Source organism: Diorhabda sublineata, chromosome 4, assembly GCF_026230105.1.
Source record: "Diorhabda sublineata isolate icDioSubl1.1 chromosome 4, icDioSubl1.1, whole genome shotgun sequence".
NCBI classification, from domain to species: Eukaryota; Metazoa; Arthropoda; class Insecta; order Coleoptera; family Chrysomelidae; genus Diorhabda; species Diorhabda sublineata.
Window position 1 is genome coordinate 32,167,439 of NC_079477.1, and position 288,358 is coordinate 32,455,796.

At 32.2% G+C, this 288,358-nt stretch overlaps 7 protein-coding genes across 12 annotated transcripts; 4 read left to right on the forward strand and 3 right to left on the reverse strand.

Moving 5' to 3' along the window:
• The first annotated feature begins 43,615 nt into the window (after positions 1–43,615).
• On the forward strand, positions 43,616–80,343 carry LOC130443081 (bumetanide-sensitive sodium-(potassium)-chloride cotransporter). Of its 4 annotated transcripts, none has more exons than XM_056777542.1 (18): positions 43,616–43,799; positions 48,405–48,655; positions 49,987–50,101; positions 56,945–57,104; positions 60,858–60,953; positions 61,681–61,934; positions 64,160–64,274; positions 65,387–65,526; positions 67,171–67,365; positions 68,819–69,050; positions 70,784–70,905; positions 70,965–71,100; positions 71,312–71,523; positions 73,818–74,059; positions 75,958–76,094; positions 76,214–76,429; positions 78,009–78,275; positions 79,838–80,343. In XM_056777542.1, exons 2-18 carry the CDS (start codon positions 48,411–48,413, stop codon positions 80,080–80,082), a joined length of 3,129 nt encoding a protein of 1,042 aa, XP_056633520.1. In that variant the 5' UTR covers positions 43,616–43,799; positions 48,405–48,410; the 3' UTR covers positions 80,083–80,343. The 4 variants fall into 4 exon arrangements, with proteins under 4 accessions (XP_056633520.1, XP_056633521.1, XP_056633519.1 ...); XM_056777543.1 differs by lacking the exon at positions 43,616–43,799 and adding an exon at positions 47,795–47,954; XM_056777541.1 differs by lacking the exon at positions 43,616–43,799 and adding an exon at positions 47,823–48,117.
• A 1,474-nt stretch (positions 80,344–81,817) lies between these two features.
• LOC130443082 (very-long-chain (3R)-3-hydroxyacyl-CoA dehydratase) lies at positions 81,818–86,007 on the reverse strand. The gene is made up of 5 exons (XM_056777545.1): positions 85,753–86,007; positions 85,581–85,697; positions 85,223–85,454; positions 84,761–85,106; positions 81,818–83,636 (listed from the first exon to the last, which is right to left on the reverse strand). The coding sequence occupies exons 1-5, from the start codon at positions 85,831–85,833 to the stop codon at positions 83,312–83,314; spliced, it is 1,101 nt and encodes a 366-aa protein (XP_056633523.1). The 5' UTR covers positions 85,834–86,007; the 3' UTR covers positions 81,818–83,311.
• Positions 86,008–86,527: 520 nt separating this feature from the next.
• Positions 86,528–87,206, forward strand: LOC130442861 (immediate early response 3-interacting protein 1). Its single transcript, XM_056777244.1, has 3 exons — positions 86,528–86,789; positions 86,849–86,953; positions 87,071–87,206. Exons 1-3 carry the CDS (start codon positions 86,693–86,695, stop codon positions 87,124–87,126), a joined length of 258 nt encoding a protein of 85 aa, XP_056633222.1. The 5' UTR covers positions 86,528–86,692; the 3' UTR covers positions 87,127–87,206.
• Positions 87,207–88,941: 1,735 nt separating this feature from the next.
• Positions 88,942–141,770, forward strand: LOC130443355 (nose resistant to fluoxetine protein 6). The gene is made up of 13 exons (XM_056777927.1): positions 88,942–89,227; positions 121,294–121,412; positions 125,018–125,182; positions 125,901–126,076; positions 127,988–128,130; positions 130,246–130,362; positions 133,730–133,900; positions 134,424–134,646; positions 136,356–136,521; positions 137,321–137,400; positions 138,145–138,370; positions 140,899–141,073; positions 141,454–141,770. The coding sequence occupies exons 1-13, from the start codon at positions 88,942–88,944 to the stop codon at positions 141,768–141,770; spliced, it is 2,364 nt and encodes a 787-aa protein (XP_056633905.1).
• Positions 141,771–144,677: 2,907 nt separating this feature from the next.
• On the reverse strand, positions 144,678–153,555 carry LOC130443130 (26S proteasome non-ATPase regulatory subunit 5-like). The gene is made up of 6 exons (XM_056777611.1): positions 153,302–153,555; positions 152,855–153,242; positions 150,724–150,976; positions 149,752–149,940; positions 149,367–149,660; positions 144,678–145,170 (listed from the first exon to the last, which is right to left on the reverse strand). The coding sequence occupies exons 1-6, from the start codon at positions 153,481–153,483 to the stop codon at positions 144,974–144,976; spliced, it is 1,503 nt and encodes a 500-aa protein (XP_056633589.1). The 5' UTR covers positions 153,484–153,555; the 3' UTR covers positions 144,678–144,973.
• A 2,523-nt stretch (positions 153,556–156,078) lies between these two features.
• Positions 156,079–168,498, reverse strand: LOC130443356 (dynein regulatory complex subunit 2). Its single transcript, XM_056777928.1, has 6 exons — positions 168,371–168,498; positions 165,393–165,681; positions 163,284–163,591; positions 161,295–161,499; positions 160,610–160,866; positions 156,079–156,301 (listed from the first exon to the last, which is right to left on the reverse strand). Exons 1-6 carry the CDS (start codon positions 168,496–168,498, stop codon positions 156,079–156,081), a joined length of 1,410 nt encoding a protein of 469 aa, XP_056633906.1.
• A 4,075-nt stretch (positions 168,499–172,573) lies between these two features.
• Positions 172,574–227,958, forward strand: LOC130442595 (proton-coupled folate transporter-like). 3 transcript variants are annotated; one of them, XM_056776861.1, is made up of 7 exons: positions 172,574–172,757; positions 209,035–210,010; positions 216,653–216,754; positions 219,369–219,506; positions 221,997–222,080; positions 227,033–227,189; positions 227,339–227,958. In XM_056776861.1, exons 1-7 carry the CDS (start codon positions 172,713–172,715, stop codon positions 227,634–227,636), a joined length of 1,800 nt encoding a protein of 599 aa, XP_056632839.1. In that variant the 5' UTR covers positions 172,574–172,712; the 3' UTR covers positions 227,637–227,958. The 3 variants fall into 3 exon arrangements, with proteins under 3 accessions (XP_056632839.1, XP_056632840.1, XP_056632841.1); XM_056776862.1 differs by lacking the exon at positions 172,574–172,757 and adding an exon at positions 179,299–179,435; XM_056776863.1 differs by lacking the exon at positions 172,574–172,757 and adding an exon at positions 208,095–208,204.
• The last annotated feature ends 60,400 nt before the right edge of the window (positions 227,959–288,358 follow it).

Genomic DNA, 288,358 nt, shown 5'->3' on the forward strand with positions numbered 1-288,358 from the left:
CTTATAGATGAAGATCGAGACATTCCACTTCTGGAAATTTTTGCAAAGAGTGGAATTCATAGATCCGCTGTAAATATTGATCTGAATCTTAGTGCTCCATAGATCTTTTAGGCTGTAGGATTCATAACACCCTAATCTGCACATAGATAAAACCATCAGTCTATTGTGATTAGAATTCTCTCATAGTAACTGAACTCATTAATATTTCTGTTGTGTTTATGTGTGTGTTGTGTAAGTTTTAAATGGTGGTGAGTCAATCGGTAACATTTTATAATCTTTCACCGGTACATGTCTTCATCCATACAGATTTTTTTGTTAAACTTTAGTTATAAATGATTTCGCATGATTTGAACATTTTATCAGATTCATAGTATCACAGTTCACTAAAAACAGATGATTCAATGATAATAGCTGTATCCGAAATGTTTTTTTTTTGCTGATTCTATATCTGCTTTCCGTTTTTCTCTATCACGTCTAGATTTTGTACAATTTCATAATCTAATTTCACTCGAATATGATATGTATTTTACGAAGAAAAAAACACGTTTTTCCACACATCTACAAAATAAATATTGTTTTCAATATTAGTTTACGTTTACAGAAATGCTTGGAAGGAAAGGAGTTTTTGAATAATTTAAAATTCATTTGAAACAAATCATGGAGAAATGTAAGTATGTAAAATTAGACAAGATAGTACCGTATTTTATTTTAGCTTTCGAACGTTCTGTTTTTTGATTTCCAGCACATCTCTCGGGCGTCTTGGCAATCCCTCTTGAGATTCCAGCAATAGTCAGCTATCATATTTTTATTCCACCTACCTTGGTACCGTTTTTCCATTTCTGTTTTGTCTTGGTGGAACCGTTCAGCTTGATATTCACTGTAATCCCCTACTTTCTGAGGGGAATATGAAGTGCACGTTCAAGCCCATGCTGTATTTAAGCTTTTTATAAAGGCAAAACATTGTTCCCACTCGGAATCTTCATTGTTGTCCAGAAAACCACGCACAACTTCATCAAAGCTGATTTCTCCTTCTGATTCACACTTTTTTAAAAAATTCTATCAAAATTCGGATTTGGGGACCCCCAAAAATTTCTGCCTTAATTTTTTCTGAGGTAAAGGCATGCACCTTATTTTGATAAGCGGTCACAAATTGCTTCATCAATCCGAGATTTATGTGCAGCAGTAGTAAAATCTTAGCGTCAATCAATGGTTCAAACTGGATGTTTTTCATACCAGGCTCAAAATTTTGTCGTTTATGCCACAATCTTTGTTTACAGTGTTTGTCACGATCTCTACCCTCTCATTCGTAAAAGCACCCGATCATTAATGTCATCTGTCCAATTTGAGTAATCAAAACGTATAATTTAAAGATTTCATTGGTGTTCTGTACAGGTTGCATCGATCATAGCTTTATTGTGAGTCTGCCGCAAAAACGAGTTACATTCCATGAACATTAAAGATATAGAAAATAACAACGGAATTCTTATAGTATCTTATATATCTGCCTCAAAAGCAAATAAATATTGATCGTTTACGTGTCAAGTGGGTATTTGTAAAAAATATCTTTCACTACGATCACTCTTTGTTTTCAAATTACTAAATGCACTGTACAAAAAGTTGCAATAAACCGGTAGCAACCAAATTGGTATCAAAACCGTAGTTGCCTAAGGCCACATTGACGACAACATAAATAACAGTTTAGAACGAGAAAGATAAATTGTGGAATTAGTTAAAAAGAAAACCCTACATATTTTACCCATCGGGAAATGTAGTTGTATTCGGCATCAAAATGTGCCAGTAAATGGGCTTAATATTGGTCAGTTATCGTTTTATCTCATTCTAAATAATCAATAATAATAGTTCACATTATTATTGGTACAACAAAAACGGCTTATGCTTCTTGGAAGTTAGTTTGTCGGATGAAGTCCATTGTTTTGACCTTATTTTCTGAGGCAGAAAATGGTAAATATCACTGTCATATATCGACGAACAAATTCATTTGAATTTAGTTTAAAGGTGCTTAAAGTAATCGGAGTACCCACGTCTCTCCTAGCTTTTTCACAGTTTTTTGTCATAATTGTCTTTTATACAAAATATTGTATACTTTTGGGTAGAGTTCATTAGCTATCTCTCGTACTTTGATTCGACCAATACAAAGTTCAAGGGCATGGATTTTATTAACCTTAACTGTAGTAGTCACAATACATGACGGTTTTCGATTCTCAGTATTATCCGTATTCATATGTCCACTTTTAAAATTAGAACATCCTTTACAAATAATTCCATGAGTATGTGATTGTTATTAAACCCGAGGATCATAAAAATCCAATATGAACTAAGTTGAACTTACGCGAGGACAAGGTTGATAGGACTTAAAATTACGTTCATAGTATTAATAAACATCTGAAAGTTAGTTTAGGAATTTTTGTAAACGTAATATCTATAATTAAACAAATCGTGAATTGTTTACTACCAGTCTCAGACAGATGCCATGAAAGAAAATGTATATAGAAAGTTATTAATCGTATGAAATAATTGTATGGTTGAATATGAAGTTGTATTTAGAAGTGTATATAAAAGTATATAGAAGTATGTATATATTTGATAGTCATGTTTAATATGTTTATATGTATTGAACCTGGGCGTAAATTCTTATTTAGTGTGTAATTATAAACAAGATGACCTAGAAGATGTTCATTTTCCACCCTGTATTCCCGATTGAGATAAGTCTTTATTCACATTAATAGAGATAAGAGTTGTCCTTCAACGTAACCATAAGCCACATGAAATTTTGGTTTCTATCAACCTTGTCTTCTCGTAAGTTCAACTTGGTACATATTTATGACCTTCGGTATTAATATAGGTATGTATTATTCGGGATAATATGTAAGTAACTTTTCTTTGGTTTCTTCAATTATTTTTGAATTAGTGACTAGTACAAAAAAGATATTGTCTTTTCCTGAAAAGGTAATCCTAGTGTATTTGCGTAATTTAAAAATACAAGTCATCGGCATAATATTTTATGCTGGAAAGTACATTGAATATTTTTTATAGAAGCGACTTCAAAGCGTCAATCGAAAGACATCAAATGGACAAATGTAAAAATTTTAACCCTGACTCAAATCAGTAAATTTATTAAAGAAGCGCTTGTCTAAACGCTAACGTGATTTGCAGCTAAGTACTTTCGAATTCAAATAAACTATTTTTTAAGGTCATGACACTAATGGGGGCTTGTATATGTAAGAAATTATGTTCTATGAAAACAATTGCTATTATAGTAGAAACACCTTTAACAGAAACAAAGATTCTTAGAACATATACTGTTTCAGGTGAATTTTACGATATTTTCGAGACCTCTATAAGTATTCGCTCCTCTCAAGCTAAATTCTCTTTGTTATGTTCAGAATTGTACTACACATATTGTAGGTATCAATAATTTTACTTGCCAAACTTTTAACTCTGCTTTAGCGAGAGAAAAGATATTACAAAATTAACACAATCAAAAAAATGGAAATTGACTACAGTTACCAGAGATAATATAGATGACAACATAATTAAATAAGAAGTGAATTAGATCTCAAGCGAAATTAACAAGTATTATACTCGTTCCAATTACAATTAAAAGCTGTTAGCATGAAGAATAATTAGTCGATTCTTCCTTGATTATTTAAGACATAATTTTCAGAATAATCGTCATGTGTATTGAACCATAGGAAGACTGTCATACGACCGTTTCAATAATATGGAATAAATAATAAAGATTTTGTGTAACATTATAGAACTGTAGAGAGTCGTGAGCCAACCTCCAGGAACCTGAATCATAACAAGAGTTTGGTGTGACCTGCACACTCCGGTCAAAAGGCAGTTATGATCACGAAATTGTCTATGCCTCTACACTGGATTGACTTGAGGGAAAATTCCTAAAACAAAACTACATATTTTTTATCAAGATAATGCGTTTTTCCACCGAGTTCAAAAAACTATCTAACATTCACTTTTATTACCAGTCGGGGACCTTTAAGATAATCTTAAAAATTCAAACTCCAAGAATGAAATCAATGAATTAAAACATCACCGAAGCAATGGCATTAAAGTTCAGGGAAACCGAATTGAAAACTAAGATCTATTCCATGCCCTAAAATCTTGTTTCTATTCTAGAACGAAAATATTATTAAATGGCAACGTACATGTAGCTAGATTATTATTTTGATTATTATTATGATTATGTATTAACACCTAAAATCAAATTGTAGTTGTGAAGAGAACTATTTTTATTATAACTCAGGAAAAAATATCTCCGATGTGACTTTGTTTACCTCAGGAAGCTTATAAATTCATTCGCTAATAGCTATGCTGAGGATATTTTATTCTAGGAATCACACTCGCGTCAACTATTGTCATGAAGCTAGTCAATTACTCGTATTATGGTTTTTAGCTTCTTTGACTTTGCGTTAGACTACTTAGTTTCAATACTTGACTACTGTGTTACAAAATTAAAGGAAATCTGCTCTGCAACTCCTATGATACACTCACTTTCCAGTGACTTTGATGCTGATCACTTATCAGCTGGTTGCGACTCCTAGCCTACACGTGATTGTAATCACAATTTCCGAACGTCGCTCTCAATTTTCGGTGGAAATTTTAAATATGAAATATGATCTACAAGAACCTTTTGTTCTTTATTTTTGTGCGTAAATTATTCCATAATAATTATTCAATTGTATAGTAGATTCTAAATGTACAATAATTGTTATTGACGATTGTGTGATGTAAAATAGCTCAATACCAAGTTATTATTATGTTGAAATGCCGAACAGTGTGAAAGCCGTATGCTTCAGTAATCAATTACTTTGCTCATGAGAACTAATCACAGCCACTATAGCTGATCGCATTTACTTACTGATCTACTGATCATATCATACGACTGTGACCCGATTAACTCGATCAGTTTCCGAACAATACTGCATATTAGGAAACTTATCGAATTATTGTAATAAATATGATATTAGTATAAGTCATAAAGGACATAATATTTCACTGAATTGAAATCTAAAACACCAAAGAAGTAATTTTATATATCAAGTGCCTTGTACTAATTGTGATGCTGTCTACATAGGGCAGACATCTCAGTATTTAGAAAATAGACTAAGAGGTCATCAATATGATAAAAAACCATGAAATATTAAATAAAAATAAATTATAAAGATTAAAAAATTCTTAATTTTTCACATTAGAAAAAGTTCTAGTTTGATTTTATTCTTATTTTGATATTCATGTTGAAGGTGATCTATTGATCAATATAAATACGCAAATTAACAGTGTCACTGCCAAAGACTCCTTTACAATTCATATATATACCAAGACGAATAGTCTTTGCTGACTAGTTAGAACAAAACTCAATATATCTTTATTAAACTATAAATCCAAGCTTTTCGGAAGTGTTCTTTCCATTATCAGAGAAACAACAATATAAGTGGAGAAGTAAATAAAATAAAAACCCAAACCATGTAAATAACCTATGCTAGGTTCTAACTGAAACTAATTCTCTAGTAAGCCGATCGGCGCTGATGAGGTAGCTTACTGGCCGCTAGGTAAATGAGTGGAGAGTTGTATTTATTCGAATTTTGATTAATTAATTGTAAAGTAACTATAAATGCTGAAGAAACCAAATTAATTGCTAAATTTAAGTTATGAAGTGCCCCTTTCCATAACGTAATAAGCCAAATGTCGTTTCCAAGCTGATTACGTTTCAATTTCAAGATTTTATGACTTCCGATCCTTTCTAGCACGACTTCATACATTCTGAAATGTTAATACTTAAAAATAATCAAATTAAAACCGCTGTTAAAAATTTTTTTTCTATTAACATTAAAAGTAGACAGAAATTATCAGCTCGATAACCGAGTTGTTCGGTTAAATAAAGCTTTTGAGATTTATTATTTCAAATCTTCATATATGGCGCCACAAACTCGCATACTTATTCTCACAAAATGGCTACATCCCTCTTAAGACCTACAACTCCAAAGTTCGTATATTTCCATTCCATCAATATAAAAAGACCCAAGGCGCTGTAAACGAAAGTAATGGGTGGAGCGCACATCTTGAGCGCTGTAGGCGTACAATATGACGGTTTAGTGAAAACATGTTGTTTAGAATAAATATTATGCATTATTGAGGTGAAATTCAATTCAATATGGAGTCCCGTCAACAGCATTTTCATTGCAACGTCAGTTTCGGTATTGTACAAAATGACTTCTTTCATCCCTATTGTTCGAATGATCCAGCTAATGCTCGAAACGACCAAGGATGCTACAATTGTTGTGGGTGTTAAATAGAATGCTACACTTCGCTACTAACTCCTCCCTTTACAGATTAAATAGAACACTAATTTATTGATTGGAAAAAGTGGGCGGTAATAGAAAATCAAGCAAGAGGAATAGTATTCAACGTATTTTATTCTATTAAAAATAAAACGGTGTTGTCTCCAGTTCAGAGGCTCTATTTCTAACAAGAGGTTGTTATATCACTCTGAAGAGACGTAAAAACGTCGAAACTAGTCAGGGGTTACAACTCTCCCCTTGCAGTTGCAGGCTATTGGGGATATTGATATCGAAAAAAGGTCAATGGACATCATGTTCTTTATAAGGGATGTAATTCAATATTCGTTGCGGTATTAGCCAGGAAAGTAGTTTTTTTCTCCTTTCGCAAACGCAAACCATCATTGCGCGTTATTGAAAGTCGAAATAATATAAGAGATTACAAGTGGCTTTTATATATGAATATAGTTCTGATATATTAGATGCACTTCGTATATCTCAATATTTATTTTCTATCATTAGCAGCTACGGTTACATTTTAATTGATTTAATTCAATGGTTTGCGGCTGAAAGTGAGGATGGTGCCAGATAGAGTTTGCCGGAGATTATTTAACTTCATAAATATGAACGTTCTGTTATGGGACTGTGGCAATCAAACATCAAAGTGTACTCTTTTTAACATATAGGTACTTCAAGTTTTTCTATACTATGTATTCATAATCAGGGACTGAAATTGATACGAGTAAAATAAGTTTAAGTGAAATGTGGTAAAATATATTTTTCATGAAATTTTCAATTCAATTGGTTTAAGAAATAACCTTCAAAATGACAATAAGACATAAATATGTCGTTTTTTGATTTTGATTGCTATTTAATTGTTTTTTTGAAAATTAAATTCGTACATTGAACTTTGGTAGGTTATGTCGTTGAATTTTTATTGAATTTATTTTTTCAAAACCTTAGTTATCTTTCGATAGCAAATATAAATATAAAATAAAGTAATTACAGACAATTCGATTTACGTCAGTACCACTGATTCCTTGCAAGGAGGATTGAATAAAATCATAAATGCGCAGCTTCATCTCAGCCTAATAGGCGTCTACTGTATGAATTAATATGTCCAACAAGACTTGCGGTTAGCAATATTATTTTAAACCTCCGATAATCTATGAAACTGTATTATAATATGCACTTTATTGGTTATCTTCATAAATCTATGAATTGTATGCGAATAAAACTTTGCAGGCATTTAATAAACTTGAAAATAATTTCTAGCAATTTCTTTTGGCAACTTTCATACTAATAATGTAGAGTAAAATGAAATAAAGTAAATCAAGTTAAATGGTTAAATATTTAGTAGTAGGGCTCCACCCCAAACTTACTCTAAATTTTTTTTCGTACATATAGAGTTGTTTTTTAGTGCTCAAAAAGTAGTTTTAAGGTAGGGAAGACTCATATTAGCACATGAGGTTAAGTTGGGTTATAAAATAAGTTAGGTCAATCGTTGAAAACTTATGGTGAAAAATGTGTATTTTTTTGTATTTAATATTATAGGTTTCAAGAAAATGTCAGTTGATCATACTCATTATTTCGTGGATCCTTATTCTGGTGCATACACCCAAACCGTGGAGCGAAAGTGATCCAAAATACGAGAGCCATGATTATTACATGGATGGTTATATCGCGAAATTTCTGTTTAGACGCCATTATGTTAACCACACTGATTATATTTTAATTGTTGATAATTCATGATAGGAAATAGGAAACTTTTCATTGATGTATAAAGAAATCATGAAATTTTTTTCGATCGCCCTTTAAAAAATGTTTCCCTCGCGTTAAAGTAACTTATTGTACCCCTTAAAAGGATCTAAAGTGAAGCAAACAATTTTTAGAGTAAGTTTGGAGCTCCGCTTCTAAACATTCACCGTTAAACACTTTCCGAGATAAGTTGCAAACCTCCATTATTTGGCCGCTCTGTACATCTCGTTGAAAGTACATTCGTATTGCCTAGATACATCAAATGCTCACAATGATGTCCAAATCATAAATAAACCAATTTGTATTACATCTAAGCGAATCTAATCATTTCAACAACTACTTTGTAATCAGGTTCCATATATTGGACCGAAAGAATTGCAATAAATATATAATTAATTGTCATTAAATAGAAGAGAATGTAATTTTTTTGCCCCAAAGAGATTAGTGACCCCGAGAGTAACATTAGTTTTATAACCGTGCTTAATGTAGTGAATTTGAATTATTTATAGATGAGAAAGGATAATATGAAAGTAATTTTCAAGTACCTGCGAGTTTTTCACAATTAATATTTTCATACCCAAGTAGCACAAATAGTATGGTTAACTGAAAATAACCGTTTACATAAAATTTCCGGAGGTTCAACATAGGAACACGTTTATACATTATTTAAACAGCTTTTATTCATCTGAGTAGGACTATTTTACTCGAACGTTTATTTGAGGTTGTCAAAACATTCACGAAAGAGCACATGTTTCAATTGCATGAATTTCTGATTGAAAAATGATTGTTGCGCTGCCCAGGCTTTCAGAGTGTTTGGTTCTGAGTCCGTACACTCTTATTCCAGTTCCGTCTGCTGTTTATGATTTATCCCTATACCATTTAATGGCATTGCTTTCCCTTTCTTGTATGGTATTTTGATCCCATTTGTTTTTGCAGTTTATTATTTAGGTGCTAGAGCTAAATTTTTTCTTTGCAACGTCCCGAGGCATGTCCCACGCTTTCCACTACTATGTGAAGAGTTGGGAGATTTAGAATCACTTCTAGTACAGTTAATGGGCAAGATTTCATGGCCTCAGTTGCACATAAACAAGTCAGTCTTTGTACATTTGAGAGAGTGTTCCTCGTGGTATTCAAACTAGTTCAAGTACCCCAAACCATTGCTCCATTTGATGTAATTGGTTTCACAATTGCCATGTACATCCACCTTAGTATCTTTGGGCTAGAGCTTCAATTCCTCCCTTTAGTGTTTGAACTGTTAACGTTCACGGTAGACTTTTTTACAATATTTGACATATATTATCCGCATCTAAAGATAAAATGATTTGGATTATTTATAAATTGAACTATTCATAATGCAAAAATTTCAGAGATAGTAATATTAACCCAGTAAAAACGCTTCTTATCTATTAATTTGATCAAACAAAGTAACGAGGTCTTTTGACCACAAAACTAGCGGCAACATACATTTGATTAAAGTTAACTTAAACTTAAATAACAAATTTAATAATTTTTTATTTAAATTTTTAATTCATTCATTTCACAATGATTGATTAGAATATTGAATTTTATTAGTAATGAATCTAATTGTAAAGGCGATAGAAAGGCTAATTAAATTAAAATTAAATTTTCGAAATACGACCTCGATATTGTTTACTTTTCTGTTTACAAGCTACAGCTTTTAAGTTTACTTTCGGTTTGCATGTACTAAGTCAAGACGAAATATTTCGGAACGAAATATACCAAAATATTCACATTTAGTTAAAAGGATTTTTAATTTAGTTATATATATATACTTCTATGTAGGCCAATGCATCAAAATTGTTTATTTTACTTTTACATCGAAGACCTTTTGGATAATATTGACAAAAATCATTATAGGAGAAATGTTGAATGTAAATTAGTTATTGGGTTACATTATATTCACTAGAAACCTACAATATTACTATTTTTATGTTAGATGGAATGATTTCATGTAATAATGTGAATTAATTATGTACTTCGTAAAATGTTGACCTGCTTTTTTCGTGTACCACTTTAAAGATTTGTTACTATCGTTTTTTTCCAATTACATAGTTTTAATAGACATAAATGTGGGTGCGCCTAATTATTAATTCCTTAATATCAAAACGTAGAATATACAAATCAGTATAGAAGTAAAATATGTAAATTCTACGATAGTACAACTTGTATCAATCAAATAAAATAAGACATGAAAAGTTAAATGAAATATACTGCGCAACAATCGAAGTGGATATTTTTTATTTTTCTAAATTTTGCATCCAAAAATATTCCTAAGAGAAAGCCAATGTTTTTAGCTTGTTTTTTATTCTTTATTTGTGTTGTTATCTCTTGAATGAATCTTGGAATCGGTATATGGAGAAGGAATATGCAGGTTACACGGGAGAGAACAAGAAAGAGTCACAACTCATGCTGACTGCATGAAGAAACAAAACAAACACCAAGTTAACGATCAACAGCTCCTTTAAGCAAGTGTTTATGTACATCTGATATGCAAATAATGTTGTGGAGAGAAAATAGACAATGATATAATGGCCTTAACCACTTTTTTAGAGACATATGCTATAACGGACTCGCTGATTCAGTGTGGCTGTAAGATATCCTGAGATAGTTACAAAGCCGATAGTTATGCCATTTGATGGTGCAGTAGATGACAGATTTGTTTTAATCGATGATAATGTCCGCCTCCACCGTGTGAAAAGAACGTATAGATTATCACAAAATTGCAAGAATGGAACGTTTGATTTGAAATGTTCAGGTAGTGGAACCGATTCCTACAGCCTCATCAAACTTTACAATAAATTAAGAAACAACAGTTTTTTCAGGCAATTTGCTGGAAGGACGATTTCTAGTCAAAAGACGGTTGAATGCACGTAATTTGAGATCAAAAACGCGCTACACATTCAATGTTAACAGCGGAGTAGAGGGTATTTCAATATCGTTGGGGCAATTGAACACAGTTAATGGAACTTTCAAGACTAGAGGGATTGCCTCTTTTCGGACGAACCAAGACTTCGTTTATACACATCTGATATGCAAATAATGGTGTGGAGAGAAATAAGACAACGATATAATGAACATTCAATGGCCTCAACCACTTTTTTTTTGAGAAATATGCTATAATAGTAAGTAATTTTAATTGATGAATCAATGACAAATTTGTGGGTCTATGAGCTATATTCGGTTTTACGGTGGATGGGCTACTAACCCGTTCCACTAACCCTCCTCCTTTTCTCGGGCTTGGGACCGGCATCACAATCGCTAAGCTACTCAATCCACCCAGCGATCATGCAGGCGGAGTTAATATCAGCGGCAAAGACAAAATCAACGGTTACTTCCAACACAGCGATCAGATGTAAGATTGTGGTGGATAACAAAATAATAGACCAGGAAATGAAATTTAAATATCTGGGAATCGAAATATCTGGACACGGGGACGTGGAGACGGAAGTAAGAAACCAAGGTACAAGAGCCTCAAGAGCAGCAGCATACCTAAATGACACAATCTGGCGAAATAAATACATTCGAACTGAAGCAAAAGCCCGCATATACAAGACCGCAATCAGACCTATATTATCCTATGCAACAGAGACCCGACCTGAGACCTTTAAAACGAAACGGATATTGGAGACTACAGAAATGAAAATAGTTCGAAGAATAGCGGGAAGAACACTATTGGATAAGGAAAGGAGTGAAAACATAAGACGAACATGCGGGATAGATAATATCAATGACTGGGTACTAGATAGAAAGATAAAATGGAATGAGCACATTGACCGCATGACGGAAGAACGAATTGTGAAAATATCAAGGGACAAATCACCAGCAGGACAAAGAAGCCTTGGAAGACCTAGGAAAAGATGGAGTGACTACCTCGCAGGTGACTGAGCAGAGGCAATGACGTGAAGAAAAACAGGCAATGATACCTATACACAGCAGGAAGAAGAAGAAGAAGAAGAATCAATGACAACCGTAAGATATCCTGAGATAGTTATAAAGCCGATAGTTATGCCATTTGATGGTGCAGTAGATGACAGATTTGTTTTTATCGATGATAATGTCCGCATCCAACTGGCTAATGATCTGGAAATTTGGGAAGCAATACCCCAACACTTTATCAATAATTCAATGATATTTCTTCAAAACAGAGCGACGAAAAAAAGGGCAGTCCTATGTAGTATTAAAATGTTTATATTTAACTTATTTTTTTTGAATTATTACTTTCTTAGATTTTTTTTTCAATTATTTATTATATTCATTAGAAAGGAATTTCCTTTCTCTATCTGTCACATAAGATCCAGGTATCCATAATTTGAAAAAAATCAAATATCATTTACACGTTATTAAATTGTGGTTATAGTTGGGGCAGTAAAACATTCGGTGAAAGAAAAAATAACAAAGGATCCTGATGCCTTCAGCGTCGTCCCAATGTCAAATTAATAAAGTACTTATTACACATTAGTTTAATCTGATAATTTTTTCACTACAATAATAAAAGTTATCATGGAAATCGCTATGAAATATTGGAAAAATAGTATCAACGTGTTAATCTGATTAGCAAGACTTTCCATTAGTTTGTAAATACTATCCATAACATACTCGTTTTCAAATTATACCTTTTCATATTTAAATGCAACTCTTAGTGATGCTCTTAATTTTCATATATGTTAAAATTTCATATTGTTTGAAACCTGTAGTGGGAATTTTGTTTAATATTCATAAATGATTGGATACATTATCAATTACAATATTTGAATTTAGCAGAATGTTTAATAGGTGCAGATCGGTGAACCATTTTCCAAATAATGCCACGGTCATGTGGTAATCAGCACAGGATAAAATAATTACTCGTTGAAACGAAGATTCCTTAATATCCATTTTGTTGTCAACCTTTTTATGTATGAAACCACAATATTAAAACACAGCGAAATGTCTTTGAACAATTATAGTCTTAACTAGAGTAAGCACGTATGTACAAAGTAGATAGTAAGTTGGCTTTATAAAATTTGATTGCGTCGTCAACTTTCATTAGTTGGCAATATGGAATTGAAGTTAATTAGTTTAATTAAATATTCTGAATAATCTTCAAGGAATTACAAGAGGCTGTGATATATTTTTAACAGGTACACAATAGGTAGGGTATTTATCTGAAACATCTGTAAAATCTTCACTATGGCTATGGTCAGATAAAAAAGATCCGGATAATTCCCTTTCAGATGATTGATTGTCTTATGCATCTACTGCTCACTGGTCTCACTGGTTGATGCTGTAACGATAATATTTTCGGCATTCTTTTCTATGTTCCTTTATTGAACAGGAGAGCCGGGCGCTTCTGTGGTTGCTTTTTTATTGAAATTTCTCAATTAGCAGTAGACCACGACCCCTCCTCATCTGCCAAGTAAAAATTACAAATTAAATTAGTTCAACAATAGCGTATTATCTCAAAAAGATGTATTTTCTAGTAAATAAGCAACAACATAAATTGTAAATATATACTTATGCGCAAAGAAATCAGCCCACTGTAAACTTTTGTGTTTAACTAGGTATTTTTTTTAATTATTCACTTGATGATAGCTGGATACTCCAATTTTGCGATTTTCACAATTTCGGTGGACATCTTTTTTCTTTCAATTTATTGCGTAACTCTGGTTCACTTTTTTGACGTCAAACTTTACACTGACACTTCTAATAAGTTATTGTTCGTTGCTGTGGTAACGCAATATTTTGTTTATGAATGGAACTGGTCTGGGCTAACTAGATATCAATACATCCTCGTAATTGCCGTTGAAAGCGATCTTTTTGATTGATTTGAATATGATGAGTGAAAAACAATACTAGAGTCAGTAGCTGGCGTGATTGGTTTATTGTTTGATTGATTACGATTCGAAGAGCTTTGAATTGAATTGTGTATTGTGATGTATTTATACAACAAATATTTAGTGAAATTCTGACTTGTTTAATGAGAGCACTGATTATTTTGTAATGTTTGACTTTATAAGTCGAGAGAATTATAGTGATTGATGCGAAAATGTTTGAAATTACCAATTGATTGTTATGGATTTGATTCAGATGGAAAAAGCGTGTGATTGTTTTATTGTCGTGCAAAAGTGAATTATGTCTTTGACCGCAATATTTACAAACTGATGTGAGAGATTTCTCATATAAATAACTGTTAATAACTGTTGTAACCTTTTTATTCCGTTGATTCTGGAATTTATTAATATGGCGAAGAATTTGGCACAGTAATAAATATGATAATTTCTCTTACAAAAGAAAAATCTTTTATTAGGCACTGGTCTACATGATTTCTATAACACATTTCAAATAATTTTTTTAAAATGGTAATACCTTTTTAATAAAAGAAAAATATTCATAAAACCTCATTACGTACTTTTCGATATGTTCTATAGATCTTTTTTTGTTTACAGCTATGTCATACTCTAATATTCATCCAACTATTTTATTGTGTCCTATATCTCTACTCTTTTTTGGGTGATGATGAATGTCGCCATTCCATGGATTGTTTTTTCGATTCTGGTGTGACGTAGGCCACCCATGTTTCGTCACTAGTAACAATTTAGTCTAAAAAATCTTCACCATCATTGTGGTACCGCTCAAGGAAAGTCAATGCACTGCCTAAACGTTGGGTTTTGTGTAAATCCGTCAACATTTTTGGAACCCAACGTGAACACAATTTCCGGTATTTCATGTTCTCGGTCACAATGCAACACAAAACACTACGAGAATCTTGAGTAGTCGCACAATGATGAAATTGTAAAGCGTCTGTTTTCTCTCACCCATTTCCTTACCATTCCATCACTCATAATGTTTTGTCTCACGATGAATATCGACCGGTTTTACGCCTTTAGCACTATGAAATCGTATAACAGCCCGTACTTCACAATCGGCGGGACTCACGATTGTCGGAGGCATCTTAAACACTCAGTAAACAACGTACACAATGAAGAATCAGACTTTAATGGCATCAGTGCGTAGACAAGAGATGTAGGTAATCAGCGCGCATGTGCGGAACGCCGACCTTGGGGTTGCGGCGGCGGAATCGCAAAACGGTACTTACTTAAAAAATATGCTTCGGATTATCAACTCGTTATTTATCTAGAAACCAGCAAGCGCCAGTTTTGCTGGATAATTCCCTACTTTCTGGATGTGAATAGAGTAAAGAAGTTGCTCCTGGAGAAACATATGAATAGTTGTCGTTGATACGTTAAACTTTAATGATATTTTGCGTACGCTAGTTGTGGGATCAACATCAAATAATTATTAATCTCAAGTTTTTCCTTATGCCAATAATATGATCTTGGGTAGTATGTAGTACAAATATTTGTTCATTAGTTATCCAAGAAATGTTGGATTGTGTTTAAAAATTTTAGTATTTTCGATAACTAATTACAATTTATGATAATTTTCTTGAGAATGTCTTTTTATGGCAAACGGTTTCCTTGGCATGTTCAACGATCTAAAAATCTACAAATCTCCTAAGCCATACCTTTTATCTAGTTAAACAAAGAGTACATTTTCGGTTAAAAATTTCATTTTTGCTTACTTTAAATTATACTTTGTAAAAATTATTTTTTTGTGTCCTAGCATTATTTTCACGCCATCTACTCACTCCCGGACACCCTGTATATAAGATTTTATAAAGTGAGTCTCTGCAGAGGATTGTTATATTTGTGGAGGTGAACTTACAAGCCAGACCATTTTCTGCAAATTTGAAAGAAATTATTCATGTATTTGGATGTTACTGTAAGCGCTGTGCCAGCGGAAGCTAGTATTTGGTTGGAAGTGGATTATATGAACAATATTCACACGTAAAATCTAATAGTTTTACGTAAATAATTTGATGTCAGTGAATAACAGTTATTTGCGAATTTACGCCCTTTTTTCATCGTATCCTATCATAAGGACCATTTAAGCGGGCGCGAAGAGTTGCAAAAGAAAAACGTCTGTGTTCGAAAAATATTTTTTTAATCAAAAATAGTTAATTTTTCATTCAGTTGATCAGTAAGGGACATACCATTTTATAGAGGCCGACAAAGTACATGAGATGTCGATATATAGAAAATAAAGATACCTTGTGATAGAGAACTTAAGAGTTTTCTATTATAAACAACAAGTTAATGTCCAATATTATTATTTTTTTGGAATAAATTTAAATCATCGATGTTTTCAATCTTCTCTGTACGCATTAATTGCGTAAATAATTGTTGCAGAATCAATGTATTATCAAACATAATTCAGAATACTTCTAGTTACTAACATCTTTACGTAACGTATACTTGTCTTGAATGAATCGGACAATTTTTTATGGTAGAAAGTGAATATATATATTTAAAGTAATTTAATTACAGCCTGGGCAATACTTTGACACACTTTTATTGGATGTACGCAGTATTTCACATGTTTACAAAATATAGGGGAATGGTGAAGAATTTTGAAATCACTCAAAATTTCATAGAATGCCAATAACCTTTATAATTATAATATTTAATTTTAAAGTATTAACTTACACATGATTGAAAATTTTATGGTGGGGCATCCATATTAGATTGATAAGCTTTTTATTGAATGTTTGTCAAGATTGCTTTGGCCATCAATCACTCAACAGGTTGTGCAAAGGGAGGAAGGAGTTTTACAAAAGAATAAGGATTTGGTTCCAACCATACAAAGATTTCCTATCCATGTTTTTATACGAAAATGAAGCAATTATCTATTCAAATTACATTGGGCGATATTGGTTTTTATTCCTCTCGATTTAAGATTGATTTCAGATATTTTTATGCCCAGAATTCATAAAACGATTAATTGTTTTGAAATATTTGATAGGGGAAATCGCATTTGAGTATAAGTTGAGAATGGTGAAAATTAGATAAAATCCGATGGTTGATGGCTGATCTGTGCATCAATACCTTTCATTGAAAAAAAAAAAATTAAGCAAATCGGTTGGGTAGAACGCCTGAACGGACTCGGAATGGAAATCATCAATTTTTTTATTAACCTCAATTTTCAATTTAGATTAAAAAAATGTGAAAATATGAACAAAAAACTACCTATTACCAATTTTTGTCAAATCATATTATGAAGATTAGAATATAATGAAGCAAAATATCGAAAAATATGGAAACCACATGTTATATTTCTCTAAAATGAGATTTTTTCTTGTACTTTTTGAGGGACAATCTTTTTTTGAAAAACTGCAGTAACCTTCATGTGACGGTGAAGCTGTTCTCCTCGTTCCTCAAAATAGTTTCCTAAATTATCCGACTGTGGAAATAAAGTGAAACTTAAGACTTATATTTACTCTTAGAAGATGGAAAGAAGTGTTTTGATGCACCATGCTGTTGTAACCAACTATTATTCAAATTGTTACCAAGTCCGCTCAAATTGTCTTTTATGATGTTTGGCCCATTGCAGTCGTGCAGATATCACGTGCCCAAATATTGCCAGTCAAAAGCTTTTGTGTTTCAGGTTCTCACATCCATTTAGGATTAGTATGACAAAAACATTGAAATGAATAAGACCATTCCCAGTTGCCATTCGTTGATCGGTCTGCCATTGGTGACTTTCATCATAAACGAGTTTTATCTTTTCTCATCGACCGTTTGTAGTTACTTCCTTAGCAATAGAAAAGAGCCAATCACATAAGTTTGCGTTTGTCACGTGATTTTGACGTATGACGTTAGAGCGTGATGCTGGAGTTATTTCTCTTTCGGTTTGCTTTTTTCTATGGTAGTCTTTTGGCTTTGATTCTTTTCTCTACGATAAATACTGGATTACAAACCAAAACACAAAAATATCACGAAAAAGAAGCAGCATAAACGTCAAAAAGTAAATCTAAATTTTTAGGTTAACGGCAGTAACGTCGAGTTTATGAATAGGGTGTAGAATTTGCGTCAAACGGCAAACGTCATCCACGAAAGGCAACGGTAACCGGAAAGTCAAGTTTATGAATCGGTTTCATTTAACATAAACGCAGTTTTATCGTACAAAACTATCTGACTTGTGAAATAAGGAACTGCAACTTTGATTTGCATTATGTTTTCACCAAGGACAACGGATGTTTAAAGATTCTTTTCAAAGCGATAAATAATTTTTCGTCCATCATTGGTCGGGTAGTTTTAGAGCGGTTTTTAGTTGTATCACTTACGAAACTGCAGTTGTGGTAATTTGGTTGCAATGTCATTAAGTCATAAGTAAGTTACCTTATCATAAGTTGTTTACGATTACGGTAACCTTTCATCATATGATTTGTTATTCTTATTCGTTCCGTAAACATAATTAGGTTTTAAAAATACCTAATTAGAATAAACACCTTTCACTATTGACAATGAGAAATAATTCTTGACATTTGAAAATAGTTAATGACAAAAAAATTTATAATTCTAATTTCAAATTACTATAACTAGTAAATGTGAAATTATGCTTCTTTGACGATAGTACACAAGTGACGATTTATAGTTTAAGACACGAAAAAACAACAACTTTTTCGGGAAACGATTATATTTATGTTCAAAGTAATCACCATCTATATCAATATTTTTTAATCGAAGCTTCCACAGCTTAAAAGCTTGCATGTACTATTGTTAACACTCTGTAGATCACTGTTGTAGTTCCAATAGTTAGTTTAAATGAAAATTTTTGCTCCAGTGGAAATCCAATGAAATCAGTTGATTTGAACTCGGTCTGTTACCAAGCAACATGCTTTCCAAATCTGTTTTAAAATTTTTTCGAACAATTATCGATTTCCTTGGGTTACTACTAGGTACTGAAAAGTTTTTGCTTTAGTATAAAATGAAAGTAATTAATTTGAATCATTTGATTGAAGACAACCAATCAGTACTACATTATTCTAAAAATAGATCCTATCGACAATTTTCACTTTATTACATTGCTATGGATACAAATTGAATACACTGTTTACACCGCAACCGACGAAATTTCTGGAGCCGTTGGTGATATTCATTCTGAATACAATGTTTACACCACCACTGCCCTAAAACTCACAATACACTGCCTCACTCGAGTTTCGATAACCAAGTTATCATCTTCAGAGACTAAAGGTTATCTAAACACGCGTCAGACTGTGTAATTGTGAGTGCTGGTGTAGTGGTGGTGTAAACAGTGTATTCAGTATGAATATCGCCAACGGTTCCAGAAATTCCAGCTTTATTGATACATATTAAATTTCGATTTTAACGTTTCAAACATTTAATATTTCAAAAAGTCATGTTGTGGTTATACTACTGACGAAAATATTACTGAAATTATAGAATCAACCATACCAAAAAATACTGTTTACAGTAAAAAAATTTTATGGAAACCATTTATGGACTTTTGCAAATAGAAAGTATCAGATGGAATTGGATCGATTAGATGGAAATTGGACGACGAAAGAATTGGCATTGATTTTAAAGGGCTGTGAACAAGAAAAGATGGTACAGAGTTTGAAGAAACCACGATCAAAACTTCATGGAACTTAACAAGTAACCTGTCGCAAAAAATATTATGAAGAAATTAATGTTATTATTGACCCATGCAAAAGATTTATATTTCACCAAGCGCGAACTGTCCGCGATTCTATACGACGAAAACTTCAATCAGATCCCTGTGAAAGAAAACAAAATTGGATAGCATTAAGATCCGTAGATGGAATGAAAATACCCATGAAGGGCACCAATGGAAATTCTGTAACATTACCGCGGTAGAATTTTCTTGGAGAGATGGGGAAGCTGCTGATTGCTTAATTGACTTTTTTTATAGGATCAAACAAAGATGATTCTGTAACAAATCGAGTTGAATGTAACTCTATGTTCAGCAAGACTTACCAAGGTGATTCAAGAATGTGCTATCAGATTATTTAAAAAATTGATGTCAAAAAGAGGCCCAACCAACAGAATTTTCCTAAGAATACATAATCCCTTGAAATCAGAAAATGATTACTGGTATGGAAGAAATACGATTCAAAATTCAAAATATATATGATTCACATACATTCAAAAATAATTTAATCATAGAGTAAGAAATTACCATTTATTGAATAAAATATAAACTTACAAGTTGTCTCAAACTGTACCAGATTGAATTAGTAATACATTTTAAAAAATTCTGCAGCAAGAGCATGAAAATGCATAAAGAACCATAAAAAACCCATAGTCATAACTTTCATTCAAACTCAAATAAAAAAAAAATATTATCCTTCATGACTCAATGTCGGAGTCGCTGTCACAAGATATTTTCTTCAGGTTGAATTGGAGGGGCTATTCTGTCTATTCTCCACTGCACGTTCCACAAGTTTTTGGACCATAACTCCTTCAATTTTGATGCTATCACAACTTATAAACAACCATTTGAAAGGTGATTAAAAGAGCTACAACTTTTTTTGTTACAATATATAGTGAAAACATTTTATTTTAAAACGGTGAAGAGTCAAAGGGTTCGTGAGAGACTGTGATCGCGCTGCCGCGCGCTTTTTAAAAAATCATATCTCCGTCAAATTTTTTGTCAGAAAAAGACCTACATTTTTGATTAGTATACTTTCATACGTATCTTTCATCATTTTTGGGACATTATTTTTCTCTTAAAATCGTGATTTTTTTGAAAAACCCACCCGCCGCTAGATGGAGCTGAATAAATCGATTAAATTTCAGACAAAATAAAAAACGGCTTTTATCTTTAATATCTCACTTAATACTGCACTTAGAACACTTTATAAAAAACCGACTTGTTCAGTTTTTTACCTGCTACATTTTTTTCATTATATAATTTTCATTTAAATGCATATCTATTGAGATATTTGCAAAAAAGCGATGAAAAACGTGAAAAATTTCCGAATTTTCAATTACCAATTACTTGAAAAGTATTGGGTTTTTTGAAAAACTTTATATAACATTTCTATATCAAAATTAGGCCTCCTATCAATATTCGAGGTTATTTTGAACAAAAAATTTACATTTAGTGCGGAGTTCTTTAGATCATTTTCACTTTTGAAATTAAGAATAAGAGGATCCTAATTCCAAAATTTCAAGCAAATCGGTTGACAGTAAAAAAATTCGGAGCAATAACGCTCCAATGACTGCACCCCAATAGAATGGTATTTAACCTGATGGTGCAACCAACAGTTCAGCTTAGATTCAAAAAGAATATTTCTCACAACCGAATTGGCAGGTTTTAACGAGTGTTAATGTGTTCCCAATAGCCAAACCTAATTGATCTAGTTATTAATTATAACTGTAAGAGAAAATAATCAGTGGATTTCTTTCTAGCATTCACAAAATTGATTTCACAAAAAAAATCAATATTTCGTCTGCCCACCAGTCAAGGAATACATTTCTGCCTATACTGTGTATCTCCAATCTTTATGTCTCGCTGTACAGTAAGATCTTCCAAACTTCCAAACCAAATTTTTTGGTGATTTTTAATAATAAATAAAAAGTTTTTCACCAAAACCTCTCTCAAGAATTGTTATTTTTTCCTGTCAGTTAAACATAGTTCACTTTTAAAAGTAAATGTAAAAATTACAATCAACACCTTTCACAATTACAAAATTGTTCTAAAAAAAATTTACCATTTCTTTTAGATAAATAATTTTCTTATAATTTTAATATCAAACGAATGTACTTTAGACCTACTAAGCGAAGAATTATGGGGATTTAACGGTTGTTTTTGTAATTCAACTTTAACAGTTTCTAGTTACTAAACAATGATATTTCTCAGATTTTTTTTCAACCAATTACGACTACCATCTAAAATTATTTCCAGCCAAACCGAGTAACGTTTACAATGATTTGTGATATTTTTTTATTCATTATTTCATAGTGGAGTGTTCAAATTTGAAGGTCATTTTTGGCAAATTCAAATATTAATAACTTTATTACTTAAAATGGAGAACCCTGTATATTTTCGAATATTGAATTGTACTTTTGAATAGTACATTTAGTAAATAAATTATTTTATTCGAACAGAAATGTGAACCTCGGAAGGTAACTTTACTTTATGAGTACTTTATTTAAATCGATATCATGTTAACACTATATTTTATAATTATAGTGTACGACAATTTTGTCTGACAATTTTTGCACCTTGCTCAGAAACCAAACTGTTTTTTCTGCATAGTCTAAATATTCTATTTTCTCGTTTACGAATGCGATAACGTCCTCATCTGATGAAAATTTCCCTTCTGCAAGTGAAACGCTAAGGTTATGTAACAGAAAAGAGTCACTTGTGACCAAATCTGGTAAATACGATGGGAGCTGAACCAATTCGAAGTGCATTTTTTGAATTTTAATCTTGCTGATCACAGAAGTGTGAGAGAGTGCGTTGTCGTTTCCTCAAATGCGATCGCTTCTTTGCAATGACTTACTTTACCTTTACCAACGATGTGTAATACTCTCATGTCATTGTCTTATCTTTTTTAAAGATACTTGATGAACACAGTGTCATGAAACCGACTTTTCCTTTTCAGGGAAAGATTCACCCTTTACAATCCACTATCTTGATTGTTTTTCCATTTTAAGAGTGAAGTGGTAGATCCAGGTTTTATGTGTAGTTATGAATCAACGCAAATAATCCTACTCATTACATAATTCTTCAGTCAATATATGGAAAATGCGATCTTTTGATAAACTGATATCCTCTTCTATCTCTCTAATTTCATCATTTGCAGAACTTTTTCGAGGATATTTGTGATTATCGCAGTTTTTGGCCGTCTCAAAATTTCGTCGTTAGTCAAGCTGATACGTCCACGTTTGAATTCAGCTGCCCAAAATTATATGTTTTAGAGTTTACATACAGTAGCTAACTCCTTTTTTATTTGCGTAGGCGGTTTAGGAAAAACAAATATTCAATACTAAATTTATTCTATTATTCAGAAAAACTGGCAAAACATGAGCATATATTATATTGATAACTGGTGATATAGGTAGAAGTTTTCCAAACAATCCTCGTACATGGAATTATGCGCTGGAAATGTGAACCAAAAAAGGATGTTTACGAGAAGTAATCCATCGTAGAGATAGGTGAAGTGGAAACCGATCCGAAGTGCAAGTATATCGGTTAATAAATTTTTAAAATCAGTGCACTAATAATACGTAATCGTTTGATTATCTTAAAAAATAGTAATTTCATCAACTGAAGCGTGCGAGTGAGTCTATTTATTTGAAAACAAAGAATCGCTAGTTTTGTTAACAAAATTAATAGAAAGTAGAATGGTGGATTAATTTAACGGTATTTTAACCTTTGAATGCGTGTCAGAGTGTTTTAGGATGCATCAAATTTTTGGTGAAAGGATACTCTGAATTATTCCGTGTGATGTATCAACAACCATAACTATTCGCTGATTTTAGATATGTTTGTTTTATATTCACTAAACAACCTCGGAGACGTGAAGTATATTCTGGATGATTTATCTTACAAGAGTAGTCACCTTTTAACATTAAATAAAGTTATTAACACCTAGAATTGATTAATGTCGCTCACTTCAGCATATCTCTTTTGAGAAAAACTTCAATATTTATAGGGCGAACTTTGAATCTTCTTTTTTGACTTCTACTAATCCTAGAAAAGTAGCTGCAAGACCAATTAGTACAAATAAACTGTATGTCATCATCCAATTTCAAAAAAAATTGCCTAGCTTCAGAAAACAACTTCCCAACAATTCTACCAAATCTAAAAAAGTTACTTTTCTTTTTAATCAGAGACTGGTGTTTTGTTTTGGAATGTACGGATAACAATCACTATCAACGCGATGATATTACGATAATACGCAGAATGCGTTTTCAGTTAACTATTGAGGGAAAAGGCGAGGAGTATTTAATATGGGAGAAAAGTTGAATTAGTGACAAGCTGTATACAAATCAAAAACTTTCCAGAATGGCGCTGGTCTAGGCAAAGAGTATGGTATGATTTGTAGATGAATTTAAGTATGAGTTAAAAAATTTGATATTTTTCAAAAGCTTCCTTCAAATTAAAATGAAAAGTATGATTAATTTTGTTCAAAATATTCATACTTCGTTTTTCAGAGCGAAAATAAATGCTATAAATATTTTTGGTATGGTTCCATTACCATTAGTGTCAGTTAATAGTTTGTTAATACTCTCTTCAACGTAACTAGTAGCCTTATTTTCATTCTACATTTCATAAATGATTTTATTTACTCTAAATTAGTATTTACACTCTTTGAAGGTAAGCAAGTATTACTATTTCTCATGTGTATTGTTATCTTCTGCTCCTCCATCCTTCTCATAAACTCCTACTTATTTTCTATACGCGTATTCTGATTTTTGCGGTATTAAACACGATCCTGCTTTAGTGCTTGGAATTAACGTTATAATTCATATTTGTTTTCTTTTCTATTTTAACTTTCACTGTGAGATGTGTAAAAATGAACAGAGTCCACAATATAAGTAAGAGGTCTCATAATTAAGTAACAAGGCTTGTAGTAACCCTGGAACAATGGAATTGCTGACGCTGCTCTATCCATATATATTTTTACTAGCTGAGTGTGGACATTATCTCCCTCTCAGCTGTGTGTTTTATACAGGAGTGATATTGGTACTCGTCACCAAAATAGAGAAGCAAAATCTCAGGCAACGTGTTGGGCGAATCGGCGACTAAAGTTTACTCATACTCTACTTATATTAAGACCTGCGTTAATCCAAGTCTCATATAAATGAAAATATCTTGTTTGCCATTTCTTTTGTTCTTTATTTCACGCACATATTAAATCTCGAAGCTACGAGCTACTTTCTTCTTAATAATATTTTGTCAAGTGTTGGTATTCTTAGCAAAAACTGACTATGATCCTATTCATAGAAGTTTTCACTTCTTCAAAATAAGCTAACGGTTTGGAACCAGAATTTTCTTTGTGAAGAAATTGTTTGACCATTTGTTTTCCAGTACTATCAATAGTTTAAGTAAAATCTAATTAACTCATGAAATGAATATATGTGATTAATATAGAAGTAAGGCGACGGTTTACCAAATATTTACAATTAAATTGATACAGTACACTGTTAGGAACAAATATGTGAGATTACATCTTCTTTTTATTAATTGCAAACGGAAAAAACTAAATACAGCAGTTGAAAAAGTGGTAATACTAAAAAAATCTCATTCAAATGGCCCTGTCCAATATAATCCATGAAATTTTATGGGGACACTGTCGGAGAAATATATAGTTGAAAAAGAATTAGGACAAGGTGATGCTGTTTCAACTAACTTATTTAATATTATATTAAAAAAAGAGAAAGTGAAATAAAAACAACAAACCCCATCTTTCACCATAAAGCACAGGATATTTCATACACCGATGACTCAGTGTTATTAGCAAGATCGTAGAGAGAGAAAACGTTTTTAGTGAACTTGTAGATTAAGCAAAAATTAGGCTCACAATTGAATAAAGATGAAACAATATTTAAGGAGATGAGATGCGTCCAAAATGCATAACAATTTGGACTAATTCAATTCGGTTATTGAGGAGCAACCGCTATTAAAATATTGAGAAACAAAAAGTTTTCAAGGGCAGTCAAAACCAAAGTGTAACAAACAATTGCGAGACTATAAGTATCAAAAACATTGATAATGACAATAGAGATGGGCATAAACTGGAAAGGGGGAAGAAAAATGCTCATAAAAATATATGACGGGGCTATAATGACAGAAAAATCTGGAGAAGACGTACAAACAAAGAACTAATGATATACAGTAAGCCGAAAATACCAGAATAGAGCACAAAAGTAAAATGCTAGGACTAAATTCCAGATAACCACAGCAGAGAATTGTGATGGATGGATGGGCAGGTGGGAAAAGAAGAAGACGTCTAAAGAAAATATGGCCACACTAAGTCAATCGGAATATAAATGAGGTAGGAATTATCGAGTGGAAGGAAGTAGCAAAAAATCGAAGGATGTAGAATAGTAATAAAGATTAGAGTCAAGAGCCTACGACACTATATATAATAATGACTCACCAGAAGCTTTCACAAAAAAGTTCAGGCATTCTCTTAAAGTATTCAAAAACCCTTCTATTTTCCGAAAAGAAAAATAATAACAGATAACTTGTTTCAATGTTGAAATATGATAAATACAATATACAAAACAACAAAATGTCACTGAATGAAATACTAAAAAGCAATGAACTAAATGAACGTATTAATGAAGTATAGTTTTAGTATTACCCTGTAAGTTTACAAACGCTTCGTCCCCAATTTAACAATAGATTAATAGGAAAATTTAACGCCAACTATGCCTAAATTCGTTCTTTTATTACTTTACGTACTTTATTTTAAACGAAGTATAATGATTTTATTCGATGTTCTAGAGTGCCAGCTTCTTTCAGAAGGAGTTATACTTCTTCCAATATCAATAAAAACCCTTGCCGGTATTTTTGTTTGATCTACCATAGGCTTAGATACCTCATTTTATAACTTATTTTTATAAATACTATTAAAAATATGTATATCTTATTTGAGAAAGTATTGGTTAAAAGGCAAAGGGAGTTCAAACAGGGTATTACATTTGAAATGAGCACTTTTTGTGCCCCATTCGTTTCTTTTTTCTGAAAAAAGAAAACGTTTCAATTCCAAAGTATCTTTATAAATAATAGTAGTCAAAATCAATTGATCTAGTCATCATTTGATTGAATTATGAAGGGTTGTAAAGGGGGTGATACCACATACTCATCTTCATCTTTGATAACATGTTCAACACAGTTTTTGAAAAGCTCTGCTGCTAGAACTTTCTGTACAATTTCTACAACCTCTTTACTCAGTTCTGGAGACTGCTTACATTTTCGTAAATCTGATTTTATGTTTGTTCATATTAACTCTATAGGGTTGAATATGCAATTGTAAGAAGGTAATTCTTTGCACAGCTTGTCAATATAATAAATTTCCTCTAACTTTGTACCTTTGATAACAGTAAGTAATTCTCTGTTTGTTGGGCTTTTTTTACACTCGCTGACAGGAATAGGAATATTTTTTTCAGGCATAAATGCTAAAATTTGAGCTTCGTTATTACTACTATTTGGTATCTTAAGGAGTTGTCGCGGGTGGTAGGATGCGTTGTCCATAACGATTACTGACTGTTGTGGAATTTTAGGTAAAATCTGTTCATTAAACCACTTTTCAAATAATTCTGCTGTCATATCTTCATGATAATCAGCTACACAGTTTTAAATTTTTTTAGCAGATAATAGAGCCATCGAACGATCCTTGACGATTCGGTTATTGCCATCCGTTTAAACAGTTTTTTGTATTTAAAAACACATGCTGACAAAACTTGACGCAATGTTTCTAAACTGGTACAGCCCTGTTCTTCTTATATAAACTATGAATTGCCCTACGTATAAAATCTTCAGATTTCAGTTTTTCTTTACATGTTTTAGGTTCTGTGAATGATCCACAGCAATCCCTTTCGTACTCGATAAATGAAAAATTTATTCACTCTAGTTAATCCAGCAATTCTTGTTATGATTGCATTATCAGATGGCTAAATATTTTCCTTTTTTTGAACATTCGAATATATTTAAAATAATAGGTCACTTTAGTACTGGTTGAGATGTGAATAGCAATATAAAAGACAGATTCCTTGGAGCCTTGCATGGTGGAAATTAATGATGAATGAATTTTTAGGTCCACATTGTATATAATGCGATTTCTCGAAACTCTGGATTAGGTCCTTTTTCTTCTCGGTGTGCCACATAGTAAAATGATGAATATATTGTACTCGTATAGTTATTTACCATTTCGTATAAAATTAACAGTGAAAGTATCACTGACATTGTATGCAGTTTTTATAAAATTTTCAGTTAACACTGTTACGATGTACTTTAACAATTCTAGGTGATGAATTTAATAGAACAAGTCGATGTCTACCAGCAGGTACATAGATTTTAGGAAGGAGTATAATTTGGCAGGAACAGCGTTATATATAGTGAGACACCCCGCTGTTTCTTCATTTATTTCGTTGTTACTTCTAAGTGTCTCTTTTTAACGTGTTGTATAACGTTGAGTGCTATGATTATCATCTTTTTTTTCCTAATTAATGCGCTGTACCATCTAACACCGCTTAGTTCATTCAATGTAAACTTTTTAATAAGGTTTAAAAATATTGATTGAAGAGAAAAAATAATTATGTAATTAATCAAAGTAGAAAATAATTTATAATAGCATAAAATGAATGGAAATTTAGTCACTGTTCTAAAATCGTGGGATGCTCAATATGAATCATTATCATTGTTAACTAGTTCACAATTAGTTTGGAAATCAAATGTACAAAGCACCTCACGTTTGTGGAACAGCGAATTAAATACTACATCATTCATTTCATTATTATGATAGGAATTTTAATTTTTTATTCTGATGATGAATATACAGTAATTTCAATAGTAAATGTGACCTGAATTTAGTTAGCAAGTTTTCGTACGTATCGTCATCATTTTCTTCATTTCAAAGCTTCGTAGTATAGCACGAGCATTGAGAAAAACACATTAGTTGAATGAATTTCAAAAGAAAGATTGAATTTGATGGAAACCAGAACATTTTCCGCGATGTTTGTTTTACTTATAAGTGTATATTGGTATTCTTAGAAATATTCATTCTAGTGAACTAGGAAAATATAACTGGTGAGACCTACTTGCTTCTTGTTAGTTATGTTATATTAATTTTTTATTCAAAATTAAGCTAAAATCACTTTGAAGCAAAGAAATAGATTTTTGTAAAAACTTTATATATATGTTTATAGACCAGGGTCTACAATTTTTCAAACCAAAAAAAGTAATAGTTGGATGAAAGCCATTGCAAAAGGAGGAGTATATGATAAAAATAAAAGGAAAAATAATATACTGGCGATCTGAGGTCGGGAAGGGAAAGGGGGTGAGTTTTAAAGGGTAAAAAACGGTTTATCTCGATTTCTGGCAGAACTATAAGTCTTCATCTTCTTCATCGTACGATAGGACTTAATCCTGTGTTTGCATCAATGGTTGCCATCTGCAGCTGGGATGATTGAGACTAGCTTTCATACCATCTTTTAGGTGGCTGTCCTGGTGGTCGGGATGTATTCGGTTATTTTTCCTTTGCAATCTTTGCCAACCTGTCATCTGATATTCAGTCCACGAGGTCTCTCCATTCCCTTCGCCGATTTCTTGCCCATCTCACGACATCCTCTTGGTCAAACAATGTGTGTCCCGCTATTGATCTATTCGTTCACATTTCAGTAGTTCTTAAAAGCCGCTTGGTTATGATGTTCTCTGCTCTGGTCTGGTCTCTATAGCGTATGTCATTACTGGTCTCATACAGGTCTTGTACATTCCAACTTTGCTCCTGTTAGTCATATATTCATTCCGCCAAATTACATCTCTCAAACAAGTCCTATGAAAAAAAAAACAATAGCAAAGTTGTAGGTAATAAGAAGATCTATAGCTTTTGTATTTACAGTTTTTTCACATAACTTTAAAATTTATGTGAAAAATGAAAAAAAAGTTTTTCTTTTTTAATTTTTATCTTTTACAAAGGGACATTTTGTGAAAAGTTACCTTTTTATGTCCCATATACACTGTACTTTATTAGATTTGAAATATTTATGTTTTCACGTTTATGTTTAGTTTTCTAAAGAAAATTCTCCCGTCAAAATATCAGCTTTTTTTGAAAAAATTGGTGAGATTTTTGCTCGTTGAAATCTCTACTTCCTGATGGTGTAACAAAATATTACCATCACTTTGGTAAACTATCTCAACAAAGGCATAAAATAAGACGAAAAAATCTCACATTAGAATTTTTTTTAATCATTACGTATAATTTTTAGCTGTTTATTGAATTTCATGGTTACATCGATAAACAGAAGTAGTTATAGTCTAGAATTTTAATAAATGTCTAAAAATTATACATAATGATTAAAAAAATTTCGAATACGAATTACTTCGTCTTATTTTTCGTTTTCTCTGAGAAAGTTTAGCATGGTGATGGTAATATTTCTCACATCATCAGGAAGTGGAAATTTCAACGAATAAAAATCTCAACGACTTTTAAAAAATGCTGATATTGTGACGGGAGTGTATAATATAAATAAAATGCAGTGTATAATATGAGACAAAAAAATGTAACTTTTCACAAAATTTCATGAAAAAAAATGTTTTTTGTAAAAGTTAAAAATAAATAACCAAAATCTCGGTTTTTCGAATTTTTCACAACAATTTTGAGGTTATGTGAAAAGAGTGAGATCTTCTTTTTATCTACAACTTTGCCATTCGACTTCCCGTCCTCAGATCACCCATAAAATATTCCTTCAATTTTTATTATATTCTCCTCCTTTACTAATAAGTCTCATCCTATTTTTTTCACTTTTTATTATTTTTAAAGGTTCTACCTTGGTCTATTATGTGTTTGCAGTTATCTGCTACTGATTGCCAGGAGTATCAAAACAATAACTTTTAAGTAGCATTTCCCGTATTTCTGAATAGTTGTATTTTGTAATCTTGCATAAAAGAGAATAATTAGCAGACATGGGAAAGCTCTGTATATACATTCGTATGTATAAACTAATTTACAGACACATTGTGTAATATACAGTGCTAATGTAGGTAGACTTGGATAATTATGCATAAAGAGGGAAAGCGATCCATTTGTGTAAAGCAATTACTTTCCAAATAGAATATTATGCAGGACCAAAAATGCATAAGTGTCTATTGCATAGAAAGTGCTGATAAGTTTATGAATATCAATGAAAGTAGTTTATTGTTTTTCAAATTTTTTCTATTTGTTAATACTGTTTTAACTGTTTTCATGACTAATAAAATATTGATGTTGAATGTGATAGCTGCTGAAGAACTCATGGCGAATGTATAATGCAGTATTGAACATACATACATAAGGCTGACCAATACCAAAAGTAAAGAACTACATACTACTATACGAGGGCTGCTACTTAAATTTTAAGATATGGCAACACTGATGTGAATATGTCACATCTGATAATGCCAACATAAAATTTGACATTTTCAATGGTGAATGTACTCAGACCATGTGTCATACTAGTACTATTAGAGTTGTTTACATATTATTTAAACATTTATCTTTGTTATAAAACAAAAATAAATCGTGAACATTTTCGAGCGATGATTTTCTACGACTTTCGAAGTGGATTAAACCAACAGCAGTGTGCCGATCAACTCGCTTCGACTTATGGCGATGAAGCACCATCTCGAGCCACCGTGTTTCGCTGGTTTACCAAATTTAATCTTGGTCACACCTTGCTACATCATAAATTTCGTGGAGGTGCTCCAAAATCGGCTGTTAAGCCAGAAAATATCGATGCTGGGCGATTGTGAGATTGAGGTATATTTATTTGGGCATTTGTACCACTCGCAAACGTTCAATATTGCATGACATTTGGCTGTCAAAAAGATTTGTTCGTGCTGGATACCGCATAATTGGAGAATCAAAAAAGTGTCGATTGGTGCAATGAAATAATGAAAAAATTCAATCACGGTCCTTCAAAAGGCGTTATTAGATCGTGACACACTATGAGTATGAGCCCGAAACTAAACAACAATCGACTGTATGGGTCTTTCAAGATGAGCCAAATCTAACAAAAGTTGTTCGCGCACAAAGCACTTCAAAGCAAATGGTCTCCTGTTTTTTTGGAATAACTGGACATGTAGCCAGAATACCATTAGAGTGTAAGTACGTAGAATGGTCAAATCTGAATGGTACAGTAGCATTTGTTTGCCAGAAGTATTAAAAAAAGTAGTACCACGAAAATGGGAGGAGAGGGTGTTTCTAAATTCATACGACAAAATTCTCAAGATTGTTCATGAAATTAAGATGGGTCTTTCCCATAACGAGCCCACCCCAATCCGATATATAACACTTAAAATGTGGTAACCAAATACCTGTGGTTAGTCATTTGTGAGTGCACGTTGTAAATAACTGAAAGTATGTAACTATAGTTTGTAATTTTATTAAATTTGTGATGATTTTATTCCTTATATGCGCTGTTCGACAGCTGCCAGGTGAGAATTTCAACAACTAACACCGGAACACGAACACTTAACTACAAAACATCGGACTACAAATTGAACCAACAACTCATCCTCAACATGAGAATCCTGTTGAGGGTTGCAACCATCCCGGGTTCCCAAAGATAAGTCCCAGCCTTATCTCGATATATAAATAAATCCGAGTTGTTTTATTGATAACTACTTTTATTCATTGTCCTCTTTTGGATACGCGGTTTATACGAATTTAGTATTTTTTCTCAATAAACTTTTTGTTTTTTGTTGCTAAAACTTCTTTTATTGTTCTCAGCAATAAATATTAATCTGGATAATCGTGTTCGAGGGTAGTTTAATATTATTTGATTTTTATTTTTAATGCATTTTATGAGTTGTTTCAACCTTTCCGCCTTTTTTATTGCTACTGGCGTCCAATTCAATATTAATTGTTGTGTTTAGTTTAACAGTGATATCTCGGGAAGAGGCGGGCTGAGGAAATTTTGTTTCACCCTCATCGTATTATACATATAATATTTATATTAGAAAACATGTAATTTATTTGAATCGCAAATTATTTCATAACATTCTTATATAATTATATTGATTTTCTTTATGTTCCATAGGATTTCATACAATGCGTGAGGCTATCGGTTAGGTTAGGTAACATCTGCTCCATTGTATCGACTCGCAATTTTTGTTTTATTGGAATATTTAACAATTTCTTTTTCCTGTCTTCACTACCAATCGCTGCATCTACATTTATCTTATATGGTGATATAATAGCTTTTTTCAAGACATGAGAACACATCCTCACTTTGTCTTGAGAATTTCTTTGGATGCTTAATTAATATTGAATAGTTGAATTTTTCTACGACAATCGCTTTCTTGTAGTATTTTTCTTATAATAGGAATTACAGCCATCAATTGCCTTCTTGTTGGTGTAAGTTCCTAAGCTCCTATGTGGACCAGATCTTGGTTGCTGACGTGAACTGTAACGATTTACAACTTTCATTTTATTTATATTTTTCTTAGCATATACTGATAGGTATGTAATCCTCACTTTTTGAGACATAATCTTCGACAAAAGAATGTTCTCCCAATAACTCATTGAAATATTTATACTTCTCTTTTTAATTTACTAACGTTATAATTATAAAATTAGCGGTTATTAATGTATAAATAAATTCTAGGACTTATAACTGTAAAAAATTTATATATAAAATTACATTGATGTAAATCATTTGCAGCAGGACGCTTAGTTCATAACCATATTCGAGATAATACTATCCATGTAGCTCTACAAGGAGAGAGTATGCCTTTACTCTATTTTCAGTGCTAAAAATCTAAGTCTAGAATTTTTTTAAATATTAGAAAGGGCTTCTTATTATAGAACATGATCTTCTTCATCATTAGAAGAAGTCTCGAGCTAGGCTAAAATAGTTCCTGGTACTTTCTCTTCGGTATCGTATTCCTCACCAGAAGATAATGCATCTGACTTTTGCAAACTATTAGCACTTTAACAAGTAAAACTGAATTCAATTGTAAAGTATTGGTAGTTTAATGGTACGACACAGATAAATTAGAACTTTGCTTGTAGATGTTTCAACCTTCTCCAGAAACTCCAAATATCGGGGCTATTGTTTATCCTGACATTTCTTAAAAATAATTTATCCATTCGCTCATTAAAGCGATGCTTCATAACATGTTAGTTTAAGGCATAAACCAATGAATATTCGTTCTACAGATCTACAGATAATATCCTAAGAAAACTATAACACGTAATCATTGCGTATAGAGTCTAGCACAAACTAAATACAATTGGGAACTCATCAACTCCCAAGCCACAGAAGTTAGTTGGCAAGCGAAGGTCAGACCACACGTACGTTGACTAATTGCTACTAATTAATCAAACTGTTCAGAGAAAAACAGTATTTATGACACTATTTATAATGACCAGGCAATGTAATGAATTATTCTGAGGAAATAGAAACTTATTGAATTGTCTAATTTTGCTGCTCAGAATTTCCTTTAATTGACAAGGGCAGATAACATTTTAGAGGTTGATTATGTTGTTAGTATTTGCCACATTTCCGGAGTTATTTGTCAAAAAAATTTACATAAATCTAAATCAAAATGATGAAGAAATTAAAAAATTGACAAAGCTGTGTCAGAGACTACTCAAAAGCTAGAAAATAGAAGACAAAACAAAAAATAACAATAACTGCTACTGTTAAGAATGCAAACGAATGTGTGTGCAAAGGAACAAAATTTCAATAAACATGTTGAAATCGGGAACAGTAGAAAATAGAGAATTCAAAGCAAATAGCATTAACCACAAAAATGTGTAGACAGGAGACAAGAAAATATGTGAATAAAATATTAACTGAGACGGAAGAAAATGAATGAATCTAATCAAGATATTAATTGTAATACCTACATTATGAAAAGTGTTTTAGTTTTTGAGTTAAAATAGACATAAAAGGGTTTCGACTGTTAATGTTACGTAGAGAAACAATTGAAGAACCGTATTAAAGAACCTTATAGGAATTAACATAAATATTCCAAAAGTACACTGCCTAGAAATACTTTATAAAATTAGTGCTTTGACTGTTAAATGGAAATATTGAAAAGAAAAATTCAACCGACAAAATTGGTAGCATTGTAAATTATTATACAGGGTGTTTCAAAAGAAGGTGATCCCGTCTCTAGGATAGATAGAAAACTGAAAATTATTTGGGGGTAAAAAATTTTCGTAACGCCATCCGTACGCAACATTATATTGAAATTTTATACGAATATGTTTTGGAAGCTGATACATCCAATGAATTTGTTTTTATGTTTGACTTTCATTGAGGGCTTTTTCAATATTAGATTCATCAAGCAGAATTTCAAGTGAACTTAAACATCATTTAATTTTACACCAAAAAGGTTCTCTTGATAAAACTCAATAGTGTGTATCGTTTTCGGAATACTTTGATTTGAAAATTATGAAGTAATAACCTATACAAAAAACCCATAAGATGAAAATTTAAAAAAGTCTAATAGCATAAAATAGAATTCAATTAAAGTAGGTGTCTCTATCTCTCTCTCTATCCTTTTTTTAAAGAACCCATTAATCTTCTAATCGGTGGGGAATGGTATATGAAAAAGGTAAATGAATTTATTCATCGATATGTCTCAGTAGGTGAAACGTGAAATCCCAAAAAATAGAAAAATAACGTGCTCTCAAAAACGGAAAACCGCTTATACGATCTATAAAGATATAGCCACAGCTTGGCCATAGTAGGCTTCTGCGAAAAACACCTCATGATAAGCGAATTGTCTAATTTGAGAAACATGCTTTTATCTTTCAAGCCGAAATAACCGCTGTGATAGAATATATACGTACGATACTTAATCTACACCATGAAAACACAGTAATATCAATCTGCTCAAATATTAAAGCTACCATGAAACCCATAACAGCTTGTGCTGGAGCTCAAAAAAGTTCTACAAGAAATGGTTAATGACATCTGCAAGGTCCAACTCGTTTAGGAGTCCGGCTACTGGAGCAAAAAAAGCAACGACGGCTGAATCGCTAGCCACATTGGAATCAGCAAAAACACCAATGAGAAATAGTAATTATATCTCTCAATAGTTTGCTCACAAGACAAGCTCTGTCATACAACAGCAAAGGCATACATAGATAGACCTTCTGCCTCTCTTAACAATCAACTGCTCCACTTAAACAGGCAGAAAATTCGACTGGTCACAGGCTGCCTAATAGAACACGAATGCTCTATTATCGGTGAACTCCTAGTATTCACACATTAGAGGTGTAAAAACTTCAGCAAGCCTCAAAGATTGCCTAGTGACGTTAAAATTTTTAAGTAGGACACGACGGATCAATCAGAAGAAGTATGTCTGCCTACTAATCTGATCATAAAGTAACGTAATTGCCACTTAATTTCACAATTCGAAAGATGTAATCGTAATTGATTATTTAGCAAAAGTGAAACGATAACTGACTAGCTAATTAAATTGAGAAACAAAAATTTTTTTGAAAGGCAATTTTATTCTCAGAACAAAAATGCATCTACCCATTGGTCTGATATTTTTACAGTCTCATCCGTTATGAGATTATGATCTCATCCAGCATATTTGCTTGATCTGGTTCTCCGATAATGAATTCAAAAGAAGGATCAATGGAAAGCGATTTCAGACAAATTAAAAGTTTTATTTTTTGGGTTTGTGCGAAAAAATTGGAAAAAATATTTTCTATTGAAAAGTCAATCCACCCTCAGGTTATTTCTACAACCTTTTCATACGTACTTTCTTGAATAATTATTTTTGCACAGAAATAACAGACCTAAAATCAAAACATTTATTATTGAAAATATATATTACCCGCATAATATAGCATTCTTATGACTGGACTATTACGAACATTATACTTACTCAACAACTTTCCCAATTAAGTGCATCAGTTGGCGTTTTTTTTTTTTTATTTCTCAGCGAATGTCTGAAGAATGATCTTGTCTTGACCGCAAGCAGGAAGTTAACTGACCCAAAAACATAAAGTTTCATCCTCATTTTATAATGGTTTTCAATTTTGTTAAAAAAGTCGAATTATATGGTAGAGCACAGTCGTGCGAAGCTGTTTATTCTCGTATTTACTACGACTTTCATGGCAATCTCAAAAATTTTCCAAATTATAGTTTTTCCAATTACAATTACTGCATAAGTCGTTTTAGTGTGAATAAGAAATTTCCATAGCCATATGAACCTCTGTTATGGCTATCACATAAAATTATTTTCAACCATACAGGATATCCCGAAAATAGTTAAGTAACCAGATTGGGTGACATCATAGGCGAATTTACGTAACTTTGGAAACCGTTTTCTCGGAGTCTACTTGACCAATTTTATTAAAATTTTTAATTTTTATTCATCGAATTTCGCATTTTCAACTATATTTTTCTATGAAACTAATTGAAATTGTTCAAAACGATCTGCCATATATGTATGATTTTATAGGTGAGCCAAAAATCTTCCGACATTCATAATTCCCGCTCTTTAAGAATGATGTATCGATTTGCCTGGTTATGTTATTTATTTAATTATGATTTTTTCAACTGATTTTATGTGAATATTTCACATCAATACAGTTTTAAATATTGTTTAAAATGAGAATTATGTTGATTTGGCAAGGTATTATGTACCATGGTCTAATTCTTAAGTTGTCAACACTCATTAGTAATGTGTTAGTAATCAAGGCGCCTTACTGATTAATCAATATGATTAGTGCTATATATCATGAATTATATTGTGCTTATGTGACATAAAGAAGATAGTAACTAAATTTATTGAATACTAGAACAGTTAAGCGAAATAATAGAAAGGAAATTACAACAGTTGCTAGTATTATATAATACCGAAAACAAAGGACAAAATAGCAGTAAAAAGTGTTATAACCCACTGATAATTAGTACAAGTTTTCTTGATAACAGGCATTTTGAGAGAAAAATGGTTTATTCAAAGCAGGATGCAAAGAAATTTTGTGTTTGAAAGAAAATTCATTTTTTGGTTAAACTTCTTCTTTTTACGTACAATTATTTGTTTTCGCACAAAACGCGATTGAAAGTCAGGATGTAAGATTGCCTTATTTTTCCTGCTACTGTGAGTTTTCTGCAGTACGGGAAAACAAACTTTCATAACTTACATGAAAATCATCGAACAAACTCTGAATGCAAAAGTAAGATAAATTCATGTATGTACGAGGTGTATCAAAAAAAAGTTCACCATTTTGTATTGCTGATTGCGTGAACGCAGCTATTCGGAAGGGTGCGAGAGGTATGTTAATCGGTATCTTGGAAATTTAGTTGATCTGGAGCATTTCTCGAGAGAGAATCGTGCATCTTGCCTCCATGAGCTTTACAAAAACGGTATTTAGGCGACTGTAGCGCGTAGAAAATTGTTCCAGGTGTCCCAATAAGAATGGCTCTCCGCCATATCACAGGAAAAATAAATAAATAGCGTCCTCTAGTTTATATGTTACTCATTAGGTTGTTTCGAAATTATAAATCTTACATTGGTAGAAAGACTAAAAGACTAAGTTTGCATAGATAGGTTAAATAGAACTGGACTCACAGGCGTTTTTTCATAATAAAGTTCCCGCTTCCCCCCACCTCTTATTTGAAGAGATAGACTAAAACTTGTAAAATCAAATATCCGCTGAATTTCTTGAAAAATACGATAATCATAGTTTAAATGCATCTTAATTAGGCAAAATTTGTAAATTATTCATTTTATAATTTTTGGTATTTAATTACGTCCTCTAGCGGTTAAACTACAACTCTATAAATAATTTCCAGGATTTTCTCGAGGTCACTTTTATTATAATTTTTTTTCCCGAAGCTGTACTATAAACGGTCCCCGAGATATGGTCGAGAGCCATTTGTATTTGGACACCCGCGGTACAATATTCGCCAGGTGCTTGACAAGTTTCAAGAGACCGGAGCTACAGTGGATGAACTAAAGTTCGAGCGTCCAACGTCTTCTAGAAGGGTCGAAAACGTTGACAGTGTTAGTCGATTTGTTCGTGAAGATTCTGACTTGCCTACTTAGAAGCGTGGTCTTGCTTTAAACGTGCATAGATCATGATCATTTTGCATTTTACACAAAGGGCTGAATTAGGGCTGAATCCTTACAAAATTCAGTTGGTGTAAGACTTGAAGCTTCAAGATACTTCGTATATTAGATGATATACGAACGGTTGCCAACAGCTTGTTTTCGGATGAAGCTCATTTTCATCTTAATGGACACAAACAAATCCAAAACACAAACATTAGAAACCCCTACATTGGCCTTAAGTTGAGATGAAAGGAGAGGCACAGTGAATTCAGAGCGTCATATGCAGATGTTAGATGAATTCTTTGAGTCCAAATAGATCTCTCCCACGAGTTTGTGAAATTTTCCTGGCAAAATAATCTACAGGAAAGGTGACAAAAGTCTGCCCCACTCAGTCCCTATTTATAAACACCTATGGATTTTCCTGTGAGAATATATCAAATTTAAAGTTTACGCTAATTTCCTTGCAAAATTAGAAGAAATTATCATCAGGAAATGAGCCGTCATAGGTAATATTAGTGCTCGATTAAATGAAAGCTACGCCGTGAGCACAACGGTGGGCGATGTTATTTTTAAGGAATAAATTCTCAAACAATGTATTTTAATATGTAAGAAACTTTTTTTCAATAACTCCTTACTTTTCATTAATTTTTTTCAGTGTGAACTTTCTTGTACTTTCTAATAATGTTTTGGAATTTCGAAGAAACGCCTTGGAACAACAAAAATTTGAATTAAGCAACAAAGAGAGATTTTTTGAAATCCTAGCTGTATTCCAATTACTTTCTTCATTTATAATAACGTTTTCAGAAAGCTTGAACCCAAACCTTGAAACGCATATTAAAGATAATTTTGAACTTTTACAGTGGAACATCCAGTCAAGAAAATAGAGACTCAATTTCTTTATGTCTCCGGTAAGTTATCCAAGCGTACTTGGGCTTGATTTCTTAAGATAAACCCGAAAATGATTTAGATGTTATAGAAGTTGTGAATACAACTAGATAAGGAATATTATCAATTTTAAGACGATATCTGGAAAACCACGGAAAGATTTGTTAAAACTAATAAAAAGAAGTTCTACGGTGGTGGTTCCAAAAATTTTTTTTATACTACTAAACACTAATGTGAAAAATTTATTTAAACACACCGTTTAGTTTACTTGTCTCTCCCTACGTGTTCGGGATGACATCATATTATTTAATGATACCCTACTATGCCTATTAGAGAATCATTTATATACGCTTTGATCATATCCAGAATGTTCGATGTCTCTAACTTGCCATAAACAAATAAAAAGGCCTTCTTAGAAATTGATGATATAAAAAACGGCCATAATATACTCTAAATAAATTATAAAAAACCTAATGTAAATAGTACTTCTGAGAATTGCCTACCGTATCCGCCAAATTTTGGATTCTATTATTATAATAGAATAGGACCGGCAGGAAACAACTTTGGACAGATATCTGCCACCACTCCTGCTCAATCACTCGAGCAATTCCATTTGATAGTGGATGTTATGTGGTCGCCCTGGTCTTTTTCATTCCCAGCTGGGGACAGACAGATTTCTTCGAACATATAGTTCTCGAAATTTCTTCCTTGATTGCTAGACCTCCAGACTTTCATGGGTACATCGTATCAACTGATAAATTCTTCCACCAATACCTCCGCGACAGTTGTGGCCTCTTAATTTTAGATCACGTAAATTTCTACCCACTGTAAACATAATACTGATACCTTTCTCTTGCAATGTGGTTGATTACTCGTAGCATAAGCTGTAGATTTCTAATATAAGTTCCTCACATCAACGGAGCTGTTTATTTAACAAAAGCTCTCAGGAATTAGCTGAACAGGTTCCTTCATTCCTGGATGACCTCCCGATGGACTGTCGTGTTACTAGTACCTAGGCTACTACCATTCTCGAAATGACTATCTGTCTTCTCTTCTCGGAATTTGTCATTATTTGCAAGAATCCTTTTTAAAAGTCCTCTTCCAGGACAAGGGAGTCCCAGTGAACCCAATATGCTTTGAGTGCAGGTGAAAATATTGTCAGGTAGGTCGCTGATTTTCTCCCTTGCATTTGCGAATCATTTTAGATGAAGTTGATCACAGTAGCTCTTGAATTTACAACCTCCTTAGATTCCGCCTTGTTACAGTGGGCACAGTATGCTAGGAACGGTTGTCTAGACATGGAATCGGCATTTCGGCGACTGACACCAGCTCGATGCTCGATATAAAAATTGTAGACCAGGGATTCTTGATAGATACGAGTATTTATAATCAAAAAATGGATTTTCTTATTTTAAACTCAAAATTTTCTTGCTTTTCGCTGCCCATAAACTTTTTTTATCTTACAAAAAGTCCTAAGAATTTGACAGATTCAACGATATCAATGGTGGTGTTATTTAGTACAAAAGGCTGCAACGTATTTTTATATGACAAATCTTTAGTTTCGGAAAAGTTGAAACACAGAAGACTAGTCACGCACCATGATTTAAGGGTGATTAGTTCCCTAGATATGGTCCTATAAAGTGCTGAGACATCAAGGTTGCTCCAAGAGAAACTAGCATCATCCGCAAACAGATATTTTTTCGCTCATGCCTAGATAGGCAATGTCGTTGGTAAACATAATAAACGAAATAGGGCCTAGTACTGAGGCACTTCAAATTCTATTGGCTTACAAGAAGACATCGTTGTATCAACTCTTACAACCTGACTTCAGTTGGTAAGGTATGACTTAATCCATGCGAGAGGTGTTTCCTTGAAAGCGTAGTACTGCAATTTGTTGATTAAAATATTATGATAAACCCAATCGAAAGCCTTAGAAAATTCACAGAGATTTGTTGCAGTGGAGTGATGGTTGTTTAGGTTAGAGTAGACATTGTTTGGGAGAGATATAGCATCATTTGTGCATTTGTTACTTAAAAATCCAATTTGATGGATAGTGATTATTTTATATTGGACGATAGTTCCAAAATTCCACAACAATCACATATATGTACTTACATATATAAATTTTCATTAACAAATTGATACTTTTGATTAGATTCTATATCTTTATTCATTATTATCATTATCTGACACACTGTAATTACTGTGGTTGATTGTAAGATCGAGATAATACGATTTTTGTATTGAAGTTTTACTTAAAAAACTCAACCGACTTTGATAAAGACAAACACGATGAAGTCTTTGAGTAAACTGTCTGTCTAGCTACTCTCTTGACTTGATTTCATTAAAGTTATGTTATCATATTGTAGACAGAATAAATATATTGGAATAAAATCATAAACTATTCAAAATTAAGAAAAAAACAACAAGTATGCACTGAGTCACACTTGGTATTTACTTTAATCAACTTCTGCAAATTTCCCGCCGCCACCCGACAGAAAGTGAACTTGAAATTTCTCATATTTTCTACCTTCACTGCGATCTTATGATTTATAATAAGAAAGATGTATAGATACAATCAGTGTTGCAATAAATCCTTTCTTAGAGAATCGGGCGCATTGTATTTTCACATCATTATTTGCCTTTTTAATTGCTTCCTATTTATTCGCTAATGTATCAACGGTTGAATAGTGAAAGGTACAGATGTTATTTGAAACAGCAATTAATGAAGACAGTATTTTGCATTAGTCTGAAAGAATTGAAGCCTAACTTTCGCCATCATGTATTTCTAACAATGCAATTTTCTTCATTGGAATATAATATTATATCAATATTACTCAATGAGGAAATGAATCCAACAAATTTGTTCTTTACTTTCCCTTTTATTGCTCAAAAATCAAAAAAGAATCATTTTCAGTATAAATTTGAAGTAACAAATAAACAACTAGCAATTAATGAATAACAATGTAAGGTTTTCTTCTTACACAGTAACTACAACCTTATGGAAAACAAATTTACTGAAAAGACGCACGAGACCAGTAAAGGTTCTCAATCAACGCATAGTTGTGTTATCTAAAAGCAGAAGTGAAAGATTTCTTGCAAAAGTTCAACTCTGCATTACTGTAATTTTTCCTCATCCCGTAAATCGCATCTTTCAATGTACATGCTCCCAGTTTCTCCCTCGTGAAGCAGTGATGTCAGTTTTTAGGATTGTTTTTATTTCTTTGTAATCGAAACGATGTGCTTTGGGCGGTACTATTGGGAACAGCCAAAAGCTCCGTAATCTTTTCAATACCATAACGTAATATTCTTTTGTGATTATACATAAGATCTTCGTAATCAAAGAAATCTATCCACATTGCCTTCAACTTTGTCTTTGGAAGTTTAGAAGTATTTGGGATTGGTTTAAATTGTACAGTGCTGAGCTTGAGGCTTCTTAAGATTGTTGGCAGTTCCAACAGATTGATCCCTTTCTTTCCTCTCTTGCTGACGTTATCTTGTCCACTAGGCATTTGGCCTTGGTGGATGGTGGTCTAAGTGATAGCGTCTCCCACAATGCCCACGTTGCCTTCTCCTATACTCTTGTTCTTTTTTAAAAAACTTCTTGAGTGTTCTTCGCGTTGATACTGAAGTTCCATGCTGTACAACAGTCGTCGCCATGGCTCTCTAAAGTCTTCGTGTTACTATCGCCGATTGGGTGCTTCTGGTGTTGATAGTATAAGAAACGCGGTTGTTCTTCTTACATAAATGTTATCTATGATGATTATTGAAATAGGTGTTTTTTTTCTATCTTTTTATTTGTTATTTGTATTTGAGGTGCATGAACGCAAACATCTTTAGAGATTCATAAGATCAACTTTTGTTTTCTTTTATAATCTTATTTATTTGCGAATATGAACCCACTTTCATAATAAAAATAAGGAATGAATTAAAATTAACTGTTTCGTAATTGTCCGAAAACAAATAGATCCTTTAGTGATGGGGATACAAAGCACACCTAAATCCGTCCACCTGCTACGGAAAAGCAACTCTAATTTATTCTTTACTCAGTGAGACAGGCATTGCCGTCGCGTTCCAGAGTTAATTTTGTGCGAAATCTACAGGCACCCGACTGAAAAACTTTTAGAATAAAACGTGTATAATGCCTACTTATTGTCAGAGAAATAATTTGAATGTGTAACTGTTTTTTATAGCCAGAGGAACTAAGTAAGTTTTTGATTAAATTCCAGATAAATCGTAAAAAATATATTTTTATTTAAACGTCATTTAAACATGAGATTTTTATCACTTTGGTTGATAAAAAATTTTAATCTTTTATTACGGCTCCTCGTTGGTATTTGCAGCGTCAGTAGAAGTACTTTTACTTTCCTTGGGAGCGTCAATAAAAGTACTCGTAAAACTGAATGTACAAGAAACGAGATAAAAAAACCTGCAGATTCGATGGTACATACTATTGCTATTTACAATTCTAATTTATTTATAATAATATTTTGTTTATAAATTTATACATCCCATTAAATAATTTAACAGCATAGTGAAACTCTACTTTTTTATTAGCTAGTTTATGCAATAATTTAATTTTTAATTTTTCGTAAACTATTTTACTTTCAATTTTATACTTTTTCATATATCTGATTAATGCGACTTCATATTTCAAATCTGACATTTAAATTTCTAGATCGAATGTTGAAATAATTACCTCCCAACAATATTTAGATGTTAATGATTCAATTTACTCATCAAATATCAACCGATACTTATAAAACCACGAACTTGTCATTATAATTTTCAAAACACGTGTTTTTTGTTTTATTTTTTTCAATCTCACACAAAATATGCATCTGGTTGTTGTTTGTTTAGATGGAATTTTCTAATCAAATTTTCAACAATTTTTATGAGCCTATTGAGTTAAAATTTCCCATTTCTTGATTTGGATAACATTCAATCAAAAAATTCGTGAAATATCTAATGATTTCACGGGAATCAATTGATTCAATTTTTTTTAAATATTTTGCATTTTTGTCATTCGATAATCCTATGTCTGAATAAAATAACTTGATTATATAAATTTCATAACAAAACCATTGAACACTGAGGTTTCTATATAATAAAATCGTATATTTGATTTGTATAAATACTTTTGGGACATCCTGTATGGCTAGAAATAATTTTAAATGGTAGCCGTGAAAGAAGTTTAGAAAAATGGACCTTTTACACACTAGAGATCGTATAAAAACAGTATAAGTAATAATTCTAAAGGAAATACAACCAGTAAAATCTATGGTCACAAAAATTCTTTTCAAATATATATTAATTTTCGTTTTTCGTAGTTCCTTGACAACGAAAGGTGTACTGATACCGCATAATTAATTATTTTAATTTATTAGTTCTCATTTTTATTTTTTGTAATAATAATACTAATTGAATTCTTTCATACCTAATCGGAAGGCTCAACCCTGCACCGGATTATATCCAAAGCGGATAAGGATTATTCACCCCTCAACCTCGCATCGCCAGAATCTGACTTAAATATGGTATTGGACACCGAGACCCTCAACCAACCGCATGTTGACAAAGAAGCTTCAAACAGATAGCTTACTAGCTGCAATCTCTTTTCTGAGACCGAAGGCTTCATAATGGCTATCCGGGATCTAAATTATTGAGAGGAATAACATCATCCACCAGAAACTGGCCAACAAATTCGATCTTCTCAATACGTATACACCGTATTACAAGTATCAACCGCAGAAGGTGCTCGAAAATTTTAGACTCTACTACGATAGGTCCATTATCACCGATAGACAAGTAACAAATAACAGATCTGATAGCGTGGTAGTTAATAGAAGAGTCCATTCAGTCCCTATTATCGATGTAGCTATACTAAACACTCATAAAGTTCTCAACAATCACCATGAGAATTTGGCCATTTACGCGGATCCCGCAATTGAGATTAAACAGATGTGGCACTGTGAAAATATGGAAATATCCCAGTTATTATGTCAGCAACCGGCGTCGTGTCTAAGATCCTGTACGATAGCATCGCCAAACTGGGATTACCAAAAAACTCCTTCGCCTTCGTCCAGAAGGCTGTGATATTGAATACTTGCCACCCAGTGCGCAAGTTTATTATGTGAACCGAGCCTAATCTTGTGGATACTTTGTATCCAAGATAGAAGATAATACCGGCTCTAAGCTGAGTAGTGCATAAGTCTTTCTCATGATAGCATCATTTTTATTCTTCTTCTTCTTCTTCTTCTTCTTCTTCTTATTTTAAGACTGTGTCTTGTGTTTTCAAAGAGGCAGCCTAAGTTGTGACTCCGAGGACCAGCTCTCATACCAGCGCTTTGGTGGTCTTCCAGGCGGTCTACTTGTATTGGGTCTCTCTTCCTTTGCGATTTTCGCCAGTCGATCGTTGTTCATTCTATTGACATGATCTCTCCATGCTCTTCATCTCACTATATCCGGAACGTCACACATTCTTCTGATTTCATTGCTCCTTATTCTGTCTCTTAGTGTTTTCCCTGTGATTGAGCGTAATGTCTTCATCTCGGTTGTTCTAAGAATCCGTTTAGTAGTTGCAGTCTCCGCCCTCGTTTCTATGGCGTATGTCATTACTGGTCTGACACAAGTTTTATATATCCGTGTTTTGCTTTGGATACTTAAAAATTTATTCCTCCATATCACGGTTCGAAGGAATCCTGATATCCTAGATGCTGCCGTTGTTTGCGTTTTGACTTCTTGTTTCAAGTTTTGTTTCAAGTTCCTATTGCTCGTGATGTTAACCCCCAAATATTTAAAAGATTTTAAATTTTTATTATTAAAAAGTATATTCACCCACCAATAAAGAAAAGAACGAATAGAGTATTCATGAATAACTGGTCCACAACAAACTCTATTTTCATGACACCTTATTATCCACTTATACTAATATACTATTCTCTTGCAATGAAATATGTATAAATGTAGTATTCCAAACATTTTGATGTAATTATGAACTTATTTGTTTGTTTTTAAGCAAATACATTTATTAGAAGTATTTGAGATAGTTGTACCTAATGTAAATTGAATAAATACTTCTAGTATATCGTCAAGATTTTCTTAATGGTACTTTTTCTACCGATTTGGTCTATTTTGAATTATCTTCTATGTCTAGTGTAGTAAAAATTTTGACTTTAACGGTTGAATTTCCAATTTTTTAAAATAATTATAAACACAGGGTTAGGTTGGGTTTATTCTCATATAACTTCAATCTCCACTAGTTATCAGAAACAGCTCCAATTTTGTGCATTTTTCAAATTAAATACCCTTTGATATCGACATCGATAATATACTTAATTACATTAGAGATGTTACACCCAAAAGAAATAATTTTTTGACCTTGATTACTTGGCTTTATGACCATATTTGGAGACATCAATATCGAGGTTCATCTGCAACTATATTTACAAAAACAAATGGTTTCTTTCAATTTATTTGCCTTGACTTATTAATCTATTTGCGAAAGCCAAATAGTAGGTACTAGGTTGTTGTTCTATTTGCTTAAAAGTACTAAAATCATAGAGGCAATGCTAAAGATAGAGAAAGCAGCATGAATGTGGAATTGTACTATTGGAAGAGAGAGGCAGGGTGTTGGTTTACCACTCTCCATTTCTCTTTACTCTCCATTGAATCAAAACTTGTTGTTTGTCTTCATTTGTCGTTCCCACTACTCGAAGCTTCGACATTATGGCAATTGAATCAGAGCATAGTTGAGAGAAATAGAGAGTGGCATACCGATATTCTTTCTTTCTCTATTAGCAGTTCAGGTCAACTCGAACAAACTCCCATATCTCGCCCTCTCTATATATAATATTATCTATAAATAAAATACCTCACGTGGTTTATCTATCGCGAAATTGGCCATCGTATTAACTGTACTGTAATGTATGTGATGTCTTAGCAGAAATGGCGGAGGAACATTAAGACCAAATGGTCAACCCAGGCGTACCGACGCGCTTCAGACCATTTTGATACCACACGATTAATTATTGATCAATGATTTGGAGAGGATTGACAGACAATTCCTGAAATAGTAATTCTTTTGACTGTCGTTAACGCTTGAAGTTGTGCAATTGAAATATTACGAATAATTTATTTAGCTTAGGCAACACACATTACATGATTTGAATATGCCATGAACTCTGTAAAAATTTGACAGAAACGTCAGTCAGTTAATTAATGTAAATTAATAAATTATCTTGATAAAAATCAGAATATAAATATGTCGTCATGTGAGGAATATGAAATGAGCGTTTCGCCCGAAATTAGATTAAAAGCAGAAATGAACGAAATGAATTTATTGCCGCTGAAATCAAAAGAAAGGTATCGAATAACTGTAAATTAGAAACGTCATATTATTTAAATGTCAGTGCTTAAAATTTGCATTTAAAAACTAGTTCTTTTTGTTATGGCGTCGATAAAGTATAGTACGTAACACAAGCTGTAAGTTACGTACTCGTTTAATTTTGCCACTCTTACAAAATAGGTATACTATTAAATTATGTGTTTATTCATATAACCTAGTTTTTACCATGGAGCTTGCTTGTCTTTAGCTTTAATTGGTATTTTACAGTTGTATAAAAAATTTATTCGATTCATGTCTCCTAAATTTTTTTTCAAATATCTATTGCTTCACTATATACATACACCAAAGAATATCAATATATAAACTTGGATACAATGTATATGTTGCAACAAACAAATAAACTGACAGCTTAATGTTATAATCGACAGTTTTGCAGTATAAATTAATTTTGCCATTTCTGTTTTTAGGTAACAATGTCGAAAAAGTCAAGTCAGGATGACATATATCTTGACTTGACCGAAAAAGATAATAACTTTGAATTGATTCCAGTAAAAACAGATAAACAGACACGGTTTGAAGTTAACAGAGTAAATAATGAAGAAGAAAACGAGGAAATTGAACTCCGTGTTAAAATCAACAGCTCAAATGATGATGAGGATGATGTTCATTCTTGTACAGATAGAACCAAGCTGAATAGTGATTATATCAAAAGTTTTAGGTAAGAAATGTTTATGTAGAAACAATATTTGTGTTTTCCAAGAGTATATTGTATAGAGTTTAATTTCTTAAAATTAATTAATTATCACATTAGAGGAAACAGAAACAACTTATTGGAACACCGCAGTTAATTTACATACAGTTATTTACTCAGCGAAAGTTGAATATTTGAAATGACTGTTATCTGAGATAATCATGATACATTATCATCAATTATCATTGGTCTAATCAATATACCTCATTGAATAAACATATGTTTGTTGTCTGAGGTAATGATGATGAATTATCATCAATTATCATCGGTGAATTCAACAAATCTCATTGAATAACATAATTTACATCTGTCATGGTTCAGACATGTATTTTTTTCTGCTTTTATACCTCAATTCACTACTATAAAGCAACTATATGCACTATATAGAAAACATATTATTATTAAAAAAAAATAATTTCATCTGTTATTGAAATATTTACTCAGTGCACTACCTGCTTAGGGGCTTTCTCTGGAGGATATGCAATTAATTTGGACACATGATACATATTGTAATTGTCATAATATTTGAGAGTGAGCAAATATATTTCAATTTGATTTTTATGTCTATAACAGTTATCAACATATCTTACTGTAAATCACAAAAGCTTGGTAGAATCTGCTATTATGATTTAGTCAAATATTGTGGACAAAAATTCAATAAAGAACCTAAAATTTAGGTTAATAAAAAAAAATAATGATTATTAGTATAAAAGTTAGTATAACTTAAATTAAGAGAATAGTGAAGTTATATTTGAATTCATAGATTTCCAGCAGGCATTTGGCAAAATTAAAGAAAAAATCTTTGAAATATATGAGTATATAAAACAAAGATAAGGCTCACTATAAATTATGCAACAAAGTATAACAAAGAAAGAGGATGAAATTGTGCTAAGAATAAAAAAAATATGTGTAAATACAAAAGAACAAATATGCAATAAAAGAAGTGCTGGATGAAGGAAATGTGTTAAATATAGAAAATTCTAGAGTAAGATGACTGGGTCTTATATGGAGAGCTGGAACGGAAGCTGGGACAAGAATGATATTGGAGTGGAGATGATGTGGGAGAGGAAGAGGTAGACCGAGGTGGAAATGGTTGAATGGAAGTGGAAAGAATGAGGGTGAGAAATTGGAAAAATCACTTTAGCTTGACAGAAATTGAAGGGTCTAGTAAACAAGCTGAAGGAGTAAGAAAATGGGGACTGAGCCTTCTTTAAGAAGCACTCCACAAAGCTTTTTTTGTTTATTGTATAAATATATTTTTTAAATTTAAAAATTATCAAGATGGTATCTAATTTCAGACAATTGACAAGGGAAGCTTTACCTAGATTGGATAATTACAGAAATATAATGTCAGTTCAGGCGACTAATAGACCAACATTAGATGAACTTCGAGACGCCACTCTTACTAATAAGGTAAATAATGATTTGATAATTAATGAAGTATCAATTAGTAGCCACAATGATATAGTTTAATCCGTTTCTGTCTTTTAAATTCATTAAAATTCTCCAATATAATGTAAAGGCAATGCAAATTTACATTTCAAGGCTCTATTCACTTTGCTGGAACAAGGGAAATAAAAAACGTACCTAATAGTTGACACAATCATCTGAGTATGTTTCAAGTGCGTAATAACACATTTTTAATAATCGAAATGAAAAAAAAATCCAAATAACATAAATAATATTGGTGACATAGATTTATTACAATGACTCAGGCAATGGTGGTACTTCAATTGATGTCTTCCATATATCTTTTTGATAATATTTTAGAATAGTGAATAGAAACTCAGTGTTTCAATCTAACAGCATTAAATACTTTGAAATTTTCAAAATGGAATACTCAAAACTTCAAATAACATAGAATGATCAATTTCATTAGATGTTTTGAACAGTATTTTAAATTCAACAGGTTGTGAAGTCGAAAACTGGACCAGTGATGATTAATATAATTTAATTGGAAACATTGACAATTGTTATTGTCAAAGCAAATTTGATCTTTTTTTTTCTTGGTTAGATTAATATTGTAGGAAAGACAACATTATAATGTCTTATTTATTTCCAAACTTAATCACAATTCATTTATTCATTGTTTCTCCTGAAACATATCTTGTAATATATAAAAAAATCCTCTATAGCTCTATAGCTTAGTGTATTTCTTACGAAAAACTATTTTTAAAAATCTTTATTCACAAAAACAAAAATACAATTTTTAATTTTACAAGTACTGAATGAATGTGATTAATTTCAACAATTGAATCAACTAAAATTTATTACAGGAATGAATCATCAAAATTCATTAAAATATGTTTACAACATTTTTATATTAAAATGAAGGCTGACAAATCTTTATGAAATAGGATCTTTTGCGTTTTAATTTTTAAAGTAATCTTGATTTTTCTATATATTACTCTATTGCAATTTTTATTTGTTGTTTGACAAGTTTGGAAAAAAAACAGCGAAGAAGGCAAAGACTGTTCCATCTGGTAGCAAGGTTTTTGGGGATGTGCGAGGGATAATTTTCATTCACTATCTTGAAAAAGGAAAAAGTATCAACAACGAATATTACGTGAACTTATTGCAACGTTTAAGCGAAGAAAACAAGCAAATCAGCCGCTTTTGGATAAGAAGAAAGTATTATTTCATAAAGACAATGCACCCGCTCACAGACCCATTATTCCAGTGGTCAAAATTAATGAATTAAAGTTTGAATTGCTACTTCATGCACCCTATTTGCTAGATTTAGTCCCCTCAGATTATTAACTATTCTTATTATCAAAAGGGTATCGAACTTAATGAACACTGCTGAGAAAACTGTAGTGTAGGAGCTAATAGAAATAACGTCAAAAAATAGATATATCTTTTTCCAAAATTTTTGTTTCTTCTTTCTTGGACCAGGTACTTCTAGGACCAACCTAGTATTATACCTCTCAAATGTAGAAGATGATCACCAAGTAACGCAACATCGTAATATTTCGATTTCTGTTAATTCCACAAATGTCGGATGAAAATTTTTTACAAGCCATCTATATGAATCGATTAGAAGTATACATCGTACATCATTACTCTCAGTATTCTACTTATAAGTTCACCTTGATTATTAGATTGTGTATTGTATAAAAAGGATTTTAGATATCGCTAGAAAAAATAATCTATAGGCGATAAATCGAAATATCTTGGTGGACACTCTATTGTGTATTCAATTATTTAGAATAGCAACTGTAAAGTATGGTGATGCATCATCTTACTGAAAACAAATGTCATTAGAATTGTTACCAATTGCATTTCTTATTGCAGTAAATATTTGATCTCTAAACGAATTTAAATACTTTATTTCATTCAAATTGCCTTCTACAAAGGATGTTCTAATTAAAGTGGTACCAAACAATAACTTTTGAATGCGTTTTTGTTCTGTATCCTGTATCTTCATCTCGTTTCGCGTTTGGTTTGACAAAATTCCATTCTGTTGTCATGTTTATCTTATAATAATTCTTACATTACTTTTTTGAGGTTGAAACTTTTCTTTTTATTAAGATCCCACAAAACCATCATGCTGCCATGTAATATTCTGAATGGATGCATAAGGGTTTTCTATCAAATTTTGTATAATATCAAAAATTTTCTATAATTAATTACGGTTTTTGATAGGTCAGTTTTAGGGTAATTTTTAGTTGAATCCACTTCTTCAAAAAGTTCTGGAAATTTGGTTGCGACTTGAATATGTAATATCAAATAAATCTATCTTCTCATAAATTCTTTATACAATCACTGATCATAAGAATCATTATTCTTTTTCTGTATATTAATAATAGTAATAGATGTAAAAAGTACTTACTTACAATAAACACATTTTACTAATAACTATGAGAAATAATTTATGGTATTCAATCACAATTAATGACAGAACACCTACTACTTTAGTGAAATAAATAATTTTTTATTAATTTCAATTTTAAACGACTGCGACTTTGGAACTATTAAATGTAGAATTATGTGGTTTTGACGATTATATTTATAATGAAACATATAACGAGTGATTTTTTTGGTGGTATCTTTTTGGCAACACTGTTTTCTGACAGATCATCAAACTTGTTCAGTTTGGTCTATAATTTAATATTAATCGACTTACAAACGAACGATTAAGAGAGTGCATCGCGCACTTCTCCGAAATTTATTGGCAGTTTGGTCGGCCTACTGAGGGAACTATTCGGAATCTTGTGACTAAATTCCGAACCCAGTTTACACTATTGGACATTAAACCACTAAGACGCAAATGTACGGTGAGGACTGAAGAAAATATTGCGGCTGTATCCGCCAGTGTTACTGATGACCGTCAAATGTCGATTCGCCGCTGTTTGCAGCAATTGGGTCTCTGTTACGCCACTAGATGGAAAATTTTGCGAAAAGGATTTGGGTGTAAAACCTTTAAGATAAGGTTGGTGCAAGAATTAAAGCCACACCATCTCTCACAATGTCTAACATTTGATGAATGGGCGCTGGCAAAGTTGGAGAGATATCCACTTTTTTATCGAAAAATTGTGTTCAGCGACGAAGCTCATTTCTGGTCGAATAGATACGTCAACAAGCAAAATTGCCGCAACTGAAGTGAAGACCAGTCAGAAGCATTACAAGAGCTACCAATGCATCTCGAAAAAATCACTGTTTGATGTGGATTATGGGCTGGTGGCATCATCGGGCCGTACTTCTTCAAAAGAGACGATGGCCGGAACGTTACTGTGAATGGCGAGCGTTACCGTGTGATTATTAACGATTTTTTTTGCCCAAAATCGAAGAATTGGATGTGGTTTCAACAAGACAGTGTCACATGCCACACGGCGCGCGAAACAATGGCCAAATTGAGAGCCACCTTCGATGAACAGTCCATCTCACGTTTGGGGCCAGTCAATTGGACACCTAGATCGTGTGATTTAACGCCTTTGGACCATTTCTTGTGGGGCCATGTTAAGGCTAATGTCTACTGTTTAAAAACATATTTTAGTGAGTTATTTAGGAGTAACTTATGCAAATAACCTGAGTCATTGCTTTGTAAACCTTAATAGAAATTGAAATATTAGTTACGTTACTTCATGAACACACTGTATATGTAAATCATGACGCTAAAAAGACCTTAATAATAAAAGAGAGAAGAATAAAGATATTTTTGTGTGAACCGTAGTTCATGTAGGTTAAACAGAAACATTTAAGCATGTTTGAAAACAAGGTGCTGTAAATCTTCATTTTTGTGAAGCAATTATAGAACAAAGGAAAACAGTAATAACTTTAAAAAAAAAAAAAATATCGTGCTATACAACCAAATCTATATAATTGTAAGAAAGTACTAAGGTTGTTTGAACGGTATCCGACTTAACAAAGAAACAAGACAGCGATGCTGTAACCTTTTTAAATAGCCTTTTACGTATGTTTTAACGTCATCTTCTAATAAACAACTCTCCTGCAATTTGAAGTTTGGACACAGAAAAAAGTCACTGATGGCCAGATCTGGTAAATACGGTGGGTGGTCAACCAATTCGAAGCGCAATTCGTGAATTTTAACCACGACAATCACCGAAGTCGTAGTGGGTACGTTGTTTTAATAGAAAAAAGCTTTTCCCTTCAAATTTTGCAATTTCTGCCTTTATCTTATCAAGAAATTATGTCTAACACTTTCCTATTATTGTTTTACCTTTTTCATGATGACTATCTTTTAAAAGGGATCGCTATCATTTTTTCGACTGAAGATACCGTTCTTCGAAGCAGGTTCATCCTTTGCAGTCCACTATCGGGACTGTTCATCAAGTGAAATAAATGTATATACTCGTAGAACTATATTTTTTGATAAAATGTTATAAAATACTCCATCTCTAGCAGAACAGAGTTGATCGTCTCACTATTCAGCATCGTACCATGAATGGTATGGAAAAAAAGCTCGTGATGAGGAATTTAGGAATCAGTTGAAACTGAATCTAATTCAATTTGAATGTTATTCTTTAGGTCACTTTAAAAGTAAAATTTTGTCTCCAAGTCAATAATCTGCCGAAATGCAGGCAGGGCCGGATTACGATTTATAAGGCCCGGGGCTAAAATAATGACGGGGCCCCCTTAAGGATTTCGAAAACCCGGAAAAATTCACAAAATAATATCAATACGTTAGATTTGTGGTATCAACACATCAAAAAATACAGAATGATTTCCAAATGATAGGGCCCTCTTGGACCTGGGGCCCGGGGCTATAGCCCCCCCAAGCCCCTAGCTTAATCCGGCCCTGGATGCAGGACTTTGCATTTGTATTTTGCCACCCAGTACAGTTCATTACAGTTCACAATAAATTTGTATATTTTACCGGCCAAACCGGATTTAAGGATAAACTAGTTTTGCCTAGGCCAAACTAATTGATCTTGATATAAATAAAGTCGAAATTAATTGAGCAAACATGTCGGAACTTGTACATGCGGTAGCTAGATTTGTCGTTTCAAACGCATTTTGCGTGTAGTTGCCAGCCGTGCTGCATAACATATTTAGTTAAAGACCTCAATTTGAAATAGAAAGTTAACATTAGAAAAATTTCTTCTTTTTCAAAATGGATGAACCTACGTTAAGTCGACAAGCAGATCAAACACAATGGAGGAAAAAATTTTTGATAGAAATTTTACAAAGTGAAAGTAAAAAATCTTCTCATTATAATGTGTCGTTATAATGAGGTTAGGTTAGGTTAGGCAATGATACTCTGCAATTCTAATGGCCACCAAAGCACACCTTGTAAAAATAAATAACAATTTCAAAAATAGAGAAATGATTATTGTTTTTATTTAAAAAAATACTTATTTATTTTTATAATATAATTTTTTGTATTGCCAATTATCCAACTTTTTTTTTGCCAACTTTTAACGACGAACATTATTGTTTTAATAAAAATCATTATTTTTATTTTATTATATTATATTATTATAATTTATTATTTATTTTGACTTTCTAGATATACCATAATGTTTAGACTAGTGCGTATTTATCTCACGATCAGGATCAATTAGTTTGGCCTATGCAAAACTGTATCGGTGTTAAAGTGTATTATTTTGATATGGATTATGGGGTGGGGTGGGCAAAACCTTTTGATGTACGTCCCAATTAACGAACCTCAGACTCGATCATATTGTTACGAAATAGTTCGCAAAATGGTTCCCTAAGCTACTATGGAATTTTAAAAATTCGATGGACTTTCCAAATAATTTCTAGGAAAGTCTCTTTATTTATTTCTTGTGTTTCTTTTTGTTCTAGAACTTTGTCGTATTCTATTTGTGATAGAAAAATGATTAAGTGCAAACGCAGGTAAACTTGTGACCGGTAGGTACAATAATTTTATCTTCATCAACGTTTAAGTTTTAATCTACTATATACTTTTAATCTTGATAAAGATCAAATAAAAGATTGAAACGTTGGCATTTTAAAAAACTCTTTTACAGTTTTATTTTGAGTCCTCAACCCGCAACGCCATTCGAAATCTCGTAGTAGAAAGGACAGTAATGTCATCAATAACATTACCGTTAAATTACAATATCATCAAAATGAAAGAGTCGATTTATTTCTAATTTTGTACAAAAGGTGCGCTTGAAGTGGTTTTAAGTTTTATATATCTATTTTATTATTATTCATCTCCTCATATTACAATGTTGCAGCTTAGGTACCACACTTTGAACAACTAAAGGAAGTAAATAGGTGACTGATTCAGGAATTTCTGTGATTTTAAAAATAGAGCATGTTATTCACGATGATTAATACTTAAAAAAAACGAGACTTTGTTAACCTTTAAACCTACCATGACAACCGAAATTATTAGAATGATTAATCGCATCAATGAGCTACTCATCCAATTAATAGGTCATACTGTTAATTGATGATTGTTCTCTAGATGCCGTTCCCAATAATTTGCGTGGTATTACTTCCAAATTCTTAATATTGTATACAAATTTATTGTTGAATGTATTTAACTCTACTGGGTGGCCAGATAAGAATGCAAAATTATTGACTAATAAGTGACCTAAAGAATAACGTTCAAATATTTATATTATTACTATTAGTCCAGACTACCAAGGTAAAAATGAGATATTACCTCCGATGTCCATGAACACGCATCGATTCACCTGAAAATTTGGAATTAAGCTTGACTTATCCTCAAAATCTTCCCTATACTCTTACCTACCTACACAACATACCCCAATAACTTCCGCAAACAAAAAATAAATGCGTTTGTATTTAATTTTTCAGATTAATCAACGGACAAGTACAACAAATGGAAAATTAGTAGAAAGTAAGGGACAATTCAAATTTGGCTGGATACAGGGTGTTTTCATAAGATGTCTATTGAATATATGGGGTGTTATATTATTTCTTCGACTAACCTGGGTAGTGGGACAAGCTGGAATAGGTGAGTTTAACATATAGAAACAAGGAAGGTCGATTTATTTAATTCTTAGAAAAATCTGCAATATGAAGTAAACATAGTTTGATTAGGAAGTACGTAAGACGACATGCAGTTCGAAAAGAGTTATGCAGTGCCTCTGTCCCTTCCTTCTTATGTATGGTTAGGTGTGAAAAAATGATATTTATACATCCTATCTAAATTAACAGTGGCCCAAAAGGCCCCTATGAGTTGCGAGTATACAGTGTGTCCACGTAAGTTGGCCTCATATGGGCAACTTTTTTGTTATTAATTTTACGAAAAAAAGTTATTCTTTATAAAAAGTTCTGCATGGTCCAAAACCTATAATTCAATCATCAGATGTTTAATTTTTTCAGTCGTATACGAGGTATGTCAAAAAATGTGATTTTTGCTCTAGAGTAAAGTACCTTTCTTTTTGACAATATCGAAAATTGTTATAAAGAAAAGATGTTTAGAATTAAAAATAGCTTCTAAATATTCAACATTGTTTATTTACATTAAAACAATATTTTTTTCTACATTTTCTCTGCGATTATGATGGAAATTTAAGTTTGCACATTAATGCATTGCATTTATTAATTATAAATTTGATTAAACAATTCCAAATTACAAAACAATTATCTCTTAATTTTTATCCAACACTGATAACCTTGTTGCTTAATCACTAGTTTGTAACATTCTAACGATGCATTTAAATGAAGATTGTATACATAATTTACTTTGTTACAATAAATACTAATGAATAATCACTATCTTCAATTTACTAATGCCTCCACATATTCTCCATTTCTGTTTATACATGAAACAGTTCTATCACAAAATTTTCATTAACCATTTGGGGAGTTATATTACAAATCGCTTCTGCAATTATTCTCTCTAAATGGCTTTGAAGGTAAACTTTTTGCTTTAAGTAACCCCTCAAGGAAAAATCGAGTAGGGTTACATGCAGAGGCCAAGGAATTTCCGAAAAACGATGAAAAACCCTTCCATTGAAAATATTTTCAATGTATCGACGTACATCTAATCTGCTGGGACATGGAGCACCATCCTGCTGGAACCATATCTGCTGACGTTCAAGTAAGGGAAGGTTGTCAAGAAAATCATTTAATTTATCGTTTAAAAAGCACAAATAACGATCAGCATTCAAGGTTTCTCGGATAAAAAAAATGTCCAATTATTTGATTTTTATACATTCCGCACCACACTTTTGTTTTGAACGAATATTGGTCCCGAGTGGGTGAATTTCACGCACTGAGCGTATTTTGATATGTAGACAGGTTAACTGTCTCCATAATTTTTTATTGCACAATAGCTTTTCATGCACGCGGAAAGAAGGAGCTTCAACAAAATAAAAATCCAATATTTCTAAAAATAAATACATTTCATCAGTGGTCGTAGTTAAAATAGCAATAACAACTCGATAGTTGTAGTGGCTACGGATTTAAATTGACGAGAATAACTATATATAAGGTACTATTTTTATTAGAAATAGATTGATCTCACTACTATTGTAATGTATCTTTGTGCTATGATGGTCGACAATATTCTTTGTTTTAAAACTACTTTCTAAAAAACTGTTTATTATGCAAGTAATAATTAATTAATTAAACTTGGTTTCAATAATTCGACGAATGTCAACTTTTAAGAACCTCGTATCTGTTTACAAACCGCTTCCAAGACCAAAATTCTATTGTACACAAAAGTTATAAATAGTTATATTTGTGGTCGCTAGAGTCAGATCAATATAAAATCAAAGTAAGTAACTTGACACGTTAATGGAACTTCGAGTGTCTAAGGGACACTTAGAATCATTTACCTATGACGTTGGTTCCCTTTAGAAGCGGTCAGTGTACAATAAATCATAACGAAAACGAATAATAACTTGAAGTTGGGTTAAAGTTGCCTAATTTTAAATAGGAAATTATTATGTCAGAACAACTACAACATACACAAGTTCAATATACACATGGTCTCCATACGGCAGACATCACCCAAACTACTCGAGTGTAATGGGGCTTTTGTGCTTCCTCTTTACATAAAAAAACTAGAACAATAAGGAAGCCAAAATGGAAAAGTGATTCTCATATTTTACCTATATCTTTACTCATACACAAGATTTATAACCCTTTTCCATATGGCAATAAAATTAAAAATTTGAACATGTGAATACCTACAAAGTTTCTTAGACATCTTGTATATATATTATTTATTATAAAATGGTCGCCTGTAACAAAAATCTTTCGACATCATCTTCTAGATTATTTGAAATTGTGCCATTGTATATAATTTACACAGTGTTATTATTAAGAGAGTTACCTGGAAGTTTCCGACCTAACAAAGAAACAAAACAATTGTTCTTGTAACCATCAAACCAAAATCATTAGTCTATACGAGTACTCCTTTTAAGTATATACACTTAACGCTTAAAAATAATAATTGTCTTTCACAAACTTTAAGATGATATAAAAAGGACAAAGGAAAAAATCACTGAGAGCCAGATCTGGTAAATGCGGTGAGTGCTTAACCAGTTAGAAGGGCAATTCGTGAATTTTCATGGCAAATACCGAAGTGGAAAAAGGTACATTATTTTTATTAAAAAATTCACATCAACCATATACTGGTTATTAGTGATTCACTTTTTTTAACAGTACAAGTTAAATGTTGGTATTTTATCTACAGATATTTGTTAAATTAAGTGTATGATCGAGATCTATGAGGTAATTTTTGAGATTAGTAATATTGTATTTAGGTCCTATAATTTCATATATTGTTCATGGTATAGATCAGTCGCGTATGACCTAGACGTTTGCGATTTTTCAGTAGTATTGACCATGGTTTCACGGAGTCTTTCACTTCATGAAGCTTGTATGTGAACGTTGACCATTTGTTCTCCCATTCATTGAGCACTTTACGTTTTAGGGTTTATTTAATACCAGCACTAGTTAAAAAGTTCATGCACTCCCCACTATCACTATTTACAGCTTCCTTGGCGACCTGATATTTTCCTTTTATTCCAGTATGTGAGGGAATCCAACCAAATGCAATTTTTTTGTTGGTATCTTTTATGTATTGCAGTTGCTGATTGGTTTTGATTGCCAAGGAATTTGTGGTGTGAATTTTTTGAACAGTTTGGATTGAGCTAAGGGAATCTGTGAGTAAGAGGCGATTAAGTTCGTCGGTATATTGCATATAATTCATTAGTGAAAGTAGACGGGGTTGGAGGAGCTGCATTGTCTTCATTAAAAAGCGCTTTCCTGTTTCATAACCTTAAATTTTTACTTGCAGTAGAAATATTTTCATCCGACCAGGACGTCATAGCATATGTAATCGCCTATTTTGAAAAAAAAGACGGCAACTATTATTTGAAAGAGTTCAAAAATTAGAGCATCACTATAAAAAGTGAATAAACTTGAAAAGAGATTGTGTTGAAAAATAAAAACAATTATGGAAAAAATTGTTAGGTCGGAAACTTGTCAGACCACCCTCGTACGATTACCATTATTGTGGTTATAATTTCTAGTATTATGGTCATTTATCAAGAATCATTGTGTCATCTATAGTGAAATTTTGGTATTTGACGTATTTTATCTTTCAATATTTTTAAATTCATCGTATCCTATGTAAATGGAATTATTAGAACAATGAAAAAAATAATTTTTCATCTCTTTGGTCAAGAAGATTTAAGAAAATACTCTACATCTTTGTTTTATTAGATATAAATTTACGCATTCTTTTCAGGACAATCCATTTTATTGATTCTAACGACCACGGTAGTCACTTCTATAACTTCATTATCAATGTCTGCCATTTGTACAAACGGGGATATAAAAGGAGGTAAGTGGGTAATAGTTTTCACTGCAACTACCAAATAGTCAAAGGCTGAGAATAATGCAGCTGCTATCGTTTAATCAAATTATTTAAACTATCCATTTTCATTTCCCGTCTTAATAACTTATTCACGAGACCGCATACAATCGTCCGCGGTACAAACCTCATTCAAGAGCATCCCTATCCAATTGTTAGGTGTTTTATTGACCCATTTATAATGGAGGTCATTCCATTGCGATATTTTCTTGTTTATATAAATTTTACAATGCGAGTTAATTTTTTCTACTATGTTTCTCTACAACAGTCTGTCTTTTGCTTTCTTCTTCGGTTCCTTAATATCCATACTCTTTGAATCTATCTTGACCTTCCTCCCTTGCTCTGTCTACTTGCTCCCATTTTGTTATTTTTCTTCTGTAAATGTGTCTATACAATCCCAGTCTGGATGCTTTTATGAATTTTACTCAATTATGTTGTTCTCAATTCCATAATTAGTTAATATTTTCATTTCTCCATCTAATATTATTTTTTCTTTTGTTGTCATTTTCATTTTTATAATTTTTCTCCGGAACATCCTTTAGTTTTTTCTTATTTTAAGATTCTCAATCTCATATCGTTCTTATTATAATTTATTTCTGGATTTAGTGTCTCCAAGATCAAAAAGTGATCAGTTTCCATAAACGCTTCATCAAATGATCTGATGTAATTCATAATTTTTACATACTATTTATTACAGGAGGAACATACTACATGATATCTCGGAGCTTAGGTCCAGAATTTGGTGGTTCTATTGGTTTGATTTTTTCACTGGCAAATGCAGTTGCATGTGCAATGTACGTTGTTGGTTTTTGTGAATCATTGCAAGACCTACTCGACGTTTACCAAATGAAAGTTGTTGATGGTGGTATAAACGATATCAGAATCATCGGTAGCATTACTATTATAATTTTGACAACAATTGTGGTCTTCGGAATGGAATGGGAAGCTAAGGTAATATCGTAGAATATTAGAAATGAATTATTATATGGTATCTCATGTTATATAGAAATCTCGTAGAATCCTCACTATTCAATTTCATTTAAAAATTCAATAAACTCTATGAACCCTTCCCATGAATATAATTTATACTGTTTGTGCCACTACATAAAAAATACTTTCATAATAATAATTCTTTAATCAAAATATACCGCTACTTTTAGTGTTTTTACCTTTAGTTCGATAATTCACTTTCTATTAATCAGTTAAGTAGTTTACCCAATGTGACTTTTTGATATATCCCGAATCAAATGTTAATAAAAATATCAACCTACCTTACTTTAACCTAAAAATACTCTACCACAACCAAATCTTCAACTACCTTACATTATGAATTAAGCTTAATATTCTTCAATTATCATTTCAAATTTAATTAAAATGTCGGGTGGGAAGTACAAAATTCTGATCATCTTTTCTATGCTTACGGACAATTTATATTTTCGAAGAAAAGAAGATCCATTATAGATTGTTAAGCGCAAATCTTCATTATTTTGATTCTTCCTATTGTAAAACAAGATAAAATGTTGGTACTACATGTAATTCATGAACCTTCTATTTGGTTCACCACGATTATAGGGGCAATCTAACACAAGTCAATTTTACATTTGAAAGATCTTCTATATCTAATTGGTCTCGGTAATTCCAACTAAGTAGGAATTTTTGGAACCGTTGGTAATATTCATAGTGAACACATTGTTTCCTCTACTACTAAACCAACACACACACAATTACACTGTCTGATGCGCGTTTCAATAACCAAGTTATCGTCTTAAGAAACTGAAACTAACACACTAAAAATTCCTTCCAATCCCTTTGTATAAATAGGATTCAAAGGTACCAGAGTAAACTTTTCTTGTTTTCATTTTGATTTTGGAAAAATGTGGTTTTACATAAAGATTTCTCAAAGCTATGACGGTTAATCAACCTATTTGCGATTCTCTAATAACCGTTGAGTACAGCTACATCCTCAATAATAGTCTTTTTCTAATTGTATCTTTCGATAGTTACTGGAAAGTGAATTAAACGACTTGCCAAAAAATGAAGACTGGCCATTTTATGTTGGATCCATGTTTGAAGATAACAATGAATGTGATGTAGAAGTTACACCTAATTCTAGTAATTTGAACGAATTATCTTTTCAAGAAAATACTCCACAATTAATTAATCAAGGTTAATTCAATGACCTCATAAGAAGTTTATCAATATTTAAAGCAAAATTTCTTGGATTCCTCTTACAAAACTGAGATGTGAATTAACACCAGATAATAAAGTTCAGAAACAGAGAAGGCGAATATTGTTATTACACTGGTATTTGTGAGTTTTTGAAGCAATGTCACAAAACTATAATTTCAATTATTTTGTTATTCATACTAAGTTAAACAAGTACTAAGCAAACAATGATTAACAACTTTCAGCTGGAGAACATGAAACGTGTAAACTAGTCTTTGATTCCATACATACGATTGGCTCTGTCCATATGATATAGTAGACAATATGGTACACTTGCATTTTCTAATTATTAATTTTATAAGTTCTTGATATGAAATGATGTCAGAAAGTAAAATATTTTATTGGGAGTGAAAAAATGATATAAAAATATTTAATTGAAAATCGCAAAAATTTCAATTGTTTAACTACATAAGAAAATGGTTCTCATCGGTTTTCAGTTGTGACATCAGAGGTTTAATAAAAACATTTTCAGTTATCTACTTGGTGATCACGAACTTATCATTGCCGGCAACATACCGTGTACTGTTATAATACGGTTTTTATTTATTAGTTACGTATAAACAAAACATTTTTCTATATATAAGAATAAAATGAATAAACCTTTTATAATTTAAGTTCTTACATAATCACGTGTATACCATTTTTCAGATTAATCAAAGTTTAATAATAACGATTTTATTTTAGAATAATCGAGAGAATAACTGTAGTATTTACTTTTCATCAGTGTTTATTTTGGACCTTTGACGTCACGGAATATGGCGGCCTTACTGAAATGTTTAAACTACAAAATTTTTGAATTTTTAATAATTTTTCCCTCTATAAATATTGATCAAAGAATTAAAAAAAATATAATTTAAGTTGTATATAAACTAACCAAAACTATTTTTTTCAAACCATGCAAGTACTCTATTCGATTTTTTAATTAAGAAAAATAATATGTTTCATTTCAGGCACAGTTTGCACTTCTTGTAGTGTTAATTATTGCTCTACTGGATTATTTCATTGGTAGTATAATTGGTCCTCAAAGTTTAGAAAGCAAAGCAAAAGGCTTCTTGGGTTTTAATGGTAAAGTATATTTGTTTCGCTATATAGTCTACTTGAACGTATTTAGTGTCATTTAAACAAAAATCTGATTATTGGGAATATTTTAATTTAACCATTTACACAAAAAAAATATAATTTCAATATAATATTATCCATTGAGGTTTTCCTATTTTTCCTATCGATGATCTAACGTTTCAAATGCTCCTTCATAGAAAGATTGTTCAAATACTGATTGACTGCACTTATGATTTCATTAGTTTATCACACAAATATTCTTTTGAAACATTAGTTGCTGAGCGCCAAATCTGGAAAATATGACGGATTCTCAATTAATTCGGAGTCTTCCTGAGCTATTGCAACTGTTACATAGGATGGATCTGTAACTTGATGCGTTATCCTGATTCAAGACATTACCTTCGCGCAACTTCCTCCGACGGTTCTCGTATCTCGCGTCACGTAATTTTAGAACTGAATTCACATAATTTGCACTTCTCCATGTTGCTCCTTTTTGTAGGTAATTACACCTTGAGTATAACCTTATCTTCTGACGGTGGTGTGCTGCTCTGAATTTTGGTTTATACGTGATCCATAACTCATTGTAACTAATGTTAAATTTTTCCATGTTTAGTTCTGCAGTAAGTATATTATATACCACATGGTATGAAAGGACAGTATCTAATTTGTCTGTCAAAAAATCATGGACCTGTTTCATGTGTGTTAGTGGTTGTGGGTGCTCTGCCTACATGTTTTTTGTACACGACTGTCTACAACTCGCGACACCACTTTGTGACTTTCTAATTTGGGCTTCTACTGCTGCTGTCTGTGTATGTTACAATGTGGTGTGATGATAAATAATTGTTTTGATTTACAAATGGGTCGGTGACGAATCAGACTACATATATTGAATACAAAAATACTGCTTCTTTTATGTGCCGGTCTTTGGGATATAGAATTAGTCATTACGGTCTTTGATTTTGGATTTCTTGTAATAATGCCTTAATCACAGAAAAGATTCTTTTTTATATTGTCTCTCGAAACAAAATATTTAGCAAAGGTTGATCTATACAAGAAATTTAAAATATAGTTTAATACAATTAATATTGGGTTTATTCAAATTATTTCCTCGTTTTTAGCAACATTAGGCTACAATAATCTTTTTTCTGACTACAGATGGTCTGAGGGAATGAGTCAAAACTTTTTTAGTGTCTTCGCTATATTTTTCCCGGCTGCTACTGGAATATTAGCAGGAGCTAATATTTCCGGAGATCTTAAGGTAATATAATAAAATTTTATAATATTTTGTAGATATCGAAAACAACTAAACTACTTTAAGATAAATATATGAAGAATCAGATCATTCCATTACATCTATATTGCAATCTGTGATTTTGGGCTTTCCCTGCCCTCATGATAAGACTTGCTCACTCACTGTTACCATAACCAGGGGTATCGCTACCAGCATTATTAAATCTGCTCGAAATAGAAGTACGAGGGTCAAGCTTTTCAATACCCTCTTCAAAAAAAGTCGCCATCAATGAATTCAAGTAGAGTACAAAACAGTCCTTAAAATTTCTGGAAATTCCGTAGGCAAAGCAGTAATGGTGAATCTGCAGTTTTCTTTGCCCATTCTGTCAACTCGTTGAACCAGGTCATTTGAAACGACAGATATGCGTCATTGGCTCCCTTCATCATGCACATCATTACGGCCATTTTTAAACTTTCGACACGATTCACGCACCATCACTCTTGAAGTTTTCCCCACACACACAACTCATTCTCCGATGGATTTCTGAAGCACTTTATCCTTCAGCCTGTAGAGGCTTCGCAATTCACACTTGGCGGCAGCATCAATAATAGCGGACAAGTTTACGTGGCTGTAGCACAACGCCGACTGACTCTTGAATGTCAACAAAGGCGTCTGCACGGAGCGATTGGAGGTTGAAAAAAAAACGGCCCTTGTATATGTGATCGACTGAGTTTTTGTCTTTTATGACTTCTTACTGTATCAATTATTTCCTAATAAAGGTCTAGGTATGTTTGAAATTCTGTGGATGTAATTTATTATGTCCTGCGAACTACTACAGATATATGGTACAAATCAATACATATCAGCTAATTGGTTTGTTACAAAAATGCACATTAGTAGCCGGCAATTCTTTTACTTACGAGAATTTTCGCTTCAGTTGCCTCAGTCATGTATATTTTTCTTTTGATTTCCCTACTTATTATTTCTTATTGTAGGAATATGTTTTTGTTATTCACTCATCAGGAACGTGCTCTTTTTTGCCTATGAATATTATCCTCTGCTTTTAAAGAGAAGTTTTTTTAGATGTAAATAATCATCTGAATTTACAATCAATCAGAAGCTATAATATTTTTGAAGAAATCTCCCTAAAAGTCTCCAACCTCTTTAGGAGAAAAACACTCAGATCGCAGATCGTTCAAGCTTCGTGTTCTTTTCTCACAACGTTGGATTCGAGACTGGAAGGCTTTCATCTGCTGTATTATAGGCTATTCATTGACAAAACGTTTCCTTTAAGAATATTTAGTTTATTTTTGAGTCAGAAGTCACATTGTGCTGAAAATTTGGTGAAAAAGATGGATGTGAGCAAATAAAAAGACTTTAAGAGACCAAAAATTTTGTAAATTAAAAGAAATTCGTTGCATCGTTATTGAAAAAGCTCGTTTTAGATCTCTTTTTTCGCACATTGTTGAGCGAATGTGTTCCTTGGAATTGACTATTATCATATAAAGGTTTAACAATTGAAATAATACTAATATTGAAATAATTACTGCTATAAAAATTCTTATACATTATTTTTTAACACACCTCATATCTCAACACCTGTGTCTATACACATAACTTTGAAAGTTTAATTGTTTTTGTAGTTGTAAATTTTATTGAACGAATTTTTAGGATCCTCAAAGCTCGATACCTAAGGGAACATTACTGGCTATACTTGTCACATCTTCCACCTACATTTTGATGTCAATTGTCGCTGGTTGTACGGTACTTCGAGATGCTAGCGGTAATGTAACGGATTATGTAAATGGAAGTTGGCCTGTTTGCTTACCTGGAAATTGTACATATGGACTTCAAAATGATTTTCAAGTGAGTCTAAAAACAAACGTCCAGTACAATTTCAATAAAAATCCTTATCATCCACCTTCACAATAGTCTCCATTTAACTCTTCACAACGATCGCAACGTTGCTGCCACGATGAAATATTTCATTTTATTACACTATTTATTATTAGAAGTGAAAATCTGAGAGCACTACTCCGCCCGTCCAAAGTTGACGTTTACAAATAGAAAGTTACAATGGGACGAAGATGTATGAATGCTTGTTTGGACAGGTAGATTGAAAAGAGACTTTACAAATCTCTAGAGAAAATATTATTGCCATATTTCAAAGCAAATTCTAAAATTGTAACGTGGCTAGGAAGGATTTTATTGGAGGTTTATTATAATTTGACATTTGCTTACATAACTATGCAGCTATTGAATGTTCTGGAACACTTCTAGAAATCTCACGATAATATTCTAGATCCTCGTATGACAGGAGGGACAGAAGTTGATAGAAATTGACGAATAAATTCAAAAAAATGTCAAAATTTCATTTAAAAAGTTTATTTTCGAATTTACGAATTCGTGTCACATATGGTGTTTTTTGAAAAAAGAAGCAAGAATATTCTGCAAGAAATCAAGTGAATTTTTAATAGTGGAGCACACAAGTAATCTGAAAGAGGGATAATAATACATAATGAGATTATTTCAAAGTATTGGATGTCACTGTGCAAGATTTATTAGTCGGTATTGCTACTTGATTCAAGTTGACAATTCAACTTGATATAGTGTTTGGGTGAAGTCCCTCCAACTTATGTTGATGATAAGTTCAATGGAGAACAAAATTGATGACGATCCCAGATAAGTAAGACTTTATATCACAAAGACAGTTCTGGAAATTAGAATAGCGACAAAAGTTTCAGGGAATCAATCAGCGGTTGATAAAAAGATCGAATATGTCAATTGTCGTATTGTTTAGTTCCTAAAGGGAATTATGATCCTAATGCCGGGAGCCGCGATGGGAGCGAATAAGTGGATAGGATAGATTTGGGAATGAATTGGTGCGGCAAGTAGTTGGAGCTCTTGTCCATGATGTTCAATCACACACTCGAGGAACTAATCAGAAGGGAAGGTTATTAAACTGGGGGTTATTTTTCTTTCCCTTGAAATTTCTTGCATGACTTTATAACTTCGCAGCCATAAAATATTATAAAACTGTTCTAAAGAAAATAAGAAACAATGTCTCCGATTGGCTATCAAAATAGCGCACGATAAAAGAGACGGAGAAGGTGATAGAAGTTAGCAGATGATTTTAGAGGAATCTGAAAGTTTTAAGTACCAGGTTTTAGACCTTACTTGATGTATAAACTATAGGTCTATTTTAATAAATGTTTTTTTTAATCTTTGTGGTTCAACCTGTCTTTAACGTTTTGTTAAATTTTTTTAGTTCATTTTCCTATTTTTCGATGAATACGTTCTCTATCAACTCATATTTCAGGTAGTAGAATTAGTCTCTTGGGTGGGACCGATAATTTACGCAGGATGTTTTGCAGCTGCCCTATCATCAGCTTTAGCATCTTTGGTTTCGGCTCCTAAAGTTTTCCAAGCTTTATGTAAAGACAAACTATATCCAGGAATACATTGGTTTGCTAAAGGTTATGGAATCAATAACGAACCCTACAGAGGATATGTACTAACGCTTATTATAGCCGTTGGCTTTATATTAATAGGTATGAAATTTTTGTACTCTAAAGTTACCATCAATTTATCTTGATTCAACTACAAATTATTCAGATTATTGGTCCAACTAATTATAATGTAAAGCGGAATATGAACTTTTATAGATTATTCCCAGCTTAATTCTTCTAGGCAGTATTTGTTATTTGGCTTGATGCATCATTGTATTGTTTTGACGAGATTATATTTATAATAGTCAATCAACTGAAGGTGGTTCGGATGAAATCATATCAAGTATTCAGTGAATTGTAGGAGGGAAGTCAGAAAAAATGCAATCGCATCTTATCCCGTGTTTGATCAGTCAGAATCTTTCCACGTCCAAATCAATACTGGATTGAAGACTCCAATACGTATTTTAATTTTACATTTAAAGACAATCTCTTCGTCTCTTCGCTAATTGAGTTATTTGCCCTATAACTCATCTCATCTTCGGTGGTTTGTTCTACTTAAAAGAAAACTTAATATATTATTTATACAGATCCATGTTTTACGACAAATAGAGTAAAGCGACTATACTATCAAACTGATAAGCTGTAATAGGTCACTACTTGTGACCATACATAAAGGTTAGAGACGTACTAATTGGAACAGATACAAAGTAATTACTGTTTAACCTGCCGTTTTTTATCACGCCACGTATGATGTGAAGTATTTTCCTATTTAGTGTCGTCCAAAATCAACTTCGAAATACTCCAAACTTTGAAGTCTTCGGGCCAGAATAATTTTTTCGGTATGTTCTAATGGCCAAAACAATAATTTTTCTGCAGCAATCTTTGTTTACTAAAGCAAATATCGAGCAAGAGTCAGCAACTCGCGCCAGCTATCGTGTGGCCCATGAAATTTGAAGATCCATTCACTGATGGAGAAAGAATAAAAGAATCTTTAATTACAGTAGCTGAACAAATATGCTCCGAAAAGGTTAATTTATTGAAAGCTGTCAGCAAATACTGTGCAACTAAAAGTATCTTCTCAACTGTCGGACAAATATGGACATCTTGAATGGTTTTGTCTAGTCTTTGATGAGTCAACGGAAATGTCAGATACTGTTCAGGTGTTGTTTTTATTCATGGAGTAGATGAAAGCTATGAAGTGTATGAGTTTTCTGCGTCATCAAAGTTTTATCTTGCAATTAAATGAAACTGAGTAATCATCATTCTGTGTTTTCATTCTCTTCCATTCAACTTATCACAGCAATAGTTTTAAACTGTCGCGGGCCGAAATGATGGCACTGGCGGGCCGGATCTGGCCCGCGGTCCGTAGTTTGGAAAGTATTAGACTATATGACTCAATGCCTTTGAGAGTAATTTATCTCCAATATTGTGAGTCTTGTGAAATATCAAAAATTGTAACAAATAGGAACAGTTCAAATTATTACATCTAATTTGCAACCTCGGTTTTTTTTGTTTATATCCATTTAAAGATAATTTCCTGTCATTATTATCAAAAGTAGACTAGGCTATTAAAAATTCTATCTCTTAGAAACCTCATTTGATATATTCATTCAATTAACAATTTTCTTATACACATACACTATTTTGAATATTCTACTAAGTGTAAATTTGTTTGCATGAATAAATTAAAATGGTTTCATGAAGTTATCAATGTTAATATCCAAGACTAGGTATTACTCTGTAATTTACCGTGCATAAGGTGTTTCAGGTACCAGTGGCTATTATATCAATATAAAATGTTGAACTTGCTTTAAGTGTCTCTAAATTTATTTCAGGTGAATTAAACTTGATCGCACCTTTGATTTCAAATTTTTTTTTGGCGGCATATACACTAATAAATTTCTCAACTTTCCACGCGTCGTTAGCAAAGCCGATAGGATGGAGACCAAAATTTAAGGTACACCGAATTGAATTTATATCCAACTATAAAATTTACAAAAATAATTCTCTTTTTAGTACTACAATATGTGGTTGAGTCTTCTAGGATCAATAATGTGCTTATTGGTGATGTTTTTGATATCTTGGATTACAGCTTTATTAACATTCACAGTGGTTTTAACCTTATACCTACTTGTAGCTTACAGGAAACCAGGTAAAATAATTTTATATATCTTTTTCTAAAACCGTTTATAGGATCACTTTTATGTGACTTTTATCGAACTGCTCATATTGGTAAATTTAAATAGTGTCAATTGATAGAAAATTATTTCAATTTATATTAGTATCGAATGTAATTCACGTACTTTACATATGTATGTATTCACGTAATACGTACTTTATATATTTATTTTTTTTACTTTCAGATGTTAATTGGGGCTCTACGACACAAGCCCAAATGTACAAAAATGCGTTACAGGGAGTATATCAGTTAAATACCGTCGAAGAACATGTAAAAAATTATAGACCTCAAATATTAGTAATGTCTGGCATGCCTAGTGCTAGGCCAGCATTAGTTGACTTTGCTCATTTATTAACAAAAAATTTGTCTATGTTGGTGTGTGGACATATTAATACGGTAAATATTATTTAATATAATATTTGATTTGTATATCACTGAGGCTCTGCATTATAGGCTATATAAATGGAAGACAAAAGCGAATATTTTTTTTGAAAATGTATAAAAATTAGTATCGGGAAATTGCATTGATTATCAAGGGAATTTCGTCACTTTATTTAATAAAACTCCTGGACAAAATTAACGCACCACTTATATTTTTATTGATATTCTTTATTTATTGGTAACTTACTGTACGACAAGTAGACCATGGGCCGTGTTTGACATTGACAATTTTTATTTACGTTAACTATAGTATACATAATCTTGTTTTAACAGTAATTCGCATTAAACCCCGTTTTAGACTAAAACCGTGTTAAACTTTTCAAGCAAAGTTTCTGTTAGAAGCAATCTGTTGATTGTGATTATTTTTATTACATGCATGTTTGAAAGTTCATTTGGGAGTATATCATATCAAATAAAAAAAATAAAGGATATTCAATGTAATATATTGCTAGTTTGTTAGGAAGACATCATTCCAATAACAGTTGAGGCGACATAATGAAACGGGCTCGTGTACCATAGAAAACCAGAACAAGGGCGGAAACGTTGCACTAATTAAATTGATTATCTTTATGAGACAACGTGCTCTTAGAAACAGGAGCGTAATCAGCAATCTGCTAAAAAACGAATTATCAAATGTTTGAAACATCGATATATCATCTCGAACAGTTATAAGACGTTTACACGAAGCAAGGTTAAGCAACATAAGACCAGCCAAAAGACTCTTGCTTACCAGAGAACACAAAGTTCAGAGATTAAATGTTGCAAGACTAAGTCAGAAAGCGAAAGCTCTGTTCAAACTGGGTGCTGTGCGAGCTCATAATTGAACCAAAAACAACAACGAATTGATAATTCTGCAGTTTTTGGAGTTGTTCAATCGCAGTAAACCTGAAATCGTCGATATATGACAATGGATAAAACATGGCTTTATCATTTCACATTGGGGTCTAATTGATAGTCAGCTTAGTGGACTTCAAGTTATGAACTGACTCCAAAGCGTGGAAAGATCCAAAAGGCGGCTGGCAAAATGTTTTGAGATGTACATGGTCTATCTTGAAAAAGGAAAAATCATGAATGACTATTATGTGGAGTGTTTGAAGGATGAAATTGCGAACCCATTTGAAGAAGAAGACAAAGAGCTGTTTCGTCGAGCACTGTGTCACAAATCAAAGAAAACGATGCTAAAATCTCATGAATTGGGCTTTAAACTGTTTCGGCATCCACTGTATTCTCCACATCTGACCCTCACTGATATCTTCCTGTTCTAAGATCTTGATAGGATTTTCGCGACGAGAAGAGCTTAACGCCATACCTGAAGCCTATTTTGAGGCTTGAGACAAATCGTACTATGAAAATGGTATCGAAAAATTGTATAACCACTATAATTGTTGCATCGGTCTGGACTATGTTGATAATAAAATAAATTAAGATTATTATTATTATTATTATTATTATTATTATTATTATTATTATTATTATTATTATTATTATTATTATTATTATTATTATTATTATACATTAAGATTTTGTGCCTGCAGTAAGAAAATTCATGAAAAACTATTTGCCATAAAAAGAATTGTGTGATTTGAATAATACATCTGTAAATTGGTAAAATATTATTCTGCCTCTAAACAATACATCACTTCTGTAGCTGGGCTCCATCTTCAAACAGTTACCCAAGATAAATAAATTACCAACATATTCAAGAAGTTGAATAAGCTACACTTATCTTGCCAAAGGTTTATTCATACTCAAGTGATGATTGAAAATTTAAACCACGAAGCCATGCAAGAAGAGTATAGTTTTCACAATCTTTCACTCTCTCGATCTCCGGTTGGTCAATATCATATTGTAAGTTTTGTCAATTTTTACATGGTACAAGAACTCAACTGGGCGTCTTCCGCGCATGTACGACCATAACAAAATTCAATAAACCACTTTTCTCTGTCTAAATTGATGGTGCAGAGTTCCCACGATATTTCTAAAGTTCACAATTACCCTTTGTTTGAGTAATGAGTTTTTTTCTGCTATAACAATACCCAATGAGTACGTGAAATTCGCTTTTTTCCATTTCTTATCAAAATACGAGGTAGTCAAACGCAAGCTAAATGACTCAACTTCAAATTTTGACACCAGCCAAATGTCTGTTGACATGATATGTCGGAAAATTCAAAAACTCGCCATTGAATTCAATTATTATAAAGAGTTAGAAACATACAATTTACTATTATGTATATTAACTAATGTTTCAGACTTCCCTTCAACAAAGAGTGCGAAATGTTTTAAATTACAAAGCTAATAGTTGGCTGAGAGCTCACAAACTGAAAGCATTTTATATGCAGATTGATGGCTTGTCTTTCGAAGAAGGTTGCAATGCTTTATTAAAGGCTTGTGGTATTGGTAAACTAAAACCAAACATCCTTTTATTGGGATTCAAAAATGATTGGCAGACGTGCTCTGATGAAGACAGATGTCAGTATTTTAATATTTTGCAGTAAGTAAACAAGTCTTAATATACAGAGGTGAAGTGTATATAGAAGTGTTTTAGAAGTATTTTTAAGAATGTTGTGGATAACCCCCAATGTTTTGAGAAGCCTTATTGAATCAAGCAATTATAAATCTTTTACGTTAAGTTATACCTAATAAACTTTGGAAATATGTTGTGGTGTTAGGAATTTAAAAAATATATTCCATTGAAATAACAGGCTTGGGAAGAAACTTATTTTTTATCTTACGCCAAACACTGAAGAAGCTAATATTGAACAAACTACTTACTATCACTCCACCAACATTCACAATTACACTGAAAACTCCCTTCGGCGTTTGAAGTCGCCAGTCTGGTAATTTTGAGTGTTGTTCCAATGCTGTATGAATATGAAAGAAACTGATTATTATGGACAATCATGCAATGCCTCCTCTAAAATATGACGATATCCTCTACCAGAATACATTTAAGCTCCAACTATCTTTGTACTTATTTTTTCCATCAGTGTTTGGATTATCAATTTAACAATTGAGGCATTTGTAAAATATTTTAAAATGTTTCCATCAGCTGTTCTCCAAGCCACTGCTTCAGTTCAGGGAAAACATGAAAGTTGGGAAATTAGAAAATATTATCAACATTTGCTGGACGTAATAAGTAGAAAGTTTTCTGTATTGCAACTGCTACTTGCGTCCTTAACTCCCTTCACAAAAACTCTTTAAAGTGAATTGTGTTGAACTGTGTTACATAAAAAACAATCTTTTCAACTCTACGCAACCTTAGAAATCTGGAACTGGGAATTTATCCTTTTCCACTCATCTACGATCTTGCACCTAGTGATTTTTACTTGTTTTCGAGATTGGAGAACTGGCTAACAACACAGTGCAGACATCAGAATTCTATGACGAAGGAATTTGAAAGCTTATCGACCCCTATGATGAATGCCTCGTCGTTAGGTGACTATGTAGAAAAGTAGAATTTTAGTCGCTTTTTAGTTGTGGATGATGATGAATATGTACTCAAAACAGTTTGTTACTTTCAAAATTACGCTTCTAATTGACGCAGGGTGAAAGCACTCATAAGTTGATATTTAGTAGTATCAAATAAAATATGAAGATGAAAAAATTACGGAAAAAACAATACAGGGAGTTTTAAGAAAAGGAGATCACATCTCTAGGATAGATTGAAAACTGAAAAATATTTGGGGTTTGTTCAATAGAAAATTTTCGTAACGCCATCCGTATTCTAGATAAAGGGCGTTGAAGAGAATAATTTTCAAAGCAAATACTCCGAAAACGGTATACAATATCGAGTTTTACTGAGAGTACCTTTTTGGTGTAAAATTCATTTATGTTTAAGTTCATTTGAAATTTTGCCTAATAAATCTATTAATAATAAAAAACTATGATCAATACTACTTGGTACGAACCGTGTAACTAGCGCCCTCTATGAGAGTCAGACATAAAAACAAATTCATTGGATGTATCAGCTTCCAAAAAATATTCATATAAAATGTCAAGACAATGTTGCCAGTTGTTGCGGCAAAATCGTAAAACATGTGTAGAATTTTTTTTTTCCTCAACGCCCTTCATCTTGTATACGGATGGCGTTACGAAAATTTTTTAATGAGCAAACCCCAAATAATTTCCAATTTTCTATCTATCCTGAGACGAGATCACCTTTTTTAACCACCCTGTATATGAGGTAAATATAGAGATAAGAGGAAGGAAACAAGTATTGAGTGTGAGATAAACATACATAATGAAATAGAGGTTGAAAAGTATATATTCAATCAACAAAACATGTTCCTTTGATAGAAATACAAATGTGTAGAATAAACTGTTTTTTAGATAACTTTTTATGTTTTATGTTGTTATGGCCAAATGATGCTGATGTTTATTATTTTTTAGCTCAGCCTTTGATTTGCACATGGGAGTAGGAATTATTAGAATTCAGCAAGGCTTCAATCCAAATATTTTTTATGAAGAAGAAGCCAAAAGCGTTTGTAATCTTCAAGGAAATAAATCATACAGTCAAATTTCACAAGGTAACAGAATCTTGTTATATTTGTCATTTTTTAACACAATTTCAAATCAAAATGCGCTTTCTTCGCCTGTAAGTTCTAATTATTGTTAGGGACACAAATTTAAAATACCATTGTTTCAGCTAGCACAAGTAGTGGAGAAAAATCTATTAAAACTAACAAAGAGATTGTTAGTGAAACTCCAAACCCTGACAAATCTACGAAAAAAGCGAAATCTGTAGAAGAATCGGTGGAAGAACAGGAAGGAGTTAAAAAAACTTTGTCAACTGGATTATATTTTAAAAAACAACAAAGAAAAGGGGGAACAATTGATGTATGGTGGCTTTATGATGATGGAGGTATAATGACATTATTAATTAGACACGCACCTGTATTTTAGAAAACTATTAATATTGTAAACAAAAATTTGAAAAGGAAACATTAATTTTCCTACAATCGTCCAAAAAGAATTCGTTAAAAAAAGCGTAAAATATCTTGAATAAAATTTTATAATGAAAATGGTTTATAATAAAAACTTTTGTTTGTGTTTTATCCGACCAGATGTTGCCTATATATAATTAGCTCCTTATCGTACTAGTTTTTTTGTTTCCATTTTTATAGGTATAAAGTTTTTGTATTTTCAAGAATGTTATATCAGTTATTGGTTCTACTTTATTCACTCAACTGTGAATAAAATCTAAATTTTTTGAATAATGTCAGTTTGTAGAGATTCATATAAATTTGACAGTCTCTTCTCATATTCTACTTATTTCCGATCGGATTCTAATCTTATCCAAAATATTCAACCAGTTTCTTCGAGGATCTCCATAGTACAATACGTAAACTTATGTGGTCTGAACGTCCATTTAGATAAGGCAGTAAACTGCCAGTAACCATACTGCCTCGAATACACACAAATAGTAATGGGCTACCATAAACAAGAGCACCCCCAAACCATTACTTCAACAGTCCTTGGGGCTGTGACTTCTACGGCCGCCATGCGCACCTAAACAGAATCGCATTTGTAGGTGATACGATATTACGCCAATTTGCCTCCCAATGCTGTCGTTCTCTGCACTAGCCGAAACATTTACAACAGTGGTCTGCATTTAATGGAGTACTTATCGTAGACAACACGAAAAGAGACCAAAAGTACCAATGAGGTAGTATAGTGTATGCATAGTAACAAGACTACCTTCCTCTTCAAACCATTAGTTAGGAATTTTACGAATAGTAGCAAAACGGTCTCGCAGAGCTAGTTGCTTGAGGCATATATCGTGACACTCACAAGTTTAACAGTCGATCCCCACCGTGTTCCGCTACCACCTTTTTCTCAGTTCATATTTTATGATAGAATGAACAAACTTCTCGATAGGCTACCTACACTAACTTGAAAAAAAATTCTAATTTAAAATTGAAATTTGAATGGACATCTCATAGCTGGTAATATTTAAAAAGATATTTATTTTTGGAAATGGATGACTTGGAATCATATATTATCTTTTTGTAGCTTTCTGGTTTTTATTATTCTTCACATAAAATGAAAATATTTTTATTTCTGTTTAATATATATTAACATCACACCCTATCACTTAACTAATCATTGAGCTTGACAGGTGGCTCTTAAAATTTGAAATTTTATTCTCAATATATACGAGCTATAAAAAAAAGTCACACAATTAACAGTGGGAGGGGAACAAAATATGGTGGAAGCCCGATATATTATAGGGGCATTCATCACAAATTATCAATTCAATATTAAAAATATTCATGTTTAATAAACAGAAATCTTATGTATAGGGATTTTATCATTTTTTCTCCATAATTATAGTTTAAGATAAAGCTGGGAGCAATTTACTTCACGAACTAGTTCTATTTCACTATTCAAATTTTAATCTGTACCTAATAAACTAAAATTTTTCTTCTTCACATTTCTAGGTCTTACTCTTCTTTTGCCTTATATCATTAACACTAGGAAAAGCTGGCGGGATTGTAAACTAAGAGTATTCGCATTGGCAAATAAGAGGAACGAATTGGAAATAGAACACAGAAACATGGCGAGTCTTTTGGCGAAATTTAGGATCGATTACGCCGATTTACAAATTATATCCGATATCACAACAAAACCTCAAGAAAGTACCAAGAATTTCTTCGAATCGATAATAGCAGATTTCAGATGTAGTAAAAATGATACTGAACAACCAGGTACATATTCACGACATATTAATTATAGAATATATAGACTATAGTACTAGTGTCATGATTTTTGCGTATTGCTGTTGATTTAACTTATGAATGAATTTCATTTACGCGTTGGTCTTGGACAGTCATACCTCCACTTTAACATCTCGGTTCTACTCCCATTGACTCAACACTCACACATCAAATACATATAGTTGATTCCATACTTTGAAGAAGGATAAAAGGAGGAAGTAATTGACGGAAGAGGTGATCGGCTAAATACTTCCCTGGAAAATAATGCTAGAGACCAAACGAAAGTGTAGAGCCCGTACTCTTAGTATGCATACTTCGTCGCACCTGAAAAGCTGCACTTGAAAGTGGAGTATCACCTGGAAATATATTGAAGGCTATTTTCCCAACAAAGACTGCCTGGACAGCAACGAGCACATTCGCCAGTGAGGTGTTGAAAAAACTTCATTCAGAAGACAAAAAAAAGGAGAAGAAAGCAATTGACGGACGAGTGTATTAATAGTTAAATCCTCCCCTGCGAAATAATGCCTCACGGCGGTCCTGCGGAAGGGACAGGCCAGAGATAGAGAAGGTTGTTTAGTAAGGGAAATGTTCCGAGAACGATATACCAGACAGTAAACCAAGCTGTAAGATACTTAAGAGTATTTTTTACCCAAATTTCTATACGAAAACATGAGTATAACACACATTTGATAATGTCTTTTATGTCTACTAAAATTATTTGATAATTTCTGACCAAGTTTTCGCACGAGTGGCAAGGGTAGGTGATTGAGCTTATAATTATATTTTATAAATACCTGGAAAAAATTTCAATTGATGATGGTTTCTTTTTTGTATATTTATTATGGTTAATGTACATTAATGTCATTTATTGAAATTTCATGGCCACGAGAAAAGTTAGCATGAAGAATTTAATTATATATAGAATACAAAAAGGATCTTGAACATTTGTAAAAGATAAATAGGTACTCAAAAGCAAGCATACTAGTAAAACAGAACAAAATAAAAAAATATGGGTTTTTTGTATATTTAATATGCTTACTGTACATTAATGTTACTTATTGAAAAAAGTAAAAATAAAAAACTTTATTATTTTTTCTATTACTTTTCCGTTTTAAGTAATACTTTACTAGTTCGACAAATTTGCATTAGTATTGAAGTTTCACCCTAAACTGAAGATTAGTTCCCTTATTAGAGTGATATTGATAAGCCTCAATTAAAAACTTCAAAATTATCTTAGAATTACGAAAAAAAAGACATTACAAAAAAATCAGCACTGTATAGATATTTTTTTATGAAAGAAAATTATAATACACTTTTCTAAATAAAACAAAATAAATAATTTGTAGAACAATGTATGCTTATTTTCTCAATTATTGCCATTATATTGTCATCATTTATACATAAACAAATAAAGTGTCGTTTGTCACTTTGATTATGAAAAGTGGAAAATAGATATTATTTTTGTATATAAATACATGTTCTAGAAAATAACCTCTGACACGTTCGCTGTTTTTAAATATTTTGTCATCCTCAATTAATGCTCATTTTTTCAGGATGTATATCCGATTCAGAGCTTCTGGCAGTGGAAGACAAAACGAACAGACATTTAAGATTAAGAGAACTACTGCTTAAACATTCTAATTCGGCCAATATTGTTGTTGTCACTTTACCAATACCCCGCAAAAATATTATTTCAGCACCACTTTATTTAGCTTGGATAGAAATTCTCACAAAGGACATGCCTCCTATTCTCCTAGTGAGGGGTAATCAAACATCAGTATTAACATTTTATTCATAATTATAAATATATAATCATAATATTTGCTGTATATTTTTACAATATATAAAATTTTTTATACTTGAAATTTATCTTTATAACATTCGACCAATATAAGTTTTTGTGAATCTTCTCAAACATTTAATGGAAAAAATTGCCTTCATGTGAAAGCTAAAGTCATTATTTGGACTAAAGAAATCTCATAAATTATTATTGAATTCCATGTTCAATAAATGATGAATTTATTGATATTAAATTATTTTACTGATACATCCAACCATAGATGAACTTTTATTGTATACCTCTCCCTCACAAATCCCGCTTCTCTTTTGAGATTGCTATTAGTTCACCTAGCAATAGCTATATATTCCAAACATTGATACTTGTCTATCTCAGAAACATCACAGAGTAATTGCAGAAAATAATTTTTATGGGATCAACTTTTTTGTAAGAACAATGTAATGTAGTGTAATAACAATTTAGCATTTTGAGCACTTTGATAAATATGGTCTAAGTAATAAAATTTCAGAGAACCACAGAATTAACATTAAAGATAAAGGGAGCGAGGCATGGGAGCTTGTTCAACTGGGTGTGAAGGTTGTTGAACGAGGTCGTTAAAACCAGTGAAGTAAACTGTAGGCCACAATAAATTAATAAACGTGCTTTCGTCTCAATCAAAACACAAGTACCATTAGAATATAACATAATAATCCTTGTATCTATAAAACGTTCACCTTATAAATAATAACATTAATATTTGTATAGTTATATATGAGAATCAACAAATAAATAGACAGACATACACATAATAGCGAGCAAAGAGAGGCAGATAATGATAAACCGATGTTATTCCTCTCTCTTACAATAATACAACTCCACTTGCTCTCGCTGTCTTCAATATTAACACATTTATTCATAACCAGTATATAAATTCCATTGTCAGTAAGCATATCCTTAATAGAAAGTATTTTACATGTGAGTTGACGAATGTACTGAATAGACTAATTTAATTTTTGTGTTAACAAAACAAGTCAGAGGGTTTGTATGGAGAAACATTCAATAAACATTTTATTTTGCATTCTCCCACATCTCTATGTACAAGTTTGCAGCAGGAGAGAATGGGTAAACAAGGAAGTTAATTAAAACATACCATGAACTAAATTTTCGAAAATCGAAGCAGTTTATTGTAACCTCAATTAACTTAGAGCCAGTACTAAACTGTTCGTGTTCGTAGTGTGTTGTTATGGTAAGGATATGTTTGTGACAGGTCGAGACCTTGAAATTAGCCAGAATAGGTGATTACTTGTACGATGTAGGTAGATTGAGACTGTGGAATTGTATCATTTTCTACCACATAAGCGCCATCAAACTTATTTGGATCCATGACATACAATTTATGTAAGTAATTCAGTGCGTCATGTACACTGCGACCTAAAGGATCTGTTTCTTTTTCTTGCTGGGACACTGGGTATGCTCAGTATTCACAGCTGAGCTATTAATTCTTTTCAGGAAGTTCAGCATATGAGATGGCTCTAGCTGTCAATGATCTTCATCTTCTATTTTATACGCTCCCAGGTGTAATGTTATGGAGTTCCATAGTCTCTCACATTTGAATATGGGTAGAGGGTTAGTCCTATGTAAACTAGCATATTCAATGAGGGTGTTGAGGTGCTAATGACAAAAAGAACTTCCAACTACCTTTTATTGAAAACTAATTTTGCTCTCGTCAAGATGTTTGAAATAAATGAAAGTTTAATTATTTTTGAAAACAATTTTATTTAATTTAACAAAAAGGAATATACAAAACACGTTCATATAATAAGTAATTCTTATCCTATTAAAACTAATATCCCAAATCTTTAGTAAACCACCTGAATTGTATATAAATGAAAATTACCCTTGTTTTGTTATACAAAACTGGGGCACTTTTTCTTTTCTATTTCTAAAAAATTCTTCACTTCTATAATATTTTTAAAAATTGATCATGTAATGTCAAAATTCACCCATCAATACAACACAACCAAGGAGAGCATATTTCTAATACGCCCCCAAGGTTTTTTGGGGTCGATTCATTTACTTGACGTTCCCTACGTCGACCAACATTCGCCATTAGTAGATAGAATATTCCACCTTTCATAAACTTGACCTCGTAACATAACTTCATGTTCTGAAGGTGTACACTAGTAGGTGACTCTTGAGAAGTCGCGATCGAGCTTTTTTCGAAAGAGGATCCTGCACTACATGACGACTCTGACATTCAAAGATGATACCGAATATCAACATCTGGGCGGCCAAAGTTATCAGTACAGCAGAAAACAATAAGAGTGTAATATAATTCGGTTGTGAGAATACGAATTTTATAATACAGAAACGCAAAAGTAAGTGTTGATACCCCCCATTAAACACTTCTTGACTTTAATGTCTTGTTTCGGGATAGATTAATTTTATCGACCCACAACATATAAATTCTATTATGAGGCATCCCGTATGATCTATTTCAATAGTATTTTGTTGAACACACTATTTACACTACCACTTACAATTACAGTGTCTGACAAGCGTTTTGATAAACAAGTTATTGTCTTCCGAGACTGAAGGTAAACTACCAGTTTACTTTATTATCGAAACGCGCGTCAGACAGTATAATTGTGGGAGTTAGTATAAACAGTGTACTCAGTATATATATACAAAATTAATAATTTTTTCAAAAACCCAATTGTTTGAATGATCCATTTTCACTTTTGACTTCAATAAAAAACATATACTTGTGGGACCACACACAGGCCTGAAAGAAACAACTCCCTTTAAAAGTACTCCAAGTTTGCAGAGGAAACAAATCCAATATCAGAGCCATTTAAAACCAACTCAATCTAATATTAAAAAGTCATAAGCAAAAAATATGGAAAATCCTTTGAGCGCTTCTCTATCTCAAAAACAGGTGAATTTAAAAACGAAATTGAGCCTTGTTTACAAGTAAGCATGCCACTGAGTTTTGTGAAATATCTTTGTAAGCTGTGATGTGAATCATCTCTAGTTTCTCCTCACATATTTATATGTGCTTTCTCTTAATCATGTTCCTAAATACCTGTATTGAAACAATTTGGCAGAAGCTCTGTATCATTGAAACATACATTTATTATTCCAAATATGAATTTCTTTTTAAATTGTACTAATGGGTGAAAGTTCGACCATAGTACACAATTGAATCTACTTAATATATAAATTTTCTATAGAATTGTAAATATAAAAATTAGGATCGTTTTATTTTATCGCTTCTAGTACCCAGTTTTTGTTTTCTTATTTTATACATGTGCATCATGAGAGCATACATCCCAGGCATCATGGCGAAAAGTAAATATATTCTAAGAAACACTGAATAGTGGAATGTGAAATTAAGAGCGTTTGGTAAAGACATCGACCATTTACCACTATCTTCTACAAAAATTAGATTCCTGAACAGAACGACGGCTTCGCAGCTGAAACCTACAGGATAAAGGATGATCCAAGCAGTGTAGCGGAGCCATGTTAAAACTTTGTTTTGTTTCTGGTAAAGTTGTGACATATAATAGGGGTACCTAAAAAAAAATCAAAATGTACGAATATAACTGTAGAAACATTGAGTGCAAAAATCTTTCTCTTTTAATATATTATACTTTTACATTTTTAAGCTTATTATAATTTTGGAAATAGAGTTTTCCACTTTAATAACACATTTTTAATATTGTGAAAGAATATATTTTAGTATTTCCTAAATATAAAGGTAAAGGCTACAAGTCATAAAACCAGGTATAAGTTTAAATATAAAAGTGATTATAAAAAACCCAAAATATTTTAAGTGAAGGGATAACCATAGTACAGTAGTTGTAAGTAGTTAGTTCTCTTCGATCTTTAACATTGTAAGGACATGCCTCAGAAACTCTAATAGAAATAAAATAATCTTCCAATTATTAACGTTTTTAATTATTTTTCATAAATACACCATTACCTATTCCATAATCCCAACAGTGACTCAATTAAAATTTTTTTGATTTATCACCTGTTGTGTAGATCAATAGTTCTATGGCTATTCCTTCAGGACATGAGAGACAGATAATTTTGTAAATATGAAGGGAAAGAGTAAAAGCTAAAACACTATCTGTAGTCCAAGATTATTATGGTTATGGTACTAATCACGAAACAACTAGAAAAATTCAGCCAGATGAGTCATAGGCAAATGGAAGAAAGTTTGGACAAGAAAATTTTTGCATAAGTATTTAATACCCTACTTTAGATAGTCTGAGTATGAAATTGGCTGGGCATAAAAGTGCATATGAAAATTTTAATTTCTTTGATAATTTATCTGAAATACATACAAACCAATTGAAAAATATTGCCAATGAACTAGTGAATGAAGAAAAATTTTTTGTGTACCACTGCATTAATCAAAATTTCCCAAAAAATTGAAATAGTCTTTAGGCATATGATGTTTGGTATAAAGTTTTAATAAAATTCATGGCAGATTCTGAAAATACAAATAAAATCTGTTTCTTTAGAAAGAAAATTTGTATTCATTATTGGTGTAACCGAACTTAATTTTCCAAAATAGTCCATTATACTAATTTTTATTACAAGTAGTTTCCTCTATATACAGTAACTTAGCTCATTGTAGTTCAACTTGTACAACATTATTTTAAAATAATATAAGTCATAAAACTCTTACCGTATAACTTCAATTGCACACCAAGTTAAAAACAAATAGAAAGTGACTGGCATCACTTGGATTCTTCTTTCTTGATCTAAATTAGCCAATAAAACAAATAACCTTCCTTGAATCTGTAGACAAGGCATCAACATGCCTCCCTTCACATAACCAAACAAAGGATGGAGTATTTCGAGGCATTGTATTAATTGCATAAAACACATAAATGGTCCAACAGAATCGTATACGTGTGGGAAAAAATCTTCACCATCTCTGACAAATTTAATACATAACACAATAGTTATGTACATAAAACCTATATACATAAATAGGTTGTAAAAAGTGAGGTATACTTTTTTGATGTCCTCTAAAAAATGAAGGTTAATTTTTATTCATTAATATATAGACATTAGTTTTAGATAATAATTCCCATTTGTTCTTTTTACTGATAGAGCAATATAAATTTCACTTGAAATCAGTTACCTTTCCTGTAACCCAATTCTTCTTTTTGTAACTGTTCATAAAGATTTGGAAAATCTTGTCGAATGTCCCTAGTTTCTTCTTCAATGGCTTCATCTTCAGATTGCCATTTATCAAAATCAATTTTTAACCATGCTGGTTTGACAGGCTGTATTGTTAATCGTGGCCACCATTCTTTTTTTGATTTAAATAATACTATGTCTATTTTATGATCAGTTATTTTAACATTTTTTGTCTGCAAAACAAATATTTTACAATTCTGCTACCAATAATTATATATATATATATATATATATATATATATATATATATATATATATATATATATATATATATATATATATATATATATATAACTTACGTTTTTATCTACTTCTGAATGAAAATCAATGGAAAATTGGTATTCTTTCAATCCTTGCGCACCAACTCCTTTTGTAAGAAAGGAAAGTTTGTTATTTTCTAAAATTATTCTCGGAACCTAAAACGTTACCAGATTTTATCAGGTTACATTTTTATGTCATATTAAAACTTACCTCCGTGTCTTTTAAATCTACTTTTAAAAACAAATTAGATTCGTTCTGAGCCCAATAAACAAAAGGACTTAGCCCATTCATTATCCTACTTTCTAAATATGCTAAGAATATTTGTAATTCATAGATATGGATAATAATTCAATATGTAAGGATTATTAGCATGACATAGAACTTGTTATAAATATAACCTTAAAATCAACTCATTAAGTGTCAACCGCGGTCTTATGTATATAACAGAGGGGGTTAGTGGTCTGTGATATATATGTATAGTCGTGTATAAAACCATGCTGTAGCTGTTGATTATGGGTGCATTCCACGAAGCACTCACGACAATCGCTCACGACCACGATCATTCCTGTTCCATTTAGTCCATAGCGTTATAATCGTAAGCCCAAGTGGAAAGATTTACGAAGTGTTTTGAGCGTTGTGATAAATATTAACGAATTTGTAAGTTATTGCATTTTTTAATGAAGTGCTTAACTGATTTACATTGAAGTAAAATCAAAATATCTTCTGCTGCGATAATAAAATATTTGCTGGTGCGTCACAAGAATGCTTCAATGGTACTTATAATCTCCCAAACCGCATCAAATAATGAAATATATACTCATGGTTGCAAGCTGTGTCGCTTTAGCTTTGAAAATTCCTCCTAATTCTTTCAACACTCATTTCGACCCACCTTCGTAGTCATGAGTGACATTCTCGCCGCGACCACAACGCTCATAGTCGCTATGTGGAACGCCCAAAAGAGTATTTCAGTTTAGTGGTATTCATCCTTAATTTCGTATGTCTGTTTGATCCCTATCCAAGTAATTAGCAGCGATCTAAATTTTGAACGGATTATTTTGACTGATGACGTGACTGACATTATCTATGACATAAGTGAAGTGGTGATATTTAAGGAATATTATTTTAATATAATAAATAATAATTAAGTAAAATGGCAGTTGTTTTATCATTGTGGAATTTACTCGAAGCCTCATTATTATTTTTGAATGCTGTTTGTATTTTAAATGAAGATCGCTTTTTAAGTAAAAGTAAGTAAAAGAATAATATAAATCTCTGGGTTAAAGTCATATTTTCAATTTATTTTCAGTTGGATGGAGCTTCAGTGGTAATAATATTCAAGGCTTCGGAGAAAATCCTTCAACAAAATCACAAATATATACCCTCTTCCATTCTATTAGAACTGTAGCTAGAAGTAAGTATTAAGGCATACATAATTTGTAAAATATATAGATTATTTATAAATAGTTTCTTAGATCATTTCTAATATGAAGTAATTTTTTTGACTGAAATACATTTTTTCTTTTTATAGTTCCATTAATATTCCTCAACATTCTGATGATATGCTTGAAGCTAATACTCGGATGACATTATGTGATAATAACTTAGATGTTAAGATGATATTTTCTATTTATGTACATTTTGTAATATAAGATTTTTCAAACAAACATTTTTCTATGTCCATTTTTCAACTTTCTGTTCATTTCTTTATAGTGTCTCCCTCAGCCATTACAGATATCCCTAGAAAATCAATATCCCCAACCTTTACTATGCTAAACTCTCTTGCTTGGTTTTCATTTCTACAGATTTATGCCTACAGAGGTCTCTGTTCTAGATACCTTGTTTAGATTGCTTGGACTGTACACTTTTACTCTTTTGATATTTTGATGAACACTATATTATCTACATATGCCAAGATTGTGCTTTTGTTTAGTTAAGCACTTTATTCCAAAGTAATACTACTACCTATTTTTGACAAAATTCAAAGACCAAATTCTGACTTGGAACACTATGTGTCTATAAATATTTGTATAGAATATATTAGGCTTGATCAGTATAAGTTGTTGCCTGATGAAAATCTTAATTAATTGTATTATGTATGTGGTGCTGTCCATGAGTTCTTAGCCTAACATAGAACAAAAGGTTAGTTATAAAAAAAACCGATAATTTTTCAATACAATTTCTTTTAATTTCCACAGGGCCTGCCACATGTAATTTTCTAATTATTCTCGTCCCTATTTTTTAATAGTTGAAAATAATTGTCACATAGTGTTACATATACAACACTGAAATACTGCTGTTTTTAGTTACAGTTGTGAGCAGTAAAATTTGTTATTTGGTCCTTCAAATTCACTACCAAAAAGTCGTGGCATGAGAATCTTATAATTAACTTCTTTATCAATCATTATTGTTGTTAGCGTTCGTAGATCCCTTTCTTCCAGTTTTGTAGCATTTCTGATGTAATATCATCTGCTTTACCTCTATTCAGCTTCTATAATGCTGGTTCAATATCTTCTGTTTGTATTATTTGTTCGTTTTCATAGTTTTCTAGCTCTAGATGCTTTCCATCCTAGATTTTCAATTGTTTATCTTCTACATTAAGTAGCTCCTCAAAGTGTATTCCCTCCTCTGTATTCTTCATCTTGTCTCAATACAACACAATTTTTATTTTTCATTTGTTTTATGTTATTCGGCCTTCCCATTCTTTAAATTTTTAGAGCTCTAGTGTAGAGCTCTGATTTTCTTTACTATCTTCTTTTATATTTTTTCCATATTTCTCCCATAATATGGTTTTCACTGCTATTACCATGTCTCTAACATTTTTTCTCTAAATTTTATAATTTTCGTAGTATTCAGTCAACTTATTTCATAGATGTTTTCTCTACTTTTGTTATTTCAGTTTTATTTTTAACTTATTTACCTTTATTCCACCATTTCGTTACTTTTTGATACCAGTTGTGGTAATGCCACATACTTACATTGCTGTCTCTAGTATTATATACTTAAATATGGTTCGTATAATTGACTTGTAGGATGTACTATTATCGTTTATTCTTGTTATAAAAGGTGCCCTATTTAGTTAATTTCTGGCTCCGCCACTGCCACCGTTTTAGTTTCACGTTCTCATAATTGTGCGACATATTGTCTAGAATTCGCGGTTTCCTTAAGATTAAGTAACAAACAAAGAGGGGACCATTATCGAAGAAATGGTAAGTCATTTTCAAGAGAAAGTTCTCAGCGTTAGTGGACATAATATTCATTCCTCAATTACCGCGAAGACTTGAACTTGCGAGCGAATTTCTTTTCAATAACTTGTGATCGTACGCGTTGAAAATGGTCGTGGTCGTTAAGGCACTTCTAGTGCTGATTTTTTTAAGATCAACCCTTGCCAATATCACGACTATGGAAAGTACTCTTCCCAGTGAAGCTGTACATCAAATTGATTACAGCGAGGGTACTCCCGTAGAAGCGACGCATTCTTTACCGCCAGGAAATTTAAGTTTGAGTGGTGCTCCGAACAATACTCAACTTGTGAGGGGTAGTTTGGCTAGGGTTTTGGATTTTTATAACACTGAATTACTGGCCGCGAATTTTCCAAAATTCAAACATACTTTGAGCCAGTCTTGCCAAAAAGATGTGGGCGCTTATATACAGGGGTTGATAACTGCAGAGAATTGGGCTTTAAAAAGTAAGTTTCGTTTTAGGTTTATAATAAAAAATAAGTTATTTTTATTCAGATATAACCTTCATTACTAAAATTTTATTAATCATTATTAGTTTTACGTTGTAGAGAGAGTGAAAAATTGAGGGTAATTCCTATGTTTGTAGTTGAATTGAATATAGGTTGTAGGTAAATGATATATCCAAGGGTGGTAAGTTGACGTACAATTTGTCGTCACGAGCAATTGATATCTTTTTGATAATTGTTATTTACGTCCTTCAGAACAGTGTCAGAATGCGTTGTTACAATATAGGGAGGAGAAAATAATTCTCTACGTAACGAGGGCGAAAAATATTAATTGTCTGTAAATTTATAACCGAGGTGCAGCCGAGTTAAGCAAGCAGGTTAGATAATAGTCAGTTTTTCATCGAGTTCTACTCACTTGTTTGCTCTCTGCAGCTACAAAACATGTCAAAAGTTTTTGCCCACCCTATAATTTGCGTTGTACACAAAACAAATAAAAACAATACGATCGATTTTGTTAATTATATTTTAAAGAACATATATAAATAGTAATATAGTAATAATAAAGTCTGTAATTGTTACAAATTTAACTTTTTGAATCATATAGATGATTCTTAGCCTATTATAGAACCAAACAAAATTTCAATGTTAAAATATTTTAACACTCAACATATTCTCCTCTTAATTGAATACATTTATAGCAGCGAACTTGCAACGTCTAGATTTTTCAAAAAAAATTTTTTTCTTCTTGCTCTATAAACCAGGTATCCACAGCTTTACGACCTTTTAAACCTTTAAAGAGATGATAGATGGACGGAGCCAAATCTTGCGAATAAGGGGGGTGTACTAGTAATTCAAACCCTAAATCACGAATTTTTTGCCTGGCAACATGAAATTTGTGTGCAGGGGCGTTGTCGTGCAAAAAAAATACCTTTGGATAGCTTTCTGCGTCTTTTCTCTTTAATTTTTTCCAGTAGAGTGGTCAGTAATGTCGGATAGTAATCTCCAGTTCTATTCTTATTTAAAAAATCAATCATGATTACTCCACGGCAATCCCAAAAAACTGAAGCAAGAACTTTTCCAGCAGATTTTTAAACACGAAACTTCTTAGGTTTTGGAGAACCAGAGTGTCGTCATTCCATCGATTGTTGCTTTGTTTCTGGATCGTTGAAATGTACCCAAGTCTCATCCATAGTAACAATTCGGTTTAAAGAGTCTACATCGTATTCAAATCGAGCACAGATCGAACGCGATGCTTCTATCCTTGCACGCTTTTGGTCAACATTCAAAAATTTGGGGATCCATTTTGCAACAATTTTTCTCATGTCCAAATTGACGTAAACTATATGATGAACACGTTTTTATGAAATATTCAGTGCTTTAGATATCCGTTTTAGCCCAATTCGATGATCTGATGAAATCATGTCATGAAGTGCATCGATATTTTTGTGGACTTTTATGGCCTTACCAATCGGTCATCATCTTCAATGGAAAATTTACCTCTTTTGAAGCTTGCAGTTCCATTTTTCAAGGTCGCATACGAAGGACATTGATCACCAAGTGTATTAAGCATATCTTCGTAATACTGATTACCTCTTTACTTACCTCAAACTTTGCACTGACACTTCTAATAAGTTATTGTTCGTTGCTATGATAACGCAATATTTTTTTTAAGCATGGAACTGGTCTAGGCTAACTAGATATCAATGCATCCTCGTACAGCTTTCTTTCTTTAAAATCTCTTCAATTTTTACCAGGTCTCCGGTCGCCTTTCCTGTAAAATATCCCCAAGTCATCACTGAGCCTCTGTCTTATAGTCTGGATCTAACAGAATCTAACATCCTGCGTACAAACACTCTTCTCTTAGACACAGACTCAAACTTTGATTCATCATTACATAAAACTCTTTCTTATTCTTCATGCGATCAATTTTTATATTCTTTAACCTTTTAATTTTATTTTGGCGTCTTAAAAGAGGTTTCTACACTGCCACCTTCTCAAAAAGGCCAGGTTCTCACAATCTCTTTTTCACTGTAGAAGTACTCAAAGGCAGATCTCTGGATTCATTGATCTGAGCTCGTAAGTCATATTGTTTACGTTTACTGATCAATAAAATACGTTTATCTTCAGCGGTTGTGGTTTTCCTAAATCGCTCTGAACGTTTACTATCGCCAAAGCTCTTTGTGGATGCATATTTTTTCACATTATAGTCCGCGAGTTTTTTTAATTTGGCGGTAATGGTACGGTTACTTTTGCGATTTATGCACGAGTTTCAACTGATAGTTACTTGGTTTATCCATTTTAACACTTACAAGTCTGAATTTGTGAGAACGAAAGTAGTTCAGCAGTTCAGTGGCTGCGAGCAAAAATCAATTAAAATCGAAGAAGTACCGGATGAAAAAATATCACTTGGGTCGCTTACTACAGCTTCAAGTTTAGGTACTGGTCAGGGATTCAAAAAATGTTCGTGTAAAACCCAGTTTGTTAACAATAAATGTCTTTGTTGTAGAAATAATGTTCTTTGTAATTCCAAGTGTCATTTTAGTAATCCTTGTTGTAACAAATGATTTTATGGTATGTTTCCATAAATACAATTTAAACGCAAGATAAATTAGATAAATTGCTTCTTTTTCATTTTAATTGTCCTTCATTAGTTTATTTATAGAATACCTTGTTATTTAATTTTAGATAAATAGTTTATTTTACACTTTAACTGTCTCTCATTAGTTAATTTATAGAATACCTAAATATTTCATTAATATTAATAACATATTACACACTTTAACAGACACGATCAATTTTTTCATGGAATAACTAGGGACTCTATGAATAATCCCTTCCACATCATGAGCTTCTCTTACCAATGTATTATAGGCAGGGAGCCGGTAACACTGAAAGTCCCGTCATAGCGGAATCAAAAAATTTTTATTTAAATACATAGAACGTAAGTATAGGAATAGATTAAGCTCGGTATGCGTGGATTCCTATTGCCGAAACAATGTAAAAAAAAAATATTAAAGAAATAGAAAAATGTTTTACCGTCATCGCGGATATTAATTTTTTTTTGTATTCGACAGTAAATTTTATTGGCTTTTAGAAAAAAATCACGCAAACCACTTTTTCTTGCCGGAAGGGTCTGGCATACCCACTTGAAGTGTGTGATGAGGGCTAAAATTTCTCCACCATGCCGGAAACCTTTTTTTTTATTTTATTCATTTTTATGTAATTTTTAAAAATAGCTTGGTATGCGCGCTCAAATGAATTGAATTGAATTATTTTTGAAATTTTTTGCAAGCACCAGTGACAAAGAAAAATTTTACAAAGGTCTTATAAATTTCAATTCTAGCAATATTCCTCCAAGCTGGAAAACTCTGTCACAAAAAGTTTTACGCACCATATTTATAAATGCAATGCGGCAAAATGCCACTGAGCCAATTTGTATTTTATTTGAACCAACAGAATGTGGATGGCAACTGAATCTAGAAAATAAGTTGGAACCATTGTGGTATAAAGGCTCAGCAGCACCTTCAAAAGTTGAAGAAATTCTTAGTAGCCAATTAAATGAAGAAGAAAGTGAAGAATCAGAAAATGAAAACCGTTACGATATAGATGAAATTGATTTCGATGATTATAAATAAATATTCTAAGTTTAAGAATAAACTCCTGTCAATTTTTTCAATATTATTTTATTGTTTCAATTTTATAAAATAAAAATTCTCCTATTATTCCTTAAATCATATTAATCCTCATATTCTTTTAAACCTAAGCAGAGAAAGAGACATCTTATTCGACAAAAAGCATTTACTCCAAAATAAATATATTGAACATCGTACATTTTGGAATAGATGCTAATATAGTTTATGCACTTCAAGATGGTTTTTGAGCGCGCATACCAAGCTATTTTTAAAAATTACATAAAAATGAATAAAATAAAAAAAAGGTTTTCGGCATGGTGGAGAGATTTTAGCCCTCATCACACACTTCAAGTGGGTATGCCAGACCCTACCGGCAAGAAAAAGTGATTTGCGTGATTTTTTTCTAAAAGCCAATAAAATTTACTGTCGAATATAAAAAAAAATTAATATCCGCGATGACGGTAAAACATTTTTCTATTTTTTTAATAATTTTTTTTCTCATTGTTTCGGCAATAGGAATCCACGCATACCGAGCTTAATCTATTCCTATACTTACGTTCTATTTATTTAAATAAAAATTTTTTGATTCCGCTATGACGGGACTTTCAGTGTTACCGGCTCCTGGACTATTATATTATAGTTCCTTGTAAATATCGAGTACTACAGTGTTGAATACATGACTGCATGATCATCATCACTAATTTCAAGTAGCTTTAACAGCGAATAGTATCAGTCCATCACTTTCACAATATTTCATTTGTTTGGTTACAAGTTTTTTATGTTAGCTTGTACTCATTTTAAATTGCATCTTGAATATGTCCCTATAAATTAAGACTTATGTTTCATCGCGTTATACAATATGCTATTAAGAGCAGACATCCATAAAGAAATAATAAATTCCAGCGTTTTTGGACAACGAGTGAAAGAATGAGGATAATTATATGAAATTCGTGTATAAACATATTATTTGATACACTTTTATATTATTACATAATCCTGTATTCATAGTATAAAGGCAACGTCGTAATGTGTAAATTGTTTTTGCTGAAATATGAAAATCAAGTGGTTAAAAAACAAGATGTTTCATGATTATCAGTATTCATTTAGGAAAGACTAGTAATTTAATTTGTTTCTTTTTAATTTTTAATTTATTACAATTTTTATCTGAATGTAATATGTAAAGATAAATAGGCTTCAGATGAACATGTACATAAACATGAAGAAGACCTAAAAAAGTATTACAAAATTACTGAATACTATGATAAAATTGATGATGGTGCGATCGATAGCAACAGTAATGGCAGGAGAAAGGCAAACAGGAATTTGAATACCGCAGTGGCATTAGGCAATGAGATGTCTACAATGTTTTTTCATAATGCATTAAATAACTGGTTTAAATGGGACTAACATTAAAAAATTATGAACAAATTCTAGCTTATGTAGAAGATATACTAATGATATCAAGAGATATGCAACAGCTCCAAACCAATTTCACGAAATTGATTATTTAAGCTGGAAAGGCAATGAAAACAAAAGCAATGTTGGTAACCAGAAAACTACAGTTGATATTATTTCTTAATCTATTAGAACTTTCGGTAAATTGATTGAAAATATTATTGAGGATAATGACTTTTGTGGTTTGTGAAAACTATCTGATAATTTCTATCTTGAAACTGTTTCTTTTTTACAAGTTATACTGGAATATTTCCATAAAAATGTTTTAGACTTCATAAATACGGATATTTGTACATACTATGAAGTCTGAGTGAAATAAAATTAGGGAACATTTGGATAAAATGTCTGTACATTACTTCAAATTTTTCCAAAGTTTCAGTCTTCCATAAATTTCCGGAACCAGAAATGTAGGGTACTTCAATAGAAAGAGTTGTGATTAGACATGGACACCATTTTATTGCCAAGTACTCGTAGACGTTAATATTATTAGCAACAGCTGGTTTATGTACAGGGATTAAAAAGAAAAAGGTACATTTCTTAGAAATTTGGGATTAGGAAACTAATAAGCTATTACAGGTGGTCAAATTCATACCTAAAGATGCAACATAAGAATAATTTAATCACTTCGTACTTGGACGTTGAACGCAATAAAAAAATAGGAAGTTGGAAGTTGAATATTTGCCCTATTTATTGAATCTATAATTATTCAAATCGTCCGAAGATCTCAGTATCTTATTAATATAAGCTGGGAAATATATTTGCACATGCGTTGACAGATTTTATTTGGGATTCTTAGTGCCTGTTTGACGATCGTATAAGTGAGTCATTTTGGAGATTTTCTCAAAATGGAATTCATACACAACAGTTCCAGTGTGATTGAGGACGGTCATAAACTGCGACAACCATCGATATCCTCGAAAAAACTCAACAAATGGTACTAAAAAACCTTTGCATTGAGGCTATATAGAGGTATATCGGCATTTTAAAAGAATGCATGTGCCATATACTGTCTGAAAAATTATGCAAGTATATTGCATTAAATCAATCACATCAGAACAACGCACCTTCTCACGCTTCCGTGATTGCCATGGCTTAAATTTACAAATTGCACTTCGAAGTGATTGATTACTCACTATATTGAATACACTGTTTACACCACCACTACACCAACACACACAATTACACTGTCTGACTCGCGTTTCGATAACCGAGTTATCGTCTTCAGAGACTGAAGGTAAACTCAACAAAACAGTTTAGCCTTCATATATTTTGGCTAAAGGTAATTATTTCCAGTATTTATTATGACTTTACTGTTTTCCACTCAATTTATTGAAAAAAATTATAAAACAAGGATTTCAAGTTATGATTTTTTATTATAAGAATTCATCTTTAAAAAAAGTTTTGATATGAAATAAAGTGAGGGTTGCTATTTTCGCTCCCGTATAAAGTAACAAAGGTATTGAAAAAAATACTCGTAATTAGTCCTGTACAGTTGAATAAATCAATAAAAAGTGAATACGAAGAAGTGAAAAATGAGAAGTATTAAGGAATGTTCTTAAATTTAGAGCAAGAGCTAATTTTGAAAATTGCTCAGTGGATACAATTAGCAAATGAATATTATAAATAATAATGCAAGATAAAAATATTTGATATGAACACAAAAATAATTGCTGACCTATTGTGTAGAGTTACTGAATACAACAAAAAATGAGAAAAGAGAAAATTAACGAAATTCGTGAGAAAAATGATGAGGAATTTTTAATTAGAAAGAGGCAGAAATTCATAGGAGTGGTAGACTTATATGGTTATATAGATACTTCTTTGGAACATAATGTGAAATACATCAAGAAAGAAATAAAAGAATAATTACCAGTACCAGTAGGAAGAGCTAGAAAAATACCAAAAACAAAGTTAGAGGAATAGGTAAGGCGGATTTTAGAATCATGACTATTAAGGAAGATAGATAGTTGTAGCAAAAATATTTGAAAAAAATCTAAATTTTTGAAGTAGTTAATCGTACATAAGAAAGAGTTGAACTGCACTATTACAATGGATGTACTTCTTCTTCCAAACCACGTGGAACAGCAACTTTATAGTTACAACTATTTTTAATTTGTCTATATATCGTGTTGTATTCCTCAGCCGAAGATCTCTGCCACGTGCAAGTTTTCGTCGTTGCCAAAACGTTCACTGGAGGACAAGAACTCCTTGAGGTGCAAAAAAATCTTGAAATCTCTGTTTGGTGGATGGTCGAACAATTATCATCCAAATTCCATCAATCTAGCTGCTGTGCGTCGAACCGTAAGTAGACGAGAATGGTCATGGAGGAGTGTAACACCTGCAGAAAGTATTCCAAGCCTCATTTTCCACGGAACGTCTGCAGTATGTATTCAAGGACTCGCAGACGGGACCGAGATACGTATTGGTGCTCCTTAGGTCCGCACGTACCTAACGAATGAGAAGATAGAATTTAAATTTTTTAAATGGGGAATACAGATTATTTTTTCATTACGTATTGAAAAATGTGAATTTATTCTAAAAATTAACATAGAAATCAGAAAATATAAAATAAATACTTCCAATTAACAAAACTCGCTTCCATATCTCCCAATTTATTTCCCATCTTGGTAATAAGGAAGTAAGCAAAATCTATGACACTGTTTTTTAGATAGTATCTAATAAGAATATATTCAAATAGTTTCCGTGGCAATGATCTCGACTCAGACTTCTTCCACTCTGTATGAATCTACTTTTTTGTATATAATTTCTCAATTGAATTAGAATCGCACATCGCTTCAATTATCTAACTGTGTTAAAATCGATAATTATAAAATTAGGTAGAGTAATACAATAAAAAATTACATAATAGATGATTATAACTAGTGTTTTTCTGTTGATGAAGAAACTTTATTACCTACCTATGTAGGTTGACTGAATATTTACATCCTAAAAGTATTTGGAGAAATGTCTACTTTGTTTATACGTAATAAGATTATGGTAAAAGCGATGTTGCGACATTTTTTTCGCGCATAGATACACAATGTAGGATTCTGTAATCAGATTTCGCGTAAAATCATTTCCAAAACTAAAAATATTTCCGGATATTCATCAATGTTTGAAAAATATTTATTATAAATTTACGTTAGTGTGTTATTTTTGAAAATTAACATTGTAAAAAAATTCATTCAGCCCACTCCTTTACAAAATCTCACCCTTGAAAAGTGTTCAGTAAATTTGAATTACTTTTTTTCAATATTCCTGTTACATTATACGGGGGTAAAATTAGCAACCCTTATTGATTTCATATCAAAACTTTTTTTCAGGATGAAGTTTTAAGAAATAAAATTATAACTTGAGATCCTTGTTTTATTTTGAAAATATTGATTATTCTTGAATTTGTTCCTAAAAACAATAAACGCTATAATTTATAATCTTTTTAATAATTTGAATTAAGAGCAGTAAAGAGATTCATAACAAATGTTTAAAAGTAAGGGTTGTTAATTTAACCCCTGTATAAAAGGAATATTGAAAAAATAATCATAGTTAGTCATTCCAGAATTTCAAGTTTCTAGCATTACTGAAATTTTAGAAAAACAAACTATAACAAAAGGAAATTTTGTTATAGGAAAAACCCATCTTAATTTCATACTTCTAATCATCTTCTGAATTTTGTCTCATGAATTTAGGAACACTCTCGGTATCAGAGCTAAGCGACTAGCATTGCATTTTAAAAAAAATCTACAATTCTGTGATTCAAGTTAATAAACGTATCATCAGAAAATTCATGGAGTTAAGTTTTATACAGAATATTCAATAGACGAATTATGGAATTTCAAGTTTCTAGCATTACTGAAATTTTAGAAAAAACATACAAGGAAAGGAAATTTTGTTTTAGAAAAAAACCATCTTAATTTCATACGAGCAATCACCTCCCTAATTTTGTCGCGTGAATTTAGAAACATCCTGTATAAAGAAACTAATTCTTTATTTTCTCAGCAATTTCATCATAAGTCTTACTAAGTTTTTGCCTTTTCCTTCGGTTTATTTTTTTGTCTCTACTTCTGTACATATGAACGAAATTTCCAATTTTCTCTATTATTGGTTGGTATTTTTGAATCCTGTTCTTTGTCTTCGTGAATTTCTCATTTCCTAATATCTTTGTCGATATCCTCTATTGCATTATTTCGTTTACCTATTGTTCTTTTTTTTCTCTATATATTTTAGTTGTTTTTGGTCCTTTTTCTCTATAGTTTACCAACTCTGTTCTACTTTGCCAAATGTCAATCAATTCGCTCTGGCTTCTTTTTATGTTGGATACAACTATAAAAAAGCGTCGACTAGAAGTCGCATTTCAAGTTATTACAAATTTTTGATCGATAAATAAAGGAGTGAGGGCACTCTAATTTTTTATTTTTCTCGTTAGGACAATCAGCAAAGTTTCGAAACTACTATTTTAAATTATTCCGACATAACCTAACTAGGCTTTCTAATTTACATCAAGGATTAATACAAACAAGTTCTTCCTATTTAAAATTTATAATTTTCTATTTACCTGTTTCATTATAAGAGTACACATTAGTGGTTCAATTTCTATAGCCTTGTTTATGTTAGTTTAGAAATTAAACAGAATTTCTGAAATAAAGATGTGATAAATGGTTTTATAAACCTGTCCAACAGGTTCTAAATCAATTTATGTAGCTCAATATTTGTATTGATTGTGATTTTATCTCTACATAATTATTAAATATTGATTAAATTAAGTGGTTTTAAAATTTTTTTGAGGATTGTTGATAGAGACAAAAAAATCAAAATATGCCATATTTCTGCATCTAATTTATTTTATATGGATCTATCATATAATTTGTGGAGTAATTAGCGAATATTAACAAGTTTTTACTCTCGTCGATTGAATAATATCGACAATTCGATAGAATAATATTATTCAATCGTCCTGTTAAAACTTACATTCCAATTAAAATAATGCATTATTATGGTGCAATTAATGATAACATTTATTTTTACAAACATTAATGATAACACTTTGTGAATTTCTATATTAAGGCTCGTTTGTTTTGCAAACAAGATCGTACGAGTACTTTTGATGAAGTTGAAATTCTTAGCCTCTGGTGTTGGTAGAAAGCACGAAGAAATTTGCTGCAGTACAAGAAATTTATGGATTGGCAGTAAAGTTAAAAAATCAGAAAGTGGTTCTCAATATGAGCTTTTTACTAGTCGGAAAGCCAACCGGAGTAACTGAATAAATTTATCAATAAAGCATCAGAGTATCATCCATTCCTTCTGAGCAAAGTTAGTGATAAAAAAAAAATGATTTATAAGTGTTTTGCGCGGATTGCATCAATTATGGGTTTAACAAGAATCTTCAGCAGAAACAAATTACTTATAGTCTTTCCATGCCATTCGTGGAAAGTTAATGATGCCTTTTATTAATTGAAGTATTTGAGGTCCATCAGAGATAACTGTTTTTAGTTTTTCAGTACTTTAAGAAGGAAATTTCTGGAAACATTGACCATTTTTGTCGAAAGCCTTAAAAATGATTTAATAACCCTAATTTTATATATAATATTGAAGAGAGCATTTCTCTTAGAACAATTTTTGTGAATCTATGACGTGATTTGACTCAACTGCCCCATAGGCAAATGAACCACTCTGTTGTCCCCATAAAAAATTAACCATCTACACATCGACGCAGATCACCCAGCTACATATGTGCAGTACATTTTATTCTCTATAAAAATATTGAAATTATGTTATTTACTTCTTTCATAGATGTTGAGGGATCAATGAGTTTCATTTTCTCGTACGGTATGTAGACACTTGTCACAAACTAGTAACCTTACAGGAGTCCTCACTTCTAAAAAGCATGTGGCGATCTCTTTTGACTATTACAGTGTGTGTGTGTTGTTTAAGTCATGTATACTACCTCACCAATCATAATAACCAAAGCCAGTTTTATTCTAGTACTATAGACTATGTCGCGTCATCGTCTGATTCAGAATCTATCCACTGTACTGTCTTTAATTAAGGTATCTTCGATCATGAAGCAATATTAACAAAATTATGCCGTTGTCTAACAAAGGACTGGAAGATTCTCTCGGATCATATAGACTTTTACTTTTCTCCCCAGGAGTATTAAAAATAAGTAAAATAACCCCTAAAGATTCACAAATACCTGCAAAGAACATGCGATCTTTATCTCACTTGAGGAAAGTTTCAGATAGTGTCTTTTTCCAAATTACGTAAAACTATACAGAAACATTTAAGACAATAAAAGCCGCCAAGGATATTTATTATAATAGGAGACCCGCCAATTCTCGAATTCTCCTATTGTTGCTAGGAAACATAGTCTGTTGTGAATGCTCTAGGAAATAAAACTTCTTCGACGATCACAAACTTAATAATTATTCTGTAAATGTAGTCAAAAATTTTACGAATTCTATAACTCCTTCTCATGATTACATAGTTTCTTCTTTATGAACGTAGTTTTAGCAGTACAATTAATGACATCAAAAGTAAACCCCCGTCTGATACTGATAGACTTATATTAAAAATGACACTTTTCCAAATTACCTCGACACGGCAATAATTATAATTCTGCTTAAAGGAGGAGTTAAGGATCAAGCATCGAACTATCGCCCAATATAAAATACTCACTATCCATCAATTTGAATTTTTAAGTAACAAATGCACAAATTATGCTATATTATCCCTCCTAAATAATGCACACTAACCTAAATAATGCAGCCTAAACAGCCATCACTCCACTGCAACAACTTTTTGTGATTTTTATCAACAGAAGTCAGCTTGTAGGGGTTGATACAACGATGTCTTCTTGCAAGCCAATAGTGCCTCAAGGCTTAGTACTAGATGTTTTCCGTCATGGAAATTAATAAGAACAAACATCGCACAAGACTTGGGAATCAATTCTTAAAATAGCTACAACGAATATGATACTTGCTATCAATGAGTTAGGTATCTGGATCCTCGAGCTCAACATAATTACCTACCATCTTTTATAACTTTGAAAGGATTTTTAACAACCGTATATTATATACTTATGAAATTTAATAAATAAAATGTAATAATAATTCAGTTCATTTTTAAACAGGCTACCTACGAATTCAAAACTTTATATATCTGCAAAATTGAGTTTGACACCTCTGATATATTGTATTTTTTTCTGATAATTCTAGATAAAATATGATATTCTTTTCGCGAGTCATGGCTATCGCTCACTCATTGATTAATATACTTTTATTTCATTGACATTATTCAATTAGTAATTGAGGGTGATAGTTATTTTTGTCTTGATTTTTGTATCCTAACTTACGCATATGAATATATAGGATATTGTTCCCATCAGTATCGATCGATGACTTCCATGTTGGCTATTATATTGACTATCATTGCTTTATTTACTGTTGCGGAGTTGTTGATTTTCCGAAACATTGACGAAGCTTTTTCAACCACGTTGTTGAGCGCCAACCTCCCCATTATTCTCTTACCCAATATTTTGACTTGCTTTGGCAAATTTTCTGTGTGCGTCCAATACATAACATCGTGTCATCCTCATACACAGATCAAGGTTAAGATCATGGCTGCATGTGGATCTTAGTAGTAGACGAACTCTTATGCGGGCTGACTGAGCTCGGCATACCATGTCAAGAATATGCAGATCACATCACATCACACTCTGTGACATAGTTCAAAGAGGACATGAAAAATAGATAATCATCAAAGCTCTCATGGTGTACAGAAACTTTGCACGGAGGAATTGGGTTTGTAACCCTACGATGGATGTACATGGCAATTGTGAGACCAATGATCATATTTGGAGCAGTGGTTTGGGGTACTAGAACTAGTCTGAATACCACGAGGAAGAATTTCTCACAGGTACAAAGACTGGCTTGCTTTTGTGCAACTAGGGCCATGAAATCTTGCTCAACAGCTGCACTAGAAGTGATTCTAAAACTCTCATCTTTCCACAGAGTACTGGAAAGTATCGCATAGAATGTTCGGAGACAGAATCATCAAAGAAAACCCTTTAGTAAATAATGACCAGCCTTGGGACATGCCTCAGGATGTTGCATCGGAAGTTTAGTTTCAAGAAAAAACTTCAACTCAATCATAAACTGTAAAACCAATTGGGATCAAAACACTATATAAGAAATGAGCTAAAATGCCATTAAATGGTATATGGATTGACCAAAAACAGCAAACGGACCTAAAATAGGAGTGTACGGGCCCAAAACCAAACACTTTGAAAGCCTGGACAGCGCACCAAGCATTTTTCAAGCAATTGAAAAATGTGTTCAGTTTAATCTAGAGAGAAACTATCCAAACAGGAGATCATCATCCTCTCCGTTAGTCAAGCAGCCATTAAAGCTCTAAGCTCCAATATCATAAAATCTAAACTCATTTGGAATTGACTAGAAAAATTGTACGAGCTAGGTAAGAAAAATAAAATTACACTACAATGATTTCCGGGACACACCGGAGCGAAGGGAAATGAAGTAGCTGATAACCCTTCTGTGGTATCACCTACAGAACAATAGAAAAACCACCTAAAGGAGTTGAAACAGGCAAAGAGTCTAAAGGGAGACTAAAATCAGAGTAGATCTACTGAATGTATCAACCTAAGTAAGAACAATCTACGAATACTAAAAGGAGTTGTATCTGGGCACTGTTGCTTCAGCAAACACTTGAAGACGCTAGACCTAGCAGATAATGGGGCGTGCAGATTTTATTACACAGAGGCCGAAACCTCTATACACATTCACTCAAAGGGTGAAATACTAAGGAACTCCAGAACACTACACCTAAGTGCTTATGAAATAGAAGACAAAGATCTCTGACAATTAAAACCATCCCACATTCTAGACTATTTAGAGGAGTGGGATTGATGGATCAGTTGTAAACACTGGGTTCTCCACTATCCAATAAAGGGGACGCAATAGATCTTTTGGGTCGCAGTGTATACGAGACCCCAAATCCATACATACATACATGGCTGCAAAGGATTGTTTGAATTTTATAAAATTTCTTTCGCTGTATCTACTCCTGCTAGTTACACTATGCTAGGATCTAATTTATTGTTTATTCCGGTTCCCAGTTAACATATATTCAGATTTCTTTGTACAAAGCAGACTTAAACAATCTATGAGCTTCTATATTTCTCCAAACGAGCTGCATTTAAAGAGAATCATTAGCGTATATTCTTGGCAAGTTTTCTATTAACAGAACAAACACCTTTATTAGCGTTATCGAAAACTATAGAATATTTGTAAAATATAAATCAGAGAGCAATGTCTTGTCTTGTCTTACTACTTTATAAATTTCAGCAACAGGGAAACTTTAGGGATCTACGCGAATGCCAATAGGGATTCGTAATAATACGTATATCTTTGATGACTTTTTCAGAATTTCCAGCATCTTATCATGTCTTACTCTATCACTTTTCTAAAATTAACAGCACATATATAAACGTCATGGTTCAAATCCCTATATCTTATTCTGTATTATCATTTAAAATTCTCATTATGGCTGTTTTAAAAATAATAAGTTCACTCTATATTTGTTTAGAGCGACTGGTATTAATAATAAATTATATTTAAAAAGAACTGTTTCTTGCCCTGTATAATTCTGTCGGTACTTCTACTAAGCAAATTTCAATATGTTCAATATATATTTATCATTTATTTTTCTAAAATTTCTTGATTCGTTACTTCTGATTTTCGATTTTCACTGGACCCAGAATTGTTAATATTTTTCGCGTTTACACCCAATTTCTTTTCTTCTATTTTCGTAATAATGACTCTAATGCATACATTATTTACAGCTTCTTTATTGGTCAGAATATGCTCATTTTTTTTGTTTAGTCGATGTTTTTTCTCAATAGGTTCTACTTGATTGATACTTTCGGTTTATAGGCTCTATTTTTTCTCCGATCTCCGTTTTTCTTTTTTCTTTATAGCTTACCATTACCACTTTAGTTTTCTATGCATTTATTCATAATTCAATTCAATTCAATCTCCTTCCACATTCATTTTTACCACAAATATTGCATACAAGATCAGCTGATTTTCTCTTGTTCTCAGATTTTCCTTTTTTATTTTTCTTGACAGAATTCAAGAGGCAGGCTCCCTAACTCTGTCTGTTGTTAGTGTCAGTATACTAACTTTTAATTGCCTTATTATCATATTTATTAATCTTCTTAATTTGTTATTTACTAGTTGTTCTTCTAATGTTTTCATAATTTTGCTTTTGTTTGTTTTTTGCGAGTCAAAAGCTTGCTCAAAGTCTCAATAATTAAAATATGAACGAATAAAATATCTGACAACGAAATAAACCATCATCAGTTTTCTGTTGGTATCCTCTTTCATATTTTCGTTAGAATTATTTAATAGAACTTTCTCGATATAACGTCAATTAATTTTGTGGTTATTATAAGTAATTATCATTCAATTAATCGTAGTCTAGATATATTTCTGTTTTATGTTTAAGTTCTTCAACTTCATTGGATATGATTAACGGATATGATATAAGTCGATGCGTTGGTCAATCGAGTCAAATGTATGTCAGATATCTTGTTATTCAAAATCATTTGAGCAACAACGTGTATATTCAATTATATAAGAAAGTGAATGAAACATCGTAATGCGATTAGCATAAATCTTTAATTTTATTATTCAGTGAAATTGAACTGAGATAATTAAATGATATTTGATTGCATAGAATTACAATTTTGTTAAACAACGCTGTTTATGATATATTATGTCAGCAAATAATAATTAATATTAAACGAAACGTGTGAATTACAACTTGAAAACGTTTTTTAAAGAAATATTTGAAATACAAAAAAAAAATATTGGGAAATATTTGGAAGTGATATCGACTCGAGAAATCGATATTTTCAATCCTTTTATAATTTTTTTAGCGCATTTAAGATAGAAATGTGTTTTATGGCCAATAAAAAATCCTAAAATCATAAATTCTTCGATTTTTCTGTCTAAAAGTGCAGACAAAAAACCATTTGAAAAATAAATTATTTATTATCAAAGTATAACCAATTTTACAAATTATTGAAAATATTAAACAACAGATCTGCTATAGATGCTATATTTATAATGCGCCAAATAACTGAAAAAGCCATAGAGTTTAATAAGGCAGCCTTTATGTGCTTCATTGATCTCACCCAAGCGTTTGATAGGATACGCTTCACTGATGTTATAACTCTACTAAAAAAAAGGAACGTTTACCCCAATATAATAAGAGTTATCGAAAAACTTAACACCGATAATTATACCTTTGTGAGAACGGCAAACAAATTAGATAATAAAATACCTGTGGCAACTGGTATCAGACAAGGGGATAGCCTAAGCCCAATCCTGTTCAATATTATAATGGACGAAATCATCAACGAAGTAAAGCAAGCCGGGAGAGGATACCGAATGGGAGACAAAGAGATAAAAATAATATGCTATGCTGATGACGCAGTAATCATCTCGGAAGACGAAGATAACCTACAGAAGCTCCTATATAAATTCCAACAAATAGCGAACACGTACAAAATGCAAATATCCACAAAAAAATACAAAATCTCTGACAATATCTAAAGAGCCGAGAAGATGTAAACTAGCGATTTACGATCAGAGTGTAGAACAAGTGATGTCCTTCAAATATCTAGGGGCAAACATAACAAGCGATAGAAATCTAAAGAAAGAAGTAAAAGCACAAACAACGAAGGCAGCATTAATATCAGAATACCTTAGAGATTTAATTTGGCGAAATAAATACATAAGCACAAAATCTAAAATTAGAATATATAAAACTTGCGTAAGGCCGGTCATGACATATGCAATAGAAACTAGAGCGGAGAACACAACCACTAAACGGCTCCTAAGAACAAAAGAAATGCGGACTCTGAGATCAATAATAGTACATACGTTACTCGATCGGAAGAAAAATGAAGAAATAAGGGACATGTGCGATATTCAGGATGTAGTAAAATGGGCAAGGAGCCGCAGAAGAGAATGTAGAGACCATGTTGACAGAATGCCAAATGAACGGTTAGCAAAAATTGCAAAGGAAAAGAAACCAGACACAACTCAATCTCCTGGACGACCACCTATAAGGTGGTATGAAAGCTGGACCTCAGCATCCCAACTACTCCTGGCAAACCTTTGATGAATATACAGGACCTAGTCCTAACTAAAGAAGAAGAAGAAAATATTAAAAAAACTTGCTTCAACTGGATTTCCAGATATTGGAGTTGTAGTTGTTGCTTGTGATGGTGCATTTTTTTCGGATGTCTCAATCACATTCATGAAACAAACACAAAGCATAAAACGAATAAAAAGCAGTTATAAATTAAAAGCAACTCTTATTTCTATATTTTAAAGATAGGACTGGGACTTATCTATGTAAAGCCGGTATAGTTGCAGCTGTCAACTGAGTTCACAGTTGTTGGAGTTGAATTTAATGGAATAGTGGAGTTCTATGTGTGGTGGGACTCCAGCCTGGCAGTTGTAGAACTGCAGAAAAATGGGAACACAGATGGAGATTATTAAAGAAGTAACGAGTCGGTAGAACAGAGATGAATAAACAGGACCTTATGCTCTATCTGTTCTATTCTACTCGTTCTGTTCCCCAAATAAATCATAAATAAATCACTCCTAGCCGGTAGTGATGATCAAATCACATACAAAATATAAACATAATATGCAGAGCAGAACTATGACAATGAAATAATCAAGAAATTAGGCCGAATACACACGGGTCAACTGAAAAGAAACTAATTTCTAACGCAAATTACTAACCAGTTCGCAATTTGTATTTGGATGGGCAACTACACACGAGGCAACTGGTTGCCAACCAGTCGGCAACACGTTGGCGACCGGTTTAAAGAAACTCGACCTGTTGATTCGCTGGAAACTTGAATCACCCTCTTTATTTAATTATATTTTTTTAGTTTCTTGAAACTATATTTGTTATTTTTTTTATGTAAAAAGCAAGCACAAGATATTGAACCCTTTTACACTCGACTAATCCAAGTAGTGCCTGCTGTGTGTAGATGCGTATGGATATTGATCTTGAAACTCTGACTGATTCCACCAGATTGCACTCCTTTAAAGAAAGGAGTCTTGATAAATTGACGTTGTGGGCGACTGCAGGCGAACTTCGTATTCATGAGCCACGTCTATCTAGCGAGTAGGTCTCGCAAATACTCCTCTAGGTGGGATTATGTTAGACAGCTCGGAAGAGCATCTGCCGTGGTAGTACCGGTAAAACAGGTCAGTTCTTCTATGTTGTAAGCCATCTAAGTTTCTAGTGAACTCTGGATTGACTAAAAGTCGAATTGCTCTCTTCTGTATTGAGTCGAGCTGTATTCTGTATTCTCAGTGTATGCTTGGAGGGCAAGCTCCAAAGTGCGAGCAATATTCCAAAAATGGACAAATAGGATAGTTTGTACATTTGCAAAAGAAGTTTGGACTGGATTATTCAGTTCCACGCAACCATTACAATTAAAATAATCTTGCAAATTGCTTATAAAACTTTAACTAAGTGATATACTATTTGCTGTCTGTAGATAGAGTATATCTATGAATTTTTGGAAAATGTATTCAAAAAGTAACTTTATTGGCATGGAAAATAGGAAAATTAGATAATTAAAAACCTGTTGCAATCGATAAATTATATTTTCTGGTAAAGATAGGTAGCTCCTGGAACTCTTTCTTGATCTTGGTGTCGTAGTTTAGTATTTCCTTAAGATTTCCCAAGACGTCAAATAACACCGTTAGTAAGTTTGGTGTGATTGATATGAAGTTTTTTATTGTCATAGTTCTTGTCCTAATTTTTAGAGAAATAGATTGGTGGATTTTGTATAGTGCTGACGCACGGTTACTACATTTATAGCACCGAGAATCTTGTATAAAGTTCTTAAAGTTTGTCTTGCTGAGTTTTCTTGAAGGTTGTTAAAGATTTTTGGTATCGTGATCTGCAGATTCGATTTTAGTTTTTTGTATTTTTTTTTAAATGAACATTATACGTTTTACGAATTGTGAGCATTACCTTGCATATTGAATAATTTACATTATATAAGTTTGTATATGTAATGTTAATAACTACATTCTAGATATTGAATAGAGTGGAGTATTAAGTTATTTTTAAATCAAATTCCAATCAGATTTGAACAGAATAATAAGTAGAATGAATTATATACATAATAGTTCGATTACCTGCTAATGCCATAGTAGTACTTTATAGATCGTTTCGATAGACATCTCTTTAATTCACCTCTCAATTTCATATTCCTCTATATAATTTCCATTTCTTAACTTTTGTATCGATTCGTCGTCTGTGGTACGCGTTTCATCCATGTTTACGTTTTCCTTTATAAGTTGATACTTTCACTCCATATCAGTCATACGAGGTGTGATTGAAAATACGGTGAATGAATTTTAATAACAGCATTCACTTACGCTGCAAACAGAAACGAAACATCAAAACATAAAACATCTTTCCTTATCATATTTACAAGGACTTTCCCAACAACTATCGAATTTTAGTCGAATATTAGTATAAGTCATAAAGGACATAATACGTTATCCAAATCTTTCAATAAATTAAAATCTAAAACACCAAAAACCAAAAGAAGTTATATTATATATCAAGTGCCTGGTACTAATTGTGACGCTGTCTACATAGGGCAGACATCTCAGCATTTATAAAATATACTAAAAGGCCATCAATACAATTGAAAAAAATAAAACAGATTCAATAATTCTTCAAATGGAATCTAATACACGAAAAAGATAATTTTTAGAAATAAATGATAGATAGAAAAGACCTAAATAATTTGAGTAAAATTTATATCTCTACTTTGTAAATTCTAATAAATCTAGAAATAATTTGATTGATTACTTCTACATTTTTCTTATTGAAACAAATTTCTATTTTGATTTTATTCTTATTTTGATATTCGTGATGTAGGTAATCTAATGATTAATATAAATATACAAATTGTTAATAACATATTTTGAAAAAAACCAAAATCAGTCTAAACGTCAATTTTAACCTTTCTTTTAAAAAATTATTAAAAAACACTAATTTTAAAACAGAACATACCTAAAATCAAGAACATTTAGAAGAGGAAACATATATAAAAGGTCTAAGAAATAAGAAATTTAGTTTTTTATTTAGATATAAAAACGCGTCATATCTCTCAGCACAAATAGAAGTTTATATCGGTTACTACAGAAATCGTTTTAAGTTATTTAATCTGACAAGTTTCTAAGAAATTTTTTCAATATCTCAAGAAGATTGAGAATGTTATCAAACTTCCAGATTTTCGAAAAAATAAAGAGAGGTATTAAACTGTTAAGAAATGTATCGACCCTCAGCTGAAATTTGTGAAATCGTTGGTGATATTCGTACTGGAAACTCTATTCAGTACTATTACTAGGACTACAACACTCACAATTGCACTGTCTGGCACGCATTTACCTTCAGTCTCATTTGGGTTTCAAGAAATTGTTCTTATATCACATGAAGATCCACAATATCAAATATTCGACAAATTATTCCAATTCTACAGGACAGACTAGAAAACTACCCATACTGTGAGCACAACTTCTTCGGAAAATTCGGAAAACTACTCTTAAGAAATTGTTTTTTTGACGAAAGGTGATCAAACTTCTTGGAAATTGGTTGAATTATTTAGACAGCTCAAAATGTAATCAAATTTCCAAGAAACTTTCAGAAATACATTTAATTTTCAAGAAACCGCTCGAATTTCTGGCATGAGATATCGTTGTATTATATGGTTAGTCCTCAAAGGTATTTATGATCTTATTAATTCTGATTTGAAGATTTAATGGAAACCATTGAAACGAACGTAGCCTGATGCAGCTTACCTTCTCTTCTATATTGAATAAACCCAAAACAATATATTAGTCACCTATTCAAATTAACTTGCTTTTCAGTTATTAGGTCTTACTTGAGGTTATACCAAGTCAATGAATGTGGTCACGCCATTTTTACCACTAAAACTGGAATAATATTCATTTTACGCAAAGACGCGGAGTGCATTAACTCGAAAAGAAATTTGTTTATCATAACATTGAAATTCAGTAAAGTCAATCATCGACTCTGTGCGGTAAATAAGCTCTATAGAAAGAAGTTTCATACATGATAAAAAGGACTAATTGTGAATATTTAAACTCGTTATCTATCGGTGGACTCGATAAATCTTTAGCATATATATTGATTTCTCAACTGAATTATTCAATTGATGGAATACCATTTCACAACCCGTCGCTAAAGCGATACCGAAAATGTACCATTAGTTAAATCAAACTAGTGCATAATGAAACAAACAGTTTTGTTATCTCAACATTGTATCAGTTCACTTTCATAAACAATCGTCGCTCGACTGAAAAAGAAATATTTAAACCCGTTTCTTGTATTTTTAAAAAAAATTATTCACAAGTACAATTAAATTCAAGTTATCATGGTAGTTTTCATTAGATTTTTTGGAAACGCCTTTCATTTTTAGGAGCGGAAGGTGATTAATTTGGAAGCGTCATAACCACTATATATAAGTTACATATAGTGCTTTTTCTACAAGCTAAAATTTGAAATTGAAAATAATGCACTTATGAAGATTGAAAATACACCTTATTTATTTGTTATACTGAAGAATATTCTGTGACGGATATTGAAATTTTGATAGTTGAAGTTGTAGAACTGTTACTCATTCTTTTCGTTTTCTTCACATTCACTTCTTTCTCTATATTCTCTCCATTCGATTGAGTAACATCAAACTTTGATTGAATCGTCTACCATCGCACTTCAATGGCCTCAACCAGCACCAACGACTATGAGCAATTCCGAATTAAAGTTATTTCACTTTCTATTTATATTAGTAGATTTATTCAAGAGAGACAACATTACAGCCACGTCGTTTCTGAGAAATTTATTCTGTACACTTCAAGAGGCATTAAATAAAAAAATTCGGAGATAAACGTTGCATTGTTAGATCTAATTTTTTCACAGTAACCATTCTAAAGTGCCACTTACTTGATTCACCGTTCCAACCACTCCTGGCAGGAAACCTGGACGTATATCGAGGTTAACGTCTTAAAAACCGTCATCATCTGCTAGTGAATGGATTTAATGGACTTATATCGGTTCCCTTTAATTTGAAGCGACAGCCATAAGTCTTCCGGAGCCAGATTTGAGCAGTACGGATTGTGGTTGGATTGGATTGCAATTTATCTACTGATACTAGTAATAGTGGAAATAGGTTTCGTCACGAACGTCTTTTATTGTGTGTTTATAGTAAATTTACTTATTCACTATTTTTATATTGTACACTTATCCAGTTACTTCTAGAACTAAAAAAAGTCAGCATTTTAATTGATCCTAATTAATTTATGGGACCCAAAAAAATATGTACTATGAAAACCCAAAGGAAAATGATGTGTATATACGATGGTTATATGATGATATAAATAAATTAACTTTTGATAGGTTTCAGCAGCCGAAAATAATGTCAATGTTATAGTTAAAGGTTCATTTATGGAAATAGCGTCTATGAAATTCGCATTTTACTTGCAAATCTTTGCGCATTTTGTCGCTAATAGACGATTCTTATTGAACTCATATGATTATTGGAAAATCTGAATTGTTATTTCATGAACCCACTGTACATACGGCGTTAGAACATGAATAACAATTCTTTTCGACTGCTGCAATCAGGTCAAGTTGAAGGAAGCTTTGGCCTTATACGAAGATTAATTTTATTGTCGCAGGGAAAGTTTTGAAATTTTTAATTAGAAACATATTTTAAACAGTTCAAGTACACACATTGAAATATAATAATGAAACCTCTTGCTATTTACACTGTGTCCAAAAAAACTGAATACAAATGTGAATATAAGACATTATTTTTTGTTCATACGTCAAAAGATGAAATTTGTTTAAAGTCAAGTGAAATTTTATTGGTTTTGTAAAAGTTATTTGACTTGAAGAACTTAAAGGAAAAGTATCGTTCGACAAAATTACTGCATTTTAATAGTCTTTAGTAACCCCCTCAAATAATTAATGTACCGCAAGTCAACACATGTGCTTAGATCAAAGACTTAAGGAAATATTATTTTGGTTTAGACTGTTTATAGTGTCGTTTCGCAGTGTTGTGTATATTGGAATGTTCATCTTATTTATTTATATGATTTCTATTCGTGAGGTTCAATTATTAATAATCACTGTCGCTTTCTTTCTTAATTTATTCAAATACTTCACTTCACTAACTTAAATAATTTATCAATTTATCAATTACTTGGCCAATTCGTTTTGTTCGCTACTACTATTTATTATAAAGTAAACTCAACTGCGCTACAAAACTTATATATGAATAAAAAATATCCCAAAAGGATTCTCCAAACTACCAGAGCATAAAGAGACAATTGAATGAATAGACCTTCATAGAAATTATTCGAGAGAAACAATGTAAATAAACCGCTTGCTTGAGACCAAACGAATTCCGAAATATATAGATAGTAATGCACCTTCGCCAAAATTTTAAATTCAATTCTAGAAAAGTAGGATCGTAATTTCGCGAATTTGTTTGTAACAATATTGTTATCGACATATTTCATTTATTTTTAAGATAAAGTTCCTGATAATACTACTCGCAACTGATAGATAATATTCCAAGTAATACACTTGAATTGATGGGAAAGTAACCCTTGTAGATATTATTTTAATATTATGTAACAAACGTACCGTGTCCTTGATTTCTTGTATGCACCAACAAAACAATATGACCTGCTTAGTCTTCGCTACCAGCCGAATCTTACATTTCATCTTGAGTGAAAGTGGTTTCAGTATTATTATATAACAGCTTATCGACTTGGTAAAACCAATGGTTGATTAAGACAATAACTGGGATATCGATTGATCATAAATAAGTTTCTTTAGAATTGATTACTAAACATATTCCGGTGAAAATTTGTTTTATAATTTTTGATATTTAACATAAAATTGATTGAGTAATGATCATTTGTTCTCTTAGAATTTATCCATATTAGAAATTCCTTTCAATTATTGATAAATATGGAATTTTTAAATGATTATTATATTTAGACGGATAGCATTTTGTTAATAAAAAAAGTAATTGATCCAAAGTGTGAATAGCGTCTAAAAATTGACAAATAATGAGATACTTAAGTCATTCTGGGTGACTGCAGAATTGTTTCTATTGAATATTAATTTTAGAAGCCGGGTATTCCTAGATACAGTACGTTAATTAATGCACCTTTCTTTAAACTTATATAAGTTTATTCCAAAACGGAATAATCCTTTACATAATTGGAACACTGTTTCAGCAAAATTAACAGAATGAGGAATTTTATAATAATTTTAAATAAAGATTACATATTTACTTGGAATAAATTATAGAGATGAAGGAATCAACATTAAATTTTAGAACAACATAATGAGATTCAATTTTTGTAATATTATAGATATATAAATAAAACAGAAGAAATTAGAGAGAATACTCTCAGTCTATTGCGATAAACAGACGTCGTAGAAAAGAAAATAATCAAAAAAAATGAAAATGGTAAGAAAAATGAGAAAAAACAAACCAGTTAGTGACGAAAATAAATAAAATGATTCGGGAGTATTAGTAGTATGTAATTGGAAAACCAAACACTCAGTCACAAAAAAAAAGAATGGAAAAAATTCGAGTGTATAAGTAATGACAAGAAAACTAAACGGAAATATAGTGGTTGAAAAAATCTAAATGATAAATGAAAATAAAAGGAATACAATGAAGAAATTCCAGAAGTGTGCAAGGACTAGAAGTTAAGGATCCAGTACGATGTATCAAAGTTAAATACACTTCTGGACACATAGTGAAATATATTGGACTGAACTGTCATTATAATAGATATTAGTCATAGATAGAATATAATTTGAATATTTATAATTATTGATCAAAATTTAATTACAAAGTTACATTATTTTAAAGACTAACTGAGAGAAAAAGTGTTCTTCGTTTCAAATATCACAACTTTGTTAATAAATAGTAAGCAAATTTTATTCTACTTCGTGTACAATAATTAGTCTTGATTTTAGATCTCTTCTGATTTAAAATCAGAATCAGTTTTTTATAATTATAATATAATAAAATAATGATAAAAGAGCTGTACATTTTACATAAATTATTTAGGTCTTTTTTAATGTTAGCTTCCTCGCTATTATAAGTGTGAAACATTTCTAAAAATTATCCTTTTGGTTATTTGATTCCGTTTCAAGAATTTTTGAATCTTTATAATTGAATTTATGCTTTTTGATGTATTTTTTTCGTTAATCCAGTTCTATTTTTTTTTATTGTATTGATGATCTTCTAGGCTATTTTCTAAGTTTTGAGATGTCTGCCCTATGCAGACAGCGTCACAATTATTACAAGGTATTTGATATATAATATTTTTTGTTTTGTTTTTGCGTGTTTTAGATTTTAGTTTAGTGAAATATTTGGATAATGTATTATGTCCTTTATGACTTCCATATCTTTTTTGATCTTCCTCTATTTCTTTTTGGTGTTTTTTGGCTTGACAATCTTTTTACTTGTCGTATGACCGGTAGATCAATAAGCAGCTACCTACTCGATAGGCTTGATCCTTAAGTAGTTTATAATCTGAATAAAACTTTTTTGGAAAAAATGGGAAGTTTCTGTATTAAGCTCTGAAAAGCACCAAAATTCTACAGCTTAATGATTGTTTGAAACATTTACCAATTACTGATGACCAAGAACATCTTTAAACGTGAATTCTCAGAACATGAAATGCCAAAAATAATGAAAATCGATATGACTTTCTATATATCTATATCTGACCAGTTCTGAATAATAAAACTTTCTAATTTGGCATTTTCATGGACGCACATATTACACCAATTAAGATAACATAACCTAATCAAAGCTAAAAATAACCTAACCTAATAAGAAAATGGATTTGTTCCTTGGCCTGCTTAACAACACCAAGAGAAGTTCCCAATTTGAATGTTAATGAAAGTTGATTAAATACAATCGTTTGCTGTACATCTTTCTTTTCCAAATAAAACCTTCCATGAACTGGAAGTCAACCAATCCAATTACTGGTAAAATTAATACTTTCCGAAATCTAAGACGTCGATTAATAGATTCGACAACTTTGAGAACGCTAACTTAATATGTTTTTATTTCAATCCACAACCGGGCAGATACGGAAGTATAACGCTAAAAGTTATTACCAAATTAGTACGAAATGATGGTTGTTTGAAATACTGATAATGAACAAAACTATGTCATGACGTGACCTAGAGTCACATAGCATGAGATGCCAAAAATTATTAGAATCGATATAAGCCTATTCTTTCATCCATTTAAATTAGATTTTAATCTCTTAGCGACCACCTTAGACTAGACTAGTATAAAGAAAACTCCATTTGTGGGTTTTCTTCACAAATGAATGAACTTCTACATTCACCGGAAAAATTCGCCGGTATCAGAATATATAACATTTTATAACAATATGTAATTATAATTAATACAAATATACTGTTTCGCTTTCTGCCATCGAAAGCGAAATTAATATGAAAGAGTGAATGTGATCCACGTAATTCGCAACAAAATAATTTAAAGTATGTCTTAAACGTTTACTTTCAAATTAATTATTTAATTGTACAATGCAATCTGTAACCATCCAAATTTAATAACTAAATTAAGTAGATATTGTAGTATATAGGGTAGTGCTGATTCTATTATTTATCATCAAATTTTCTTCAGACTTCAGCAAGTCTCAAGCTGTTGAGGCCTGTCTACAGTATAAGCAACCAAAATTCGAAAGAGTTACATCTCTGTATGAAGATGAATTGCGCCAAGCAACGCGATAGAATTCTTGCATTTAAAAGGCTCAATCACAATTATTAGAGAAAGAATCTCGAACCGTGGCAACTCTGTTATCTCAGAAGATGATAATTGGCAAACATAACATTTATCTGGTATTCATCAATAAGCGCGTTACTAATTACATTCCATAGAAATGAAATGCTTCTTGAAGAGCCAAACCAAACCGAGGCTATAAAAAAATAAAGATGGTTGCCTCTTATTTATTTACAGCACTCTTCACTAGGTGAATTGCGTTGCCAATTAGGCGGTCAGTCTCAAAACATATTTTAAATAAATATTAGTAATCAGAAAATATTATATCACAGATTATTTTTGGAGCGTGTCGCTCCATTGAATTATGTAATGTGATTTTCTGTTGAATATTCCGTGAAATTGTAAAATTACACCAAACAGTTTCTTATTCGAAACTAGCTGACGCCTCGTTTGATAATATGGCGTGCGCCAAATTGATTATTATTCGAATTTCATACATTTATGAATATATTGCTTTCTTAAAATGAAACTATTTTATAAATTTAGCTTAACCGTATTTAGTACTCTGAGCTCGTACTAATGAACACAGGATGCAGTAAAGATTGTACGGATACATATCTGACATTCTAGAGCGTATGTATGTAGATAATATTAGCCACATTTCTTGATGTTATAGAAGTTTTAACCGTACGGACAACTGCCGAAAAAATCACGGCCGATATTCAAAGCGCAATTGATAATATAAAGCACTTTGCTCAAAAATACAATATATATTTCATTACTTAAGTCGTGTGACTGACACACAGATGGCGCTGTCATTGTCATATCCATATGACGTTTATGAAATACCATCTTTCAAAAGAAACTGTGTGAAATTTCATATTTCGATTAGTGAGAAAAAAGTAACATGACTGTACAACATTTTTTAAAAGTTTGGTTGATTTTAGTAATTCCGAAAAGAAATTCAACTATCGAAGAATCTTTTGAGGCTATTGGGTAACTCAAAACAAAAGAATCTTGCGAAAGACAAATAACTGCAAGACCCAGAGCAACAACCATTGTCGATGATTGCTACCGGGGACTTACGGCTAGTAGAAATTGACTTTATTTCTGTAGAATCCTACATTTTTTAATGCCAGAGGTGTTTTTGTTTCGATCTTAACAATGAGGACAAGAATCCGTAATGCTAACTGAAGATCCAGACCACGTTTATTGGAACACCAGCACTGGCGTAATGAATGGAGTGATTATGGATAAATCCATTGATACCCTCACATTAACGGCCTATCCAAGAAATTCGCCCCTTTCTTACAAGTAAAATCATGATCTGGTCAGGGATTTGTTCTAATTGTCGTACTGAGATTATTGTATCAGGATATGACAGTTATACAGTAATTAAGTAGTGGTCAATTTCATGCCGCTATAGGCGCCCAGTACATTTTTATTGATTATAGTGCGAGACCAAATCGAACTGTGGTGGCTTTAGAATAAACGAAATCAATGCATGGTTAGAAATCTTTCACAACTTCAACTCTTTTCAGAAAAATTATTGAACAGCTTTATAGTAAGCATGCCGAGTTGTGCTACTGTGATACGTGCAAATGGTGGTCACTCAAAATATTAGCCGTTGTTTGAACATTCTTTCTCATTAAATTCCTGCATAAATTCTTTTACTAAATATACTAAGTTGAGAGAAAAGATTTTATGATTCGTTTTTGGCATTTTTTGCTCTAGCTTTCAGAATCGAGATTGTTTATTTGTCAACATATTAATATTCCAACGAAAAATTTGGATTGAGACATTTTATGACTGAATTTATTTTCAGTATGCAAATTTTCAATTGTCCCGATAAATCACAAGTTGATTCACGGGTTGCGAATTGAGGTCAAATTGATTTTATTATTTTGAAACGGACTATTTCGTTTCGGTTGTGCAAATAACAATTTTATAAATTTCAACTAAACCGAGTATTTATAATTCAATCATGTATTTGTTCCAAATGTAATACTGATGAAATGTTGGTGCATTTCGAACAATAGATCGCGTTCGGGGATAATGTCATTGAACACATTTATTCTTGAATATACTGTTTTGTTATTATTATCAGTTCGTTTCACAAGAACAAATACTGATATTAAATTGCGGAAAATTGATGATTACCCACCACAACCTTAAAGATTAATTGTATTGAAACTTATTAGATATTATCTGGGTGAGATGTTTTCCGCTCAAGTACAAGGAGATCTAAATACGTTGTGGAAACTTATCGTATTAACCCTTCAACTGCGAGAATAATTTTTTGATTGCAAAACAAAAAAAAAGAATGATTACCTAAAAAATTGTTTGTTTTTATATTTTTTCTTAAAAAAATAGCACTTTTCTCAAAAAGAACTGTTACATATAAGTAACGCTAGCCATATATCGTCTAGAAAATGTCTATTTTTAATGAAAAAATAAATTGTGAACTATAAACATAATCCAACATCACATTTAACACAAAACGTACGTGTACTCATACAGCATATTTCTCCAGCACATCGGTGTCTTTTATTATTAGGAATATTGGTTAGCAAATGGTCAAGTGCAGCCAGGTAATTTTGTGAAACTTCTCGTCGAAACTCCACTTGAGTGGGCGGTGTTGAATATTTATACTGTTTTGCAATGCACCAAACGTTTACTAGGGCAGCATCAATGAGCCAGGAGAAAATTTCACACCACCATTTCTTTTGTCATATTGAAATTCTAAACCTGGATATATGTTGATCCATCAAATAAGTTCCACACATGTATCGATTCGTTTTACTTTACAGTTAGTTTTGTCTCATGACATGTGGATGTTACGGTAACCACGTTATTGTCCAACCATTTCACCACAATAATTCCATCCTTCTTATTTATATTAGAAAATATATCCCTCCGATGATTAGTTTTAGCAATTTGACTATTAGGAATTCTGTTTTCCTTATCGTTCCAATACTGTCGTAGCCCATTTGTTTTAGATCGTAGAGTAAGTTAAAATTAGTAAAATTGTTGTCCATGTAGAATTTAAAGGGAAGCTTCACACTTTTCAAAATTATTCTCATAAATCGTGTTGGCTTTAGGATTCTTTCCCTGGTAGATATCAAAATTTATCAAGTAACCTGACGCAGAATTCAAGCAGCAAATCTTATAGGTTTGCTTCTTTTGAACTGTTTACATGAATGTTTTCATGATATCTTTTCATACACTCATCATAATCCAGGTCTTGTTCGGGAATCCAATTATTTGTGAACTTAGTTCTTAGCAAATCCATAAACGACCGTAGCTTCCACAATTTATCTTCAAGAATAGGCTTCAAGTTATCAGCACAGTGCATGTATTTCATAATTTGACGAAATCTATCTCTTCTCATGGAATTACTGAACAAGGAGTAGTTCATATCTCCTTTGGAATCTCAATAGAATTTTCGTCCTGGCAACTCATTATAGCCTGTAACGATTAGAATTGCAATCGCGCATTCCCTTTCCTCTTTGGAAATGTTTTTATTAGATTGTTTACAGAACAAGGTATACTTGTTGGATTTTTGAACAAGTAGTCCAATAACTTCTTCATGCAAGAATTTTTCAAATATTTCCACATAATTCTTATTCCTAAATTTGCCACAACAATGTTCAGAAAAAATTTTTGACCGTTTATCCATGTTATATCTTTTAGTCCCGGACGAGGAGAAACTCCATATGTATCGGAACTGTCATCCGGAGGCTTCAAGATTCTCCTCTGATTCATCATTTTCATCAGTTACGGTAATCCACCACAATCTTCTTCGGCCCAATCATCGCCCATCAAAGTATTTTAATGGGGTCAATTAATATAAATTTCCTGGATATCAATATCATCAACATAGGTTAACTAAATTGCCTCTTCCAAAGTCTGGCTATTAAATAACGAACCTGTTTTTTTTTGAAATTGAAAAAAAACTCCAACTGAGTGCTATAAATTGTTGAAAGAGGCCTATGGGGACAATTCGCTATCTCGTGAGCGTGTTGTGTAAGCGCTTTAGTCAAGGCCGAGAGAGCACTGAAGATGATCAGCGTCTAGGTCGCCCTGTGAATGTTTCAACTCCGGAAACAGTGACCAAAATTACAATCAAATTGTGCGTGTAGATCGAATGAGTATCCGGATGATTGCCGAGACTGTAAACGCCGATCAAGAAACGGTTAAAAAATTTTCACAGGAGGAATTACACATGATAAAAGTGTGCGAAGCTGGTGCCAAAAAATCTGAGTCCTGACCTAAACCTTTTGCGTCAACGGATAAGCTCAGATTTCCTTGAATGGTTAGAAAAAGATCACGAACTGATGCTTTAAAAGGGACTCGATTTAAGTCGATGGAAGCGGTAAAGCAAAAAACGGCAGAGCTCCTAATAGCCCTTACCAAAGAAGACTTTTAAGGCTAGGCTCAACAGCTGATTTCTAAAACTCCAATACACTAATTTGTAAAAACTCGTCTTTATGCTCTTTCTTCGACCATAACTGATAGCTGCTCATAGTAATATAGCGCTGCTTCTGCGTTTTCCACTATTTTTCAGCGTTACATATAACTATATACCGCTATCTGTTGATGGGTTGATTTAATTCTCTCTTTTTAATTATAAAGCTCAAGCTTTTTTATGTTCACTAAATAAAATTGAAAAAAATGACCATCTTGTGACGTTTCTATTGATTTTTAGATAACTATTACTCAGTTGCGGCACGTGGGAAAATTTATAAGGTGCTTTGCACTAGCAGTTTGTTTTGTTCGCATGAACAGTTTTTCTAACCTACAACTCGTTGAGAATATTCAGTTAGTGAAAAGTTTTAATTTCAAAAGACTAAACTTCACATCTAGCGAACATGAAATCACAAGTGTACGACTGATTCACAACCGAAAAAAAAAAAAATATTTTTATGTTCATATTTCAGTTAAAGCACAGATATTTAATCAATACGATATTATGTGTCTAAATCTTATATTTCCTTATTTGTACAATGACCAACGCTACTTTATTATTTCAGTGGACGATGCTAGTGGCAGATATTCAACCGGATGGTTTTGGGGAAACAGCTATTGGGTTGGATCTCAGAATTTATGCGAACATATTAACCCGAAAAAACAAATTATCATCATATCTCAAGTAAGTGCATCGAAACAGAAGTTGTGGAATCACAAATAACAGTGTTGATCCTGGCAAGAATGATGATACTAATTTTTGAAATTTGTATATTATCATATGTGTGCCACATTTAAAGTTAATTTCAAATTAAAACAACGTTTTCAAGTGCTCCAACATTGAGTTCAGAAATTCAGTTAAATACGTATAAAAAAGTGGAGCTATTGAGAGATTATTAACAAGTTTAATTATCATTTATTAATGGTCTAATATACTAAATGTAAAATTAGTCAACTACATCATCGGTACATGAAGACATTTGAATTCAAATGCCAGTAGCGGACCATAATTGGAAATGTACATAATGATGAAATATTATAGAGCATGGTTATAGCTCCACAAGTAACTTTGTATCTTCATCAAAATGTCTATAGGGTTAAGTTCGCTACAATACGGGTACAAGCAACAACATATTGAATGTAATTGGCACGATGTAATTTCATACTTGCCATTGGCTCAGTTTTAATCTCAATATCATCTGATCTATTTCCCTTTTCACGTACTCGTTTCTTAATTCAGCTTTTCGACATTTTGTAGTGGGAATACGTTCAATTTGATGACTATGATGAGAAGTACTATATTACAACAATAGACTGTATCTTGATATATTGCAGAACAGATTCTAAGCAAATTTCCTCGTGGTATTTGCTAGTTTACTTAGATATAAAGATCATTCTGGAGGCAGAAATTCACTGTCACTACTATAGTTATTATAAGCATCGTTTTTCCCTGTTAATGCCCGAAAATATATCGATAAATGTTCAATAACAACTTTTCGATAATCATGGTTACCTCAACCTATACTTTTTTTAAGTGTATGTTCATTATTTACCCATATTCCGACTAAAAATTGAATTTTTATTTGCCCAATTATGCCATTTTCTGTCTTTTTATCGATGAAGATTTCCTGTCATGCTGAACAAAATGGAGTAATGTTTTTGCAAGGTTTTATAACTCATTTTAGGAACGTTATCGTTATTTGGAATTATAACCACAAGGCTTTTAGATAATCGGAAATACTTTATCGAAATAAAAAGATCGTCTTTCAACTGTCTTCTTAAAGGTGTCTCTTGTACATAAACCATAATGTACTTTTGGTCTATAAGTAGTAGATGATAGTCTTGAGATTTGGTACTTCCGTCGGCGAAAATGTCTTTCTGAAATATATGTTTGAATTGATGCCCCAAATGTTTGCGACCGCATTTCAATATATTTCTATAGCTTGTATTGGTTTGGGCTACCATTTTTTATCACTAAAACAATCACATTGTTTATATGAGTGTTAACTTTCCTCATTTTCCTATATTACAGAAAAACACAAACAAAAAATGTCAAGAATAAATTAGAAGCAAAGCGTACTTTCGTATTTCGTAACATTAGTAGTGATCCCCCTACAACTAGCACCGAATTCAAATTGTTTTTATAGACCGATAGTAAAACTGACTTATCTCATTTTCTATTCAACGTTATAAAGAATTCCAGAATATCAGTTTATTAATAAATAACATACTTGAAAGTTGAGTATCTTATAAAAAAAGGATGATCCTTATGTAGTTCAGATCAAAGCTTTTGAGATATCTCCAACCTTTTCTGAATTATTCATATATGAGGATGGTCACAGAAGTACCTAGCCTTGAAGACGCCACGTTGTTTAGTATTTGTTTGGCAGCCATCAATAGTGAACGTTTTCAGTGGATTTGTAAACATGAGAAAAATTGGTCATCGTTATGTGATGCAATACTTTTATTTGAAAGCTGAACTGAATTCTACTCTGGATGAGACTGCTCTTCTGTGTGGACCAGCATCGCAGTGGTCGACCAAATGAGGTGACGACTCCAGAAATATCAAAGAAAATCCTCATAGGGTACTGGATGATCGACGACTGAAAGTGTGCGAGCTAACAGACATAGTAGGCATTTTTAAAAGTGCGCATATTAACTGAAAATTTGGACATAAGGAAGCTGTGCGTAAGATGGGTGCCGCATTTGCTCACAATGGTACAAAAACAGAGTCATGAAGATGTTTCCATCGAGTGTTTGGCAATGTTTCAGACAAATAAAGCCGAATTTTAACGATGTTCCATAACCATAGATGAATTGTGGGTCCATCACTTCACACCCGAAACAAAAGTACAATCAAAACAATGGACTGAAAATATTTGTTCTCATTTGTCTGTCTGAAAAGTTAAGTGGCAACCCTCGTACAACTGGTACAAAAAAGTATCCATACTTTCTATGGGAATGGAAGATGCTGAATGCACTTCAGATAAGAAAGGTTTAGTTCACCTGAACATTTTTTCATCTTGGTTCAAAAATTGAATGAAAACAGCACTAAGGATGTAGGTACTTATTTTTTCTCTTCCCGTAAAATTGATTGAAAGTAGGGCAAAGGATTCAACTGTATTATGCTGAAATTCCATTGAATAAGTTATTTTAAATTGCAAAAAACTGCTATCCCTAGTCCTTAAATGGAAGATCATTTGACAAATGACAAATTTTCCAGTGAAACATGAAATTATCCTATAAAGAAATGTTTCTACAAAAAATAAATGGAAAATCCACATAAATAGATAGCAAATATCTCAAAATCTGTGAATTCTTAGAAAAAACTATAAATATATTTGGAACCAGCGAATGAAAATTAAGTTAATTTTTGAAAATATGTAAAAAATAGTTTCATTATATCCAATATGAAAATATTAATCCGTTATTACCTAACTAAATTTTGGGTAAAAATTGATTCAGATCTTAAGTAGATTGTTATAAATAATACGAGGTGTGGATATTAAGAAACGTGAGTAGCGCTGCTACAGAACCAGTTCGCATTTGTAAACAAAGCAGTGTAGCGGGGTCTTCGTTTGTATATAGGCTGTTTTTTGTTTAGCAGAAAAAGTAATCGATGTAAAAATAAAGCAACGGATTGTTGTGAAATTTCATATGAAAAACTGCATTCGGAACTTATGATTTATTGAAACTAGTATTTGGCAATGAATGTTTGTTGCGTACTCGTGATTTTAAGCGTTTTCAATATGGCTGAGAATATGTTGAAGCTGATTCACGTTCGGGTCGACCTTCCAAGTCAAAAAATTAACACAAAATGTGTGCGGCAACTTTACATGAACATTTTAATAAGTACAAAGTGTAAGCAAAACTAGTGCATATAATCTTCACATTTGAACAAAAAGAAGCTCAAAAAATTTAATTTTGATACTATTAATACTTTGAATGCGATTATTACTTATTAAGAAAGGTAATAATCAAATCTGCATTAAAAGAAACAAAATTTGGTTCTGTTGAAGCTATGAAAAAAATAAAAGGCACGTGTCTTGAAGGATCTGAGAGAAAAAGACTTCCAGTACTGTTTCAAATAAATGAATATGCCATGTAGGGATAGAGGAGGGGTATATATTGAAGGTGATAATGAATAAATATACATTATATCTAAGAAAAACATTTTGTAATATAATTTGAAACTTAAAATAATCAATTGTTATCAATATCAAAAATTACCCCAAATATAACCCTAAATATGATATTTGATAACGAAGATATTGGACTTACATTTTTTAGAACCATTCAAGATCTGCTAGAGCTGCGGACGCTTCTTTGAAACCCCACAGTCCAGGTTTTGCTATGGGATTCAAACCAGGTCCTGTGGTATATACCAATGGACCTCCATTTCCAGTATCATTTTTCAAACTAAGACTTCATGTCAATTCAAGTTTTACGACAGAGGTAAGAATGTGTCTTATTTCGTCATTTTATTTACATTTGAGTAGGTTATGTTGTTTCGTGAAGTAATGGTTATAATGTGAGAAGTATAATTGACATTAGAAGTGTTACAACCAAAAAGAATAATCTATTTTCCATATTTTGCAATGTTATAGCTCTCCACATTAAGAATGATTAATTTTTCAAGAAGTTTCATTGAAACCCAATCAGAAAAATTTATTATTAATGTGTTCGGCAATATCGTAATTGAATACACTCGAATACGGATCTAGGCTTCGACAAAATAAGGTACTTGATGCGTGGCACCTAGTTCCAATCTGTGGAGGACGGTGCAAATTTGAAAGCTTCATTCCAATAATATTCAGAATATCTTTGATGGAAGGCCAACTTCTTCAAGATACTCCATATTTTCACGCCGAATAAGAATTTAAAGAAGCCCATTTAGATAAGATAGTATAGTACTTTTAACGCCCGTTATCATATGACTTTAAATAAACATAAGTGGTTATCGGCTGCCAAAGCATTAGCCACTAAAACTAAAACTGAAAAAAGAAGTACAACATTAGAAAAAAATTGGTCAAAGATAAAACTTTGTTATCAAAGCCTGTTTAAAAAATAATCATTATGGTACCACAATATGAAAGTTACAAAATTATCCCTTTTGGGTGTAACACTTATAATGTCAATGAGCATATTTGTATTAATTCATATGAAATTCTAGGAAAAAATACTCCATCTCGGCCTATGCTTACCTCACGCATGTTCAGCAAATGATGCTCAAAAGATTATGGAAGGAGCTTCAGCTTCTTCAACGAAAATTACGGTTAAAGTTCAATTAGTCAGATCTGAACATAATAGATACAATTATTGGACAGACAGCACATTCATTGCTTTGAGGTAAGTAAATATAGTTTGTTTCTTGGAAATATTCAATTGTTTTCATTGATGATAATGGGGATAATAAGGGTTTCAGAACTATATATTTACTCGATTTTCAATACAAAGTGAGGGGGTTAATGAGTCCGCTACTTTTTGAAGATAGTTATTTGGATGAGAAAACATACAAATTTTCTAAAGTAAAAACATTTATTAAGGGCAAAATAGGTTCATGTTCATGATTTAATTTCACCGTTGAAGTCAAATATCATTTCTCAAAGCCATTTCTCCAGGATTAGGAACAATAGTCACCTTTTGAAGGTGGTGAATATTGATCAACAAACACATCTTTGTATTTTCGGCATCGGGTTCCCCTAGAGGAACCAAATGGTGGTAGATCCAAGAGGCTAGAAACTCGTTATTATTGCGCGCACACTCCTGTTATTGCATTTGTGGTCAATCGTCATCCAATCCGGCACACAACAGGAAACGCGTTCTCACACTCAAGTCATCATTCAAAATTTGAACCGCTGAGATGTCTACGGCTTCCACAATTCTGTAGTGAATTTTTTTCCATGTAGAGATCTCAATTAGGTATGCAGAACGTATAGCAGTTTGCGTGGGGGTACTAGAACAACAAAATAGTATTTATCAAGCTTAGAATTCATTGGAGATGTACTAGTTTACTAGTCTTTCTGGCAAAGTAAAAAATTTTAAGATCTCAACCCAAAAAATTTGGTGAAATAAATTAGTTGTTATTTCTTCTTCAAAAATAAATTTTAAATACTCATTTTAAAGAAACAAATTGAAAATTGAGAAATTAGAACTAGAGTTCAGTAAATGGGGAAACATGGATCGACATTAAAGCCGCAACGAGCAATTGAGAGAAGTATGGATGGTGAAAACGGATGGAAACTATAGAAGTGCAGCTGAAGACCTTAACTTTTCATCCAGTGCTATTTGTCATTTGATATAGTGGGGCTGATGATGTTAGAGAAAGACATAGTAACCGTACAAAAGCAACGGATCTTATACAGAACGCGTTTCATTACAAGTCAGCAAGTGAGAGACATTGTAGACACAATGACATTGGGAATAACCGAACTGTTACAAAAAGGTTGCACCGTTTCAATCTATACACCAGTAGATTACGTCAAGTATCCTCATCAATGAGGAAAAATCGCGGCATAAGATTATCATGGGCACACGAACATATATATTCGTGTGTGAAGACGATTTCGAAATCTGGAACGTCTTAATGCTGCGGGAAAGTGTACAGTATGGGAGTCTTCGTAAAGAAGAAAGAACTTACCTCGTCTTACTAGACGATTAGTTGAATGCATTGTGCGTCCATGCTATCAAATCGATCTGACTGACCAGTTCATCCCATGACAATTTTCGTCTACACAGAGTACACTTAGTAAGTATTTATCTGGAAAGCTTTATTATAGGCTTGCGTAGACCTTCGATTTCAATCCTATCCAATATCTTTGGGATTCGATGGAAAAAAGTCATTTGTGCCAGGAAAGAGCGTTACATACAAGCCCACATTTTGATTGGTCTCTGGATCACCTCCAACCAACTGGAGATCGAAAAGCCCATTTTAAGCTTACCTAATAGGTGCCATACTGTAGTTGTGGTAAAAAGAGGAGATACTTTTTACTCTTAATTATATTTATTATATCATCGTACCAAATTTATTAAAATGATCAACATTCCTTGTTTGTTATATGTTTTCTGAACTTTTGCACCAATTCTCTCTTTCTGGTGATTCATTGAACGAAAATGATGTTACTATATCCATACCAAAGGTATGAGACAATTTCGTAGTGTTCGATGTGTGTATTAATAAAAATAAACAGTTCTTTGGAATGAAAATAGATACATTCAAATTTATAATGAAATTTATTGAAAATATTATGAATATTTTAGTGTTACCACCGCAATTATAATTTTCATGTTGATAATTGGTACAGCATTTGACTATTATTTGGAGTATTTGAAAAATTGCAGTATGAAAGAGAAAAGCTGCACTCATTTTAATATGAGTATGCCGGATCTAAAAGGAAAGAACGGTAAGTGTCTATATTTCATCTATAACGAATCAGTACTAATATTTGTATGAAGTAAAAGATCACCGAAATATTTAATGCAGATATATTTATTCGAATTAAGTATTCGTGTTAGAGCAATTTTTAATAATGTCTGACCAAATGTAATTTACTACATTATGAAATTTGAATTATGCTTCGTTAAGGTAAATAATGAGTTTGATTTTTATTTTACCCAAATAATCTTGTCGACATTTCACTATCATCGATAATAAGTTTATCTCAAAGGGTTTTTATAAGTTTTTTGTGTTTAAAACCGATTTGTCTCCTTTTTGCGCTGGTATAAGTATAATCTAAATAATAATAACCCCACCATTTGTTTAAAACATATCTTTAAATGTTTTATTTTCACTATAACTCCTTTCATAGTAACTCGAATAATGAACGGTTTATTAATTTTTGCTAATTGTACAATTCTTATATGGTCTCAAATATTTTGTTAATATTTTCTTTTACCTGTGCAATTTCATTATCACATTGTGCTACATCATTCTGCCATGGTAGAAAATAAAAACACATTTTCCAACAAAACAGTGCATTGTCTGGGGCTTTATACGAGGATTGTCTGAAAAGTTTTGAACCTCAACCTAAAGTCACTACTAATCAATATAAGATAGGGAAATATATTTGGAGCGTGCGATGAGAGATTTTTACTAAACTTTCAGTCATTTTGGACGTTTATTTAATGTTTGATAATTATATAAATGATGCTTTGTGAGGATTTTTTTGAAAATGGATGAAATTGAATATTGAACCGTCATTAAATAGTTGTTTTTGAAAGGCAATACGCCTAAGAGGAATTAGACTCTTGGACTCCTCACCATCATTCACGATTGTAAAATTTTGGGCAGCTGAGTTCGAACCTAGTCGTGTAGAGCGTTCGGAACGGCTAAAAATTGAGACAATCGTCGTGAAAAGAAGGCATTCTCCATACACTGACTGGAGAATTATGCATGCCGGAGCTATTTGCGTTGTGGGTGCTCGCTTTGAACTAAAAACGTATTCGAAGGAACATTTCAAGGCCTTATTAACAAGTTTTAAAGAAAATAAGTCGGTCTTTTTACGTCGATTCAATACTGGAATGAAAAAACAGTTAATAAAAAAGATTACAAAGAGGTAACAACTTCCGAAAAAGGAAAAGAAGGTTTCACCAACCGAAAAATTGGTGGTGACCGTCTTTTGAAATAGTAATGAGATTGTATTCAGTGACAAGGAGAGTTTTAAGCATCATTTCTGATAAGGTAAAGGTAGAAATTGCTAAAAAGCAACCGCATTGCAAAAAAAAGAGAGTACTCTTCAGACCTCCCAAGGAATTTTTGATTCCTATACTCAAAGTTTCACTTGTAGAAAAGAGATTATGATTATGAAGGGTTAAGAGGGAGCATCGTTGAAAAAAAGCTCTAAAGAAGAATATGTTGAAAAATAAAAATGAAGAATATGTCTGGTTTTTTTGCTAGACCGTTTACTTTTCAAACAACTCTCGTAAGATATCTACCATAAAAAATGTTTTGATTGATTGAACCTCAAAGATTTTTCGCATGTTCACCTAATCTACATTTTTTTACTTTATTTTCTATATATTATATATCTTCACGACGAAAGACTCTTCTTGCTTGGACCACTGTTCTATGTCTATTGAAATGCTGTGATTGCCTGAACACAACAACTACCTTGACAACTCGCATTGACCATTTTCTCCGGCGCTACATTCATGTTATTATCGATCCTTATAAAAACAGCTTCTACAATTTATAATGAAACTACTATAACTTACCACTGGTATACAATAGACATAGCATTACAAACTAGGTGTTCTAGAAATATATTTTGTTTGGTTACCCATTTGATATTCTTTTCATAATTTTTCCACCTAACAAGATATTGATAAAGTTGTTGACTCGTGTTAAGTAAAAGGCTCCAAATATTCCTGCCAAACTTTTGGATTTCAGTTATATTAAATCTAAACACCCAAAGAATCATTGTTCAGTCCAGGCACAAACAATCTTTACCTATTAACACTATATAGATATTCAATTGCCACGTTTAGTTATGCATATATTACTGATAGCTTTTTTGCAGGGCTTTACGTAGTGAACAACAATAATAATAATAATAACAACATTCCCTGTGACGATCATGCTCGCAGTTTTGACCTTAGTAGTAGCAATGCTTCCATATCACAAGAGACTCTCTTAAGTATGTACATATTTTGTAGTATAAAGTTAGCTTCTTAATTGTATATTAGAATGCCAAATATAGAGCTCAATTAATGCTTAATTGATGCTAGTTTTGATTTATAATTAATAAAAAGTCGATTGAGAAAAATCATTAAGCAATATATCGAGTTTAAGATGAGAATACCTTCATATTTTCGATATTTTGAAGAAATCAGATTTGAATTTTTATAAAGTCATTCAAGGTGATGCGAAACTTGACAATCCATCGCCTACTTTACGTTATTGGCGCGTAGTCTTCTTCCTCTCTCCCTAGTTCTGTGCGAAATTCCGGAAGGTCTTCTCACTATTGAAGGGTTAGCCCTAATCACTCTATATTCTAATTTTTACGGTAAAATTTGAATTATCTGTTATTTGAATTATACACAAAGTTTTTTAAGTTCTAGTTTAAAGGTTAGCTATTCCAGAATTATAACGCAAATCATTTTAAAAGAAAAATTCTGCATTTTTTGGAAAGCAGTTGCAATAAACGCCCTTTTCAATGAAGCTAGGTCTTATTGAAATCCATTATAATGATTAAATTCATTGAATACCCTTGCGTCTTGATGCTAACATTGACGGCAGTATTATCGAGTGAATACACTCATTACTTTTCGCAATTCACCATCGAAATAGTGGCAAGTAAATAATAACAAAATGTTTAATTCGTCACAAAACTGAAGCCTATATAGTTCCAATTTTGAAGGTATATTTTTCCATGCCTCTCACCTTCACCATCACCGTTACCTCCACTTTTCTCATTACCATCATTGCCTTAACATTCCATGTTGCCATTTTCATTCAATTCTTTCGTTTTTTCTTGATTACACCCTTAGTTATTAACCATTTCATTGCGTTATTAATTTCCATTACATCAATCTTATTTTCTTTCATCACTAGTTTACGACTTTTTCTTTTCTTACCTCCATTTTGTTCTAAACCTCTTGTGTTTATTTCTAATTGATCTGTCCTGTTAAACTATATAAAAAATGTTTCCGGGTCTTCTTCCACTTCTGTTCTTCTATTATTTGTTGTTCATTGTTGGTTCTCATTCTCCTTATCATCAAATCCTTGAATTAATATGTTGCTTCCTCTTCCACATATTCAAATATTTCTTCTTGTTTGGCGATTAAGATTTTCTTGTTTCAATAATACATATCTATCATTTTTTTTTAATTTCTGAAATTTCTTTTCACTTTTTAATTGTTCTCATATTCTTTTTTCAATATTCATTGCGTCACGTTCAATTAAGCACTTGCTCATTTTAGCCCTCCGCACTTACTTTGGCTTGCTGATCTCACTTTAGTTTTTCATTTGAATTCACTCCGTGTATTTTATTTAAATTCTTGGTCGACGATATTTGTTTATCGCTTTCATACATTGTTGATATTACCACTATTTTGATTTTAGATATTAATAATTTGGTTTACGTTTCTTTCCCTTGTTGTGGTTGTAGAGTGGTAGCGGTTGTGATGTTGCAACTACTAAAGCCTGTACTACACGATGCATCAAATGCTTTCAACGTTAGACGCTGGTATGACTGGACGCATCGTGTGGTCGTAGTGCGCATGTCAATCGACGAATATTCTGTTTCCGTTGGTCATAGAAAGTCGGGTTTTTAACTTACGTCAAAGGAGTACCCAAAATTGGAACGAAGCTAGAACCAAAACTTGTGGTACAGCTACATACACTTGTTGTCCTCTTACATGTGAATGCTACGTGTTTTGTATGAAAAACCAAAGTTGTCAGTATTATCCAGCTCATTTTATGTTGTCCATAACTTTTTTGTAAAATTTACAATGTTTAAGGTAAGTTTCCAGCTTTCGTCCAATGTTCGGCCAACGTTGGAACGCGATTGTTGCAAACATTGGACGCATCTTGTAGTACCGGCTTAAGCTGGGTGTTGATAGTAAAGTACCACTGTTATTAAGCGGAAATCAGTGAAATTCTCGGACTTTTTCTTTATTACTTTGTATTGTTCGGTCACATTGGATATGATATGATGAACAGCTATGATTTTCCTAAATCGGATGATTGTTTCTGAAACAGCATTTCCTATTAATTTTTTAAATACATTTTCCGATATCCCAAACACAAAGTAAAATATCGAGTATTGGCTTCATTTATCGAGTTGTAGCAAGACAAATATGAATTTCAGCTGATCATTTCTGAATTTGGAACCATCTTTATTTGACTGTAGGAAACATTTTAATATTAATTCATTCAAACAACGAAAATGTGGAGGTATTTTTTTCCTACACTTCATGTACATATATTTCTTAAAGTGCAAGTGAAATCTAGCACAATCTTTTTTTGTGTTTTAACGAACGAGAATTTTTTTTAACTGCACTCATGCTCTCATTTATCGAGTAGCTTAGTGTAGAGTTGAATGTCTCAATTATTAATTTTTATAAAATCTCTTGTAATTTATGTAAAATGCTTCATACATTGGACAGCAATATAAACGCACCACTACTATATTTTAAAAACTATTTTTTATTTCATGGTTCCATCATATATTTTTATGTATATTCTCTCTACTTAATAAGGGTTTAAAGAAAAGATGAAATTCCATAAAAGTAAAAAATAAAGAAAAAAACAAGCAAATTCAAAATATAAAATAAATATTAGCTTTAGCAGCGATTATTCATACTTAAAATCACGAGCCTTATTTTGTTTGCATCTAAATTATTTCATGTTTGGACAATATCTCAAGTAAACCCAATCAAAATATATTTAGGGTTATAAAGTTTTGAAAAACGACGGTAGATCATGTCTCCAACATTCTCAATTGGGTTAAGATCAGTACTGTACCAATCCATAGTGTCAATTCCAAAAATAGGGTACTTGCATTTTTTAAAAGAATTAATGTTTCTTAGTTTACAAGTCCTTGATATGAAATGATATCAGAAAGTAAAATAAAATAATTACACGAGGAGACGATTCTAATTAGTTTTCAGTTGTGACGTCATAGGTTTAATAAAAACATTGAGCAGTTGTCTGCTTTATGATCACGAGGTTATCGTTGTAAGCAACGTAGCGTGTACTGTTATAATACAGTTTTTATTTATTAATTAAGTATAAATAAAACGTTTTTCTATATATAAAATAAAGTGAACCTTTTATAGGTTAAGTTCTTACATTAATACATTATCACGTTGAAAATTGGAAGCATAATAACCTTAATTACCATAAAATATCAAAAAAGCCAAATTTGAATCTTACTTCCATTAAAATGATCCTGGTAACAAAAATAATTACATTTCGCAGGATCGTCAAACCGACCAACATTTTCAAACCATTTTTGTTGTATATTCGAAGTATAATAAATGAATAAATACTGTTTTCAGAATTCGTTTTAAAGGAGATGCTGCTCTCATTTTCTGTAAGAATAAATATGGGTTATATTTGCGATCAAACAGTTGGAAGTGACACTATATCTGTAATACATGGTCTAAAAGCTATAAGTATGGCTTGGGTAGTTTTGGGACATACGTGTATCGTTGCCTTCAAGTATTCAGGTGAGAACAACAATTTTTGTTTATCCATGGTCAATTGGTCAATTTCTCAAAATATAAAGGCTCACTTCCATCTCATCGAAATTAGAGGCCACGTTTTTTGGCAATTATATAGACTTCCATGCTTATATATTGTATTCTTCTCATCCTAGTAGCTGCAGCTTTAATTACCTTACCTTAGATTTTAATAACTAGGAACCTTGAGTTTTAATTCTTACACCAATTGAATTTTGTGTGAATAAAGTTTCAGATTGTAATGCAAAATGTGTAATAAGGATCTATCCGCTTCCGAATTGAAATATCCTCGCAAATATCGAGTCTGTTGTGTTACTACGGTGGAGACTTTGGAAGATGATTTTGATAAAATTTATTGTGTTTTCTTATAAGTGAACTTTTTCACTTCATAATCCAAATTGCCACACTAGTCAATGGAAAATGTTTCGACAGGGCTCTTTTTAGTTTGCTAGTTATCCAATTTAATATCATAGTTTTGATACAAATGAAAATATATAACGATATTTTTTAGATAATATGGAATACAGAAGAATTGTTCAAAAAGAGTTTCTCTTTCAAACTGTAACGAATGGAACCTTCAGTGTAGATACTTTCTTTTTTTGCAGCGGTCTTTTGGTCTCTTTTCTGTATTTTAGAACAAACGCCAAAGGAAAACTAGATTCATTGAATAAAGGCAACGGATTTATTGCTGGCGTGTTACATTTCTTGGGATTAGTTGGTTACAGATTTGCAAGGTATGTAAAAAATACAAAAAGCAAGGATTATTTTTTGAAATGAACTGTAATCGTTATTCAAGGCTATCTTGCCTAACTATTATCTTCTACTTTTTATTTAATATTTCAAAAAAGAAAGTATAAAGATCTTTCAAATAAAAATTTGATTCACACAGTAGTAAAATACGGAATGACAATGAGTTAAAATAAAATAAAGAGTATAACAGTAACACACTACTTGGAGTAGTGAAAAGTGAATATAAGGTAGACGTTCATTATGAGTTTGATCAAGTGAGTCGGTTATGTGTAATGATTCCTCATCTACAGCACTATTTTGAGCAACGGTGCTCCACTCAGATTTTTCTTTTAGACTTGCAGCAAAACTTTTTGACAAACTTCAGCAGGTCTAAGGAGAAAGTTTTTTGTCTAGAAGGTAGGTGTTTCAGTGGTTTTACGTATTTTCGGAAGAATGAGACTCGATAAAAGACGAGCCACTCAGCGGAAGACCTACAACTTCAAGAGCCATTGAAAATGTCGACAGAATTCGAGAACTTCTTCGTTCATATAGTCGATTGAGGAAGAGTTGGAGTTGAATCACCGTTCATCAGGATTTCGACTGATGAATTGAGAAATTAGCTTCGTAACAAGAAAAGGACATCATGAGTTGAGGGTGCCTTGAATCAATTAGAAATTATCCCTATTTTTGTAGACGAGAGTTGGACTTGGGATTACGACTTCAAACACCAAACACATGTTTTGATAGCCAGGCCAAGCAGTGGAACAATTTTCACTGTGTGGTTTTTGGAAAGATCATAAACCTGGAAACAAATATGAAGGACAATTGGAGCTTGCCTTATGACAATACGCTTTGTCACACAGTGATTCCAATAGACCCGTTTTTAGCCGATAAAAAAATTTTTGTCGCTAAGCAACATCTTAACTCACCTGACTTTTTCCTGTTCCTTAAATCGAAAACTGATTTGATGGGACGGGATTTCAGCACATTATAAAACAATTAAACGATTTTAACTACTAAGCTGACTTATTACAACCTCTAGAACAGATATGAGGAGTGAAATACCTTCCATTCTTAACGCTGTGACTTCATGAAGTGAATTATTTTGAAAAAGATCCGATATGTATTTCTTTGGGCGTAACATATATACTGTTACTTATTTTTAATGGGGACAGTTTTTAGACTAGTTTTCAATGGGATAACTTCCTAGCGAAATAGAACATATTACAGAGTATCACACCTTTTTCGCAATTCGTAAGAAATCTGGTGAAAATTGAGAACAAGTTTTTGATATTAAAACTATTCTGTGAGATTTATGAAAAGTTTGATAGATTACATCAGACACAAGCCGCACACTAACAATATAATCACCGTCGCAAGTGTTGGCAACCTTTAAAAACTTTCTTCTAATTGTGAAATTCATTTTGCGAGTTGAAGGTTGTACATTTATCAATATTTTTCAACGATGTTTACTTTACTTTGGTTCCAATAAAATAATTCGCAACAAAAATGGCTTGACAGCGAACATTTAGCACATTCCCGATCGCTACACATACCGATATGGGGCAGCAGTGCTATGCGCTACGTCCCTTGAATACGACCAACGTTTTTGATATGAATATTACCATCGGTTCCAAAAGACTGTCAGTATTCTCTTTTCTACTAAATTAATTTCATACACAACCATACCGTTTTTGTAACATTTTTTTTTCAGATTAACTTTTCCTTACTTGTTCACTCTGGGAATTGTGGAGGTTACGATGAAATGGTTCGCATATAATTCAGTATTCGAACCTCCTACCATGGATCATTTGAATTGTCCAAATTACTGGTGGAGGAATATTCTCTATATAAACACGTTATTCCCAGTCGATCAAATGGTAAGATTAAGAAGTAATATCGATATTTGTAGTTTGCATTGTCTATTTTATTAGCATGATGAATTCATTGTATTATTTTTTCTTATAAAATGGAAAAATCATTACTACTATCAATTTATTTCCATTATCTGGAGATGTTATGGCGGCCATGAGGAAATTAATTGTCATGAATGAAAATCCAGTGAGTTGTTGATTGCGGATTGTGAATGAAAGCCAGCATGTGTCCATCTTTGTTCCATTCTTTCAAGGTTTTTACTGAGTTGGGCTTCCATGTGGTATCGAAGGCATTGTTTATGTCAAAAAATATAGCTACGCTTTTCTTATTGTTTGCTAAAGCCTCATGTATATCACTTAGTGGTTATGTTGTTGATAGCTATCAGGAATTGAGTTGGATTGATTACTGAACACTGCGGTGTTCCATGTTGTTGTGTTACTAAAGACTTTAGTGATTCAGGAAACTTATTTTTCAAATGCACGTTATGTAATAAAAAATATTGTAAAGTGTTTGCCTGATTGATAGATTTAATTGTCAATTTCCTGTCAAAATACTTAATATTCTTTTTTAATTCTGTTGATTTTTTATTATTTTTGCTTTGAGCTCTCACTCTTCTTTTACAAATATACAATAATACGATGCAGCTCTTTAGCTTATAAAGTACAACTTCGACAGAAATTTCTTTCTCTGGATAACTGTCTAACTCACTGTAATTTTTGTCATGATTATATATTAGCTTTAGAATTTGATTATAAAAATAATTTTGACTATTTTTACTCATGCAATTATTTTTTATTTGTTTAGTGTATGTTGTGGAGTTGGTATTTGTCAGATGATACACAATTTTACGTGGTTGGAGCAATCATATTAATATTGGCAACAAGGTAAATATGAAATCAACTCTCAAAACTACTAGAAAATTATATTATTATGATTATTTTTTCCAGTATAGCAAAAAGATGGGTCATAAATTGAACTATTGGTTTTCCACAATATTAAGTTTAGTTTTTATAACGACAAATTTTCAAATATCTTTGTGTTCACTACACTAGACTATTCAATTTTTGCGACTTTTGAATCCAGCATGGGTTAATGTTAGTAACATTTCTTCCATCCTTTCTAAATATTCATTATTTCCGCCCTTTTGTAAAAATTGGTTGATTGTACAGTCACATCACACTCTAATGGAAAAAACTGCATCTTTGTACATCTAACAGAACGAGACACGACTGGTGGGGAACTCTTGACATTGTTAGTTTTTGGGAATTTGAAATACTGTAAGGCATTGTTGTAAGTAAGTAAACGTGATCGAAATAGGTAGATCATGTATAAGGTCGGAAGACAATAGGTTGTGGGAGACCAGGAAACAGAAGGATTAGGAGGATACCATAACAGCTGACTTATTTAGGATTGGAACCCAGCACTTGGACATAGATGCACAATATCGTAGAAGATGTAGTAGCGAGTAGTGTAGTGGTAGCGAGTTCATTCAAATTACATCCAAAGTTGTAGAATCATGAATTAATAGAGTGTTTTAACGCAAAATTATTTACCACACTATTTTCGGTGGTTCTTCAAGTCTATACAACTGATGATAGAATATCTAATACAATTAACTTTTATTTTAGTCATTTTAAGAGCGCAGCCGCTATTCTTTTGGTCTTCATGACGAGTTCTTGGATAACAACTGGTTATATAGCTTACAGCAATAGTCACATGCCTGGATTAGACGATCCTTTAGCGTTATTTGATAAAATTTATGACAAACCTTGGACAAGGTTAGGTCCTTACCTAATCGGAATGTGTACTGGATGGTTCTTGTTTAAGAAAAATTGTCAACTACAACTATCAAAGGTAAAGTAGAATAACATTTCATTTATTGTATGATCTATGGAAATATTCAAAAGTCATTCGCTAGGTACTTTTATAACATCTGTACAAGTTTCCATATGTTATGAATTGTGTCAAATAATTAGATTTTAGTAGGGCAAGATGATAAGTAAACAGAAAAAGAAAATAAATACTGAAAAAGATGAGGACAGAAAATAGGAAATGTTCTAGAATCATGTGAACAATATTATACCAGAACATAGAAAGATAAGTAAAGTAGATAGATGGAATAAGCGAACAGGAAGTTAAAAACGCAATATGTAAAATGAAAATGAGAAAATCTTGTGGAGAGATGAAAAATAACATACATGTACTCGGAAGTCTGATAAAGAGGAGAATACAGGAAGGAGAAGAATTATATCTAAGAAATATAGATTTAACAGTGATTTTTGACATTATATAGATAGATAAATAAAAATGTTTACTAGTAATGGAAATACCAACAGAATTAGTGAAAGGCATAGATCAAGTGGACAGTTTAAGCCAATTATTATTGGTTTTGTTCGTGGATAAGATGTTGAAACATTTAAAAACAATTAGATGTAATAAAAGGAGATACAAACTTAGACTCATTGATTTTTTATATGAAAAGGATTGTGTTGGATAGGAAATTAAAGAATAAAATTCAGATATAAATAAATGTATGGAATGCAGATGTTGAAATAATGAAAATAGGAAGAAACACAAACAAAACTAAAGAAACAAATATAATCAAAACACTTAAAGAATGGAAGGCAAAGAACACATTTTAGCAAGAGTATTGGCATATGAATATTTATGTATAATCATCACAGAAATAGATCGAAGCGAAATAATCAACAAGACTATACTATTTCATGAATGGAAGTATTCTAGGGGTTGTGAATGCATCAATATTGAGATAAAAGGTGATAATACATCTTATAATTATCCCTAAAATGACAAATGTAACAATAAGTTGGATCATTCAAAGAAAGCTCAGAACAAAAGTTGATAAAATTAAAATCTTTGGGGAAAATAATATGAATTATGGCAGCATCATATATATAACAAGAATTAATCAACAACTAATGAAAAGGAAATTAATGGAACTAGGTGAATTAAAGAAAAAGCAGCACAGAAGGAAAAGATAATAAATTGACTAAGAAAATAGAATGAAATCCAATGAAAATCGAGGGAATGGACGGAAGAAGAGACGGCGGCTGAAAAGGACAATGAATTGAGTGGCCACGTCAAATCAAATATAGTGATAGGCAAATGATAACCGTTTTTGAAGATACTTGCAAATTTACTGGGGTAAGGAAGAGAAATGAACTTTTCATTATGCCCAAAAAACAAGATGCATGGAAGCGCAATGGTTTTTGTACTATAAGTTTGATGCAAAGTAGAAAAAAAGGATGAAAGAAGTAACAAAGTTCAAATCCAGCTACTGAAGAGACATCAGGATAAAATTGGAATGATTTGGAAGTGGAAAGATATATCTAAAAACCTAATCAACGATAGTAACAGGCAACCAATAATCGTCTTAAAAGATATATACAAAGTTACTACAGTTGATAGAGGGAGGAGAATCGTAGTATTCCAATAAAACTGAATTCACGCAAGCGAAATGGTTTTTGTACCATAAGTTTGATGCCATGTAGAAAAAATAGGTAAAATAAGAAATGGAATCCAAATTCGGCGACTGTAAACAATGTTTTAGAAGTGGAAGGAATATATCTAAAAACCTATTTAGAAATAGTAAGAGGCAAACGATAACAGTTTTAGAAGATACTTGCAAACTTAAACTCAAGTTTATAGAAGGAGGTGAGTTGAAATTTTTTAATAGGACAACATCTATAATTTGCGACAGATTCCGATTTCAATGTACATCACCATGCCCAAAAAACAGGATGCATGGAAGCGCAATGGTTTTTGTACAATAAGTTTACTATAAAATAGAAAAAAAAAAGGGTGGAAGAAGTGATAAAGTTTAAATCCAACTATTGAAAAGGCACCAGGATAAGATGAAAAGTAGACCAACGAATTGAGTGTCTGCGTCACAATGTTTTAGAAGTGGAAGAATTATGTGTAAAAACCTATTTAGAGATAGTAATAATCAACCGATAACCCATACATTCAAAGTTACTAAAGTTCTCCAGAGGGATCTAAAGAATCTATTATTCACCACTATTTCCAAGAATCCTAATAAACTAAAACAAAATGTTTTTGTACGATAAATTTGATGAGTTAGGTACTGAGAACTGTAGAGGAAAATTTTGGTCCCAGTAAAAAATCAAGATTAGTTTAATTGTCAAAAAATTTTTCGAGATAACAGGTACCAAACATACCAAGTTTCGTTAGCTCTCAAAAAAAGAGGTCCTATGTATTTTGATCCTCCAGAAATACTATAATACCTATGACCTGAGTCCTCATTTTATCCTTGAGCTAGTTTAGGATGTTATGATATTCATATTTTCATAATTGTCATATAGGAATTTGGGAAAAATGTTTTAATTATTGGTTGCTTTCAGATTATTCTTTCGGTCGGTTGGATTTTGTCTATTGGAACTTTGTTATCATTAGTATACGGTCTATATGAAACAAAATTGACACCATGGTTAGGCGCCACTTATAGTTCTTTGAGTCACTCAGCTTGGGCACTTGCCTTGGCATGGATAGTAGTCGCATGTGTTACCGGTTATGGTGGTAAGTTACTCCTAATAAATACCAATTTTTCCTCAATATAAAGGGTGACAAAGTACTTTATATTCCTGGTTATACTGTAGAGGCATAAGCAAACGAGATCAATGGAACTTTGTTTAAAGTTTTTTTGGCATTTGGTTCCTTAGTTTATGGATACTGTGCAAAATTTGGCTTCATATTATGTATTATGAGGAACATTCATAATAAACTTGTTAAGAATGTTATTTTTTTACTTGTAAAATCATTTTTTGGAAACAAAAATCATTTCTTAAAATAATAAAACATTTTTTCAAAGTTAGTCATCAAGCTTTCATTCTAATTTTATTAAACAATGCATTTGTTTATTATTTCGAGACATTTTTTAAATAAAATTGTATTTTCAGGACCCGTGGATAAAATACTATCAGCTACTATTCTGTATCCATTCAGTCGCGTGACTTATTGCGCTTATTTAGTCCATCCGATTGCAATAAGAGTGATGGTTATGTACATGGATAGTCCTCTACATCTTGGCAGTGTTATAACAGTGATAATATATTTAGGTCAGATGATGTTATCCTACATTTTATCTTTCTTCGTATCGGTAGCATTCGAAGCGCCTATTGTTTCTTTATTAAGAATTATAACTAAAGTATTCACTTTAAGGAAACCACCGACTCATAACAATAATGATCACGTTTCAGTCACGTATCGTACTTAATTAGACTTGTAAGAAAAAAAATGGTTGTATATATTTATTTTTTTACATTAGTAAGTAAGAAATTTGTTATGTACATGTACTACGTCCAAAAATAGTCTTATTTTTTATTTTTATGGATTCATACAGACTAATACTCTTATTTGCTTAAAATTTTCCAGTTCACAGAAAAAAACAAAAATTGCTTGTGAGCAGCTTTAGTGAATAAGATGCTGTTTAGAACTAAGAAGATGAAATGTATGAGTTGGTACATTAGTGTTATGAATCTACGCTATTAATCTTTTGGAATATACAGCGTGTCTCACTCTCATTATCAGTTTGACATTTTTTTTACTAATTATAATCTTCACTGTAATGTAATGTAATGAGGGGCACAGCGGGCCAGATTTTTTTTTAAAAATAATACAGAGCAATAATTAAGACCAGAATCTACCCTTATATCTACTGTTCATTGATTATAAACAAGCTTAAGATACAAAAGAAAGGATAAAATGTTTAGGTGTCCCCAGATAACTAATAATAAAGGTAAAACTGACTGAATAGAACTGAGACCAAAGTATTTTCAAAAGGAAAACTACCAGAAAGTTTTCCAGAAAAAAGAAGGCTGAAGCAGGGGGACCCCTTATCTATTCCAATTTTCAACCTCACATTGTAGGTAATTATAAGGTTTGATCTATCACCCAAAGCATAAAAATTTTAGCATCTGCAGACGATATTGTATTACTAGCCCAGTGGGAATCGGAAAAAGTCTATAGTAGATATGAAAACTGATTAAAAAGATACTGCTTTAGTCGAATGGCGAAGACTAAAGAGACTGAAATTCAATGGCAAAGTAAGAATCAGGTGGAAAAACGAAAATATCATTTTGAAAAAGTTGAGTCCTTCGACTATCTAGGTGTTGTGATTACGAATATGGATGATTAGACAAAAGAACTAGAAAATCGGATAGCAAATGGTAATAGAATACTAGGGCCCTTAAATAATATTCTCAAATCAAAAGTAATCTCCAAAGCGACAAAGATAAGATTGTACAAAACAATGATTAGACCGACTGTATTGTAAGGTTATGAGTCCTGAAAAAATAGACGCGAGGGAGAGAAAAGTACCCTGGAATGTGAAAATGAGCAACGAATCATGAAAAAGAAGAAATGTTGACAGCGAGCTAGGTGGTTGGAACATGTGTGCAGAATGGATATAAATAGAATTGCCAACAGACCACCAATGGAGGAAGGCGCATGCCGAAAAAGAAATGGATAGGAGATGTAACATCAGGTTAGAGGAGAGTGGAAATAACTGAGTCAAGAGAAAGAACAGATGACAGAAACGGATGCAGAGGTGAAGTGAAAAGAGTAGAGGAAAACCAAAACAGAGCTTAAAGATTTTGAAATGTATATTCTCTAGATTTTTTAATTGTGAAGTAATTAATGAAGTGCTGTGCTCTTTACTTTAGTGTACCTTTAGGGTTTGCTACTTTCCTTTCATTGTGAAATGGTTGCCTGCTGCAATTTAAAATTACCAAAAAATCAGAGAATCCTATCAGAAATTTTTTAATAACAGATATCTTATTTAGAATGGCTTAAATAAGCTATTTTCAAAAATAAAAAAATGAAGATCTATTTCGAAAAAATGTTTGAAATAAACATACGATTTTGCCATAATTGTTTATAGATTTTCCTATCTTTTTATGTAGTTTTTGACAACCAAACTTCTTGATCAGTACTTTATTTTTAATATTCCCCCATAAATAATGAATATGCAAGTAAAAATTTGTAATTGAGAAATAAGAATTGGGAGAAACGGAAGAGATAAGACAGATAATAAAATAAGAATGAACAAAAAAATTTAAATTGGCATGGAAACTTTTACACCATGGAAACATAATTACTGATAATACCGAGAGTAACACAGAAAGTGATATCAAGAGAATGTGAGTTAAACCGAAAAGAGACATTAAGGAAAAGAACCGAAAAAGGCTAGATGAAATGAGAATTTTAACAGGATACACTAAAGAATGGAACCATTGAGTACAATATTCGAAATATTCGTTAGATACTTGAAAAGTAGAAGAAGGAAAGAAGACTCATTCTACACAGATTTGGCGCTTGTAAAAGGACATGAGAAGATATGTCAGCAAAACAAAGATTATTGTTCTATTGTTTTATTGTTCTTAAAATGTATTTCACAGTAAAATTATATTTACTTAAAATAAATTTTTACTTTAGTTAGTTTATCGTTGTTTGTTGATGCTGTTCACCAGAAATTGGATTTCGCATGAGATTTAGGGTGCGCATTAGTAAATAGGAGTTGGAGTAAGTAAGAATTCAAATTTTAACATAAATATACAGACGCATGGCATCTACTAAAATAATTGTAGGCGAAATTGTACCAGCGATGTCCCTTTTTTTCGTTCTCAAAATCTATCTTATAAAATTTTCGCAGTGTATTTAGATTTAAAAAGTGTTGTTAGGAGTTAGTCAGCGTTGTGCTACAGACACGTAAACATGTCCACCATTATTGATGCTCTCGCAAAATGTGATTCGTTTTCTACAAGCTGAAGGCGATAGTGCTGCAGAAATCCATCGTGTCGTGTGTATGGGGACAACTTCATGAATGATGGTGTTGTGCATGAATGGTGTCGAAAATTTAAAGATGGCCGTAATGATGTGCATGATGAAGGGGGCCAAGGACGTAAATCTGTCATTTCAATAATACTTGAAATCATTGGCGGCAACTTTCTTTGAAGAGGGTATTGAAAAGATTATTCACAGATATGACAAATATCTCAATCTCTTCGATGATTATGTCGAAAAGTAACCGTACGTGTACCAATCTTTTGGCAATAAAATTATTGTTTTATATGAATTGACGTTTATTTATAGCCTATCAGAGGTTGAAAAAAAACGGCCCTTGTAATTATTATCAATTTATTAATATATTTATTGTTTTAGTCAATTTTGTATCTTTACTCTCATTTGTGTTTTATAATTCATCTCCATCCCTTCCTTACGAAATTCTATGTGCAAACCAACTTCTCAAGAACAGTAAAAATATTAAAAGAATATCAACTCTTATATAAAAATATTGAGGGTTTATTGAATTGAAAACTAGCTACAAAAATAAGTTTGTTAGACTTTATTAGATAATATATTAGATATAAACTTAAACAGCTTGTATCAACATGAAATAAAAAAAATGGAAAACAATACTTATTCACTCCTCTCAAAAGCAATTTCAGTTACAGCTTCAACATGAAATGGTCCTTGTTTGACATAATCTGTTAACCTTTTTAACATATTCTCTTCAAACACAGTACTAGTTACCAGGCCTTTTACTATTTCGTATTTCATTTCTTTACATTCTTTGACAGTTTCTACATTTCTGTCCAAAAGATATTCGACGAGTCCTAGGGAAAATAATTAATAATTAGCTGAATTAAATTTACAAAAATTTATAGATAATGACCAGGGGCGCAACAACTTAACTCTCAAAGGGAGTGTCCAGTGAATTGTTTATAATGACTAAAAAAAGGTAGTCACATTGGTTTATTATAATTGAAATGGGCTTGTAGAATGTCGCTATATCTTATAAAAAATAATAAATTATTGAAAGAAAATCGAATAAGTTTGTTCTGATTGGACTTTATTAGGTTAGGAGGGGTCCACACCCCTGTTGTTGCGCTCCTGATAATGACTTATAGAATGATCCAAATATTGTAAATTTAAAAAAATGGCCACATATTATATGAATATGAATATAATGTAATTCAAATATCTCAATAAATATGTTGTTTTTAGATCGAATCGAATTTTGTATTAATACTCTGCTACAATAAAAAAAAATGATTGTTTCATTTATATAAATTCAAAAGGAACTTTTTTTTACTTGATACCTTAACATAAAATCTGAGTTAAGGGATTATTGAAACCAAGTTTAAACAACTACTTTCTTGTTTAATAAATAGTTTTTCTCAAAGTAGTGGACTCAGTTATTCAACTTTTGTTAACCAACCAAAACGATGAGACGGTTGTTGGTTAGATATAAAGAATTAAAATTTTGGTTATTAAGCAACAAAGTAGTTTTCATACAAAAAATATGGTCAACCATCATTGGTTAGCCCGAAGATACATTACAAGTTTTATATAAATTATTTTTCCATTAAAAGTATTTGATGAATGTATAGATAGTGCATCCATAAAGTAACACATTGAGGTCGATTTTGGATATAAAAACCTGAACTCCTAGTAAGAATTATTCTGCCCGGGTAATATTTATAATACTTGTCAAGGAGTTAATGATATAAAAATGATCAAATTTGTCCTCACCAACTTTATCGATGGTTCGTAATTTCTTACTGATTATGTCCCATATTTATTCAATCGTAGACAAAACTGGGGATCTTTGCATTCCCAGCAGAAGATTTTATTTATTTAATGACTTTATTTGGTTTACAATGAAACTCCTCATAATTCGAAGGTGTAATAATCAGAATGTTTATCGGAGATGAGTTCCAATGAAAAACGACGAGAGGAAATCAAAACCAGGATAAGGTATAAATAAAATGATGGATTTTATTAACATGGGAAATTTTATGGACACGTTAATTTATCAAGTTGTATATAAATTATTTCTTCATTAAAAGTATTTGATGAATATATAGATATTGCTAAGGGTGATCCATTTCCAATTTTTTTTTCGGTGCTCAAGCAAAATATTAATCTACATATAGAAAAAAAATCTCACCAAGTTTGAGCTCCTAATATCAATTTTAAGTACTTACAATTTAAATATAAAGTGTTACTAAATAAAATTTTTTTTCAAATTTCTTGAAGAATTTTTCCAGTAGTATATATAGGCAAGTATTCCGTAATTTCTTGCCATTATGAAACCTTTTTAAGTGATTCAAATATTACTTTTGAAATTGAAGGAAAAAAAATACAAATAACTACACTTATATGAAATCAACAATCATACTTGGTGACATAGAAACCCGTACACCAAGTAAATATTTTATATGGAAAATTTTTCACATTATACAGTTATGATGAGACATTAAATTTTTTCATCTCTATGAATTGAACATTCCTGTTTTTTATCATTTTCTTTACTGTTAGTACTGATCAAACTGACCTATTCCTATATCAGAATACAGAAGATGAGAGGAGCCAAAGGTACAGGTCTAAGAAGCAGGAAAACAGAGGGATGAGATTATCGTAGGAGTCGTTAAAGCACAGTTTTTGACAATTTTTTTCTCTCCTGTCGGTGAACCTGTGCGAGTGACACAAAAAAATTTGAAAAGATTTCGAACAGTATAAAATTTCCCACAATTTCCATCAAATTGATTTGCATTATTGTTAAAAGTGGGTATCAGAAATTAAGAAAAAAAATTTACATGGGTTTTATAAGATGAAATATTTGAATTTTAAGTACTTACAATTGATATTAAGAGCTCAAACTTGGATGTAGATTAATAGTTTGCTTGAGCCCCAAAAAAAATTTTTTTCTCGGAAATTAATCACCCTATAGTGCATCCATAAAGTAAAAGTAACACATATATATATATATATATATATATATATATATATATATATATATATATATATATATATATATATGAAGGAGTTCATATTATTAAAATGAACAAGTTTTCATTTCAATAGAGTTTGTCCTCAGCAACTTTATCGAAGGTTTGTAATTTCTTACAGATTATCTAATGTATGTAGGAATCCGCATACTCAGATTATTGTTTCCTGTCACCTCTCTCTCTCTATCTTGTATAGCCATTAGAGTTTTTAATGATTATGGCCCATATTTTTTCAGTCAGAGACAAAACCGGGGATCCTGTAGGACAAGGTAGGGATGAGAGTGAACCTGGTAGAGAGTACATCAAGGTTTGTCTGGTTATATGGAGCAAAGTATATCCAGCTAAGAAAATGGATTTTAAAGTGTTCTAAGATACGGAAAAAGATAAGGTTCCAATATTTTTCGATTTTTTGGATGTGTCGTAAGCATACGACATTCGCCTTGTCTACTAACAACCACCAGGGTCATGACTTAGCTCTGAAAACAATTAAAATCTGCTCATCATTGCAAGTGGCTACCATGTTCTGCAAAATATTGGCCTTGTTATTGAGAACAGATTTCTTACAGTTAATAACCCTTCTATGATAATCACATCCCTCTTTCTACTAAGTCTGGAATTACACAATATAGTGCCGATGCTAACACAATATTAGAAGCTTTCAATTTATTCTTATCACCGGAAATTAAAGATGTCATTTGTCTACATACAACTTAGGATGCTTCTAGATGTTATGATGTTTGGAATGGTAAGAATCCGAATAACCAGAAACAATGGACACCATTAGAACGTGACGATCCTGACTTTTGTGGGGTTCTAATAAAAGTAGGCGCGCTTCGATGTATGAAAGAATCCACTAAGGAAATGTGGACCACGAATACATCCATTTGTAGAGCATTTTTCACTGCTTCATTATCAATAACCATATTTGAAGAAATCTCAATTTTTTACGATTTGACGCAAATCTACTAGAGCAGAAAGAAAGGAGAATGACAAATTAGCTGCCGTAAGAGAAGTATGGAATCTTTTTGTTACCAATTGTAGAAAAAGTTTTGAGCCATATGACAATATTACTATTAACGAGCAGTTGGTTAGTTTTCATGAAAAGTGCCCTTTTAGGTAATAAATTAAATCAAAGCCAGGTCGATAAGGCATCAAAATATGGGCAGCTGCTGACATACAAACTTCTTATCTTTGCAATCTTCAAGTCTACACAGGAAAACTCCGTGGAAATTTATGAGAGAAAGGTACAACCATATCATGATACTGGGAGAGGAATAACTACTGACAATTTCTTCACAAGCGTCCCTTTAGCCAACTATTTATTATCTAAAAATCTAACCTCATTGGGAACTGTTCGGAAAAATAAACCTGATACTCCCGCAATCCTAAATTACACGTCTAGGCCAATCCACTCTTCTATTTTTGCTTTTACAAAGGATCTGACGATGGTTTCTTACATTCCCAAAAAGGAAAGAATGGTTCACGTTTTATCCAGTCAACATCTCATTTGGAAGAAGAAGAACTATGCCCGGCGACGTCTCTTCTTACTGCAACTAAGTGCTGACTTGAAATCATATTCTTAGCTGGGTTCTCTGAAGGAGATTTTGATAGCATGGGAATTTAAGAGTTAAATATTCATTATTGACAACTTTAAGTTTCACTAGCTTTTATAATTTTGATTATACTATTTTTTCCATCTTATTTCAATCTAAAAAAACTACCCAATTATCACTTTTATTTCATAACCAGCTATATCCTGGTTTATGAATTATTTAATTGATTGATTTGTTGCAAAACACATTCTATCACAATCCTATTGACTGTGTTCTTTGCATGGCAATTTTTTTATGAAAATATTTTTTACTGTCATAAATAATTTATTACTCTTCATTATTTATAATATTCCCTCGTCTAAAAATTTCACCATCAATATTTTCTACCACTATGTATCCCACAAGCATTAATACACAAATGACATAATTGAATTTTTAACAATAATGTTGGGCACCTTCGCTCACCTGGACAATTACGTATCTCTTCTTGTCCCCATTGTTGTATAGACATAGCTTGTAGAATTCCCAATCCAGAAAGTTTTATTTCGGTAAAAGGATTCTTGGCATATCTTACGATAACATCCATAGGATCGTCGTTTAACAAAGTAAACCATTTTCTCGTTATTTGGCTCACATTAGATTGGATGTCAGACACTCGAAGTAGATTTTCAATACATGTTAAGGCTCTTAGTTTAACATCAGTCGGATAAGATGATATTAATTTCATTATTGTTTTGATGGCGTATGTTATCTTGTTCCCTAAAAGAAACAGATCGTGTATATTGAATATTCTTAACAATTACTGAGAGTATTAAGAAAAATTAATGTCAACATCTGACTTTAAACTAACCTGTAGATTGTAAAGCACATTTTCCTTGATTAGTACGTCCTATTACTCCGAGAGTTTCTAGAGAAATTCCAACTATGATCAAATCGCTACTTTCAAGATTCGAAAATAACCTGTCGAATATTTTCGGATATTTTGATAATAATTCCATTGGTTTCCAATGGGCCATGTTTCCAAAAAATCTTAAAATACCTAAAAATTCATTCGATAAATTTTATTACTAATTTATAGGTAAACTATTGTGCCCTCATGTATACTGATTAATAATAATTGTGGAAATAAATGAGGTATTTCCCACAAAACGTAAATCATAATCTAGAATCCATGTCTTCTGATTTCCCTACCATATCCTTATACATTTCTTTCATACCTATATTTTTCATTCCACCTCTTTATAGCTCTATATCCCTATCCAGTACTTTCCCATCTTCTCGTTCCTCTTTCTAATCATATCCATTCTTCTCTGTCTCTCCCCTTTTCTCTACAAACCTTTCATATTTCTTGATACCTCTTCATCGCTCTACATCTCTCCATCCTTGACCACCTCTTTCTATCCATCTCCAATCCTGTTGCTCCATGTCTTTCATTCCTTACAATCTTTTTTGATGCCTCTTTATCATTCTATATCTCCCTTCATCCTCTTAACCTTTTTTTTTATCTATAACTCACATTAACTCTCTAAATCTCTCTCCAGTTGTCTATGCAGCTTGTATAAAATCATTAAATCAAGTAGTACTGTGCGTCACAAATAAAGGTGGAGCAGTGAAACATTATTATTCGGACAAATTAATTGAAAATAATATTGAGAAGTGATTGTTTTGATTTTATTTATCTATATAATACATATCTACATACCAGGTTCACAAAATTAAAGGTGGAGCAGTGAAAAATTTTTATTCGGTCAAATTAATTGAAAATAATATTGAGAAGTGATTATTTTGATTTTGTTTATCTATATAATACATATCTACATACCAGGTTCACAAAACTGTACAGACAATGGATCATTACTATCATCTATTAGAGAAAACAGCTTGCTCAATATTCCGTTTTGATCTAGGTAATTATAACCGTGACTGCTTAGTCCTAACTGCGTTAGGAGTTCTACAATATTCATTTTTAATAGAATATCATGGGTGTTGACTTCTTCTAAGATTTGAGTAACAATGCCTGTTGATTTTAACGTATCTAAATTTGATTCAGACTCCTTTGCAATATCAACAACCACCTAAAAGTAACTATGAAAGTATATCTTGTGAAATTGTTCACTAGTTATCAATAAAATAGTTATAAAGATCAAATAAGGTTGAAATGTAGCTGTAAGTATACAGTGGGAGAAAGTTCAGTACCTCCTTTGTCCTTTGAGATATTAATTTGAAAACTTCAGGGATTATATCCATTATTAGTCTTCACATTTTAACATTATTTACAATCATCCATAATGCTGTATCATATCAAAGTTATATTTTTTTTTTATTGAAACACCTTATATTTTATTGCTTATTTGGAACCAACTGAACTTTCCCATTATAATAATATGGGGTTGTGATTTGTTCTACAAGGTTACTTAAGAAGTTATAACCAATTTTCCATGAAAATAATTCAATACTTGTACAATGTAAGAGACATTTCAGAATGAGGATCTGTTGCAGCCAAATCATAATAGTAGTAAAAATTCTGGAAAATTAAATTATTAACAAATAATTGTGAGAATTTCAAAATCAACTTCAGTTAATTTCTGTTGCAAGTAAATGTGGTAAGGGTGCATTCTGTGTCGTCAAGATTATTTACACATCATAGTAGCTTAGTTTTTGGTTGCTGGAAATACTCCTTACAATTGTGTGTGAGTTTTCAGTAGCTGCCAGCAAAATATTAATGTAATTTTCTTCTGACACAAAAGTTTTTAATCATTCACTCTTTTTCTAACTAACTGAGCCCGCGCAAATCATATAAATCATTTCATCACTAGTGAAATTCATTTTTGACCTAGTTCAAATTTTTCAAAACATCAAAAAATGAATTAAACCGTTAAATCAAAAAGCATTAATACATTGTCATATCATTGTCAAATATTAATTTTTAATCAATAAATCATAGCTATCTCACAATTAATTGTCAAATGATTAGATATAGGAACATAATAATTGTTTTTCACAGAAACACAAAATATCTCAAGAACTAATAATTTTTGATAAAAAAAGAAGTATGTCAGTAGTACTTTTCCGATACTCACATAAAATACAGATTAATTTGAAAAAACCGAGAAAATAACGTATTAGTATTTTGATACACACTGTATCAGATTCAATGAACATTAACGAAATAAATAATTTTCCAGAATTTTCACTACTATTAGAATGCTTTGGACACAACAAATCTTCATTCTTAAATTTCTCTTACATTGTACAGGGTATTGAACTTGTTATGGTTTTTATGGAAAATTGGTTATAACTTTTTAAATACCTCACAGAACACATCACAACCCCATTTTATTGTAATGAGTTAAGTCGAGCTGATTTCAAAATATGCAATAAAATATAAGGAGTTTCATTTGAAAAAATGTAGCATTTTGGAACATCTTGGAAGATTGTAAATAATTTTAAAATGTGAAGAAGAATGATAATGATCTCTTAAATTTTCAAATTATATCTCAAACGACAAAGGAGGCACTGAAGTTTCCTTTCCTTTCCATTTGTTTCCAAGTAGAAATGAGTGCCACTCAAATGAAATGGAATAAAAATATACAAGACTTTCAAATCTGGTTTTCAAAATGTGATAAAAACTACAATAATAAACAAAAAGCAAGAAACAGAATAGAATAAAACAACTGTTGATGCAAACAAAACCTTGCAACAGAATTGTTGGTTATCTGAACTTAAGTAACCTGCATACCATTATCAATGAGTTTTTGATAAAGAATAATCATTAAAAGATTCCATAAAATCTTAATCTTAAGCAAACTTAATAAAGAATTTGGATATACTGGTTGCATGAATAAATAGAAATTAGTATATACAAAGTTAAATTATGTATGTCAATGTTCATTTATGTAAATAAGAAAACACTGTGATTAGTAATAAGGATGACAAGGTAAAATTCAACTTACCTCATATACCCTCAACCTTGTAAGTTCATTAACGGACATCACTTCATGTATTTCTTTGATCACATCTTGAGAAACGAGAGTTTTTAACCCCAAATCTGATAAACCAATATTAACAGTAATTTTTATAGCTTCTTTTGCTACTGCCAAATCATTGTCTCCAATACAATGAATTACACTGTTTAGCAAAGATATTCTTTTGCAAACGTTGATAAGACCTTCTTCCTTTGATATATTCCTCCAGACTTCTGTAAGGGCCATTATCTTAACACTCGAATAAGGGTGATGTAAAGATCTTTCTAAAGGCACATCATATTTATTTGTGGTTTTTCCTATTGTTAAATTGTTCATACATAATGTTAGAACTTCGCAAGCCAAATCAATTTGTTCTCTACAATGTATCAATACATGAAAATTATGGTGGATTATGCTACTTTTGAGTTTACTTACGGATTTGAGTCATTTAAACAATCAAAAACTAATGGAAGATCCAAGTTATCGGCAACTTTTGTGGCTTCCGATTGTGGAATGGATGTTAAATGTTCTTTTATTTCGTTTAATGTTGATATCCTTAAATCTTCCTGTAGAAGCTTTGATAGTTTATCTGTACACCATTCTTCGCGGGATGCCATTTTTAAAATGATTTGTTATTTATTTGAAATGTGACAATTGACAACTAACAATATCAACACTTAATTTTGCGTACACTAAATTATATTTCCTTCTAAAATCACCATCATGAGGAGAATTTTCTGGTGAAAAAATAATACGTTACGATAACGATTCGTGCTTTCTTATCTATAAATAATGTTTACCCAACTTTTTTGAATCATAAAAGGCAAATATTTTAATTTTATATTCTATTATGTATCATACAACAAAAGGGTTGAACCTTGTTGTACTTCAAATTTGAAGGTTGTTGTGGTTATTCTAATGGATTTTTTTTTCAGAATTTAATGTATCTCACTTTAATTAGTTATTTTTAAAAGTAGATCATGTGTTAGCTTTTATTTCAAAATATGCCACGAAGATGTTTAGAGTTCACTCATATATGCTTCAAACTATATAGTGGATCACCAAAGAATTACTGCAACGTTTGAATTTTACATAAAGTGAAATAAGTCGCGTGTGGAATCTTCATGTAACTATTAATGGAGCCTCATATGTTCATGGTGGAGGGCTACAATGTACCACATCTTCATCTGACGACCGTTACTTGTGTGTTAATATAAGGAGGAACATAACCTACTAAAGTTTTCGCATCAGTAGGTCATTGCATAACACAACTGACCAAGTCGTTTTAATTAAATTACAGCTAAATGGGGAACAGAGAGTAGAGGAATTGTACAGAACATATCTGGGTTAAAGTTTCTAGTAAACTGAATACCTTAGAGCATCCTATCAATTTACTTGATGAGGTAGAAGAATATATTCAAAATTGGATAAGTTAATCTCAAAATTGTATTCATTATTTCATCTAGAGTATGCCTGATAGAGCTAGAAGAGCCTCATTCGTGATAGGGATAGATGAGAAGTTGAATTTCTTATTCTCATTTTCGGGTAATTTTCAATTACTTATTCCAGATTGAACTTCGTTATCTTAAATGATAGCATCAGATACAAGTATATGGAAGTCTGGTGATCGGCCGATTTTTTTGAAATTTATGCCTCGAAACCAGCATTTCTGCTTGTGGTCATATCTTTGTAAGATGGAATGTCCTATAAAATGGAATCCAAAAATTATTATACGAGTTGTCTCAAGAAATACATTTTTGAAGCTAGCCAATCAAGAAAACAACTACTACAAAACTATGATGACCCAAAACAACAAAATATTTTCAAGTTTATTCATACTAAATTATAATATAGAATATTTTGAGAATACTTAAAACAAAAATATACGTCCAACAAAATGAAATTAAGTTGTCAGTTGTGGACAATACAAAAAATTAAACTGTTCTGATTATTTTATAATAATAGGTTCATTTTCGTAGCCGTATAGTACGTAGCCCTTACGAGAGCCTTAGAAGAATTGTCTCCTGCCTGACGTACCAGAGATACCATAAAACGCGAGCTATATAAGCACATACACCAACTGTGTGCATAATTGCTTGCGTAAATCTTAGCCTTTGGTAGTTCAGCTTCATATTTTCGTTACTCTGATTTCTGTGCGTTGTATCTTAAGTATAGCTGGAATTCTTTCCAAAGTCTTCAGCCATAGGTAATCCAGGTTGAGCTAAGGAAATTCGGTAATAATGTGATGTGTCTGAAAGTTTCAAATTTGTCTTATGAAGCAAAATACTAACAAGTGAACAAATTTTTACAGAGAGGTAGTCAAATTGAGGTACATTCAGATACATTCATTTCCGACGAAAAAATACTGAAACTGGTCCAATTGTTTCAAAATATGAGAATACATTATCTGTATAAGATTTTCACCTACTCGGTCCTCTGATAGTGATAGAATAATTGATAGAAAGGGTGATATTACATTTAAAAAGCTAGTTGTTGTATGGAGAGTTGTTCTAGTTTTGTTTCATGCTTATGATATCTACATTTTGAAATAACCCAGTAGAGAAGATATTATATTACATTTGAATCTCACCTGTATATTCGACGCGCCCTTAAGACGGATAAAAACTTGTAGGTATGATATATTATCTATTAATTGACCAAATATGGCGACTTTTTTGGCACACCGACGTTTGTACTGCTTGGTTGTACTGACAGAATTCTATAAAAACCGATAAAAGTCTGTATACTGTGAACTTACCATCGGAAAGTTCTGAAAACCCAGTATCACTAAAGAATAATCATAATATTAATTGAACGTGGAGACTTTGTTAGAAAAATGTTAGCCACCTATACAGTTTGAATGACAAAATGTACAAGTATACTTTCCTCTTTGATTTCAAAGATGAATTTACAAGTTATAATCTTCAGATTATTTTAGAAGCACCCTGTATTTGATTTATTAGACGAACCATTTGTAGTTAGGAATGAATAAATGTTGTGAGTTAACAACAGTTAACAAATAACATGATTGTTACTATATTATGAGCAAAAGATTTCGGTATTTACCTAAATGCCTCAGCTTGACTCAATTTTTGCCAAAAAAGATCCAATATTTCCACATATTCAACCCGTTAATCGAAGGATTAAAATGAAATGCAAACAACAAACAAAATATTTCTATTTTTATTGCGATTAATATTTTACAATAAAATTCATTTCCCGAAAGGATAATCATGCACTTGATACTTTTTCATCTCTGAAATAGCCTCAGTAACATTTTTAGAAATATGTCCTATATAAGGTGGCCAATTCAATTCTTCGTTATCCAATGTTTGTGGAACAGGACATTGCAAACATTGACAAAATTCATGTATCTTTCTTTGTAAAATGTTATTTTCAGTTTTTAAAAATGTTCGTTCTTCAATAAGAGCGTATCTGAAAATTTCAAATTTGTTTGATAAAGAAGAATATAAACAAATGAACAAATTTTTACAAAGAAATTGAGATACATTCAGGTGCATTCATTTCCGACGCAAAAATATTGATCTATTTGTTTCATAATATGAGATTACATTATCTGAATTAGTATATTACATTTCGCACTAGTTACTGTTTTGCACGAACCGCGTAGTGGTGAGCGCTGCAACGTAACGAGTGCGAAATAAACTTTCCAACGAGCTTTGTACATTATTTTTCCTACGACCACCTAAAACATTCCTCAAAAGACGTATTTTTTAATAAGAAAGTCAATTAAACAATATCACACGTGTTGAAAAGTATATGAACATGTGTGCTAAAAAATCCTACAAAATATTTTTATTTTGTGATGGTAGAGATGACAAAAGTGAAAAGAATGATCATGAAATATTTTATAACTAAAGAACAGAAAAAGAAGAAATGGAACAATATTTTTTTTGTAACTATATTAGATATTTAACAAGAACTAGATAATTATTAATGATTTTGGTTTACTTTTTTTCTGAGACGTTATAAAAGCTGGAGGTAAACTTGTTATTATAACAATTACTAAATTGCAGTGGATTTTGTAACGTTGGATTATTGGTGCTGTATGGATGAAGTACACGAACTTGCATTGTTTTTGGGTTGTGCAGTATCAATATGTCATTAAGCATTTTGTTCAACACTATGTTCAATGTTTCTATTTGCAGCTTCTTTGTTTAATTGCTTGCGTTGCTAATGGCATTTATTATTTTATTCATTCATCTAATAGTTGCAGAGTCATCTATGTACTGCTCAGCCACGGAGAGGATTTCCTTCCTCCGTGGCGTTTTAATGCAGCAAGATCTGCTTCTGCATCTACCATAATTGTAAATTCTTGCAGAAGAACGCCTAAAGGTGTGGACAGTATATTGTTATGGATTCGGAAGATTTAAGAATCATCATCAATCATAAAACTGTCCAGTAATTGTGAATTTTCTCGACACCTGGTTATTTGTGTTATTTATTTCTATCACAGCAGCTGTACCCAAATCCTCTCGTTTATAATCAATTGTGTGAGGTCCTGCTTTCGCATCCTCCTGATATACCAAGGTTAAGTATAACCGAAAATAATAAAAAATACTCGGACGAAATAATAGATATTAAACTTGCTTACTTTTGTAAATAAATGTAATTCATCAAGAGCGGTTTCTATGAAATTATTTATTTATTGCTGCGACAGGACTTTGGCTTTTTTTGTTTTATAGCCATCACTTTTTAATTTTAAGAATGCCTTTAATTTTAGGTACTTGGAAATATCACCATTATGCTCAATAGATAAAGAAGTCCTCAGCATTGAGTACTGTGTCCACAAAATCGGACTTTGCACTTTTAATGACAATTCATTCATATAGGTCAGAAGTACATTCTCAGAAAACGAACTTTTCATTTGTTTCCTTTATCTCCATTTAGTAAATTGATCATAAGCACATAGATGTCTTACTCTAGATTTCCCAGCCAATAATTTAAGAGAAGTGTTTTTATCATTTTATATTATTTCTGGAGGGGTATTTGCAAAATCACTAGAATCCATTTTTTGCCAGCACAATACTTACAATTTTACAAAATGACTGCTTGTGTGTTTGTTTATACTTTTAACTTATTGTTTTTGCTTATTCCCTCTATCGTTCGATACCATATATAGCATAAGAAAATGAAGCATTTCAATACATGTATGTTTTCTTGTTTTTAGTACATGTGTGAAATAAGCTACTTTCTTGGGTAAAAATATGTGTGCAGTGTTATAATTTTCATAAGTGGTCGTAGGGAAATGATTTTCACCTGCTCAGTCCTTTGATGGTAATAATAATTAATAGAATGGGTTATATTACATTTAAAAGGCTCTTCAATTCGATTTTCAATAGTATAAATTTTTCATTCCTCCACGTGAATCTCAAGAAAAAAGTAATTTTATTTTGTATAAACAAGGAGTGGTCGAGTAGCTGTCACGCGTGACTAGCTCTTTAATAATCTTTTTGCCAAATAAACATTTAAATTTTACAAAAAGATCAGGTATATTTCATATTATGCAACAAGCAAAAAATGAAATATCATACTTTCTCTTTGACTATTTGCTTTCATTTTCCAATATTTTTTTTTTATATTTATATTAATGGTGATTGTAAGAAACGGCGTACGGAACAGGCTGTACTTGCTTACGCCGGCCGTGCTTATGAGTTTTTATTTGTTGTTTGGACTTCTTTCTTTTCTTCTCATTTAGCTACTTACTTTACTTTGAAATCAGTAAACTATTCTTAAATTCAAATAATCAGGGTAAGTAAATTAATATTAATTTTTTTTTAAATACATGTACGTTGGTTGAAGGCTGAAGTCAAAAAGGAAGCGGTCCTATCATAGGAAGACATGCACAAGAATGGAGTAGATAATTGAATAAATGGTTACGTACTCAATATGTCCGGTTCTCAACATCGAGTATTTTGTCAAAAGCGTAAAACTTTTACGAATAATGAGATTCACAGCCAATGAAAATAAAACCATACAAAAGCAGTACACAACTAAGTGATAAGAAATTGGGCATCTAGGAAATAAATGATAAACCCGAATAATTAGAAAACTACATACAACGACATTAAAAGAGAATCAAAACACCAGCAACTACGAGTAGTTGAAGTGGACTGAGATGATACAATCTAAAACATTTTAGAGCAAATACGGATTATCCAGGTCAACAAAGGATTTTTGCTCTTAAATACATCAACTTCTAAGCAATCGTAAAGTACTGGTCTAAATGACGTGGAAGGATGGTTGATGAGTAATTACGATTACGACAAAGGTATAAACAGAACATGAGTAAACTTTGAAACTGTTCTAATTCAAGAAGAGAATTCAGTGAGACTAGTAATGGAATCATATCATCCTCAACGATGAATTCCGTTTTTATCTGGGGATACACGATGGTCGAGCAAGGAAGAAACTTTTTTCCGACCTTTCAAACTTTTTTCAGTTGAGGAAAGAGATGATAGTCGGACGGAACCCAATTTGGTGAATAAAAGGGGTGTTCTAGTATTTCAAACCCTAAATCACGAATTTTGTGCATAGCAACATGAGATTTGTGTACAGGGGCGTTGTCCTGCAAAAACAAAACACCTTTGGAGAGCTTTCCGCGTCTTTTCTCTTTAATTTTTTATCCAAAAAATCTTTTCTAGCAGACGCGAAACTTCTTAGGTCTTGGAGAACCAGAGTGTCGCCATTCCATCGATTGTTGCTTTGTTTCTGGATCGTAGAAATGTACCCAAATCTCATCTATATAACAATTTGGTTTAAGAAGTCTACATCGTTTTCAAATCGAGCACTGATCGAACGCGATGCTTCTACCCTTGCATGCTTTTGGTCAACATTCAAACATCTGGGGATTCATTTTGTAGCAATTTTTCTCATATCCAAATTGACGTGAACTTTATGATGAACGCGTTCGTATGAAATATTCAGTGCTTCAGATATCTGCTTTAGCCCAATTCGACGGTCTGATAAAAACATGTCATGAACTGCATTGATATTTTCGGGGACTGACACAGAAACTGGACTGCCCGATCGATCATCATCTTCAACGGAAAATTCACCTCTTTTGAAGCTTGGAGTCTAATTTTTCACGGTCGCATTCGAAGGACATTCATCACCAAGGGTATTGAGCTTCCCATTTAACCCTTTTAAATACAGGTACTTGATGATGGCTCAATACTCCAATTTTTCGATTTTCACAATTTACTTTTTTGACGTCAAACTTCACACTGACACTTCTAATAAGTTATTGTTCGTTGCTATAGTAACGCAATATTTATGCATGGAACTGGTCTAAGCTAACTAGATATCAATACATCCTCGTATCATCTATTAATTGTTATTAATTAATTCGACTTTTTTGGCACACCGACATTTGTTTCTACGGTTTGGTTGAACTGACAGAATTCTGTAAAAATTGAAAAAAGTCTGAATACTCCGAACCTACCAATCGGAAAGTTCTGAAAATCTAGTATCACTAAAAAACAGATATTATTAAGCGCAGAGAATTTGTTGGAAAAATGTTAGTCTCGTATACAATTTGAATGACAAAATGTACAATAATGCTTGACGAATTTCTAGCATAAAATCTTCAGATTACTTTAGAAACACCTTTTATTTAATTTATTGAACGTACCATTTGTACTTAGGAATGAATGAATGTTGTGAATTAACTTCCAAATACCATGACATACTGTATTATGAGCAAAATATTTTGGTATTTACCTTGATGCCTCAGCTTGACCCACTCTTTGCCAAAAAAGATCCAATATTTCCATTGATTCAACCCGTTGATCGATTCCAGTTGTATCTTCTTTCAAATAATTCGAAGGAAAAGGACGAATTTTTTCTTCTTGTGTTTCCAATTTCCGACAGACCGCAGCTATGTGCAGTATATGTTCTCCTTTTTCTTTAATTTTTTGAAGAGCTTGTACTGTCTCATTGTGATTAACAGTTAGTATTTCCATCTTTTTTGCGTCTAACTGAAAATAGACGGATTTAATTGTATTCGAAATGATCTTTAGCATCGGAGAACTTTTCATCGATTAACTTATTAGTGTGCCGTTAGGCTGTGTCACATGAAAGTTATCTACACATTTCAAGTGAATGTATATAACTATAGAAGCAACAATCAATAAGGTACATTATAGAAGAACGGAAGTAATCAATTGTATTAATTTATATAAAACTGAGTATTTGGTTTATTTACAATATGCTACTACCAATGTTTTTTCCTATTTATTCGATTAGATCATTGATTCTAAACTGAAACTTTTTTTCTTGATGTGTTCATTGATCTACTATTTCTCAAAAAAAAATGTTTCGAATTAATGTTAACAAGCTTGGCAGAATTGTATTGGCAAATTATATCTTCCTATACCATTGAAAAATAAACGTTTGGCTTACTTACTTCCCTATCTTTCACCAATCGTGTTTTTAAAATGTTGAAAGCATTGTTAAAAAACTGAAATTCGGTTTCCAAATCTTTAAGCTTCCTACCAAGGGTTTTTTGAGAATCTGCCAACTCTTGCCTAAGCGTTTTTATAGATTCGTGCATTTTCCTTATCTTATCTAGTTGAAAAGCTAATAGTTCTTGAAGGGCGTCGTCTTGCTGTCTATAAAATAAAATTTTACTGTTGATTCAACACGAAAAAATGGAAGATCATCTTCTTATTAGAATAAACACCATTAGTTTTGAATTATAATTGTTGTTTTGGAATCGAATCGAGAGATAATGAAGAGTTATTTTTTCCTAATGTTCGATTTGGAACTTTGTCATCTAAATGAAAATACTATGCCAGAGATGCCTTAGCACATATAAATTAATACTAAAATAAAGTGTTTCTACTTTCTCAGTAACGTAAAAATGAATAGAAATAATATAAAAAAAGAATAAGAGATTTACAGTGGCCACCTTTTTGTCATTCTTGGTGGTTTGACGAGAAAACAATTCGTGATTTTCTTGATACTTAGCTTAAGTGTCTCAAAATTCTGACGGAGTATTTGAATTTTTGAAAATTGTATTCACGTTGTGTATCAAAAACACCGATATAGGAACACAAACCGACGGTTTCGCAAGTTCTTTCACTCTCCTTTCATGTTACAACGAACAAGGCAATGATTAGAAGACAAATAGTCATAGGAGTATATATAAGTATGTGGCGATGGAATGGCGATAGTCGGTCGAGGAAGTTAAGTTCAAATAGATATTCTCATCATCGAAAATACCATGTACCGTGCTTTGGGACAGTTATTGGTATATACAATAAAATCAACGACGTATTGTGACCAAATTCAGAAGTGATATTTAAATCAAAAGACGTGGTATGTTGAGTAAATTCATCAATTTTCATCATGCGGCTAATAAAACCTAATCTGATTAGAGCATTTGGTTGAGAACAACTTGATTATCGTGCGTACAGTACTAATTTAGCGATCAGTGATTACTAAATGTATCTTCATTTAAAGAAACATCTTTGAAGAGGAGCATCACGATAACGACGACGATGTTGGCTGTGTTGGGGTGCTTGTTAAGACAGGCAGAATCCTTTAGAGATGGAATTGATAAATGGCAGATAAATATCACAAGTTCCTAAGAGTGAATTGAAGTTTTTATGTAAAAAAAATTGCTATAAAATTCCTATTGGTTTTCATTTTTCAATTTCGAAAGATTTTCTGTGAATAAAAATATAGAACTTCTCAAGCGCCAACAAGACTCAAAAGTTTTGCATAACATAAATTCAAATTAACAACTTTAATTTTTTTAAATTATCCATTTCATAGATGAGGTCTCATTTACACAACAAAAAATTTTCAATTCACATAATGCTTACTAATTAATAATAATAATAATTAATTACTTTATTAATACTTTATATCAAAATTACTTTCTCTAATTAAATTCTACTTTATGTTATAAGCATTTTTTTAGATTTTCATATGCCTATTTTCAGTTCAATTAATACATTTATCATATACCAGCATCGGCTATTACTTTATAATTTTCAAATCAAAACTGGATACACAGTATCCAGTTTTATCAAAAGTACCTTTTTGGTGTCAAACTAAATAAGGTTCAAGTTCATTCAAAATTTTACTCAATAAATCTAATATTGAAAAAGTTATGTGCAATACTACTTAGTACAAACCGTATAACTAGCGCCCTAACTTAATTTGTAATACCCTGTATATATTATGACATTTTTTAATCATTTTTGTATATAAGTCATTTGATAATGCTTATAGTCAGGAGCGAAACATCAACATAGAATAAAATCCAAATAAAAATCAAAAAATTGCTAAATTCATTGGTTCAAGCCTATTTCAAGCATCATTCCTCAAATTAAATTTTTATATCGAATTCTTGACAACAATATAAAAAATTAAATTTTATTTTTACTTCAGTTTTTCGTATCCCTTCTTCCTCTCTTTGATTGCGTTGTTATATTTAGAAAGAAATTCATCAATGTCTTTTTCTATACCAAAATGTACGGCTTCCAAAATTCCTCGGAGCCTTTGGATCAACTGTACATTTTTAGTCTCTTCTTCTTCTATTTTGCTGAAATATTCTGCTCGGATATTCGCCTTTTGTTCCTTTCTAGCCATTTCCAATATGTACAAAATGGTTTTCACATAATTCTCATCATCCGTTAATGTTTGCGTTAATTCTCCTACTTCTTCTTCGGTTTTCTTTTCCAAATTACTAATCTGCAAAATACGGGTCATAGAAATAGAAAAAAATCTGCCGAACATAATTAATTAGGTGGATTCTCAGCAATGAAAATTTTTACCGACAAGATGTTTTTCGGAAACGAAATATCGATATCAAAATTGATTCATTATAATTTATGTAATGGATATTTCACTATTAGTCCATTCAAATAAAACTCTTTTTAATTTGATGTTTAATAAGTATGCATATTTCGGTCTGTATATGTTATATTGACAATTATACACTACAATTTTTGAATAAAAATATGAAATACTTATCACAAAAATTTCCGAAATCACGCAGTATAGCACTACTTTAATAAATACTACTAAATATCCATAAAAAATCTTAAGTATATTGGCATAGTATAAACAGTATTAAAAAAATTGTCACCATTATTTAATATGAAGGAATAGGAAACGATATGAGTTATATTGTTTCCTGTATTGATAAAACAAGGTGAAAAGTCTTGAATTCCTGCAGGCTAACACCGGCTAAGATGGTGAACGTCTCCAATTCGACTAAAAATAAATATATCACGGGCAGATTGTCATATAGTGACGTCCTAGCAATTTTATTATTAACTGTACGTTAAATGCTACCATTTTCTTGTTAACGTTGGGACGGCTTCACTGGAGTCATCCTAAAGTAACTTTTCAAACCGTAAGACGCAACGTTTATTCTTTTGTTAATTTGAAGGGAGACAATGAGGATGCAATGTCATCAACTCCCTCCTTGTAGCTATCTTGTTTTTATTGTTCTAGACATAAAACGACAATTTTCCACTTTCTGTTTATTGCAGTTTTTTATACACGTTAATTTAATTATGTGAAGTCAAGTTGAATAAATTAATTCGATCACATTAGAATATGAGCAGCAAGGACTCAGATCAGAAAGATCCTGCGTACAGGCAGTATTTATTCTACGACAACTTGTTGATAAATTCTAGAATATAACAAATCCTGTTATTCACCTATTGTGAATCATAAAAAAGTGGCGGCTAGGCAACGGTTACGGAATGGGTGGCAGAGAAATCAAAATCTTGTGCTAGGCATATGTCAAAGATTAATTATTCTACATTCGAATGCTTCCTCTCAATATACTCCCCTCTCCTCGCCACACACTTCTCCATACGTATTTTCCATTGATCGAAGCAATACGGGAAGTCTTCTTTAGTGAGTGCCTTTAGAAGCTCTGCCGTGTTTTGCTTTACCACTTCCATCGACTAAAATCAGGTCCCTTTCAAAGCAAATCTTTTTCTAACTTTTCTAACCTTTCAAGGAAGTCTGAGCAAATCCGTTGACGCAAGAGTTTTTGGTCCGGAGTCAGATTTTTTGGCACCAACTTCATACAGACTTTTGTCATGTGTAATTCCTCGTGTAAAATTTTTCAAACCATTTCTTTAACGGCGTTTACTGCCTCGGCAATCATCCGGATGCTCATTCGACGATCTGCATACACAACTTGGTTGATTTTGGTCATTGTATCCGGAGTTGAAACTGTCACAGGGCAACCTGGGCGATGGTCATCTACAGTTGTCTCTGGGCCCTTGGAGTTTTTTTCAATTTAACGAGAAATTCAAGATTGATAAGTTACTCCTGGTTTTCGGTACGAGAAAAAAACACGTTTGTTTCAAACCGCTACTGCACAAATACTATAATAGTGACGGAATCATGTTTTGGGACGTGCATAGACAAGATATCTAGATACCCAACGCACTACTCGTTTTTTACCCCACCCGTCTAGGGCGCCCTCTAGGTGCGTAGTCTCGTTATTTAATAGCCTCGTAAATCTTACCTCGTTGTCATAATCACGTTTGAGTTCTTCCATTCTTTCTTTAAACATATCTAATAGTTTATCAATGTGCTCGATATGATTTTTACAATTCATGGAATACTGCTCTTCGGAATCTTTTATTTCTTCCAACAACAAGGAAATTGTGAAATCTTTATTATCTATGACTAGTTCGAAGTTATGCCAGGCAAATTCTAATTCGTCTCTCATATGAGGGAGGGCAATGTCCATTAACATTTGTCTCCATTCTTTTTCGTGTCTACCAATGGTAACGTCACTGAATTTGAGCTCTCTGTGAAAAAATTTTGTGGTTATTATTTTTAGATTAGAAAGAAATAAATATGAGGTTTCTAGGCTTCAGACTCACAATATTGTTTCATTCAATTGTTTCTCATAATTTGATATACCAGACTAATTGATAAGATTCAAGAAAAATTTGGTACTCTTACCAGTAAGATCCATTTATACCACATTCTGTCTGGTATCAGAGATCCACCTAATTGAAGTATATAAAAGATTTTCCCTTCATTTTTCATATGAATAATGTCTGCTATAGTCTCAAGGATTCTTCAGTTTTGCAAACGGGATTTTGGAATCAATATTGGTAGGTATGCAAGCCTATATACCTCACACCTCAAGAAATTCACAAATAACATTGATAGGAATTGTACTAATGCAACAATACAAATACTGTTTATGGCAAATGGCGGCCAAATACTAGTACCAAATGGAAAACAACTTCTTAATTGCCTAAACACATCAAGGTCTTTCAGGTTTGTAGCAGAAATAGTTATAAGTCAAAATTCTACCATAGATTAGGAAAGATTGGTCAATCCAGGAGACCGCAAACGAGGAAGCAGAATTGTTAGGTCGTTTATTTTCTACTAACTCAACTCTTCACTCGTAGGTAAAATCACTAGCCTAGGGTTGGTTTGTCGATGCAAGAAATAGACTTTCGACACCGAGATGCTGCAAACCTTTTCAAAGGTTTGGACATCAATACAGCCAAAAAGAAAGAAAAAAGACAGTTCTCAACAACTACTGTCTGATTTTTTAGTCCAATCACCAAATGTTACTTCATCAAAAGTACGCTAGCATGATCAGCGAGCTTCAATATGAACTTCATAAACATAGATCAACTGGAGATCTCCTGGTATATGTCACTATAACTGAAGCTATAGAAAAATGCGGGAATCACGGGCACTCTCTTTGGGCATATCGAAGGTTCTTGTTCGAGACTGGAATGGCAACATATATAGCAAATTAAGCCAGGTAAGATACCCTTATGAAGTGCCGGTGTTCCCCAGTGACACATCCTCTTTCTGCTCTAAATTAACGATCTACTCGTCACAGCGGCCAATCCGATTTATAGCTTCGACAACAATAACAGACTGGTTTTGTTGTTTAAATTAGCCACCGAAATAAACTCAGCTAACACCCAACTTGTAGACAACAACAGATCATTATCGCATCAATACCGATCTTCAGTACATTCTGGAATGGGGTAAAAGTAATCTGATTGGGCTTAAGGCAGCAAAGACTTAGCAGCAAAATGCTAACGCGTTTGGTGCTCGGATCCTAAGCATACCCTGATGATGTTCGACTCAATGTAGACAAGAGTAATTCGTCTTATAGGAGTGTCCAGAAATTCAGAGCGTCTAGACCATAGATAAAAAGTCGTTGACCTGAGTATTTTATCACACACCTGACAGGGTTACATCTGAAATGTCAGATACCATCCTCTCTAAAGTAGTAGTTGCAAAATCCAGTACAGACATGGCCCATGAGCACCGAGTTCGCCAGCAAACGTTCAAAACGTCATGTTATCGGAACTTTGTTAGAGAAGTGCAAGTTTGGGGAATCAGATTTCAGCGTTTTTCCTGAACACTTCAACCTTCATGTGCTTGCTTTTTCACATGGCAAAGAAGAGAGTTCCTGAAAATTTTACCTTGGGAGGGAACAAGCTTAGGATAATGTTTAAGTGAATTCATCTTAGTTTTTTTAATTGCTTTTCCATGTAAAAACTGTTCAATCAACACACGTCAACCTCTGGAAAGTCACTTTTCCGAAAAAAAAAAAACAGTATTGCTTTTGAATAATTATCGCATTCCGCTTCGAAACTATTACTATAATGTATATTTCTTTGCTACATAAATAACTTAATTTATCAGTAGTTTATATTGTATTTGTTTAGAGATTAGATTCGATACCAAATGCCCACAAGGATATTACAGCCATCTTTGTAAGATATTTATTATGTGAACTTAAATTAAAATCTGTTTTGAAGATTGAATAAGAAGCTAAAAAAGCAGACTTTTCAAATAAGATCAAAGGTTTCGCATTTACGTCTTGGAGAATTAGATATGATCACATTTGAAGATGAGTCTTCGGTAAAAGAGTGATATTGTAATGCGTAAAAGAACCTTTTATAACATCGCATCGTTTCAAAGAGAGGCGGCTCTCTTTTTTAAGAAGTTTCTGCCAATACATTTGTGCCTTTTTGCACGTGACCCATAACTTTCAATATATCAAAGAACGTTTTTCTACCGTTTCTGTGAGTAAGTAGAGCATTAAGAAATAAGAAAAATATAGAATGAATGCTATTTAATGGAAATTTAGAAATCTACAACTTATTTATTGATAATAAAAACTTGTTAGGGCGTCAGTACTTTCAAATTCCTCTTTGTAGCTCAATTCTCCCATAATAAATTCATATTATAAGATTTTGGTTGGGATTTGAACTACTTAAGATAAATGACATCAGTCATAGTCTTATTGTTGAAGTCATATTATTCTCAATATATTCTTTTAGCTTAGACCGAGATATCAAATGTGACCATACAAACAAAATGATGGCAATTACTTATCAAAAACATCATGTACCAGCATAACGGAAAATTCGTCATATATGTGATGCTCTCTAATACACACGAACTTCTAGTTCAGATAATCGTTTTTTATGCCAATTTGAAATAACTAACCTTAGTAAAACGTCCCTTTGCTCTTGTTTCTTCTTCTCTAGTTTAAGGCGCTTCTTCTCTATTCTTTTTGCTGCTTTCAACGCAGCTTTTTCTTCAGGAGAAAGTTGAATTCTAATTTTTGGACCCATTATAATTATATAACGATAAAATGTATATCACTCGCCAGAAATTGAATGGGTATAAAATGTATCAATCGCTAATAAACTTCTGTCAATATGAAGTTTTAATGATTTATCACAAGGAAACGTATCTACAGAGTGGGTCATAGAAAAGTGTCCTCTCCTATATATGGCAGTTGTTATGAAAATTTTCAAACATTTCGGGAGATGCTTTATTACAATACAGACATCTGTCATCTGTCAATTATCTTATATCCGCTTCTACCAGACCTCATTTGTAAATACTATGCGTGACACATCATTAAAACAGCATTCAGATTGAAACATAATGATCGTTCACGTTTTTTTCTTCAACCGCCACTAAAGCGCCAGTGACAGCCAACAGTGTTAAATGTGATTATATGCGTGAAAGCGTTTTATAGTATATTACACACCGAGGTGGGAAGAATTTGATTACTGTCGAGAGATTAGATATAGTTAACCAAGACGCTCCGCGTTTTGGTTAGCTATGATCCCGAGACAGGAATGAAACTTTTCTACACTATTTTATTCACAGTCATCATATTTCGATCAAAATTGAATATCTTTGCTTCGTTCTGAATATAGCTAAAATATTACATTTAATAAAAAATTTCCAAGCAGGTACCTATATTGTTAGTGTTGCTATGTGGTAAACAACTGTCACCAATATAAATAAATGTTGGATAAAGTCGGATGGATATTAAGTTCGAGAATAGTAAATTGAGAAAAATGTCCTCCAATGATGTATTGATGGATTGTACCCCTCCAGAAATACGACAAGCTGCTGACCCAACAGCACATGGGTTGGTGCCAGAAAACAGTAAGTATCGCTACCTGAAAGCTATTGAATTATATAGGAAGTGGTGCCAAGAAAAAAAGGTGAAAAATACCAGTTCCGAAAGTTTAGTCTTGGCATATTTTGGAAAACCAAACAGACATCACTTTGTGGGCAATCTACAGTATGGGTCTAACGATACTACAAATTGAAGAAAAAACAGATATTTCTAAACATGGGAAACTGTTGGTCTTCCTAAAACGAAAAAATGTGGGCTTCAAGCCAAGAAATCGAACGTATTTTCCAGGAAAATTATAGAGGATTTTTTAAACACAGCACCAATTGAATTTATACCGATAAAGGTAATATAAAACGTGTTTGAGCTTATACAAGTGCACAGTTATTATGATATTATATGTTTCCTATCGATTTAGGTCGCATTAATAATAGGCGTATCTACATTGAAATTCCAGATTCCAAAACACATACAATTAGATCATTACTGATCCAGTATGGGTGAAGATCATTAAGGACTACACGAATTTGAAGAAAAAACATAGAAATCGATAGATTTTTGGTTCTGCTTAGAAAAGGAATAAAGTAAGAAATCAACCAATTGAGCACAATGCATTAGCTAATTTTTCCCCAAAAATTGCTACTTTTTTGAATCTAAAGAACTCGAGAGGCTTTACAGGCAAGGCAATTGCCAACAGCTGTGCAAATGTATTCTAATTAAAAAGGCTGGGAGGATGAAAATCTAGTACTGTGGCAGAAGGCTCAATGGAGAATAAATCCATAGCTACCAATATGCTGTCATTCAACAGCAAAGTAATTTGTCGACCAAAGAGATAACTGTTGGAGACGCCAACGCTGGTACTGGCCTAAATATTTCTATAAACGCTTATAATAATTAAAATTTCAATAAGTAGTTTGTTGTATTTTAGTTCATTGTTGGTTTTTATCGTTTGCCATTAAATAGGTATTATAATATTTGTCAATGTGTTATATTTTTAAATATAAAAAATATTCATCTATATACAGATAAGAAAAATTTTAACGATCAAAATGTTTTAGAGGGCGGTAAGTAGAGGTGTGTAATATGATACTTTCTAGCCAATGACATTAGTAATGGCACTTCACTCAATAGTTTCATACAAAATTATTTCTACGCTCATATATAAAAAAAATTTCAACAAAACTTTCATCAATTTTTATTTTGTAATAATAATATTGAAAGTACAACTGTAAAGTGAAGAAGAAGAAGTTACATTACTATTGGTACTTGAATTTGCAACATTTAACAAGTTCAAAGATATAACATCGTCTATAGTTGTATTAGTACTTATTGGATTGTTGGTAACTTTACAATTTTGCTTGAAGTCGAACTAATTAAAAATTAAAATTTTCACTGCGGAATCCATTTTGTTTTTAAATGAGTCATCTACGCAACCCTCCGCAACTGTGTTGGATTTCCACCCATCGTGCTTCTTTAGTTGAATTATATTACCACTGGAATATATTAATAGAGACTCCGAAGAACGTCGAAATGTATGCCCAGTGTAGTTTTTTGGATTATGTGAATTCAAATATGTTGCGATAAGCGAGGAAATTTTTGAAAAGATATTGATACCTACAGCTTGGGTTTTGCATTTTCAATTTCTATATCGAAAAATAAATGATCTATTTTGACTTTTGTGGGTGGTTGGTTTTTATATTTTTCATAAATGTTTACCAAGTTCAATCTATTGTCAGATATTTCAGCAATAACAGTAAATCGACGTTGAACATGTGTTTTTTTATATCAAGTACTGTGATAATTAAAACATTTCCGGTATTATTAATATCGTGACACTTCATTTTATATAATTTCTCCTTCCGCAGAGCTCCTGCGATTCCGAATATTGAAGCAATCTGAAAGATGTTACAAATAATATCTAAACTTACATTGAAATTTTTTGCTGTCATATCTCTTAATTTCTTCACGGGCAAATGTTTTAGATTTTTTGGGTATAAAGCCAACTGATTTATTTTTCAAATATGCAATGAGTTTCGAGTATTTACTGATGTCTACGTCGTTGTTTACCATAAGGGATTTAACAACATCTTCTGATGAGCAGTTTAAACTTTCTTCACTATTACTCTCCATCACTTATAATAATACTACACTCCTTCCTCTACAAATTGGATTTTCTTGAACAAATATCAAAAAATAAAAGTGTGACAATTTATTGGAGAACGAATTGATATGAGAAAGAAATTGCGTTAAAAAATAACAAATTACGGCAAAAATGAACCGCTACGGTACTTTTTTTCACGCTTTTTGAACGATTACATTCTTTATGAATGCAAATGAATGAGAAAAACGTGAAAATGTTATAACTGACGTAGAAAAAAAATATTTAACCCGGTTTTATGATTATATGAATATTGAAATGCATTTTGAAATTTGATGTTACTCCAAATTCGCCTCTTTTATTATCAAAATAGGGCATTTATACATAAAACTTTGTATGATAGTAGTAGAAGATAGGTTTTCAGAATCCGTACAATTGAAAAAAAATTGTTATTACAATTATTAGAACCTTAAAAAACTAAGTCGAAGTTTTGTTACATACTGATTGAAGTGAATACAATTTGTTTATTAATTTTTTTATTGTCATTATCCTACTAAATATGTATAAAAAGAGCGGTTACTTTATCAGAAACACTCTCTATATATTTATATTAGTTGTCGCATAAATAAACAAATTCTTGAATTGCTTAACAATTTTAGTGACATTTAGGATTTCAAATTTTTTGTTTGGAATTTCCTTTTATAATGTTACAGTTTCTTACAAATTTGATATCCACAATTTTTTTACGAGCAAAAATGAAAGAATTATTAGCATAAAGATTATATTTTCGACTGTGCTAACATGGACTGGCAGACTGCGTCACAAGCTCCAGCGCAATTTATTAAAAAAAAAAATATCGTGGGTAGATATGTTATCAAATATGAATATAATATTACTTATGGAGAAATGTTGATGATGGTTTCCTAACTTCCCCAGACAATAATACGATTATCTACTTAGCGGAAAAAGGATGAAATTGTTAGGTTTACTTTTAATAATGACCATCAATTTTTAAGTAATAATGTCTTGATGAATGAAGAATAGGAACAATAAAAAATTACCTACTTAATGAAAGATAAGCAGCGATTAATTTTCCTTAGATGAACAAAAATTATTGTCAATTATCCACTAAACTTTCAATTTTAACATTTCAATTCACAGGACCATGAAACTCAATCTTAGTGTACACACTGACCAACAACAAGTGAGTGTAAGGCCAATTTGAATAGTTAACGACTCCTCATTTCATACTATTGTTATTATTACGACGGGTGTAGAATTGTAGTGAATTAAGTGAGTGGGATTTGGAAACCATGAGGCAGACACAAGCTAAAGCTGTAGCAGGAATGACATGTCAGGTAAATAAGAATAATTTCAAGTAAAGAATTTCAATAATTTTGGAATTTCGTTCTATAACGTAATATAAATTTGAGTTATTTGATATAGGATGACTCGTAACTTACTCTTACACAACCACAATAAATCCTTTGTTTGTTATACGTAGTACGTTAGTTGGTGAGATAAGGCTGATTAAAGAAAGAAAAATAATATATTTTATGATAGAATAGAGGAGAACAATTAGATCAACTGGGCTTTAGAAAAACGTTCCACTAGATCTGATTATCAGATAAATTTAAAACCAAAATATTAAATTTTCGTTTTGGATTTTCCTTTCACTACTACCACTTGTAGATGTTATGTTTCCTAAAAAATCAATATACTAAAAAAATATTGGAACAATGTATGCAGATACAGTTTTTACATAAGTAAGAGAAAGTTTGTGTGGATTTTTCCAAAACTGTAAAATATGTGTAGATATGAGTAAATATGCTTTTGAGCGATTTTCTGCTATAGGATCAGAATAGGTTGGGTGTGAACGCATTTATACAAAAAGTTTTGAAAATGAATAAACAAAATATGTTCAAGAGTCGCTGCTTACTTGCAGAAACACCGAAGTTTCCCACCAGAAGATTCGCCAATTGGTATGTGGTCAGATGAATAATACTTTGAGGTGAGTCAACTCAATGCCCTGATAACATTAATTTGGCAGAATGGTTGAAAATGGAACTCCTTAATAAAGTTATTGAAAGTTTACGGTACTAAATATTCCTCCTTTGATTGTAGTGTGACCAGTGTGTATTATAATGGTCTGGTGTGGCGTATTCAAATGCTAGTGCCACATAAACACAAATTATATAGATATGCTAGAATCTGTTTTGTTATCTTTTATTATTGACACTTTTTGGCTATACGAGTATTGATGATATTATATTAGATTGGCACTTTATGCCCCAAAATTGTCATCACCATTATATGATTTCGAAAAAATAATATTGAGCTTATAGACTAATCTGCTCAGTCTGTGGACGAGAATCCAGTAGGAATTTATGGGGCTTATTGAATAGCATGGCCAGTCGCCGTACTATAAATGAGAAAGAAAGAGTTGGAATTGAGTCTGTGTCTGAAATAGAGCGCGAAAACTGCTGATGACTGAGAAAATTACTATATAAAAGAAATGGTACCTTAATAACGGCAAATTGTGTACCTATTAATGTTTGTAGAACTAAATTTAAATTTATACAAGGCCTCTTTGAGGAGCTTTGAGTAACTGCTACAATATACATAAGTAAAAAAACTACAAAATATTTTAGAACACTTTAGAAACAAAGAAATGAGACATTTTTACTAAGAGGCGAAAAAATCAAGAGAGAGCACGGTAAATTACTAAGTTTCCCATATCAGGGACAACGAGGTAAGGCTTTTGATACATCCACAAGAAAAAGTTCTGAGATGGGATCAATATTTTGAAGGAGTATTGAATGGACCAGAAGAAAAACCGGAACAGGAAGAAGATAAAGGAGACGAAATAGAAAACGAGGATTTCGTGGAGGAACCAAGTAATTAAGATATCTTAGAACAGATAAAAAATTCGGAGAGTGCAAAAGATAATGGGATCCCAGCGGAAGTAATCAAATACGGCGGAGAAGATATACAGAAAAGGATGACGTGATGACGCGAAAATTATAGAGGATAGCACTTCTTGATGGGTTATATTAAATTTTGGTTGAAATTTTGAGAAACAGATTCAACGAGTACCAAAAACAAGTAGTCAAATAATACCAAGGAGGTTTCAATAAAAGAAGATGAGCAACGGATCAGATATTTACGCTTAAGACAATAATGGATAAAACAAAATCTAGGCTTCATATCATGTTCATGATTTTATGCAGACTCATAATACAGTAGACAGAAATCAAAACTATGCTGACACGTAACAGCCCAAAGCGTTGAGACATACAAAGAGGAAATAGATTTAAGAAAAGGGCAATTGAAAAAAGGAACGGAGATATAGGAAGGATAGGAGGACCAAAGAAAAAAATGGCTGGATGCAGTTTTGGAGGATATTAAAGAGGTAGGACCGAATTGGAGTGAAGTAAAGTACAGAATCACAGCCTGTGGGGAAGAATTGTGAAAGACCGATGAGGAAAGAGGAGTAAGTCATGAACCTAAAGTTCTGGAGTACTGTAAATATATATTGAGCTGCTGCTATCACAGAGTGAGAAGTAGTACATACGATTTGCTATATGAATTTGTCAAGAAAACATAACCTATAGGTTAATTTAAGTAAATAACAAAGTCTTGTACGGTTATAACACGTATTTGGTGATAAAACTTCTATTAAAACTATTGTGTTAGTTGTCAATGTTTTTGAAACATTGAGAGAGTGGACCGTATGGTTGAAGAAGATCAAATATGCACCTATCAAGTGATTGAGACAACTCTTGTTGGATTTGTAGCAAAAAACTTTTGCATGATCAAAATTATATGGAAAAAATTGTTATTCGTCCACATTCAGTCAATGTTCGAGGGTTGATGTTGCATCACGATAATGCATCTTCTCATACTACACAGTAGACAGTTGAATCTTTCACGTGAAAAAAAAACGTAATGATCAAAGAACATCTACTTTAACTGATTAATAATGTCTGATTTCTGGTTATTCTTCAATCTAAAGAAACATCTATGTTGTCGACTTCTCATTACGGAAGATTAGATGATGAAGCAATTCATAGATTTGTTGATAGCATTCCAAAACATGAACGGCTTCAAACTTTTCTGTTATTCAGGATTTAATTATAAAAGTGCATTGATGTAGGTGGTCATTACCTCATAAAATCATTTCCATTGGAATATATAGCTTCACCTATGTAAAAATCGTTTCATTTCATTTAAATACTTCTTAAAGAGCTGAGAGATGTCATATATACTCAATACTCATGGCAAATATAGTTTCTATTGAAATGAAAAGTACAATCCGGATCCTGGATGTACGTCATTAAGAATGAGACGAAATGTCAGTACTTTTCATTCAATAGGATTTTGTTTGGTAGTGTCAAATGAGAAAGGTGAATTTTTGACATGTCTGTACCTTTTCGAAAGGAGGCTGAAATCTACCGAGTCAGTATCTACTTGTTGGACTTGTTGGTCGATTCATATAATCATATAACCATTTAAACACTTTATAAATACATTCAACAGGTGTTTAAGTGTATTTGTTAACCTAAAAAACTTCGCCTCATACGGACAATTATTTATTGCGGAGACGTATCCGAGTCGAATCATTAATAATAATATATGGATACGTGTATTGAAAATATATGCCACTTGAAGACACTTCAAATGATCGAAGAGTGAATCTCAGACAATTCTTCCCATGTCATGAACTAGATGCATCTCGGCTCTTAGAAAAAGAATCAGTTTTTATTTCGCTTGTAAAATACAATTATTATTATACGAATATTTCATCTTTAATATATTCTAAAAAAAGTTTAAGGTTGAAATTTGAAGGTAACTAATTTAATATGCAAAGAGACTTATAAAAATATCATCAATGATATTAGTTTCTATCAACACAATTAACAAATTATACCCTAATAAAATATTGCTGTGGAATAAGTATACAGGATGTTGAGGTTGTTTTTTTCGTTGAACAATAATCTTTTTCGATTCAACGTTTCCTCTAACGTGAATCTTCTTTATTCTAAATATAACTATGAAGTTTTATAATGTGAATGAAGGACTTTGTACGTAAATGTTCATCATGTTAATTCCATAACTATAGTAACGTTTCCCAAAACATTCTTAATCCCGCGTGAAATAACTGTTTCCATATATACTTCTTGTATGTGCTTTGGATGTCATCTCAGCATACAGATATTGGCGTAACTACATGATATCTTTAAGAACAAATATGCCTGAAAATTCTAGCTTGTTTATTGATCATTTTGTTCCTTCTATCCCTGTTTACCTTGGTCTTCCTCTTTCTCGGCTTACCGATGGTATCCATCTCATACTTTCTTTGGTATCTTGTTTCTGTAATTCTGGGAACTTGTCCGTACCATACCAGTTATTTTCTTTCCAATCTGAATGATCTAGATACCCTTCTCATTGCTTTCATTTCTGTAGCTGCTACTTTAATTTTCATTTGTTTTTCCCATCTCCACGTCTCTGATACATATATTAACGTGATTTTGATTATGGTATCACATTTTCTCATTTTTCTTTGTTTGCCTACTTCTATACTCCATAAAATTTCATTAAGTGCTTGTTTATTATCGATTTTATTCCGGCATTATCTGTAATTGATAATTAATCATGAAATTACTTCTTACTACATAAACGGAACGTTAGGAAACATTGATATTATCTCAACATTTATTGCAACATAATAACTGCCTACCGTAGTATCAGTTCTTGAGAGTAGTATACTATATTGGAAAACTATAAGAAATTCAATAAAAAATGAACATAACGTTACACTGATTTATTTGTTCGTTCGTCTTTTCTACAAAGGATGTTTGGACCTTGCAACGAATGCGTTTCATACGCAAAACTTCATTGAATAAGGGGAACAAGGTATAATAATATTTTTACAGGGTCATACATAATAACAACTTCACGGTTAACTTGAATTATGCATAACTTTTCGAATTGCATAATATTGAAGATAAATCTTTAACAAATTTAAAGATGGTAATTTTTTTGTTTTATAGAGTAAGTTCAATCTTCAAAATGAAGACTATTATTAAAAAACATTTAATATCTTACAATATGTAGACACATTTTCTTCATTAGTTCTTGTACACCTCGTACGTCTATCTAGCTTAATGTTAATGAATTCCTTCTCCATAAGCTTCTTAACATGTACATTTTTTTCTATTATTTCCCTGTATATTCGTTTCCAAAATTCTGCTTCTTGTACAAATGTCATCCATGCAGCTTGATTGTCTTTCTTTCACAACTCCTTGTAGACTCTTCATTTCTCATCTAGTTTCTCAGAATCTGCGATTATTGTCCCAAAGTAAATGATACTTTCCTTTCTCAAGTTTCACGCAGGATAATGAGACAAATGTATAATTTGTTAAGAGCCATGTTTTGTAAGATATTGTAATTGGAACAAGTGGTCTTGAATAAGGAATAAAATCTTCTGGAGTTACAGTTCGGTTCAGATACAATACAGAAAACAATGTATAAACACTATAATAATAAACAAGTTATTCAAAGACTTCAGCAGCTATCTATTTATATCAATTTCTGTATCTATTTCTAAGTCTATTTTTATGTTTGTATCGATTATTTTCTTTTTCTACGTGTTTTCAGCATTTCTTATCTGCCTTCATATATTTTCAGTTGTCTGCTTCACTCCATTTATTTTTTCTTTTTTCTAACGGTTTATCAACTTCTATTTGTATTTATATTTCTTTATATCTCTTTAATCGTTTCTATCTATCTCTTCATGTTTTATCTGTATCTCTATGTTTCATCAGTTTTTGCTTACTTCTATTTAGTCTTCTCTATTTCTATGTTTCAATTTGTGCCTACTTTGTTTTATCTGATTCTATTTACTATTATCCGTTTATAATTGTTATCATCCATTACTTTATGTTCTATGTGATTTTTTACTTTTTATATAATTTTTTCCTTTCTCGTTCGCTTCATTGCTATAGATATTGGCGATAAAAACATAAGTCAGAAATATTTATGATTTCAATTGCAGTAGTTTACATTTCATGTTAAAAAAAAAATACTTTGTCTACTGGATAGAGTCCTAGTTTTTGGATGCTGATTTTCTCATTTCCTTTTATACCGGAATGTGATGGTACAAACTTAATTTTGACGGTGGTATCATCATTTTTTGATTATGCTATTTCTGCTTCGATCTCTAGGGCAATTGGATTTGTGATATAGAGTTGTCGGATAGTAAGGAGTGGGCTAAGGGAGTCTGTTAAATAGATTCTTTGATATGATTAAGTACTTGTAGTTTTGCTAATGAATTTACATTGTATGAAAAAATGATCGGTTTGAAATCAAATTAGACATCGTCTAATGATTTGAAAGTGCCCGTAAATATCATATAGTGGTTTTGGTTGATCAGCTTAATTGGAATTTCCATTTTTCAGTTTTGGGCATCTGATTCTATCAATTCTAAAAGTTTTTATCTGTTACAAAGTTCCTTGTTTTGTTTATGTAAACCACTATTTGAACGAACAATTGTATGAAAAATTATTTTCCTTTACTTTATACTGAAGTATCACTCAACTTTGGTAAAATGGTTGAAAAGATAAAAAGTTATGTAATTGTTCGAAACCTTTTTGACCAAAGTATTCACTTAATTAACAATTTATTCATAGATCAATGTCACAAAATTGTTAACAATCAATTCGCAATTGATCTAATCAATAATTACATAAGTTCATTGTTATCGAAGTTTACCTGCACAGGTGTACCGTTTGGGGACTTCGGAGAGACTGTTTGGGGGGCATTCGATGACGTATGATGAATCTATGTTACTGGTGGGGGTGTTTATTTACTAAACAGTACATTCTCTTACCGGAGTCTTGACAATTTTCATATTTGATTTAAAATATCGGTTCCATATCTGCGAGTAGTTTGAATTAGAAATTTTCAAACACGTATGAAAATTAGTGATTTTGTGTGTACAGTTTTCAAGTTTATTATTATTATTGTTTGGTAAGGTAGGTGGCATAATTCTATTAAAATAATAAATTTGTACTCAAACATTTACTTTGAATGTAAATTTTGGAGCTTAAGCTTATATTATCTAAATTATTTTGTGATGTTAAGCTAGAAATATAGAAATAGAAATGACAACGACATACACACACACACATGTAAATTTCTTCAATTTCTTGGACCTTTTGATATATTAATGCTTTCTTCGATAATTTTAAGAGATTGGTAAAAAATTGACGTTTAGACTAATTAATCAATCGATATATATCCTCATAGTTCATAGTCCGTACAGAGCTTTACTGAAAAACTGAAAAAAAATTTTGTTGTGAATCCGGAGTCTACTGTGACAGACTGAAATGTCCGCATAGATAATTTTCATTTTAGTTGAGTGTTAATATTTAAAAAAAAAGTCTTCATGCCCAGTTTGCAAACATTGTTACATCAATATGTTCGTGATTACATAGTTCGGTGGTAAAATTCCAAAAAAACTTGTTCGATGCAAAATAAAAGCGTACCTATGAAAACTACTTTTTACCGTCATACCCAATCGAAGTAACATTCGCTTCAATTCGAAAATAACAAATAATTAAAACAAATATTCGAAAATAAGTGGCACAATATTTGAGAGAAAACAAACGCGCATCTGAAAATAATTAAGCAATATTTTGAAAGTAAGCTAGACCTTCCGATACTAAGAAATGACCACACGTTTAAATAACTGGGCATGGGTCACACAACAGCTCTCACACACGTATGAAAAACGATCTTTCTGTTCTTTATGCGTTATGCGACTGTCCTCAATCTTCTAGTGTTTGCTTATATCGAGCTATCAATATTAAAACTCAGTTGTAACAAAGGAAAATATTAATACAACAAGAATGTATTTGAGGGAGAAAAAACATATTTCGATGTAAATTATAAAAAGAACGATCAATCATTGTTAGAAATTTGTGAGAGTGAGTAAAACATAGTTCGGCAAAAATTTTATCTGACAAGCAATCAAAAATGAGCAATTGAGAAGTCGATGATGATTAATTAATTGCAATTTAGAGTTTGATGGACACGATTATTGACTGTAACCATTAAATGTTAATCATAATCGAAAAAATGTGATTGGTTTGATTGGAGTGAATTCGAAGAAAAAAAAAAGATATTCAATCATCATTATTCCATACTCGTATCGAAAATAACATTAAAGAAAAATGTATCTTTTAAACATTCTTTTTTTTTCAATATGTCAATATGTCAGTTAATAATTATATAAATTTTTTTAATTTCTTTTTTTTGTAAGTTGTCTTATCGTTTAATCGTTTATGATAACAGTTTATTAGATTTATCTGGTTTAAAAATTTTGGATTTCTATTTTTATTTATGAATTTTTTGGTTTTAGTTATATTTCGAGGTTTGATATTGTTTGTTTTGCAATTTATTTTTGAAATTAGTGATAATATTACAAGTATCAGATCTTATTTTATATTTAATTTTGTTATTTAGATGACTGATGTTGTATTCAATATTACATAAGATATATGCCACAGGTAATTGTTTGTCACCTGAAATATTTTGCGCAAAATTGGGACCTAAAGAGAAGACTTTTTCAACTTCATCTGGGATCAGTTAAATTCGCGATTCATTTTGATTTTATCCCATTTGTATTTTTATTGTTGTCTTAATATTAGTTTATCAATTTTCTCAATATTTTTTTTTCTTTGCATTTATTAAAAAGTGATTCAGTTTTTCCTCGAGATTTTTCTTCAAATTTTTGGAAAATATTAATAGGAATTACCTCATTTATTTCAACTGTTATGTTTTTTAAATCATTTTCAAATTTTCTTATTAGAGTAGTTGATTCGGTATTAGACAGTTGTATGACTTGGAAAATTAATCTAGATTAAACGTGATTTTGATATTCATGCTGCAGGCATTTGTGAATTTTATATGGGATAATTTTAAATTCAGAAATGTAGGTACAACATCTTTTTTGCATCTGTGTAGAAAAATTCTTCAAAATATTTTGACAAAGACTGATAAACAAAAGTCGAAACGTCAAAATTTATCTGTGTTTTAAAAATTATCGAAAAAAAACTAATTTTAAAACAGAAGAGACTTAAAATCAAGAACATTTAGATGTATTTATATATATAAATAATAATAATAATAATAAAAATGATTTATGCCACTCGACTAGTGGCAGTAAACTTCACCTCGAAAATAATAACCTACATTGTACACTGGTGGATAATATACTTTATCCACGACTACTAAATATTTTTATTGCAAAATTTTGTTATATTATCAGAAACACTTTTATTTCATTCCAACAAATATTTCCTACAATATATTATTTACTTAAACATAGTACATAGTTATCCAAAATTATAATAATCGCACAATATATCCATAAAAATCAACATTAAAATCTATGTACTTGTATTAGTTTTACAAATATTGGGTATTTAATGTTTATGATTATTGATAAGACTTTTTGCCAGTTCAGGGTTTATATACCATATTATATACTTTGTCATTTCGAATGGATCATCCTATATATTTTGTGTTTTCTATATCTAAATGCCATAATTTCGGAGTTATAGCTACATTTACAGTATCTCCACCAAAGTTACAATAAATATTGTACATTTAGATGGCTACGATTGAATGAACTCGCTTAATTTGAATATTCTTTAATGATTTATGTGCTAATACAAATCTCGTAACAAGGTCTAGTAAGTTAAACGAAACTGGTGCAGTAAAATATTTATCCAAATCATGGCGCAGAGAATCTACAACAATTGAAGAAAAATCTTAAAATTTCTGTGTCATTTGTCATGTTAGAAGTAGATCCATATTTGTAAAGTAGAAAAATTACGAATATCAGAAAATAGATTGTGTATGCGATTACAGCAGATGCTCAAAATGTTGTCCAATTATTTCAATACAACAAGCTATGCGATTTTTAAAACTTTGCAAAACATTTTGCAACATCCCTGACTACTCAATTCATCTCTGTGGAAATTCTATCTTTTGATTCCTGAATACTGGCAAGTTTTGTTTTATAAACGATGTTTTTTGAGTGACCCCACAGAAAATAGTCTAAAGGACTCATGTCGGGTGATCGCGGAGGCCATTCGATAATACTACGTCATCCAATCCATCTTCTGGGAAATACGTTGTTTAGGTATTGCCTGACCACACGCGCATAGTGAGGTAGGGCTGTCTGAAAATTTCTAATAATGAAGTTTTTTTGAATGTAATTGAAAATAGTTACTAGGATTTGGAAATATCAGAGCCAACTTGGGTATAATATTATTTTCCAAGTATAATATCAATTACGCCGGACCATTTGAGTTACCCTCAAAGAAAAAAGGACCAATTATTTTGTCGCTTATAATTCCAGCCCTTTCAGATTTTCGGGATATTGGGCGTGAGAATCACGCATCCAATAAGGATTGTTACGTGACCAGTATCTACAGTTATGTCGATTTACGTTTCCATTAATACAAAAAGTGGCCTCAACGCAGAAAATTTGGATCGTTTTGATTGTAGCATTTTTTCATCATATGGTCTGCGAACTCTTCACGTCTATCAAAATCGTCATCTGACAACTCTTGAACCAACGTTATTTTGTATGGACGGAATTTATATCACGTAAAATTTTCATTACGGATGTTTGTGAAATATTAAATTCCCTGGATATTTGTTTAGTACTCAAGTGTGAATCGTCTTCTAACAGGACACAAATATCTAAAATTTGTTTTCAGTGGATGCAGTTTTTCCGCGCCCTGATTTGGATACATCTTTTACTAAACTAGTTCCGTTAATATTTTTTACTAATTTACTGACAATAGATCTTGTTGTGGGATTTCGGTTAGGATATAAATTATTACACGTTTCTTGTTGACTTTTACGCCCATAACCATATCCTAATTTCATTAGAATATCAATTCCTTCTTCTCCGATAAACGATCCATTGTGACTTTCAATAAACTTCAACAATAATAATTTATTGAAACATCAAATTTGTTATAGTAGCAGTGATAGTCACCTAAATGTACTATTTTAACTTTAGCGGAGATAACTCAAATGTAGCTATAACTCCGAAATTATGGCATTTAGGTATAGAAACTTTTGATGGAAAATAATAAGTTTTTCTTAAGAATTCCGAATAGCGAAAAATATACAAGGTGATCTATTTGGAATAACAAAGTTCATTATTTTTCCGGAAAAGGAAAAGATCCGACAACAATGTAAATACCACTATAATACCGGCCGTATCACAAGACTCTTCTTCACCCTTTCCACATTCAGAAAGTGCATGTCATGGAAGTAGAGGATTATCCAGCAAGACAGGCCAACGCTCTTTGGTTCCTATATAAACAACAAGTTGATATACATTTGTTGGAAAAGTACTGTTTTCTGATGGAGCTAGTTTCACACGAGAAGGTTTTATTGATTCCCATAAATTACATTTATAGGCGGATGGAAATACTCACGGTACAAGTCATTCAACATCAAAATTCTGTCAATTTGTGGGCAGTAATAGTGGGTGATAATTTATTAGATCCATATTTTTTGGTAATAACCTAAATGGTCAGCGATAGTTAAAATTTCTCTAAAATTATTTCCCTCCAATGTTATGGGATATTTCTCCAAAATTTGCAAAGACATGTGACTCATGCACGATGGAGGCTCTCCCCATTTCCTAAATGATGCAGTTATCTTATCTTAATAACATTTTTCTTGATAGGTGGATTGGTCGGGGATGTCCATTTACATGGTCACCACGTTTCCCTGAATTCAACACAATGTATTCATTTTTTTGAGAATATCTTAAAAGCTTGGTATATGTAACACCAGTAAAAAAAGGAAAGGAATGATCGATAGAATCATTTTCATTGCGACGCTATAAGCTGGAATCCTTGAAAGCTACAGTATCTACAAGTACATGGTGCCCAATTCGAACATTTATTATAGATTTTTTTGTTTTTATTTGAAGTTGTAGGTTGATTAACTTTTCTACATTTCAAATTTTTCCTTATGTAACACGATGTTCGACAGTATGAAGTTCAATTGGAAATGTTTGATTGTGTTTTCAATGAATTATTACAATTTATGATAATTTTCTTCAGAATGGCTCTTTATGACGAACGGTTTCCTTGGCATGTACAACGATCTAAAAATCTATGTACCTCCTAAACCATACATTTTATCGAGTTAAACAAAGAGTAACTTTTTGTTGGAAAATCTTATGAAAATTTCATTATTGTTATCTTTAGATTGTACAGGCTGTCCCCTGTAAAATTTGCGGATTGTAAACCATGAGGCATGTAGAATTATTTATTCTGTCAAATACATAAAATGAACATACGTAATCATTCTTTAAAAATTCAAAATGTATGATTTAGAAGATACAATTAAATACAAGTTCTGATTTCGCAACTTTAAAGGCCCATAACTCGTATGAGATCGTATGAGAAATTTTTTTCATGTCACAGCATTATTCTCACATCATCTACTCACTCCCGACTTTTTTCCATCAAATCTCGGCACACTCTGTATAAGTTTTTGTTGTTATATATATTTTAATTTATTTTATACAGCTTTGCATTGCATATAAATCAGTAGTAACTCCATAAACGTCTCAGTTTACTTTTTGCTTAGTTTTTTCTAGGAATATTTGAAATTTGGGTGAAGGAAACGAATGTAATGGCACATGTACATTAATGATTCAATGCAATGCCCCATTTTTTTCTTTCTCTTCCATTCTACGTTATATAAATTTTTCCAATTTTATGGACCTACATGTGTAACGACCTTGTTTAAAGTTTAAGTTACCAGGTTGACGACATTAGTGTGCATCATTTATTTCTCAAAGTACAATAAATACCCATTTTGTCTCGCTTTAAGTACCATTTTTTATTTTTTACTATTATTGATAATGATTTATATATCGAGATTTATATTGTTATATTCAAGAGTAATATTTCGGAATGGCGGTAGATCTTATTAATAACCAAAGGTATTGTATATTTTAGTAGACTTAAAAGTATACTGCTCAAAATAGATTAGAGAAATATATATGGCAACGACTTATAACAGCTTTGGATATGAATACTACATAAGCATTTTACTAATTCCTTTGTTGATAATCAAACATATAATAATTATAAAGATTACGATTGGGCAAGCGATAAAAGTTTTAATTTGGAAATTGATTGCGCTTTGGTATATCATACAATTTCAACAGTTCATAATTTTTAAGTATGCTGTTAATCATAAGAAACTGTTAAAAGCAATAATATAACACAATAAGTTTCATATTAAATTTCAATTCTGTTTCAATTTTCTTATTAAAAAGAAATATTCTCCCTTTGGATACAATGTTGACTATTTCATTAGTTGTAGAGTACCTCACACTTAATTTAAATTCTATTATTCTGATTCTTTGATTTAACACGAAGCGATTATGAAGAATGACTAATGTTTTAACACCCAAAATTTAATAAAATTGAATATCAAATGTATGGTCGACAAGTCAAACGACCATGCAAATCACCAAAAACCGTTGGGGTCAACTCTAATTCGTTCTTCTACACAGGGATAGTGCTGTTGGTCTGGTTTTGTTGATATTTTCTCACAGATTACTTTTACTCCTGTTAAGTATTGTCATCAAATGAATTTGTCAATATCTGTATTTTCATGTTACAATAATTATTCTCTAATTTCCAATGAGATCGGAATTAGATAGAGAAATCAACGAGCGATTGCAAGAACCCCAGGGCACAAATATACGACGGTTCCTACTTATTGGGGATATACTTATTATTATTATTATTATTACTTATTATTACCATTTCGATTGAGATACCTCCAAAACATGTGATTTGAACGCATCAATCGCTTCTTCAGGTGTAGAAAAACGTTGACCTCACGAATAAGAAGAAATCATTGGGTGCACATCAAAGACTGTACGACTGATCAATTCGATATTTTGACTGTCCAAACAAATTTTTGTTTGAACTGAAATGTGAGGGACTCGCGTTCGTTTTCTGTGACTGGTTTCCCTGATTTTTTCGAACACATCTGGCAAGCACATGCTGGTGTATCGTTCAGAATCCACAGCTCTATATTGCTCTAAGGGAGCGGTGGCGACATATTCGGATATTCCAAAAAGAACAGACGACCATTTCCGTCGAAGTTCCGGACAATTTCTGTTGGATTTGACTCGTCTTGGAAGACACAAGTCGATTGTTTACTTTTAAATTTTTATGCAAATCCAAATATTCATGTCATATTGAATGTATACGACTGGAACTAAGGCCCAAGTATGCATCAATCAATAGTCAATTTTGGATGACCTTCACGAAATTCATCTTATAACGAAGTGCGACCACTATTGACTTCGAAAGATCAGCGAATCACGGTGGCTTGACACATCCACATCAGTGTTACATTATATCAAAACTTAAGCAGATATCCTCGTAGACACTGAAGTAAATGATCTAGCTTATTTATTAATTTTCCTCCTTTCAAAAAGTTTAGAATGTAGCTGCCAGAGATACTTGTCTTCGATTAGGTACATACGCTCTCAGGTGTACTGCTCTGGAGCTCAGTCTGAAATTAGCTCCAACAGATGCATGATACTTATGGATAGCATAAAGAAATATGGGAGATAGCTGGAATGTACAGAACCAAAACTGCTCCAATGCTTATTAATAAAAACAACGAAATAGTGGTTGAAGCAGAACAGAAACCGAAGGATTGCGAATTCTATATTGCGGATATTTTTCGGGAAGACAAATTCATCCATCATGAGAGAAAAACACTGACTGTCTCACCAATAACAACAAGAGAAATTCGTAAAACAGCAACACTATCAATAAATAGAGAAGCAGTAGGTTCTGATGAACCACTCTCAGAAATTATTGAATTAATTAATGACGATAATCTTTATTTACTAGAAGATACTAGAAGCATTTACAACGAGGGCAAATTTCCTTTAGACTCGAGAAAATCAACTTTAATTCCACTACCCAAGAAAAACAATATAAATAAATGCAGTGAATACCGACTAATTAGTCTAATGAGTCAGGCATTAAAAAACTTTTTGAATATCTAACGTAATCGAATATACACAAAATGCAAAACTAACATCAGAGATTCGGATTGAAGAGTGGAATGGACACAAGAGGAGCTCTATTCAATATCCGTGTACTGGTCCAGAACTGCCGAGAGGTACATAATGATAACTTCCTCTATTTTTTGATTACAAAAAGGCCTTTGGGAAGGTTCAATATCACAACTCAAAGTATCGAGAATGTAAAAGAATAGGATATTAGCAGAGGAGGCGAACAAGGATACATTCTATATTCAGTCTCATTTAATCTCTACTCTGGCGAGATTTTCAATAAAGCATTTGAAATTGAAGATGAGGACTGAAAGTAAACGGAGTTTATGTAAACAATATTATATTCACAGATGACTCAGTTTCCATAGTAGACACTATTGAGGATTTACAGCACATGATCGACCGACTACACTGTGTTAAAAGTAGAAGGTACGGATTAGTAAGATAGAGTTTATGATATTAAACATGTGTAAAAAGCCGAATACACATGCACCACTCTTTGTTAAGTTATTTGTTGGTTTCAGGACTCATTATTTTCAGTTTTACAGCAAAACGTCTTCTTAAAGAGTTGTTACTCAAAGAAGTGCGAAATTTCCTTCCAGAATCGTGGATTTCTATCACTGATGTAAATGAAATTCGTTTCAACTATTCATTTAAATATTCATTTAAGCTGGGTTTTAACAGCAAACCAGATAAAAAATAAGAATAGAACTTGCTGTTGGTAAATGCATCCATGGGATGCCACTCGTGAATTATACTGACTAGCCTTATTTCTCATATTCTTCTTTCTCTTCTATCAACCAACACATGCCAGGTCTGTTATTAGTCACCTGTCTATCGTCTAAAATTGTCATTTTCGAGCACCGTCTACGACTGGTACTTGTAATACGATGTTTAAGTGTCGAGAAGACCGAACTTGTTGGCCAGATTCTAGTAGATGATGTAGCACACTTGGTTATTTCGGTGTAGATAGTTATATGTTGAATGGTCTCTGATGTTTGTTGGAACTTTCTGCATTTGTTAGATTGAGTGTTCGGATACATAATAACATTTTTCTTGTAATTATTCGTGTTTATAACTTGATACTGGGTAGCAATCATGAAGCCTGCTCCACTATTCCAGCTTGTCGGTATCCAATACTATATTCAAGTCAGATTCTGGAGATGCGAGATTGAAGGGTGAGTAATCCTTACCCCTAGATATAATTCGATATAGGGGTAAGGATCCTGATATCCTGTGAAAGAATTCACGTAGTTTCATTACCTGTTGAGAGTGCAGATTAAGAAGGTCGATCAAGCCTCTCCCACTATCTCTTCAGGGTAATGTTGTTCTAATAGTAGATGTGGTAACCTCTGAATATTATTATTATAATAATTATTATTTAGAAGCACATTTATTAAAATAGGATATTCATATATAGAACTTTAATAAAAATATAATAAAATATAGATATTTTATCACAGTCGTAGGTCAACCACCTAAAGTTATGAGTTATACATTTTAGTTGCCACTGATATCTAAGCACAACAGTTAAAACTAATGCCCACAAAAACTACCGTATTTTAAGCAAAAAACAGACACAAGTTTGTATATTGCTTACTTGCAAATTGACAGAAATATATTCTGTTTCATCTGAAGTAGCTCCACTGAAATAGATCCAAAAAGTATCTATGGAAGCTTAGTAATACCATAAAACAAAAAAAAAATACAACACAATACATACGAGAAAATCGATTGTTGACCCCTCGGCCGCTATTCTGACGTAAATCAGCTGTTTTCTTAAATTTCTCTATGGCTAGTTGCCTATATGAGTCATGTGTTTACAAAAATGGAGACAAAAGAAGAAGTGTTTGTTCCATAGTTTAGTTTTTTTCATTCTTAATTCCTATATGATGTCCAAATTTAATAGATATCGTTTTCGGTATGAGGGTAATATTGTGATTTTAAGGGGAAATCGTCTCTAATTAGCTCATAGTTAACCCTCACATTTTATCAAGTAAAAAAATTAACTAACACCACTTTAAAAGAAATTTGAGATTAAGAATAATATCGAATTCCACAATATTTGGATAAATCTATTTTCAAAGTCAACTCTATTAGAAGTAAAACCAAGTCGGTTATAATAAAATCGTCATTAAGCTGATACTTCCCTAATAACCCTACGAGCTTGATGCAAAAAATGAAGATTTTTAAAAACTAGTTTTTCGAGATTGAAACTATGTTTCCCATTAGTTAACGGTATATCTTATTTTTTTAATGAGTAATCGCTACTCACCTTTATCCATTTTTTTTTTAAATTTTGTTATGCAACTGTGAGAAGTGGTAATATTCTTTTAATAATACTTTGAAGCGCTTTTCTCAGAATTGTGAAGGTTATCATATGATAATAACTTTAATGACTTTTATTGTTCGTATGTAATTGTAAGAGGACCGAGTGAATGACAGTGGCTGAGCACATACACTGTAAAATATAAAATAAATTCAAAATATCCTTAAACAATTAACAAGTATAGCCAACATAAATGAACACATTCTATCGTGACCGCCAATTCCAATAATTAAATGAGTTAGATGAATAAATCAAAATTAAAGTCTACAATTCTCACATTATATTTGAAGTATTGCTTATAAGGTTTTACCGAGCTAATAAGTTTTCAACGCTGCCTATGGTACACACGTCATAATGTTTTAAACGGTGATATTGTTAAAAAGTTTTGGAGTTTTTGCCTATTTAACACATTCAACTATATTCTTATGATCATTACCGTTGAAAGAGCCGGTATTAGCACTTTTTATAACGGCAATTTTTTAACAATCCTTCTTAGAAATGCGCTTTTAATTTGTTTAAACTTTCAATGTTGCTTAATTATATTGATAACAGATAAATTACTACCTAACTTAATAAACGTTCTATATCAAGGGTAGCCATAACGAGGCTTCCGTGTACAACTGATTAGGCTCTCGATTTTCGTCTTAATTTGTCAACGCAGCTAACGACTGTTGAGTCTATTTGTGATTTCGAACGGGGGTTGATACTTAAGTTTTAAGATAGGCAAATAAAACCAAATATTTATAATTGGATATGGTTTTATTGTTTCTCAAAATCTTTTCCACATTTTTTTATGCATTTGCATAGTCGAAGAATTTTTTCCGTTTGAGGTTTCTCTAAAAAATGTGATTTGATCGTTCAACCGCTTCTTCAGGTGTAGAAAAACATTGATCTCGCAATTTATTTTTGATATGCGGGAATAAGAAGAGATTATTAGGTGCCAAACAAGGACTGTACGCCGAATGACCCATCAATCTAATTTTTTTAAATACTTCTGGCAAATAAATGCTGATGTACGATTTAGAGCTGACCGATCTACGTTGCTCTAAAGGAACGGTGGCGACATATTAAGGCGACCATTTGCTTCGAAGTGCTTCCTACGGGAACAATTCTGTTGTTTCGAAAAGTATGTATTAATGGTTAAGTAGGAAGGGTTCTGTACTGTGGACTATTACCTCCGGTGCATCATCTCAATATTATCAACCGTCTCTTTGTCATCGAATCTATGACGTTTAAACAGTATTTTTAAATTGGGTAGGAGACAAAAGTTCTGCGAAGTTACGTCGAGGTAGTACTGAGGATGGCGAAGTTATACCACTTTGGGCTTTCTGGAATATTGTTGTACAAAATTCATTGAACTTGTTGGCACATTACCCTATTACCCATTCTGTCAACTTGTTGAACCTGTTCATCTGAAACGACAGGTTTTCGTCCTTGTCTCCCTTCATAATGTACAACACCATCACTCATGAAGTTTTTCCCATACACACGACTCATTTTCCGATGGATTTCTACAGCACTACGGCCTTCAGCTTGTAGAAAACGAATCACACTTCGCAATTCACACTTATCGGGAGCATCAACAAGGGCGGACATGTTTAGGTGATGGTAGCACAACGCCGACTGAGCGAGTGTCTCGCAGTCGCTCTCTTCTGCCCACGTAGCGTCTGCACGGAGCGATCGGATGTACGGTACGGCCCTCGTATTATTAGGTACTATTCGTTCTTCACTTTTAAAACAGCCCATGTATATCAATACCAACGAATACACGTTGTACACTTGAGATTAGTATATTCATTCTTTAGTTTCTCAAGAAATACAAATTTTATTTCTCATAAAAAAATGTTCTATAATTTTATAATTGATTCTATGTAGTATAGTAGACTGTTATATAAGAATGATATACAAACTTGAACAAATGGTAATAAAAAGTGTTCTAGAATTGATGGTCGATACATATTATATAACTGTATTTCGCAAAACAAATTAAACTGTGAACTTTGCAAGGTTTTCCATTCTATTCATTGATGTATTTGCAATATTATGGTATTAGTCAAGTTCAGTGCCATATGTCATCCGGATTTTAGAGGACCATTCTCCTTGAATTAGGGTTCCAGCCAATAATTTTTCTCACGAGAACATCGTTTTGATCCTCCTCGCAAAAATTTTTAGAATCCTTTATTTTCAGCAAATTACAAAATTTTACCATTTTCACTCAAGTATTTAGATACAGAATTTAAATAAATTATGCTCATGGCCGCTAGATCAAGTAAACATTTTGTTTTATCTCTAAAGAGCTTTTCTTATCCAGTCATAAGAAATTTCAGTTACTAAAATATAAATAGAATTATCAGGATATTTCAGAAATTAACATCTATTATTCAACAATATAGAGATGGAAATAAAATTCTGAACATCTTCAAGAAATAAAACACGAGGGTTTTGATTAGATATGGCTTTATTGCTTTTCAAAATATTCTCCATTAGGATCATTACAGTTTTGCATGCGTTTGATTCAATTGTGGAAGTATTTTTTCCATTTCGATAGATGTACCTTGAATATATTTGATTTGCATCAACCGCTTCTTCTTGTGCAGAAAAACGTTAATTTTTCAATGGGTGCCAAACAAGGACACGGTTGACCCATCTATTCGATGTTTTAACTGTTCGAAAACGTTTTTGTTTAAACTGATGTGAGGTAGCTCGCATTCTCCTGGTGGATAGTTATTCGTTTTCTACGATTGGCTTCCCTGATTTTTCCAAACATTTCTAGCAAATATATGCTGGTGTACCATTCATATTTGACAATTCTACGTGGCTCTAATGGAGCGATGGCGACATATCTAGTTATTAGCTCGTCTCGAAAGACCCATACAGTCGATTGTTGTTCTGTTTCTGTTTCATATGCTAGCACCACCATATAGACGTCTTTCGAAGCACCGCGAATTTTGTCAAATTCTCTAATTATGCGGTATCCAACGCGAACAAATGTTTTTGACAGACAAATTTTCATGTAATATTCAATGCATGTAAATGGAACTGATGCCTAAGTATATCTCAATCTCACGGTATATCACATGACGATCTTTCAATATTGGTTTATGCACAGGATCTTGATGTTTTCTGGCACAACAGCCGATAACCTCCACGTAACTCATCCTGTAGCGAAGTGCGACCATGATTGAATTCGGAAAACCAACGAAAAACGGTGGCTCGAGAAGCTGCTTCATCAAGAAAAATTGAAACGAGTTGAACTGCACACTGCCATGGGTTTTTTTGGCAAGATGAAAGTTTCAAGTATGTGTAAACTGATACTACTCAAAAATCACTCACATGACAACACGTTTTTAGTACGTTAACCATTAAAGATGTCAAACTGGCACAGACATATTTGACCTATTCACATCAAATTAAGTAGCAGCCATGGTATATCTTAAAGAAACTATGGTGGTGATAGTCCATTGGTTTTTCATGAGTCATTCATATTGAAGTGTTGTCTACTTTTTACTTATTACTGTCATAATCAAAGATCGGAATGCTGCATGCAATTTTCTGCATTTCTTATAGTTTTTGGATAATACAGTTTACTATTCAACGAACTACCTGATCTGGGAGAAAAGCTTCCAACATTGTCTTTCGGTGTTCAAAATCTTAGTAGCATTTCTCACACTCGAAATGAAGTAATTCTGCTCATCTGGATAATAGGAGCTCGGGGAAAATCTTGAAATTCTTCAATATCACCATCTGCTGAATGTTCTGTATCATGATTACTTCAACTCTATTATGAGCTGTTCCTACTGTTTTTTCGATGATAGTTTTTGGTTTGTACGAAGTTTACGACATAATACTCTAGTGTCGCGATTTTACCTAACATCTTAGAGTACCAAATCGGTAACACCCGTTGAGTGCTAGATTCAAACTAACCATGGCGGCTGAGTGAGGTAGAAGGGGGGGGAGATGGAGAGAGATTCGATGGGTATTTTTAGGTTGAATATGAAAAATTTTTTAGAGTTGGCCCTGATATAGGAGCTGCTCCTCTGCAGGACTGGGGTTGTGGCGATTGGTTGATGATTCTGCTATCTAGGCTAGAAAGAGGAAGAAAAAACGGCGACCAAGTGGCTCGAAGAAGACGCAATGAGAGCTCCAAGCCTAAGTAAAAGCACTTCCTTCCAGTTTGGGAATATATTTTGAAAACTTTTTTTTGTTTTCCATTTTCTTTTATTTCTTTTCATTCATGGGTGGAGTGCCATAGTGGCAAATTTCAGGGTTTCTACAAATGAAAAATTGGAAATGCTTTGCAAAATCTTGTAGAATTTATGAATTAACTTCAATATTTGCATATAAGGTAATATTTCACTGCATTATTAGCCATTAGATAAGGTAGTAGCGATAGCTGCTTGGAGGAGATTAAGAGTAGTATAAGTTGCTCTCGTGATGTATTTGGAGAGGAAACAACTTTTACTAAACTTCATAATTAACACTAGAAAACGGCTTCGTTTCAAAATTAACTATTTTTAAAAAATAAAAATATTTTCATATAAATTTCAAGTTCGACTTTATCGACATTCATTTCAAGAAATCAATCAGACCATAATGATATTATTTCTATTTATTTGGTCGGGTAGCAAGGCCATTATTACTTTCTAATAAATGAAGTGTCCAATTACGGTAAGCTGAAACCATTTTATCAAAAAAAAAAAATGATTAGTCACCATTCTTTCGTTATATAATATTAGTTTGAAAAGTCATGATTTTTTTAAGTTTTATTTGATTATTTAATTCAAAGTTCATCAAGTAGGTATTGATTGCTCGATAAATTTTGTAGTTTGATAACAACAACACAAATTTATGGTTTGAAAGAAATTTTATTATTTAATACACATTGATCCTCAATAAACTTTTTCCAGTAGTATTCTTATTTGTCAATTCCATCCCATGAGTTAGATTTTCTGAGATTGTTGATATAGGCCTACATGGTTGCTACCATCTCCTTTTGATACAAAACGTTTTTCACGCAGGGATTTTGTGTACACAGGTAGAAGTTAGAGGAAGATGAGGCTGGTAAAACAAGAAAAAAATCTTATTTTCGTTTTCTTTATCGCGACTTTTTATATCTAATTAATCCAAAAAACTACAATAATACTCTTTATTGTTCAAGTATTGAGGAGATTTTTGCTAATACCTATTATTTAGCCTTTTTTATTGATTTAGGATCATTTTTGTCTTCTGCTTCGTATTTTGGCATTTGCCTATATGATAACGCAGATACAGAATATAATTTTGTGTGTTCAAAGAATCGATAAGAATTATTGAGAGAGATTGAAATTATAATATAAGATCAGAATGGTAAAGTAAGAAATTTTGATTTTCTCTGTAAAACTCTTCATCCATATCAATGAATGCTATAGGTTAGTTACAATATTTTCCATATAATTTATGTACGCTTTGTGTGACATGACAGCATTCTCATTTTGTCTTGTACTTTAATGGAATATGATATTTCCAAGTAAGGTTATTGGTTTTATCGGCGTTTCCTTAAAAGTTGTTTTCGAACAAATTGCATAAGAAAACAAGTGTGAAATAAATTGTGATATACTTGTTTTTTTTTATATTAGTTAATTATGTTCTTCCGCGCTGTCAACCTGTTAGTGTAAATATAATGTACAAGGTAGTTCAGCAATTACTTTTCGCAAAATTACGACTTTGAATTGGAAAGAGTAGAGTAACTATTTAATATATTCTAGATTTAAAAACTTGTCTGACAGACATCAATATCGTAGGGTTTAATGATTGGTGAACGTTAAGTTATCCACTTGGCAGATGTAATTGAGATTACATGAACAAAACAGTAAGTGCAAATGACAAAGTAGGTGGTTTGAGCTTTTCTAATTGTGAAGTTCGAAAGTGAACTCAAATTTGAGTTTAGACTATGCTGTAGAAAACAACTCTTACTTTCTTCCAATAAATATGAATATCACAAGTATAACATTAAGCTTGACATACTTTTTCACAGACTTCAAACAAATTTTTGACAATATATAGCGCGTAGATGGTTAAATTATAGTATGGAGGATCTACAAACAACCACAAAGTTGATATGAAAAGTCTTGCTGAGTTTACAAAGATTAAATGCCAAGGTTAATACAAGCAACATAGGAAGTTATCAGATTGGCATCAATGTCTGCCTTGAACACATTTTATATTTCTTCTGCAGGAAGCAATGAAGGATATGGACCAAAGAGGGACATTTTTCAAAAAAATCTACACAAATATGTGTTTACGGTGATGATGTTGTTTTAATATAAAGGACATAACATGAACCGGTTGAGTTAAAAATAGAATTAGAAGCAAAGGACTGGTAATCAATGAAAATTAAACAGAAGCGACTGAAGAGAGACTTAGATGACAAAACAGTCAAAAACGTGTTGGAGTTTGATTATATTGGTATATACATAACGAAAAATGGTGATGCAATCAAATGATAAAATGAAAATGTCTCTGAGAGCAAGTTGGTATGGAAAACCAAAGTGAAAATCTATGAAGCAATTAAGAGAAAAACGGGATTGAAAATGTAAAAGTAGCATCAAAAAACAAGGTTTAGATGACTTGATTGGGGAGATTGGAGGAATATAGAAAGAGTTTTAAAATCTTGGATCCGAAACCCACACCAATTAAATAAAGGGATGGGCTTGTGTTATCGACAACAAAGTGGCGTGGATTCACATTGTATATGCCAAGAACTAGCCTGGGCTGTAGTGTGATCGAGAAAAAATGAAATGAACAGAAGTACATAGGATGATTCACAGCAATTATTTAATTCTATTGGATGTAACGCGAGGCATCGAATTGGTACAAACTGCTGATATGACGCAGTCCGTGAACTTGTAGTCCAGCTACTGTTCGACGCCTCTATACTATTGGGCGAGTCGTATTGCGTTTTCATTATGAGTTAAACACCTTGACGTTCTTTACAAAACGTGTTCTGTTTCTAATATACACCATGAATTGGACATTGGAATGTTAACGTTCACTGGATAGTAGATTTTATATAAGCTAAATACAGTGTTAGCTTCGTTCTTTGATAACGAGATCTTGGTTATCGAAACGCGTGTCAGACAGTGTAATTGTGAGTATTGATGTAGTGATAGAAGCAAATAGTATGTTCAGCATAAATATCTCTAACGGTTCCAATTCCAATGCATTTCATGAATATTGAATTTGTGCTGGAAATGATCAACTGCTTCAATCCAAAACAATTATGATGCATTCTTGTAGGGTTTATAACCAAATAATGTTACTTAAATAACAAATTTAGAAAACAACAATGGAAAATACCGTTGAATCCAGGGTTTGTGAATAGACTTCCATACTTTTTGAGTGCACTGAGAGAGCAGACAACCGTGCCCAGGTAGTTGTATTGATCGAGAACTGGAGTGGAAAACTAACCTCCTTAAAGCTGTCTAATAAAATAACATCTACCAATGCTCTGACCCTCTAGAAACCAGAAATTGAGGATGGATATTATTTTTTTAATGATAATGCTCGACACATCCATCGTGCGGTCTTTGATGCTTCCCCCTTCACTGCCTTCTCTATAATTTGATTCGAATCCAGACGATTCAGCTTGGGACAAGTTATAAAGAATAATGTATTCTATCATCTTCCCAAAAACACTCAAAAAATTGAAACCGGGTTTTTTCAGACTACTGTTGCCGCAAGACAGGAATAGATAAATTCAATCTTTCATCTTAACGATAGCATGCTTCATTTTTTTGAGAAAATACTTGTAATTTGAAAAGGATATTTAGTATATAAACTTTTCTAATTTACACTGGTCAACAGTGATTTTGTTGCCTTTGTAGTAGATTGACTTTTAATATATTATTGGTCACAATTCCAACTTTCCATACTAGTTTCGGAAATATTCTGTGAATTTCTCAACATCATTGTTACTAAGGGCATGCGAATGACTTCTAAAATTTGAAAAGGGAATAGACGGAGAGAAATATGCTTTGAGTAAAACACGACATTTCGTAGTCTGCAAGTTTGGATTAAAGATTTGATTTATCAAGATTATGGGATTATAGAATTACCAAAGTTTGATTTAGGACTTTCTTTTTTTTCCGTAATCATGAAGACTCAACAAAAACTAGTTTGTCCATATCGAAATCGAAATATTGAACATTATCCTGCTTGGCAACGTGTCTGAAGTTGCTTTTTGTTAAACAAACATGACGAACTCATGCTTCAAAAGAAACAAACATAATAGAATGAACGTTTAGTACATGAAAGAAATTATTATATCATGAAAACTTAGATCTCAGTTGCTCTGGAGGGGAAGTAAAAGGTTTAATAATGGGAATCACTTAATGATTTTATGCGCATGAAAAGTGCGCTGAAGCCCAAACATGAATGGAAAATGTTGATAATTGTTCAAATGGGAGATATTATGAAAATCATAAAAATAATAGCATGTTTAGTACTTTCATGAATATGTTCATAATATTGGCACTTGAAATTATAAAAATATATTCAAGGCAACAATTTTTTTGTGAAGCTGTGTTATTTGATAGTAGTAACAAATATTTTGTTTCCTTCTTTAGTTCGCTTGATAAGACGTCACTTTTATTTTTAATTAATTGTAGATTATATTCAAACATCTAGGAGATATAAATGAATCAAGTCAAAATCAGGTTTATTTAGATGCAACGTACATACAAATAAAAACCACTACGAACTGAAATTGTTTTTGTTATTATCTACGACCGCATCTGTAAATAGTAATAAAACTGAAAAATGAGGGTCGTAGAAGAATCATAAACATTCAAAATGTTCTGGGTCTGGTCATACATTCAAATAGTAACACAACAATAAGTTCAATCTTATTCAAAATACCGCCTAAATGTAATAAAAGCCATGGAAAAGTTTACGATTCACATGTCCAAATCCTTGCTTTTCAATTTTTTTCTGCAAATGTCCACTTCATCAGGAACGATATTTTTCAGCTTCCGGTTAAATACAAAGTTGTTATTTGTTACAAGAATATGTGAAACATGTTGAGAATTGTTACTTCTTGTGAACCATAAACGAACAAAAGATTTTTCTAAATAGGGTAAAGTACGCTCCACATTTCAAAAATAATTTTTTCTTAAGATTTATTTCGGACAAAGTCATAACGTAACACGTTATCGTTTCATCATAACGAGATTTGGTAGGAATTTAACTTAACTAAAAAACAATATATTTATATAAAATAAAAAAAAATGCTTTAGTGTGATGTATTAACCTCCCTATGGGTGAATAAGCCTTCTATTCTGCTCTAATAGTGCTCTCCACACTCAACACAATCTGTATCTTCAACGATTGAAATCTCCTCTGACGCAATGCATATTCACTGATGAATCGGAAGAGGAAGAATAACAGATCTTTTTATTTTTCGCAGAGGATTTCAGACCCTTCTTGCCTCATACTGTGTGTCTATTTATTTATTGTGACAAAATATATAGATAAAACTAATAAAACTTACGCTACGCCCAAGTCCGGTCATAAATAAAAGTCTGAAGTCATAATATCTGTTCTGAAATTGATAAGCACGTCCCGGGCTAAGCGAATCGTGGCATCGTTATTTGTCCAAATCGGTACCATAATATACCACAAATAAAAAGCTGCATGGGAGGGGCGCACGCCGCATCACTGCAGAAGCCGCTAGATCAGGTATAGTACAGAGACGGCATCGTATTATTGTACTGTATAATTTTCTTAAACATGTCTGATACAGATACTGCTGATGAAGTTGGTAATATTAGTTATACCTCGCCTAAGAAGAGAGCAAAAAAGCTTCATTTTAACGCTAGCGAAGAACAAATGATTGTAAATACATATTCATGAAAATGGAATGCAAGGGAAGGATGACAAGACTGTTAATGCCGTTATTTCCAAAAATTTCGTGAGTATCTTCTACATGTGTCTATCGAATCCTTCACGAGTACAGAGCTAATCATTCAGTGGCCGACCCAAAAAAGTATCCATCAAGAAAAAAAATTGATAATTTGATTGATTATTTGAACAGAAGCGCCATCAAAAGAATTGTGCATAATTTTCTCTTTCAATATGAGTTACCTACAGTAGATAAAATTTTGAGAATGGTTGACGAAGATAGTTTATTATTAGAAAAAGCAGAAATTTTACTACCTGGACGAAACATGAGTAGATACTGGACATACTAGGTTTAGGTGGATTCATCAATGCAATCCTCAAGGTAAGCATTCTTCGATGGATTTTCCATAGGATTGAAAAACCCACCACGTAGGTAAATCTAAGAAGTTTATTTTGATTGATTTCTATATCTTCACTTTATATCTATGTCATATTTTTGTAATAATAATTGTGTCTAATTATTATTAATTCATATTATTAATCTGATGTATGAGACCACAAATCATTGATGAAGTGCGAAGTGTTATCCTGTTACATGCTCGGATTGGCGTTTTCAAACCTGATAACGTGCACCATGCGATAAATTGACTTGAATATTGCCAGAAATATATTAATGAGACATGCAGTATAACTGAAGATGTTTCACCATCATAAATATTTCTATAATTATCTCTCGTTTACCTGATGGAATAAATATTAGTAGTGAATGTTGTTATATTTCAACATCTCTACATGTACTGAATATATTGTATTGTCATTGAATTAATCTGTTATGTAACTATGTTATACTCTGTATGTGAGGAACATCCCGGAACAGTCAATTATATCGAAAACGGTGCCTAATATAAACAATTTTTTCCATAAAAGTTGTTTGTATTGAAGAAATATATTAAGCTATTGTAATTAGTTCCAAAAAAGCGTGTTTGACAAAACTTTGTTCCTCAAAAAATGTAATGAGCCTTTTTTGGTTACATTTTCTGTATCTTCTTAACAAATATAATCGGCATGTTACATTGCTGTTGATTTCTTTAGTTTCCAAAATAATTTAGAGTTAAAAAAAAGTAGCGATATGTGATACAGATGCGACTAGTCTATTAACACTGGAATATTTCTGAGTTCTCAGAAAAAATAAGCACTCAAATAAGCTCGCCTTATGATACCTTGATAAAAAACTATAAACGAAATGCCAGCATTCAATAATGTTGATAAGTTGCACACTCCGCCTATTTTCCGATTCACGCTGTTTTTGTAATATTATTCATCTGGGATACGGGAACGTGCTTTGCGCGCTCTTTCGATGATCTATTAAACAGGGACTTTTAGAGGCCGCTAGTTACACGGTTCGTACTAGTAGTTTTGAACTTCTTCAATTTTGAATTTAGTAAATAAAATCTCAGCATCATTCAATTTCACACCAAAAAGGTACTTCTGATAAAATTCGATAAAGTGTATCGTTTTCGGAATACTATTTGGAAATAATAATAATAAATTTAATATTGAAAGTTATGTTCAATACTACATGGTACGAACTGTGTAACTAGCGCCCTCTATGTGAGACTTAAAAACAAATTCATTGGATCTATCAGCTTCCAAAACATAATCGTATAAAATTTCAATTCAATGTTGCCAGTAGTTGCGGAAAAATCGTGAAAAATGTGAATTTTTTCATTTCTAGTTTTCAGATGATTTGAAGTGGATAAGAATATATATGATCAGAATTTGTGTGATTTATATCAATACGAGGGAAAGATAGAGTTTGATAATGATTGGAATTGTGGTTGTAACCAAAAAAGTACATTAATATTGCGTTTGCTGCTCATTTTTTGTGGCGATAGAGTGTGGACGAAAATAGGGGTAAGCGATCTAGAGCACTTGAGTTTCAACATAAAAAAAAACTCCAAGAGTCATCTTCATAAATTCATGGGATATGATAAACAACTGTTATCCGTGGCTTAATTATATTCTGCTTATTGATATTGTCAAAAATTATCTTGAATTTTTGGGGAATTAAATTGGCTTTATGCAGTCATGATAAGAACATCATATTTCTTGGGCAATACTAAGTGAGTCCCGAAGCATACATTGATTTAGAAAACAATCTCTCAGCAAGGTTAATTCACAGAATGTGTGAATCTGTCCCAGCTGTCGAGAATTGATACATTGCGAGTTTTCTTCATAGACAAAAAAGTGAAGGGGTTCTAGCAATTAATCATTTTAGCACAGAAGCCGACCAAATCAATGAAAACTGACAAAGACGATAAAAATTCTACAATGTGTGTTCTTATGAAAACATTGTTAAAATGGTCTATCACGGTCCGCAACTGAGGTGAGATAACATCTACTGTTTTACATTTTTACAAGTTGTGTTACGTTGAATTAAATTCCTCATTTTACTCTGAGAAACGCTATTGTTTAAGTTGGTGTTTATTTTAACTCTATTGAGAATATTTAAGGTACAGTTATTTTCACACTTATAACTGTTTCCAAAAAGTATTTCGACCGTAGAACCGTAGAACCTGTGAAGTAATAGTACAACTACAGGAAAACATTGTATAGAAACACATACTCGACACACTCGGAAAGTAAATGTGTGGGCTTGAATTATTGATTATAAATTAGAAGGTGAGATCTATATACAATGAAATTTGAATGCCGAAATGTATCTCTACAAATCGAGAAATGAAAATGTGTCAGCGAGAAACAATCAAGTAGAACCACTATTCTCTCTTCATTTTTAGGAAGATTATATCAAAACAACACCACTAAACAAGTCAATGATTTTTATTATTTTCTTATTAGGATATACATTTATAGTTGCCCTTTTGACGTTTTCAATTTTACAATCTGTGTTTATTTTTGTTTCATCTTTTAATGCTACCTTGTACAAGAACAAATGATTTAATGTGCTCCTTTAACATCTACAATTTTTATAAAAGAAATTTTTTATCATGCAACGTTTTATAAATAATTGAATGCATACGTATATTCTGTATATTTAAGAATATAACTGATTTATATGAAAAGAAATAATAAAAAAACGGATTTAGAAGCGAACAGTCTTTTTAAGTTTTGAAAATAAAATTATTATTCAAAACAATATCAAACCAGTTTATTCTGTAAATAAGAATTTGTTTATTCAAAACATTTTACGTAATTGCAGTATCGATCATATTGTCGAAAATAATTTCTTCAGCCACATGTTCTTGAAATATCCCAGCCCAATAAAGATAACTTGACAAATGATATAAATCTTCGTTTTGGCATTCTGAACAATACATTAAAACCTCATGTATACGATATCGTGATACTGAAGATCAAAAATCATAGTGATCAATTTTTCGTGATTATTAAATCATACCAACCGTTCTTTCCTTCTAATAACTATGTATACTCGTATATTACGATATATTTTTCTCAAACTGTTTGCATCATGTCCTTTCAACATAACACCAATAAAAGGTGATTATTTTCATGGATTCAGCGTAACATACAGCAAATGTCTCTAGTGCAGAATTTTCACTTGATGGTCTGTATTCACAAGAGCAAATGTGAAATTCCATTGAATGATAATATCCATATTCATCAAATTTTTTCAAGAAACTTAAATGAAAAGGAGCAAATGAAGTTTCACACAAACTTCTACTATCAACCTTCACAATAGCCTTGTTTTATATCTGTACGACGATTTCAACGTTACCTACGTAGTTCAAAGCATCTTTGGTAATCATCTGAAGTTAATCCGTTAAGAATCGCGGAAATAGCTTCTTCAACAGTCTCTACACCACAATAATAAGTTTCTTTGCAGTGTAAGTTTATCTCTTGAAGTAAGAAAAAGTTGGGTGGGGCAATATCGGAACTACAGAATTGTTAAAGTTTCGTTAGAGTCCTATTGAAAAATGGACCGTTCATTTATCGTGATGCAAATTCCACTGTATAGCAGTAAGTTGAGGTTGTATATGGAAAACGCTAGCTTCAGCCCATCCAGAACGCTGACATAGAAACTTATGTCATTGTTTTCACACATATTCTGCACTCGCTTTGAATATGGACCAACAGATCCTTACAGATCGCTTATCTCATTTGTTTTTGTTACTGATTAAGAACAAAATCTTTGCGCAAATCTTTTGCATATTTCAATCCTCTTATAACATCTTTCTGATGGTTTCTTTGGGGATTATACAACGCAAGAGTGGTCAGATGTGATCAGCATACGGAAACGATCACTGTTTTTGGTCTTTTACGTGGACTATTTTTTACTGATTCGTGCCCCTATTTGAAATATTTCACCTATTTCACTACTAATATAGTTTTTTTCACGATCGTACAAAATACCCACCAAACATGCTATCAATATAAGGTCTGTAGTGAACCGGATAGATTATTCACTTTGCTAGGTACATGTATTCGGGATAATGCAGTTTAGTCAGTCCCAAATTACACCCACATCTCCGGAATTTAATTCCCACACCTTCTTAGAAAAATTACATAACCTTGAAGTATCAGCGGATGTCCACCAAAACCATCTCATTATAAATGATTCAGTAAAATATTGCTAATGAGACGCTAAGCACTAAAATTATTTATTTATAACCAGTATTCACGTAGTTACAATAAGCACAAACATGATTTGTTAGAATTATAAACATTACTTAGAACGTAGGTACATTAATTCTCCGTTCTACATTAGTTTTACATTATCTCGTAACTCATGTTAATGAATAAACCAATGAAATCTGTAAATTTCAGGTAGTTACCGCATTAAACCCTTGACAATGATGTATGTATAATTGTTTTGTTGTTCCTGCTCTTGCCAAAATATCGATATTTCCATAGGCATATTTCTTTCATCTCCTCAAAAAATAAAAGTCCTAGATGTGAAATAATTGAGAAAAATTTGAATATAACACTAGAAAATACCACAAAATATATACAGTGTGCTTCTAAATTAATGACACAATTTACAGGAGGTATGAAATAAAGATGGGTCTCTCCTATAACAAAATTTCCTTTCACTACCCCTTTCCGAGATATCACCCTTAAAAGGTGTGAGTTAAATTAAGTTTTTATTTTTTTTTCAAATTTCAGTTTGCTAGAAATTTGAAATTTTGTGATGTTTATGCACTCACAATGAACTAACTACGGGTATTTTTTTAATATTCCTGTGACATTATACGGGCGTGTAATTAGCAACTCTTACTTTATTTCATATCAAATTTTTTATTCTTAATTTCATTCCCAAAATCAATAGCTGCTAAGAAAAAAATAAACATCATAATTTATAAACTTCTCAATAAATTGGGTGGAAATTTTCTCAAGAAGGAACTCGAAGATTGTGATGAAAATACGGGACCCTTTGTACTATTATATAATGTACCCATTATATGTCTGCTTGCACGACCTTAATAATAACCATCATTCACGGCAGTGAATCATGAATCATTAATTACTGCTGTCAGATGCTTTCTTGGTTTAGTTTTATTAGATAGTTTTCCTACAACAATCGGGTTTTGAAAATGCTATCATGTGATCCAAATATCTCAATTTAATTCTGTACAAAAAAAAAATAAAAAATTCAAAAAGTAAATGTTTATTAGACCAGTGCGAGCCCTGGACGTTGGAATTGGAATATTCACTGAGCCACAATCAACTTTGAATATACGTGTAGTAAATCTGTTTCTTAACATATCATGTTTTTCGCCACAGTTTAGAAATTTCTCATTGTTTCCATATTTTATATTCATTTTCGTTGAAAACCGATAAATTCAAAAAATGGAGATCAATTCATTTTTACACTAGCAGATATTAAAGAAGGTTGCCTCATAAATTTATTGCCGGAAAAGTCAAGAAAAGTTTATATTTGGGCTTATGAATAATCTATTTTGAATTGACAAAAGGGAGACAAAACTACTCCATTCATAGACTCCCTGTAATAACTAGAAAAATGGCAACAAAATTTCTTCTTCTATTAGTTTCATCATTTCTATGCGGATTTCGTCCGGAACCTCTTCACATTCATTATTCCTGTCGAATATTGGTGGTGTATCGCTAGCGAATGTTTTCCGTATATATGTTTGCCATACTTTTACTAATTCTTGTTCTTCTGTTACCATTTCATTGTTTTCGTTTAGTATACCTGTTACAGGTTAATGTACGTATTTATTTTCTGTATTTTTCGAAGATTTTATGTTTCTGTAATCTCCGATTGTCCATCATCAGTAGAGTTTCTACTGCCATCCATTCTTTCTTGGTATTTGGGCTGGCATATCCTATTTCTTCTTCTTCTACTTTTACCATCGCATATTAATTTGATCCCAGACATATTTTATATTCGTATCTTGTGTTGTAGTTGACTTTATTGTTGCGAATTCTTGATTTATTTTTAGTTTTATATATTAAGCCTTTTATTCCGACTTTTCAATCTTGTTTTTATTGAGACATAGTCGATCTGGTTGCGAACGATATTATCTGGATGATGCTGCGGAGATTGACGACTATACAAACGTCTTTCTGGTAGTTTCTACCATGTATTAGTAATTACAAATTCCTCTTCTTGACAAAATTGTACTATCTTGTCTCCCCTACGTATTTACCGACGATTTTATCTACATCAATGTTTCCAACCCTTGCATTGAAATCGCCCATTATTATAGTAGTTTCGTTGTTTTTGGTATATACTAGCAGTTGTTGTATTTCTTTATAAAATGCTTCAACCTCTCGATCAGGATTTTCTGCGGTGGGAGCATAGCGCTGGATTATATTTATGTTTATAAGTTGGGCATTTAGTTTGATGAACATGGCTCTAACTGAGAGTGGAATTAAGCTTTTTACAACTTTATTTGTTTTATCGTCTAATGTAGTTGTGTAGTTTTATTCTTTTGGCATATTCCACTTACAGGCCATGGAAATTCGCTTAAGCGTTGGATGGTGATCTTCAGTCTGTGCATTTGTCTGATGGTATTGTCTAGTTTTCCTTCATGAACAAACTTCTGGCATTCCAGGTGCCGATTCTGGGATATATGATTTTACAAATTATGAACGTTCATGCTGTCTCAGTTCCTCATTCATATTTAATTTTTCGATTGTCACTTCATTATTGGTGGCGCAACAATTACACCGATTTTTACTCCTTTCATAATGAACCATCCAAATTCTTTAAGAACGTCTGTCATACTAAGGTAACAAATGAAATGATTGTGAAATTTGTATTATCTATAGGACTCGACAAATTTCTGAAAAGAAATTAGAGAGAAAACATATAAACCAGAAAAAAAATGTGCTAGCTGTCTTCAGAATCCAAAAATCGTAATAGTAATACAATAAGTACATAGAATGTTTTCCTATGATTATAATTTCTGTTTTGTTTAGAACGAGTGACAAGAAGGTTTTCTATAGAACACAAGCTTTTGTCAATTAACCCTCAACATTTAGAAAGGATTGATGGAAGAAATATCATAATAATGTATACTGATAGTTGTGAGTGTCAAAATAGAGAAACATTGATACAAAACAAAATGTTTGAATGAATGTATAATGCAAGAGAGAGAAAATACCTTCAATCTGATAATATACTATTGAAACTTTATTCTGTTCACGCAATAATATAATAAAAACTAGGTAAATGTATTAATGTACCGGCGAGTTATGTCTCAAGGAGAAAAAAATCTGCTCCTTATGAAATAGAATATTTAACGCATCACTTTTCAAAAATATGACTAAAGTTGACGTTATAAAACACCTCCAGGAAGAGGTGAAGGTGATTGGACCCTTTCAGATATTCCTACTTTGAACTAAACTAGAGGATGAATTTTCAAGGTCAATTCTCAAAGAAAAAAATCAACTCAAACTTAAAATATCAAGTTGAGGAGAATAATCGTTATTGTTTGGACTAATTTTTATTAATTATATCAACGAGCCAATCATTATATCTTTTTTATTGATGCAAAAATTTGGTTTAACATATATTAGTTCATTTTTTTGTATGATAAAATTCCAACCGTGGTTTATTGATTTATCATACAGGCATTCAAAATATGTTTGTATTAATCGAAACTATAACTATGTTTATCGTCAACTGAATGTTATGCTTGGTAAGCGGAAAAGAATGCTTCTGATTATGAAGTTATGTTCAATTATGATGTTAGTCATAACAATTTCCACTCAGTAAAGAACCTTGGGTGACAAAATTCGAAAAAGATACTGAAAAATGTACGAATTTATCGTGGAAAGATAAACAGGTACAAATAAAGCAGCATAATTATTGTTTTTTTTATTTCATTCGGTTGTTGTGCTTTGAGTTCAAAACAGGAGGGATTAATTGATATGAATATTTTGTTGGTTTTAGTTTCATGTATCGGTAAACCAGTTCTATAGAAAATCAGGTAAGAAGTTGATTATGTAGTCTAGCAACTTTGATATAAAATCAGTGTATGACAAATTCCTATTTAGAACAATTCTTGTAATGTATTGTCTCGAAGATATTGAGTAATACTTTGATGGAAACCAATATACTTAGTGCGTCACACTCAATATGGAAATTATTCGATTCCAAGAACAGCCGCAGACATAATATGCTCCTAATCAATGTCAAATGCTAGTACCATGTACTGGTTTTTCAATTAAAGAAAATTAAAACTCTATTGGCTCTAAAACACCTGAAAACCTTCGTAAATTTTATGCAGTAAGATAAGTTATCATATCAATAAAAAGGCGCGTGAGATCAATTCAAGTGTTCATGCCTTTTCTCAATTTGACCTCAGTGGTAGGTGATTTGTTTCCCTAGATATCAATTATTTTTTGTCTTCTGTACTAAAATTGTTTTCAGAAGATGAGTTCTTCTATTCAAATATCTAATTTTGAGCTGAATCACATTTCAACTTCTCACTCAGTAACTTTTTCCAGTGAAAATTTTACTTTGAAATTCAAACTACTACTACTACTCCTTTTATTTTTGGATAGATTGTTACAATTTTGAAATTTGAATATTGTGGTATTGATATTTGATCCATATATTGCTATCATCTATCAAAAATTCACACTACCGATATAAAAAATTCTATATTAAGATGGCGATAGAACATATGAGCTGCATTATATTTCGAGATTTATCATATTTCTTCAGTTTCAACTTTGAAATAATTAATATCGTCAAAATTTATTGGGTATAATACGACAATTTCCATTTAATCAAAAAAGGCCTTCTTTGTTTTAGGTTTTGAGGAAATCGAAGAGAAAAATGGTCGGGTCTGCCGATACCAAGTCGGAGGCCGAGAAAAAGGCATCAAAAGAAAAAGAAGCCAATTTCATAGACGCTAACATGACTTGGAAAGACCGTTATAATTTTTTCGTTGAAAATATAACAGTAGAACCAATGTTAGCTTGTTATATAGTACCTAGTGTTTTAGCTAGTCTTGCCACTCAGAATTTGAATCTTGAAAAAGCTTGCCGAGTAAATTTAGGCTATTCTCCGGAAGTATGTGATGCATTAACTGAAAGAAGAACAGAAAACTATACAATGGAGGAACGAGAAGTACAGCAATTGGTAGCCAGTATGGGTGTATGGAAAACAGTGCTACAAAGTGCTTTACCGGCGTTCCTTATCATGTTCATTGGATCATGGAGTGATAGATGGGGTAAAAGAAAACCTTGCATGTTGTTTCCCATTGTTGGTGAATTCATGACGGTTGTGGGACTTATGGTATGTACATACTTTTTTCAAGAATTACCCATGGAAGTGAGTGGGTTTATAGAGGGATTTTTCCCAGCTATAACCGGCGGATGGTTCACCATGTTTATGGGTATATTCAGTTATATTGGTGATGTAACAACCCTAGATGTGCGAACGTTAAGAATCGGTATAGTTAATGTATTTTGCTCCCTCGGCATACCAATCGGACTTGCATTAAGTGGAATTCTATATAAAAAAATCGGTTTTTACGGTACATTTTCTGTGTCCGCAGTTATGTACATAATGGCATTCTATTACGGCTATAAATCTATCAAGGAACCTAAAAAATTAGACCGGCCCACGTTGCCAAATCAACCTTGTGCTCTTATTCGAGACTTTTTTGACGTAAAGCATCTTCTAGATACTTTTAGAGTTGCTTTTAAAAAAGGAGAAAATAAAAGAAGAAAGAAGGTGATGCTGCTGATGCTTGTTGTAATGGTAGTTATCGGACCGATGCACGGTAAGAATTTTTGAAATATATGTTTATCCAGAGTAATCATGAACATTGGATTGAAGTTAGTAGTGTTGATAATTTCAATTCCTCTATGATAACCTATTACCTATTTTTGATGTTAAAATTTCTGGAAATGTTGCTAATATTCACATTGAACACACTTTTTATGCTACTACTACACCAACAATCACAATTACAATGTTTGATGGGCGTTTCGATAATTTATCGTCTTCAGGGACTGCAGATGTATGCAGTACACAGTTTACCTCTCAATACAATAACTTGGTTACACGCACGTCAAAGAATGTTTGTGAATCTTGATGTAACGGTAGTAAAAGCAGTGCGCTCTTACCATTAACTTGATTTGAGCATTGGAGTCTGTTTTATTTGTTGACAAAATATAAATATTACAAATATTATTAAAGATCTGAAAACTGAAAATATAACAATGGATAGAGGCTGAAGAGAACTATCCAGAGTAGTACAGCTCATGACCGACTGCAAGACAGCCTCAGCCTTACACCATTCAATATATGAATCATATGAAGCGTGAACAATGTTAACGCAGGTTCCACAAGAAGAGATCCAGCATTTGACTTATTGTGTCAGTGAATGATGGAGTACTAGTGGAGAAAGAAGATGACCAACAGCATTTACTCGTACCATCTATGAGAAAGACAAGCCAAAGGTCTGATGAACTAATTGCAATGGAAACATAAGTCAGATCAACAACAACAAAAAGAATATTTGAAAGGACTGAAATGAGAACAAAACAACAATTAAGGAGATCGAATGAGAAGTCGGGATATTAGAGAATAACTAGTAATTCAAGATGTGATAAGATACGTCGATAGAATGCCAGAAAACAAAGAGCAAACTGGGAGAAAACCCATAAACCTAACAAATTGAGATCACTAGGCAAACCACTGCTAGAAATTGAACATGACAGGTTCCCATGAAAAGGAAGGGAAGAGGAAGAGAGAATGGTACACCCAAATTGTTTCCTAGTTTGATAATAACATCCAATCCAACCCACAAGAGACAGTAGCTGAAGCTTGTAGACCTGGTATAATTTCTGTGGAAAATATAATCAATGAAGTCACCAAGGAAAATCTTCAACCTCGTGAAGATTAGTTGATATATTTGAAAAAAAAATGATAACAAAAATCATCCACTCTTAGACAGTTACTCAGATTAAGAGACAAAATATGAAAGAAATATTCAAGACTCATGAAAATTACGGTACTAGTAAACTAATTTCTCATTTACATGTTATATCTTATCGATATCTATATTCTTCTTATTGTAACTATGTTTTGGTGAAGCCTGGCTAGATACCCTGTATATTTGTAAATAAAATTCAAAATATGCAATTCAAAGCTTGATATGTTATTTGTGAATAATTTTATCCCATATATACTTTTTATAAATAAGATGGTCACACTTCAGAATATTATTATAAATTTTGTTATTTTCATGCAGATAGAAATTACTTGAGAAACGTAATTATGCATGCTAATTATTCATTATATCGCGCAGTAATTGAAAAAAGTATCTATGCAAGTAATAATTATCATTAACTCCATAACCAGGGTCAATAATGTATTGAATGTTTTTTTAAGTTCAATGCTTCAAATTCCACTGAATTGATTTAACCTTACAAAAGAAATTATTAGTTTATTACTATGTTTGAATTGATGTATAAAATTAAATGACTTTTTAGATTTCACGTTCATATACAGGGCGGACGCAAAGTAACGCCAATTAATTATTATTTAGATAAACAGTAACAAACATGAAAAACTTTTTGTGTATATTAATGTCTGATTCCAATTTATTACTATATTCATCAGGATTTAGTTTGTTAAATTATATATGCATAAAATTATAACCACATCATGGTACACAGTCGCACTAATGACAATGAGACACTCAAAGAGCAAAAAATAGACCGAACTGAAATAAGGGATGATTCAGTCAAGCTTAAAATCAATCAATCGCTTGTAGAGCCGTGAGGGCTCTATGGATTCATGGCTCCAGTCATGTCGCTACATATATAGGCCAAAATCTTCTTAGGGAAGACAAACTCTTAAGATGGTTGTCTGAAGCCATGTACGGTAAAAACAAAGACTGTCCGGCTTAAAAATCTCAATACATATTCTCTGTAAGTGTCGAGCTTTTATCAATCAAATTCTAGGATTTGATCTAGTGGAAGCCATTGATTTCCGAAAGAAACTTCAATTCTAGAGACACCTCATGGGGTGGGATAAAGGGAGTTAAGGAAACTGCAAAGGGATCGCCTATGCATTTAGGACCAATAAGTAATAGTAGTATGTGAGAAAATCAATCTTTGATACAGTGTGAAAACTTTTAATAATAATAACAGATTTTTTTGTCTTACCGAGCTCGATATCAACAATGTGCTCAATTTGATTCAAGTTCAAAAAAGTTATTTGCTGTTGTGTTATTTCATGTGTTCTCTTTCATCTGTAATCAAGTTTGAACAAAAATATGGAGGATGTATCATTACCTAAGATGAGAATGTTTGATAACGAGTTCTACACCAAGTATTCTACACCAACTAGCCGTATATTGTAACCTGATTTTTTCTCAGAGAACCAGGTGTTATATTGACTGAAAAGATGGAAGCACTGGACGAGACAACAATTTTTATCACGAATAATACAAGACCCAGTTTTCTGAACGTATTATAAATCAATCAATCAATATAATCCCAGTATCGTTAAGAAATAGAAGTTTTTAGTCAAACTTTCTCCCACTTTTATATGAAGATTTTTTGACCCAAAGGTTTTCGTTTTAGAAATGAATTGAATTTTTCAAGTGACTGAAGTGACTGAAACTTTTTTCATTGGAATATTTATGTCTAATTTCGAAACAGTCAGTAGTCACTGTGGGTCCGGTTTGGAAAATACTCAATTGTCAATCCCTTTTCCTTTTGATTGCTGCAAATTTGCTCCTATCGCACAATTTCCGTTGGGTCCACTCTTTTCTGATGCTCTAAATAAGTAATATGGAAGATAGAGTTATTTTAGTTAAAGCTATTCTCACTCCTTTTGGCACTAATATTCTCAATTTTATCTTGAAAGTATGTGTCGCCATTTGAATTAGAAATATTTCCAAAACACCTAATTGCTTGATCTTCCAAAGTATTTTTTGAGCCTATCATCTGAAGGTGGTGTGTGACGGAGCAGCGACCCTCTATCAGTTCAATATTGTTCTTGGTAATCACGGAAAGCTCCTCAGACTTATTAGCTGATATGGCTATGAATATTTGCAGTGATTTATGAGTGGAAGATTTCTCCAATGAGACTATAACTGATTCTGTAGCCATATGTTCAGTTCGTTATCTATGTGGCAACTCATGAGACCACAGTAAAGCTATGGTCTAAAGCATGGAAATGTCGTCCATTTTAGGCAATTCTTTCTTTCTTGACATTTGTACCCTATTGCTTGGAGTTTGTTTGCAATCACTCATTAAAAAAGGAATATATAACTGAGTATATAAAGAGTATAAAACTGATGGGGTGAACAATTTATATCAAATAACACACCAAAGGTGAGAACTCTGAAAATACCTTTGGAGTGATTGAATGAATTGGAACAAATTGAACCTATCCCTGAAAATATATGTCCAAATTAATGAAAATTGCTCCAAATAATGGAAGAAGTTTTAATTATAATATATTTATTGAAAAAAAGATACATTATTTCCATATTTAAGAGAATACAACGAATACAACGCAGTTACTTTGAAGACAACTTCAAGATGTCAAAGATAAGAACTAGAGCTTATATATGGAAAGCTGGGATCGTTGAAGTCTCTGCATAGCAGAGAATATGAATAATAATTTCATAACAAATTTATTCATATTAAAAGCTGTACATCTGGTAGATAGACAGAGCGTTTTGAAATCGAGACCATTGGACTTGTCAAATAGATAAAAATTCTAGCTTAAGCCGATTAATTTCTTTGCTCGAAATTAGAGTTGCCAGAATTAACCGCGTATGTTTTGGAACTTAGGTAAGAATTGTTTTTTTAATGAACTAAGGCTGTAGAGTTCAGAAGAAATTATAATGAAACATCAAATATTTTTTCTACAATAAAGTATCCCATTTTTGAACTATTGGCTTTCGTTATATTTCAAATGGATAGTTTTATTTAATCCACATGTTCCTTCAACTACAAATTCTAGTAAAACCTTAAAACAAGAATTGAATAAATGAAACGAGCTAGTGTTGATATGAGTCCATCTTCGCGTTTTAAAATATATCCCTTCCCGTTGAGCTATCGGGATTGGTGTAAGTTAAGTTGTAACTACGTTCATATCTCTCAAATATCTTCGACAGAATATTATTATCAATAATAAATGTAATGATGGACACAATATATGTAAGTACCTAACTTGTTTGATGAATGTATATAATTTTTCCCTTATCGCTTAAAAGTGTTGTTAATTATCTAATCTCATTTAGATATATTAACATTCTTAACTATTGATTTTTGTGTTCATATCATAACTGTTTTTTTAAAATATGTCAAGTAAACAATGATAATATGTTCAACTCTATTTTCTTTGGCTTATTTTAAAAATTTTGTACAAAAACACAAAGTTTGCACCATATTGCTGGAGTGAGTACTTCAATACTGAAACTTTTTTCCTATAAATTTTTTGAAAATGCTGATTCTAAAAGGACCTAAGACTTCCCTAATTAGGCGCGCGTTTTTCATTATTCTTTTACTCTTAAAATGAAGAAGCTCATTATTGTACTAGGAAAGTAAGATAATATTTCCGTAGGATGTGTTACGCTTGACGAAAGAATATTGTATAATTGTTGATACATTAAATAAACAGTAATAAAAACAGTTCAAATAAATATAAACATTGACATCATTGATCAATGGACAATAATACGATTAGCTTTTTCTGAATGTAATCCAATGGCGTCAATTTTTTTTCCAGTTAGGCTAATCTCCGTCTTAGGTGACCTTGATAAAGAAGTCAAAAAATATTTTTCCTCCGACCTTGGGAACCTTTAGCGGAGTCGAAAATTATTGTCATTCAGATGAAAATTGAATGCGTTTTTATTTAATATAATTAATAGAGGTGTGAAATGTTTAAATTTGGATTAATGACTTCAAATAATATAGATTAATTGAGGTATATTTACTTGTATGAAATACAATACTGAAACTGATCAAAAAACAGATAAATTGTTATCTAGTGTGTCAGATGATGGAAAACAAATTCCAAAATATTTTTCATAGAACACACCCACTTAATCCTAAGCCTGTATACTTTTGCGAGTGTGAGGCAAGTATCACTTCTCAAGTTATCCTCAATTTTTTTCTGCCCATAACTTTCGGCTTATTCGAGTGTATTAATTGTTTCTTCTTTATGTGGCTATCTCAACTTTCTCATTTCATTTTTCTCTTGGTCCTCCTTTTTTGATTCTTTTTTGCTCTCTCCTGCTATACTTGCTCAAATCATATCAGTTGCGATTTCTCTGTTCCACTTTGTACTATGTGTTGTAACATTATAACTGTATGTAATTTCTAATACCATCCAATTTTGTTTTATCTCTTATCTTCTTTATGGACCTCATCCACATGCTCTGTAGCTTATTTCTTTGGCTTTGTGTTGTGGTCCATGTTTCTTTCCGGCAAGTAATTATAGAGCAGACTAATGTCTTAAAACTTTGTTTTTTATTTATTTTTTTACCAGAAAGGTATTTTTGATATTGCCAAAAACTATTCCCACTGACTCTGTTCTCTTCTTTATTTCATTCTCGATTCTTCTTTTAGCATTTATGTTCATATTGATGTTCTCAAACTATCTGCATAGAATATGTTCTATGCTATGACCTTTTATTTATTTTAATGTTCCACCTTATAGTGTGTTGCTTGTTGTTTTTGCTTCCTTCATACTTGAAATCAACTAGGAGGAGCTGCGATTTTAGTTAACAACTTAGTCTTACTTCTCGCATTGTATTGAATGTTTTTATATTTCGTGTCTTATTTTTGTCACATTCTTCGTATTCTTGTATAATCCTTTGATTCCATTCTCAGTTGTTTCGTCTATTCCTCTGTTTTTTAGGTTTCCTCATGAATCGTTCTTGTCTATCTTATCGAATTTCTTCTCAAGGTTCACGTACTTCACGTACATTACTTCTATATTTAGTTTTCTAACTAACGTACGTATCGGAAATTTTCGGAAATTTCATAATTCCCTGCTCTCAACCTGTCCTCTGTTATATAGTATTTTCCGGATGCTTTTCCTGCCTCAATTATTTCAACCCTCTTCTGAGAACTATGGATTACAAATCAATGAAAAACTTTTTGTTAGCATTGAAATTAAGAATACATGATATCTCATCTAAAAGTTTTGAGAAAAAGTTAACACATTTAAGAATTCTGTTGCCAAATTCAAAGTTTTCTGTATTTGGTTGATTCGTATTCAGTTATTATGATCTGAACCTGTTGATATCAATTATTACTTTAAATGATTTGATTTTCAATCAGCGAAAAGAAAAACTGTGTGAAGAAAACATTCCTTGGAATTTTATCTATTTCAACATTGAGTGGAAATAATGAATGGGTAATGAATAATTAATTTTGGTTATTTTTAGGTGAAATGAGTGTTGGATACCTTTTTACAAGATACAGATTCAATTGGGACGAAGTTGATTTCAGTATATTCTCAACATATAGTATGGTTACGAACTTAATAGGTAAAGTAGTGATGACAACAACCAATTTTAAAATTTGTGTTAGGCATATTTCAATATTAGATTATATCAGTTAATGCAAAATCAAATTATAAAAAATGAGTGTAGCTAAATTGCCAAAGCAAATTTTTTTCTAAAAGATAGAAACTAGAGACTCATTTTATATACAGCAAGTTTATAATGACGATTTATTCTTTCTATTTTGCCTTGAGTTTGAAATTATAAATACTGCTAATTGTATCGAAAAAAAAAAAAAAATATATATGAAATTACGAGTAATATTAGAAAATAATTAGTTAATTGATGTGATGACAGTATACTTTTGGTGGAAACTAATAAAAGATGAAAACTCATTTGCAGTGTGTTAATTAGCATTGATATATCCAACCGTAGTCGTCACTGGTTGTATTGGTCTTCAGTTACATAATGAAGCACAAACATAAAAAACACAATCTGCTCATGAATATTAATTAAAATTTATTAAAACAATGGAAGAGTAAAAGAATAGTCGTATTAAGTTACCCACTCCTGTCAGATCAATCATCAAAAAATCAATATTTATAACAGTGTCTACGTTACTCGAGCTCTAGATATTACTATGAAACGTATATTTTGAAAGCTCCATTTACACATGCTGTGGTGTACTTCACATACGTGAAACGAGTCGTGTAAAAAAAAATTCAGAATATCATTATATACTTACTAGCTTTTACCCGCGGCTTCGCTCGCATTGAAGCCATTGAATAAGTATCAGAGATCATTACATTACAATACAATACATTACATTACAATACATTACATTACATTACAATACATTAAATTACAATACATTACATTACAATACATTACATTACAATACATTACATTACAATACATTACATTACATTACAATACAATACAATACAATACATTACATTACATTACATTACATTACATTACATTACATTACATTACATTACAATACATTAGAGGGTTTACGCTATAGGGAGCTTTTTGAAATTTGTAGTTCTTGTCCATGATGCCAAATAGAGGTTCCTGGATTATATTATATTGACATTTGAGCTACTTGTTTTTGGACGAATAGTGTATCCCAAACGAATCATGTCACCCACAAATTGTTTATCAATTTCTTCACAGTTAACGAAGTTAAGACACTAATTCGACAATATGTTGTACAAATCTGGCGAATAAGGGGGTTGCTTTAGTTCTAGTAATTCAAACTTAAATCACGAATTTTTTGCATGCCAATATTAGATTTGTGGGCGTTGTCTTGCAAAAACAAAACACCTTTGGATAGCTTTCAGCGTCTTTTGTCTTCAATTTTTTCCATTAGAGTGGCCAGTAATGTCGAATTGTAATCTCCAGTTATTGTTCTACCCTTAGTCAAATAATCAAACATGATTACTCCATGACAATCCCATAAAACTGAAGCAAGAACTTTTCCAGCAGATTTTTGGCTACGAAACTTCTTAGGTCTTGGAGAACTAGAGTGTCGCCATTCCATCGATTTTTGCTTTTTTTTTGGATCGTAGAAATGTACCCAAATACTTATCCATAGTAACAATTCGGTTTAAGAAGTCTACATCGTTTCCTAATCGAGCACAGATCGCATGCGATGCTTCTACCCTTGCACGCTATTGAACTAAATGATGAATGCATTCGTATGAAATATTCAGTGCTTCAGATATCCATTTTAGCCCAATTCGACGGGCTGATAAAATCATGTCATGAACTGCATCGATATTTTCGGGGACTGACACAGAAACTGGTCTTCCCGATCGGTCATGATCTTCAATGGTAAATTTACCTCTTTTGAAGCTTGCAGTCCAATTTTCACGGTTGCATACGATCACTTAGGGTATTAAGCATATCTTCGCACATCTGCTTACCTCTTTACCCTTTTAAATACAGGTACTTGACGATGGCTCGATACTTCAATTCCTAACTTTAGTAATGATAACTAGATAGAAAAGGGAAAACAAAAACACAGACCTACAATATATTAACTAAACTTATATTACCATTTGAATGACTGAGCACAGAAAAAGAATCGCCAGCATTGAATAAATGAGAAGAGTATAGGGAAGCAAGAAATGAAGAGATCAGAAGAATATTGTTGGGTGGAACACGGATATACACTGAAAAAATATTTCAAGAAACTATTAAAATAGCCGGAAAAAAATTGACGAAATATCGGGAACCAAGACATCTAAATCCAACAATAGGATACAACCCACGTACAATAATTACCCATTGGAATGTAGTGTGTAATCTTTATTTGCTCTTAGTACAAAGTATACATTTTGATAAAAGTTTGTAATAGAAAACTTTTATCTCTAGCTTCGACTCTTTATACTCTTAGAGGGACTGTTAAAATATAGATAGAAAAATTGTATTTTCAATGCTCATATTGTTTTTTTGTACATAAATGTTCACTCGTTCATATTTACTTTTTTGGTCTATAATAAAAAAATCTCGGATTATTTAAATTTCAGTGCTCTGTTCGAGATTTTCCAGTTCAAAAGTTTTAAAAGAAAAATTGACTGAACCATGCAACAAATAATTATAAAACAGCAAAACTTCTAACATAAGTAGATTAAAAATTCTGTTTTTTCAGGAACTTCATTTTCAGTCGGAGTTTTCAGCCATGTCCTGAAATTTGATGATGCGATTATTGGAATTTACTCATCGATGAGCAAAATACTCTCGAGTTTTGTGTATGGATTTGCAAAGACATCACTAGTCTTCTATTTAGGTAATTACAAAAAACATAAAGGGCTTAGAGGGTTTAATGAAATAAAAAATCGCCTACAGAACAAAGGGGAATATTTCTGTTTTTAAAAGCTTTTAAACTGGTTTGGAATATTTTCCATTCCAAAGAATACAGAATGGATACTTTTTGTTAAAAATGAAAACATCATTTCCACGCTTCAGTGGTAACTTCATTTAAAATTATATACATTAATCTCTAAAATTGATAGTATCTCTGAAAATAGGAGAATTTTAAAAGTACACTACTCAATAACGAGTGGAATGTGAATATTTTATCTTTTGTTAAATTATTGGATTATATAGTTCATATATTGGGAGTTATTACAATATATTAGAGTGAGAGTTGATCGAGAGTTTCTCGTATTACGTATACGATTTATTTCATTTTAGAAAATTTGTCATGTCAATCGTGTTAGTTATGATACCCTTTAGGAATTTAGCTAAACATTTTTTAATACCGTATAGTTATGAACTTTTGTAAAACATATTTGAATTCATCGTTATACTTCAACTTTAACAACATGCGGATCTATTGAATTTAAATTTATCACTTAATCCGTACGGGATTCGTTTTAATCCATGCCTGAGGAATTTTTATTTTCAAAGATTCGAGGATAGTCCCAGAAGTAGCTCGCCCAATAAAAACACAAAATTTTGGAAAACAATATATTTATTTTTCAACGTAATCTCCTTTTAGCTCCATACACGTTTCCCAACAATGTTCAATAAGTTCGAGACCCTTTTCATGAATTGCCATGCTTCTCAAAATAGCTATTACATCACCTCTTCATTGCTGGAAAATCTTTGACCACCGATCCATTTTTTCAAGTATGGAAACAAAAAATAATCCTAAAGGGCTAAATCCGGCGAATAGGGTGCATGACGTAGCGATTTAAACTTTAATCAATCAATGTTGGTCATTGGAATAATGGATGTGTAAGCCGGTGTATTGTCTTGATGGAGAAACACTTTCTTTTTAGCAAAATACGGTCGTTTTTGCTTGATTTTGCTCAAACGTTGCAATAAGTTCACATAATACTAACCGTTGATAGTTTCAGATAGTCAATGAATATAATCTTACCCGGATCCCAAAAAACCGACGCCATGACCTTCCCTGCAGATAGAACCGTTTTTTGCCTTCTTTAGAGAGCCGATTGTTTCTTTTTAGTCCATTGTTTTGATTTTTCTTTTGTTTCGGGTTTCATCAATGGATATGAAACGGCGTAAGAATTCAGCTTTATTTCTGTGGAACATTGCCAAAAACCTATCTGGCGCACAGCTTTCTCATGTCCATTAATTCCGTTAATATCCGATGTACCCTACTTTTTGAAGTGCCTATTACGTCTGCTCGTTCACGCACTTTCAGTCGACCTCATCCCGTAGCACTTTGTGGATTTTGTGGATGCTAATCCCCACAGGTCGTAGGGCCTCGTTCAAACTCTGTTTTCCAACATTCTTCTATCACTAATTCTTTCAATTCACTACGACTATTTATTTAAAACTCAACTAACTGCGCTTACACAACTTCTTATATATCCCAAATAGAATTCTAGAAACTTCTAGAACAAAAAAAATATACAACAAACAGACGTTCCTAGAAATTATTTGAAAGAAATACTGTGAATAAATCACCTGCTATAATAAAAAATTATAGAAGAAAACATCAACGGCGTATTCGTCATTTATAAAAAGTAGATGAAAGGTGCCGCGCGAATTCGCCTAATTTTAAAATGATGAACTTTTTATCAGAACTTAAGTGAAGCTCATCAAAATCAAAACTTTCATGTTTTCAAACCACACCAGGTACATTTTATTGTACTTGTTACATTTCTTCAATATATCAAATGCATAATAATGAAAAGTAATGATGAAAATAACAATTTACATTCAAATAATAACGAAAATATTGTTCCAAATCAAAAAAACAAATATCTTCCCTTCAGCTGAATATGTAATAATCACTTAGTCGGTGAGATACTGCTTATTTATATGGAATTGGACGAATGTGATATGAAATTAATAATCTTTTTTGTCTTATAATCACTCCAATAATATGAACTCCGTTAAAAAAATTGTAGATTTAAATTTAGTTATAAGTTTTGTAACTATTCAGTCTCGAAAAAAGTTCTGGATCACTTTGTAAAAGAGCTTCAGCACTGGAACTGCCTGGTAATAGTACAATATTTGTTTCAATTTTCGAATGGAAGTTTGCTCATAATCAATTATTTACTACAAAAATGCTTCTACTACCAGTGACAGCAGATCGTAATGTATGAGACTTTTGAACCTTACCGAAATTCAGACTATGAATATTGCTTGTACCCGATTCTAAATCTTACAAATACAAAATTTAATAGTACAATTTGTTTCGGAATAATTTGTTTCAATATATCTCAAGAGTGCACTAAATAGAAATAGAGTACATTGTAGCTACTTTGTATCAATATTTAATTTAATGATTTGTACATTTTAGGTGCCATAGTTGAGATTCTAAATGGAACGTCGTTTATTGCGATGCGATCGATAGCTTCGAAATTGGTGCCCACGGATGAACTTGGTGAGTTAATATAAATGTCGACATCGTAAAATAATATAATTTGCACGTATTCGGAAGTTTTAATTGAATCAGGTTTATAGGTAAAGTTTCAATATCCAATTTGAGAAAATTATTTTATTGAAACAAACTTATATCTCTGAACAATATATTTGCTAGTTTTATTACGAATTGTAATGTTAGAGAGTAGTGCAACATTTGGTGGTTTCCATACAATTTTTTTTAATTCGATTCGTGATGAGGTTCATGTAACACTTATAAAGATTGAATGGATGGGTCTTGATAAGAAAAAAAATTTGGAAAAAATTTAGTAATAGCACTTTCAAATAACGGAAGCTTTGCTCTGTTTTGGATTCCCAACCCTTATAATAGACTTTTCTGCTCAATATCTTTCAATATTCTTCAACGATGCCACCCTGAAAAAGATTGAGGGACTATCTTCTTTCGGTACAAATGGTATGCGTGAGCCTCTAACCAATATCTGGTTATCTGGCAACGTGACAAGAAGCTAGATTAGGTCAAAATGTTATTTTTTTATTAGTATAATGAATTAATAAAATAAAAGACATTGTCCCATACTTAAACCCAAACATATGCATTCAACGCCTCAACTCTAACACGCACGACATAAGGAGGAAAGCCTGCTTTGGATATGGCATACCAGACCAAAATTTAACTTTGAATTTATGTTTCACGTCATTGGAACATTTTTTTTTGTATCATTCGTGTATAATTCATTATTGCCTCGAATGTTTGTGGGGAAGTAACGTTTTCTTAATGCAGCATATCGGAATTCTACGCAACTGATTTTCAGCATATTATAGACATTTCTTCCTTCTCCGATGTTCAGCTAGCTTTCTCTTTAGTCCGCGATTAATGATAATCAGCGAATCAACTTCGAGTTGATGTTCTTAATTTGTTTTTTGCAAGTTCTACCACTCTATTTGACTGCGCCATGGTCAGAACTTTTAGAAAGTTTAAACATGTTATTTATTGATCACATTCATTTTTACAACCGTCCGAATAAACTGTATATACTTTTTCGGATATCTAACTTGTACGCCATAAGTAAGTTGAAATTACACGAAAATTGGAATGGCATATGAAAATCAAAGCCCTATGGAATCTGTGTTTTCTATAAAATCTAGATTCTACGTTATTTTTTTTGTTGTTATTTGAAGAGTAAATAACGCAGAAAGAAATGGAGAATAATATTGATTGAAATCACCACGAAAATGAATAAACCAGATATAAGAATGGAAGGAAGAATAGGTAAAACCAAACCAGTGCAATAATAAATGAATAACACTATAGTGGAAACGAAGAAGAGAATTTCTTGTGAAGGTTTTACTATATGAATACCCAAGAAACAATGATTTGATGAGTGAAAGAGTCATCATGAATTAGATTTGTAATATGTATGAGGTATTGTTATGGTTGAATCCAGTCCAGGAAACAATGTGATAACGTAGCACCAAAAGGTTCTATCCACGTTATTAGATCATTAGGTTAAAAATGTATTTGGCACAACCTGATGTTATCCAATATTTTACAAAAGGAATAGCCCATTCTTCTCGAGAATTTTGTGAAATTATCAATTTTTCGAATTATTTCGAAAGCTACGTCAACTGTCAACGCAATTTGTAACGAAATTGGGCGGAATATGACGTTACCGAAGCATTTACGAAAGCGAATAGAAATTCTAACCACACAATTCGATAATTTACATTCTTTTCGGTTCCCCCCCCCCGTAATTATTCCAATAGATACGTTCTATTTAATAAGATTCTTAACGAAATTGAGTGAAATATAATATCACCGAATAATTTACCGAAAGTAATTGTCTATTATTGACAAAAATTATGAAAAATTATCAAATCTTCGAATACCCCTTGTAATTATTAGCGGCGTCAACTTTAAACGCAATTTGTAACGAAACTGGGCGGAATATGACGTTACCGAAGCATTTACGAAAGCGAATAGAGATTTTAACCACACAATTCGATAATTTACATTCTTTTCGGTTCCCCCCCGTAATTATTCCAATAGATACGTTCTATTTAATAAGATTCTTAACGAAATTGAGTGAAATATAATATCACCGAATAATTTACCGAAAGTAATTGTCTATTATTGACAAAAATTATGAAAAATTATCAAATCTTCGAATACCCCTTGTAATTATTAGCGGCGTCAACTTTAAACGCAATTTGTAACGAAACTGGGCGGAATATGACGTTACCGAAGCATTTACGAAAGCGAATAGAGATTTTAACCACACAATTCGATAATTTACATTCTTTTCGGTTCCCCCTCGTAATTATTCCAATAGATACTTTTCATCTTCCTAAAAATTTTGTTCATATTATCTCTTACTTATTTATACTGAATACACTCTTTACATTATTACTACCTTCACACTCACAATTACACTATCTGATACGTATTTTGATAACCAAGTTATCGACTTCAAAGATTGAAGGCAAACTTTAATTCAGACGTTAACTATGTTAGACATTGTAATTGTGAGGAAGGAAGTGTGAACAGCATATTGTCCTTTGGTATGTATTTCTACATACAAGGTTTCTCTGAAAATTATTGTTTCATCCATTTTGAAAATTTCGTTACACTTCTTGATGTATTTTTAAATCAATTTTCCTAGCACTTCTCTTTCAAACCCATCTCAATAACAGCTTCCGTTATATAGAGCGTATGACTCCAATTATTGAGATGGGAAACAGGAAATTGTTTCTGGTAACTAGATCTAGATAGTGCGATGCATAGTCAACATAGTTAAAGTGTAATACGTGAATTTGAATGATTTTACTTGCTAATATGTTAGCGCAGTTGTGACAGACAACTAATTCTTATCAAGTTCAAACGTTTCTATAAGTTTCTGGATTAATTTCATCGTGGAATGATACGAAATTATTGGCCATTAAATTCCTACTCCTTCGAACCTTTGAAGAACAACTGTCTTTATGACTTCCACTACTGATAAAAATGCTTTCGCCATTTTGTGAGTGAAATCACTTTTTGCCATCCACTATTTTCGCTATTCTTTCATGTCAGGAGTGTAATGGTGGTTCCATATTTACTTGAATATATATTTCACATTACAGACTATTCTAACAATCCTCGTAGGTACTATTCTTGTCACAATATTATAGGTAAGATTCCATCAAGCATTCTAATGATTGGCATTAGCACTTATTTCACAATAACTTTGTAGCGTGATATTCAAATTGATTACCACCTAGATTCTTGATTTACGGCATTACATCGTAGTTAAATAAATTAGATGGACTAGGAAAAATGGATTATGAAAAAGAGCACTAAAGATTGGTACCTCTATGGGTTGAACAAAACCCTGACGAGGCACCAATTGATGACGAATCAGATAATGAATATGATGTCGTGGAATGCGAATCCGCCCAAGAAGGTAGCTCAGTGAGAACTCAATTCTGGAAAATAATAAACCAGCTTTCCTGTACAAAAGGCGAGGGAAAAAAAGCAAAAAGTCCCATCGAGTGCTAAAATTTTTTGTGAATGACAAAATCATCCATATAATCGTAGAGCATACGAATATTTACAAAGCAATGAAAATGAAGAGTCGCAAAAAGATATTCAAACTGCAAAGTTGATTTGTCTGAGTGAACGTATTCTGGTTAGAATGAGTAACCAACGATTTCTTTTTCTTTTGAGAAGTTATCGTTTTAACAAACAGGATACGAGGGAAGTCAGGAAGAAAAATGATAAACTGGCGGTAGGCCGAGAAGTATGTTCGTGGGTAACTGTCAAATCATTATTCCATCCTACGAAATGCAGCTATAAACCAACTGCTACTAGGTGTCCGTGGCAGATGCGGTTGTCGACATCATCAAAAATAAACAATTATGACAGAAACCTTTTTTTGTTGGTAAATGTTTTATACGTTGAATTTGAAAGGTTTGTTCATAACAAAAAATGACGCTATGAGTATTGTTCCAAATCCAACATAGATAATTGGTTTATCTCAGTAATTGGTCTAAAAAATTGATAAGAGATCATAAAATGATTCATTGAAGTTAAATGAACTCATGTTTGGGTTTGGAGAGCATATAACAATGTATCTAACGTCGCGAAAAAAGAAAAGAATGTTTGCATGCTTTCCAATTTACAAAACAGTAACGTAATTGACTCTGACACTGGTGATAAAAATAAACCCGAAAAGATAACATTTTACAATGGCCCAAAAAGGGTATGGATTCTGTAGACAAACTATGTTCACTCTATGATGGAGCACAAAGTAGTGGTGATTCTCTTCTTTTTATTGCATATCGCTGAAGTAAACCCCAATCACATCGAAGCAAGAGATAATTTTAAAGGAAAAGTGTACCTACCTGACAGAAATAGCATTTAAGTTGGTTGAACTACATTTGCAGATACGTTCTTATCAGTAGACATACCAGATATCATCCATCAAAGAAGAAAAGATATAGCGAAAACCTCTACTGCTTCTGGATCTGATGTAGAACATTCATCAGGAGGTACTAGAAAATATTGCGCCTAATACAAAAACAAGGTTTTAGTGCCAGTATTACAAATCCTTCATTTGCAACACATGCAAAGATACTTTTTCTATGCAGAAGCGTGAGTCTTGTAACAGATTTCTCTTCTTGAATTAATTTGAGTTTTGTTTTTGGTTTCAGTTAGTTTCTGTGGTTTTTGTTAGGTCTTAGACTCTGTATGAGGTATGTTTATGTATACAAATATATTGGTTTTTCTTTTGTTTATTAAAGATGAGTGAGGCTTTATTCACGTGCTTTGATGTTTTTTCAAATAATCAGAAAAATAAATGAGAATAATAATTTAAAAAAGGATCTTTTCAAATACGAACTCTGTTAGACTCCGCGCGACTAGTGTTGTTGGAACACGCTAATATTCCAGGGTTATTGATGTTTGTATTGTTCTAGGAAAAGTAAATTCTCTCTTTGGAGTTTGCGAAGCACTAATGCCATTATTGTATGGACCTATGTACAATGCCACTTATGCTGCAACTATCCAAGCTATGCCGGGAGCTTTTTATATTTTGGGAGGAATTTTAACTGTACCTGCGGTTATAATTTTCGCGTGAGTATCGATATTTGTAATTATTCATTCAGTCAGTCAGTTCAATTTGATCAAATTATGAAACTGATATTGGGAAATGGGTTAAGATATAATACGTATCTAAAAGTTGGTAAACATTACCTCATTCTTCTTTTTTTCTTTTATTTTAGTTGGATGTATCTTCAGTCTTGTCGTGAAGCCAAGGAATCTTCAAAATTAAATCACGAGAAACGTAACAGTGTAGTTGCAAATGTTATACTGAATACAGCAGTAAGAGAAACTCAAATAGTAGTACCAATCGATGTTTCTACAGGTAATGGTGTGACTAATAATAAAACTCAAGAAAATGGCACGATAAAAGATTCAAAACAAAACGGTGTGATACATAAAGTCGACGAAAATATAGAAGGAGCTGTTGGTGATGGTGAAGGTATCAAAAACCTAGCTTTTAATATGGAAGAAAATTAATAATATATCAATGGAAGATAAATAAAAAAAGAAGCTTTGTACTTCGCTCTTGTTTCACTTTTTTGAAGTGAACGTATACAGGGCACTTACTTTAGAAAGTTACTCCTGGAAAATACAGTCTAAAGATGGCGTACGACTAGTGAATAATCAGTTTTATCAATTTATTCATTGTAAGAGCCTCATTTTTTTAGTGTAAGATAATTTTTTGACAATTGAAGCTTATGTCTAGTATTATTTATATTATCTATTAATAATGACGATGAGTAATTAGTTTATGTTTATTTAATATTAACTTATTATGGAATAAATGAATTGAAGTATATATTTGTTTATTTGAACACAATTTTGGAGTATTTTTAAAATTTAGAAAAGAAAAGATTACTGAATCACATAATAATTTATAGAATAGCACGTTATTAATGAAGTAATCGTTTTCTAGCTTTATACTGCCATTACTTAATCATAATGTTATAACATATGAACAGTATTGGAAACAATGATAGAAATAAAATGGATGTTATGACATAAAGCATCTAAAGATGATATCAGGAAACATCACATAAAAAACTAGATTAGTATAGAGATATCGATGATAAGAAGACTCGTTAATAAAAGTCGCACATCAAGTTTATGGTTAATGTTTTTTACATTTTCATCTATGTCGCCCACCGTTTTCATCCCCCTTTCTTCAACTATCTCAAGTATGTTTTATGTTATCTATAGCTTTATGGAAAAGCCTTTTTATATTTTTCTTTTTTGTAAGTATGATAGTTCCTGGTTATTTTTCCTTTTGATTAATATCCAGACTTATTACCAAAAGACTTCGTTTTAATGTATTTTCTATTTATAAGAATACAGAGATTATTAGAACTAGGATATTGTCTGCTCAAATCCCCATTTTGATTTGGACATTTTCCTTTTTTTCTTATATTTGCTCGCTTATTGGAAGTACATCATTTTCAATCATCAACCCACTCGGACCTTCATTTTCATCATTAACACAACCTTTTTTATCTTCCACCATATATCTGATTCATAATTCTTTGCCGATATCTCAGCTCGACTCTATCTTAAAGAAGCAAATCATTTACCAAATCAAGAACTAAGTTATCCAACGAAGACCAGAAACTTCTTTTGTATTCCTGTGTATTATAAATTTAGTTGGAGGAAACACAATTTGTAGAAAATTAATGTAGAGAAATTTAGAGGAAAAAATTAATGATATAAACAGTATTATTCGTTATAAAATTACCACTAAATTGATATTTTTTTTTCTCTTAAGGATAAAAACTGCCAATACTTACTGTTAGCATTTTATTTGTGTCGGTTGAGCCAATATCGCGAAATGGTACATTACAGATACGCATGATGTGGCTTAACATTACTGCTACAATTTATATCCTCTTCTTTAAGTGTGTTAATAAAAGAAATATGCGAAGATTGCTTAGAGATAGCATTGAGTGTAGATCAAGTATAGCCCTCCAGGTTGATGTTTCACGAGGGTAAATCAAGGTCTGACCCTTGAGGCAGCGGAATGTGATAGGCGAAGGAACCTAACCTTAACAATAACCTAACCTATTTTATTTAACAATATATGTAGGCTTTATAATGATTAAATGTTAAAACTGCTGTCAAAAGTTTCTCGTCAATAGCTTATTGTAGTTCTTGATGGTGTACGCTTTCAGGGTCAGGTTATTTCATCCTCGTCAAGCATCAACGTATATACACTTGTCGCTAAATTACAGTTGTATGCAATTTTTGCTGTAGGTGCGCAATCTTCGCGATACGAATAAAAGCGAATCTTAACCTATTTGTTAATAAATGGACAATAATCCCAATTAAAAACTAGTCTCATCTTGCAGCCCGTAATGATACTAATATTATATCAATTCAATTTAACTCAACAGTTAATCATTTCATGATTTCATGTACCTTCGTTTCATATAAAGTAGCTGAATTATATTTTCCATAGAAATTGAATTAGTATTTTGTGTAATCTTTTATGGAACATTCTAAATCCCCATTTGGATGGTTTTAGTCTCTAATTCTAGAGGGTTTATTCAGCGTTGCACTTCAACTTCTTTTTTATGTTTTTTTTGTAACCCAATTCAAGCAACACTGCACACTCACACATTGAACTGTCCAAATTCGAATGTCGTGCTGTAAAATTCGATAATAAATTGACGTATTCCATTGGACCGTACTTTTGTTAGACGGATGTTGTTAATGGCGTTCCTAATTTTATTTGAAAATACCGAGCGGGCTTTTAATGCAATTAATAAAGTAGAATTTTCGACTGGAATTACAAATGTATTCGGTCAAGGGGGTTGCTTTTATGATTCGGAGTTATGAACATTTTTGTTTGAGTTATTTCAAACAATTGAGTTACGCTTTGGTTCCGTTATTCACTGAGGATCAACTCTAATCCAGCGAGAAGAATTACATATGGTTTCAAAATTTTTTCTTTTATGTATTATTTTCACTCTTTTTGTATTGAACAAATTATTTATTAAATGAAATTTCCATAAAAATATATAGTTTTAATAAAATGTATTGAATAGCGTGAATTAAGTTGTCTCAGTTCTCGTGGAAAGAAGGTGACTATTCATTGTGGAAGACAAAACCGATACACCGTCCAATTAGCAGATAGAATTCACTATGTGTCTAGCAATGTTAATGTGAAAAGACATACCACTGGGTTATTTTCATTACGAGATCAAATCAAAGTATCATGGGAGTGATCTTGGAGTGGTACGTATGAACTTACCTGCTCGCCTGGCCCAGTTACCCATGTTTATAAAAGCGACATAAAGCAAAGCAGCAAAGCGATTTCTGTTAGAAACAGATGTGTCAACACCGAATCAATACACTAGATGGGATACCAAATATGGAAGGTAACCACCACAAAAACTGTGAACAGCGATAGTATAATAATATACATACGATATGAAACAATCATTCACGAGAAAAAAGTATTAGTGGTACTCGTAGATAGGTAACAAGGAACATAGTAGTGCCTATACAGACATTAAGTTCGCCAAAGGCCTTAGAAGAAGCATTATTAGAAGATAGATTGAATTATCTCAACTATAATAATGGTTAGTTACGGCAGATTATAAAACATAAGGAAATGATCTGAAAAATTTAATAATGGAGGAAGATCGGATAGGTAGAAGGGTTAAAAGAACATAGAATCCCGATAAAACACAGAAGGTAGATAAATCTGGGAGAATATACATGGAAAACTACAGGAACATAGGAGAACCAGAGCAGAAACAGCAGTATATTAAACTTGCGAAACTCTTTACATGGAATGTAGCAGAAATACTAAAAGATTTTTGGAAAGCATTGCCGCCAATACCCTGAGCTAACGGGATGAAGAATACGGTAAGAATGTTGCAAATTATCATCGACTTTCAATTTCACTGAATGTACATTCCGACGAAAACATGATTGAAGAAAAATGAATGAATAATAATGAATGAGGACGATCGACAATGATTCGCAATACCGATGGAAATTAAGGAACGTGATAGAATCGCATCAAAAAAGTAAATTTCCGGAAAAATATGTCAACAAAGGTATTAAGAGAGAGAGAAAAGTTTTACTGTCAAAAAATTGTTACAATTTGTAGACAAAAGCCTGTGAAAACTAAAAAACGAACATAAAAATAACTAAATAAAGATAAAAGAATTAAAATACAATTTCAAAATACAGAAGAAAACCACAATGAGTAACAAAATTATATGCAATAGTAATAGGTATTATATACCTACGAATATAATAATAGACATGCGGAGGACGATTGAGATGTTAATGAACAGATATCATGCTCAAAAAATAGAGAGGAAATATTTTTTTCCCAGAACATAGACCCTAACAACATATCTTGAGACTACAAGAACACAGAACTCAGATTTCAATCAGAAATAATCGGGAGAGAGAGGCGGGATGCGTGGAAACTCTCAGAAAATTCCTGAGCAGCAAGCTGAAAAAGAAGAAATTTTAGGTTGTGGTGGAGAACTAGATATCAGAATGTGAAGAATAACAGGCAGGAGTAACGCGATGTGTAGTATTATCACCCATTATTTATGATATCTACACACCAAAACACCATAATAGTATTTTAGGCGATTTATACAGACAACACCGCAATCGCAATGAGGTGCATGTAAGTGGGAAATATCACGAAAAGACTGCAAAAGCAGTAGACTGCAGCTATTGAAGATTGTAGGAGTGAATAGGTGAAGAGCTGAACATTGGGCATGAAATTAACGATAACTTTATTATAAATTACTATACTCATCAGAATAAGGAATGTTATCAATTCACCTTTAATGTGATTTGCTTAGCATTATTTTCCTTCTCATTCATTTTTTTCAATGTTCACAATATAATTTTCCATTTTTTCATTAGAGAATATGTTTATGGGAGCTTTGTGTGACAATATTGGAATTAAAATTCATTCAACTGAACACACCGTTAACACCATGACTACACATCACTCACAATTATACGGTCTCTGAAGACGATAACTTGGTTATCAAAATAGACAGCGTAATTGTGAGTTTTGGTGTAGTGGTGGTGTAGATAATGGGTTCAGTATCAATATCACCAATGGTTCCAGAAATTCAAACATAGTTGATACTTCTTTGTTGTAAAAATTCTTATCTTTCTTTCAGATTAATTTCCCAGTAAATTTTTAGAAATAAAAATGTTATTTTTCAAGTATCCAATGTTTAACTTCAATGTCAAACTTCATTCAATATTTTCTACGATTGTACGTTTTCTACTCAAAGTTTTATCGTTTATGACACACGATAAGTATATAAAAAGATATTTTTCAGATACATCAGCCTATACTCTCAACTTGCAGTGATTTTTCCATCATTTTCCACTTAAACTGAGAGTATATCTGCTTTTTCAGCTGCAATATGACTCTTTCTAATGTAGAAGTTACGGGTAACAATTATTGATTGATGTTTGTATTTGGGAACACATGACTACTGAAAGTTACGGAATATACAATGAAAATTCATCTTGAATTCAATCAATTTTATTTTGGTTTCCCTAAGTATCGAAAATATGTTATGGTCCACTACATGGTATCCTGCAAGCTCTTATTCACCTATAATAGCCCAAGATGCCTCATAATGACAGATTCTATGAACTACTTTGGATTTCTTCTCATACTGATCAAGGAAAGAAAGAATCTTACAACACGCGACAAGCAGTGGTGAAACAGACACTAGAACGATATAAAATGACAATTTGAATCAAAAATGGAAAACTTTTCAGCAAAACAAGTAGAAAACTTTCTAGTCTGAACTAGGCGCTGTAAAAATGGAAGTTAAACCTTGGTCGCAGTCAATCAGCGAAAGATCCCTTCAAGTTAAACTTACTAGGTTACGAACAAACCACAATAAACTCACTTAATTACTGAAAGTTGCCAGAATCAACTGTAAAATATCTGACCCAAAATTAAAATAAAATAAGAAATCAACGTTAAAAGCAATTTAGATCAAGTACCATGCCAGAACTGTTACACCCAGAAATTTTTTAAATATTTCCGAACGACATTAATATGCAAAAAAATATAGTATATTGAAAATACTGTCGATAACTAGCCCCGTGACAGAACAAAACAAAAATAGCAGTCAAAATATACTGAGAAACACTGTACACAAGTATTGCACTCAACTGGAGTTGAAGTGAAACGACGAACTGTTACGAATACGTGACTAAATGTAAGATATCATTATCATCTTCTAACAATTAAAGAAAATAAATGGATCACAATACAACTGATTGTCCTCCACAAGACACGATCATACTGTATAAATATCGAATAAATGACGTAGTGACTATACATCAACTGGTCACAAGATTTTGTTTCATGCAATATAAGAAATTCCAAGCGAAGTTTTTATTTCTCAACTCTCTTGAATTGCGAAATTCAGAACTAAGAAAACATACATAACAAAAGATTGGAAATGTAAAATATGCCTGTTTACTTATTTCATGTATTTTCCGATTGATTACATAAGTTCCAAGACATTTCGTGAAATTGGTATATTTTAAAGTCAACAAACAAGTTTCCAAATTTCGAAATTAGTCAGTTAGTGTGAGTTAGTATTTTATACTTCGTATGACTATTAGACAGAACGAAGTGAATGAGTAGTTCTGTAAGTTTTACAGTAATATAAAACACACGTTTCAGACTGTTGCAATTTCAACTTGATCAACATTCGAAAATACTCCTCCGTACCCTCCTACGCCTTAGTCCTCGGAGCGTTCTAAATGGAAGGATGTAAAGTGCATCTCGCCGTGGTTCGAAATAATGAAATTGAATTGGAAAAAACTCCAGGACTCGATTGCGAACATTAACGTTGATGTGAAATCTGAACAGCTTCCGAGTGTGCATTATTCGCATTTTTTTTAAATTTTCTCGTTTTTCATTTTCAAACACACTGAACGGTTAATGCATTGTATCGAAAGGGAACTGAGTAATATTTGGATGGAAGGTATACTATGAAATAATACGGGGTACTTTTAAAGTCCATTCATTTAAAGGACCAAACAAATTATCCGACTAAAAGCAGTAACGTAATGTACCCCAAGGTGGCTGTTGCTGAAAAAATTATATTCTCGCGTACCTATAACTATTTATATAACTTATAGTATTTCAAATTCATCACTTCCTATCAACATAAAGCCCAATCTTTCAATGATTGTTTGTAAGGGTTGTGAACAATTCAGCAAATGAAATTAACAAACCATCTAAGATATAATTTCAACTTAAGACTTAGAAATCAATTTAAAATAACAAACATAATAAAAAAACTTTGAAATAACAAGGCTTCTGGTATAGACATAGTGAAAACAAAAAAAGTTTGGCTGATAGAAGTATTCAAAAAGCAAAAACTGCATTGAAAGAAATTAATTATCCGGAAAAAATGATAAACAACATATTCAAGAAAAGGATAAACAGATACTACAATCAATTTAAAAGCAAAGCAGAAACGAAACATGAAACATTTTTCGTTACCATATGTACAAGAACTTTTCCAACAACTATGGAATTATTTCAACAAATATGATATTAGTAAAAGTTAAAAAGGACATAAAACATTAAATTGAAATCTATAACCCCAAAAAACAGAAGACGTAATATTATATATCAAGTTCCTTGTGACGCTAGCTACATAGGGCAGACATCTCAGTACTTATAAAATAGGCTAAAAGGTCATCAATAGGTTAAAAAAAATGAAACTGCATTAATGAAACAAGAAATATGGAAAAAACATAAATTGGATTAAAAAATTCTTGGAACGTAATCTACTACATGAAAAAGAGAATTTTTAGAAATTGGCTTACATTCATAAGAAAAAGATATAAATGATAAAAAATAGCTGAATAGTAAAATTTATAGCTCTATTTTGTAACTTCTAATAAAACTACAAATAATTTAATTAATCACTGTTGCATATTTGAAAATGTAAGGATTAAGGAAAAATAAATTACTATTTTGATTTTATTTTTTGATTGATATAAGTACGTACATTGTCAGTATCAGTATCAAATTTTGAGGAAGACTTGAATAAAAGTAGAAATGTAAATTTTTATCTTATTATTAGATTAAAAAAAACAGTATACTGACACGGTCTTTCTACGAGGCTTGTCCATAAGGTTCCCAATGAATTTCCCCAAGCAAAGACATGTTCATTGGCATTGAGTAATTGATATTTGAAAAGTGTAGACTTCCCTATTTTTCGACATAATCGCCGTTTAGATCAATGCATCATTTACATGTGGTGAACCATCTTCCTTATGCCTATGTCGTAGAAGGTAGCTTAAAACCTCTTCTTTCGTTCCATCCAAATCTGTACGTCCGTCTGCAGCATTTGCGTACATTTTGCACAGTCATACACTTTTCCCCCTACAACTCACACAGTTGAGAATAAATGTCTATTGAAGCAACGTTATTTGCCAAAGCATAGTTTACACCTGACGTGAAAGTCAACTGGAAGCTCCATCTTTCACAAACAAAGTCTTTTACGTTCTTAATTTATTTAAATACTTCACACTACACTAACTTATAAAAATTCACTATCACTTAACAAACTTAAATAATTCATGTAAATTCTTCGCTTACTTTCTATTTCGGTCTGTTCACTACGACTATTTATAAGCTTAACTAAACTGTGCTATAAAAACTTCTTATATATCTAAAAAATAATTCTCCAATGATATATAAAAATAACAAAACAAATAAGTAAATATACCTTCCTAGGTCTATTATTCAACCTATAAATAAACCGCTTGCTGTAAAAACAAAGCTCGAACAAATTTCTGGTATTTCATCATGGCAGTGGCTTAGCCCAATTTTAGAATCCTACTATATCCAAGCAGGATCGGCTCCAGAACGAAGATGAGTGCGTAACAATATATTCACTCCATTTTATTGAAAATTTGTAAGTAAGTGAGTCATAGCATCGTTATAATTTTCCTTTCTTTATTTCCCAAAAACATGTCTAAAACTTTTGTAGCTTCTTATTAAAAGATAAAAGACCCCCAAACTGAGGATTTTTTCTAATTTCATGGATTAAAGGGGGTATAATATAGTTTTTCAGATCAATTTATGACTCACATTTGCCTGGAGTATCCTTGTTTTGAACAGTCCAGTAGTTTATGGTATAATGTTCTCTGGCCCTTCTGTCCCACAAACAAAGGAAATATTATCATTAAGTATATCCACCTTGTAAACCAAATAACAAACGATATAGTTACGTACTTTCTTTTGATGTTCTTCATACTCTAGCAATTACATTAAATTACACAATAATTCATAGCTTACATGGTGCAATAAAACAGTTTATGGAGTGTGTTTTGAAGGATCAACCAAACCGTTTGATCACAGTTTTAATTCCATTGCCTCCGAAAGTCCCGGAATATCGTATTTCACTGTTGTGAGCGATTTAAAATAAAACTTCTGCTTCAGATCTTGATGGTTGTAAATTTCTAATGAGATCATTTAAGTAAGCTTGATTAATACATAGTGATGTATTTTTTACAGGAAATATATTTGTCGAATATATTTATATTGGTTAATCGAATGGAAGGTATACACTTTTCATGTTGGTTATGAAAAGAAAATCCAAAATAATGTAGACATGCAGCGAATCTAAGGTGGGTCTTCTCTTCATAAAAAATATAATTGTCCACAAACTAGACAAAACCTATCAGAGCTTTAACTGCATTTTCTATTCGACATTTCGATAAATTTGGAACGGAATATTCGATTTGAGCAGGAATTGATGGAAAACGAACTCAAATTAAAGAAGATGTAAAGTGATAAAACATTTCTAATACTTTTCTTAAGGTGGTATTTGACAGAATAGTGAAATATCAGAAGACTAATCGCTATTTCAATGTTTCATAAGACCGAACACCAGCTTAATGTTTTATGGTTATCATGAGAAGGTCCCCGGAATTTTTAACTGAAACGGTTATGAATGTTACATTGCCTTAGACCTGGAGTGTTAGAGGTTATTGTAGCGATCTAGTCCAAAGTATAAAGTCGTTGCCCTTTTTTGGGCTCATTTCATTTCTATTAGATAGTGCTTTAAGACTTTATTTGCACTCCCACGCTAGCTTGAATGTGTACTCGATAGTGTTCAGGATTCTCAAATTCGATTTTATACAGTTACTTATCCAGGGTATTTGACCATTACATTTTAAGATTCCTTGATAAACCAGCAAATTTGTTATGTTTTCTGATGTTCTATTCCTTATTATGAAGATAATCTAGTTCACCTCACTCAAGGTGCTGTGTTCTTGATGTCACAGTGAGTTCAACTTTTAAGGAGAGCAAAAAATGAACTTACCAACTTTGTGGGAAAAAAATAAACTACGAGATAATAAGCATGTCTATGTTCAATATTATTCCACGGAATAGACAACTCAGACGACTGTACCAAGTATGAACAAATCGCTACTACTATTATAACTGTTCAGACCTTCAGTTTTTCCATTCAATATAATAGGAATGAACTCATAAAACGTGATTACGTGGAAACCACATGTCATTTGACGATAACAATCTCATTTCGGCATGTTTTGCAAATATAAGACATATTAATAAATAAGAAGTAATCATTTGATATATAACTGATTATAATATCTTCTTAAGCCGCCTCTGTAAAAATTTGTTTGGTGATGAAAATATTGAAATAATACTGACGGACATTTTACACTGATTAACTTTGAACAAGTGTTGTCAGCATTTACCTCAGCACTTTACGTCCAAAACCATTAAAACTTATTGAATCTATCAGGAACATCATCATTAAGCCCAAGAGACTGACGGCAGGTCTTTCTATTGTATGTTTCTTATCTTATTTCCACAATCAGGAACTTTCTGGAATCGCTTTGCCTTTACGAGCCTTATTTTCATAATTGCGCTTTAATTCTACTAAAATTCCTTCGGATTTATCCAGAATTGTTAAGTATCATTAGTAAGAGAGGTCCAGTGAATATGATAAGAGGAATTATAGGAATTTCTAGTTTTACGTGATGTGATCCCTTTTGATTTTCCAATATAATTATTTCAGTTATTTCTAAATTATTGTCCTGGATGAGTTATATCTAATCATATCAATCCAACACTATACAATTCATACGGTTTTATGTGAGAAAATTTTTCTCTAGCTACAGCACATTAATTTAACTGAACATATTATTAATTACTACCTAATAAACCTATCTCATAGCCTACCAATGAGAAAACTAGGAAGAAATAGTCACATTAAATTCCTATCTAAGAAAAAAAGTGAATTGTCAGGAACAGGCCCTACGTCTCTATTCAATTTATTCTTACATCTAACAATCTCAATAATAATATTATTGGATACATTTTGTTTATGTGCGTGTGTTATACTTATCGCATAATTATGACTAACAACATGTTAGATTTTCCAGTTTATTACTCCCTATCACATCCAGTATTTCACTTTTGTAATTTCCCAACAAATGTTTTCTCAATATAGTACACTCACAGTAATGCAGACTTCTAAGCCCATGACATATTTCTCTCATCTTATTCATCTTCAATTATTCTCCACAAGTTGTCATTTCTGATTTTACACTACAATTTGGTTAAACTCATCTAATACGTGTTAAGACCGCACACACCAATTTTCTGTGGCCCCTCTACTCCTCCTACCACATTTCCTAATTAATGATCTTTTTATTGATGAGCAATTATAAAGATTCTTTAGTTCTTGACTGGATTTTCGTTTCCATTTGCATTTGTCGGTCCCAAGTATCAAAATCCAAACACTGTTCCTATCTTATATTTTCTTTTCAGACAGCCACATTATGGTTTATCACCAAACATTTTGTTTTCTCTAAAGTTATTCTCAGTCTTTAACGATTTTGTTCACAGAATGGCTTTTGCGTCATTTTGGTCTGGTTATCATAGCTAGATCATATGTATGTCTACTGTCAATTGTCTAATGTTATCTTAACTAGCTTTACAATTATTTTCAGGATAGTTCAGGATAATGATTTTATTTCTATCTATTGAGTCATAAGCCTGCTTCAAATCTATATACATATACTTTGATAAACTTCATTAAGGAAGAGTAGCTCTTTAAATCATGCATATTCATTAGGTACAATATTAAAAAGTGCCTATGACTAATAACTTTAGTCTGTGGCCATCGCTACTCACACACACACAGATCTATTATCGTTTTAAGGATAAATATCTGATCCGTTGTTCCTATTTCTCTCTTGAAACCTTCTTGGTATCTCCACACTCAGAAGACTATAATTTTCATACCCAATTTCATTCCCCTTTTCATTTTTCATTCATATTGGACATATTATTTCTCATCATTCCATCTGGCAGGTATTTTTTCCCGTACTATTTTCCATATTCTTTTGTGTATATGTATCCTAAGCACTTATGATTGGTTGAATCTTGTATCTGTTTGAAAATTTCTTTCTCTGTTCGTCCCTCCACAAGGTCAACGTTTTATCAAAACTTTGAAGTGGTGTGCCCTTCTTCTAACTTTTTCTCGTGTATCTGCTAATAACTTCCCCTCATTAGACCTGATATAAGGTACTTGATAATTAACGGCGCATCCTCTTTATTTTTTGGTATCTTGATGAAAGTTTCACAAATATTTTTTTCAAAATATTTTCTTTACATTCTTTACAGTTTATTCTGCTTAAGTATCTCATTATGTGAAGAAACTTATTCACCACGGAAGTGTTCTTCAAGTTTCAAGAGCACCTGTTTTTCTTTGAAAGCGAGATCTGAGGATTATAGTGAATGTTCAACTAATCGGGATCGTGTCTGAGTAATAGCAGACCTGCGACTAAGTGCATTATCCTTTGGGTAAGTCCTTTATGGAGGTAATCTACTGATATTGTGAATCCAGCATCACAAGTTATGGTTAGCATTAACTTCGCTGTTGAAGGTTGCATCGTGAAGTTTTTTGGCGGTGGTGATTTTTTTTTTACTACACTGTTAATAATCTTGTGATGTAATTTACTTTGCCTTATCTATATTGCGTCAAAATATCACCTAGTACAAGAGATCATCCCTTCAACTGCTTAGTAGTCACACATCGATTATGTAACTTGGAATTTTTTAACAATTCAATGTATGGTCATGATTGTGGGTGTTTCACCTCGTCCGTATACAACTATCTGGAAAATTTGAAGCCACTACTTCTTTTTAACTATGTCACAATACAGCGAATTCCTCTAATATATCTACACTAAATCTTTTTGTATTTGCTTTGATCATGTCGTATTAATTTTTCTATACGCAAGTATTTGATTTGCGCGTTGTTCGACACGATTCATTTTGATGCTAAGATGTAATGCTCTCGAATTTGAGCTTCATCTGCGACACAGTTTCTTACGTCAGTCTATACATGATAAGTTATAAGGTGTGATATGATGGTATATGATTGTTGTGAATTATAATTTATAATAATAAGTTTTTTTCTTCAATTTGAATTTGGTTGGTTATTGAAAAGCGCGTCAGCCATTGTTATTATGTATGAGTGTTGTTAAAGTGGCAGTAGTTAATAGTGTGCATAAATATCACCAAATGTTCTGGGATTTCCAACTAAAATCACCAGAAATAGTATTTTCCGGTTCTTATTAGTTAATTTCCATAGTAGAATATACTGTAATCGAAGCATTATTCTAGAGATCTCATGTAATAATATTAGTACATTTATGGTAATGTACCGAGGTACATTTATTTGTTCAGGGAAGTAGTGAGCATTCGACATTATGTTTATTACTCAATTCAATTACCGGGGAATCACTATAAGAAAAGAACTTTAGTACGACAACAACGATATCAGGAAAGGTCATAATATAATAATCCTTCTAAATCTAATCAAACTGAAAGTCACCATTAACATCGATGCTATTACAAGGATTGGAATTTCTCTAAGAACACTTGACTGTAGACGAATCCCATCAGTTTATACGGGCAAATGCTGAAAATGTATCGCCTCATCTTGCATTTTATTTTCATCTCTTCTCCTCCAATATTCATCTAGATATTAAGTTCACTTGACAAAATAACTGTTTATTGAATCTAGAAAAGTTATATAGCAATGAAAACAGCAACAAAAAAGTGGAAAATTTCTTGACAAAAGGATAATATTTTTATGACGTGTTAACGACAGGAGTTGAGATGATTTTGATCAACTTTATTTCTCACTCCTTCGGGTTGTGAATATTTTTTTATAATAATTTTTTCTCTACAAAATATGATATTAAATGGTTAAAAATTTAACTCTAGCTTTGAAAAATATGGAAAGAATGAGAATTTGAGAAAATTCATATCGGTAATCAGAAGTATAGAGTCATCTAATGTATTTATAAAGAACTATTAGTTTCATGATACGAGCTCAATCAAACAAAAATATTTTAGGGGCCACAGTTAGTGATGTTCGTGATGATGTTGTGCGTGAACTGTGTCGAAAGTTTAAAGATGATCGAAATGATGTGCATGATGAAGGGGGCTAAGGACGCAAATCTGTCGTTTCATGACCTGGTTCATCGAGTTGACAGAATGGTTAAAGAAAACCTCAGAATCGCCATTACTGCTTTGTCTACGGAATTTATAGAAGTTTCAAGGTCAGTTTTATCCTTTATTGTACCTGAACGGTTAGGCTACATTGGCGGAAACATTATTTGAAGTGGGTATTGAAAGCTTGTCCACAGATATGACAAAAGTCTCAATCTCTTCGGTGATTATGTCGATAAGTAACCAATCTTTTGGGAATAAAATTATTTTTTTATATGAACTTGTGTTTTATTTATAGCCTATCGGAGTTGAAAAAGAAACGGCCCTCGTGATTCAGTATGAAACATCTAATGTAAAATACCGTTTCTCAATGTATTTTAAGATTAAATTGATATTTTTGCTTCAGTTATCAGTTCAGTTTTCTGTGAATTCAGTACAATTCTGTTCATTGAAATGGCATACAAGTCTGTGCATCGAATTTTGCAAATTTTGACTGTCTAAATTTACTCGACATTTGTTGCTATGTTCACCAATATTGAGTAATCACTTAAGTATTTACAAAAGAATTCAATTCTATCATAATTATTAACCCTCTGAGCCTAGCCGAATCAGGAAAGTACTCAGCATTCGAAGCCATTTTTTTGTTACACGGTATGCTTAAGAATTACAGTGAAGTATCTTTTGTTTTCCTGACTACTAAAGCGCAATAAGTTTATCATTCTCTTCTTCTGAAAAATATCTTCTTCTCGTTGTATTTATGCCAACAATCGATCGATTTTAATCGATATTTCTGAGTCGATCGAGAAGAGCTTGAATTGATATGGACACATGGTCAAAAACTATGTTGAGTATTATGAAAAATATTCATAGTCATTTACAATGAAAAAGTGAAACAATGAGTTCTTTCGATGTTATTACCAAACAGACTTACAGAAAAAAAAAACATTGAAACAAATCAAATTGGTTCATATCATAACAGCGATTTTGGTTGCTTTCCAGTCAGTTCCGGTTAGTAAAGACCCTGGCAATGATTTGGCGGAAAGATCCGTTTCCTGTACTAGAAGGATGAACGACCTGTTATTTTATAGGCATGTAGTGATTTGAACTCCAGCTTATAATTCCATTTGAATTAAAATCTTTTTATGCGGTTTCATAATGTTCCCCATAGCTCTTCTTGATTTCTAAAGCGGAAATTGTTTTTGCAATTATATTTAACAACGACTCCCATAAATATTAAATGAAATATGTATCAAAACTACTTGCCGGCTCCGAAAAATTCCAAATATTGTTTTTTCGGAACCATTGTTGAATTATGCGGGAGGTGTACACAGTATATATCATGTTGGTAAATAAAAACGTTTGATCTACCGATGGCAAGGGACCGAACCTTTCGGTGCAATATACCGTTTGTTCCCATCGCTTTTATACTCTGACTACAGTACTCGCTTCAAGACCTAGATGAGTTGCCAGTCTTATGATAGACCAACCATTTTTTTTTAAGTACACTTTCACTTCAACTGAACTCAAATAAATTATTGAATTAGCTGTCACTAACAATAACAGTTATATTAGGTATGCACTCTGCATAGCAGACACAGACAAAATGTAAGTTTATGCTTTTTCAGTGAACAGAAGTTTTTATTTCATTTGGTATTTCCTTTCTGGCTGGGAACTGTGTCTTAATTGCGTTGATGATCTTCTACTTGCTCCAGTCTCCTCATTTACCTTTTGTTCCAATATTCTATCTTGTGTTACCATCATGTTGAAGTATTCAAAGCGCTTGAGCTGCTCTTTTTGTTATTTTTCTACTTTTATTTCAGGTGTCGTCATATTTCAGCTAAATATCATCGTCTTAGTTTTGTGTCCTATCTTCTGCCATTACCACAATCTAATCTGCATAAGATATCTCAGAAATGTTGATGTGTCTCATATTCCAGTGTCTGACTTAATACATTTTTGCTTCACTTATTTTGAATGAACATGAAATATAAAAGGTTGTTCCTGGGTACAGCTACTCCTGCTTTTCTTTGAGTTTTTCCGCTTTCCATCTTTTATAACTTCTACTCTTCTTAAAGATCTATAAAACATTGTGTCTACCTTTCCATCATCCTCGCTTGGTACTAAATATTTTATTTTGGTTTTTTATGTTGATGATTGTATTTTCATCATAATCACTTGTCGTTTTGCAGTTTTCATGATATCGAAAATATATAAAATTTGTCTTTGTAGGCGTTTGTCATCTTTTCTCCAGATTATCTTGCTATTTTGTTTTTACTTATCTTCCAACCTCTGTACTCTAATTGCTAGGTATTTCATTTATTCTTTTCTTTTTGTATTGTTTTTTTATCTATTCCGAACACTGACTTCTTGTGTTTTGTTGCGTGCTAATTATTCTTGTTGTATTAAATTAAAATTTTTTATGCTAAATTTATGATTTCTTGATTATGTTCCAATTTCTTCCACTTCTTTTTTCTTTGTTCACATTCTACTTTTTCTTCAATGATTTCTTGGCATCCGTTATTATTTTCTAATTCGTTTATAACACCCAATTTTTTCAATTATTGTTCTTCTCTCCTTCTGTCTGATATTTCTGTTCCATGTCTATTTCTTTGCCATTAGCTAGTGGTCAATTTCTGAATCTCTTCTGGTTCTCTTTCAATTACTAGGAAATAATTTATTATTTTTCACCTTTCTTATTTCTTCTCTCTTCCCTTTGTTTTCTCAAACACATTTCTATACATTTGTTCATTTTCCCAATTCTATTATATCACAGTCACTATATGAATGCTTTCTCATTTTTTCTAGGTTTGTTTACTATAACCATGAGTAGTTCTTCATTTTCTCATTCATTTTTGTTTATGTATTCTTTATTTCTTTTTTGAGTGCATTACTTTTTTTTGTAAGAATTGGAAAGCAAATAATATTTTCTCGAAATGAAATGAATAGTATAAAAATTATGAAAAGTAAATGATGGAAATATTCATTCCATTAAACAATTGCAAAAATATAGAGTCAGTGAAAGATAATTCTTTCAAGCGATTTTCACTTCATTATTTGTTCGTTTCTTATCGAAAAACTAACCATTATATGATCGCTGCATTAGTTACAATCCAATTTGAAATTTCGAATGATTAGAAAATGAAGTATTCAATAAACCTCGACACGAATCGAGCTGCTTGCAATCGAGAGGAGCATTTCGTTCGTTTCATCAATTTTGTCGAATCAAAATTGGCTTAAACAGCGGAACGGTGGCTCGGCTGTCTCTACACTTCTAAAACTATCTAGGCAGTAAAGTCGCAAGTGAAACTCGGAGAATAGTTGAAGATAAGCGTCCCGGGTCGTAAAGTGTCTGACGAAAACCCGTTCTGCCAAGAAAGAAAATGGCGGCGCTGCATAAAAATGCAGTTGCCAGAAATTGCGCGCCAGTCAGAGTAACACCGTTACAGAGGAATTTAGACACCAAATTGGATATTTTTATTGTTTCCAATAGTTCCATCACTTTTTCGTTTTCTCTTTGGACGTTTTTCGCTTCATAATGCAGAGTTTTAAGTCGATATAAATAATGTCGACAAATTTGGAATTCAAATCTCTCCGCTTCGACCTGAATCGATTAAATTTTATGCATATACAGCATGAACGTTAGTTTTCACAGCGAAAATAATCGCTGTGTGGTGAATTTGTAAAGTGAAAGAGTATTTTATGTTAGGAGATAAATTTTCGGTAGTGACGGAGAACTTTTAAAAATTGAAATAGTTAATTTCAAGATCGTTTCTTAGTTCATGTTCTAATTATATAAATCTCATATATAACTGAAATGGGATTAATTTAGTAGACTGAAAAAAGGGAAAATTTATGCTTGTAACATATATAGATACAAAGATTAAACATAAAGAGTGGGCTGTAAATTTCAAATGAGCAAATGGTTCATATCAATATATAAGTTATCTTGTAGGAAGATTGCCCAGTGGCAATTAATAAAAATATATAGTTTGATTGAGGGATAACTACACAACACTACGACACTAAAATCGGTTTAAGCATTGCTATATTTGAGTGGATGCGGTATTCCGAGTACCTAATATAACTGGCAACGGTTTCATTCATTTAGGTAAGGTTAGGTTAGATTAGGTGAAATATTTTTTACTAATAAACATTGTCAAAACTTTATTTTTGTTTTTCATTTCATAATTAAAATCCCGAGTGGCATAATATACCATCAGGAAATCACGAGTTGGTGCATGCCCATTTGAGTTGGATGTATTCTCCTATAGATGAACACCATAATTCCAGATGGGTTTTGATTAACTAGCATATTTGCAGCTTATTGTTGATTATTAATTGGGATCTTTGATCTTTTAACCAATACAGTTTTCTGAGTTTTAGGCCCAATTCCTTTCTGTTGGTTAGTATGTATATGCTCCACGGTAGTTGTTTATTATTGTGAAAAGCTGATATGAAATGTGCCTTTCACAATACTCCATATAGAATATTGAAAGATAACTAGATAGGACAGGAGTAAATTCGACAACTACGAGATGGATGTCACAGCTTCTACCCAATAGAGCAGCAGAAATAAAAGTGTAGAAGATGAACTCATGAGGATTGACTGACCTCATATACAATTCTTATGTTTTGTTTTGCACAATGTTTCCAGCGATATTTTTAGTTTAATTTATTTTCATTTATTTCTTGTTTGTGATTGAATCTGCAATGTCACGACACAATTTTGATTTGGATTTTGAGGTAAATAAACATCTCAAATCTTTACTTGAAATGGACACAGGCTTGACATTAAGCACTTAATATGTATCATATATTTATAATTGATTTTATCTCGATCCTTTTTTCCAGTTAAATTCAATTAACTTTCTTCTACGTGAAATATATTTCACCATAAACAATAATTACATAATATGGAGCTTTTTCTTGTGTGTCAGTCAAAAAGGTTATCAGCTCTTGCTGTCAATCAAATGATCTAGCGTCGTTACTAAATTTTCTTCTTATAAACCACAATCCGAACAATCTGGATCAATTACGTTTAAACGTGAAAGTAAAGTCATCTAAAGCTCTTTGCACACACACTGATATTGGACGGTCGTATGAAATCTCATTTTATAGATTATTTTCAACTTTTCAGTTTGATGTGCTTTAAAAGCGTGATTTTCAGTTTTCTCAAACTATATTTATTCTTTATTCTTTGGTTTCATATGATATAGAAGCGTGTTATCTGTAAAAACACCGTTTTTGGACGACCAGTACAAAATTGGCCGATATATAATCGGAGCAGGCTACTTGCACACACACCGAATTTTTACCGGTCAAATAATCAGATGCTTTGTTGTGGTGACAAAAAGCAGTTAACACACGGGAACATTCTACACTGTTTGAAGAACCAAGTCGTGATGGTAGTAAGTTTTTCAATTTCTTTAGAATGTCTATAGTATCCTTTAACGAATTTCTTTAGAATGTCTATAGTATCCTTTAACGAATTTCTTTAGAATGTCTATAGTATCCTTTAACGAATTTCTTTAGAATGTCTATAGTATCCTTTAACGAATTTCTTTAGAAGTGGAAGCACGCACTACCAAGACTAGTTTATTTTACCGAGAAGTAGACTGGAATGGTCTACGGAGAGGGTGCAAGTGTGTATTTAGCCACTACTTCCCGAACCTGCCGGAGGTACAGTGGCAGTGGACGGTTGCTCACGATACGATGGTGCTCATCGGTAGGAATATATATCGATCCGAACATGACCTACATAATCACTAGAAGAAAAACTCAAACTTAAAGTATTTGGAAAGTGTTCAAAGCAAATATTTCTCAAGCATAAATAATAGTAATCAAAAAATGTGTCTAGTTTAATTTGAGAAAGAAATTATCATAGACAGGAGATTATCATCTTGTCACATAGTTAACCTACCATTTTTTTCATATTTTTAATGACAATGAAGCTATTCTCTTTCTCATTTTAACTCTCAGCTCCAATGTCATATGATCCTAGCCGAAAAGAGAATGCCTAGAAAAGTCAAATGAGCTAACAGGTAAAAAGAATAAAGTACCATAGTAGTGGCGGAAGAACCCTTTGTTTTGTCTTCAATGAAATAGGCTACTGAAAATAGAGAAAACGCGTGAAAAGGAGGTATACGGGACAGCGACTGGGATAAAGAAGTTCTACTGAATGTGTCAACATAAGTGAAAACAATCTTCACAGGAATTTTGTCGAGATACTGCCTCCTCAATGAATACCTCAAGTTTTTAGATTCAGCTGAGGATGCATATTGCATTACGTGGAAATAATTGCTGTCCAAACAATCTAAATAACACAGTTCCTTTACAGGAAACAATTAACACAATTCTGTTGACAGGAGTAGTGTTGTTTTTTCGGTAAAGAGGCAAAAAATTCAAGTCATGACCCATCCTCGAGGGGAGACTTATTGCTGAATGCCTAGATCTAACGGCATAGCAATGCTTCAGTTGATACCCAGAGATGAAATTATGAAATAAGCGCCAGAAATGTTATGAACACCGTCATTGGAAAGTTGCTTCCACTGTGCATATGTCAAAAGATGAATAAACTCCTCCTTCACGGTTCTCATAGGGAGTTAAAATTGAGATGAAGCAGAGTTAAGTTTTTTTCAGTGGAAAATTACGAATTTTCAATTTTTTTGTCTCCATTATTCTTCAACATTCCAGAAGGTTTTGTTACATAATTTCTGCAGCTCCTGAAGCCTGGTTCGTCATATACAGTATAAGTCATGCTTCTTAAGTTATTTTTTATTTAATTGAGTTCAATTGTACACAATTATATTAGATGAAAATATTTATTGAAGAAACATTCCAGAAAATAAGACTCAAATAATCATACTTCACTATTTCAATATACTGAACGCAATTAATGAGAGTACCAAATAGAATCGAAATCCAGCGTAGGCAATATGCCGTTTATGGTTGAAAAGGAGAATAATAAAGAAAGTAAAAGGAAAAAGAAAATGGCAGCCCTCCGCTTAACATCAAAACTTTGATAACGAACTTCCGGTAGGGTAATAATTTCGCTTTCGATTGCTCCAGTTTCAGTAGTTTGAGCACATTGGAAAATACTGAGTTTGGAAAATGTTTTTGAATAAATTTAAATAAGTGCTTTTTATAAATTGATGTTGTACAAGTTGCGTTTAAAAACAATCAGGACTGCGAAAACTTTGTAAGCCCACAATTAAAATTCCAAGATATTCAAAAAACAAATACAGACAGAGTTGTATCCAAAATAATCTTCCATTGCGTCATAGTTTTCATTATTTCATTAGCTAGTTCAAGCAGTATTACGACCTACTTCTATAAAGAACTGGAACAACTATATGATTTCATTCGAGAACCAATTTTTTGATTGTGAAAGTTCATTGTTATGATAAACTGTATGAATAAATGAAGAGTTCCTTCTTCATAATAATCAAATTCCATGAGAAACATAAGTATGGGAACCGATTCCCCTCAACAATTAATATGGGAAGTTGAGTATCTCTAGTTTCGGTCTAGTTACGGTTTCAGATATGCAGACATGCATAGGCATGTTTTGTAGATTGAATTGGAATCCTAAGTCAATGAGGTCTCCGTATAGTTGACTGTTTGGTATGCAAATTGTCATGACTGGAGAGGTTTCCACTTCAGAATCTCTGGTGAGGTAAAGCTGATTGGTCTAAAGGATTTGGGATGTGTGGTGTCCTTCTTCCCTACCTTTGATATGAAGGTTACTTTGGCCCTTCTCCATGGCATTTCACTTACTTCGTAACTATTTTATAAAGGCTGCCGCTAGATAATTCCAAAGTTTACTATGAATTGAATATAAAAATAACATTGGCCAAATTTTAAAATTCCATTGTATCTGGACAGGGCCGACTTGAGGACCCATTTCGCGAGCTTGTTCGTAACAAAACATATAGATTGCTTGCTACTGTTTTTATATTGAAAATGAGAGATTATTAAACGGACCTTAATAATTCCAACATGTTTTTATTTCATTAATTTAAATGTAACTTCAAAATATTATAATTGCTTTTTGGCGTAAATTGAAATTTGAATTTTGAAAATGTAGCAAACAAACCTTTGTATGGTCATAACAAATTGATACTTATGAACGAAATGTAAGTTTTGTATGAATCTCACACAAAAAAGAAAAAATACTCTTTATTTTTACCAATTATAACGAAGTCAAAGCAAAAAAAATCCAGACGACAAAGATCCTAGCACTAATTTACAAAATTTGATGAATGTAATAGTTTGATTAATTTTCCCAACTCGAACGGTTTTAAATTTATCAAGCCTTTTTTAACGAAGCCACTTAATTAAGGTATTAAAACGTAAAAACTGCGCTGTAATTTACATTCAATGTTGGTTTTACCTTGAACCCTAACACATTCTCCTCTCAAAAGAAATATTGAATTAGAATATTCAAACATTAATCCGCTTTAACCGTTTCCCCCGAATATGGGTATTTATTTTGAGCTCCATAGTATATGAGGCAAAGATCTATTTCAGAATGTTCGAATACAACGTATGTTGTTTTCAAATGAATAGACATTTTTTTAATTGCATATCAGATGAAAAGTTGTGCTTGAAATGTATTGAAACAGATAGTATTTAGCTGCTCATTACTATACTTCTAATATTGTATTATAGCCACGATACACGAATAGTCTGCTCAAATTTGATACGCTTCGTGACGCGCTGGAATCAAAATGTTTCTTACCATTGATGATGTGGAAGTTGAATATATTTATTAGGTTTGTCGTATTTTTTTGTACTTCAAGACTATGCGGCTTCAAGACTATTATACTTTCTATTAGAAGATCACAATGATGAGTTGAGCTACATTAAGTAGTTTGTTTTCCAATGAAAACTTAGCGAGAAGTGGAAAGGAGCCAGTCGTAGAAAGAATGGAATTGATTTAAAGTATGGTACATAAATGTTGTAGATTACAAAATAATACACGGATTTTTAAGGTTGGATGTATATTGATATCGATTTACTTGTAGAATTATATCCAAAAACGGTTTCAGTCTGCTTAGTTCAAAATATTTAGATACGATACCTCTTAGTTATGTGTTATTTATTTAAGCGCGTGTTTGTTTCATACATTTTGAAGCGCATAGTTCAATATAATGCAAATGCTGCTAATCATATTTTGATAATTCTCTTATTTTACGTAAACAGCAGAAAACCTTGAGAACGTGGAATTTATAATTCAATAACCATATATATATATAATTAACATATAGATATGTCTTCAACTATTAATAAATTTATCATAGATTTATACTTAGAGCATACAATATACTTCACATTTCGATTCCAACGTGACGTCACATTGTGAGTGATCACACGTGCCTGCGCATTGGCATATCGGTGTATGTGTATCGTGATTATAGCCTGAAAACTGTTGAGAAATTCAATATCTTACAAAACAAATTTACAATGATATTATGACACATTTACGTTTATTGTGCTATCTTGGAAGTAAAACTCATTGTTCATCCAATTTGCTTCATTATATTCTACCTCAATTTCTATTTTATACTTATGCCATCTTAACGTTATCTTTTAACTTAATTCATACAATCAATTATCAAATATCCTTGTACGTATCCTTCAAATGATTACATCACTACGTAGTCCATCAAAACCTTGAACATTTATTCAGAAATATTTTTCGTTGCGTACCTTTATCCATACAATGTAAACATCTTCAAATCCATCTAATCTAGATGTATCAAACTAGTTGGAAGTGACATTCTTAGAAATATCGTACGATGAGAATTTCTACTTTATCCTTGAGAGGTTTATAGTTCTGTTTAACGACTAAGGTGAATTATCCGGAACTGATTACATAGAGAGGTTACTAATGAGGTTTCTTCTTTGAATATGTGCCTTTACGCATTTATGAGAGGCCCTTTTTAGTGAATACTACTCATTCTCTGGGATTAGAAAGGATATTACAAAAAATGTTTTGTCAATATTGACATTTGCAAACATTTTTGGCAACTAACTTGATATGAAGCTGAATTTGTTTTAGTATTTCCTGTATTTCAACAGTTTCCTAACGAGGCTAATTTTTGGCATCACTTTTACACAGAATTGATTCATTCATCATTCTATTTCTTAGTATCATTTTAATTTCATTTTTTCTTTATTGAATATTATTTCTTCATGTTTATCTAGTTTAAATTTGTAGAATTCACCTCGTTCTTCATATTCCATAATTCCCACTGTTATCTTTGATGTAAATTCTTCTTATCGATTGTTACTTCCAATTTCTCATTAATAATTGTACATTCGCTTCTCCATCAATCAAATCGCTGTTTTCTGCGTTTGGTGAAGTTCAAATTTCTATCATTTCTCTCTATCATGAATAACTATTATCAATGTCATTGAAATATTACCAGGAATGATAATAATAAATCGTATCGGAATATATAATTTTTATTGTTCTCTGAAAAATTGCTACTCTTTCAATACATACAACAGACAACGATGCAACAAATTTGAACTCATCACAAAATTATGTTGCTTTATTGTTGTTGGTTTGTCTTCTTCTTCTCTTTCTTCTTTTTCTTTCCATCACTTCGCCCTCGAGATTACATTTCTGATATATGATTTCGCAATTGGCTTTGCCTAAACCTAATATAGAAGCTTTAAGAGCGTCAATCATTGAAGTTGATGGAGCTACATTTTTCACTATCCTTCCCGACAGCCAGCTCATTCCCAAACTGAAAAAATGATATGGAAGATGGACATTAAAATAAATTACATGGAATTTCATATAAACGGAAACTGATTATATATATATATATATATATATATATATATATATATATATAGTATACATTCCTTACCTCCACAAAGGTATAAACAACTTATGCCGTCCTTCCAAAGTCCTGGACCACCTATTTGTTTCACATAGTGTTCGCCTTAAACAGACCCCGTCATCTTTATCCGCCACCAAAGAACTTTCGATTGCTATCAAAATTTTCCTAGCCAATTCGTTAATTAAATTATTTTCAGGATTCAAAATACGAGAACGTGGAAAATAAAATTCTTCGGATCTCCTAAATCTGAAGTTGAGAGAATCTCTAACATCACCACCATTTGCTGAATTTGCTTCCACTCCCGTGCCAGTACCTGTTCCTGTGCCTGTTCCTGTGCCTGAAAAATATCAAGGAAAGTATCTACAGTGATACTTAACATTATACAATCTTAATACCTTCAGTCCCCTCTGGACCTATCGGACCGTCACCAGTTGTACCACCACCTGTACTAGTCAAACTCCCCGTGTTAGTTATACCACCCCCAGTACTTGACATGTCACCTCCGTTACCTTCCATGTCCCCACCTGTACTTGATATATCACCGTCTGTACCAGGAGTTCCTCCTCCAGTACTAGACGTACCTTCTCCTGTGCTTGGAACTTCACCTCCATCGTTAGGAATCATTTCACCACCAGTATCAGAAGTATCACCATCACCCCCTGTGCTAGGCAAATCACCTCCCGTGCTAGACATATCACCTCCCGTGCTTGGAATATCACCTCCTGTACTAGACATATCACCTCCCGTATCAGACATATCAGTTCCTGTGCTAGGCACATCACCTCCTGTACTAGGTATATCACCACCTGTAGCAGGCATATCACCTCCCGTGCTAGACATATCACCTCCTGTACTAGGTATATCACTTCCTGTGCTGGGTATATCACTACCTGTACCAGGCATATCACCTCCCGTGCTAGACATATCACCTCCTGTACTAGGCACATCACCTCCTGTGCTGGTCATATCACCTGCATTGCTAGTCATTGGCATTTCAGTCATACCTGTTCCTGTAGCTGTTGGACTCATACTCATTGCAATTGTCGAAGTGGTTGTTGTTGAATTATTTGTCTAGGAAAATAAGATGAGGGGATGATTAGTATTGTATCAAGTATATAGATGTATTGAAAAAAGAAGTCAAAACAAACTATCAAGAATATAATAATCGACATTATCTCATGTCTTAATTATGATTACACGAGAACTTGGTATAAAAGGCTAGAAAGATTAGGCTGAACTGAGAAGAATCGGTGAATATTATTACTTATTGTATACCAGGTGTGGCTATTGACTGAAGAGACTAGAGCTGCTACAGAAAAAGTGCGCGCGCGCCAAAGGTTGACAACTATCAGCTATTTAGTCTGAAGCTTACTTTTTCAAATGCGATGCCTACCATGTCTGTAGACCAATCAGTGTAGCGTTCACCTTCGTTTATATAGGGGCTGTGATTAAAAGTGATCAACGTAAAAATAAAGCAATAGATTGTAGTGAAATTATGCATGAAACTTGGAAAAACTGTGACTGAAACTCATAATTTTTCGAAAAAAGTGTGTGGTAATTAATGTTTGTTGCATCTACGTGTTTATGAGTGGATTAATAGTTCTCAAAATGGCCGAGAAAATGCTGAAGATGATTCTGACTGTCGGCTAAGTATTTGGGCGATGTATGAAAAAAAAGGTTCCGAAAATTCTCAGATCTGAACGAAAACAAGCTCGCAAAAGTAATAGGTAATAACGTGTGAAGAATCAAATCTGCTTAAAAACGAATAGAATTTGAGTCTATTGAAGCTTTGAAAGAAAAAGCGACACGTGTCCTGAAGGAACTGAGACTTCCTGAATTCTTTCGAATAATGGAAGATTTTCTTGACCTTCCTAACTGCAGCACGAAATTCTATGGCTACGCAGATCTCATGAACCGAAAACATGAAGAAATTCAAATGTCTAATAATAATTATGAATACATTGAAGAAATGGGAAAAATGATAAAACAAATACCACATCCTCAAAAAGCAAACCATTCGCGTTTAAACAAATGATAGTTTTATCAAATGTCATCATTTGCAAAATTGTCTTCTTTACAGTTCGCAAGTCTAACCATTTGTAAGCTTTATTGTTCTTGTTGTTGCCCCCCACAACAAAAAACTGACCGGAGTCAAGTGCATTGTCCACGCATATTTATTTATCAAAATTTCACTGTCGCACCCTCTGCATCTATATTTTGTGAAGTTTCTGTTACTGTATCTGATAAAATTATATATATGACACTACAAATAATAAGGATCACTTCATTTATTGACTATACTGGGAACATATATGGAAAATATAAAATCAAAAGTAGGATACTTTGATCAGTTTGAACTAGTTTGATTGTCTTTAGAATTTGTTGGAGAGTGCGTTGTTGAGTTTTCGTAAAAAAATATCAATTATTTGTCAAAACATCACGAATTGCTCATCAACAATCTCTGTCTCTCTCAATTTAGATAGAAGTGTTATATTCGTCTTCAGAATTCTCTTAAATATAAAGTAGACTTTTTCAGTAACTGCACTCGGATTGGTCTGTTTTCCACTTTCTAGACGACTTTTTCAGGGTTTCATTGCTCCTCTATATCTCGGTAGAAATACTTTATATAAATATCAACGTATAGCTTGGCTGGAATGATGGGTAATATTGTAGATACAATATAATTTCTGAACATATGCAACATTTCAACCTCTCAGGAAAATGGTGTATTTTTATGATTATCAAAAATTCCTGTACAAACATTTATTTTATGCGATCACCGTCATCAAAGAGGGAGTACACCAAATATAGCAAAATGTTGCTTCGTCAGAGAATACATTCTTTTTGAGAGTTCCTCCTTTCTTCAATCAATTCATAATACTACATTCTGTGGTCTTCTTCAATTTCGAATGGCATTCTTAGCTTCATTTCAACAACTATAGCTCGCAATATTTGAGACATTTCAAGTGTTTTAGTCTCTCGATACTTCCTGATAGTTTTAAAAATAGTTAATCTGTTAAAAATGTGTTGAGAAGTCCATTAATTTTGTGTAACTACTTCATATTCAGTTGTTCACATATTTCAAACTAACCCTGTATATAAGTTACAGAATAAAGTTGCTATATTCAAAAAATGTACTTTGATGAGGTTGAAGAGAAGTCCTGTAAATCTCTTAGATCATTCATTGTTCCATTACATCCATTAACTTATAAATGTTATTGACGTCATTTCACTTGTTATTCCGATCCCATAAGAATTCAAACAACATAATTTCTCTTAAAATTCACATAGTGCCTGAGCAATCATAAAAATTTGAAAAATGTCAAATGTCAGCTACTTCGACAGAGACATCGATTTATTAATGATTGACATTGTTCGTATTTTGTCCGCTGTTCCGATTAACTTGTATGGAATATGCAGAATCTAAAAAAATGAAAACAAATAAAATAGAACGTTGGACCTAATTGTTGATATGGCTCTTCCTAGATCTAGTTTCAAGATTATATGAGATGATATTTTGTGACTTATGTTGGTTTTCAAAGTTCATTAGATAAATTCCAAATATTATAAATCTGATTTAGTTCAAGAACGCACGAAATGACAATTTAATTTGTTATCTACTAATACAGGCAAAAAATTTTTTTGAGAAGACAGATACTTGCATGGAATGAATTAGGTATATCACTAGGTTATTTATTATAAATTACCCACCTTTCATCATTGTTATTTTTCATTTCTGTACTACTATAACAAGAACCACTTCTGCCTATGCAACAATGTTTATATGTTAGATATATAACTAACATTGCGAGTCATCTAAATGTCACGATATGTAATTCGTACTATCAAATCGCTACAACCTTCACACCCCCTGAACAATTAGCAGTTCCTCTTCTCAAAACCCAGATGGAAACTTCTCTATTCCCCTCTTTGACGCCTAGTAATGGTCTAGTAATAGTTACCCTAAACGTTTTCACAAATCCGTGACTCAACCTCTCCACTATTTGATGTTACCAATTTCTTGCGACATCGCCGTTTCAACTACATTTACATACATTTCTTTCATGTTACTAAACTTTTAGTTTCATCCATTGCATATATCAAACATACGAGTACACTAGCCAGAGAATGCAATCCAAAAAACATAACAATCCTAGTCCTACAGATCAATTAGTTCCTATATCAGGGCTAGTACAAACCAAAACCATATTCAACTCTTTGTCATCGGTATTATTGTCTATGAAAAGAAGCGTACGCAGCTAGATAGAACATCTAACTAGATATATTGCTCGTTTTCAAAAACAAATCAAATTTATTTTAAACTATGGCCATAACTCATTTGAAGCCAATACATACGATGATTATCTGGAAAGTTTCCGACCTCAACTTCAAGATATCAGTAGTTAACAAAATAGCGGAAAAATAAGTTTGCCCATTCGTTTGGATATTCTCATTAGAATGTCATCCATTTTGGACGAGAAGTTGAATAACTGGTACTGGACAATAATCGAATAGAGATTAGAGAGATGAAAGAGGCTATTGGCATATCAAAATAACGCCATATACTAACTAAATTATTATGACCAGAAGCGCATTCGAATGAACATTTCCCAGACTGTATTGACGCGGTTTGAGGATAGTGAGCTGGACTTTTTGTCAATAACCTGAATCCACCACTTCAATCCTTAAATTCAAGATAGAGGATTGCAAAAAGAGAACCTGCTCCAAAATTAAGAAGACGGTATCATTAGCCGAAAAGTGGTCATTTTTTTGTGATGGTGAAGGGATTGTGTAAATCTTCAAAAAGGTGAAATAATAGCAGAAGAGTATTATGCATCATTGCTTGTGTGTGTGAATGAAGCAAAAAACTCACCTTATTGGAGAAAATGTTTTTCCATCAGGACAAAGGAAAGAAATTTGGATTGATTGACTACTCACTTTAAGCACCAGATTCATCCCTCAGCGACACTTTCTTTATCCTAACCTCAAAGTTTCACTCACAGGAGATTGATTTTCCCAGGTTGTTCTCGCATAGGTGAACGTCTATTTTTAGGAGGCATTTGGCAACTATAATTTGAAAAGGTTGAAGAAGCTAGAGCAACGCGGGACTTGGTGTACAGATTTGAAAGGAGACTAGATTGAAAAATAAAGATAATGTTTTTTATTGATCAGAAAAATTGCAGAGAAATCTCGTTGAAAACGATTCATTTTTTAAAAAATTGCTCAAAAAGCAGCAGAAGTCAAATTTGTTAAATTACTATCACGTGGACATGTTGATCTCCTAAAAAATTTTTAGCTCTTTCCTATACATTATTGGATGGTCAACTCCAAAAAGAAAATTTTCGACGCATATAAATACATTGTACTATTGAAGTGGATATGTGAAGAATTCATTTTGTGTAAATTTCCTAATTTGATTTCTGTCGCCATATGATTAAGGAGACTAAAGGGAGGTTTCGACTTTCTCCACAAAAATTTGCTGAACCTATGAATTAATGTTTAATGTGAAGCAGGAACTGATAACATGGGGAGGTTGTGAAAGAAAAAAAGATAATTTAAAAATATGATTTCATTTCAGGTGGGAATACCTTCACTTTATTTGCTACCTAGTCAAATCAAAATTTGAGGAAATACAATATGCATATGAATCAAATTGCAAAATAAATGGAATAATGTGAAAATTTGTTATAACTTGGACAAGCAAAGTGCCTATAGAGCTTTGGAGACCCTCTTATGATAAATAACATACAATAACTATATATTCATTCTCCACCCTCTATTACTTTTCTTCTCATGACTTTTTAAGGTTGAGTTTTGGTCTATATGAGTGTTTCTAGTGATGGTTTTCGTCGTTTTGGTGGATGTTCAATAGAACTTTTTCCATAGGGTTCTCCATCTCCAGTGATCCTGACCGTTATGTCAACATCCTGGTTCAACTTCCTTCAATGCCTTTATCATCCACTTTGGATACTCTACCTTAATAAAGCATGGTTCTTAAGTACTGCATATCAACAGCTCTTAGTGTCTCCATTCCAGTTGCTCTTAGTTTTTTATTTGTTACGGATGTTTCAGCTAAATAGTATATTCGAGGTGTTGGACGTATACTCACATCAGCTTACAAAGCTTGCAATCTCCTACTCGAATGACAATGAAGTTTTGTTATCTCAAAAAGAAAAATGTTTACAGTGAATAGTATACTAGTATACTCACCACACTGGTAATGCACATGATAACATGAACTATGAACATTTTGAAAGCAAGGAAAGCTAAGGCCGTTAACGCTATTTCAAAAAGATCTGCCAAATCTTTATCCTTCGTGTAGTAATTGTAAACATGGTATTTCGTCGGCGTACTATGGTGGTATTCCGGTTCATGATACTCGTACTGTTGCTCGTACGTGACGTGATCTGGAAAAGTATGTATATAATTGAAAACCTGAAATTAATAATTGTTGTATAGACTACGACAATCGAAAGGCTGAGTTGTATAGGTACGGAAAGCGTTTTGCCAATAGGTTTGGCTTATAATCACAGATCAGTTTACATAAAATGGTATACAGAACAAAATATCTTGTATCAACTGGTTATTATCAAAACGAAACAGTTTTGAGTAGTAGAAGATCTTCAAAATTATAATTAACTAAACATGATACCTGGCAGAGACTCAGAATTTTAATAATGATGTAAAAGATTTGCGAGGGTATTTACAAAGTTTAAAAAGCCGAAGAAGTGAAGCAGGTAATTGTCAAAGAGGTAAATATCAATTTCAATTCATCGAAATTAATTCATTGGCATTATTGTTTTGTTTATTATGAGACCTGATATTTGGGTCTATACGAAACTTCATACTATTCATCTTATTATTCTATGTAAATGGTAAATCAGAGCACTTGCTGCAGAAGTCTTTTCATTAGTTCTCCTAAAAGTGAGTAGAAACTTGGTTCTTTTGAAAACTTCCATCATCTAATTTGATGATTCCGATGAATAAATTTAAATCTTACGTTCTGGTTGTGGTTGTTGGTAACCATCTGCTCCCCCGCTATGATGGTAATCATACGGTGAACCATAGCTGTGCTGGTTCAAGTGCCCAAAGCTTTGATGACTGTAATCGAAAGGACCGTAGTTTGTATATGATGAAACTGGATAGCCTCCTACAAAAGATCAAAATTTGTAGTGAGTGAAATTAACTACTTGGAAGTATCCTGTTTTTATTATTATGTTATAGAGACCAAGGTGTTAGCTTGGATATATTCTACTGGCCTACACTTCATTTCTATTCCATAACCGTATCATATTTCATTGATATTTCTTTAACACAAAATGATCTTTCCATTGATCAAGAGATAAACATATACTCAATTTGAGTTTAAAATATAAATATGTAACTTATACCAGAAAAATATGTTTCTTCGTGTCGATGGTTCAAAGCTGACTTTGTTTCTTGTTGTTTCTCCAAATCCTCCACATTATAACCTTCTTCGAAATCTTCATTATTTTCTTCATCTATTTCTTCGGTCACGTCTACTTTATTTTGAGCTTGATCGTAGTGACGATATATATCTTCTAATGTGGAACTCCTGTATGGAATAAAAATTTAACTGAATCAATCCAAATATTGATATTCATAAATAGTGTCATAATGCAAAAAATTAACTGAAAGCCAAATAAAAAAAAAATGAACCCTCAGGAGAATTCTGTACTTTTATTTGGAGCTTCCAGTTGTAATTTAAGAATATCGATATCAGTATCCATTATATAACTTATTGAATCGTGTGATAAAGTGCAAATATTACTGAGGTGATTGACGTTGAGTGTTTCTAAATAATTTCAGGAAACTTGTCTTCTTCAAAATGACAATATTTGACTGCTAGAATGATAAGAACCGACTTGTAATTCACACTTATTGAAGTATACACAACATGGAAGGATCTCTTTAAATCAAATAAAGTGTTAAAACAAATTTTCGCTTTAGTATACTGCAAATCGTGTATCGTTAACTCCAAATCGCATATTTGTATACAAGGGTGGCCTGCGATGTTTCCGAACTCCACTTAAACATGTAAATATAATTAGAGAAATATATTTTCACTTGTATTGAGAGATTCTCACCAACATTTTAGTCTTTTCGGACGATAGGATTCAATTGAGCATCGAATTTTCATTGAATACTTGAATACTCTCTCCTCTAAATTTATTTTAGCACTTTATACTGCACTTAACTAATTTAAATAATAATTAAATTATCACTAACACTTAACCAACTTTTATAATTGATTCAAATTCTTCGGTTACACACTGGAAAAAAATTAGAGAACTTCACAACGTCTTTTGTTACGAATTTTTAATAAGCATTGAGAATAGCTATGATTACATAAAAAGCTTCGGCTTCCTCAGAGATGTGGAAGGTCACTCTTCAAACAAGATGTGTTAAAGTAAAGATTAAAAAATCAACCTCCTTCATCTGCCTATACAATCATAACATTTTTGCAGTATCTCGTTCACCTAATTGGGTCAAATAGTACATTTGTACCATACTGAAAGTCATAAATAATAATAGAATGATCGATATAGAAAAGTTCCAGCTCTTCTCAAACGGCAGAGATGGTATCCATGATATAGCATGCCATATACGGTGCATAAAATTTTGTCGCCTCGTAGTGCAAAAGTCAATTATCTCAGATGGATTATTGTTGGACACAAGAAAGTGGGAATAAGGATAAAAAGCCTTCCGGGATCAGAAACATGCGGAAAATGATTCCTATATCTACCAAAGAAGATACATTCCACAAGTTACTGGGGAATTCAGATTTTGACATTTTAGTGCATATTTGGCTATAAATTGTGATAACTTACGGAACTTACTTCGACAACCAATCTTTGTAACCCGTAGAGCCTTCATCATATATCAAATTCTTGGTAATATCCACATGTGACTTTAGAGGTTCACCAATTCCAGGAGTCACATGACCCATTCTACGTTTAACTCTAGAAGCAGACATGTTACCAACTATCTGTTCAGCCAGAAAACTTCGACATAAATACTGATTCATCATTGACCTAAAAAAAGTTAAAGTTAAAAAATTCAAAAGATATTTCCGATTATTTGAAAGAATCTTCTCCTTCTTTTAATTCTTATTAAATATTGTCGCTTCCCATAATTTGGAGCTGCTTTGCTTCGCCGCTGTATATTTAAAACAAACTTCTCTTAGGGTAAGTGAAAGTCGTAACAAGTTTCTTCAGGTAAAAAGCGAAAAGATCTTAACCAAGGGTTTGTACATATACAAAAATGAGAGAAGTCTGTATGTGATAGTAACCTTAGTGAATATGAATGATTTTCAAAATATCCATGAAGTCATATTTGAAGCTATCCATAAAATGATGGAATGTAATTCAGACGTTGCGTTGGATTAATTTAAAAAAATGGTGGAAATGTACGGAAGGACGGAAGGAAGAACGATGTAAGTTGTGACTAGCGTAATAGGTTTAATAATAATGATTGTTTTTTCGTGAATGTTTTAATTGGTTAGTCAATCTTGAATAAAGCAGTAAGAGTTAGCGACAGCGTCAAATATTTCGTCAAAAACGATTTAGAATCAACTGCGGTCAGTTGCTGTTATCAAAATTATGGAAAATGCGTTCCACATGATTTTAACAAAAGAAATGCAATTAAATAGTCATATTCTGCGATTCACTCCTATCCCGTTATATGATCCGTGAACCATGCCAAAAACTTGACTTACACGCAAAAAATAAAGTTGTTTCGTGAAATTATCAATTATGAAGTTTCACCAACCAGCAAAACTATTACAATAGGAAACGTTAGATCATGATTTGAGAGTAAGAGAGAGAGACATTCGCAGGAAGTATGAAATTTTTTTGGATTCATTTTTATTTGTTTGCAAAACAACACAGAGTAGTCCCGCTCTTCCATTCGATTAATTGATAATGGGCCCTCTCAAACTCGTCGATGCTTTCGTTTCGTCTTCGGCGTCTTCGAAGTTAGAAAACCAACCGTAGTGTTTGCTTTTCGGAAACCATTTTGTTAATGAATGATTTGTGCGCTACAAACGCTACAAACACGCAACGACAATGTTGCTTTCCTGCCCTGCGTCCGCGACGTCCTCGCGACGGGGTCATGGCGTGTTCGCGATTCATTCGTTGCGCGCTCGCTCCGCCCCGCAGAGGCTCGCAAACCGTTAGTATAAGACTGTAAAGAATCTTAATTTGTGGGTTGGCACCGATAAGATCTTCAATTGACAAATATTTCGAAAAAATATTATATTCCATTTGAATATATAACTAGTTAGGAGGATTTAGTGGGAATTTGAGCCATTTGTTCACTGTAAACCGACAAACATGGCGAGAATCCGCAAGTGTTAGCAATAAACCGTCTTGTTACACCAACTACAAGTTTCAAAAGAAATATCACATTTAATAATTGATTAAGCAGCTAATAGGGTTTCTGAAGGTTTACTTATGTCTGTAGGTAGAATAATGGTAAGGTAGATGAACTTTCAATTGTTAAAAATAGAGTCAAGTCAAGTACTTCATTTGTTTGGATGTCACTTTGGTCTCCTACGTGCATAAAAAAGGTGTACCAATTATGTCCACGTTGGATCATGATAATGAAATCGACAGGTGAGCTGAAGCAACCAATGTCTTACATCATTTTATAACACCAAACAAGGTATAGATACCGTTAATCAATTATCAGCTGCACTTTTGGTCTCCGACGGTTTATTTCTTCCTTCTTCTTCCTGCTGTGTATAGGTATCATTGCCTGTTTTTCTTCAGGTCATTGTTCTGCTCAGTCACCTGGGAGGTTGTCACTCCATCTTTTCCTAGGTCTTCCAATGCTTCTTTGTCTTGCTGGTGATTTGTCACTTGATATTTTCACAATTCGTTCTTCCGTCATGCGGTCAATGTGTTCATTCCATTTTATCTTTCTATCCAGTACCCAGTCATTGATATTATCTATCCAGCATGTTCGTCTTATGTTTTCAGACCTTTCTCTATCCAGTAGTGTTCTTCCCGCTATTCTTCGAACTATTTTCATTTCTGTAATCTCCAATATCCGTTTCGTTTTAGAGGTCTCAGGTCGGGTCTCTGCGGCATGGGATAATATAGGTCTGATTGCGGTCTTGTAAATGCGGGCTTTTGCTTCAGTTAGAATGTATTTATTTCGCCAGATTGTGTCATTTAGGTATGCTGCTGCTCTTGAGGCTTTTGTACCTTGGTTTCTTACTTCCGTCTCTACGTCCCCGTGTCCAGATATTCCGATTCCCAGATATTTAAATTTCATTTCTTTCTTAATACTACTAAAATTGTAAAAACTTAAAATATACAGTTTGTCGTTACCTACAATTTTTGCAAGTACCCTTATTTGTAGGGTTGTCATAATAATTGAATTGACCGTTGTCACACTAACAGAACCCCCAATTTATTCTAGAAATATTTGAAACTTTTTATGATTCTAATTATCCCTTATCGATTTTTCTGAGTATAACTGATACAACGTGATCTTTTTGGAACTCATTCAAATTTTTCCTCGTCTTCAACAAAAATTTTTTTGGGGTTTGTTATTGTATCAAAATTTTCTGATTGTCTACATCGATTATGTACATTTTACTATGAAAAATGAATATATCAAAATTTTGATAGACAGTTTGAGAAATGGTAACCGGAATGGTACAGGAAGTGGCAGACGTTATTTGTGTTAGACGAAGATTCAAATGGCCAAAGGTGTTAGATAACAACTTTTAGTGCATAAGCGGTGATTTATCCTAAGTAAAAGCTGTTAAATTCTGTTTTATCGTTGAATATAAACTCTTTCTAGTTCACAAAGTTTAATTTATTTTACCTATAGTTAAAATTGAAGAATACGGAATGAGCTTACTGTAGTTAATTTATTAATTCACGTAAATGTTATCCTAGCAAAAATCTCAAAATGATTCAATACCCAGGTCCACTATCTTCGTCAAAACTCTATTATATTCAAGTTTATAATAATATACTTATATAGCAATAGACAGAACAATCAGTGACTATATTTGGAGTATAATATGAAACAATTCCCACTTACAGAGAAACAAATATTTATTTTTAAAACGTTATCGTGTTCCTTTTTATGTATTTGAAGATTATTTTGTATTGTTATTTGTGATTAAAAGTAATAACATATCTAGAAAAGTTTTTCTTTGCTATTGTATTCTACTCAATAATTGAGTCTCAATTAAAAAATTGGAATATATGGCTGCTATAAAATCAAACTTAATAATAATAATCGTCAATCAAAATCAGCGCTACATACTCAAAAATGTTATAAAACTTCATTGTATAAAACAATAGCCATAACAAATTCTCAAATCAAACAATCAAAACCAAAGATTACCTATGAAAATCCATGGTTGTCATGGCTCTTCCCAAAGTCCCATCGAATGTTTTTTTCTGTACGTCATTCTGTTTAGTATCGTTGAAGACTTTATCCGTATCACTAGGATTCTCCAACATAAGAAGAGTTGTTGGCATATATTTCTCAGATAAAATATCTTCTAATGCTATAGAATTACCGCTAGCGTGGATATAATGAAAATTTACAAGGCATCCAAAAAATACCAACGAAATTCTCAACGGCTTCATCTTGGATTTTATTTCAAATATTCACTGGAACATATATAATGATTTTGTACGATTAGTATTGAGTGTTTATCATTTATTAATTTATTGCTTTTTAGAATTTGTAAAGTAAAACTCCCTATATAAATATGAAGATGCCTGATTTATGTATAGTATCACACTTTGGTCTATAAAGAATGTTTTGTGTTGTTGGTCTCCCTGAATCATGAAAAAATGTTTAGCATCTATCCGAGTTTTTCAGTTTCAACTATTAACTTTAAACTGGACCCTCATAAGTAGGGTCCCACTTTGAGTCAACTGCGCGGTTTAATTGAATGATTAAACTTATTACTGTATGTGAGTGATTGAACTGTGCAGTTTTTAGTTCAATTTGTGTTACGAATCAGTGCATTTGCTATTTGGTTTCTGTGAAAATGTTGCATGAAAATACAAGATTGAATTTTAATTTAAATTAGCTTCCATCTTGTACTTACGATTAACCAAGAGATAGCAGCAATTGGTTTAAAACTATAACTGCATTACAAGGTACACAAACTGTTTATCATATTTTGAATAGAGATAAGCTAGGTGAGTCGGCAGTGTCCTTTTTGATAGAAAAACATCGAGTTTGAACAAAGCCACTAGTATTTCAGTTAACAAGCTAGCAGCCATGAAAAATCTATGTGCAACCTTGATGCCTTATTTGCTCACACTACAGCATAAAAAGTGTCGTGAAGGTGAATCAGTTGAGAATTTCACAAAAACTTTTTGCTCCTTTTCTCAACCACGGATGATACAGACCCATCATATTACAACCAATCCCAACAATGGACCAAAAAGAGAGAAGGAGAAGGCCGTTTCAACTACATGCAATGTCATGACGACGACATTGAATATGCAGTCTTTTTCGTCATATTTATCGCTCTATGATTATTTTTTGATGATAACTTGGACACATGGTTCAGTAGTCAAAGATTCGCAAATAATATCGGCAGTTTATACTTCTGGAAATACACAATAACTATTATTTCAAAACAATTTATCATATCTTACTATGTGGTAAAAACAGAGTAATTAATTGTAGTTGTTGTAAGGTAGATGTGAGATAATGTAGTTAACTCACCTTTTCAGAACTATTCGACAAAACTGTTGCTATTCATTTATTCTGTTATGATCTATGTGTAATAAAGTATATGTAGTATCCTTGAAATAAACCAGCAAGAGGATATCAACTGAAAAACGCAAGAACAACAACTGAACGTTTATCCTTCACACGAAGTAAGTGAAAAGATGGCGTAAAGTTTTGTCAACCAGATAAAAATATGTAGCGGAAAATTGGATAGCGTTGCTTTGCGTGATTATTAAAGACCCAATTTGATATACCGCTATAGCTTAAAATTGAGAAAAGCCAATTAAGAAGATTCAGAAGCCGAGTCACCGAAATACGAAGAATACAGGGAAACTGATGATGTTTGCATTTGTTTCACTCACAAATTATCCTGATATTATAATTGGGAACATTTTAATGTTGAATTAATAGCTTAGTTTGAATTTCTTCTCAGCCTTAAGTATGACCTTAAGATGACTATTGCTTAGGATAGGTAAGGAACTAAAAAATAATTGTGGATTGCTTGGTAGAAAATTTTCGTAACGTCATCGGTACCTAAGTTTTATTTATTATATTATTATAACTAATTTCATTTTAAGTTTATTACATTTTGTTTCTGACTACCAAATACCGCACGATTCACTTAATGTTTATAAATATATTTTTTTGTTTTAACTGAAAGAACATTATTAACATATCTTAAACGTGATATGTGAAATAAAGTTTGCTTTATGAATATATTAGTTCACTTGAAAAACGTCATGACTATCATGAATGTGGAGAACAAACAAAAGGTGGGTATTAGGAGTGTTCGGTACTGATAAGAATGTGCAAGCTGACGAAATAGAAAAAGAAGTAGACCCTTTCTATCGAGTAATAGCTTCTCTCACGCATTTCCTTCGATACACGCACTATTAAAGGTCCCTTTTCAGTTATACCGAGCTGTTATTAACTACAGTAAGGTCTCTTTATATATCAATTTTAAAATATATATGATAGTATTCACGACCACTTAGGTAAACTGGAGTTACAAAATGATTGAAACAGATATTTTTCAATTGACTGGTTATTATATAGGGTGACTGAACATTAAGAATTCTCTATTCCAAATATTAATAGGAACGGTGAAACAAACAATACTGTAAGTTCTTGAATTATGAAAAATAAATGAAAAAGCAGAATTAACGTGGATGGAAGGGAAGCATGCTATGACACTTATGCGGCAATTTATTGTTATATTTTTCATTGCAATAAAATTTTTTTTTATATTATTTATTTTATACAGTAATATTATGTCGGCTCTATTTGGTTCTAACGATAGAATTGTTGTCTTTATCAATTGAAAACTGGGACAAGGACACGGAGAAAATAACAGCACATATTCTGCATGTTTCAAAGAAAAACAAAAGAGCCATCCATTACAGAGAAGTAATTGATTACCTTGATTGATCCTGCCAAACGAGTGAGTGATTTTTTTTTAAATCATATCCACAAGTTTCGATACCAGCGTGTTGAGTCCAAACATTGAAATTGAACAAAATAAATGCCGCACATTATCCTGAAGAGAATCATTTTCATAGACATAAACCTAAGAGCACCTATTGACGTATAACCGTTTTATCTGCATACTGTGTATCTGAGAAGAATTTTTTTTCAAAAGTTAAGACATGAGCGCACGAGACGTCAATTCGAAAAAAAAAACGTGTAAATATCGAAAAGAAACTTTGATGTTCATTATTTAGGAAGAAAGAGGATTAACAACTAATAAAAATCTGTATCGTAAAAATTGATTCTTCTTGGAATAAAAGTCGATGACATTTCCTTAAAATTCAATGTATATCATAGAGACCTGCTTTCTGTAGTCCACGAGTTCCATTTAATTGTTTCAGCAGTGAGTGAATCCAAGTTGTATTAGATGGTTGACATTTGTTCTACGGAAAAAATTACCAGAAAATTAACTGATTAAATTTATCATTCAGCTAAATTCTTAACTAAGATTGCAGTGTGTCAAGTACGAATTGTTATTCGTTGTTCTTCTAATCTGGTTGGTATTACTTGCTCTAGATTTTCCTTGAAAAAGCGATTGCTCTCTTGGGAAACTACATATTTTATTTATGTTCTTGTTTGCATATACACAGGCGACGAAGTAGCTGTGAATTCAAGAAGTTGACAATATTTCATTGTGGATGTAGCACTGTTTACAACAAGGACGATTGAGTGAACTCAACTAAGAATAAACACGGAATCTCTACATATTGAGATGTACGAGTTGTAATAGCAAAATTCAGTGGAAGAAAAAGTATTTTTTAGAGTATTTATATAAGCTGCATCTAGTTTAATAACTATTTTGTCCCATATCCTCATTTTTTAGATAATTAGCCGTTCCTCGGCTAATCTAGTCAAGAAGTGAGTTTTTTCTGCTATATGGTTAGAAACGACAAAAATTAGAGACTTGGATGAATTTTGAAAAAGTTAATTGGTTGGTGACGGGTCATTCAAATATAACGTAACGTAATTTTTGAAGATTCTTCACCCCTCCATTCCCATGCAAAACACTGAACATTAACCTGGCCTATGGGAAACCAGACAACCCTTCTTTGAATCCTCTTAGGCAATCCTCAGCAGGCGCGTCCGCGCCACGGATGTGGGCCCGATTCCTTGGAGTCGGTGGCTAAGTTCTGCTTCGGTGTAACGAAAGATGCACTTCGGTATAACAGACCTGGCGTATGTGGCAACCACGCTTTAGGGTAATGAAAAGCAAGGGCACCATTAAGTTCTCAAGGCGGATGAGCCAAATATTTGAGAACGGCATAGGATCAGGCTGGCAACGGGAAACCACTTGATTATTTTCCTATGAGCACACCATGAATATGAATATGAGTACAGGCAAAGAAGACTTGTTAGTATTACCATGCGACCCGACTGGTAACCGGTGCTTGGATGGGTCCGGGCCACCTAGTATTAAATATGATGGTGGGCATGTGGCTGTGGGTGTTCGGACATCACTTGCCAAATCATAGAGGAATAATTCCTAAAATCCAGCTATGGAACAGAAGACCAGACTGTCAGACTTATCAGTGAAAAATATGGCTTGAAAATGAATAAATTCAAAACTAAAATAATGATCAGAAATTACAGGCTATGAATGGGAAGAAAAATTTAACACGGAAACAACGAAACTCCGTCTAGTTGATGATCTTATCTTCCCCATTGCAACGTACGCAGTGGAAAAATGGACTATAAACAAAGTAGATAAACCGTTAAACCGATTAGAGGTTTTCGAAATGTGGGTTTATAGACTACTCTAATGAGAATCATGAAAAGAATAACGAACCAACGTATCCGTATTACAAGAAATTGGTACATGTACAAGGGTGCTAATCAGAATAAATCACATTTATCTGCAGTACCTTGAACAAATAGCTAGAAGATCAGGAACAATAGAAGGATTAATTATAGAAGGGAAAGTAGAAGCAAAAAACCCAAGACGCAGATCTCCAATTAGATGGGTAAACTAAACAATATACTTAATAAATATGAGACTTCATCATGCAGAAAATATTGCACGGGATAGGCAAGCATGGAAGCAACTGCTGAGTTGACAACCTTACAAGAAGAGATGAAAACTTATACGATCATTTGTCTAGCTGATTGGGGTTTGAAGGATTAGGCAAAGGTGCGACAAAAAAGTTTTTAGAAAGACGTATCGCGTGTTTAAAATAATAATGAATATTGACAACGAAAATATAGTCTAATAAGTCTCCATAAAAGGTAAACGACAAGGGTTGCTAACTTGGAAAATTCCATTATATATTTAAATATAAAATCAGTGTTACGTAAGGCGTTGTTTGAGCCCGCCTTCCCTCTGTAACATATCGCAAGGTTTTACTAGACCCTGCCTCCCCCCAAATTGCTTAACGTAATACTTGAACGTCCCCAAACTAATGAAATGAGTAACTTTTTATGAAACCTTCCCACCATAATTCCAATACTTTTGTAGGTATTTAAACAGACTCAGCTTTTTATGATCATTATTTAAGCTTTCATGTAGATTTTGCTTTAAACAGTACAATGAGATGGATCTCTTGATAACCAATAGCCAATAGCATCACACCATAATGGGCTTATAATTTTCCGACTTTTATTTCTCAGAAAACTGAGAAATTATATAGGGTGTAATGTTTAAACAAGTATATTTGGAGTAACGATGCGAAATAATTTTTTTGAGCCAACATAAATCAAAATATTAGTTACGGTACTTCATGTACACACTTTATTTGATAATAAAAAGTAATGTTTCTAAAAAGAAAACATAAAGACCATGGATAGGATCCTGGTATTTTCATGGAAAAACAAGTTTTTAATGTTATTTTTGTTGTTTTCAATCTAAATGAGTTAAAGATGATTTTTCTGCTGATCACATTAGTTTGATTCCAAGCGCGTTGGAAAGATTTGTTCAGTTGTATCTCCATTTTCTAATAAAGCATATTGTTTCAGTTTTTCTATTCTTGAACAATCACTATTTTTTTCTATCAATCTCTAACCAAAAATATAGTTGTAAGATTATTCTTCAATGTATTAAATTTTTTCTAAGAATATATATTTATGATGATGAATACGTTATTTTTCTTATGTCAATACTTTTATAATATAAATTATAATCGGAAACCTGAAATTAGATATCTACATCTAATTTCAGGTTTCCGATTTTTTATTTGCGGTTCTTTTTTTTGAATTTGGCAGTACTATAATGGTTTAATATCCAATTATCACGTATCATTAGCTAATATATTTTCATGTTAAAAATAAAAGCGCTATGCTATCAGTGAATCTGGGATGTTCGTAAGAGTATAACCACAAACCTTGGAATTTATTGGAGTAGAAAAACGCATCCCAAGCGTGAAAAATATTTTATTCACGAACAAAAACCTTTGGCCCTGCTGAATAATCAATCGCGTATTTTATTTGGGAAATTTTCCCACAAATTCACATTCTCACATCTGTTATTTTCGTTGGGTTCTCATGAGCATAATCTGCGGATGACCTTAGAGCGAGAAGTGAAATATTTGTAATGATTATTTAATGAAGGGCCGCATAAATTCCATCTGAGGCCTCGAGTTTTTGATTTATGCCAAAAGATTCTTTTTTTGTATTAATAATTTCTTAGATACAGTGACATATTTCACGTATTTCACGATAAAAATTTATTTTATTTGGAGATTATTATGCCACTTTTGATATGATAGCATTTCTTCACAATTCAAAAAATAATCATTTTATATGGAACTGATGATAATTTATATATCAAAATATTTCCAATGAATACAACAGTGGAAGAAGAAATAACGAAATCAAAACATATTGACAAAATAACTATTGTTCTTTCAATAATCAATTCACTTCTATTAGTTTCACCTGTATATTTATATGTTAGTAACAGACTTCTTGGTCTTGATTTTAGCATACTTCGATTGATCAGTTTCCATTTGAATTTTGGACAATTGTCAGAGACTAATAGGAACGTAATAATTAGATCAAAATATTTCAATATCCTGATTACATTCGCCAGAATAAATAAATTTCTTGCTGTATCCTTTTCATGAGAGTAAGAAAGATAAAATTCAAAGACGGGTTTAAAATAGCAAATTGAATTATAGATTGAAACATAAAAAAGAGTTTGAAAACCTCTGGAATAATCATCTAAAAGTTGATTAGGAATAAGAAGGTATAGGACCCCAGTGATTGTAATTTAAGTCATGAAATTCATCAGAAAACAAGAAGGAAGTGCATGTTGGCTGTTGGGTATTCGATATCACACCATGAATTTTTTGGTGCTTGTCTCCATTTCTACAAATTGGGGTTCTTATAGCTATTTCTGTAGCCCACACCTGGTAATATCACACAAGATTTACCTCTGAAATATTAATCGAAAAGATTTCAACAGGAAATGGAAAAAATGCATGTTGGCACTCGATGTAATAGCATGATTAGTTTGGTGCTAATTTTTTCCATTATACACAGGACAGTACATACTAAAACTAGTGAAATCACTGTATAGACCAGTAACATAAGATATCTGTAGTCCAGGATTTGTTTTTATAGAATCCTAAAGTAAATACGATTGTAATAATCGACTACTTCGATTGATAATGTTTTAATAAGCTTTTAGAGATATATATGTCGTGGAGTGTCCCACGACGAGTTAAAACTATATGTATATGGCAAAATACTAATAGTAAAATCATGAAAATTCCTACGTTTGAGTTTCCGAATACGATTTTCTTAACTAAAATAGTTTCAAAGATGACCTACTTCTGGTTCTACCGGAAGTCGACTGTAACTTTGTTATTTTAAATAGAACACCCTGTATATTAATACATTTTTGAAATCTACGTGAAATTTTAGTGTTTTTTTGTAAAAAATCTGACCGTTGCAGACCCTTGTAAATAATTTTTACGAGGATACCCTTAAAGATATGAAAATGGTTTTCATCCATTTGCCATTAGCAAGACACTAGACGTATTTGAATCTGTATTGAAAAATTTTTCATTTTATACAGGATTTGTATAAAAAGTGTTCAAAGTTCAACTTTATAAATATCAAATTTCTTTATTTTTTCAAATAGAACCACCTGGTTTTTTCATTGTTCCAAAAACCCAAACAAAGCGGGAAGCTTTTTAAAAATGTCATAGAAAGCACCCTACTATTTTTAACTAATTTATTTTATATATATTGGAAGCTTTGGTTACGAAAATGTGAACGTGGAATAATCCATTTCGAATTCAATGAGCATCAAATGATCATTATAAAATAGATGGCTTGGAATCCCGAATATAGTTTACAGTTTAAGTACTTAAGAACTAAAATACTAGATAATCATATCAAAGAAATAATCTTAGGAAGAAACTGTAATTCAAAAAGAATTATGCCAGTTACAGTATCAACTTTTTTTTCTTTTTTGAAAAAGAAAACATACTTCTCTTAAAGTTGTTATTCCTAAACAGTAACTGCATATAGTTTTGGATTCATTATAAATAGACGGTTCAGTTGAAACTTCTTGTATTGAATTTTATAAACGCACATAACTTTATCCAATTATTCCACTACTTTATAATAAATACATACCTCCTCGCTTGTAGTATATTTTCTTACGTTTCTTAAATATTCAAGTACTTTCCATTCTTGTTATTCTATCGATACCACTTTTAAACTTCTGCAGTTGTGAATGGAATAACTATAACTTAATATTCTAATTTTCTTCGCTATTATTAATTTAATTGGTGCATGAACCCAATCTTGATTAATTAATTGACTATAATTTATTCATTAAATAATTGGAATGTACAAAATATAAGCATTATAAACATTACAAAAATTTAATAGAACCCACTTTTGGCTGGAATAGTGTATTTTAGAGAATGATTTATGTTATAACAAATTTCCTGTTGCTTGGCTCACTATCATATTCATCTTCAGTCATTTGATATATTTTGCTTATTAAAACGTTAAGATCATTAATCAAAACCACTATTAATAATATGAGTTGGCTTGAATTGCTATAATGATATTAGGAGACATGGCAACACCCGTTATTTTCCTTTATCAAATGACTCAGTGATTCAACACGCAATGCGTGAATTTCTATCACAACTCGAAAGAAAATGTCATGCTTATATAGGTTAACTTCGATTTTCTCACCAATCTGAGTTAATGTTTTACAGGGTGGGGCGAAGTTTCTCGTTTGAATTGGAATGATATTTATGTTTATTAGAATAGCATACGAGTCTTGGAATGAAGTTTCGCAATTTTTTAGCTATGAAAATTCACATGACATGATATGCTTGGCAATATTAAGTTATCAGTCCTTGAGCATTAGGAAAAATGCTCATAGTGATTTACAATGGAACAATGAAGGTAAGTCGATAAGGTTCTCCGTTGAAATTACCAAACAGAGCTAAAGAATGAAAACATTGAAGCAAATCGTATCGGTTCATACAAGAACAGCGATTTTATTCGGTTCCTTTCCGGTCTGATTTCAATAAAGACCCTGGTAATGATTTGGCGAATGGATCCATCTACTGTACTGGAAGAATTGAGAAAGCGCATCAGGACCTTTCATAGTACAGGCTGCGTCATGAGAGAACAAATTTGTGGCTAAATAAATTTGAGCTCCATTCTTTTCAATAACTTATAAATAATCTTCTTGGCATGGAGTGAATTGAATTCGGATAAATATTTCCATATAAATTAAGGTCTTCCTATACTGTTTCAATGGCTTCCCAAAGCTCTTCTTGATTTCTGGAACGAAAATTCCTTTTGTAATTTTTTTTACCAGCCCCCCTTCTTAAATTTTCAATGGGATTTATGTCAGAATTATTTGCCGGCCACGGTGAAGTCTCAATATTGTTTTGTCGAAACCTTTGTTGACTCAGACGGGCGGTGTGGACAAGATAATTATCATGTTAGTAAATAAAATCGCTTCCATTAAGTTTGATTCACCGAAAATTTCAGAATTGAACCTTGTGCCAATTCTCCAACAAACACCGGACCCACTGATACTTATCCAAGCTCAAAAACTCCTCAAAAGTTTGCTGGACTACTTCCATCAAAATATTGTTCTTTAAATCTTGATTTGGTGAAGTGTAAATGCGAATACGTCCGTCATTGTACGACTTGAATGTCATTATACCATATACTATGGTTGAATTTTTTTCAATTTCACAATAACCATTTGTCCAAAAAGTTTTAGACATCTTCGATACTTTTATTACGGTGAATCTCATGGTTGTGCTTCCTCAATCTCCTCACAAATTTCTCTCTCGCCTTTTGGATATCACATGGATATATTTTCTATATCTAAGTATCAAAACTATAATGGAAATGTGGGTACTCAGCTATGTGAAACAAGTGAAACGAAATCCACCAAAACTAACCCTCTAGAAAAATTGAAAAAATATTGGAATAATAGAGAAAAAATATGATATAGGAGATATCTCAGCAATAACAAACATGATGTATATTAGGAAATGGAGAAAAACTGGAAATAATCACCGCTAGCTATACACCATCAGAAAGGTAAAGAAAAAGTTAATGAGCAAATTAAATGCTACCGATGATATTATTATAACCGAAGAAAATGAAATATTAGACAGATGGAACGTATACTTCGAAGAATTATTAATAGTGGGAGAAATAAATTAATAAAAATAAAGAAAAGTAGACGACAATCTAACAGAAACAAGTGTAATAAAATAAGGTAATAGAGGAAGAACTGAAAATAGATGTAGTAAAGAGGGAAGTTTTGGATTGCTTGAGAAATAAAAGTGTTCAATTATTGGGAGTGAAAATGGAATAATAGTAACTATAACTATGAGTATACAATAAATTCTACCTCTGTGGATAATTGAAAAGTTAATCTGTACTTAGTACAAATCGCAGTAATTACAATGCTACATTTTAATGATATATGAGCTGAAAGCCTGATTAAGACCATCCGAATAGCAATTATTAAGCATTCGTAATCAAAGGGTGGATTATTGAATATATTGATAGGTATTTAGTTCTCCGGGGAATGAAGTGATCTGTTGGCATATAGTATATATATAGAGGACCCATTGAGATTAATATATCAAACGACTGATCAGCTAGACCACAGGTACTCATTATCGTATTCCTATCACCCTATACTGTTTTCGAATATTCTAGAATAATTTCGCGGTTATTATGTATATACTCTTGATGTTCAGCCGCTTAGTTCGCAATAGGTCATGTGATAGTTAATATCAGCAAGCTATGAATAACGTATTAGTCTGGTCAAAATAGACATGGAAGGTTACAGAAATTTGCGTAGAGCTTCCAATCGGTGAGAATTCTATGATATAATTTCAAATGACTACCTTATCAAGTGAATGTACAGCTATAATTTGACGAAAAATTGTATTGGAAAACACTCCTTCCCTAACTACTAAACTCAACTAATCTAACTTAGTGTGTTGAGAGATTCTCACTAGAATTTTATCCATTTTGGCGCTCAGTTTATGCTTTATAATCGGATTTAAGGGTCGTGAAGTGAAGAGAAAATTGAACCTTTGTAAAAAGAGTAAGAATTGACCACTCAGCTGTAGTTCTAATTCTAACGATCAAGCATATTTTCATATAAAAATATGCCGCTTGAAGACGACGATTACAAGTTGAGCCTATTTACAAAGACATCCTAAACGACTCGCAACAAATTACCTTCCTATACGAGTTTCTTAAAGATATGTAACCGCAATTGTGCAAATGGTCAAAGTAACTAAACACGTAAAGAACAAACAAACAAAATTAGAGCAAGTAAGTTACTGGAATGGGAAAGGAAAATTCCAGGAGTTTAGGCAACGGTCTTTTCAAAAGACACAATGTATCTATATGGTGACAAATAATGGATGATTATGTTATAAGGATCATGGTAATTATCATCAATCAAAAATTTCCGTACAAAATTTAATATTCCGATGAATTTCTTCTTATGTTTGAGTATCCTAAGACAACTAGAGAATTGTTTGCTGTTAGGTATTTCCACGGCATAACCAGAAATAAACTTACCTCCAGGGCAGTATCAGGTCCTTTCTTCCATGCTGTAGCCTTGCAAGTTTATGGTCAACTCTGTGTCCAATATTAGTCGAATTGCTCTTCTTTGTCTTAAGCTGGGCATTCTAATAGTATGTTGGGGATGCGATATCCAAATGTGCGAGCAATACTCCAAATATGGACGAGTCTTGTCGTGATAGAACATTAGAAGTTGTAACGGAGCATAAAGCTTCTTGGTCTTAAAAACACCTCCAACTTTTTGTGAAGCTGCTTTAGCTAATTCGTATATAATTTGCAGTGATAATAATATTTTGTGCTCAGGCAGGATCAAAACCTGAGCTGCAGTGCCAGCCTTCTTTGCAAAAACAGCAAATTAAGTAAACTCAATCAGATTGCTTTCCCCCTCTTAAGAATGCTGGTGATCTGTTGCTACTCATGGATTTGAGTGTTAGCCGAGACTATTAGAGCGGCTGATTAGAACTAAGACACCAGTGTGCTATCGTGGGTGAAGGTATATATGCCATTTTTTTGAGTAGATGATTTACAAAAAAGGGGGATAGACGACAAGATGCATCCCTAGAGAAGTCAGCATTGACTTCAAAACTAAGGTGTGTCCATAGATAGCCACCTGGATGGATCAGTCTCTTAGAAAGCCAACTCAATCGACAAGTCATACTTTTTCAACTTATTTAGAATATTAGCATGCCTAGCCTAATAAAAATTGCTGTAGATTCTCCATATTTCTCTAGAGGTTTGTACCATACGTTGGTGTCATATTCCATGGTACTTCTGGTTGATCTATGTTAACGAAAGCTGCTAATAATGCCAGCAGACTCAAGATATCTCAAGACTTGCTGATTATCGGCTTCCTCCATGACCTGGACGGTACTTGCTAAGAACCGTTTTGTTTTTTATTTTGGTATGGGTTGAACCCGAGCAAGTTTCGAATCCACACGAAAGAGACCTCTTTCATCATATGATGGAGAAAAAAGTTTGCATAGCGGACTTCTCCTATACGATTGGTGGTATTCCATCGGTCGCGATCAGATGTCCAAACTCTCATGAAGTTTTGCCATATCTCGGTGTCAAAATTTTATTTTTGTCATGAATCAACTCAAGGCAGGCTTGGTGGTAGTTTTTCCCACAAATCAAGAGTTGAAATTGAAGCCCATGTAAAAATGCGAACCAACAAGTCCACCTTCTCTTTTGCGGTTACTGCGATTGAACTATCTTCTCCAGACAATGGTGGAATATTTTAGTTTTGTTACAAACTAAAAAGATCTTAATGCATCTGGGCAAATAAGAAGCTTGCTTTTCACTCTCTCAATATAGAAAATTGAGTCGAATGAGATAATTTCCCTCACAAAGGCCTACCTCAAGCCGATTTAAAGAATTTGCATCATCGCTAAGTTAATTGTTTCAAATAATAGGAGACTAAATTGCAGAGTTTATTGCCACATTTCTAGAGTTTATATTTGTTTTTCTGAGGTATTCACTTATTGGACCACTTTAGCAACTGTTGTTGATGGAGTGACAGTGATATTGATATTAATATTATTGGGTATTTGCAAATGAGAAAAAAAACTTTGAAAATAACATTATTACGAATTTATCCAGTTACTTTGAAAATTAACAATAAAGTGTAGCGAAATGGAATACTTTCCAAACGATCTATCAGTTGGTTTAACTAATATGCTCAAAATTGGAGGTTTTTTTACTTTCTTCTTTAAATCCGTTCCTCTCTCATTAAAATTTCACTTGTATTATAAAATTTCTGAGGAACTTTAATTCTGAGTTACTGAAGAAAGATCAAGTTTTAGTTGAAACACCATGTACAACAATTTATTCGATCCAGTTCTATGATATATTTATTTTTTCGACGATACATTTTCTTCTGGTCACGGTGCGAAAAGCTGTAACTCTGATTTTCGCTAAGGAGTATACATTTGCCATTAAGAGTTTTCGTCATAAATCGATGGAAAGCCGCATCGCTAGCTCGAATTTTCTTTTATTATCTTAATTTTGGGTACTGAAATTCCCAACTGAATAAATCTCGAACAGACAAAAACAATTCCGTTCCATTAATTTTGCGAATAATCGCCTATCGCGAGAAACAGAAAACCGACTTTATGCGTGCCCGTTCTTTCTTTAAGACAGTGTCGCATCTGGTTGTCAATTACTTGAGAAGAGAACATATTTTATCCACAGCTCAGTAATCCCGATAGGAGCTGAAAAACTTGGTGGGTATGGAACTAAAACGGATTTTATTTGTACGTATGTGTATGTATAACATGAGGCTTAGAGTCTATTAAGACATACAAAGTCTCTCTCGCCTCTTCTTTTGCGTTCCATAATCAAGTAGAGGACATTTTTGCGCTCACTAATTCTCATATTTCTCATATTTCAATATTATTCATTAATGCAACAACAAGGAAACACTGCTACTTGAAACAATAACTGCGAAATTATTAAAATGCAACACGAAAACCTTAACTTGGTGGAACCTCTCGTTAAGTAACCCAGGAAGCTGGATGAAGAAAAGAAATTTTTTTGTAACTACACCATTACAATAATGATTCACAAACCAAGTTATCTTCATCGCTTGAATTATGATCATAATCTGTAATATGCTATCTTCCCAAGTTTTACCAAGGTCAAATGTTTTCCTAATTTTGATTTGTTACGTCATTGAATTTTCTACAAATCATCTAGCTTGATAATAAACTTATAAGAAGCTGCGTCTTTCATTACCCGAATTCATATTTTTTCTATTAGGCCCATTTCTGGATAGTAAATGAAGTAAAAGCATATCACTTTCAGCTAAAATAATTCCGTTAAGACTTCATTTTCAAAATGAAGTGTGTAAAAGTGAACAATTTTGCTTGAGTATAAGTTACAATGAATGATTCTTTCTGCTAGGCACTTTCTAGTATGTCATATTTGGTAATAATTCCACTAATATATTATAGTGAAATGCATATCAAACATAGTTTTGGTGCATTAAAAAGAAATGTTTTTGTTAATTATCTAGCAGAGTTCTCGGTATTCGTCGTAATAGTCGCCTGTATTACTTCTGATTCCAATATGAGTATAAGTATATAGTATATATATATAAGTATAAGTATAAATTCAAAACCTAACGCAACTATAACATGTAAGATAATCAGCTGTATACTTTTGGCTACTAGTGATTTCAAACGTTTATCTTTTTCATCGGCATACATTTTAGGTACCATAGGTGAACTTTAAGTATAGGTCGTCACAATGTAGTATCTTTCGTTGTTCTTCCTCTCTAAATTGTTTCAACAGTCTCAAGTATTCAATACGTTTTACTTTCATTTGAATTTTCTCCTTCTCTTTCTTCTGGTATATTTCTTATACCGTTAACTCTCATCCACTTGAATCCTATATGTTTCATCAATTTTATGAATATACTCATTTTCCTCAAAATAACTCAAAATTCCTCTCAAAATAACAAATAACTTCCTCTTTAAGGGCTATTGTCTTTGTGATATCAGAGGAATACTGACATAAACTTACCAAGCTGATTCTAATTTTTTTGCTCTCGTATCTGAATTAGTATCAATGTTACAGTAAGAAATCCTTGACCTCTTACAATGAAACTCCATAAATTATTATATAATTCATGGTTATGAAAATACGAAGAAATAGTCTGAAAAAGCTATCACATCAAAAAATATCAAAAAGGCTGATGATATTTCAGTTCAGCTCTAATTTGTTCCGAAATTACTGATCCTACTTTCATATCTATTCATTTATAATTTATCCTGAAGCAATGGCGTTCTTGGAACCTTCAGTGCATTCGTCATATTAGTTTCAACTGATTCATGAGGCTTGCTGAATGGGCTGTCTCATCCTGGTATTTTTTATTGATCATGTGAATTTTCATGGTATATTCGTGGTGCGAAACACCTTCATAATCAAATTATAGCTTTGATCCTGTATTGGCGATTCAGAATGTTTCAAAATAGCAGCTGTTTCTTGAGGTTTTATTGATCATAATTAAGGATAATTATAATAACTATCAATAATCTCCTATATTATCAATTATTTCCTCCAATATAATTATATAGAGATGACTCATAAACTATTTTGAAGTGAATCTTATCTGCTGGAAGGAATGAAAAACTAAAGAAACGTTAGACAAAGTGTATAGATAACAAAAGAGATATTGGAAAATGAATTGATTTTCTATTAAAGACCTGTGTTTTGTTCGGTCACATATAATGGAATGAATTCATTTTAATTATAAGAACTCATTAGTTTCCGTAAAATTTTTCTTAGAGATAACTTATGAAAAATTGAGGCGCCTATGATTAAAACTGGAGCTTCGGAAGTTTCGGTGGTAGTAACACAAAAACTCGGGAAAAATAACTCCAACAAAATTAATCAAACGTGCCTAAACTGTCTATTAATTCGGTATTGGCGTTTTGTCTTCAGAGAAATTCTTTCCAAAATAAAAACTTTTCTTGCTATAATGAGACTTATTATTGCTTATTCAGATGTTTTTCTGAACTATTTGTGAATTTATTGCCAGTATCATATCCATATTTGTGGATTCTATTCTACACGAACTTTTATTCAAAGTTAATTCCATATTCAAAGTATTCACAAACAGTTTGAAGTATTTACAAGTAATAAATATAGTTTTGATGTGCAGGTACAGATGCAGGTGATCCTGCATTATTATTCCTAAAACTTCTTTCTTAGAGTGTTTCACTTGTTGAAATGCTTTTTGATTTTTCATTCAATTAAGAATTAAAACTTTTGTATTACTAATTTAATAACAAAATATCAGCGCCAGAATCGACCAACAGAAGTTTAGATGCCGATAAAATTTTTCTATCTACTCTAGTTCTTTCGGAATATTTAAGCATTTTGGGATCAAAGCTGTGGACTCTGTACTTGCACTGTCCACTTTTGGTACTTAAGCCTCAATTTGGTGTATTGTGGAAATAATTTCAAACGATTAACAGTTCGTCTGTAACTGCCTTTTAACTTCCAGATAGCATATGAATATTGATTGGATTTAACGCAATAGATTTTGGGAGCGAGAATGTGGCCTTCTTGAAGCTCTGCCAGATATTGGAGTTGATTAGAGGTATGGATCTGTTGGTCCAAAGACGACTTTGTAGAATAGAGCAAATGCAAATCTCCTCTTCAATACAAACAAAATATTAGCAAAATTATAATCCTCACCAATCAAATTAAATGTTCTCACCGCTAGCAACCATGCAATGCTCAGTACATGTTCAAATTTTTGACTAAAATTTCAACGCATATTCATGTTGATAGATCGGAATGCGCTATGATTCTTCCCCTCATATCTATAGTAGTCAAGGAAGGTATACAATCTCATTTCTCACGGAGCCACATACAAATAAGTCATGTTCGACGAACTGAGCTAACCGATCAGTTATGACCCCTCTCTGAATCCATCTGATCTCGAGTATCATCTTGAAATAAACTCGTTTGGGTGCAGAATTATCAAGAAGCACAACATCAAGCAACTTAATCTATCTCATTTGCTGCCGAATATTCAGAGGAACTCTTCCTAATGAAACTGGCACCTGGTTCTGAAGACATCGCAAATGAACCGCAGCCGTTCTCCAAACATTCAATGACCACCTCCGAGTTTTATAAGGGGCTGAGATAACATTTGGATTACAAGTAACAGTTTAATATAGTATTCGTCACCAACCTATCTTGCCTATCAAAACGTTTGCAATTATACATAAAAGAAACAAGCCAATACCACCATTTTTTGAGAGAATTGGTATAATTTAACAAGGATTATATAGAAACCAAGTTTTTAAATTGTGTTTATGGTGAAAAAAATTATAAAATAACCCAAGTGTCACAAATGTGTGACACAATACTATCAGGTATTACTTTAAAAAAACTTTCATTTCCTTTTTTAACAAGAGCCAAAATAAACATTTATCCAATAAACACAAACTTAAATGACAGAACAATAAATTTGAATGTATTTTCACACTCAGCAATGCAGGGTGTCACGAATAAACCAATTGGCATCAGTACCCTTGCATTCCATGCATTTGTACCATGTGACAGATCTGTTTTTGGTTATACTGGCATTGGCAGAATTTTTTTCATTCTCTTTTTTCAGGTTGTGGTCGAAAATAACTTTTTCTCTGTTTCTAGAATAGCTAGAAAATGAAAGAAAACTTCCATGTACCATTTCAGTTTCTCTCGACAAGAATAAATTATGAGAAGCTATGTTATCTGTTAAAATTCGACAAAGTAACGACACTATATTTTTTTATGTTTTCGTATTCCAGTACAAATGCGACGATACATAGGTTTGAAAATAACCATTAGATGCAAGCGAACCTTTTTTGATACACTATACATTTATATAAAATTTACTTAACGTTTACTAAGAAAATGTAGATTGATATTGATAATAGTTAAAAATAGATATTACCTAATGACCCGGACTTTGGGCATAGGAAACGCTCAACATAAATCACAGGATGCTCTATTGGAAAAACGAAAAGTAGAAGATAGTTCAAGTTTCCGTCTGCCTTATATATGAGAGGAAATTAATTGAAATTGGAAATATTGACTTTAAAATATTTATCTTCAATAACATTTTTTCCTTCTGTTGAAATAAACCACATCTCTCGGTAACACGTTCAGAGAAAATTTTCCAGACCTAAAGTGGGAACCGATTAAAACAAATTTTTGAAACTTTATACGAAACAGGGGTATATAATGCAAATTTGAACTATTATATAACAAAATAACTTCCTCAAAGTTTAAATTGTATATCAAGTTAGTTACATAAATCCTAGACTCATTCATAACTTCGAGCGACATTTTGTAACAAAATGTTCACTTCCTTCGAAAGTTAATTTTCCTGAATTTCTCGACTTGATGCCAATTTGATGATGGAACTATTGCAAATTCGACATCACCATTAACTAGATATATCAGATACGGACGCGTTTGAAACTTGACAGAGGCAAGTAATGCATCGTTATTTCTCTTGCAGTCTAGATCTGTGATGCTTGAATATGTAATCCGGAACCAGCATCTGGTAATACGGTTGTAATTCATTCTCTAGATATTCCCAAGGGCTCGTTTCAAGCAAAGTGCACAGTGTCTGAATCCTTGACAGAGACGGCTTCATATTTTATAGAAAACTTTTATTCGAAGTTTATTTGAAAGGTAAAATAATTTGAGAAATTTATATTCTCAACCTGAGAACGATAGAACTTATCGATATAGATGGTTGAAAAACGATGGTCGTTGAACAACAGTATATAATAAATAGTCCTAGTATTTATATTACGTTTACCTCATAAATAATAATATTAATGTTAGTATAATATCTAAGAATGTCAAATATTTATAATGTATGATATAACGAATTATCCCAATCCCAATAACCAGAACGAATAACCACCCTATCTCCACCCTTTTCCTGTTAATGGCTCCAAAGTGGGAGCCAAAACGTGGAACATTTTTCAAAATTCCAACGTGGTTTAACCCTTGAGCTTCGCTCTTTTGTTCATAATCCTGACGGCGGAAACTTGTTGTTTCAAATAAAATTTACCCCGTCTCTAGAATAGTTAGAAGTATACCCAATAAAACTTTCTTCTAGCGACAAGAAAAAGGGCGTTTTCACATTTCATACAATTTTGTTGATGTTACAAGCAACATTGGCGTGAAATATCATATGATCATGTTTTCGAAACTGATATATTTCAAATATTTGTTTTCTTTTTCGACTCTCATAGACAGCGCTAGTTACCTGGTTCGTATTAAAAATAATTGTTTAAGGTGGTTAATTTTATTAATCAAAATAACAATCAGAACTCAAACATCATTCATTTTGATACCAAAATCTGTGTACAACTGCTGGTGTGAAGTTTTCAATTGAAAAAAATCACAGAAAGAAAATTAAAATAAATACTAAGAAGATAAAATGGAATTCGATCGAATCGTTTAACTAGCGCCATCTATAAGAGTCATATATGAAAACAAATTCATGCGATGTATCAGCTACCAAAACATATTAAAAAGAGTGACCAAAATACGGGATACACTCATTTAAAAATCAGATATGAATAATATTTGAATTTTTACTTTTTCCAATTAAATATAGCATCTTATTACTAACACCAAGAATGCTTGCCTTGAGAATTGTATGGAAGAGTCCACTCGAATCTTATCCTTAGTACGTTCAGCGGTTACCTATATTTCATCTAGGTAGTAAATGTTTCTATTTTCTCCACGAAATTTCCTTATTTTTCCAAGGTATTCTTCAAACAATTATGTCTGCTTTTACTAATAATGAGTTCCTTCCTTGTTCCATTTCTTTTATAAAATATTATTATTTTGTAATCCGGCAAATCTTCGGCATTTCTTCTGTAGGCGCTTCTGTCGAAATCATAAATTGAATTGTTAATTTTTGTCTTGGTGGTAGACGCTTGAAGAAGATCCTCCCGAAATATTCGCCATTTTCGAAATAACGAAATTAACACTCTTGTCATCATTTTATTATATTCCATTTTTATAAATATTCACAACCATTTGTTTCCCGCTAGAGTGAAAATGAAGCTTTTTAGTTCTCTTCTAAGGCGGAGTATAGCTAATGTTAACAACTTCATAAACTGTCTTTGGGTACTGAGCGGTTTTCGAGTTACAGTTGTCACCAGTTCAAAAAACATAGTTTTGAGAAAAACGCGTTTAAAGTTTCACACTAGATTTACGCACAGAAATACGAATTATTAAATTACACCAAGTCATCTATTCCTGGGCCATATAATAGTTCTTCAGCCATTGTGGAAGTTTCCAAAATTTGCTGTTGCCTACGGAGCATTCTGCCTTCCCGAGTGTTGTCGTTGGCGCGCTGATCTGCCACTTTCCCACGTGCAGCATCCATTTTTTCATCATACAGCTAGCTACCTGCTCCCGAGCGCTTTGAAGTGCCCGAGCTCTCTTTGTTATTTGTCGAATAACTCAAAAACTAATTATCGATTCAACTATCTTTGAAAATGCCTATACCTTGCGCATCTCTAATCGGCGATCAGCCAATACAAGGTCGTCGATTTTTGTCACGTTATCTTTGTTGCTGACAATTTTCGGGAACCTGAAGGTGGCTAATCAAGAGCGAATGTGCGACCAGGTTGAAAAGCAGTTTTTACAGTCGCCATAGAAGGAGAGACAACATATACATCATACAAACGGTCTTTGATATCGTAGCGCAATTTTCCTTCAAAAAACAATAATTAAATCAGCGAACGATATTGGTCTTTTATCAGTTTTTTAAAATCACCAGTTATGCTGGAATTTGATCAAAACTAAACTACGAAAAATAGCTGACGGGACACCAGGTTGAAACTCGTTGAAGTAATTTTTCTAAGTCACCATAAAAGGAAAAGGGACAACATATGCATCATAAAAACGGTCTTTGATTTCGCTGCGCGATTTTCCTTCAAAAAAAGAAGACATGCTTGAATGCCGTAAAAACAAAACTATGAATCCAATAAGGCTGTAATCATGAAGATGTTCAACATGATAGTAATTTTCTCTCACGATACTGGTATACCATTGTAATGTTGAATTGCATCGGTAATTTGAATTATGTATACTATAAACTTTGTCTGCATATGTCTATCCTAGATCAAATAATCGTAAGTAAGAAAAAAACCAATCGCACATCTTTAATCTATCTGTAACGAGCATAATATTCATCTTGTTGGACTTATTTCCTTCGTATGTAAAGAATTCAATTATCGCAATCAAACCGTTGATTAGATTAGAATTTCTCATTCTCAAACGATTTTATTATTCAAAAACGGAGACAGCCGTTTCACCATTTGTATCCCACAGTCGATTTTGAATTCAAAATTTAATTCGAGAAGCAATAAATCGAGATACTGGAGGACGCCAATTAGATTGGCTGCGAAGCTATCTTGAAAATTCGAATAGGGACTTTACTATTGGTAGTATATATATGGGAAAAGTGTTCTCCATGAAGTAATTTATGGATTTCGTGGTAATATGAAACACAATTACTTGTTGGGGTGCATAGATCTACACAGGATTTAGCACTCACTATATATTGCCTCTTTCACTTTACTTGTAACCAGCTTTTAGGAAATGAAGTGAGGAAGGGAATGTTTTTCGATAATTTCATTAATTTGGAAATTGGACTGGTGATATGTGACAAAGAGGAATAAATTAACCGAAAATTTGCCTCACTACCTAACAATGAATTTGTTGAGAAATGTAAAATTATCATAAAAATAACCAATAAGCTTAGGTTATGATCCGAAGTCAAGTCGGATAAATTTGTTTATTGTATAAAGTAAATCGATGATAACATTGAGTGAAGAGCCACTTTTTTGCAATGTATAATAATAGTAGTTACTATCAGTTCACATAACCTCCAATAAATGAATTACCTTTCACTGTTTTTTTGGAGCTTTTTGACATTCTTTTGTGTCGTTTATCTATTTTCTGAAAGTTGACAGATGCTTCTATGAAGTAGTTCTAGTAGAAGGTAGATACTTACCCGATTGTTAATATCCGTTGCCCAAAGAGCTTCTGTTTATCTCTGAAGACTATTAAGAAATTATTTCTTTAAGAACCAAAGTTGTTGTTACCACTTTTTCATATGTTTCCTCGATTCCAAGGACGATCGATAGAGTAAGACTGGACGAAATCGAAGAATTGTCATTAGATAAAATAGGATATGAAAGATTAAAGAGAAGATGACTCTAGTAACAAACAAACCACACTTTTGATTCTGGTCTTATTAATAAAAAAAGCACATCTCAGAAATTTTAATTCTATTTGTGATTCGGAGTGATCTTAAAAATTCAAATAACTAATGTTTCCGTAATTGATGAATCATTTTTTTTAAGTTGCAGGGATTTGTTTCCAATTAATTTCAATTTTGTTGTTTGCTGTAATGAGTTGATTTCTGTGATGGACTAAATTTTCTAGAAGAGAGCTGAGCTTAAGGTACCTTTTTGTAGACTAAGAGTATCGAACATACAACAACCATCAATATTGTTATATTTTCAGAGTCTATGAGATAATTTATAAAATATTTGGAGCTAAAATATTAGAAGTTTTTATTATCAGCTTTCGCTCATCACAAATTTATCGCCTCCCTTAGAAACTAAATCGCCAGGGGGCGATCCCCCAGACTAGGAACCACTGGTCCAAGCATACATTTTACATTAAAAACGCTGTACTAATTGATATTAGCTTAGAATCGTTCTGGAAATTGGCAAGATCGCAGAATAGAATTTTGTGGAACCATGATGCTAAAGATGGAGACTCTCATTTTAGTAGTGAGATAGTCCTTTCCAATAATGCTACGTTTGTGTCAATTAACATCCCTCTAAATATTAGAATGATACTGATCCTTACTAAATGCAAGAGTTGTGAATATAAAGACATTCGAAAGTTAATGTTTTTGCAGGTACTTTGCTACCACTGTTGTT

Bases quoted from the DNA above. Each gene is read 5' to 3' on its own strand.
- LOC130443130 (XM_056777611.1), bottom strand. From the start codon at position 153,483: ATGGCATCCCGCGAAGAATGGTGTACAGATAAACTATCAAAGCTTCTA. The intron at 150,977-152,854 runs GTAAGTTGAATT...AGTTACTTTTAG, and splicing joins CAAGGTTGAGGGTATATGAG to GTGGTTGTTGATATTGCAAA. The intron at 149,941-150,723 runs GTATGTAGATAT...ATGAATTTTTAG, and splicing joins TGTACAGTTTTGTGAACCTG to GTATTTTAAGATTTTTTGGA.
- LOC130442595 (XM_056776861.1), top strand. From the start codon at position 172,713: ATGAGGCAGACACAAGCTAAAGCTGTAGCAGGAATGACATGTCAG. The intron at 216,755-219,368 runs GTAAAGTAGTGA...CTGTTTTTTCAG, and splicing joins TATGGTTACGAACTTAATAG to GAACTTCATTTTCAGTCGGA. The intron at 219,507-221,996 runs GTAATTACAAAA...TGTACATTTTAG, and splicing joins ATCACTAGTCTTCTATTTAG to GTGCCATAGTTGAGATTCTA.
- LOC130442861 (XM_056777244.1), top strand. From the start codon at position 86,693: ATGGCAGTTGTTTTATCATTGTGGAATTTACTCGAAGCCTCATTATTA. The intron at 86,790-86,848 runs GTAAGTAAAAGA...ATTTATTTTCAG, and splicing joins AGATCGCTTTTTAAGTAAAA to TTGGATGGAGCTTCAGTGGT. The intron at 86,954-87,070 runs GTAAGTATTAAG...TTCTTTTTATAG, and splicing joins TATTAGAACTGTAGCTAGAA to TTCCATTAATATTCCTCAAC.
- LOC130443356 (XM_056777928.1), bottom strand. From the start codon at position 168,498: ATGGGTCCAAAAATTAGAATTCAACTTTCTCCTGAAGAAAAAGCTGCG. The intron at 160,867-161,294 runs GTAAGTAAGCCA...GTCTATTTTCAG, and splicing joins GATTGGTGAAAGATAGGGAA to TTAGACGCAAAAAAGATGGA. The intron at 156,302-160,609 runs GTAAATACCAAA...TGAAATTTTCAG, and splicing joins GGTCAAGCTGAGGCATCAAG to ATACGCTCTTATTGAAGAAC.
- LOC130443082 (XM_056777545.1), bottom strand. From the start codon at position 85,833: ATGAATGGGCTAAGTCCTTTTGTTTATTGGGCTCAGAACGAATCTAAT. The intron at 85,698-85,752 runs GTAAGTTTTAAT...GTAACGTTTTAG, and splicing joins TAGATTTAAAAGACACGGAG to GTTCCGAGAATAATTTTAGA. The intron at 83,637-84,760 runs GTAAGAGTTTTA...ATTTTTTTTTAG, and splicing joins TGTGCAATTGAAGTTATACG to GTACCCCTATTATATGTCAC.
- LOC130443355 (XM_056777927.1), top strand. From the start codon at position 88,942: ATGGAAAGTACTCTTCCCAGTGAAGCTGTACATCAAATTGATTACAGC. The intron at 89,228-121,293 runs GTAAGTTTCGTT...TTATTATTTCAG, and splicing joins AGAGAATTGGGCTTTAAAAA to TGGACGATGCTAGTGGCAGA. The intron at 130,363-133,729 runs GTATGTACATAT...TACTGTTTTCAG, and splicing joins ATCACAAGAGACTCTCTTAA to AATTCGTTTTAAAGGAGATG.
- LOC130443081 (XM_056777542.1), top strand. From the start codon at position 48,411: ATGTCGAAAAAGTCAAGTCAGGATGACATATATCTTGACTTGACCGAA. The intron at 50,102-56,944 runs GTAAATAATGAT...TTAATTTTTCAG, and splicing joins ACGCCACTCTTACTAATAAG to ATTAATCAACGGACAAGTAC. The intron at 76,095-76,213 runs GTAACAGAATCT...CCATTGTTTCAG, and splicing joins ATACAGTCAAATTTCACAAG to CTAGCACAAGTAGTGGAGAA.